The 286540-nt window shown below is 31.2% G+C and overlaps 27 protein-coding genes, 2 long non-coding RNA genes and 9 pseudogenes across 39 annotated transcripts; 18 read left to right on the forward strand and 20 right to left on the reverse strand.

The window, feature by feature from the left end:
• The first annotated feature begins 3937 nt into the window (after window positions 1–3937).
• Window positions 3938–8709, forward strand: LOC114185285 (arginine-tRNA protein transferase 1). Its single transcript, XM_028072930.2, has 6 exons — window positions 3938–4269; window positions 4956–4994; window positions 5540–5690; window positions 6142–7260; window positions 7573–7888; window positions 8387–8709. The coding sequence occupies exons 1-6, from the start codon at window positions 4158–4160 to the stop codon at window positions 8501–8503; spliced, it is 1854 nt and encodes a 617-aa protein (XP_027928731.1). The 5' UTR covers window positions 3938–4157; the 3' UTR covers window positions 8504–8709.
• A 1631-nt stretch (window positions 8710–10340) lies between these two features.
• On the reverse strand, window positions 10341–13340 carry LOC114173461 (protein yippee-like). The gene is made up of 7 exons (XM_028057893.2): window positions 13216–13340; window positions 13042–13140; window positions 11591–11634; window positions 11212–11320; window positions 11071–11126; window positions 10860–10964; window positions 10341–10682 (listed from the first exon to the last, which is right to left on the reverse strand). Exons 1-6 carry the CDS (start codon window positions 13288–13290, stop codon window positions 10880–10882), a joined length of 468 nt encoding a protein of 155 aa, XP_027913694.1. The 5' UTR covers window positions 13291–13340; the 3' UTR covers window positions 10341–10682; window positions 10860–10879.
• A 3347-nt stretch (window positions 13341–16687) lies between these two features.
• Window positions 16688–18372, reverse strand: LHCB4.3 (light harvesting complex photosystem II). The gene is made up of 2 exons (XM_028057323.2): window positions 17736–18372; window positions 16688–17198 (listed from the first exon to the last, which is right to left on the reverse strand). Exons 1-2 carry the CDS (start codon window positions 18252–18254, stop codon window positions 16878–16880), a joined length of 840 nt encoding a protein of 279 aa, XP_027913124.1. The 5' UTR covers window positions 18255–18372; the 3' UTR covers window positions 16688–16877.
• A 9652-nt stretch (window positions 18373–28024) lies between these two features.
• Window positions 28025–34388, forward strand: LOC114162864 (3beta,22alpha-dihydroxysteroid 3-dehydrogenase-like). Its single transcript, XM_028046852.2, has 9 exons — window positions 28025–28105; window positions 28279–28796; window positions 30068–30217; window positions 30324–30572; window positions 32745–32831; window positions 32979–33057; window positions 33156–33262; window positions 33348–33481; window positions 34107–34388. Exons 2-9 carry the CDS (start codon window positions 28281–28283, stop codon window positions 34207–34209), a joined length of 1425 nt encoding a protein of 474 aa, XP_027902653.1. The 5' UTR covers window positions 28025–28105; window positions 28279–28280; the 3' UTR covers window positions 34210–34388.
• Window positions 34389–35941: 1553 nt separating this feature from the next.
• MOS7 (nuclear pore complex protein-like protein) lies at window positions 35942–41549 on the reverse strand. 2 transcript variants are annotated; one of them, XM_028082608.2, is made up of 9 exons: window positions 41163–41549; window positions 40927–41078; window positions 40352–40474; window positions 39566–39710; window positions 39390–39451; window positions 38816–39032; window positions 37779–38687; window positions 37087–37336; window positions 35942–36601 (listed from the first exon to the last, which is right to left on the reverse strand). In XM_028082608.2, exons 1-9 carry the CDS (start codon window positions 41427–41429, stop codon window positions 36321–36323), a joined length of 2406 nt encoding a protein of 801 aa, XP_027938409.1. In that variant the 5' UTR covers window positions 41430–41549; the 3' UTR covers window positions 35942–36320. The 2 variants fall into 2 exon arrangements, with proteins under 2 accessions (XP_027938409.1, XP_027938418.1); XM_028082617.2 differs by lacking the exon at window positions 41163–41549 and having other exon boundaries at window positions 39390–39434.
• Window positions 41550–44166: 2617 nt separating this feature from the next.
• On the reverse strand, window positions 44167–46925 carry LOC114173289 (uncharacterized). The gene is made up of 4 exons (XM_028057990.2): window positions 46378–46925; window positions 45945–46219; window positions 44555–44730; window positions 44167–44433 (listed from the first exon to the last, which is right to left on the reverse strand). The coding sequence occupies exons 1-3, from the start codon at window positions 46652–46654 to the stop codon at window positions 44665–44667; spliced, it is 618 nt and encodes a 205-aa protein (XP_027913791.1). The 5' UTR covers window positions 46655–46925; the 3' UTR covers window positions 44167–44433; window positions 44555–44664.
• A 20355-nt stretch (window positions 46926–67280) lies between these two features.
• On the forward strand, window positions 67281–73280 carry ATH9 (ABC2 homolog 9). Its single transcript, XM_028081097.2, has 11 exons — window positions 67281–67496; window positions 68131–68285; window positions 68424–68549; window positions 68657–68752; window positions 68882–68982; window positions 69189–69225; window positions 70110–70328; window positions 70766–70877; window positions 71770–72041; window positions 72418–72531; window positions 72735–73280. The coding sequence occupies exons 1-11, from the start codon at window positions 67319–67321 to the stop codon at window positions 72948–72950; spliced, it is 1626 nt and encodes a 541-aa protein (XP_027936898.1). The 5' UTR covers window positions 67281–67318; the 3' UTR covers window positions 72951–73280.
• Window positions 73281–74380: 1100 nt separating this feature from the next.
• LOC114191181 (cation/H(+) antiporter 15-like) lies at window positions 74381–77086 on the reverse strand. Its single transcript, XM_028080364.2, has 2 exons — window positions 76040–77086; window positions 74381–75839 (listed from the first exon to the last, which is right to left on the reverse strand). The coding sequence occupies exons 1-2, from the start codon at window positions 77042–77044 to the stop codon at window positions 74559–74561; spliced, it is 2286 nt and encodes a 761-aa protein (XP_027936165.2). The 5' UTR covers window positions 77045–77086; the 3' UTR covers window positions 74381–74558.
• Window positions 77087–86470: 9384 nt separating this feature from the next.
• Window positions 86471–90754, forward strand: LOC114177322 (SGNH hydrolase-type esterase superfamily protein). Its single transcript, XM_028062616.2, has 6 exons — window positions 86471–86685; window positions 88003–88080; window positions 88378–88518; window positions 89231–89307; window positions 89415–89564; window positions 90372–90754. Exons 1-6 carry the CDS (start codon window positions 86575–86577, stop codon window positions 90583–90585), a joined length of 771 nt encoding a protein of 256 aa, XP_027918417.1. The 5' UTR covers window positions 86471–86574; the 3' UTR covers window positions 90586–90754.
• A 3837-nt stretch (window positions 90755–94591) lies between these two features.
• Window positions 94592–98243, forward strand: LOC114176322 (DNA replication complex GINS protein PSF3-like). Of its 2 annotated transcripts, XM_028061341.2 has the most exons (8): window positions 94592–94852; window positions 95965–96063; window positions 96266–96334; window positions 96453–96553; window positions 96994–97086; window positions 97559–97698; window positions 97794–97925; window positions 98099–98243. In XM_028061341.2, the coding sequence occupies exons 2-7, from the start codon at window positions 96016–96018 to the stop codon at window positions 97901–97903; spliced, it is 561 nt and encodes a 186-aa protein (XP_027917142.1). In that variant the 5' UTR covers window positions 94592–94852; window positions 95965–96015; the 3' UTR covers window positions 97904–97925; window positions 98099–98243. The 2 variants fall into 2 exon arrangements, with proteins under 2 accessions (XP_027917142.1, XP_027917134.1); XM_028061333.2 differs by having other exon boundaries at window positions 94594–94852; window positions 97794–98243.
• A 3726-nt stretch (window positions 98244–101969) lies between these two features.
• Window positions 101970–102739, forward strand: LOC114183523 (uncharacterized). The gene has a single exon (XM_028070573.2). It carries the CDS (start codon window positions 102055–102057, stop codon window positions 102472–102474), a length of 420 nt encoding a protein of 139 aa, XP_027926374.1. The 5' UTR covers window positions 101970–102054; the 3' UTR covers window positions 102475–102739.
• A 496-nt stretch (window positions 102740–103235) lies between these two features.
• LOC114183514 (peptidyl-prolyl cis-trans isomerase CYP19-4-like) lies at window positions 103236–106323 on the reverse strand. Of its 2 annotated transcripts, none has more exons than XM_085675324.1 (7): window positions 106058–106323; window positions 105874–105952; window positions 104783–104835; window positions 104659–104682; window positions 104326–104521; window positions 104134–104209; window positions 103236–103706 (listed from the first exon to the last, which is right to left on the reverse strand). In XM_085675324.1, the coding sequence occupies exons 1-7, from the start codon at window positions 106193–106195 to the stop codon at window positions 103568–103570; spliced, it is 705 nt and encodes a 234-aa protein (XP_085531450.1). In that variant the 5' UTR covers window positions 106196–106323; the 3' UTR covers window positions 103236–103567. The 2 variants fall into 2 exon arrangements, with proteins under 2 accessions (XP_085531450.1, XP_027926361.1); XM_028070560.2 differs by having other exon boundaries at window positions 104326–104508; window positions 104788–104835; window positions 106058–106322.
• A 4378-nt stretch (window positions 106324–110701) lies between these two features.
• Window positions 110702–115194, forward strand: LOC114183500 (phosphoinositide phospholipase C 6-like). 2 transcript variants are annotated; one of them, XM_028070540.2, is made up of 11 exons: window positions 110702–110812; window positions 111644–111732; window positions 111831–112202; window positions 112664–112866; window positions 112993–113128; window positions 113225–113467; window positions 113599–113819; window positions 113907–114024; window positions 114267–114419; window positions 114500–114586; window positions 114746–115194. In XM_028070540.2, exons 2-11 carry the CDS (start codon window positions 111697–111699, stop codon window positions 115049–115051), a joined length of 1875 nt encoding a protein of 624 aa, XP_027926341.1. In that variant the 5' UTR covers window positions 110702–110812; window positions 111644–111696; the 3' UTR covers window positions 115052–115194. The 2 variants fall into 2 exon arrangements, with proteins under 2 accessions (XP_027926341.1, XP_027926349.1); XM_028070548.2 differs by having other exon boundaries at window positions 110706–110812; window positions 113602–113819.
• Window positions 115195–119268: 4074 nt separating this feature from the next.
• On the forward strand, window positions 119269–126036 carry LOC114194893 (phosphoinositide phospholipase C 6). 2 transcript variants are annotated; one of them, XM_028085306.2, is made up of 9 exons: window positions 119269–119710; window positions 123090–123286; window positions 123413–123548; window positions 123645–123848; window positions 124246–124403; window positions 124509–124626; window positions 124913–125065; window positions 125142–125228; window positions 125419–125556. In XM_028085306.2, the coding sequence occupies exons 1-9, from the start codon at window positions 119408–119410 to the stop codon at window positions 125428–125430; spliced, it is 1368 nt and encodes a 455-aa protein (XP_027941107.1). In that variant the 5' UTR covers window positions 119269–119407; the 3' UTR covers window positions 125431–125556. The 2 variants fall into 2 exon arrangements, with proteins under 2 accessions (XP_027941107.1, XP_027941104.1); XM_028085303.2 differs by having other exon boundaries at window positions 119272–119710; window positions 125511–126036.
• Window positions 126037–127564: 1528 nt separating this feature from the next.
• On the forward strand, window positions 127565–130593 carry LOC114173765 (phosphoinositide phospholipase C 2-like). Its single transcript, XM_028058356.2, has 9 exons — window positions 127565–128048; window positions 128150–128346; window positions 128457–128592; window positions 128673–128906; window positions 129007–129236; window positions 129432–129549; window positions 129716–129868; window positions 129970–130056; window positions 130167–130593. Exons 1-9 carry the CDS (start codon window positions 127734–127736, stop codon window positions 130458–130460), a joined length of 1764 nt encoding a protein of 587 aa, XP_027914157.1. The 5' UTR covers window positions 127565–127733; the 3' UTR covers window positions 130461–130593.
• A 733-nt stretch (window positions 130594–131326) lies between these two features.
• NFXL2 (NF-X1-type zinc finger protein NFXL2) lies at window positions 131327–139250 on the forward strand. The gene is made up of 13 exons (XM_028081141.2): window positions 131327–132601; window positions 132677–132790; window positions 132889–132944; window positions 133448–133514; window positions 134535–134627; window positions 136048–136133; window positions 136380–136542; window positions 136668–136823; window positions 137044–137234; window positions 137405–137486; window positions 137634–137840; window positions 138516–138605; window positions 138864–139250. Exons 1-13 carry the CDS (start codon window positions 131450–131452, stop codon window positions 139017–139019), a joined length of 2613 nt encoding a protein of 870 aa, XP_027936942.1. The 5' UTR covers window positions 131327–131449; the 3' UTR covers window positions 139020–139250.
• Window positions 139251–139377: 127 nt separating this feature from the next.
• Window positions 139378–140603, reverse strand: LOC114181103 (putative serine/threonine-protein kinase-like protein CCR3 pseudogene; annotated as a pseudogene).
• A 3520-nt stretch (window positions 140604–144123) lies between these two features.
• LOC114193400 (putative serine/threonine-protein kinase-like protein CCR3 pseudogene) lies at window positions 144124–145511 on the reverse strand (annotated as a pseudogene). Its single transcript, XR_014996408.1, has one exon. The product of XR_014996408.1 is annotated as a putative serine/threonine-protein kinase-like protein CCR3 pseudogene (transcript).
• A 3683-nt stretch (window positions 145512–149194) lies between these two features.
• Window positions 149195–150608, reverse strand: LOC114193322 (putative serine/threonine-protein kinase-like protein CCR3 pseudogene; annotated as a pseudogene).
• A 1498-nt stretch (window positions 150609–152106) lies between these two features.
• LOC114193479 (putative serine/threonine-protein kinase-like protein CCR3 pseudogene) lies at window positions 152107–153380 on the reverse strand (annotated as a pseudogene).
• A 1286-nt stretch (window positions 153381–154666) lies between these two features.
• Window positions 154667–160668, reverse strand: LOC114170393 (uncharacterized). Its single transcript, XM_085666982.1, has 13 exons — window positions 160581–160668; window positions 160423–160479; window positions 160070–160126; window positions 159853–159986; window positions 159733–159789; window positions 159468–159644; window positions 159322–159378; window positions 159186–159243; window positions 158805–159051; window positions 157787–158715; window positions 156986–157697; window positions 156430–156902; window positions 154667–156327 (listed from the first exon to the last, which is right to left on the reverse strand). Exons 1-13 carry the CDS (start codon window positions 160666–160668, stop codon window positions 154667–154669), a joined length of 4707 nt encoding a protein of 1568 aa, XP_085523108.1.
• A 3399-nt stretch (window positions 160669–164067) lies between these two features.
• Window positions 164068–164576, reverse strand: LOC146889020 (uncharacterized). Its single transcript, XR_014994016.1, has 3 exons — window positions 164454–164576; window positions 164242–164362; window positions 164068–164145 (listed from the first exon to the last, which is right to left on the reverse strand). It is a non-coding gene; the product is annotated as an uncharacterized LOC146889020 (long non-coding RNA).
• On the reverse strand, window positions 164577–166004 carry LOC114165418 (uncharacterized). Its single transcript, XM_085666989.1, has 7 exons — window positions 165840–166004; window positions 165480–165747; window positions 165285–165381; window positions 165081–165202; window positions 164909–164993; window positions 164709–164821; window positions 164577–164608 (listed from the first exon to the last, which is right to left on the reverse strand). Exons 1-7 carry the CDS (start codon window positions 166002–166004, stop codon window positions 164577–164579), a joined length of 882 nt encoding a protein of 293 aa, XP_085523115.1.
• Window positions 166005–171295: 5291 nt separating this feature from the next.
• On the reverse strand, window positions 171296–173377 carry LOC114191188 (putative serine/threonine-protein kinase-like protein CCR3 pseudogene; annotated as a pseudogene).
• LOC146889021 (putative serine/threonine-protein kinase-like protein CCR3 pseudogene) lies at window positions 173366–174733 on the reverse strand (annotated as a pseudogene).
• Window positions 174734–178064: 3331 nt separating this feature from the next.
• LOC114193227 (putative serine/threonine-protein kinase-like protein CCR3 pseudogene) lies at window positions 178065–179594 on the reverse strand (annotated as a pseudogene).
• Window positions 179595–184444: 4850 nt separating this feature from the next.
• On the reverse strand, window positions 184445–186464 carry LOC114191202 (putative serine/threonine-protein kinase-like protein CCR3). Its single transcript, XM_028080383.2, has one exon. It carries the CDS (start codon window positions 186024–186026, stop codon window positions 184698–184700), a length of 1329 nt encoding a protein of 442 aa, XP_027936184.1. The 5' UTR covers window positions 186027–186464; the 3' UTR covers window positions 184445–184697.
• A 2008-nt stretch (window positions 186465–188472) lies between these two features.
• Window positions 188473–191176, reverse strand: LOC114193140 (putative serine/threonine-protein kinase-like protein CCR3 pseudogene; annotated as a pseudogene).
• Window positions 191177–217700: 26524 nt separating this feature from the next.
• Window positions 217701–223021, forward strand: LOC114174708 (protein SMAX1-LIKE 8-like). The gene is made up of 3 exons (XM_028059541.2): window positions 217701–219060; window positions 219632–219878; window positions 220984–223021. Exons 1-3 carry the CDS (start codon window positions 217880–217882, stop codon window positions 222811–222813), a joined length of 3258 nt encoding a protein of 1085 aa, XP_027915342.2. The 5' UTR covers window positions 217701–217879; the 3' UTR covers window positions 222814–223021.
• A 6189-nt stretch (window positions 223022–229210) lies between these two features.
• On the forward strand, window positions 229211–231083 carry LOC114191918 (uncharacterized). Its single transcript, XR_003606041.2, has 3 exons — window positions 229211–229361; window positions 229476–229548; window positions 230815–231083. It is a non-coding gene; the product is annotated as an uncharacterized LOC114191918 (long non-coding RNA).
• Window positions 231084–232612: 1529 nt separating this feature from the next.
• On the reverse strand, window positions 232613–235740 carry LOC114170232 (jasmonate-induced oxygenase 2-like). The gene is made up of 3 exons (XM_028055738.2): window positions 234994–235740; window positions 234403–234733; window positions 232613–232959 (listed from the first exon to the last, which is right to left on the reverse strand). The coding sequence occupies exons 1-3, from the start codon at window positions 235494–235496 to the stop codon at window positions 232711–232713; spliced, it is 1083 nt and encodes a 360-aa protein (XP_027911539.1). The 5' UTR covers window positions 235497–235740; the 3' UTR covers window positions 232613–232710.
• An 8315-nt stretch (window positions 235741–244055) lies between these two features.
• Window positions 244056–246702, forward strand: LOC114171888 (N-(5'-phosphoribosyl)anthranilate isomerase 1, chloroplastic-like). 3 transcript variants are annotated; one of them, XM_028056727.2, is made up of 6 exons: window positions 244114–244172; window positions 244291–244417; window positions 245305–245409; window positions 245537–245901; window positions 245978–246141; window positions 246246–246702. In XM_028056727.2, the coding sequence occupies exons 2-6, from the start codon at window positions 244378–244380 to the stop codon at window positions 246469–246471; spliced, it is 900 nt and encodes a 299-aa protein (XP_027912528.2). In that variant the 5' UTR covers window positions 244114–244172; window positions 244291–244377; the 3' UTR covers window positions 246472–246702. The 3 variants fall into 3 exon arrangements, with proteins under 3 accessions (XP_027912569.2, XP_027912496.2, XP_027912528.2); XM_028056768.2 differs by lacking the exon at window positions 244291–244417 and having other exon boundaries at window positions 244056–244172; XM_028056695.2 differs by having other exon boundaries at window positions 244101–244417.
• Window positions 246703–246879: 177 nt separating this feature from the next.
• Window positions 246880–248236, reverse strand: LOC114191209 (uncharacterized; annotated as a pseudogene).
• Window positions 248237–252922: 4686 nt separating this feature from the next.
• On the forward strand, window positions 252923–255875 carry LOC114177754 (xylan O-acetyltransferase 1). 2 transcript variants are annotated; one of them, XM_028063380.2, is made up of 6 exons: window positions 252923–253267; window positions 253402–253940; window positions 254051–254222; window positions 254622–254821; window positions 254951–255109; window positions 255204–255875. In XM_028063380.2, exons 2-6 carry the CDS (start codon window positions 253450–253452, stop codon window positions 255553–255555), a joined length of 1374 nt encoding a protein of 457 aa, XP_027919181.1. In that variant the 5' UTR covers window positions 252923–253267; window positions 253402–253449; the 3' UTR covers window positions 255556–255875. The 2 variants fall into 2 exon arrangements, with proteins under 2 accessions (XP_027919181.1, XP_027919103.1); XM_028063302.2 differs by having other exon boundaries at window positions 252923–253940.
• A 2265-nt stretch (window positions 255876–258140) lies between these two features.
• On the forward strand, window positions 258141–260727 carry LOC114194517 (large ribosomal subunit protein uL1-like). Its single transcript, XM_028084796.2, has 5 exons — window positions 258141–258286; window positions 258449–258668; window positions 259065–259230; window positions 259531–259736; window positions 260494–260727. The coding sequence occupies exons 1-5, from the start codon at window positions 258282–258284 to the stop codon at window positions 260545–260547; spliced, it is 651 nt and encodes a 216-aa protein (XP_027940597.1). The 5' UTR covers window positions 258141–258281; the 3' UTR covers window positions 260548–260727.
• Window positions 260728–263269: 2542 nt separating this feature from the next.
• LOC114191436 (clathrin heavy chain 1) lies at window positions 263270–275664 on the forward strand. The gene is made up of 29 exons (XM_028080609.2): window positions 263270–263566; window positions 263916–264120; window positions 265065–265153; window positions 265249–265327; window positions 265473–265600; window positions 266294–266392; window positions 266515–266623; window positions 267314–267393; window positions 267468–267695; window positions 267782–267847; window positions 268621–268737; window positions 269054–269251; window positions 269401–269517; window positions 269711–269770; window positions 269992–270078; window positions 270341–270559; window positions 270655–270717; window positions 270804–270908; window positions 270991–271103; window positions 271219–271471; window positions 271579–271715; window positions 271792–272070; window positions 272153–273155; window positions 273411–273896; window positions 273988–274158; window positions 274242–274427; window positions 274742–274864; window positions 274978–275088; window positions 275206–275664. Exons 1-29 carry the CDS (start codon window positions 263522–263524, stop codon window positions 275353–275355), a joined length of 5106 nt encoding a protein of 1701 aa, XP_027936410.1. The 5' UTR covers window positions 263270–263521; the 3' UTR covers window positions 275356–275664.
• A 1345-nt stretch (window positions 275665–277009) lies between these two features.
• LOC114195299 (uncharacterized) lies at window positions 277010–278658 on the forward strand. 2 transcript variants are annotated; one of them, XM_028085754.2, is made up of 2 exons: window positions 277010–277183; window positions 277936–278658. In XM_028085754.2, exons 1-2 carry the CDS (start codon window positions 277142–277144, stop codon window positions 278596–278598), a joined length of 705 nt encoding a protein of 234 aa, XP_027941555.1. In that variant the 5' UTR covers window positions 277010–277141; the 3' UTR covers window positions 278599–278658. The 2 variants fall into 2 exon arrangements, with proteins under 2 accessions (XP_027941555.1, XP_027941634.1); XM_028085833.2 differs by having other exon boundaries at window positions 277020–277183; window positions 277939–278658.
• A 6377-nt stretch (window positions 278659–285035) lies between these two features.
• On the forward strand, window positions 285036–286395 carry LOC114173704 (transcription factor bHLH51-like). The gene is made up of 2 exons (XM_028058255.2): window positions 285036–285614; window positions 285769–286395. Exons 1-2 carry the CDS (start codon window positions 285270–285272, stop codon window positions 286240–286242), a joined length of 819 nt encoding a protein of 272 aa, XP_027914056.1. The 5' UTR covers window positions 285036–285269; the 3' UTR covers window positions 286243–286395.
• The last annotated feature ends 145 nt before the right edge of the window (window positions 286396–286540 follow it).

Here is a 286540-nt window from a genome sequence, read left to right on the forward strand (position 1 = left end):
TACATGCAAGTAACTGTAACAAATAAAAGTTTTAATTTAATTAGTTTTTGTTGTTATAATTTTTTTATTTAAAAAATCGTGACTTTGATCTAATTCTTAATTCTTAATTTGTTTATTTATATTTTTAGTTGATTAACTCATTATTTTGATAATACCTTAAGTACACATATTATAAAATAAATGAAATAAAATTTATGTTACCAAAATTGATTTTTTTTTAAAATAGGAAAGTTAAAATCAGAAAACAAAAATTAAAATCATCAATAAGAAATTGGTTAAACTAATACTATAAAAAATTCATTTTAATGGAGGATTACTTTCTGGGTAGGTTGTAAACTTAACTTGTCTAATGGGAGATAAATATTTTAGAGAGTATATGAAAATGAATGAAGAATGAGACATATTTGTGTATTTTCAAAAGGTGAAGAGAATGAAACTTATGAGATTGTTGTTATAAAACTGTCTCATCTGTTAAGCTTAAAACATATTTTGTACTAAAAAATAAATATTTTCAGTTCAATTTTGAAACAAAACTTTGACTCAACAACTCAAATTACTATTTTCACCTCATTATTTAAATAATAAATATGAAATAGTACATTTATTATATATAATTTGACATATCCATTTCCAACTATATATTGAAATAATAAAATAATTATGATGATATATATATATATATATATATATATATATATATATTATAAGTTGTTACATAGGGTGAAAATTTACACCACTAAAAAATGTATTCTTTTTCTCTTTGTATTAAATAATAAATTAAACTATCATTACTAAAACTATATCGATCAACAACAAATGTTTTATAGATTATTTTAATGAACTAACTTATTTATGTATTTCATTTTCGATACTAACCTGATAAAAAATTATAATTTATATTAGAATAAAAATTGGTTTAATACAATCAATATTGATATATTTTATTTTTAATAAAGAAAATAATAATTTAAATAATATATATATATATATATATATATATTAATCTTAACTACTTAATATATACAAACCAATCTTGAAAATTTTATAACATTGATGAATTATTACAAACGGTGAATTAATAAAAAACATTTTATTTTCATATTCAGTAAAACAAACAAATACTTGTGTTATCACATCAATAATCAGGACAGAGAAAAGAGTCTATATGGTATGTAATCCGTATAGTTTTGATATAATCATTTTTGAAAAAAAAAAAGAATGTTGTCTACAAATTTCATTAAATATAATAAAATTATCGGTTGAACAATAATTAATTGTTTCAACGAGAGATATGTTTCTTAGAGAAAAAATGACAAGTGCATTAATAAATATGATTTTGTGTGCATGTACATCTATAACACATCACAAATACACAACAAAGTCATGAACAACACAAATAACTTATTTTTGGTAATTTGTCAAACTAAAATTTAAAATAGAACAAATACAATTGTAAAAGTTCATTCACTTCATTCTCATATATTTGCAAAACATCTCAATTTCATATTGAAGTTAAAATCAAATAACTAGTTTACTTGAATCTTGTTCATAATAATTTTAAATTTACGATAACTCATCAAAGTTAATTTCTTTAATCATCAACAAGCAATCATGTATTCAGTTTAGGAGTTTTAAGATTACTAATGAATCACATTCTATCAATGGATACAATCAATTTCATTTATAGGTTTAAAAGACATTTTCTAACACCTCAATAACCAACCAACAAGTCATAAATGATTAAGCCACAATAAGCATTAAGCACAAAAATCAAATACTCATTTGAATTATATATATATATATGTGTGTGTGTGTGTGTGTGTGTGTGTGTATGTGTTAACAACACAAATTACGCAAAAATTCAATTTATTACATAAATAATATCAACAAATAAAGGTAACTATCCGTGGTGGAGAACCTATGGTTTACAAATAAAACAAATGGAAACCAAAGAGAAATGCAAGCTGTCTCTCAATGTTTTTGACAGTCATTTCATGCTCCAATAGCGTCTCTATCTCCAAATCGCAACCCGTCTTCCTCTCAAACTCCCAAAAGAGAAAAATCACCATGAATAGAGATAAATGAACTTGTAATTTTGACTACAATTTTTTGCATTAATTGAGTAAAAGAATACTCAATTTTTTAAATTAAGTATGAAAACAAATATGAGTATGTACACATTTGTCTTCGTACCTGTCTTCATTTTAAATTATTAAAATACATTTAATTTATTAGGTAATCTAACAAATATATATCAACTTTTATCTTGTATTTTTTTTTCATAATTTATTTTTAATACATACATTTGACTACTTTTACTATGTTTTATATTTATTTCAAATTTATCAATTTATTATTGGATACTACTTGATATTTATATCATTATAATTTTTTTAACAAATATTTGATTATAAAGAAAAAATATATATGTATTGTTTTAACAATTAATACTTGATTATTATAACAAGATATTGAGATACTGAAACATGTATTTGTCTTATTTCTTGTTATCTCCAACTATAATTATATATTAAAAAGATAATATTATAAGTACTTTGAATCTAATTTGAATTTATAGTTTATTTATAATATTTTTATATTGGATTAAATGTGTTTGTAATATTTGAACTTTAACTGAAATTAAAATTTGTTTTTATCTAAAACCTTTTAGTAACACAAAAAAGTTCAAAATAATTGAATTAAAATTATATTCATTTACTTTAAAAAGTTGAGAACCAAAATATATCAAAGTTTTGAACATAAATAAATGTTAATTTCATAACAAAGTTGATAATTAATGTAATTAATATGGATCTTACTTTGAAGAAATAAGAATATATATATATATATATATATATATATATATATATATATATATATATATATATTTTTATATGAGTATTTGTTAATATATAATCACGTAATAATCATTTTAGAGAAAATAGAAATATATTTTAATTTATAATTAGTTAGTTTTAAATCTCTTATAAATTTATATATTTTTAATTTAATTTTTATTTATTTTATTGAATACTCAATATTTTTATATTTTTCAATTTAATCCTATCATTTAATTTTTCTATTATTATAATGACATAAATGAAAAATTGTCCTCTGATTTTGCTTATTTGTCTTTATTTGTAAAAAAAATTAAAATTCTTTTCTAGTCTTCTAATTGTTATGAAAAGTTAACTTCATTTTATTTTATAGAAAGAGTGATTTAATGTATAAATTATAAAAGATATATATTGTCAATCTAAAAAAAGATAAAGATAAAAAGTGTAATTGAATTTTTCATGAAAATTAGTAGATCAAATTAAAATTTTCACCTAAAAATTTAAAATTTTATTATTAATACAAATCGACAATGCTTCTTTAGTGGTCATAAATATAATATATTATCTAACACGTTTTTATTTAAAAATATTTTTCATTATAAATTAATTTTAATATAATTTATATTATGCCCAAAACTTCATCATTCATAATAATAAAGATAAATAAGTAAATTGTGAAATAAAATAATAATTATATTCGTTATTAATGAAAAGATGTTCAAGACTCAATTAATAAATATTAAATAAAACTTGATTAAAATTATAAAATGTTATTAGAAACAAAAATTTAATTACACCTTAAATTTAATTTTCTTTATTTACAACTAATATAACCTGAATGTAAGTATTGTGTTGGTAATATTGTATTATTATTAAATTAATATGTAAAATAAATTTGTATCTTTTAAAAATAAAATAAAATTTATGAAAAAAATATGAAATTGACGAATGAAAAAGGAAAAAAAAAGAAAGAATAAAAAAATTTATAAAAAATATGTAAAAATAACAGATTAAGTTTTAAAAATTTATATTTTATATATATATATATATATATATAATTACTATCTCATCCAATTATAAAGGATTGTATCCTAATCACAGTTCTAATCACCCGGACGGCGTTTGTTGTTGCAGTGGTTTGACGTTGACGCCTTTCTCTGTTAGTACTGTGTTATTCTTTAGATCTCCAAACAAAGAGAAAAAATTGGAAAACCTGTTTGAAAGAAAGAACCCTCTGTTTATTAAGAGTGCACTGACATAGATGAATATCCATTAATACGACATCGTTCCACCCAAAACCTCTCCAAACGCGAAGAAGAAATGGCGAGTAGCAGCACTAACACGCCGAAGGAAAGCGTGGTTGAGGATTGCGGAAGGCGTCGAACCTCTTGCGGCTATTGCAGATCCTCTCGTCACAACAGCATCTCTCATGGTCCCTTCCCTTTCTCTCTCTTCAATTCGATTCTTTCGTGAATTGTTTCTTTTTTCCTCAACTGAGTTTTCGGTTCTTTATTGGATTCGGTGCGATTTTCGTTTTCTCCGTCAATTTGACGAAGTAGCTGGTTTGGTTGGTAGAAACAAATAATCTTCTGCAGAAAGCGATAGCGTTTTTAATTCGACGTAAACGCATCCTTCTAATCTTCTAATTCGCTTTGCAGATTTAGTTACTCACTTAATCCTGATATGACTATGTGAGCTTAGAAAATTCCTCTCATTTATTGTTTACCGGTCCCGTGTTTTTCAATTTTTGTTTACTTCGATAATCTTATGCCACTGAGCCATGGACTCGAACAGTTAATTTGATTGTTCCGAGTAGATTATAAAAATTTGTATTGTTGATAGACATGTTTTAACTGTGAGGGGACATATAAACGGATGAGTGAACAAATGATCTACATTCAGTCATACACTTCTGCTAAGCTTGGCCAGAGCACCAAGTTGTTAATGCCAATTCAGATTGTGGGTGCTTAGTTTCCTTTTGGAAAATGCATTTCCAATATTATTGATAGATGAGAGTAGATATCGTGTTTTTATTATTTTCTTGCATTCTCCAGACTTATTATACTAATGTAATTAATCAGTTGTCTAATTAGTTATGTTTTTCCCCTGTTGTCATAGGGATGTGGGCACATAGTCTTACAGTGGATGACTACCAAGGTCAGTACAGTTTGTTCTTTGTTCATGCTTGACACTCTACTCAATTCTAGATTGCTCATTTTTTTTTTCTGCATCATGTGATGTCTAATTTCCAACTATGAGTAAGAAAATTCTCGAGGCTTAGATTAACAGGCCTGCTGTTTTCTTCACGAAGTATAGCTACGTGAACCATATATTCTTTGTTGCAAATCAAAATTAATGCTTTTGTGTTGAATATTTTCCTCTTTGAAGTGTTGATGTGCGTATTTAAAGAAGTTTTAATAAAAGGCCTCCAAAGTAAGCTTTTAAAAGAAATGATTATTTTGTCCTAAAAAAAATGTTTCTAATGAAAGTGATTGCTTTCTAATTGAAATCATGATCTTTGCTTCATGGTTTAATTTTCTCCTTCTTTCTTGACCTTCACATTCCATTATGTTCCACATTTCTGTTTTCAGAGAGATGTATAGTTGTAATCTCTTAGCTGTTGGTTAATAGAACTTTGATTTGAATGAATTTGTGGTATTTTGTTCGGACTATTTAAATTTCACTTTATTTTCTTTTGCTAGCTCTGCTTGATCGGGGCTGGAGAAGGTCTGGATCTTTTCTTTATAAACCAGAGATGGAAAGGACATGCTGCCCTTCTTATACAATTCGCTTGAAAGCAAGTGACTATGTTCCCTCTAAGGAACAACTTCGTGTATCTAGACGAATGCAAAGGTATGCATGTTTGATATGGTTTTCTTGATGATTTGAGACACATTTTTTTTATTAAAATCGAAAAAGTTGAAATTAAAAAGTGTTATTTTTGTTAACTATTTTATAAGTTTAGATGTTTTTTAAGCATCTCTATAGGCGTGATATGAGAAACAATTATAACATTATTTTACAAAGGAAAAACTTTTTTCTAACTTCATTTTATTTTCTTTTGGGATTGGGAATAGGTGGTTGGAATTTTTAAGTGCATCAATGTATATTAATTTAAGACGTTGCTTCTCCTTTCTTTCCTTCATTTATTTGTGTGGGAATTATCAAGTTGGTAGGGTACATTGGAATTGTATTTTTCTAGCACAGGAAATTCACTTTATTTGACATTTGTGACCCATAAACATGCACATATTCTTTGTCCATCCATAAACTGTATTTTTCATCAGCAATTCCATCTTCCTAGGTTTTTAGATGGAGCCTTGGATGTAAAAAGAGTTGAGGTTATGGAGGACCCGAATACTTCAACTAAAACAGAAAACCACCCCAGGCCTATGTCAGAAGAATCCCAAGCTGCTGGCAATGATGACAAGGATGAAGTTGAAAAATCTCTGCACTATTTATCAAACAAAATTGATAGTGTGATACAGATCTTCATCGAGAAGGGGGAATTTCCTTCTGGTATTCAATTACCAAAAGCTTCAGTAAACATAGTTTCACAGGGAAAAAGAAAGTCCCTAGCCAATGGATCTGATGATCTCTTATACAGTAGTAATATAGCCTTCCAAATTGCAGCATCTATTAGACGAGCACATTCTTGTGACAAGGTTGGCAATGATTCCAATCCATCAATAGTTTGCGAAAAGGAGAATGAATTGTCTCCTAAAATCATTGCAGAAAAGCTAGTGGCGTCTTTAGATCCAACAGTGAATGGTCTTTCGATCAGGGCTTGCAATGGACATATTAATTTTTATGCTTCTAGTAAGCACTTTTCCCTGACAGGAAGTGGTAAAATTGCTTCCATTCCCAAAAAGTCTAGAATGGAGCATGATGTTGGAAGAAATGGTTTGATTGGTTCTCAAAATTGTCAAGTAAAAAGGCGAAAGCTCGAGATCCGTTTAAACAGATCCAGTTTTGATCCAGAAGAATTTGCTTTGTACAGAAGGTATCAGGTCAAAGTACATAATGATAAACCACAAGATGTCACAGAGAACTCATATCGCATGTTTTTGGTTGATTCTCCATTATTACAAGTTTTTCCTAATGGTGATAGCACGGTTCCTCCTTGTGGTTTTGGCTCTTTCCATCAACAATATCTAATAGATGGCCAGTTAGTAGCAGTTGGTGTTATAGATATCCTTCCTAAATGTTTGTCAAGTAAATATTTGTTCTGGGATCCAGATTTTGCCTTTCTATCACTAGGCAAGTACTCAGCGTTTCAAGAAATAGGTTGGGTGAAAGAAAATCAGGTTTATTGTCCTAGTTTACAATACTATTATCTTGGCTACTATATTCACTCTTGCAGCAAGATGAGATACAAAGCTGCATATCGCCCTTCAGAACTTCTATGCCCTCTTCGCTATCAGTAAGTTGTTCCATTTCAGTGAGCTAATAAATCCACTTCTTCACCATGCTTGCAGTTTATTCTAGAATTTATGGAGCATTTACTTTGTCTAAAACCCTTGGGTTTTCATTCAATATTCTCCTCCTCTTTGACTACAAATCTTGGTGTAATCGCTTAAGGAATAAATAATGTAAAATGATAGTTGTATCTTCGTATACTTCTGGTATATGTTACACAGATCATACTATGTTTTTCCGTGAACTTTGATCACTTTTTCTCTGCTCCCTTGTCCCTACATATTATACAAGTCTGACTGCAATGCACGACCTCCAGGTGGGTTCCATTTGATGTTGCAAGGCCTCTGCTTGATAGAAGACCTTATGTTGTATTATCAGATGCTTCCATTCCACAAAAAGGAGAGTCCTCCCTACCTCAAGTTACTGATGACATAATGGGAAGGGAGTTTGATGACGGTGTCCAAGAAGATGCAAATGATGTTCCAATGCTTGAAGATGAAGAAACGGTTGACTCTGAATCAGAATGCTCTGATGATGAACCTGACCTAGAAACTACTTCATGTGATGATCCAGAAATTGGTGATGTCAGCAAGGTTTTGCTGGGGATAAAGGGATCGCATGTGAAATACAAGGTATGCTTAATGGTTGTTGAATAAAAACCTCTATTACTTCCTGCACTTTAAGCACCTGATTGTTCTTAAAGAGCATATAGCATTTGCCATTTTAACATGTTTGACTTGGCCATAATGGAAGTGCTTGATTAACTAATTTATCTCACTAATTTATAGCATTTTTTCAGACGCTATTTGAAATGGAGTTTGAACATATGATTGAAGTAAAAATGGAAGGAAATGGTGAAAAGAACAATCTTCTTTCATCATTTTTGGGTACAAATATTTGAAAAAGAAAGTGAAAACATAACATTCTAGTAATTATTTGTAAAACATGAAATGAAAACAAATAATGCATTGTTAAACACAGAACAGGATTACATGGGATAGTAGTCATTTGATTTAGCAGACCTTTATGTTTAACAACAGGTAACTGCTGTATGATTTGTCCCTTTTCAGTCTGACTTAACTTTTGTCCACTTTTTTGGTTTGCATATACTGCCGTTTTTATTTGTGAAGGATCTGCGGGGTGCCTTTGGTCCTGAGCAGCGAAGTTACTTGGAGTCACAATTGCGGAGATACAGGAAGGTTGTGGGTACAGTGCTATCTGAGCGAATGGTCTATTCTCTTGGATAATATAATCTCAGTACTTGAATTTAATAAGAAGCTACTGCCAATCTCCTAGGGAAGGAAAGAAACCACTGCAAATATAATTCACGCGTTCTTCTCTGGGATAGTCTAATGATAATGGCAATAGCAATTGTGTGAGCCCTGAAGTTTTTGGTTAATGGATTGTTTCGTTTTAGATCTTGCCTAATCAAATTTCTCTTGCTTTTGCATAATGGAGTTCAATGGTATTTACTTTCCGGTGCATTAGTCAAGTGCATTAGGTAAGGCATTTTTTTTTCCCATGTATACTTGGTATATAACAAAAAGGAAGAAAAAAAAGAATCTGAGTAAATCTTAATTTATATATAAATTCTTGTCTAAAATTTAATCTCGTTAGTATTATTTTCTTCAAAAAGGAGATCTTATGAGTACATAGAAACGAGGAAAGAATGTCTTGGTGTGTTGGTATATTATGAAAGCATAGGCATAGGATTCATCCAAGATAGTTAGATGATTAATTTATTCAATCAGTGATAGCAGTGGATTTAAGTTGAATATTTTTTTTTCAGGATGCTTTATTTGTTCTTTTAGTACCTATATCATTAGAAGGAGTTAGTCAATGATCCAAAATGGGATATCGGAATTCCATTTCTGGAACGATTTTTTTTCCTGTTAGCTGGCAGGATCTGGGAGTTATCATCCATCATCAATACAAAAGTCATTTTACTTCTTCTCTTATTTTGTTTATTTATTGTTCTCTGTCATTTCTTCATTCCATGTTACACATAATAGCTGAGTTCAGAGGCGTATATTTTTGTTTTTGGAACAGAAATTCGGTGACTTGACATTTAGTTTTTAACTAACGTGTGCATATGTTTATTTAAAGCCAAACTTAATTATTATCACTAGCGAACACAAAGATACTGACGTGTATATGTGTTCCATTTTTTAATTTTCAAGAAATTTAAGTTAAGATTAATAATAAATATATAATTAATTTTTAAAATAGTTATTAAATATAAAATTAAAGAAAAAAGATATGTACAAAAGAAATTTTAAATAATAGTTTAAGACAAGAGAGGCTTTTAGAATAGAGGTTAAAAGTAAATTATTTATAAAATAATTAATTTTTAAAATAATTAAGGATAAAATTGGTATTATAAAATGTGGACACAAAAGAGATAATTTCCTTTATATATTGTTATAGATTATTTATTATTATTTTTCAATTGATTGTAAGAATTATTATTTCTATCTAAAAAGTTATTGCTATTCTTTTTTTTCATATTAATCATTTTTTTCATTGAAATTAGTTAGGATTTTTTTATGGATTAAATATGGTTTTAGTTGGAATTAGTTTCTTTCTTCAAAATTTTGACATAGTTTAGTTCTTAAACTTTAAAAATAAGTGAATTTAATTTTTTTAATCAAATTTTGTTAGGTCTATTTGACATTTCAAATGTGTTTTTTAATTAATATTGAAATGAAAATATATCATATGGTATAAATAACTCAAATGTTATCGTAAAACATTTGAATTGTTAATTAAACTTAATAAAATTCAGTTAATAATCAATGACTATAGAATAAAAGAATAAAAAATAACTATCTAAAAAATTGGAAGAATTACTTTCCAGCCAACTGACTCTAAGAGTCCAGTTTCTTTGTTGAACTTTTGTACATTGTCCTCTGCTGAACATTAAAAATACATTATTTTAATACTTTAAAGATAATTTTAATATATTTTAAAATTTTAAAATTAATGACTATCGATATATTTTGAAGATATAGTAAAGAAACATCAGAGAACATCGAGTAGAGAATCCAAACCACATTAAGAATTTTACCAACTAACATCTTAATGTCAGCTCAAATCAACATGAAATTCTAATTTCAATTTTTGAAAACTATATCACAAGTAACTGAAATACATTCTTTAAGATTTCTCCTTTCAGTATATCTCACTCAACTCAATCAACCACTCATGCACTAAGACTGAGACACATCCTGTTATGTCGATATACATTCAAACATATTCTACTTGGAATCAGAATTGATGAAAATCTGTTTCAAGAAGCAACTAAAGTGAGTTCAGCCAACAAAGTTTTAGTTATACATTTTTGCACCAGTCTTTTATTTCAGAACATTCTATTTAGTGAGAGTCATAATCAGGGCACTTGAAAGACTTTCTTCATCCAAATATGTGCTACAAATTGAAAAACAGGATACATTAGAATTTTGAATCAGTTTTATTTTTTAAATGAAAGCATTAAACCAACAATTAGATAACGTTATAGACACAGAATTTGACAATGAGTTTGTTTTTGTGAAATTTCCTCCATAAATCTAAACTCATTGAACAACACAGGGTTGAGGAATGTACAATTGTGAATGGTAGGATGACTAAGCATCATCTGCATCACTTCCACCAACATGAGCCTCATGACTGATCCAATAATTGCTTCCATCCGGACCAGACACTTTGTACCTGCTCAATAATAGAGCTTATCTAAACCACTACATACTTAACACTAAAACATGACTTCACTTTGATTATATTATTATCAATGTTTTCTCTCAACATTTCTACTAACCGTTCAAGCACGGATTTTCCTTCCTTGTACTTCTGGGCTTTTTCATAGGCAGTTTCCTGAAAAGAATCGTTTGAGTAACTAAGAACTACATATACACAGGCAAAATACCATCATGTTTGAAGCAGTACTTCATAATCTTACATATTGCCAACCCACAATCGATCCACAACCCACACAGAAAATGTCAGCCACGGTATGTAACCCTGTCATCATCTGTCTGTCCTCCATTTCTCCAATAGAAATATTCACACTGACAAAGAATAAAAGTTTAAACTGTACCCGTGAAAAGAACCAACTCCAATATTATAATGTGACAGCTTTAAGGTTCAAGAGCCAGTTTTCTTACACATGCTACACACAATCACTGAAACAGTTCACAAAACTTATAGTAGTAACGCAATGTTTTTGTCACGCATTTGTGATTCACATACAATTTTATGATTTCCAATTTGATTAACGTGTACTAAATGCACATGAGAATTTACCAGTGGTAAGATGCGCAAAAGTAAGGATAACTTACACCTTATTGAAGAGATAAGCTTTCCCATGTCTGCAGTGGAATGTCTGAATATAACAAAGGAAAAAATGATAGTCAGATAATTTGTTCTTATGGAAAAAACTCAATTCAGAATTGGGGTCCAAGCAATAAAAATCACAAAAAAGAAAATAAAGAAGAAAATATTAAATTTTGGAGAAACTAAACTCTAGCAGCATTTGAAAGGTAATGTACTTCATATGACAATCTATTAGATGCCTAGATATGTGGCACTTGTGAATTGACAGGAACAGACTTATATCTGATATTACTTATAAATGCTGGTAACAAATTGCAACAGTTGAAGATGCATCTATGCAAATGCAACCAAAGTCTGCCTAAACATAACTAAATAAACTAGAGGTAACAAGTCGCAACATTTAAAGATGTGAAAGCTGATTGAGGTCTCCCTCCGTTCTAGTCAGTAAACAGGAAACTTGAGTGGACACAACCTACACTTGATTAATTAAAATGCTACACAAGTTACTCAACGCAATCAGCTTTCTCTAACCAAGATCATAAATATAGCGCAAATTCTAATGGAGAAGAAGATAAATGTTACAAGTAGGAACACTCTTTGAAAAGTGGCAAGGATGTCTAAAACTCTATCACATTTATTTGCAATAAAATTTCAAAGATATCGGATTTCAAATGGCTTTCTACAGTTTCCCTGTGAAATAGACATGCCTCATCTAAGGAGAAAGTAAAATATCTAAAGGACATCCAGAAATTTATCTGCTTTGTTCTGCACCATTTTGATAAAAAAAAAATCAGAAAAACACAGCAAGTATCAATGTATTTAAGTTCAGAATTAGGTGAGGGAGAAACACCACACCTCTCTACTCACTTCGGTCCATTTACTAAAAAGAATGACAAACAAACATATCGTAATCAAGATCCCCATGGCTTCAGGGGGTCATTAGTTGCTAAAAAACAGTCTAAAACCACCAAAAGCATGACACGAAAAGTAATAACCATTTCAAAGATTGTTACAGGCTAAGCGCCTTAACCAAAGAATTGGGTAAAGAAGAACAGAATCTATATCTCCTTTAACAAAGAGTAACAAAATCCTCATATTTTGTCTCATAAGAAGTTAAGAGTAAATGAATACAATTTTATACAATTATCGAATTGTGCTTGCGACTAATGGTTAAGTATGTTTTAGAAATGGCTATGGCTTATCAGAATCACGAAGTTATTGAAATGTCTGGTGGTGGTTAACTTGAGGGGTGAATTGTTCTTTAACAAACTAACTCTGGTTAAGTCAAACATCAAAATAGGTAAAGCAATAACCAATCAAGGAACCAGAAAAACATTACACAGCATGACGATCCATTCGAATTTTCAACAGATGAATTAAGAAGAAGGGGATTGAAAATGTTATACCCAGAAAAGATATAGAGGAGATAAAAGAGGGGAACGGATAAAGATGGAACCTTTGAGTAGATGTCATCGTAAAGAGCAAGATGGGTATGACAGTGTTTGCAGCTATAGATCTTCCCTTCCAGATTCACCACAAACAATCTCCCCATAGTCTGCACAGTAAAGACAATTGGGATAAAGGAGAAAAAGGAACAAGAAGAGGAGAAGAATGTTTGAAGATTATTTACCTGTGTTGTGACACTTGCTACAATGTAGGTGCAAAAAATAAAATAAAATTGTGGACTCAGAGGTGAGAAACTCATGAGTATTTGTATTTATTGTGTTTTTTAATATTTGTATTTTCATATTTTGGTGAAAGTCGATAAGGCACAGGACACCGGTAAGGTTGTTCATTAGTTGGTTGTTCTATCAAAAATTATAAAAATAAGAAAAGATACGAAACAAATAATGTACTGACATATAGGTGATAAAAGATGTAATTGTAACGAATTTTTTAACATAAAGATCTAATTAAGTTAAATAAAAATATATAAAAATTTCAAACAAAAATGAATAGACCTATTTGGCATTTGTTATAAAAGTTAAAAAATGTTAAATTATTCTAATTTTATTTTTAAAAGGTTGATCTTGATAACTAGTGCCTTAAAGTAACCGATTAAAAATAATTAATATACAATAAATTTTATAGAAGTATATAGTTAAGTGTGATATTGAATAAAAGTTAATCTAATAATTATTAATATAACTTTATTTTATTTGAAGGACAAAAATATCCATAAGTGTTTAATATCTTATTTAATGTTCACTAATAAAAATTAAAATAATTAAATAATAAAATAACTATATTTTAATATTATTAAAAATTAAATATAAAGTTTAAATTAACATAAAAACCAGCAAAAATAAAAAAATAATGTGAAACATCTAAAATTACAAAAAAAATAATAAACAATTAAAGTATAAATTTTAATAGACACTTTAAAAATTTCAAAATCCTTATTTTGTATTAGAAAATTATTGTTTAAAAATTAAAATGGTATTTTTTTCTTAAAAAAATTCTATTATATACATTTATACTATTTTAATTAATATACTTAATTATCTCAATTTTTAATGTAAAAATAATTATACCAATACATATTAATTATTCTTTAATTAGTACCTTTAGGACAATGGTTAATATTCTCTTGAAATATTTGGACCGATTTGGAATTTAAAAAATTAAATGTGATTGAAATGTATATTTAAAACAATTATTAATTAAAACTTTCTTAATGAAATGTGTTATGATGGATACAGTTCAAATTAGGAATTAACTGATGGGTTTCATTCTTAAATAATTCTATTGGAAAGAAAGTATATGTGATAACTACTGTTTTTAAAGTAAACAAAAAAAAGAAAGGAAGAAATTGTGCTGTGAATTAATGAAAAATAATGATAAGCATGAACTAATTTCGAAATATGTGGTTTTATCCCACTTTTTTACAAGATAAGCATTGCAAAATACATTTTAATGGCAAAATTAAATAAAAGAGGATACCAAGCATATACATTAACTCTTAAATTGATAGTTAAAATAATTAATTGCCAAAGTTAAACTTAAATATATATTTTTTAAAAAGTTTAATAAAAAATATGTTTAGTTCATCATTACAATGGTAAACCTTCCAAAACAAATAATGTGGTCATAGTCATCTCCGCTATACTATTCTATTGTCGCTATACAAAACAAGTTCGTATGTCATACTAACACACAATACTGGTCTTATTAGAAATAGATAAAAAAAATATTGCAGATAGAAAAATAGATTTTTTTAAGATTTAAATTACAATAGAAAAACTAATTTTAATAGTTAATATAGCGATACAATATAATTTGAAGATGTATATGAATTATAATAATTTAAAATGTTTTTTATTTTCAAAAATAGGACGACCGACTCAAACTGAATATACTTTGTAGAGTCCTGTCCATATATTATTTGGATTAAATAATTTTTTAAATTTTATTATAAATATTTGTTATTTACTATGGAGATAACTTTTTATTATTAAAAATATTTATTTTAGTTTAAAAATATTAATTTAAAGAGAAAATGAATGAATGAAACAATTAAATCTATCAAATGATTACTTAAGTAAAACAATAAATAATTATTTTAATTTTAAAAAGCTGTTATTTAATAAAGAGTAATTTGAATATAGAATAAAATAACTAAATTAAATTATATAAAATATTAATTTTGACATCAACACACGTGATACAGGGTTAGGTTCACATGTGAAAAATTTTCAGAAAATAATATATATATATATATATATATAAAATAAAAATTGAGTCAAAATACAACCAAATGTATATTAATAAGAATTCAAAATAATAAATAAATAAATAAATAAAACTGACTCAAAATACGACCAAATGTATATTAATAAGAATTCAAAATAAAAAATAATTATCTTAACATATATCATTTAAACTTTAAAGTATGAACAAAAAATTATATTCTTCATGGAATCAACTCAACACTTGATTTTACATTAAGTGATTAAAATTTAAACTATATTAATAATACATTGATTTATTTTCCTTCACAGTCTTAAATAAAATTATTAACTTAAAATTCTTTCTAATCTTTCAAATTATTATTGTATATTATTTCTTCATGTATCACAAAAAATCTAATTACAAAAATTGCGTATACTTATTTGAGTTTTTCAGTGAAAAATTCAGGCAATCAACTATATTATTTGCTTATTTATTATTTGATGATTGACTTAAAATACATTAAATCTAATTTAAAATGAATAATAAAATAAAAAAATTTGAGATGAATCGTGGACTCCATTTAAGAAAAATATAAAATTGTTAGACAGGAGAAAAAAATTAAATAACAAAAAATATATTATTATAAAGCGTCTTGGTTCAAAGTTTATGTGATTTTAAATCGAAGCATTCAAGTCTTTTTTAGGTTAAAGTTTTCTTATATTATAGGAAGATTCTTAAAATTTTTGAAACTCATTAAAAAATAAACTCTCGAAACTAAAACTTAGAATACTAAAAGTTAAAGATTTAATTTACACTTTTATTTGATTATGAGACAGTTTAATCTCTTAGACTATGAATGCTGAATTACTAATCATCAGACATACCATTACTAATTAGACTTTATCTTATCTATTCATTGAAACCAGAAAAATGACAAAATATTAGATATAGAAACTAACGTGTCCCTAATTATAATAACGTTTTACAAGTTTCTTATTTCATTGATTATAGTTTCACCACCCACATTTTTTTTTTCCGGCAAGATCTATAATCGATTCACAGTTGTGACGAATAATTAATTCAATCAACATACAAATTTATATTTTTCTTCTATATGATCAAAAGTAAAAATTAAAAAAAAAATAAAAAGGTATATAACACATTCATTCAAATTAACTCAACGTCATGCTACTAGTTTTCTATCGTGTTCTCCGGTGAATAATTGTAAAAGAACAAATAATAAGAGACATCATCTTTCTTTTCAAAATCTAGCAGGTGTTAATTATTCATCGTTAATTTCGTGTCCAATAGCTTAATATAGTTTATACGTGAAAGATAAATCTTAACAGTATCATTCTTATACTTAATGTATTTTTACTATTTATTAATATTATTAAATTTTGTAAGTTTGATGATACCAATAAAAAAAATTACTAATAATCCTCCTCTTATTAAGATTATTATTCAAGAAGCGTATAGGTTTCACGAAATTACTATAGATAGAAACATACATAACATTGGTTCATAAGATTACAGGTAGCAGTTTTGATATTTTGGGTGTACCGAAAAGAATTAATAAAATTAGAGGAGTAAAAAGTTATATTATATTATATGTATATGTCACTTGTTGAAGGCAGCAATAAAACTGATAGGACCTTTTCCTGTGACAGCAGCTTGAATGGCAAAGATGAGGAAGACGAGCATGGCCAAGCGCGAATGCTTGATCTCTGCAAGTTGAAGTCTGGCTTTTTCTTCAGGGTCGTTCGCCAAACCCAGAGGATCGAAGAATTTTCCTCCTGGGTACAACCTTTTCTCTGGGTCAAGTTCTGCGTTTCTCTGAAACTCTATGTATCCTATCACTATCACCTCGATCCATATCAGTGTCGTCAATGAAAACGGAAGTGGAAGTCCCAGGTAAGATGATCCTTCCACCAGCTCTACCTGAAACCAAACAACAACACCTTTACCTTCTTCTTTTGTATTAATTACTTTATTTAGAGTACATAATTTCCGCCTTCAATCAAATTTGTAAAATATTATAATGATTTATTGAAAATATCTGGTGCCACTGTGCATGTCAGTGGATTACAATAGGACACGTCGAAGGTATGTTCCAGTATTTTGCTGTCACTGACCTGGGACCACGCTACGTTGTCTGAAACTCATACACACACAACACAACAAAACACAAACACCATCATCCCACAAAATAAAATAAGAAAATCAACATCTCCATGCAAATTCTATGGTCTTGTCAAAAAAGTTCGGAACCCAAGTTTCCTCACGCAGATAGATATCCTATCACTGTGTCGTTAACCGAAGGAGAATCGAACAAATCAAAATGTAAAATCAAGCAAAAGAGTAGTCAAAGTTCACACCCATCAAATGTTTCTAAAAAATGGTGAAATCCAAAACAGAAAGAGCAAAAGGGTATCGAAAAGAAGAATCAGTTTAAGGAAAGAGACACTAAAACGGTACCTTTCCGGCGTCTTGCCATGCGACTCCGGTGAGAGCCTCAACGGCCAAAGCACCGAGAGCACCCAGCATTGCCCACCTTCCGTGAATGACTTCGCACTCGCGGAACCTCTGAATCCCGAAAACCTCCGTGTAGGGCTGAAACGGCGTCGGCTTGACCTCTGCGACCTCCACCCTTGTTCCGATCACTTCGCCGGCAACGTTCTTAGCGAGGTTCTGATCCAGCGAGTCCAGGTCAAACTGCAGATACTCCGCGGGCTTTGAGAACCCGAACGGATCGAACCCGCGGTCGCCGATCATGCTTCCGTCGAGCCACTCCGGCGCCTCCGCATTCGGGAACCATAGCTGGCGCCCGCCGGAGGAGGGTTTCACTTTCACTTCCTTTTTCTTCGGCGGCGGCGGCGGCGGCGCCTTCTTGGTGCCGAAGTTGAAGAACGCGTGGAACCTTCCGGTGTTTAAGGTTGTCGGGCTGTAGAGATTGGTGCCGAAGAAGTATGATGTGGTGGCGGCGATGGCGGCCATGTCGGTGTTTTAAAGATTAGTGAGGTGGTGTTTATGGGTGGAAAAAGTGTGGGAAAGGGATGTTTATATATGAATATGGTTAAGTATGTTTTTTGAGTGTAGGTGAGTTTTGTGATGGATGCAGTGAGGAGTGAGTGTGTGAGCATAAAATGTGGCTTATCTCTCAGCCTTATCTGCCATGGGTGTTCTTGGATGGTTGGTTGATTGCTGCTTCACATTTATTTTGTGGTCCTGGTGGAAAAACACCATTTTTTTTACATTCACATTTTGTTGGTTTCCCTTGATTTTTTTTTTTATGCCTTGCAATTATTATTTGTTTTCTACTTGCCAAATAAAATAAAAAAATTCTTGTTTTAGCATGATCCGTACGTGAAATAATCTGAAATCACCATGTATCTATGATTTCAACCAAATTTTGCATTATTCTTAGATATATGTTTACATGAATACTGTGTTGTATTCGTCTAACTAAACCCTATCAGTGTGAAAGTAATCACTGGTAACATCTCTTATTGGAGTATAATATCTTGCATGAATTATTATTTTGTTGCAATAGTGAGAGTTATTGAAGTGTTTCCTCAGTTGTAAGCACACTGACAATTTAACAGTTTATGTGCTTTGTCTGCGATGTATTTGACATGATGCTAGATCACAACATTCATTTCAATTTTCGTTTTTGCTGTTCTTTTTAAACTGTTTTTACAACAGTGGCATTAATTTTTTTAGGAGAACAAGGTAAAAATTAAATAAATAAATTTGTTCCTAAACTAAAAGTAGTTTATATATAAGTTCAAAATAAAAATTTAGAAAAATGATATAAAGATTTTTTTTTTTTGTATTAGTTTATTGAGAATTTTGTTTTGTTTTTTCTTGGAACTCCAAATATATCCTTATTGCAGCAAGTAAGAACAGATGAAGAAATCAACATTATTAATTATGCAACATCTGATAACCTGGTCCATGAAGCCCAAGTATCAGAATTTAAAATGAAGCCCATGAAGTTGAAAAGTCTATGCCTAATAATGCATACCCACTACTACCAAGGGTAAACGAGAAATATTTTCGATTTGGTCTTTAAAGTTTTTCATGTCATCAAATTAAAAAATTATATTAAAAAAATCCCCAATTAATCTCTGAAACATCAAGAATGTATACTTATATTTCATTCCTACGAAAAAATTTTAAGTGCTGACGAAAAACATATATTGATTTAATAATTAGAGATTAATTTCACAACAACACGCATAGACAACCAGTACAGTAAAATTTGGCTCTTCAATGGACTAATTATTTAACCACGTTCACGACGATTTAACTTTAAGGAACCAACAAGATTTACTGTAAAACTTAACTTCAGTTTTACTTGACCGTGCTCAACCTTTTGTTATAAAAGATAACATGCCAAAAGGAGAGTGACACTTAAACAGAAAAATAAATATTATTTTCTTGACATGCTAATAATGAACCCATCTTTTACTCACTCACTAACATGAAGTGAAAAACCATTACTTTAGCTTAATTTTTGCTTTAACATTATATTGAAATATTATCATTATAATTATAAGTTTTGTTGTAGTGAAATTTATAATGGCATGCATTATAGGCTTATGACCCAGGAAACATACACATGCATGAACAGTGGATCTATGGATCAGGAACTGTTTGTGAAAGAAGGAAACCTCTTTCTGAATTCTGAATAATGCTAAGAGTGAGAACAAATCGGGACTATCGTTTTCTGAACAGGTTTAGATTACCGAGATTGTTGTTATCAGAATTCACATGTACTACAGAGATAAACACTGACTTTGATTCATGAACAGCAAACTCTACTCATGTTTATGTTTTTTAATAGGATAATTTTTGTTATAAAATATTTTAAAGTGGAGAAGAATTAGAGTGATGATTGTACACGTGTTGGGTGTCGGAGAGTGTCAGTGGAAAGTGAAGAATGGTGATGGGCACAAAGGTTGCAAGGGACATGCCTAAGTGGAGTAGATGGGGCCATAATCTGTGCATTAAGAAGAAAAAAAAAAGTCAAAACAGGAATTACAAAAATGAATACCTCCCACAATGGGTACACATTCAGCACCATAATTTTGCAGGTGTGTTTGTTTGGTGAAAATCATGATTTCACTATAATTTTAGTCCATTGTCAAATCCCATCGTCCTCGACACTAATCATTCCCAATGTCAGTTCCAAACTGTTACTAATCCTCCCAGGTCAGTGTTTTCTCATTTTCACGTCTCGATTTTTAGTTCTTACTTGTTTTGATATATCTAATAAGTTTTATATTATTTAAGAGTTAAGATTAAATAAAATTTAAATATTTTTATTATTTTCATCTTCTGAAACGTTTTTGTGATGAAGTTCAAACACTCTAAACTAACAATATTTTTGAAAATACAATAACTACGAAATAAACTTGAATCGAAATCAGAACGACATTAAACTAATTCATTACTTGGATATCATTGTTAATCTTTCATAAATTATATTTTATACCAATAACTTATATAAAATTTTCTTATTTAAAAGTAGAGTTGGAAAAGTGATGTGAAGAGGACATGACAGTGTGATTAGAGAGATATGATAGTCAGAGATGTGAATGGCATATTAGGATCATAAAACTACACTGTTACTACTCGATGATTTTATGAAAATGGTGAAAAGAAAACAGCATGTCGACCATGGATGGTACACTTTTGTAGTGTCTGCTCCCTCGTTTACGTTATGCACCTTGCAAGCCACAACATCATCAATAGTACACTGTAACCACGTACTTTAGTCTTTTCAACTTCTAATCACTTTCTTTCATCACCATAAATAATGTGACGCCAAACAAAATTCATAACCAACTTCATTGGTTTAGGCTTCACAATAATATATACATAGTCGATTGAAGAATGATTATGAACAAATTTTCAATGCTTGCAAATTGCGACGTTGGATCGAAGGATTTGACAAAAAAAAAAGGCACAAGCGGCAATTTTTGGATAGGATTTTCTCCTAATGAGCATCATTAGTTAGAAACAAAAAGTAACCAGAACAAAAAAGATTAACAGTAATTTAGCCCGCAATTAATGTCAATCAAGATAATCCAATTATCACTGGTTTAATCAGAAAGTCTTCCAATAATTATTGGTGTTCATTTAAGATTACAAAAAGCTAACATTTTTCTAGTATCTTGTCCAATCAGAGTTCTTCCTATGCTTTTGCTACCTAAAAATTAATAGAAGGGTACATGTTTTTAGTTCACGCTTTCTTGTTCTGTTTTAGCTTTACGCAAACTCAATTTCTTTGCTTTCAAGGCCAAGTTATTTTGCAGTGCATTTAACCTTCCCTTTTATGAGTAAAAATTAAAAAACATGTGAAAAATTGCAATTATTCATTCCATAGAGAAAAGAGTGAATGACGATGGTGACACAGAAGATCAGAAAGAAAAGGTAAAGAAAATCGAATAGATATTTAGTAATAGATATTTAGTGACAGTAACACGTGCCATGGCAGTAGCAAAATGTGGCCTAGCTAAATTTGCATGCACGTGCCTGGATAATGGATGTATATGGTGTACGGACATATACGTGGATTATTATTATTTGCCAAATATATAAGTAGCACCAGAATTATTTAAATGAAGATTGAAAAGAAAACTGGAGGTACACGTGCGAGGACTGACACGTACCACAAGCATTCGTAAGAAGAAGGAAACCAGAAGCGGACACGTGAGGGTGTTTGCTGACCAGGGACAACAATCTTTGTTTTGACTATGTGACATCATCATTGTCTCACGCTATTTTAAATTTTTTGAATTTTTTATTTTATGAGTTCGTTAAAATGAGGTAAATTCGAGCTTTTTAATTATATATTTTATTATATAATTTTCTACATTTTTCCTAAATTCTAAATGTTGCGGTTCTTTTAACTAAACTTTTAATTTCGTAATTTTGTTATTAAATTTGTTATTTTATAAGTAAAACAAAAATAAACTTTAAGGTTTAATCCACCAAGTCAACAATAGTTACATCTCAAAAAGCTTTAATAAAATATCAATTTCAGATACAATGATATCAACTCATCACACTATACAAATGTAACTTATAACCTAAATTAGAAAACAAAACCAAAACTAGATTATACTTTAACTTTATTTTCCTTGTGTAGTAAATTCTAATTTGAAAAAATAAAAATAGGTGTAAAGAACACAAAATAAACTTCTTAATAGTCGTAAAGATCTTAAGCATACTGATTTTTTTGGTGTTGTTATCTGCTGAGCATTAAAAATACACTGTGTTGATATTTTAAATATTTTTTTAATATATTTTAAAACGTCAAAAGTAATTGTAATCAATGTATTATAAAGGTACAATAGAAGAACAACACAAACATAAAAAAAATCGATGGTGAATCTAAATTCTGAAAGATATTTACATTGAAGAGGATAAGTGGGAAGAGAAAATTATTGAAGCCAACACTCTAATTAACATGATGCTCTATAATTTCTTTTAACTAGTTTGTGGACTTCAAATCACTAACCCTGTACTTGTTTCCAACAACGAAAATTCAGTGAGCAAAGAAAACAAAAAGTTAAAATATTGATAGTAAAACAAGAAATAAAGACATATTTTATCATTTAAATTTTTTGATGATTTACAACAAAAGTTATCCATAATTATTATGTTTAAGGTATAAATAATTATATTTGAAATATTAAAATATTTTGACATAATCGATTAATATTTCATTATATTAATGTGCAATTGATTATTTTCCCAAAGAATCATTTATGTTTGGGTAAATATAATAAATAATTAAAATAAATTATATAATAATAGTAATAAACAAAAATAGGTTAGATTTATTATTTTGTAAAATAAAATATTTTAATATTTAGCAATTACTTTTGTAAAAAATAAAAATAACTCAAACTTTTCATTCATTTATTATTTTTCTTTTAATTTAATTACAACATTTTCTACTCTTTTTCTTTTCCTTTATTTCATTTTTGGCTCCCTCTGTAACTACACAAAGGCAAAGGGTAACAGAGGAATAAAAGAAATTGACTTTGAAATCAAAAGAGAGAAAAGAATAATTGGGAAGAAACCAAAGATTGGATTAGTTGGTAAGAGAGGAAAAAATTCTTCTCACTTCTATTTGTAGCCCCATTTCACTAAGTTCACCTTAATTATTTCCAGCCCAAAAGTTAAAGCTTATATGCTTTTACTGCATACATCACCAATAATGACTTAAAAAAAAAACTAAATAAATTAAAGCGTAGATATAGAATAAGTTTTAATTATCATTTTATTTATTTATTTCACGCACTTATATTAAAGCACAAAAACACGTCTTTAAATAAACTACCTAAAATACACTTAAAACAATTGAATTTATTAACTTGGTGAATTAGACGATTAATAAAGATAAGTATTATGTAATTTTGTATATCTTCTTTGTTTTAATATTGATTGTAATTCTGTCTCTTTCTCTCTCTGTATATATAAGTATAAAGGTAGAGAAATAAATTTTATAAAAAAAACGACGCCAGAAAATGTTCAACAAGCGAGCAAAATATTAACTTTAAAGATTTCATTAAAATTGTTTTAATTATTGTGTCATGTCAAGTATTTGTTTTACAAATTTTATTGAAATATGTCAAGTATTACTGATTTGTTGGCCTTAAGTAGAATGTAAATATAAAAGCTAATGGTAGATACAGATATTACAATACCTTGTTGAAACTGTACGAATTGTGATTTTATTTCAGATATTTAAACTGAGAAACTAATTAAGAAAGTTTCATCCAAATCCCGCAAATTTGGATCTTAATCTGTCTCCAAACCACTAACATACCTACTACAATATAATAATCTTTTTTAATAAAATCACACTGGATTATGCTAAGAATCTTCTTCCTCCGTAACGTATTCAAAAAGTAATTTTTTTACTAGAGAAAACATCACCTTCTTTTTTTCTTCTAAAATAAATAAAGTTTTAAAAAAATAAAAAGTAATGTTCTGTTTTGAAATATAAATTAATCCATATGATGAAGCATATACTTACTTGTAAGAAGTGACTTCAAAATAAGATAGACGAGTTCTTTTGGTTGTTGGGGTGGGATATTTATAGATCGAAGATTATTATTATGATTAATTAATTAATAGGATAAACGAAAGTATAATGATGTGCATTGTGTTGAACCACATGTTCCCTGTGTAACAAAAGAAAACAAAGGTATGGACCCTTCTAAAAGGGACATCAACCCATTCGCTCCTTCGCCAAACCCATTATCCCCAATAACCTTTTTTACTTTTTAAATATTTTGAGAACATGCCAAGCTCTATACAGTACACAATTATTTATTATTTCATTTCTTAAATCAACAAAATTTATACGTTAAAAATCTCACATAGAAATAGAAATAAAATATTTTCTATTATATAAAAATATAAATCTCATCTGATAGGATTAATTTATACTTAAAGTTTTACCTTTTAACATAATATCAGTATCATAAATTTGAATTTATTTTAGTAAAATTTGTTATTGATTATTATACCAACTGTTTTATATCGAACCACCAATTAATATTTATTGAGTGCACTAGACATTTAACACGTCAATTAAAGATAAGATAATTTTATAATATATAAAATGGTACAAATCTCACATTATTTCATAAATATATTAAATTTATAAAATATATTTTACCTAATTCAATATCACAAAAATAGACTTTAAACCTAATTCAATATCACAAAAATTGATTTATACATAATTTTTTTCTCACAATTTGTCATCACCCCACTGTATTATACATGCCATTTTCAAATATTTTACCTATTTTTCTCTTTAATTGTTTATCTTTGTGGACAGATATTTTCATTACTATAATTATAATATTTTTTTTTTAAAATTCATCAATTGATAATTGAAATTACCAAATATGATTCTATTTTTAAATATTTTGTTAAGGTTGAAGTTTCTAATTAAGTCCATGCAATTTAAATGGCTATAAAATACGTGTCTGAATATAAAGAAAATTACGGTTGCATATTATCAACAGAAAAGTCATGTTTAAATTTTTGTATTTGATTAACAAAACCTCAATTGCAATATTTGATTAAGAATTACAGTATACAAATCATAATAAATTGGAATTCAACAAGAAGACGCAATAAACACAAAATAAGAGAAATGACAGGAAAAATGAACACAATTTTTTAGACTAATTTAATTTTTTAAATTTATATTCACTGTCAATAGCTATAATCTAACATTGTTTTACTATGTCAATATAAATTTATAAATAGAAATGAAAAATACAATAAATCAATGCGTACAATATTTTTGAAACCGTCAAAAACAGTGTTACATGAAACAGTAATGATAAGTGTACAAAAAATCAAACTAGTACTTAAAAGTAAAAATAAGAAATAAAGGTATTATTTCATAATACCTTTATGAAAGTATGATAAAACGAGAGTTTAGGTAAATATATCATTTAATGTCTTTAAGTAAAATTTTATGAAGGAAAAAAAATTATTTAAGGAGAGTTATTAAAATTTATATAAATTTAATGTCTTTAAATAATTATTTTGTCATTCGTTGTTTGATTTGAAATCAGACATATTAAATATTTCTAAATTTTACAACACAGAGTACATCTTTAAATTGATTCTAAAAGAAAAATATATTGATTGTACTCAATATATTTGATACGTACGTATAAAAAAAAATTGATCAGCATAACAACAAATTTAAAGAATTAATAGAATGTCTCTCGTCACAATTATCAAAATAATCATACCCAAATATGAATAACAAACTAATTGAATTAATCTACTAAATCCATTATATAAAATAATTTAAAATACCATTTAATCAAATATATAAATCTCTCTCTCTCTCTATATATATATATATATATATAATTGTTAAAATAATGTTCAATCAATTTCTAATTTAATTTTTAAAATCAAACACACAACTTGCAATCCAAAAAAACAAAAATCAAGATTAGAGAGAAAAATAAACTTTAAGCAATATAAAACTCAACCCCACTTATTTGATTTTGATTAACAAAAATTAAGATAAACGAGTAAAAGAAAAATCAAGAAATAAAAACAAAAACTCTAAAATTTACTAAATGATTTATGTGTGTATCGGTTTAACGCACATTTTATCATACTCTGAAACTTGATGTAAATATTGTTGTAAAAAAAATCATTAACTGGCAAATAAATTTAGAGATAAAAAAAATAAATAATCATTGTATTAATTAAATTAAATACTATTCAAACCTTATTTATTTCACAAACTAATTATAATTATTTTATTAATAATAAAAGCTATTTTAGATACTATATTTTTTACTTTATTAATAATAGATAGATGTATAGACTCCTGTAAAAAACTTAATGAACCAAATTACAAAAAATCAATCAAATATAAAGAAAGTTCCACCTACAAAATTCTAGCGTATCAACTATAACTTAAAAAAAGTTTTAAACCCTCCTCGATATGTGACTGTGTAATTTTTTTTTGTTTATTTTAAATTAATAATTGAAGAAAAAGCAATTAAAATTTTTTAAAAAAACAAAGAATTGATATGTGATATGATCATATTTAAGAAATGAAAATTATTTTATTTAAAAAAGAAAATAAAAAATCAGCACTTGACACTTGATACAAAATTAATAGTGTTACAATGATAAAAAGAACCAAGTTAAAACACATTGTAAAAAACGAAAATCTAATTAGGATGACATAGAATACAAGAATCCAATTAAGATTTTAAACAAAAACGAGAATGTTTCCAAAGTTTAAACCTGACTTCTTCTATAATTATCAGTGTACCACGTATCTCACTTATTACCCTACTTCACTTATTTTGACACGTTCATCTAATCTATACCCATTGTTAAAAATTTATTACAAACAATGTCACCGACTAACTTACAATGGCAAATGCAGTACATCCTTCATAATATTCATGTGTATTTTTATCTCTAAATAAAATAAAATAATATTTATATGTATTTTTATCTCTAAATAAAATAAAACTGTATTAGTTATTATTAAGGTAAAAATTTATGTTACAATTAACTACGAACGTTTTAAAATTTAATGTTTATTAATATTTTTAACCGGTGGACATTGGTTAGAATTTTATTTTCTTCATTTCATCATTTAATTGTGTTTATTTAAAAAGATATTATTGAAGATAATATTTGACTAATTATTTAATATTACAAATATTAAAAACTACGTCGTTTTTCAAGTTTTTCACGTGTGTATTTATTATTTTTAATATTACTATTTAAGTATAATTAAATAAATATTTATTATCAATTTAATCCCATTTAAGACTTGTGTACTTCGACTGAAAAATGTTTCTACAGCAACCATAGGAACTAAGCAAGTACACAGGCAACAATATGGATATTCAACTTAACACATTGGTACAACTATTCAATACACGCTGCTATTTACACCTCATCCAGTTTTTTGACAATGAAAAAGTGAAAAAAGAAATAGGTAAAAAAAAAAAAAAACTTTTTAATTCTTTACCAGTTTCCTTTATCACCCCATAGAATGAATCCCACATTTATTTCATACAATATTTGCTTTCATTTTAGAAAAATAATAATCAATGTAGTAAATGAATTCAGCAATTAATTAATTATAATAAATGCTTTTAATTATAATTATAAATTATAAGATAAAATAAAATGATTGTAAAAATTAAAAAGGAAAGAAAAAAAGTGATGTGAGATAATTTGTTTGGTCACAATAGATCCTTTTCTTCTTCATCTTCTAGAGTCTGAGCACTGGGCACTCACACACAGAGGTACCCCCACCCCCTCGTGCGCTCCTCCACTCTTCTATTAATACGCTTTCTCTTTCTTTCTCTCTCTCTCTCTCTCTCTCTCTCTCTCTTCTCTCTCTCTCCAACCATTCAAAACAGTTTGGTTGGGTTTATATCCATAACACTTCTTCTTTTCTCTACTTCTTCTGTTGCAGCAATGGTTTCTCTGCCAACACTCCTCTTATTGTTCGCCGCCTTCGCCGCCGCGATCTTCCTGCACCGGGCGTTGAGCCGGCGGAAGTTGCGGCTTCCGCCGGGCAGCTACGGTCTGCCGTTCATCGGCGAGACGCTGCAGCTGATATCTGCGTACAAGAGCGCCAATCCGGAGCCGTTCATGGACGAGCGCGTGAGGCGCTACGGGTCGATCTTCATGACGCACGTATTCGGCGAGCCGACGGTGTTCTCGGCGGACCCGGAGCTGAACCGGTTCATTCTGCAGAACGAGGGGAAGCTGTTGGATTGCAGTTACCCTGGTTCCATATCGAACCTACTCGGAAAACACTCTCTTCTGTTGATGAAAGGCGCTCTGCACAAGAGAATGCACTCGCTCACCATGAGCTTCGCCAACTCCTCCATCATCAAGGATCACCTTCTCCACCACATCGACCGCCTCATCGGCCTCAACCTCGATACCTGGTCCGATCGTGTTACTCTCATGAACCAGGCAAAAAAGGTTAAATACTTATAACAGAACACGAGAATATAAAATAATTTAAGTTTTTTACTTAAACCAACTTGTATATTTTTAAGTTTTGTACAAGTTTTTTGTCACTTAACTTGCGTATTTGTTTGCACCTTTTTAAGTTGTTGATGTATTAGTCACTTGAGCTGTGTTAGTGTTTTTTGTGTTTTCCTTGTGAGAATAAAAGTTTTATTTCGGTTTTTGAATTTGATTTTTTCATTTATGAATTACCAAGGTTTTAAATTTCTGTCGTGGTCACAGTTATGTTGCGTTTAGTTTACAGTATTGATTAGTCCAAGGTTTTAAATATGGCTGTGGTCGCGGTTTCTTTGCATTTATTGATTTTGCAGAAGAGATGTGATCACAACAATAGTAGTAGTCGCGGATATTTCAAGGATATTATGTTTGTGTAACGTTTTTTTCATGACTTTGTGGATTACGAAGGTGAAATTTTGAATTCTGATTAGAAAAGGTGTTATTAATAGTGTTTTAACTTTCCCAAATCATTACCGGGGAATAACACGTTCATGTGTGTTGCCGAGTCAAGTCAGCTATGGCTCGGGCGAGTTTGGCTGGTTGACTCACCATCATAATGTACCATATGGGGGCTGTGAGTGAGAGAAAAGTGGTGGACCAGGTCTTCCCTATTGCACCTCAAATTCTTTGATTTTATTATCTAAATCTAGTTTTGTTTGTTTACTTATTTAGTTGAAAGCTAATCAGCAACTTTCGTATATGTGTCTAACCAGCACTGGAAAGTTTTAAAGCTTTCTCTCTCATGTCTCTGTTTGAGTATTTTTCTTGTTGTTTTTGTTTTTGTTTTATTTAATTTTGGTTTAATCGGAAAAAGTTGTTTGTAATTAATAAAGTAATACGGGTGTGTGAGCATGTGATAGCGATGTGCGTGATGAAAATGGGGTGTGGTGACTCAGATTCCATGGTTCGGTACAATGTGTCCAATCTGGTTGCACATGAGGCTTTGCATCAGACGTTAATTTAAACGAAAAAGGTTTCCTTCGGTTACAAAGGATAATAATCACACTCTGCATATTAAACGTTTGGTCATCATCATGTAGGGTGAGCATGCACATGTATGAAGATGTTTGTATGCATGATATAAGACATGTGGAAAGGGAGGGGGTTGTTGCCTTTTAGTAATTCCTTTTCAACTACTCGTGTTTTTTTATTCCCCAAATTGCTAACAATGTTTGTGCAAATGATGATGGTTATGGATAATTGTTTTGACAACGCTGGTTTTGCAGATAACGTTTGAGCTAACAGTGAAGCAATTGATGAGCTTTGACCCTGATGAATGGACTGAGAGTTTAAGGAAAGAGTATGTTCTTGTGATTGAAGGCTTCTTCACTCTCCCTTTACCTCTCTTCTCCACCACATACCGCAGAGCCATCAAGGTCCATATGCACCCAAATTTCAACACGTTTAATTCATGGGTTAATGACAATATTAAATCTTTTTAGTATGAGATTAGTGATTAGTGAATATGAATTGAGTTTGCAGGCAAGAACAAAGGTGGCAGAGGCACTAACGTTGGTGGTGAGGCAGAGGAGAGAAGAGTATAACGAAGGGAAAGAGAAAAAGAGTGACATGCTAGGGGCACTGTTGGCCTCCGGTGACCACTTTTCCGACGACCAAATAGTGGATTTCTTGTTGGCTTTGCTCGTCGCCGGTTACGAGACCACCTCCACCATAATGACTCTTGCAGTCAAGTTCCTCACTGAGACTCCTCTGGCCCTGGCACAGCTCAAGGTACGTAACAAACCTAAGCACCCGCTATGCTATACCTTATTTATTTATATGATCATCAGAATATTCGTTTGTTAACGTAAAACATGATTCACAAATATCTAATTTTTTTTTCTTAATTTTTAACAATTTTTGTTTTTATTATAATTCTGGAATTTTGATGTCATGATTTGGTTTGGGTTTTCTGGACCGAATGGTTGTGGCTGCAAACAACCCCACCACCACCCTGTCCATGTTAATGACCACCACCACTCCACCGCCAGTCCACCGTGTGTGGTGTGCTTCCGTTGGAAACTCGTTTTCGTTATCTGATCCTTTATACTCTCTGTCTCCACCGCCACCGGGATTGACTTTTTCCTTATTATAAACGCCCCATTCTAAACATTAATTATGGAAAGGTATTTTGCTTAAAAAAATGCCTAACAGGGTTACTACCTCCACGAGATTATTCTACGCATACATGAATATACTGCTGCTATTTTTATCTTTTTGAATAATTCTACCTTTTCATGAATACATTATTTTAAATAAAAGAAATAATTGATTTGAATGAAAACATATTAAGAAGGAAAAAAATGCTTTATTGGAAGATTCAATTATTTTGAAACATTTTTTATTTCTAAAATTGCAGCTATTTTGGAATAGAAATAGTAAATGAGAATTTTTTGTTTTATATTAAAATATCGTACCCCTGACTTTTAATATAGTCGATATGTTAAATATCATGGTTTTTAACACTCTCTGTTGCATTACATCGGTCATAATTATGGAAAGGAATTATTTTTTATCTGTTGAATTCTAAATATATATTATCATACTATTATCTGTCTTCTAATTTTAAATATTTTAAATCGTACATTTATGGTATTAGATGGAAAGAGGAAAGATAAAATAAGAAATGATATAAAGATTTTATTAGAAAACATTATTCTGCAAACTAATCCTAGAAATACAAAAGAAGCAAAATAAAGGAGTAAATCCTTTATTCATCGTGATTTCTGACTATATTATGACAATCATTAGGAAAAGCGCAAATATTGTTTAAGTTGTTTATAAAAAAAATTGGTTAGTTCCATAATCCAAATTTGGAAAAGTACGGCTATGAAGTTGTAATTAATGTAGGATTCCTTTTTTGTTTTCCCTAGGACACTGCCAGACACAGGAAAAAGATTTTATGTCTGGTTTTTGTTGTTTTGTGCACGTTAAATTAATTCTGAATTCAAACCCTGTGGTTAAAGCCTGGCTCCTTCAAATTTTCACCGTAGTAACACGGTTGATAAGTTGAAAGCAATCACGCTTTGTCATGACTGAGAGCAGACACAAAAGAAGAGAGGGATATGGGCAGATGGTGATCTATCCAAGGTCATTTCACCATTGACTCCATTTTTTCATTTCACCAATCAATGATTCTTACTCACCGCCCGTGTCCAAGTCCTTTGTCATTTTCTGACATCATCCATATCACACTATACTTCACATCCCAACACAAGTGCTTTCAAATAATTGGATCTTCTAAATATTTTAAAAACACTTTCATTCTTATATATATGTGTGGAGAGATAATGTTTTATTAGAAAAGAAAGATCTTCATAGCCAGGATTTGGTTTAACAGGGGAAACAAATGATGGTGTGAAAACGTAGTAAAAAAGTAGACAGGAAAAAAAAGTCATAGGAGACATGGGTGGAACCAAGAGGCAAAATTATTACATTCAAAGCTCACGCTTGGTATTGGTCTTTTTGACCTGATCACGGCCGTGTGTGGTGCGGAAAGACGGAAAGGCCCTTGCCACCGTGCGTCTGTATCTGCTTCTGCATCATCTGCTGCACTCTGCAGAAAGTACTTTTTGTGTTTGCAGAACTTGTTTTGCCGCGGACTTATCTCCTTGGACCTCTCGGTCCCATGGTCATGTCTGGGAAGTCGTGTGGCTCTAATTTCAACGCCTATTTATGATCACACGTTCGTAGTTATGTGAAAGGTGACAGTGTCATATTAGTCCCAAACCCCACGTGGAGGATGACTATAACTTTGATTCCTTCAACTATTTACAATACCAGTAAATCCTTTTAGATTTAATCTGGTATCACCATGTTAATCAGGATTACTTTTTCCTTAATCTCGCATTAGTGTATGTTAATACTGGACTATTTTTTAGACTTTGATTGTGTTATTTACAGGAAGAGCATGACCAAATCAGAGCAAGGAGTGACCCAGCGGCACCACTGGAATGGACAGATTACAAGTCAATGGTTTTTACCCAGTGTGTAAGTATACAGTATATACATGTTACCTCAATGCTCAATGTATAATGAAATTAACAGTATAAGGTTGTTGAACAACAGCTACTATTGATTTTGTCGGTGTTTTAAGTCATGTCCTTTCCTTGTTTTTTAATCATTTGTGCAATACAGGTTGTGAATGAGACCTTGAGGGTGGCAAATATAATTGGTGGGATATTTAGAAGAGCAACGACAGACATAGACATAAAAGGTAACCCACAATAAAAAGGTTGTGGAATTTAGCCTATGAGAAATCGCACATTGCAATTTACCTACTGCAACAAAATTTGAATGCTTTACTTGTAATAGGTTACACTATTCCTAAGGGATGGAAGGTCTTCGCATCATTTCGTGCTGTACATCTGAATCCTGAATATTACAAAGATGCACGCACCTTCAATCCCTGGAGATGGCAGGTACTTCAGTCTTTATTACTAATCCAAGTTCGGTCTCAAATGAGTTTTTGTTCTTTGTCACTTACCGGTGACCATAATTTATCAGAGTAACTCATCGGAAGCATCAAACCCTGCGAATGTTTATACACCTTTTGGGGGAGGGCCACGGTTGTGCCCTGGTTATGAGCTAGCCAGAGTTGTACTTTCTGTCTTCCTTCACCGCATTGTCACCCGCTTCAGGTACAAACGTTATGCATAGTTATGTATCTTAATTATGGAATTTGAATTTTCTGCTGTTTTTTGTGTCGAATTTGGATTCTCTGTTGTTGGTTTTTTCTGTACTGTTTCTCTACCGTGTCTTTATAATACATTGATCGTCATTAATTTTGACGTTTTAAAATATATTAAAAAAATATTTAAAATATCAATACAGTGTATTTTTAATGCTCAGTAAGAGACAGTACCAAAAAAATTCAATAAAGAATTTGGACTCTTTTTTATGTTGTTATCCAATAAAGAATCTAGACTCTTTTCTATGTTGTTTTTTTGACGTGTCTTTAAAATAAGGTATAATTAGTCGTATAGTATCCAGTTTGGGGCTATGGTGTCAAATAGGTACCCAGTTTAAAAAAGTGTCAATTGCATCCTAACTTTTGAAAAAGTAATTCAATTAGGTCCCTTTCAGACAGAGTTGCGCCGTTAGTCAATATGTCACGCGTCAGTCTGTGATTTTTTTTTTTTTTTAAATCTTTTAAATTTTTTTTATAGTTTTTACTTTTTACACTAAAAACTCTTTAATTATGGTGTATGTGTTAAGAGTTTAATTTTAATCTATCACTAATTTCGTGGTTTGAATTGATGGCAGTTGGGTTCCTGCTGAGGAAGACAAGTTGGTGTTTTTCCCAACAACTAGGACGCAGAAGAGGTATCCTATTATTGTGAAGCGTAGAAGTGCAAACCATGTATAGCAACATGAAAAATTAAGAGCCTCGTAACAGGTAGAGAAGGCACAGAGGAACCTCAGCGTAGATCAATTTAATAAGTTCATGTTCATCATATATGAATAAATAATTATATTATATTTCAGTTTAGCAATTCATATATGATTTCAGAAAAGTTTGCAATAAATTTGGCACAATTCAACTTATTTTAATTATAACCAGCAGTGGTTTTATCGATACCAAACGCATCAAATTAAAAAGAAAAATACTACGGAGATCACTAATCAATACATGTAAGAGAACTCGAAAAACATGGAACGATATTTGATTTATAATATATTATGATTGTGTTTTCCGTGTTAAGATCAATAATAAATGTCATTTTCTTGTAAAAGTTTTACTTAGATAATGCTACTCTTTTAAAAATATATTATTTAAAATTTTTGAATGATTATTTTGAGAATACACTAAAAATAAAAAAAAATATTTATTTAAACTATTCAAATAAAAAAAACGATTGTATTTGAAATTTACATACAGTTTTCACTCTTTCAATTGCTTTCAACCATAATGGTACGGATAATTCTGGGCCAGCCCAAAAAAGGCGTTATCGTGCTAATTTATTGCATGGATAAAAACAACAAATGAAATAAAAAATAAACTATTGTTGGCCCGATATGTTTTATGAATTGCAACGCTAATGGAAAGGTATTGGACCTGGACGTTTTTGAAGACTAATCCATTGAAAAAAAAAAAAACTTGTCTCAGAAGAAAAACATTTTTTAAAGTTAAATCTAATTTTTATATAACTTTTGGAAAAATAAAATTTAAATAAGTTTAATAAATTTTTAGCAATTAGTTCATGCACCAACTATTCAGTTAAAAATCGGTTTAAACATTTTTTAAAAACGATTATTTTATTCGAAAAGATACAAAAACAATGTGTCTAATTTTCGCATCATCACGTAAGAATCATTATTGTTCATTTATAAACCTTATTCGTGTATATCTATTAATCTCACATAAGTAATATTAAAAGTAATTTATATACATGATCTTTTGAAGTGTCTCTATTTCGAATATAGTAATTTATTCTAACAAACCTATCTTGTACACTCGACGTTGGAACATTTATAATTTAATCTATGCTGAACATTGAAAATTACTCTAAGTTATTTATTAAAAAGGACAGTACAGGCGCTATCTTGTTTCTTCAGGAAATTATTTGCTAAAAGCTTTTGGATTTTTTATTGAAGAAATTACTTAACTTCTAAAAACATGCTATCAGATGTTTCAGTTAGCGCATAAATAAATATAACGGATATATTCATCAACAATTTCACTTGCAGCTAAATTGTAAAATAATACAACTAAACCAAACACGGTAAAACAAAACTAATGTGCATTAAAAAAATTGAACTGGTTTCAAATATCCGAACCAAACTACTCCAGTTTGGAATTTAGAATTGATTTTTCTCTAAATTAAACTGTTTAAACTTGATTGTACTTGTGTAATTATAAAAAATAAAAAATAACGGTTCCGAAATAAGATATATGTTTAAAATAGTTCGACAATTTAGATATTTCAACCAATTTATATAATTCATTTAAATTCAATTTGTCCGAATTACGTGATTCAGTTTAGTTCTTTTTAATTCATCCATTTTACTCACTGCTAATGATAATGAATTTAATTATGCACGATATTTAACTTGTTTTTTTTTTCTCTCTCTCTTTTACATTCATATATAGCCAGAGATTGTTCACCAAGGAATGTTATGGACCTGTATGCTACTCATACAGCAAAACAAATTCAAGTACATAATTTTTTGAACAAAACCGGTCTCTTGCATGTTCCATTCTAATCTGAATGGAAATACCATGGATTCCTGGCATTTCTTCTCTGACACTGCCATATTGAAAAGGGAGTTCAGTACAAGTGTACAACAGAGTTTGCTACTTTCCTTTTCCTGTTGATGTTGAGATGAATGTATTTTCTAATGTAAATATGTTAACTTCATTCCCAAATTTTGGAGAGACAATTGGAGGTGACTAAACTATTGGAGTGCAGACAGCAGGATCATAATTCAAACCTCACCAGTTCGGATAAGAAAGCAGATGGACACCACACGACGGTTTTAGGGCAATGGCAAGCTTGATTCTTTTCCGCTACTTCTTTCTTTGTTTCTCAATGTCGACTCCACAAGTTTAACTTTCTTTGAATTATCAGTATTTACAAGTGAGAGTTTTTCAAGAGACGATTTGAGCATGGATATCTGACTGTCTACAGCATGAATTTTCTTCCCAGCTGTTTTCTGTTGCTGATTAGCTTTCGAAGCTTGCAAGTGCCTTCTCAACCTTGCACTTACCGCATCAACAGAAGAATGCAAAGCATCCAATTCAACTTCCTTAAAGCGGTCTGGAAAAAAGGGATGATTTAGTGCTTTTGAAAAAAATATTCTCAGTAGACAGAAATGACCATTGATGATGCAGAATGATGGGGAATGGTGCATCAGGCAAAGGAAAAGAAAGGTAGAAAGTAAACATGTCTAGATTCAGAAAGAGCTCTTGTGAAAAGCATAGCATACTATTATTGCAAACCATTAAGTTTTTTATATATAGAATTCTTCATCAAAACTTGTAAAAAAAGAAAATAAGAAAGTAAAATGAATAGAACTTCTATAAACTATCAACTTATGCAATTAATTTGTATCAGAACTTTCATCTAACTTTTTCGAAATTACAATATATAAGCTGATTTTAATCTATAAGAAAAACTTCATTTTTTTCTCCTAGAAGTATTAATTTTATCCGATCAGGATTTAAATATGAATCTGTGGGAATATGTATTCAAAATTTCATGAACAGATAAATACTGAAAGTAAGGGATCAAACATCCATTACCAAGCTCCGATTTAAACTGCCGCTCTGCTGTGGACAGTGGTTTTTTGTGAGCACAAGGTAAGTTCCTTAATTGTTGCAAGCGCTCTTCCAAAGAATTGTGCATTTGAATAGCACGATCTAACCTTTTCTGTAATATAGCCTCTTTCTTCTCAACGTTCAAAAGTTTCTGCTGTGCTTCGCCTAAGCGAGAATGTTGGTCATTAATGATTTTATTCAACTGAGGTGCGTGATGCTTGAGCTCCAGGTACACCTATTATGACAAAATGCAATGGAAGAGATCCAACAGTTATTATAAAAAGTCATAGCTCATTTTAGAAATCCCCTATAGAGTACATAGAATATAGAATATAAAACTAATGAATTAAATTATAATGAACTACTTCAATTGACACATTAACATGCAATGTCTATTTTTTCCTAAAGCGATCTTCTAGTGCAAATATATTGCACAAGTAGTCATAAAAAGCATTTTTAAGTTCATTTGAAAGAATTTATAGTCCATTAATTACGCTACCTTCAGCCCTCTGTAAAAATATTAATGACTCTTGGCGTAAGTATTACTTCAGTGCTGGCCAAAATTTGTTAGAGAATACTACTGAATGAGCAAATATGATAAACTACAAAAGGTCAGAATAAGGACTTGGATAAATCAGAATTAAGAAGGACAAGCTGGGACACTATGGTAGTCCTACCTTATGTCCATACTCCACATAAGTTTCATGAAACAGCTTGAAATACTGATGTAATGTTGATCGACCTTCAATAGAATCAGCAGCAACAGAACGCAAACTTGGAGAGGCATGGGGAACAAGTACCTCCTTCGGTCCACTAAGTAGTTCTTTGCTAATTATTGTTGGTATGTCCCTCTCCTTTGATACCCCCTCTGATGAAATGGGTTTCTTCTCCATATCAATGCTTACAGGAAGCAAGAGGTTCCAACTTTTCATCTCAAGCACAACACACTCAAGAGAAAGTGTAATAGCTACAATCCATGAATATCCAAATGAATCCGATAAAGACACAAAGCCACAAAATGAGGGTTCTGAGGAGTATCCACTCTGGCAAGTATTTAACACAGGGTGTACAGACGGTGTCTTCATTGTATCATCCTTGCCATTTGACTGACTTGTAAAAGGAAGAAAATGTAAAACTATGGAGTCAATCCCTCCATCATGAAGGGAAAATATTCTTTCTGGCATAAGCATATCAATGAACAACGAAATATTATAACCACTTTCTGCTCTTCGTGGCAGAGCCAAATCAACAATAGCCAATCTCAGCAAAGGGGGTGGATTACCCAACCAGGCATTATGATCGACCTTCCCCAGACTGCTGCAGGTAATTGACTCACAAATCATAGCAAGGCCGAGAATTTGGTCATGGGAATCAACACGAAGACGAGGTGGACTACCAACACACCAGACAGGTTGGATTTCATCGGCAAGAGCATCTATTTGCAATTGCCCACCACTCCAGGCAGTCACCAAAATAGAGTCTTTGCTGACTAAATTGTAGAGAAAACTAACTGCACGACCTTCACATTCTGTGCTACAACCAACTGAATCTCCATTTCCATCCTGACCTACTCTTTGCAGAGGTCCCTACAAATTAAAAAACATGACATACAATCACATTATGTAACACTGCAACTGATGGAACAATCTGACAGGCACTTTTCCATCTATTGATAACACAGCCGACAAAAGTCTAGTTCATAGTATATGTATACCTGCAAGACAAGAGATGCATCAAACAAAGAATAAGCACGAGCTCTTAGCAAGGACAGGCTGTCTCCTTCAGTATCTTGGTTCTGTAACTCGGGAAATGCTGCTTCTAACCAGGAAATTGCCAACTTTGAATTACTCGCAGCAACAGAGTTGGCTGATATTATTCCAAATGTGTGAGCATCATTGTATATTTCTACCAAAGACTCACATTTGAAGAGACTGGAGAAGCAGAGAAAACAGTCACGGATTAAAAAATATATGAGTAGGTTACAAACATTTTTTAGAAATAACTTCATCTATTATGAAACAACAATCATTAGAAAATGGCCAAAAGACATCAAGGTTTCATTTGGGTAAACAGTATAAGTAAGCAATTATTGAATAAGTTCTTATACAAGTTGTCTCTATAATTGATGACGAAATAAGTTTTATTATTTTCATATTCTCTCTCAGATATTCATAAAAATGCTTATGTCACTATATATGCTTTCTTCAAACGTAACCATAATGCAGGAAGTACTGGTGATATTTCTGCAGTAAAAGAAAGACAGATACAAAACAAAACCAGGAAAATACCTTCCAAATGGCACAACTGGGCAAAGTACATAGATAGCCCCATTACTGAACAAAATAAAAACCTGTTAAGTAGCACAATAAATAAAATGTTTAAAACTAATAAGTAATGTCAGTAGATAATGTAAAATGGCAAAAAAAATACTTAGTAGTTAAATAAAAATAATATCAGAACTTACACTAAACCTGTCCCATAAGTGGTCACCCCCAAAAGAAAAATCAACTGGGCACACTGATGAGGCATTTCTAAGTCTACCAGGCTCGACAGGCTGTAAATAATATTCTTGCTCTGGTTGCAAAGGATCCACAGCAAGGTTGAAAAGTCTACAAAGACGAGTTTGCAATTAGAGGGAAACACGACAACATAGCTCAAAGTTGAATAGCGTCTTATCCAACCAAGAAAGAACAGACATACACAAAATAAAACAAAAGGCATCAGTACGAAATTTTGATTTTAAAACAAGTACACACCTATTATATTTATATGACCACGGAACGTATTGCGCATGATAAACTAATCCAATCAAATTCCAAGAAAATGAAATTTAAAACGTAATGACAAAATTTAACTATTAGATATAAGGATGAACAAAATTAGCAAAGACTTAAAATCCAATAGCTCGATGAAATTTTTATTTTCTTATGACAAATGGGATGGGAGACTATATTAGCTAGGCTTGTTATACTCTCATATTAATGTAGATAATAGCATTAGAAAGACTACGCAATTTACCATGAAATTTTTTAACCTACTACAATACCAAGCTGATATATGTATTCCCTTGTAGGATTGTAGCCTTTCATATTCTAAATTTCAGCATTGCATTTGAAGCCATTCCAACAGCAACATATTTCCAGTCTATCATAAACCGAGATGACCCATTGAATAACCAAAATCTACGCTTTATATATCACACCATAGTAAATAATATTCAATATCTGACCTCGTTATAAAAATAGCTTACCTGAAAACTGAGTCAGAAGAAAGAATTCCCAAATGAGTATCACTGTAAGGGTGCCATAATGCTTGTAACACCCGAATATCATTGCCACCAGTGGAATACGTCTGAGAACCAACAGTAATAGTCCTGCAATAAGATATCCAGAAAAAAAAAAAAGGTTAAAAACTCTATGATGACAAGGAAAAGCTCATAACTCCAGCAACATAAAAAAAAAATTGCACACCCTCATTATAGTTTACAGTATTGATATGTTGAGAAACCTGAATAGTTTATATACCTAATTGACGCTCTTCCATTCTCTCTATCTCCCTTTTCATCATATCATATCATATCTACCTTTCTTTCCCCTCTATCTCTATCCCTCCCAGGCTATCTAGCTCAAGCAGCACATACGTGTCCCTATATCATTTTTCATATAATTTATAACTATAACTTCTTCCTATACAATGCAACTCAATAGTAAACTTGAAAATCCGATAATCATAACTCGAAAACAATAAATATTTAAGAAAAAACTGAGATTATCCGGTAGCAGAGAAAAAGCATATTATAGTAGAAAAGTCAACTTGCAAATGTACCTGCAAATCAAGTTCACGTCATTCTTAGATGCGCGTCCGTAAAGATACATAACAGAGAGCCTTTCGGAACCGAAAAGGAGTATTGCTGTTCCGTTCCTGTTGACGGAGATTTTGTGGACATCGAAATCGAGCTCGGCGTCTGCTTGCAACACCTGTTTCAAATTCCGTAACGAATTAGCATATCATTGGTTTCCGTTTGTACGAAAATCTAAATGCTCAGAGAGAGAGAGAGATACCTTCGAGGGAGAAGAGGCGAGGACGGAAGAAGGATCGGGGTCGCCAAGTCGGAGAGATAGGCGGTGGAGAATGCGGCTGTTCGTGTCCCAGAAGTAGAGGCGCGAGGCTCCGTCCCAGGCCAGGATATTCCGGTAACCGGAAACAGTGGCGCCGCCGTGTGCGGTGAAGAGAGGGTGTTTGGGAAGGGGGACCCACTCGACTTCGTCTTTGGGAGTTTGGGAGCGGCTTGGGCTCGTCTCCGAGCTCGGCTCCAACGTGATTCTCATCGTTGTTGCTGTTTTGTGCTTCGTTCTTTCGTCCTTTGAGTTTTACTTTCACAGTTCGAACCCTTGCTGCTTTTCTTTCCGGCAGGGTGGTTCCTCGATCCGTAAGAACGACGTCGTACCCGCTCTTTGCTTTTGAAAAATTGAAACTTTTTTTGTTTGTCTTCTGACTTGATTTTGGATTGGAGAGGCCCAAAAGACCGCATCAGCCCTTTGGAGGGGTAATTTCTTTCCCACCCCCATGTTTTCTTACGGTACCCCAAAAGCAAGTCAAAATGTCAAATTTGTCCTCTCTTACCCCCCCTTAGAATCTCCATACTTTCTCCTCCATCTCCACCCCATTTTCTTCCTCCACATCCACTTGCACCCTATCTTCTTCTTCCACCTCCAACTCCACCCATTATTTCCCCCTTCCATCTTTATCTTCATCTTCACCTTTACCTTCATCCCATCCATTTCTTCCACCTCCACCTCCATCCCCATCATCTTCTTTCTCCTTCATCCTAAAAAACATTAATAAGTGTTTATTAAAATAAATAGAAAGATCATAATAATATAAATCCAAGGAAGAGTACGAAAAACAGCAACAAAAAGATAGAATATAAGTTTTGAATTTTATAATACATGCACATTCCAGATTATACGATCCATAATGTAAAATTACATTTTAAATTGTGCGATTCATAATGTAAATCATTACGGATTATACAATATAAAAGGTAATTTGTCATTACAAACTGTACAGAATATCTACAAATTGCACAATTCGAAACCATATTACAGTAATAATATAATTGGAATTTAAAAAATATACGTGGTGGTGGAGGAAAATACGAGAGTGCATGAAAAAATTCTCTTTTGGAAGGACTTTTTTCATGAACTTTTCTTTACTTCTTTTTTCTTCTTGCATCCCATAAAACTTGTAATTCTCAAACTAACCTCAATAAAAATTTAATAAAACCCGTTATATATTTGAACAATCCTTTCAACAACTAAGTGATCCATTTGAAGAACATGAGACTAGTGAAGTAAGTGTCCTATCATAAAAAAAATTATATTACATATTAAGACACAATTTTTAACAAATTTTTAAGACAATATTTATCTTTTTTTTTATATTATTTAAACTCACACTTAAAATTTTTAATAATATTTTCGTGTAAGTTCCTACCATATTATTTGTCTATTACTTATGTTTTCCTCAAGAAAAAACACTTAAAAGACTCGCTTTCAATAAATAATGAATAAAATGATATCAAAATATCAAAACATAACTTTCAACTTTACTTTCAATTTACACTTGAACTCATAACACATAATTGTTGTATTTGAATGATAGAAAACAAGGTAAGGTAACCGTTAGAATGATATTTGATTTTTTTTTAATCTGATATGCGATGTTGTTGTTGTACAGATGTTTCTTAGATGTGAGTTATTGCTGGGGCGAAACTAAACTAGAAAAAAGAAACATTGTTTGCAAAAAGAATATCTCTCAAGCAACCATACTCCTTATTCAAGTTGTAGTGGGTTTAGCAAAAAAAAAGAAAAAACGTTGAAGCAACCATCATGTCATAGAAGATTGTCAAATGAGATTTAGATTAAGGTGGTTAAATTGTTGGACAAAACAAATATTGTTAGAAAATATGCGAGTCTAAACTTAATACTACTATTTTAATACTAGTATTTTATAAGTACTCAATCATTATTTACCTTATGTTTATAAAACGTAGTCTTCCAGAGACTTCATATGATTCTATGTACAGAGATGGAGAAAGATAGATAATTTAATAAATAATTAATTTATTTGTAGTTTTATTTTGATTATATTTTTACAGAGAAACGTGTAAATATTTATGGAAGGTTATATACTAATATTTACTTTTTAATAAACTTAAAGGCTTAATCCAAACATGTAGTAACTTAGCTCCAACACCTAACTATTAACTAAACCAATGATTAGTTTTGATACAATTAATTTAGTCTTGTTATCCTTATAATAATAATAATAACTTTTTCTCTTTTAATTTACATACATACAAGATTTTCTAAAATGAATGTAAACGACAAGTTTTCTTATTATTGAGAACCAAATAACAAGTTAGGTGCAACAATGATATAGTCAATGATTTTTGGCAAGGGTTAAGCCAAGTATTAATTATTAAAAAAATAAAAATATGTTTCCAAGATCAATGTATTTAACTTCATGTAGTATATTACTGATTAAAAATCATATAAAATTTAAATTAAACGTAACAAAAAATAAAAAATAACTCGCTATGATCATTGAGGAAGTTTGGTTTGACAGCGTTTATTCAATGTAAATTCCTGAATAATTTACTTTGTACTACAAACGTTATATATCGATGTCATTCACAACGTGGAGAGATTAATAATTTATTTTATTTCTGAACAGGGCTGAAACAAGAATAAAGACACGGCAACATAAAAAAAATAAATAGTAATACAAAGTCTAATGAAATTGAAGTGCCTGTAAAAAATTATGTATTTTTCTATGGTCCAGGCTACCCCAGTAAGTCAGTTAAAACCAAACCTTTATATTTATTTTATGATCGTAACATGATTATTGTTTTAACTACTTTTTTTTTCTTTCAAAATTTAATTTGAAAATGATGTATGAGCGAAAGAAAACGTCAATTTAAAAAACAAATATGTAAAAACCCCTCGAAAGCTAAATTAGAAGACCGAGTTAGTGCATCAATTGGTAATGAAGGTCACATCGTAATCAGAATCCAGCACTGACGATGCATTCAGTTGTTTATATATGTACAGAGAAATATATACGAAATAATTGCAAAGGAAGAACATAAATACCAAAACAAAATACATATACATATAAATCGCCAAATATGAAGCTCTATTGCATATATTCATTATAATTATTACCTAAACACCATTCAACAAATTTATGTATCCTGGTAGCGGTAAACTGACAGTATCCGAGGTTAGAAAGTTAGGTCTCAAGGTTGCCGGTATCCTTTGGATAAACCTGAAAAATAACAGAAATAAAAAGAAAAAAACACTTAGATTTATTTTTTTTTTAATTTCGATAATCACTGTTTAATTTAGCAAAAAAAGTTAAATATTCGTGATTAAAGAAAGATAATTACCGTAGCAACCCTTGACGCACGCAAAACATATATGATGTGAATAGCTGAAGTTGTTAGTTGACAATCCATAGATGATATATGTACTATAATGTTGGAGCGACACAGTGAGTTCATTTGATTCGTTCTTCCTGAGGAATCTTGGGATACCTGGGATACCCATTTTTGCAAGCTGAAATCTGCAAGAGTGGAAAAAGGTTAATGTGTTGTTGATCAATTTGTATCTGTTTATTCAGATAAAAATATGAGAATATAAGAATATTGTTATCATTATTATATATGGTATGAGGTAAGCACGTGGGAATAACTTGTTTATGTCGGGTAACTAACTAGGTGAGAGAAACCTTTCTATCAGTAACAGTTGTTAGTGGGGGAACCCCTCAACTTGCAGGGTGCCAACAGGGATGGCAATATTGAAGGCCGTGATCTTAGGTCAGAGAAAAAAAATAATAGTAATATTTAACATCAAAATGAGTTAACGGTTAGGCATAACTCTGCATACGCACATGATCAAATACATATCTAGATATTTGTAAACTATATAATATATTATATTATCGATTTTAGTCATCGATTAAGGGCGGCTATTCTTCAAACACAAGGCTCTGAGGGAGACTTCAAAAGAGGATTCATATCTGCGAGACCAAGTCTTATCTCGATCAAAGATAAGAAAGAAAATGATTTTAATAAATAGATTTTAGGATCCAAAAATTTTGAACAATAATTTGGCATAGACGATTTATTGAGGAGTCCAACATCCACATATGACCACACTTTGTGGCCAATTTCCAACCAGCTCAATTTGGCTGTTTAGAAAAGTCAACGAGCTGTGTTGCCAAAGCTGAAAATAAAAATAAAATGCACGACTTAATTTGAATTTTGCTCTTGTGCATTCAAGGGGAGTTGTCAACAAACCAAATTATTGACCTTCCAGAGAGGCGGGGAAAATCAAAACCAACCCTACCATAGTTTTCTGTGCAAGAAAAGTGGTAGAACAAAAGATTATCCTAAACCATAAATTAATACACTAATAACACACCATAATTGTTGGTGGAGGGTTACTAGAAACAAAGTTTTCTACTGTACTGAGGTCAAATAAATAATGCCCCTATTGAAGTTTCCTGGATCATAAAAAACGGTACTTAGTGGGTCCTTCCTACCACACCAAAATTCCCATTAGTTTCCCTCCGTGTAAACCCCGCGTCACCAAAAACGATTAAGGAAAGAGGAATTTAGCTTAAACTTTCACTAGAAAAGAGATACGAATTTCCAAAAGTACACTGTTATGCAAAACTATCTTGTTCCACTAACACACGCAATAATTTTAATTTTAAAGTTTAATCTAGCTTTGTTGGAAAGGAAAATGGCGTGTGCAAGGGGGGGAGACACTTACAGCTTCAATGTCAATTTTGTAGACCAAAAGCTTTCTTCTTTCCCTGCAACTTGTTCTGTAGGCCACGACAACATGCCCCACGGCCAACGCACAAGAGCATACGAACAGAGCTATTTCGGTCCCTCCAACATACCCACTTCGATCAATCCCCGAAACACTGAAGATGTAAACAGCCTTCAACGACACAAACATCAGAGACAATACAGAACACATGGTCGTAATCCCCAAATAAGGTCCGTGCGAAAGCCTGGGTCCGTCACACAAGCTATAAACACCTACAGAAAAAAATATAAAAAAAAAAAAGTTAACAACCCATTAAACAACCTTCATAAGGGTCCTCGAAAATCACTACAAAACTTCACCTTTTGATTAAAACCAAAATTGGCCACTAAAGAAAAAAATGATTTATAGCTTTTCTGGTGTGTGTACTTACAGAAGATGATGAAGGATCGTATTATGGAGATGAGGGGTATATCAACGAGGGAGTATCGGAAATCGTAGTCGTGGAAATGGGAAGCGAGATTTTCCAAGGAGAGAGAAGAGGAGGAAATCGTGGAGAGAAGAGCCGAAGGAAGAAGCGCATCGGCGACAACGAGAAGAACCGGGGCAGAGAAAAGAAGAAGCGATATAACCATAGTGATCAAGAAGAAGACGGTCTTCAAGCCCCTCATTATTCTCTTGGATTTCTCTTCTTTTGAGGAAAAAGCCATGGCGGATCCTATGATTTTGTTGCAGAAAGGAAAGAGTATGTGATGATGTGTTGTTGTGTTGTGGTGACAAGGGGAACGAGGGAGAAGGGTTTAATTAAGAGGGTGAAGAGTTAGAGAGGGTGGAGGATGAAGGAAGGTGCAGGCCAAGGTGCAACAAATTTGACCGGACTTGTCCACTCTTTGAGTGATGACAAATGCTTAGGTTGGGACTTTACACGCACATATAGAGGGACCCCGATGATACTCTTTCTCTCTCCAAACCAACGGCAATACCTAAAAGCTTAAACCACAATCCACTTTATATCTGTGTTTTCATTTTTTTTTTTATTTGGTGTGGGTTATTCCCTGTGTATGCACCAGCTATCAATTTCACTTCTGAGTCTTTGACACGTGTCCCGTGATCGTTGCTGTATGGTGCCTGATGATGGGTGGTGTACCACGTCACCCCGTATGTGCTGGGAATTGGGATGAAACATGAATCTTCTTTATCATTCTGAAAATGATTTTTCTGATATTTTCGCATTCAAATTTCGCATCAAAGCCTTCCTTAATCAGAGAGTGAAGAGGAAAGTATAAACCCATTCCATTTACAGGTAAGAAAATAAATACGATAAAATAAAATAAAATCTGTACATATATATTATTTTTATTAAATAATTTAAAAATAACATTTTGTTTTGAAGCATTTAATATTTTAGTCCAGTATCCTTTCTTAATATTTGACTATTTTTCTGGTACTCCATTTATACCCAAACAACGAGGAGGTTGGGATGGAAAGACATCAAATTTGTTTTTGATTTGGTGGTCAGAAAGTCTGTGATTACAATATTTCTGGTAATCAAGCGGGTATGGTGGAACCGAAAGATTGTATGCATGTGATCACATGCTGCATTTTGTCTTTTCGAGTCATACACATTTTTATTTTTAAAAGCATGCATACAATGAATTTTGTTTTGTTCTGTATATACATCAAAATATTCAAAGTAGAAAACTTAAACAATTACAAACTCTAAGAGGATATGTTGATAATATGTATTATGTGGTGTTGTTCATGCAGCTGTTGGAGCCATCACTCAATCATTTTAGCATGTTCTTCGTTGGCATTGGATTCTCTTTGTAACCTTTTTAAATGTTTTCTTTTGTTACAGTTATGGATTTAGATTTTGAATCTCTGATGGCAACAGACAAACCGAAAATCAACAGTAATATATACAGTGACAGAGAAAACGCAGTTTTATTAATGTGTATCTACTTACATTATGGTATATATATTATAATTCAGATTTTTTAAAAGTATCTCAATTGTATTCTATATTAAAACATTCCTTTAAAATTTTTTATTTAGGAATACATTATATTTGTTTTTTCTTTCTTTTATGTCCTATATGTCCCCTTGACCAAATGAAAAGAGTTAGGTTTCAAAGAGTTAAGGGACTCTCAATCATCAATCCATTGAATTTATTGTGGAGTCAGATACCACTAATTATAATAATGATAATATATTTTTAACATCATTTTTGTTCTATGATTGTAATCACATAACAATTTGTAGTTTCGATTTTTAATTTAATAAATTAAATTGAATCGAATGTTTTCTTCTTCTTTTTTTAAATTAAGGGATATTGTTATGATTAAGATGTATTTTCAGACTGGATTATTACGATTTCCGAGAATCGCAAATGTTAAAGATGACTAAAATATGTTTGATTGGTAAAAAATATTATTGAACAAATTATATATCTTTTAAAACAAAATCAAGATTTAGCATTTATTTGTTATTCAAATATTTAGTCTTTTTATTATTAATTTGATTAAATGATATGATATTTTAATATCTTTTTATTTTAACTCGCGAAAGATTCTTGTCGCTTTCGTAATATGTTTTCTTATCAGAAACTTGACACGGAATTATATTTTGAAAAGAATAGTTTGTTAAAAATGTTATTTTGAATAAAGTATATTAAACCTACAAAACATAGTTTCTAAAATTATATTCATGAAAAAAAAATCTAAAAAATAAATATTTTCCTTCTACAAATTTTTTTTAGTATTTTTTTTATGTTCTTGCACGGATGTTTAGGTGAAAACCTGGGTGCATTCGTTAGTTAATAAAACTTTTCTTAGGGAATGGAGGAATAGCTTTTTTACGTAGATATCAAAATGTGCAAGAGTTTAATGGTAAACCTCTAATTAAAAAATTAAATGAATTGTTTGATTGAATTAATCTAACTAGTGAATTCATTGTTACTTTATTTTAGTTTGTTTTCCTCTGTGCTATCTATGCTTTGTTTTATCTTCCTCGTATATATAAAAAAAAAAAAAAGTGTAGTCTAATTTTGACAATAAAGAAAATTGCTTACATGTGAAAGGTATATAACTAACAGGAGCTAGACAAAGCCATTTTGGCCTAAACTTGCTGACCAGCTCTATCTTAAATTATACGTTAAAACTGACGTTTTATATCTTTCAATAATTGAAGTAAAGAATAATTTATGAGATTTTTTTTTATGACAAAATGGTGAAAGGATCATTAAATACTAATTAAACAAACAATATTTAAATATAACTAATTAATAATATTAACTGATTGAGTATATCAGTTTATTAAAAATAAGAAATAAGTCAATTTTGTGAGTAAGTTTTAACAGAACAGTTGTGTTTTATATGTTAAAAACTATGATGGTTACAATAATAATAAAAATAATAATTTTGTGTAATTGAAAAAAAGAGTTTAAGGTGGTGAGTGAATTAATGTTGGGGAGTAACTGTAGAGAGCAGTTAAGTCAAGCGCGCCAAATATGAAAAAATCGAAGTGTAGCCGTCACACACGAAGACAATTAAAGCCACGCAAAAGCCTCCGAGAAGGTTGTGTTCTAGATACAATGTTACACTATCTTCGACCATACAAATACTTAATACAATAATTTAATTACTTTATTACGATACTAATGGCTAGGGAATTACCATGGGTTTATTACTTCATCGTTATTTTTTTATGTAAAAAAGTATTTTTATTTTTATATTAGGTGGATATGGAATTTTTGTCTTTTCCTCATTCATACTTTTTTTTTACCTTTTTAAATATTAGTTAAACAATTCTTTGTATAAATAAAAGTTACCGTGGATGAAATATGATATAAACAGGTGATCAATGTTAAAATTATACATTTTTTTTCAATTATATAAATATTAAAAAGAATGATAAATAGGATTGCATCAAAATCAAATAATTATAAAAAAATAAAAATAATTAAATGATGTTCTATAATAAATTAAGAATAAATAATTAATATAATTTTTTTAAATTAACTAATAAAAAATATATATTTTAGTAATTTGAAATAAAAATGAATGTGAGGATAAAAACAAATATATATTCAATTTAAAAAATTTAATATTATCCATATTCATATTTAATCGATGTCATTTTTTTTTTATCAAAATCGAAACAGATCTAAATAATAAACGGTTTGTTTCATTCCTAGTAATCCTAAGGAAAATTTATTCATTAAACCGTAATTTCAATTTTATTTTAGTAAAAAAGGTTATTTTTTTATACTAGAATTACATTCATTTTTTTATTTATATATAAGTAATTTATAAGGTATGGTATGATTATTTTTTTAAAATGTTAGACTAACGTGAACAAGTGTTTAAAAATATGTTATATGATAAAACTATATTTTAAATATGTTTGCTGTCTTTTAAATTAGGAGATTATTTTTTATAGTTTAAATTTTATTCAAAGTTAGTTTACTGATTATAAGAAATGTTGCTTTTAGTGTATGAAATTATACAATATTAGTGACATTGATGATATAATGAAGAACAGTCACGTATATTTGATATAACTTTTAAAAATCTTATAAGAATTTAAATATATTTTTAATTCTTCATTTCAGGGATAATGTTACCTTTATTCCTTAACTGTATAAAATGTTTTTTGAATCGCTAGAAAATAGACAACGTTGGTAACTTTTTTCTCAATGTTATAATATTGAGAATTTTTATTTACAGATATACTGTGTAAATAAAATTATACTTTTAGTCTTAAAAAATAGGGGCACATTTCATATTTTCATTTTCTAAAAACTAGCAAATTTCATTTTTTTTATTTTGCAAAATTGTTATTTTTAATTCTGAAATTAGACACATTGGACACACTAATAATGTGACAAATGGTGATCTACTCATTATTTCAAAATCATCTCAGTCAAAGGTAACCTTATTTATGTGACTTAAATAACTTTGTAAATTTCAAAATCAACGTTCCAAAGATTGTTTTATTCTTAGGTATGTACGATTTGTGTTATCTATGTGAGCCATGAGACTTAAATCATTGGATAAAAGTAGTTTTTATTCTCTTTGATTGTAATTTTTTTAAGAAAAACACTTTTTATATTTATTTTAAATAACTTAAAATCACTTCCGAGAATAAACTATATTTAATAATTATAATTTAAAATACGGAAACTTTTACCAACATAAAATAATTTTCAAAAATATATTTAACGCAATATTTTTCTTAAGTGTTATTTTTTATATTTTTAAAATATACTAAATTAGTTTATTAACCAATTTTTTAGAACATTATTTTGAAAAAAATAATTTTAATATCAAAATCTTAAACAAACCTGTATAATCCAAACGTTTTAAGATTGATATAACATTCATTAAGTTTTGAATTAAAAGCTTGGATTACAATGATAAACGTAAGCGTCGTCACAAATAAAATACCCGTTGAAGTCGTTGAGTTTCTGTTTTAAACATAATTGTTTTTTGGACTATATAATGAAGATAATTCTGCAATGAAAAATTATATCACACAATTTTCGCGTGAGAAATTATACAACAGAGAAGGATGAAATAAAATAATTAATTTATTTGAGATAGAGATACATAAAATAATTTTGATTAAAATATATTGTGTAAATAATATAACGTTTATATAATTTACTGTCAATATCATCTCTTTCTACAACTTTTTTATTTATAGTTTTGACATAAATGTTGAACTAGAAGGTTGATTTAATATCGTTTGACTTTCACTCAAACTGAGAAAACACTTCAGTTTAAATTCAAATTGACGACATCATATTAACAGTGATAATGTCAAAAGTAAGAATTTCTAGAACCAATTTTTGGATGCAGCGTGAAAATTTGGAAAAGTCTTGGTTTCTGTGGAAGTTTTGAATAACCGTGATCTACGTGTGGTCGTTATGTTTAACTTTCTACTTTTTAGAGTTTTCTAAAAGAGATTTTTCATTTTTTTGTTTATTATATAACTTTTTAGAGAGATTTTTTCATGTTCATAGAGACGTAGTCAACATATACATCATCATATTAACAAAATCTAATAATAACGTGACAAGTCATCGAAAGAAAAAAAATAAAAAATCTTTGAAACACCTTTTAGCTTGCGCAAAAAACATAACTTTTTTTTTTTTTGTATAAAAAGTTATTGAATCCATGGTTGACCAAACAGAATGTTCCTCATCTCTGATCCTTATCCAAACTCTCTGTGTTACCAAATTACTTTGGTGTTTTCTACTTTCTCATAACTTCCATGACCAAACCCACATAATATATTGTGAATCATGGATCTTGCTTTATGTCGAAAAACAGAAACACAAAACTTTAGTGAGAAAGAAAAGGAAAATGCACGAGTTCATGACGTATGGGATGAGATTGAATTGAAACATTAGGTTAAAGATATGATAAAATCCAATTCCTCAGTGTCTGTACGATTCCTTGTATTTGGATTCCATGAAAATCCCTTTCGGAAAGTGATTAGAATAAGACGTTTTCATTAGTGGGAAAGAACTTTTACAATCATAAAATATATTACTAACTATGAAATATCTTGAAAGTAGTGATATATAGTGAGTGTGTGATATCTAACCATTATTTAATTCATTATATTTATTTATACTTTTAAAATATATCATAAATATATTTTCTTAAGTTTTTAATATTTGTACTATCAAATTAATTTTTATAATATATATGTATGTATTTCATTGGTGAAACTTGTGCAAACAAAAATTGTTAAAATATACTCTCAGAGTCTAAATAGAACACTAATAAAATACAAATCGACAAAAATACAAATAGACAAGTAATCGATGCTAGGAAACGGGGTTAGGTTAGTTTTTTTCTTAAATTAATCAAACGATAAATAATATAAGGTTTTCAAATTATCTGTTGTAAGAGAAAATATCTTAGAACTAAATATCTACACAACTTTGTTTCCATGGGAAAATATACATATATAATTTAAAGTCTATCTAAATAACTTCTTCTTATATGTTTGGAATCTGATGTCAATACTTGCAACAAAACACAAAATGTAAATATATAAAAGACAAATTAATTATTCAAAACAATTTATATTCAATAATTAAATTGATAATCAGATATATCGTTTGTCTACTAAAGATATTAAACGATAATTTAAACATTTAAAAATACACAATTTTTGTTAAGTTTGAGCTCAAATACTAAATAATTATATTTTCTGTGTATTGAAAATTATTTTTTACAACTCTTATGTAATAAGGTGACTCCATCGACATCTATTAAGTATCACTATATTCTCATCTCAAATAAATAATAAAATACCTTATTATTATTTGATATTTTCATTTACACGAAGTTGTCTAAGTTATTAGAATTTAAATATATTATTTAATCCCTAACTTAATACCGGTAAGAAAGATGATCGATATAATTTTGTCATCGATCTTTGCATATGGAACTAAAAATAAATAAATTACTTGACGAAATTTTATCGATAAAAACAATTTTTTTTAATAAAATTATATTTATTGACAAGACTTATTAATAAAAATAAATCCGTCAAAATGAATTGTAACTTAATTAATTATGAAAATATTTATCGATAAATTCAATCGGTCAAATCTATAAATAATCTAAAATTGTTATTAGTAACGGATTTTTCATAGTTAAAATCTAATGATATTACATTTTTCTCTTTGACTAATATAATTTATCGATAATTAAATTTTTTAAAATTCATCGATAAACTAAAAACCAAAATTTTCGTTTGATTTAATGAAAAAAATACTTTTACGCTTACTCAGTTAAATATTTTTTTGTTTTCAATAAAGACTCACAAGTCACTTAAGTAATATATTATTTATTTTATACGAAGAACTTTCTTCTATTGATTTTTTTTTTAAGACGTGTTTCTAATGAAATCAAAATTTCAATTTCTATTATTTTCTTTACTTTTATCAAACATTGAACTAGTCATGGAAAATTCGGCTCAAATTGCTAAATCACTTGTTTGATACAAATTTAAAGGTGTGTACAAAAATTTACAAGAGTATATAGCTAGAGTAGGAATATCAAGCAAATTAAAAGGAAGGTATTTCTATAATTGTTAATAAATCATATTTAAACTAACGTATTTTTTAAATCAAGGAAATTAAAATAATAGGAGTATACTCGTTTAACCATATAAACATTTTTATGGGTTAAATATGTTTTTGGTCCCTTAACTTTCAGTGAATTTTGGAATTAGTCCATTTTAAAACTTTGGACCAATTTAGTCCTTCATCTTCCGGAATACGTGGATTTAATCCTTTGAATCAAATTTTGTTAGGTTTATTTGATGTTTCGTATGCATTTTAGGATTGTATTTGAGTTGTTTATATTGCTTGACACATTTTTGCTTTAATGTTAAGTCAACTATTACTGTGAAATGCGCTTGAAATGTCAAATAAACTTAACAAAATTTGATTAAAAGGACTAAATCCACGTATTTCAAAAGATGGAAGACTAAATTGGTTCAAAGTTTTAAAATGGACTAATTCCAAAATTCACTGAAAGTTAAGGGACGAAGAACATATTTAACCCCATTTTTATTTATATCATTATATAAAAAGGGAAAATACACATTTTGATGTCATATTTTAATTGGATAATTTTTTTATAAATAGTATATATATATATATATATATATTAAATTGTTTTTTTTATCAATTACTCATAAAAGTCATAAGATTGTGTATACTTTATGCGAGGAACGACACGTGTTTTTGCTAGTTTTCATAACTTTTTCTTTTATTTAAAAACCACCTTTTTTTTTCCTCTCTCAAAATCTTTTTCAGCATGCCCCAACAACGCTACGTGTTCTTCTGCCAAGGAACCCAACAAGAAAAGAAAATAAAATCGAGATCACAGCAATATATAGTTCCATTCCATAAACAATTGAAAAGGACGGTTTCCATATATTTTTCAGGCTAACGGAAATCTTTCATCGGAGAAAAACATCAACTGAAAAAACAAATGATAGTGTTGTCACAAACCCAAACAAAGAAGGATCATAAAAAAACAATGTATACATTTTCTTCCTGAAAACTGAAACTTGTGTGCGTGGCCTCTTTAAATCGTATTTTGAAGGGATAGCATGCACGTAATACTGTGACTTACACACGTATATCACACGGAGAAGTTAGGGATCTGAATAATTATAACAGATTTTTTCTTTTCATTGAGATAAAAATAAACGAGTTTCTTTTGAAGAAAGGGACGTGTGGGATACGACATAAGACTTAGTCATTTTTGCATTTAAGATAAGTTTGGAGAATAAAATATCTCCTTTGTGTTGCAATGCTTTTTACATGGCTACTATTTTCAAAAATCCTCCAATAATGCAAGTGTTGTGTGTATTAAGCATTCAAAATTTAATTCAAGAATCTGTACTCAAATACGCAATGCTCCATCATCGTTTGGTTTGGGTTTCTTGAGTGTGCTATTCGTAATGCTAATCCATTTACACTTTTTTTAATATTTTAAATAAAACTATTTGATATTTTTTTGTTTTTAAATTTTAATTGTGGTATTTTGTTTAGTTTTGAATAAGTGGGTGTTTAAGATTCAGTTTCAATTTTTATTATTTTTGTACATATTGTATTTTATAGTTTTTGTTAGTCTAAAAAAAATTGGTCGAATGATTATAAAATTAGAAGAAAAAAAATGAAGTATAGTAAGGTGAGTAGATCCATAGTGTTCTAGCATGTTCATTGTGTCCCGTCACAGGACAACCCAATCGAAAACACAGATTCGTGCTAAGGCATTTTTGTGAGGTTTGGAAATTACGCAACACGAAAATGTTTTGAGTTTTAAGGTTAGGCAGCACCACGGTAAGATTGCACATGCTACCCATACAATATAATTGTACCAAATTTATACATATGAGTTTATACGCGTACACTATCGTAGTGCAATTTCGTATATTTACTTTCACTCCATGGGGCCATGCAAATTCTTTGCATAAAATATGTATTTATATAAATAAAAATACAAGAATCTTGTTAATTTTTAATTGTCTAATTTCTTTTTATGGGAGAAGGATTTCACACTTATTCTTCCTTCTCCAACTATAAACTCTAACATATTTGAGAAATTATTAGTTCGTGTTTGAATTTTTTTTATCAGCAATAAAAAATATATTAGTGAAACAAAAATGTTTTCTTCTCTAAAAGTTTATATAAAAAATAAAAAAGCACAACAAAAACTTATAATCTGCTAATTATTAATGTTGTAATAACTTGAAGGAATTTATTGTTTAAAGAGATTATAGAGACATAATTTGAAAATAAGTTCGTGTTCAATTGTAAGAAGTTGAGAGAGAAAAAAAAATGAAGAAATAAAAAGATTTTCTTATTTTCATATCTCTCTTCGTATGATATGATTTTAAGGTGATTTGACAAAAAATATTATTATATCATTTATTCATTTTTTTTAATTCACCATAATTTACCAATAATATTGCATAATTATGATAATAATATAAAAATTAGGCTTTTAAAATTATGCTTAGAACAATAATTAATACTCTAAATTTCTAAATTGTTTATCAAAAAAAATGTTGAAGAAGTCAATATAGTGTATTCTTATTATTATTTTATTAAAAAGTTTTTTTTAATTTATTCATTTAAATATTTTTTATAAAATAAATCCAACTCATATAAATATAATTTTAGATTACTTTCAGTGTCAAAGACAATTTAGTAATCTTAGTTTTCTTTCAATTGAACTTATTTTTTAATTTATTACTAACAAACTTTACTCTCGTTCACCTCCGAATCTCTTATGTTGTGTTTAGATTGGGGTGTCGATTCGGGCGAGTGAGCCTGTGTTGATGTAAGTCGATTTGTAGGTGTAAATAGAATTGTTAAGATTAAGAGAAAGATAGTGCAATTTAAGTAGATGTACATAAACAAATTTAGATATGATGTGATTAATAAAACTTAATTTATTTTTAATAAATTTAATTAAATTTAATATTAATAATTATTATTATTATAATTGAAAAATAATAAATAATTATATATAATTATAATATATATATATATATATAATATACATATAATTAATATATAATTATTACATATATATTTAAAATAAAACGAATCAATTATTTTATATATATATTAGCATAAACACAGGCGCTTCCGCACATGTGTGTATGCATTTTTTAAATATGCATGTTATTATATTAGTAGGTGATAATATTGTAATCTTATTAAATTAATATATAAATCACAATTACATTTATTAAAAATAAAGTGAAATATATGATAACAGATGAAGGAATAATCATTAATAAATAAATACGAAGAAAAGAAGTAGAGACATCTGATTTTATAAAAATCTTGTAAAAGCAACGGTCAATTTTTAAAAATTTAATAAATTATTATATTTAAAGGGTAAAATGGGTATTTTAAAATGTGGACACAAAAAGGAGAATCCTCTTTGTATATTGTTATAGATAATCAATTTGTTTATATATTTATATGTTCCATTTCGTTGCAAATTTTTGTATTTATGAAAATAAAGTTTTAAAACTAAAATTACATCTATTAGCATTTGTTTATCTTGAAATTTGAACTTTTTTAATAAATTGTAGTTCCTTGTATATCTGTTATAGGATCCAAACAAAGTATTTAAGTGAACAATGAAAGTTTCACTCTCTAATCTATTCAAACACATTCTATTCATTTCACTCAAATCATTTTTTTCACATTCATAAGCGAAAACATCCTAAATATTTGCAGTTTAAGGAATTATATATTATTTGAATAATACAAATTATAAAGAAGAAATAATATTTCAATATTTATTTCATTCAAACGCAAATCATAACTTAAGAAAAAAATATAATATTATCGAATGACCATCATACAATTAACCATGTTCATGTATTTAATATTATCACTTAAGTCTCACTCAAACAACCAACCCAAATATATTGAAATATATATCACAATAAAACATAGTCCTTGAAAACATACTACCACAACTTTTAAAACAATTATATCATAAATCTCAACCTATTAACTTAGTTTTAATCACCATAATACACTATCTAAATTAACCTATCACAATTTTTACATAGACATCTTGATTTTGATTTCAAAATATCTAAAACAATATCAATGACCATAATACAATCAATTTAATTAGTATGTGTTTTTTATCATTAACATCATCAATTTAAACTAAGATTGTGATCATCATTCCTGATTCTAGAAAGTTTAAGATGACTTACATTGCTTAAAGTAACTTATTCTCGAAGAAAACATAACTTCCAAAACTACGGAAGCTTTCACACAACTTTTAGAGTACACACCTAAAAATTAAAGTATAACCATAAAATTAACCTATCAAGAATCTTACCCATATCAAAGTTTTCTTCGAATAACTTTACCTTCTCCCTGTTACCTTCTATACGTTATTATTTAATATAAACTTTATTTTTTAAACTCATAAATGCTGAAAACCAACAACCTCATATTATGTTAATAAATGTAATCCAAACCCCATTTTCATTCTATTTAGAATAACCCATGTTCATCACAAAGTATTCTTTATTCGTGTTCATCAAATTATTCTTCATTCATATATGAGTAAGTTAAGTTAAATGATTAATCTATTAATATCATACGAAGCAACACACTCAACTAAAGACTTTTAACTGTATTAATATAAGTATTGTATAAATCTAATCATAATATATACATATATTATAAAACACTTATTATAATTCGAGTGAATGTAATTTTAAAGTTATATGTTTTATCTCTCAAAATATTACTTGCAAATAAAGTTCTTGGTTTTCAACAAGTGTATTTTAATATAGTAAAATATTAAAATATTTTTCTCCATTTGTAAGGAAAATGTTTATTTTTCAAAGAGAAGAAAACGTCAGATAGGGCCCTTATTTATTTCATTAAAAGGATTGAACAGAACTTCGTGTGTGTACATAGTGTTGATTTTTTCATTTACCAAAGATATAAATTTAAAAAATTAAAACTATACGAAAAATACGATTAATTATTCAAATAAACAAATAGAAAAGTATAAGCGGCATTATTTTTTAAAATTAAAAAAATGAAGAGTATACGCACAAAGATAGTGGAGATTTATTATGAGATTAAAATATATAATTTGGAAAACAATTTGACAAAAATAGATATTCCGGAAATAATAATAACCTAAATATTTGAAAATATAAAAAAATAAATTCATAATTATATCTATTTGGTAGTGTTAAAATACCACACACAAAAAATAAAAGAAACGAATATAACCACGCAAATAAATTAACACTTACTTTATTTTTTTATTTCTTTTAACAATAAATATATTTTTATTTTTATTTTGAATAAAAATTGAAATTAGTCTATTTTTAATTTATTTAATTTCATTTTCTAGTTTTTGAAATATATTAATTTTTTTTCACTATTATATTTATTTAACATTTTAAAAATATTTTATATTAATATTTAAGTTTTTACCGTTTGATATACAAAATGTCAAATAAATTTGATTAATAAAATTAAATAAAAATTACTAAATTTACACACTTATAAAAGTAATATACTAAATTAGTTCAAAATTATTTTCATTTTTCAATAAAAATATCCTTAATAATATGTGCATGAAAAAAGTGTTTTTATTTTGATTTTTCATATAATTTATTGATGTCCAAAATAACACGATGAATAGCTTGTAGGCAACGCCATCTAAATAAAAGCATTAAGGTGTGAGTCACATCATAACATAACACACATGCCACTCAAGAAGGAACCACACGACAACTGATTTCAAATTACAAACCACTTACCTCGTTAGATCCAATTCCCAAACTTACCTGTCTATAAACCTAACACAATTGTTAAGAGAACATTCTCGACTCCAACTCAAACGTTGGGCCTGACCCACCATTTTCCTCTTGTGGTTGTTACAAACAACAATGTTCCTTTCATCTTCTTCCTCGCATTGTCATAAAACTCGTTTTCTTAAGTAAACCCATTAAATTCAGAATACCTGTCACAAATTCAATACCCAAAGCATATAAGCAACAAAATAAATTCTTGAACATATTTCATGTTAGGTTTTTTAAGGGATATTACGGGAGAGAACAAACACCAATGAAACCCGAGCCCAACCACATAAAGAATTGACACCACTTTCAACCCAAGAAACTTAAGACAATGAGTTGGGTTTATGAGTCTTTATTCTTATATAGTGTTTCACCTTCTCATTTATACCCAATGTGAGATTTAGACTCACACTTAGATTTCCAACACTCTCACTCTCCCCCTTAAGGGTGAGTCCTTTTAAAGCTATGGTTGTGAAAGATTCAATAATAAAATTCCACATCTAGAAGCCAAATTACTCCAAAATTTAGACAAAAACAAAATTGTGATTTTCGGATCGTGGGTCGAAACAGGCGATGTTTTAGTGGGAAAATTAACACCTCAAATGGCAAAATAATCATCGTATTTTCCCGAAGATAGATTATTAGGAATATTTGGCATTTAGGTATCCACCTAAAAGGAAAGAACCCTTGTCAAGAAGACTTTCGATATAAGAATCATACTGCACTCGTCTGAGCTGGTTTTAACCATTGGCTCTAATACCACTTTGGTTTTTAAGGAGGAATATCACTAGGGAGAACAAACACCAATGAGACCTGAGCCCAACCATATAAGAAATTGACACCACTCTCAACCAAAAATCTGACAATGAATTTATGAATCTTTATTTTTATATAGTGTTTGACTTTCTCATTTTTACCTAATATAAAACTTAGACTCATACTTAAATTTCCATCATTTCAGAATAAGTCAAGCCTACACGAGTTAGCCAAAACATTCAAATTCAAAACTCGATGTGCATGAATATCAATCCATTATAACAATTATTGCATGTATGAATATCAATCCTTAATTATAATAATTTTAATTGATTTGGTTTTATTTGGTGTTTAATTGAAGAGGGTTTAACGTTGGACAAGGGTTCTGAAAATCTCTACAGGAAACATGTGCGGTAGAATGTTATAGGAAACTAGAATGTACTGAATAAGAGTGTTATTTGTTCCAATAACTTTTTCTGTTAGAGGTGAACAAGTTTTTGATGTGTTAGTTAGAGTGATGAAGATTTATCATTTATGTTTATGAGTTGCTTCATGGATATTTGGGTGGTGTGAAGCACAATTACAAAATAAAAAGAGAAAAGGAGGTAGAATGATCTCTAAAACAAGTGAAAAAGATAATTAATCAAATTGTGAAGAGATTTACAATCTCTTCTGGTTAATAAGTAATTCAATGATAATGCAAATGCTACAAATAAAGACTTGTCAAATAGAGTATAGTTCTAGAAATTTAAATAATGGGATAAATAATAATATTATTAATGTCAAATTTATTATTTTTCAAACACAATTTATTTTCTTTTATGTGAAAAAATAATAAGTCTCATCATATGTAAAATGACGTGATGAAAGTATTTCATTGAATATTGTTATTTACTAATAAGACATTAAATGTATATGTAATGATATACAAATATTGAAGAAATACTAATAACCTCATTGATGCATATATTTTGATAAACACAAATATTGTTGTTGTAGCGAGTATGGATTTGTAATGATTTTTGTTGTTGTAGCAAAAACACATGCGTTATTATGCCTGTGTGTTCGTATTTTTTAATATTTTATAGAAATTTGAGTTAAGTTTAACTCTTATGCTAAAAGCAAAAATATTAAAATATCTTTTATCGTTGAACCATGTCATTGCGGCTACCGAACCTCCGCATCCGTCACCATTGTCACTACACCTATGTTCTCCATTGTTGTTGCAATCCTTTTTAGAGGAAGCAATAAAAGAGAGTGTAAACCAATGATAATGTATGAAAAGTTGTTCAAGAAAACTCGTTCTGAATAATTTGTTTCGGAAATCTTGTTCTTGAAATCCTATTTCATACTGCATCTTATATGTTTTGAAAAGTTTGTTCCGAAAAGTTCATACAAAAAAGCATTTCATATATTCTGGAAAGCTTATTTTGAAAATTCTGGTCTAGAAAGCTCTTTACAAAATGTATTTCATATGCTTTAGAAATTTTATTTCAAAAATTTTCTTCCAAAAACCCTATTTTTGAAATCATGTTCTTAGAACTTCATAAAGTTTGTTCCAAAAATCTTGTTGAATAGGTAATATTGAAGTCCCTTTAGGAATGGTAGAAGGTTGTTTTGAAACATGTGACTGTTGTTAGAAATCATAGGAGCGCAAAAGAAAAAGTCTTTTTCATTCATCTATAACAATATATAAAGAATAAACACAATCAGTCATATGTTAACATTATTTTAATACAACACAAAATGTATTTTTTAATTCTTATTGTAAATATTTTATAATTACTTGTTGATTAACCTTTAAATGTATTAGAGATTTCCTTTCTTCATACTTATTGCATTTACATTGTCACGTGCTTGCTGGAAAAAAAAATTGTCATGTGCTTCTTCATCTCTTTGATTTGATTATCTAGTTGTTGTTTATTAAATGAAATTTTCAAAATGGTTTATAAATTTTGGATCTTTACTCTTAATATTTTGCCACTGTAGAAGAGATTTGTAGTTATTTTAGACAAAATTTAACATTTGAGATAGATTAATATCTTTCTCGTAGTAGACTTGATAACTTTATTATAGCATGAAATTATGTGTACACTTAATCATATAAAAATGTAACCTTAAAAGGAATTATTAAGATAAATCAAGATTGTAAAAGGTTCAATTTGGACCTCTTGAAATAAAACGAAAAGTAATAAAACACTAAAAAATAATAAAGGAATTAAAAAATAAATAAAAGATATTCAAAGGAAGCTTTAATTGTTTTGTAAAAAAAATATTGATAAAATTGACTTGACCAATATAATAACAATAAGTCTCATAAATATTTTTGATATCTTCCTTTAGTTGTACGTTATGTTTTTGTTATGATTTTTTGTTTATTCTATTTTCTCTTTATATTTAAGAATACGTCATTTTTATAAAATTATTTTATCTTTTAGGAATCAACAAAATGAATCTAACGTAATTATCTGTATTGTATTAAAGTAAAAAAAAAACTATTTTTAATAAAAAATAAATATTAAAATGAAAAAAAATTAATAAAAATTAAACAGTATTGTTTTACCGTTTATTTTTAAAAAACTGAACTTTTACCTATTAACTGCTCACTAATTGAATTATGTATTTTATTTTCTCATTCTTCTTCAATGGCCTTTTAGCCTAAACACTATGCACACTCCTTTTTTAATTCAATCACCACCATTAAGACAATGATGGTGAGTTTCTCATCCCTGTCACTATTATATAAGGCCATGTCGCCTTGCTCTCGTCGTCCCATCTTACAACCTTCACTGCAATTCTAACATCTCACATCCCACTCCACTGGTATGTCTTTTTTTGAACTTTAATTCTAGCTAACATTTTATCCTTCTTTTATATGTCTTTTGCATTCATCTCATTTTTTTTATACTCAATCTTTCATTACTTCCATTTCAATTTTTTATTCATCGTCTTATAATATTTTTCTTAAATTATTTTATCTTTTAGGGATCAACAAAATTAATCTAACTAAACTTAACTATAATTATCCGTATTGTATTAAAGTAACAAAAAAAAAACTATTTTTAATAAAAATTAAATATTAAAATGGAAAAAAATTAATAAAAATTAAATAGTATTGTTTTACCGTTTATTTTTAAAAAATCGAACTTCTACCTGTTAACTAATCACTAATTGAATTATGTATTTTATTTTCTCATTCTTCTTCAATGACCTCTTATCCTAAACACCGCGCACACTACTTTTTTAGTTCAATCATCACCATTGAGACAATGATCGTGAGTTTCTCATCTCCGTCACTACTATATAAGGTCATGTTGTCTTACTCTCGTCGTCCCACCTTACCACCTTCACTACAATTCTAACATCTCACATCCCACTCCACTAGTATGTCTTTTTTTGAACCTTAACCCTAACTAACATTTTATCATTCTCTTATATGTCTTTTGTTTTCTTCTCATTTTTTTATACTCAATGCTTCACTACTCCCATTTACATTTTTTTCATTGTCTTATAATATTTTTCTTAAATATTTAGGCTTTTACAAATTTCGGAACTCTATATTCTCCACTTTGACAAAATAGTTATTTGTGTGAAATGTGAATACAAACCAATTCAAGCTTGTCATTTGGATTTTTTTTTATTGAAAATGTATAATTTGTTTATGTTATTGTTTATACACTTGCTATATTTAATTTGGGAAAAAACATTATGTTTCAATTGTTTAAGAGGGACCTTACGATTGTGGTGTTGGTGCTGAACAAACTTTTGGGTATGACATTTTTTGCGCACATTACAAAACGACTCTGCTTTTGCTATATATTAATTAATTATGAAAGTGTTAACTTTTCCTTTAAATTTTCTCCTCTTTTTTGGAGGTGTTTTAAAATTCAGCACAACTAAAGAATATTTAAGTTCAGTTCGATTTGGTTTGGTTTGTTCCGGTTCAATTCAGTTCGGTCCGGTCTGATTTGGTTTGGTTTAGCACGGTCCGATTCAGTGCAATTTGATTCAGTCTGGTCCGGTTCGATTTGGTTCAGTGCGGTTTGATTTGGTTAAGTTCGGTTTGGTCTGGTCTGGTTCGTTTTGGTTTAATGCGGTTCAGTTCGGTTCAGTTTGGTTCGGTTCAGTCTGGTGTGGTTCATTTCGGTTCAGTTTGGTTTGAGGAGGTTCAGTTTGGTTTGATTTGATTTGGTTTGGTTTGGTTCGTTTTGGTTCAGTGTGGTTCGGTTCGGTTCAATTCATTTTAGAGCGGTTCAATTTGGTTTAGTGCGATTCAGTTTGGTCCGATCCGGTTTAGTTTGGTTCATTTCGATTTGGTCTGGTTCGATTCAATTTAATTCGATTCGGCTTAGTTCAATAAAGAATATATAATGAATTTTTAAAATAGTTGTTAAACGTAAAATTAGAAAAATAAAATATGTACATAAGAGAGGTATTTAAAACAACTATTGAAGACAAAAGAGATTTTTAGACCAACGGTTAAAAGTAAACTATTTATAAAATAATTAGTTTTTAAAAAATAATTAAGGGTAAAATTAGAATAATGAAATATAGACATAAAAGGGTATCTCTTTATATATTGTTATAGATGAACAAAATTAATCTAGCTAAACTTAATTATAATTACCTGTATTATATGAAAGTAAAAAACAAAAACAAAACTATTTTTAATAAAAATTTAATATTAAAGTAAGAAAAAAATAATAAAAATTAAACAGTATTGGTTTACCTTTTATTTTTAAAAAACTGAACTTCTACGGGTTAACTAATCACTAATTGAATTATGTATTTTATTTTCTCATTCTTCCTCAATGGCCTCTTATCCTAAACACTGTGCGCTCTACTTTTTTAGTTCAATTACCACCGTTGAGACAATGATCGTGAACTTTTCATCTTCAGCACTACTATATAAGGTCATGTCGTCTTGCTCTCGTCGTCCCACCTTACCACCTTGACTGCAATTCTAACATCTCACATCCACTCCACTGATATGTCTTTTTTTGAACCTTAATTCTAACTAACATTTTATCCTTCTCTTATATGTCTTTTGCTTTCTTCTCATTTTTTTATACTCAATGCTTCACTACTCCCATTTACATTTATTTTCATCGTCTTATAATATTTTTCTTAAATATTTAGGCTTTTACAAATTTCGGAACTCTATATTCTCCACTTTGACAAAATAGTTATTTGTGTGAAAGGTGAATACAAACCAATTCAAGTTTGTCATTTGGATTTTTTTTATTGAAAATGTATGTTTATGTTATTGTTTATACACTTGCTATATTTAATTTGGGGGAAAACATTATGTTTCAATTGTTTAAGAGGGACCTTACGATTGTGGTTTGGTGCTGAACAAACTTTTGGGTATGACATTTTTTGCGCACATTACAAAACGACTATGCTTTTGCTCTATATTAATTAATTATGAAAGTGTTAAATTTTCCTTTAAATTTTCTCCTTTTTTTTGGAGGTGTTTTAAAATTCAGCACAACTAAAGAGTATTTAAGTTCAATTTGGTTCGGTTTAGTTTGGTTTGGTTCGGTCCGATTCGGTTCAGTACGGTTCGGTTTGATCTGATTCGATTTAGTGCAGTCCGATTCAGTGTGATTCGATTCAGTCTGATCCGGCTTGGTTCAGTTCAGTGTGGTTCAGTTCGGTTCAATTCAGTTTGGTCTAGTCCGGTTCGGTTTAGTTTGGTTTGGTCTGGTCCGGTTAGAGTCAGTTTAGTGTGGTTCAGTTCGATTCGTTTTGGTCCAGTTCATTTTGGTTCAATTTGGTTCGGTTCAGTTCAATTCGGTTCGGTTCGGTCTGATCTGGTTCGTTTGGTTTCAGTGCGGTTTAGTTCGGTGCAGTTCGATCTTGTCCTGTTCATTTTGGTTCAGTGCAGTTCAGTGCGGTTCGATTTGGTCCGGTTCGGTCTGTTCCGGTTCGATTCAATTTGACTTGGTTCGGTTCAGTTCAATAAAGAACCTATAATGAATTTTTAAAATAGTTGTTAAACATAAGATTAGAAAAATAGAATATGTACATAAGAAATTTTTTTAAAACAAATATTGAAGACAAAAGAGATTTTTAGAGTATCAATTAAAAATAAACTATTTATAAAATAATTAATTTTAGAATAATAATTAAGGATAAAATTGAAATAACGAAATAGATAAAGAAAAGTATCTCTTTATATATTATTTTATATATCATTACATATATTATTATAGATATCTATAACTATATATAAAGGGGATTCCCTCTTTTGTGTCCACATTTCATAATTCCAACTTTACCCTTTATAATTTAATTATTTATTAAATTTTTAAAATTTAACGGTTACTTTTACAAGTTTTTATAAAATTATTTACTTATCTCCTTTTTCTTTTTTTCTCTTACTATTCATCAACAGTTATTTTTCTCTTATTTTCTCCGTACATTTTATTTTATTTTTTATAAATATACTTTTATTTTGTTATTTTGTTTATTAAATTAATAACATTACAATATCATCAATTATTAATATAATTCAAAAAATGCGTACACACAGGCGCGATAGCGCCTGTGTTTACACTAGTTAATAGTTATAGACATTGAAACCAAACAAAATAGAACACATTGATTAAATCGTATTTTGGTTTATTACGGTAATACCCATGTTTATTCTCGTTACACTTTGATACATTAGGGATGCCACTGACATATTAATCCACCGAACACACATGGCCTGGTTATGGCGCGCAGGTGCCAAGCTCTCGCTTGTTGCCTCCGCTGTTGGCGGCGGAGTCACCACGGCGCTCATTGCCACTTCCGACGACCCCGAGACGGCGCTCAAGCTTTGCGCCACCGTCCCCCATCGCCTCTTCAGCGACGCGTTCACGGCTGCTAACATTGCTTTCGGTACTTTTAACCTCCCTTGTTCTCGAACTTTCTATGAACGCTCATTCAATCTTGCGTTTGTTTTTTTGTTGCTTTTTCAATTCAATTTACCGCCTCATGAAATCGATTACTGAAGTGTGATTACTGATTAGTTGTTAAGACAATTGAACTTGTTGGAAACTTATGGGTTTACACTTTGGGCTAAAATGATTCAATAATTAGATTTCTGAACGATTCTTTACTGAATTATGGATTTTTGAGTAAACTATCTTTCTAGCTTCTCAAATTTTACCGCGCTCTCAAAGCAGTCTCCAAAACTAACGAAATTGCAATCCTACAATCACATCAATAAAAAATTCGAAAAAATGTATCACTTAAGATATAATATTATTATATATGTTTAGAGACTAAATAATAATAAGCGGTTAAATTTCGGAAATTTGATGAAACAATTGATCACTTTAGAGACTAGTTTGAATTTTCTTAAACTTTATACATTAATGTAACAGTCCGTTACCCTTTCAAGTACGAAGTGGTGATTTACTCAGTTATGATTTGTGTGATTGTGTTATGTGTGTGGGGTAGTAAGCATATTTTTAACTTGAAAATGAAGCTTGTATTACTAAAGCTGGTTATGATTTTGTTTTATTTGAAGATTATGAATATTCACTGTGGGGACTCCCGGAAGGGAGTATTGAGAGGGAGAGAATCAAGCATGAAGTGCACCTCCGGTCAGCACAAAAACTTCAAGACCTTTGTTTTAAGAATGGAGGGATTTATATAAAGCTTGGGCAACATCTTGGGCAATTGGTATGATTTGATTTCCCCTCCTATTGATTTTGAAGGAAAAAATAGATACAAAGACCATAGACTTCTTTAATTGCTGTTATTGTCCATCATTTGCACATTAGGCAATGATGAGTTGTTTGATTATTTATTTATTTACAGGAATATTTAGTTCCTCAGGAATATGTTCAGACAATGAGGGAATCTATGCTAAATAAATGTCCAGTTTCTTCGTATGAGCAAGTATGCAACGTATTCAAGAAAGAGCTTGGTGATACTCCAGATAAAGTATATATTATTTGTTTCTTTCCTTGGTGACATTGTTTTTGTGTAATTAGTTTCCTTGGTGCTTGATTTTGTCTATTGCGGTGAATGAGTTTTACATTTTAATGTAGATATTTTCCGAGTTTGATCCAGTTCCAATAGCAAGTGCTTCCCTTGCGCAAGTTCATGTAGCTCGCATGCATGATGGACAAAAAGTTGCTGTCAAGGTTCTGCTTGTTGCTAATATTTTGTTATATGTGTGAAAAGAGCATTTTAGATCAGTTTGATTCTATGTCAGTCTTAATGCTTTATTTTAATATTATTTTTCTTATTTTTATCTGTCAATGTATGTTCAGGTTCAGCATACTCACATGACTGATACTGCAGCTGCTGATCATGCCACTGTGGAATTGGTTGTAAACACATTGCACAGATTTTTTCCCAGTTTTGATTATAGGTACAGCTTTGATGCTATTAGCAGTGAAATTTACCATCATCATTATTGTGGAAAGTTTTAAAAGCCATTTGATGGACTTGTGCATTTAATTGTCGGAAAAATAAATGGTCTACGTTGTCTCTGTAGCTATAGTTTTTATGTCCCTGGTTTCCATAGGTTGCTATGCACTGATCGTTTAGTAATGTTCTGTTTACTTCTATCTACAGGTGGTTGATTGATGAGATTAGTGAAAGTTTGCCCAAGGCAAGTTGCTATTTAACTCTGGTTTAACTTTCAAGATTAATTTCGCTGTGTATTATGGTTATGTACTCCTTACTCCTTTAGTGTTGGAATAAAGTTAATGTATAGTTAAAATCATTTAACCAAAATTTGTCAGGAACCTTAAATACATGTTAAATTCAGTTATATTATGATCATATTAATAAGCAAAGTCATCATTTTCATTTTAACAATCCAATGTGTAAATTGTTTAACAAATAAACCATAAGGGTCAAAGAAAACCTGGGTTTGGAAAAATCTAAGTTTTTATGCTTACCTCCACCCTAAAAAATAAATAATGTTAGGTAAAATGTCACTTCTTTCGTTGGTTTGGAAAATGTTGTTTAAAATATTGCGGATTTAAGTTTGATAATCCTCCGTTATGTTTCACATACTTAATAGATTTCATGTCAGGATTATATCTTATCTTCAGTTTCTGTTAGTTTCAATTGACTTTCTCTATTGTCTTTTGAGGCCGGAGGTGGGATCAAATATTTGAATTTCATTTGTAAATTCACGTGGTTCCATTACACTACATTAAAGCCTTGATCTGTTTTTCTGTAGATGTTATCTAAAATTTATTTACTTATCTTGTTAATCTTATTATTTTTTATTCATTCATGACATGACATTCACAATGTTTTGCTTGCGTAAGATTTTTTCGAGAAACATGTATAATCATACCTCAATTGTTATGGTTACGAGATATGATGTTCTAGCATGATGAATATTTTTTTACTCGTAAAATTTTCTTAGAGATATTTTGGATGTTGGAATTTTATGTTTCTCATTCATCATTATTAGATTCTGTTTTATTTTTTTCATGTTTACCCTGTTTTCAATTTAGTTTCCTAACATTATTACTGCAGGAATTAGATTTTTTAACTGAGGCAAAGAACAGTGAGAGGTGTTTGGATAACTTCCATAAATTGTCTCCTCATATTGCGAATTATGTATATGCACCAAAAGTATATTGGAACCTGAGTACCTCGAAGCTGCTGACAATGGAATTCATGGATGGTGCTTATGTAAATGATGTAAAAACCATTCAGAAACTTGGGATCAACTTGCATGAACTTTCAACATTGGTAAGTTCATGTTTATGGGCTTCATTATAGACACTTGTACAGTGACCAACTATAGGTGTTGATAGTGTGTAGGTTTTTTTATAACTTTATCGTATACGTTGAGATATATCTTTGATACGGCAACATATGTCAATGAAGTTGAGGGACTTAATGATGAGCATTTTGATTGCCTCATGCAATTAGTTCCATTCCGTATGTGGCTTATAAGCAAAATTAGGGGCGGGATGGTACCACAAACTCATAAAACTCTTGCACTCAGGATTGCTCGATCTCTGTGTGGGTTTAAACTGTATAGTAGACAACCTTTTCTTTGTATTTTCAAGATTCTCAACTCAAACCTGTGACTTCTTGGTCACAAGGTGATAACTTCAACTGTTACGCCACGGCTCCCTTTCATTTATTAAGTAATTTAGTAAAATGTGATGAACATTTTGCAGGTTAGTCAAACTTTTGCTGAAATGATGTTCAAGCATGGGTTTGTGCACTGTGATCCGCATGCTGCTAACTTGTTGGTTCGCCCATTGCCTTCCAGTAAAGCTAGCATTTGGGGTAATTATTCCTTCCCTTCACCTTCCTCGCTGATCTATAACTATATTCTATCAGTTATTGCCCGGAATTAGGTTTAGTTGTTTCTTTTTAAATCATTTAGACTATTGTTTTTCTAATTTAGCCACAAGAAAGAAAAGAATAATCTATAAACTCCTTCTTAAGTGTGAGATGGTGTCACCCTTAACATTTGGATTTTGTTGGTAAAAGCTTGCACCAACTAAATTTGGCTTTTCCATTAGAAAGTTTCAAGCACAAATTTAATATGGGATGAACAATTCATATCATTTTTCTTGAATTATGGTGGCATCGGCATATCCGTTGATTTGATTTGGGCGTCTTTTAGTTTCCAGGGAAAAGTAAATAGCTATGGTTGGCATTAATAAATGTTATTTGAAGACTAGACTAACAAAATATCATTCAGCAGGCTGCATTAATAGTTCCAGTGTTATTTTCGGAGATATTTAGGACGTTAAAGTGAATGCAGGAGGATTAATACCATCCCATGGTGTCCGTGTAGATTAAAATTGAAAGTTGATATTCATGTGTCAATGTGTGATTATCAATTTGAAAATGATACTATTCTGAAAAAGGTTGTTTCTTTCAATTGTTGACAAAAATATTGAAGTACCATTTCTGATTTCGAAGTTAATAAATATGCAATTTCAATTTGCATATACCATAATTTTTTCTTGCTTTACATTATCAACCATTCAAATGCTGATATCCACTCTCTTCATAAATGTCTATACTCTTTTATTCTATTAATGTTTTGGTTTGTTTGCTCACCACTGGCTCCAACTTCTTGTTTGGTTTTTTACAATAACTGCAGTGCTGGTTTCATGCGATGAGTTTTTCTTTATCTTTTTAATTTGGATATTTATTTCTCATATAGGCAGGAGAAAACCACAATTGATCCTTTTAGACCATGGACTCTACAAAGAGCTTGACTTCCAAACAAGAACTAATTATGCTTCACTATGGAAGGCGTTGGTATTTGCTGATGCTAATGCAATCAAAGAATATAGTGCAAAGTTGGGAGCTGGGGAGGATTTATATGCACTCTTTGCCGGAGTTCTAACGATGAGGCCGTGGAATAGAGTTGTTGACCCATCTATGGATCATTTAGTTATACAGGGAAATGAGAGTGAACGATTAGAACTGCAGGTAAGATATAGTTTAAGGGAAAATTTTCGCAAGAGTTTGTATCTCAGTCTCAGGTTCATGTTTTTTGTTGAATTATAATACTTTCACTTTACTTCTGCTTCATAATAACACTAAGTAATACTCGTGTTTATGCTGGTTTTCTTACGGAACTAGGTAAAATTCGTATTTCTTCTGTTTTTTGTATTCTGAATCCTGTGATCTTCAGTTTAAGCACTTGTTTTAAAAAATTGGTCAACTACAGCGTTGTTCACTTTTTACTGAGTAAAAGAAGTCAGTCTGTTTTTAGGGTTTAGGGTTTGGCATGGTCATTTTTCCTTGCTTAGCATGCCCTTGAAGGAAAAGACGCTCTAAAATGACTCTCCTATTTGTTTTGCAGATGTACGCATCTCAATATTTCCATCAAATCTCTGAGCTTTTAAGGCGATTACCGCGTGTGATTCTGCTAATGCTAAAAACAAATGATTGTTTACGAGCGGTCAATAACTCTCTGGTAAATACAACTGTGTTTTCCATTTACTACATTTTGTGCCATGTGATTGATTGATGAATAATACTCTTCGAACAAATGTAGCTTCTGTCTAATTGTAAAATATCCAGTCCAGCTCATAGAAGTGAAAATAGCAATTGAAGCAATACCTATTTGTCGGGTCTGTTTATAATAGATTTCTTTTTCTTTTTGGGTATCATGATCAGTTACAGGGATCATCTTTGGAGACCTTTTTTATCATTGGAAAGGTTTCTTCGGAGGCTGTCATTGAAGCAAAGATGTTGCAAAGCAAATCACTTTTAACATGGTTAAACGTTAAATTGGATAAGATTTTGCTAGAAGTACGACTCTGGGGAATGCAGGTGGCCTTGTGGCTTTTACAACTAAGAAAGACTTTATCTTGGTCTAACCAACCATTATAGAGGAATTAATCTGCCTCATTATTTGCTACATTTTATTCTTTTGGGAAATAAGCTCTTACATTTTTTGTGTCCGCGGTCACAAATTCCCTCACAATATGCAACTTCTGTTTGAGCGCGGATTGACGAATTGGTTTTAGTATATGTTTGGAATCTCAAAAACATGCACTTTATAGGTTAAAGAGGGTGAAAGTAAAGGAGCAAGTCATTCTTGTGTTAGTTTGTAGCCTTTACTGTATTCATGTATTGGGCGACGCAGAATGTTGTTGTAAACTCCCATTAATGTATGCGGAAACTGTGAAATATATAGATAACTTATCACATCAGTTTGAATGGTTGTTTTCGGGTCTATTCAGATGCTATTTTACATGCTTTCGTTCTTGTGTATGTACATGTGTTCTTTATATGCACGTGCAGATATTCAGATACTTGTGCTGTGGACACTCCAACCAGGATATTCAGATACTTGTGCTGTGGACACTACAAGCTATTTGAAGTTAATTATAGTTTTCTTTAACCATTTTAATGTTGATAATATATTATTTAATATAAGTATGATACTATTGAGTAATGCAAGGCATTTTCCTCCTACATACATCTCCATAGCTTTATTCCTGCACTCTCATGAATTTTGTTCGCTATTTTGTCTTTTTGATTATTTAATTTTATTTTTTTTACTTCTACATCGTACAATCTAAAAGGTAAATTTGACTTTTGAGTTATATGATTCTGAATTATGTGATTCGAAAATCTGTTGATTTTTAAATTGTATAGTTTTAAAATTATTATTTTAAGAAAAAATAATAATTTTTGAATTGTTCAATCTAAAAGTTACTTTTATTTTTTTAATTCTATAATTTGGAAGTCTTTTCTTTTAATAATTTTCGAAATATACCATCAAAAAGAACAAATTGAAAAAACAAAATTATAGAACAAATTTTATTATTGTAACTATTATTAATTTATTCTAGATAATATATATAACTTATTTTAAATTGTGTATTTGAAATGTTTTCATAAATAAAAAGACAAAGGGTAAAATAAATACAAGAATAAAAGGAGAGATATTTGTAATAAATTTAGACATCAATATAATATTAATTTTTATCTTGACATTTAGAGTATGTTATTCATGACATACCTTAAATACATCTTAAAATATAATAATTATTCTCAACATATATCAGCCTAAAAATTAACGATCGGTGTAGCTGTGATGACAAATAGAGTTAATCGTACAAAAATTTACTGAAGGAAGTGGAAGGTAATTTTAGCACCATTGGATGGAAATGTGGAAGCACCATTTTTCTAAACAAAAGACATGAAAAACGGTAGAAACAATTTTTTGCTTAGCATAAATTATATATTATGAGTTATTACGTAAATAAAGATACTTTGAATTATTAGAATCATTCCTTTTATATCTTGTCGGATAAAAAGATTGACAAGTAGAAAGAATGACATGAAGATAAGATCTTTGAAAATTCACTTACTTTCCCTGTCAACAATTCTCCTAATTCTTCACCTAAATCAAACAAACGACTCAGCCTTACAAACAGTTGTTTATCGCCTAAGCCATACCCAAGCAAGTGTCATCCCAATAAACAACCATCACTGATGCCATTGTACCTTCACAAAAACTGGCCCAGGATCTTCAATGTTTGAACCCACTACTTCCTTAGGCTGCTGTGTCGTATTACTGTTCTCAAACACCATTCCCCCAAACCCATATTGCTGTATAATTAGCAGTGAAGAGCTTGAACCAAAATTATTCGATGCCACAATGTCCCCTACCACACCAAGTTCCGGACAATCTGTCCATTTCATCAACTCCGACAATATCAAACAGTTTCTACCTCCTCCTTGTCCCAAAATATACAAATCATAACCAACTTGATCAATCTCATTAAGCACTTCAGGAATATCATCACGACTTCGAACTTCTTTCTCTGAATACTTTATAGAATCCTCATTGCTCACTGCTTTCAGTCTGAATGCACTCATATACTCATCATCCAACTCCTTCTGCTTCTCACTGTCCACTATCACAGATAACAGTCCATGATTCTCAACATGTGACATCACATCAATCTCTGCAGCATCACCAAACAAAAGGATCCTCACCACAGACAGTTGCACCCCTTGATGCTTTGACATCCTCCATGCAACGGCCAAGGCTTCACGGTCATCAGGGCCACCGACATAAACCATCACCACTCGCAAGTTCACTTTGAACAATGAGGCAAGTCCTCGGTCAACAAAGATTCCCACAGTGCACGGTGCATCTCTCATCACATTGCGGTTTATTTCTTGGAATGCAGTGTTGGCTGTCTCCAGAATGCCTTCTATGTTTGATTGTTTGTGGAAGGGAAGGAGAATGAGATTGGCTTGTTTCTCCTGCGACACGTTGTATATGTCCTCGTGAATGGTTGAACAGGAGGATGCAGCTGCAATGGTCTCCACGTTATTGCTCTCGTTTATAGCTGCGTATGTTTGGAAAATGTTTGTGATGCTTTCTAAGTCTTCCTGTGCCTTGGTGAGGGCTTGTGCACCAACACTTTGCTGTGGGTTGTGCTGATTCACATGGGAAACAAAAAGGGAAGCTGTGTGTCCCGTTAGTTCAACAAGCTGAAGTGCAAACACACGTAGAGGAGGGAGTTTTGTGGTGTGGTATGCTTCAAGAATGTTGATCATTCCTGTGGCTTGCCTAGGGTTGTGAACACAAGCTAATATACGCAGTTCTGCTTCGGCCTTTAAGTTTTGTAGGGTCTTGAGTTTGTTTTGTTTGTATAGCTTTCTTGGCTTGTATATAGCGTTGATGACAAGAGGCACCATCATGGTCATTACTAAAACAGCTATTGTCAAAATTGAGAAGGACTCCACACTCAGAATCTGAGAGCAAAACAAAAATAATAGTCGTTTATCAACAATGATTGAGTAACAAAAATGGAGTATAATACAGTAATTCTAAGTAGGTTGAATTGAGTCAGTAACATTGATTAATGAGTGGTTTTGTCATACTGCAGCATTTTGTTTTCAATCTTCATGTCCATTCATAAAAGCAAACAATTTACAATGAAATTACTGGATACCTGTTTGTCCCAGGCACTGTTGAGCATTAATATTGGTAGGAGGCCTTTGGTGTTCATTAGTAGTCCAATAGACACACCATCAAGAACAGACATACCATAAAACTGAGTGGCTATTACAGTGCTTAAAATCTTGGGGAGGATTGAGAGGAACAAAATGAACAGCACCAGGCCCAAACCTTGAGTTTTTATGACATATATTATTCTGAGCCTTATGCCACAGCTACCAAAGAACAATGGAGCCAGATAAACAACTCCAAAATCCTCTGATTTCTCTATGAGCAAGTGAGTAAATTTACCACGAGGTATCATTATTCCATAAACCAGAGCCCCAACAACAGGGTGTGTCCCTAGCAGATCCGTGACCGCTGCAGAAGCATATGCTCCCATGACCACAATGAACAACCCATTATTGTCCCACTCATTCTGATTCGTTTTGCGCACTATTATCTCCACCAAATAAGGACGAATAAGAATGAAGCAGAAAAGCACATAAACTATAGTGCTCAGCACCGAGTATATGGCACTTCCACCGTTTATGGCAAATGGAACCAACATTGCAAACATGACCCAATTATAGAAGTCACTGATCATGGCTGTTGTTAAGGTCACTCTGCCAAGTCCCGTGTAGAGGAGCTTGAGATCTGCAAGAATGTGACTAACCATAGGAAAACCTGTGACACTCAAAGTTAAGGTCCAAAACATATAAGCCTTTGGCGTGCCGAAATTTGCCCAATACTCTGGAGGTCCCTTGTACAATTTTAGAGCCAAAGCATGTATGATACCCCCACATAACATTGGAATCAAAACGCCAGCAATGGCAATGCTTGTGGCCTTCTTTCTTCCTCGTAGAATTGTGTCAAAATTCATGTCCAAACCAGCCAGGAAGACAGTGTAAATGAGTCCCACGTATGATATTGTTTCAGTTGTTAGGATTGACTTCAAAGGGGTGAGAACCTCAGATAAAGCTGATGATCCAAATAGTTCTGGACTTATCAGAATACCCATCTGTTAACAATAATTTACTTAGGACAAAACTCACATGGAATTTCTGTAAAGCTTCATCGTGAGATAGTTATAATATAATCAATTGATACAAACCTAAATAAAACTATAATTCTGATTGGAAAAATTACAAAACAACTTTAATTTAATTACCACATCTAAAGTTTGTTTTTGTTTGTAATCATGTATGTATGCATGTAGTTTGGATGCATGATATTGAAATTCAAGTATATGAGCCTTGAAAGAAGCTAACAGAGGAATAGATGATGCACTTGCCAAAATCTCAGAAACAAGACGTGGTTGGTTTAAGGGTTTGAGGATGTAGTACAAAACACGAGTGGATAACAACATGAAAGCAACTTGGGCTGCCAAGGTAGGAAGGTAAAAGAAGAGAACGGTTTCACTTTTCCATATTTCATTTGCATTTGAAACATCTACGTCGTAACATCCTGTAGTTACGCGTCGTTTTAAGTATTGATCTTCCGTTCCTGGATCCATCATAGCTGCTTTCTTTTAACAAGTAATTAAATTAAGCTTTGAATAATGTTGGTGATTGTGATGATATCGAATGGCTTTTCCTCTGAAGTCTCAAATATTTTGCTTTTTTGTTTGTAGAGAAAGTTATAGACACCTTTGTCGGTAACATAGATCAATCACCCATTGATATGGAGAAGAATTGAAGCACAGACAACCATGTCATGTTTGATGTTAGGGTTTACGTTCTGTTGGGGCATCGTGTCTTTTTGGAATCGCCGAAATCCAGTTGCAAAGTCTTAACTGTTTCCCTATTTCTGTCACATTTCCTATGAAGAAAGTAAAACCTTCAACGATTCTTTTAGCTGTTATACCTCTGGATTTTCTAATCCCTACCTGTGAAAATAAGAAAAACCAATATAGAAAATACTCAATAATTACATATCTGCCTCGGTTTAAATTAGCAAGTGTTTACTAATATCAGTAATTTCACATGGATAACGGTAATAATCACGATAGATAATAATAATAATAATAATCTTAAATATAAGATGGTTACTCTTGGAAAAAAAAATATATTAAAATATATATATATATATATATGAGAATTCTATCATCGCTAATGAAACCATGAGAACTTAATTTTAAATAATAGTTTTTATTAAGAAGTTTATTTAAATTTAACTTGTTACCATAAATAAAACTAATCTTTAATTTAAGATGTGAAAATTCCGATCCTTTCTTCCATACTCATATCATGTTAAGATTTTTATATTGTTTTAATATCATTTTAAAATGTAAACTTTAAATCTAACTTAATTCTTAACGTTTTATAATAAAAATTGTCTCTACTTGTATATTGTATACCGATCTTTGATATGAGATATATAATACATTTCAATATACAATTTGTATTGTAAACAAAACCAAGCACCGTGAGCCATATCAATATAGGACATGTTGCTGGCCAAATACATCTACTAAGTTGACATCACGCAAGCCAGAATAATTTGGGATTAATGGGTAATTGGCCAACGTGGCCCATAGCTATTCAGGTAAAGACCCATGAAAAGAGTAATATAAATAATACATCTTATGAGACATGTTAATTACGTTCATTGATTATTATGTATTGTTTTGATGACACACTTGACTAATTTTGACATTGAAGTGTCTTCTGCAAATGAATACCCTTATACTTGAGGGCTTAAAGTGTTCCAAGTGCTTTTAAAATCTTTCCAAGATATATTTGGACATGTAGGAACACAATCCAAACATGGTATCACAATCATTCTAATATTAAAATTTCACTTGTTTATCAATGAATGCTTAGTTGAATTTTATATAAAATACTTACTTAGTTTATGTATTTACGTCATTATTTAATTTAATTTATATATGAGTTTTAATTAGGTCTCTTAATTTAAAAATTATCATCAACTTTCTTTTCCTTACAAATGATGTTATCAAACAATATGACGAAATGACTAAATTAAGGTAAATTAAAAATCAATTAGAGTTTTTGGTAATTTAGGAAGGTTAAACATATTGTATAAATCAAATTGAATAAATTATAAAAACAAGGGGACAAGAACTTAATAAATTTATAATTAATGGTTTACTAATTTGTTTGCTTTACATTTGTACGATGAATATAATATTTTCAGGGTCTAAATTAATCCTAAAAATTACATTTGTATGATGGAGATAATATTACATTGGAATCGCTTTCTATTCTCTGTATTTTATCGAAATTATCTTTTGTATTATTTAAAATTTCAATTAAAAACTCTCTTTTTATAATTAACAATGACTACAAATTTTGGATAATTGTTACTAAAGTTGTATTAATTAATTGTTTTTAAATGGAATGAATAATATTTACAAAAACCGGATTTTAACAAAAATATTTACACCATCATCTAAATGTTTGGAAGTTTTATTATATATAATCATTTGTAATTTTTAATGCCTGTTTTCAAAAATTAAATTGTACTTTATTTAGATACTTGTTGAAAGACCTTATTGGTCGTTTAGGCCGCCACAGTTGACAATTGAAGATGTGACAGAGTTAGTTATGATGTTCTATAAATGTCTCACCGACCTGTTCGGTAACAATTCAATTACCACGATTTTCGTTACGTTATAACTTTTTTTATTAAAATATAGAACGTTCACGACATTTGTCAAATATCTTCTTTAATTTGTGGGACATGTGAATAATGTTTTAATAAATAAAATGAACAAAAAATATAGTTATGAAACTTAAAAAATTGGTTCAAATGATTAATTTTAAGGGACAAAAGAACACTTTAAATTTAGTTTAAAACTTAAAAGGTTTTTCGGATAAAAAATGCGAGCAATTTCTTACACAATTGATTTGTTTTTATTTCGTGGAATTCTTCTATTTATTAAAATGGTTCCGGTGTACTAATAAGCCTCAAATCGTTTAGGAGTTGGAGTCAAGTAAAGTTTAAATACTCATATCTTCTTCCACTCTCTAATGCGTCTTTTAAGTACAAAATCGTGACGGAACTCAAACGTTCCAATGTGGACAATACTTCGATAATACAGTGGTTGTTCCTAATGATGGTTGTCGGACAAACTTATATCAGAATCGAAACATTAACACCCACCGTGGGGACCGACAACTCCACCGTAGATAATATTATCTATAAACTATGTATTTATAAAATAAAAGTATATTTTGTATAGATTACTATTAAACTTGTTTATGTTTTTCTATATTTAACTATTACTTTAATAATAATTTTTTAAATACTTGAAATTTAACATGCTTAATAATAGACTTTCTTCTTTTAATCAATAACTTTCAATTATAAATTAGTTTCTATCTCTAACTTTCAGTTGCTTTAATACTTTTTGGGTGAATATACCGTACTTTATTGATTTTGATACAATATAATTAATGTAATAAATTATATAAAATGGAATCATGTAAGTTTATGTTATACCATCTACATTTATAATTAATTCCCAGATATTGAAATAGAGCTTACTAAAACTACAAATAAAATGCAAAAGTTAATAAGCCACTTATTTTATAAGAATTGGAGGATAGCCATTGGTCACGAACATTCAGCTTTTCTAAAAATATAATGTGAAATGAGTAGGTGGGAAGGTGGAAATAAATGAATGTCAGTACTACAAAAGACATGAAAGGGATGTAACTAGGTTATCCTTAAAAAAAATCGGTATAAATCACAGGTAAATAATTCATAGAAAAAAAAAGTTAAATAGTAACCGATAAAGTCAAAATAAAATAAAAGGAAAATAAGTGTTAAAAAATTACAATTTTTAATTAATTAGTTAACTTAGTCATCTATTATACTCTATAATATTTATATTTAAATATAATTTAACTTAGTAAAAATATTAGTTTGTTTTACCGTTGTTCAATAATACTTTATTTTCTCAATTTTATATCTAATGTTAAATTTAGATTCATATTTAAATTATCAATCATCTTTCCTTTAAAATTAAATTTTTTTAATCAAGGTTAGATTTTAGGTTTTGTAAAAAAAGGAGTTTCACTAAGATTTATATCAAAAAATTTACATCATTTTCAATCTAAAATTTTAAAATAATAATTGTATACATCTTTATTTTTATGCAAACTTTTTTTTTATCTAATAAAGGATTTACATATTCCTAATGAAAATTTTAATAAATAAGAATTTGCTTATTTATTTTTTCATTAAGATGATGACAAGTATAGCAAAATTACAAAAGGTAACCAATATATTACTTATTTAAGAAATTATTTTCCTTTGAAAGATGGCAGTCCAGTCCCATCTAAAATAGAAAATAATAGTACTGGAGAGCAAGTCATTGTTTTATCATATCTCCTTTGACAAAAGTTTTAGGCTTTTTTTGTTAAATAATGTTATTAGGACAAATTAACATGTATCAGATTTATTTTTAAAATATATCGGAATATTAAATAAACTATGTATATTTAATTTTTTATTGATTTATAAATAATACAAAACTGACAAAAATACTAAAATATTATAGGTAATTTTAAGAAAATTATTGTTAATATAATACAATGTAATTAGTATTGATAATTTATATAAATTTTAAATACAATGTTTAACGACAGTAAGTAATATAGACTCAACATTTTTTTTATTCCCACCTTGAAAATTGAATGTATAAGATATTTTTTATATACATTTCTCAATTGTCATTAATTTATATATTAACTCTTTTAAATTTCAAAAATCGATAAAAATATGCATTACAAAATTAATTATATTACCATACACAAACAATTATATGATTTTATGAATATATTCTAATTAAATCTATTTATAAAATTGTATGAAGAATTGTATTAAAATTTCCATTTGATACTCCATGTATTATTAAATTCATATAACGTAAAAAACATAGCTATTTCTGATAGCTCGGAGAAAAAACTTACTTTTCTCAAAATTAAATGGAGATGATGTTTTGATAATTTTTTTATAATTTTGAAGTGATATATTTTTAAGTGATTTTGAAATATAGAAAAATGAAAAAATTACTTAAAATATACTACCTTAGATTATAAGATAAATAATGAAAATTTAGTTATTAAAAAGACATTTTCCAAACTAAATACATCTCTTTCAAATAACGTGTGCTATTTAAATATTGTGCAAAACATCAGTACTAAATACAAATTAAATTAAAAACTTAAAAAAGAAACCGTGCATAAGATAATTTTATCTAATAAGAAAACTCTAAGACTAACAAATGTAGTGTTTTATGTTCTAACCAATTCATTAATAATGAGAAAGAAAATATTCATAAATGTATAGTTATATTTTAAATTTCACTCTTGGTATGATATTTTTTTTGTTGAAATTTAATAGTAAACTATATAAAATCATAATATATCATAACAATAGCTATTAAAGTCACCCATATTATTTTTTTCTAAGATTCATCGTATTTATTTCATTTACTCAAAACAATTTATTTTTAAATTGTCTTAATATAAACCCATCCGAATTATTAATCTGTCAATTTGAAGAATTCATATCCAATTAATCCAATAAATTAAATAGTTAGATATGAATTTTGAAATATTAAATTTAGGTTATATTGAATTCGTTAAGTTAGATTTGAATTTGATTCAACCCAATGTTTAGGGACTAATTTTATATTTGTTTTCTCTGTCATTCTTCTTCTTTTTTTAAAGACTTTTATTTGTATTGATGGATGCTGATTTTTAAACTAGAGAGACAGTCCTTTTTATAAAAAAAAAAAGTATTTTTAACATAAATCTAATTTTTCTAGTATATAGATAAAAAAACTGTATTTATTTATTCGTGTTTTCTCGAAATCAACCTTAAATATCAAACAATCTCATTTGAATTTTGTGACTTGATCCATTGCCTCATTTGCTAATATAGTACACATTATATACAACACCAAAAATGATTTTTTCCTCTTAAAATTATCTTTTGGGCTTGATTTGTAGCATTTAATAACACTTTCTCAACCTCTTAAAATGTATCATTTTTGGGTTTCCTACATTTGGACACCAATGTGATAAAAAAAGGTTACTTCTATTAAAAATTTTCCGCCAATAAAGAACTTGTTCAAGAAGATCATTGTGTTACCTTTTAAAATCTGCCAAAACTTTTTAATCAATTTTTTAAGTTAAGAGATTACACTAAAAAGGATATTTGGTGTTTTTTTTTTGGAAAGATGAAAGAAAAAAATGTGAAAGTATTAAAAAGTATTTTGAGATGACATCAAATTTATAATCAATCATATTGGAAGCAAATGTGGTGCTTTTAGACTTAAGAAAAAATATATAAAATTTCATGCAAAAGTAGTAGTTTGTTAGGTGTCGTCTTACCCTTTGAAAAAGTGGATGCTTGTGATTCAAATATTCAGTACAAAATTGGTCTCATGGAAGCTCAAAGTGTGGTCATACATGTGAGGGTATGTTTTATTAACTCACTCGTGACATATATTTCTTTGTATTACGAGTATTTTTTTATTTTTTTTTTAGAATACGTAAATGGCAATGAAGCTAACAAAAAATCAAAACAATTTTATTTGGTGATAGAAAAAACTCAACGTTATAACCGCAAACACATCCCAAGACTTAAGAAAAAATAAAGGGGGAATATTTATCTAAAAAATGTATTATAAGGACATTAGATAGAAAATATATATAAGACCTGGCCTTTTTTGGGCTATAAAACAAAATTATTAATGACCATTATTAGAGTGTTAGGTAAAGAATTATTTATAACTTACATTACTTATAACTTTTATATTTATTGATACAGATCAATTTGTCAGTAAATTTAATTTTATTGACGAATTTTAAAATTTAAATTATCAGTTAATATTTTTGTTGATAACGAAATTGTCCGTAAAATTCTTTGGTAATAAAATTTGTATTATATATAAAAATATTTTTTGGTAATATATATGATAATTAAGTTCATCTTTTTTGTATATTATAATAGGAGATGTATGAGAAAAAAATGAGAATAATAGAACGAAAAGAATTATGATGATAAAGAGAAGGGGCACAAAGAGGACATAGAAGAAGGAGAGGTGTGGTGTTGGTGCGATGTCAATGGAGCGGTCACATAAATGGTGTGATAGTGACTCGACGATAACGGCCAAAGTTAAAGGAGAAGGAAGAATGAGAAAGAAAAATGAGGAGAAGGAGTTGGAGACGATAAACATAGCGACAATGACGATTGAGAGTGAAGGAGGAAAGAAGGGGGAGTGAAATCACGAAAGAAGAAAAAAAAAAGAAAAAGAAGAAGAAGAGAGGAATAAAGGAGGAAAAGAAAGATATAATCACAATATTTACCGATTGATTTGAGGTCATCAATAATTACTAATAAATTTTACAATTCGTCGATAAAATTTATTGACAATCATTTTTATTGATAGAGTTTTTATTGTAGTCATCCATCCATAAACTTAAATTACCGATAAATTTTTGGTATTATTGACAAATTTGTTCGTCAATAATATTTTTTTAAGTGTTAATTTTATATATTTATATTTTGTTATTTTAATGTTTGAAATTCAATTTATTTCAAATAAATTAATTGTGTTTGAATCTATATTTTAACTTAAATTATTCAGAATTAATAACAAAAATAAAATAATAGAGCGAGTTATTATGACATTTAGATTTAGATCCTAAATTCAAGGTGGTGATAATGGAGAAGGTAGAGAAGCAACATTGCATATCTTAAATATCTTAAATGTGTATAACAATATGATATGAGATGTCATTATGGTAGCCATAAAGGATAACCTACTCACATCCTTTCCATGTCTCTTTTATTGTACCATTCATTCATTCTTCCCTAACTTCCCCACCTAACCTACTAATCATTTTTTTATAAAACTCAAAAATTGTGACCAATCGATGCTATTCATCCATCAATGGTTATAAAATTATACGGCATATCTATTTTACCTTTAATTTCTTAATATCCACTGCCACACTACACATGGACCCCTCTTTCTTTTCCTGACTTCTTTCTTAAAGATCTCAGACTCCTGATTTCGTTTGGTGTATCCAATATTGAACCTACCCAACGTGTTCATCCCTTTGATTACTTGGATTTAGTCAGAATCTTTTATTATATTTAATCATATAAATCACGAGAAACTTTCTTTTAGGATATGCATGTAAGATCAATAAAAAATGATGATAAATATAATTATAAAGCTTCGTAACTTTCTTAATAGAAGTTATCAGATTAATTACATTTTCAATGTCTATATCAAAATTTCAAACATATTCGATGACAACTACAACATATAATACATTTATTAAAAATATTAAAGAAATTAAAATTTAAAATTTGGAAAAATAATTAATAATTTAAATGTAAGCATTTAAAACGTTATTATTAAAAGCTTATGTTAATATATATATATATATATATATATATATATATAAATTAATTGAATATTTACACTAATTCATTAATGATTACGTTTTCAAATAAAGACATATTAGATATTTTTTTACATATCATTTATGTCAACACTTTAAAGTTCATTAGTTATTTGTCTTCACATGAAAAATTATTAAAAATAAAATAAAATAATACAAAACATGGAACCACATTTGACTTATGATAAAAATTACATTCCACCAAACATAGACAAATTTTACCTATTATGAAAAAATCTAATTAAATACATAAAAATAAAATATTAATTCACTTATAATGTTATATGTAAATTAACTAAATAAATACACGAAGATAAAATATTAATTATTAAGTTTAATTTTCAAAAGAATTCCTTCCCTTGCTAAGTTTTATATTTCTATCATTTTACCATCTATCAATTTGAATATAAAATTATTTACATACAAAATTTATTATTTTATATATTTTTATTTTTATTTATAAACTAGTTACTAATTAAAATTTATAATGTAATTCATAAATTCTTAAATTACAAGTTTGGTAAGATTTACCATAAGTCTTGGCCAACGCTTAAGATGATAAATTACCAACTCATAAAATTAGAGTTCATAAACCATTTTGTTAGAGATTAACCATTTTGTCAGAGATTAACTATCGGTCTATATATAAAATTTCTAAAGTTCAAAGTGGGTAATATAGGTAGTAAATATATATATTTTTAGAAATATAATTAAATATTATAATTTAGAATTTTTTAAATGACTAATTACTAGTTCTAGTACTTTTAAAAGTTATATATGAATTTTTTAAATGATAAGTAATTTGTAAATCTTTGTTTTTTTATTACACATGTTTCTTGATATTATTATGAATTTTGTTATTGGAATTAAATTGATACTCAAATTTCAATAAATTAAAGATTTTGATATTATTATGAATTCTGTCATCAGTATATTTTATTTTTTTAAGAAAAATGACCAAACCACTTATGACTATAACCAAACAACCTTTGATTTGTTTGGTTTAGGATATGACAAATACAAAGTCTTCCATGACCCTCCTCATTCCCTTCTAATTTTTTTTCTTTCTGTGATTCTTAATCTGAACCTCACAGACATGGTTGCACCTGCCAGACCTCAGTTTGTTCTGTTCGGATCCTCCATCGTTCAGCTTAGTTTCGGCCATAGCGGTTGGGGCTCCCATCTTTCTGACATCTACTCTCGTAAGGTACCTTCCTTCAACTGCATTCATTTATTGTCTTTTCTTTTACCCCTCAACACTGCTTTCTTCCATTGTTGCTCTACATTACAACTGCAGCATCATCACATGCATCCTTGCATCACATCTATGCTATCGTATATGTCATGTCACGTCGTTTTCTCAACGAGCTCAATGCCACTTTTTTTTTTTTTCCTGACACTTTTTTGTGGAGAGGCGGTTACCAATTCTTCAATTTAAAACGCTATTGCATTCTTGTGCCAATTCCGACCACATATACATGGTTTGATCCTCTATAATAAACTCTTTCCATATGGGAATGGGAGGCAAGGTTTTAACTTTTAATAAAATCCTGCCTCTGAAATTTTGGCCTCAACTCTGTTAAGGTTTTTGGGTGTCTGTCATCGCAATTGTGGCTGCATCACTTTGCAATTTCCTGTGATACAAACAGCAACTGAAGCAGGAATTGAACTGTTTAATCTCTCAGTAATGAAAAGTAGCATCTGAGTATTCCTTTTGCGCGCCAATTAAAACGAGATTGAGGGGTTAAATTTGTGTCTTTTTTCTAATGTTCGTGTCATTTGCTCCAAAGGATTCCAGTTTAGTCACTCATCTTATCTTTGACTTTTTGTCTCATTAGTTGAGTATAATATTCCAAACAAAAAAGTGAATTTGAATGAATTTACTTCAGTACATGAATTATTGTTGATTCAAGTGTGACACCTTGGTTAACTTCTAAGTATTGTCATCATTGAACGTTGGTAAGTATTCCCGCATTTAGTTAGAGGCAATTTGGGCAATGTTCTTTACGTGAACTTATAGGAGAAGGAAATAAGATGAAGTAATGCGGTAAAATGACCTAACATCTATGTTTGGTAAAACAAACTTATAAAAATTAGCTTATGAAAAGGTCCAACACCATCCAAGACTGTTGAGGTCCATAAGTTGATATAACTTGTGAGAGAAGATTGATTTATAGTTTTTCGTTTATAAAAATTGAGCCTAATGAAATCATTTTGGTTGGCTTCCTTTCTGGTTACGCTGTTTTTGTCCTAGTCGTCATGCATTCAAATTTTTGTATTTTACCCTTCTTAATGGCCTCCTAAACGATGCTCTGGATGATTACAAGTAGAAAACCTGTGCAAAGACTGTATCCAGGCGTTTATATTTCATAAGTGTGTGTGAAGAGGAGATATAAATAGGCATGCACTCTCTTCTGTGGGAGTGTGTCCACATCAAGAAACTTTTTGTTTTTGTTTTTCCTTCACTAATCAACTATTGGGAATGGTCATGTTTAGGTTATGATGATACAATTTTTTTCTGTAGGCTGACATAGTGTTGCGAGGATACTACGGATGGAACTCTCGACGTGCCCTCCAAGTCCTGGATCAAGTTTTCCCAAAGGTATTGTACCTTAAAGGAAACCATTCACATGACAGAACTCAATCAAAATTATGCACATTGTGTAGCTATTCTTTCACTTTATCTGATGTTTGATTACCTTATGCTTTAGTCTAAAATGGTGGATCAAAAGAACACAGTTTCTTGAAATAATGCACGATCCTTTTCTGGTTCTTAATGTGATTTCCATGTGGGATATGTTGCTAGCTTTATGCTCTCTCAATTCATTATTGAATAATTCCTTTGATGTAGCCTGTTATCCTTCCTACGTTATATAATTTGATTTATCGGACTTCCCAGGATGCTGCAACCCAGCCTTCTCTTGTGATAGTTTATTTTGGAGGTAATGATTCCATGGGTCCTCATTCGTCTGGCCTAGGCCCTCATGTCCCTCTTCACGAATATATTGAAAACATGAGAAAAATTCTGATTCATATTCAGGTACTTCTGCAGCTATGTTAATCATTTGGTTCTTTTTTCATAAGTGCACACTGCCTTTCAGTAGAAACTTATATGCTCACTTCAAGACACAGAGCTCTACAATCTTGATTTTCTCAATATGAAGGCTACACCGTTTCTTTAAAATGTGAAGGTTTAGGAAATAAATTGATTTATTGAAGGACCTTTTGTTGACAAACATAATGTAATGCAGATAAAAAAACCATCCATCATCACATTGTTTTATATCTTGCCTATCCTTGGTTCTCCAGAGCTGTTTCTCCCATGTTTCTCATAACATAAAATTAACATAAATCAACTATGCGTTCGTATTCAGTTATGAAATGTAGTTTGCTTGAGGAAAATAGTTTAGAACGTGGGTTGCAGAATTAAGATGCAGAGGTGTCAAGAAAATATAGTTTGTGGATAATAATGGACACCCTTTGAAATAGGCTGCACACTGTTCTATTTCATTTAATGTCAAGTCGAATGAATCGTAAATATGAGAAGAGAAAACAACTAAAAGAAAAAGGATGTCTATGAAAAAAACTGAAAAATGATTTGTAGTTATGCAGGAATGCAGCAGATTGTAACTTCTATACTGAAGAAAAATAGATCTTACACATGATGTTCTTTGCCTACTATGATGATCATAAATGCGTTTTAGAAAGTGAAACTATTATTTGTAATTTAATGTGAGAATATTGACTGTCAGGGTCTTTCTGAAAGGACACGGATCATTGTTCTCAGTTGTCCTCCTGTCAATGAGGAAAAAGTGCGTGGAAACACTAGGTAGTCTGAAGATATTTTTTCTTTCACATTTCCAATTCTGTAGTGTACTTATGTTCAGATAATCACTAAATTCCAATCTTATCTTTTTATTTCCAATTCTTAATCAGTGGAGTTCTTAGTGAGCTAGTAAGAACGAATGAATTGTGCCAAAGCTACTCAGAAGCTTGTATTAAGCTATGCAAGGAACTGGATGTCAAAGTTGTTGATCTTTTTAATGCATTACAGAAGAGAGATGACTGGAGGAATGCTTGTTTTACGTAAGTTTCATAACCTCTACGATTTATCTTTTATTCTTCTGAAATATTATGAGATTTCAGAATGGTGTCATATTGAAATGTAATTGTTTAATACCCAAATCCTTTAGTTGCTCTTTGCCATTATCTTGCTTTCTTTGCAAGATGATTTAGGCCCTGCAATCTTCCATCTTAAAGGCATGTTGACTATCTTTTGGTTAATTTAAACTTGCATTTATGTTCAATTCACTGGGTTTTCGTGTCCATAAAATTTAAACCATTGATGCTTGAAAGATTAATATGACATTGATTTGGTTTTTGATCTTAATAGATAAGCGATATGAATGTAGTTATGGAAAGTTGGAGATTACATGTCCTTTAAATAAATTTACATCAATTTAGATACTCAGTAAAAGAAAAATGACATCAAATTAGTCCCTAAATCCTGCCTTTTGCGCACAGAAGGCTGATTTCTGTCTTAATTTCCACGACCTGAGTCACTAAATTGATGCACATATATCTCATGGAGTTAGGGACCAAAGTGATGTAAACCAAACATTCTAAGGACCAAATGGATTTTTTCTCTAGAATTTATATGCATTTCCATATTTAGTTGTAGAAAAATCTAAAATAGAGTTGACAATAAAGTCACAGCGGATGCTAAAACCAAAGTTCGTATGATTCTTCTTTTCATCTCCTTATGCTTGAATTGTTGCTTATTCTGATCTCTTGTGAAATATATTAAAGAACATGTGAATGAGAATGATGCAAATAGACTAGTTTACCTAAACAATATCCATAATTTGTTGTCATCTTGAATGAATTTTGCAGTGATGGCATCCATTTAGCAGCTGAGGGAAGCAAAATAGTGGTGAAAGAGATACTGAGCGTGCTTAAGGAGGCTGACTGGGAGCCATGCCTCCACTGGAAATCTTTGTCCACTGAATTTGCAGAAGACTCACCATATGATCTGGTTGCTGCTGATGGCAAAACTACATTGAATCCTTCTGAGTGGACTTTTTACAGAGAGATTCAGTGGGATTAGGTTGTTAGCTTATTGACTTTAATAATATCTATTTGTTGTGACCTCCATCCAGGAGTCAACCTGTCTGCCAAATCCCAAAGTATTTAGCAGTTTCATATATTATTTACGTTTTTTTATCAGACATCTTGATTGACTATTTGGTGATAGTATTGTCCAATATTTTAGATAATCTGTTATTTTGTGATGGTTCAGTTGAAGAAAAGTTTAATAGAATTTAGACATTGGATATGGCTATTTTCCTATGCTCGTATATGTGGGGAGGGAAAAAGCAGACACCTATATTTAACCATAAGAAAAATTGACTGCAACTTTTACAATGACTAGAACTTTTGATGCATTGCACAAATATTTCTTAAATTTGAATTGAACATATAAAAAGTGTTAAAAATATAGTGGACATCTGGGAAAATATTTAATCACAAATATGTACTTACTTTTAAAAACAATTATATGTCACAGTAAAAAAAAGTAAGATAACATAAGTTTGTTTTGTTGAATGTGATTTAAGTTATTTGGAAAATTTGAGCATATGCCGTATGTCACCACCATAGAAACCATACAGGGGCTACAAATGCCTTACATAAATAGCTTGGTCTAGACCTTTTTATCCATACCAACTCTGTCATGGTTAAATTCATTGGTGTCTTCTCCAGTTTCTGCTGTCATCATCAGTCTGTCTCCCTGTTATCACCATTGATAACATCCTATTCCTTCTGTCTATCTTTTTAATTGCTTCTTTAGGTGGGGACAAACAATAAAAGATAAGCAACCAATAAAAAAAATTCATATAAAACAGAGAAAAAAAATAAAAAACAAAAAATTATAAAATTATAAATTAACTTTCTGCACAAAGATGAAGAAATTTACACATAAGCTTATGTATAATCAAATTATATAAATATTCTCATAAAACTAATTACATAATGTAATGCATTTATATGAATATGCATTCATATTCAACATAAATCAAATTATAATATATAATTTTTGTTTTATACATTATAATTTGGTTTTATTTTTAGTCAATATGAAATTTCTAATACATCTCTCGTGTTGAAGATATCATGCAATCATGTTGAGGACATCAAGAATGAAAATCAAATGGGTCTAATAACGAATAACACAATAGACCAAAATCTTAATCAGGTAGACCTTTATGATTCTGATTCCATATTAAGACAGTGAGTTTTAGCTTAACTAATCTTAATTACGCTGACTGTTTAAGGTAAGATTTGTCCCACTTATGTACTATAATTTGATCTTATATTTAGTCGATGTAGAATCTCAAACAAGATTTGAATTTTTTACCTTAAAAATAATACTTGTTGAGTTTTGGCGTGGAGCAACTACATTTTTCAAAATAAGGTCAATTATCCTTGAATGATCTTTTGATGATGAAGTTAATGTAGGTTTAAGTTTTGCCGTGAAGATTTTTAGTATAATAGTTATAATGCCCGAGTTTTTCATTTGAGGCAATGTAGAATTATGCTATTGTTCCTTTTTACTTCAATTATGAATGTTTGATTTCCACGTTCAATAACACAACTGTGTTGGTATCGGACAATTGTACATGAAAGTGATACAACTTATTGTGATTTATCTTTCCAACTTTGTTTCCTTATTTACTTTCATTTAGAATTAGTTGTTGGTCATGTATTTTTTATTGTATTTCTATGTGATGTATTGTGCCTAATAACATAAGCATAGAGTGCAAATCTGTTTTAAATCAAAGTCTCAGACCAAGTCCTCTAATTTTCATTTTTAGTAGTATAATAGGTTAAGTTTATGGAAACGAATAATGAAAATAGGTTAAATTGATGGTAGTAGGAAATAATAAAAATTGATTAGAGAAACAATATATTATTGATTGTATTTTGCAATGAATAGTGTTATGTGTTGAGGCAAATAATGTTGTTTTGTGTTAAAAAAAGTGAAATTATGAACTTTAAGTTATAGGTAATTAGTTTGGAGTAGTTTAAAATTATTAGCATTGTTGAAATATTGGTTAAATGAATTTTTCTTGCATGATAAAATTGCTTTTCCAACGCCATGTGGGTATTTATTTAACAATACGATGTGAACAAATGTTATATTGAGTTTGAATAATTCAATTAAGTTGAAATGAGTCATATAACTATTGAACAAGTTATAAGTACATCTTATCATCTTGAATTTGTCTAGAATATTGAACATGTTAGAAATTGATGAATGATTAAATTAATTCCTTTTTTATATTTGAATATGGTGAGGAGTTATTTAAGAAAGTTTATTGAAAATTTCCACTGAATATTAAGATAACAAATTATCTAGATGTGAGGGTCACTTTAGAAGACTCTATATAATGAGAAAAATGAAATTCATTCAAGAAAACAAAAACAAAATGATGATCATAGCAAGAAACCGAAATGAAAATAAGGAAAAGTAATGTAGAAAACCAAATAGACAAGAAATGAAATTGTGAGTGAAACACGTCACTTCAAAGAGAGACCAAAGCCGTGAATCCTAGGAGCCACTTGAGTTTAACTCAAGATAAGACTTATAAGTTTCACTTCCAAGGGATGATACTCTCACAAAGGTTGAACAAGTGTGTATATTACTCCAAAATGATCAACCACCTTACATGTAGTAGAGCACCCTTTATATAGGAAGGTTTAGGGGTCTTTTAGTAAAAACACATAAGTTAGGAAACCCTACATTCTAGAAGGTAAGTTAAAATGTGCAACAAATGGCCTCTTAAAGTGGATTCTCGCTTAAGACATGTCACCTATTCTAGACGCTCCAAGGTGGATTCTTGGTCAAGTCATGTGGTCCCTGATTCTATAAGTTTTTATAAGGTTTTGCCTGCTATCTCTCTTCCACATGGGCTCTAGAAGGTTTTGTTTGTTCTTTCTCTTCCACATGGGCTACACATCTTCTATGCTCTCCAATAATGTTGCGTCACCTCTCCATGCCTTCGTTAGTATAATTAACCTACAAAAACAAGTAAACATGAATGAGTATGTTGATATAAGTCAAGCCAACTTTAGCGAACAAGTAAATCCTAATCAAAATCAACAAGTCAACTAAGTCAACTTAGGAAATTTCAAATATAATGAAAGAAAACAATCAAAGGGATTAAAGAACTTCCTTTCTCTTCAACATATGTCATGGATTATCATCTTTGATAAAGGTCAAGCCTTCATTATAAATAATGGTGATTTTATAAACATTTTTCTGTTATGTTGCATAAATGTGTTATTTGATACTTTTATTTAAAAGAGATTATAGCTGTTTAAGTGAAATTAAGATTAAGAATCGAGTGAAAATAAATTAAGTTAAATATTTAAATTTTTGCTCCAGTAAAATAATGGAAATCTTATTACCGAAAAAATATATTATTCATATAACATGAAACACCGAAAGTAATATCTCACACCAAAATTAATATGTTTTTTATATAAATTGAGTTTTAATGAAAATAATTTTAACAATGAATACATCACAAATTTAATATATTATACTGCTCGTGATTACATTTATTTTAAATTACAAAATAGTTACCCTATTTTTAATTTCCTTAATATTTACAAAAATTTGTAAATAGCACCTTGAGAAGAAAAGTTGTTTCCTCAAAATAATTAAAAATAAGTGACGATTTTGTAATTGAAAAAAGTATAATAAAAATTATTAGATTTTTAACTTTTATACAATTACCTGAATAGTTTTGTAGTCCCTGTTCTATCATTTTTTTTTCAATCTCTTTAATTTTGGTTGTTATAATTTTTATTTTATAATATTTCCATTTGATTAGATGGTTAATCTAATAGGAGATATCTCAAATCAAATTAGGTAAAAGTAAAAATAAAGCTATACACTTATATTATGAAATAATTTTATGCTTTAGGCAGCATCATCATCAAATAAAAATATCGCGAAATAGATTTTTATATAGTTTTGCACCAGAGAAGGCCAATCTGTATACGACAAATTTGGAACGCGCCATCACTAAAACTGAAATGTCGAAAACGCGCCAAGATTCAAAATCACAAAAATTCCAAGAAAAACAAACCCTAGTTTTCTTCCCCAAAATCAAACACCTTCCCTTTTTCATTTTCATCTTAATCACTTCGTCACTTCGTTCTTTCATTTTGATTTTGTTACCTCGATCCCCAATTTCTTACGCTAACTCACTAACACAGTAACCCTAATCAGCACTCCGCACTATCTCTCGTCGCTGCTCACTCTGTCAGTAACTTGCGGCGGCACAATTCACTCCGTCATAGCTCAGGTGAATTTCCTTCTGTAAGATGCTTCGCGTAACCGAACCAATGTCTTCTCATTAAAACTGTGTTCAAGTTTTCTCCAAAATTTAAATATTCTACATTCTATTATTTTCTGCTTCTCATCTGTATGGCCCGAAATTTTGTACAACTACATATGTGCATACGAGGTAACTTGAAGCTTGATTTTTCCCATGTTGGTTATTGTGCTTTCTGGAAATTGGGACGGTCGTCCCCTGTGCACAACCACAAACAGTTTTGTCCCTTCTTATTCTTCTTCTTTTTTCAGAGATCGAGTTCATATAATCAAGGAACCAGGGATAGTACGCAGAAAGATAAGTGTTGCATAAGACGAATGATGTGATAGAAAAAAAGAGTATTATTTAAGGAATCATGATTTTTGATTTTGTGAGATTTTTGGCCTTGACTTGTGCAATTGGTCTGGGTCTCGGTCTGGTTTCATATTGATGGCTCGAATTAAAAAGAAGATTTCTTTTTTCTTGCTCAAATTTCTTTTCTTTCAAGTAATGTGTTCCACCACTTCAGATTGATGTCCTAATTGTAGAAACAAATTTCCACTTTCAACTAGGAGTTAGGTTTTTGCTTTGTTTGATTCACCTATCCACTGCTGCCTATACTATTGACTCTTGTTTGACTATTTTTTTAAAGTTATTATTCCCCCTTATCTGTATGATACGCATATTTCAAAGTTTCGTGGTTATGAATTTATTTTTAATGGAAGTGCAACACCAGACACTGTGGGCGTGTTTTATATTGACAGTTTATTTTAATAAAACATCAAAACTAATGAATGGAGTTTTGTCATTTGAACAACAGATTCGGGTTTTCTGTGCTGATTGGTTTTGTTGTCTTTATTGTTAGTTGAAGAAGAAATATTTTTTTATTTAATGAAATAATGAAGATGGGTCTAGTCATTCTAACAATAGCCCTAATTCTCACCTTTGATTTTCATACGATCCAATGATTAAGATAGATTACTCGGTAAAACCATTAGATTTTAAAGAAAATGAGTAGTGATAATGTTAGAGTTACTCTTTTTGAATAACTATCTCATTTTTTTTTTAAATGTATATTTCAAACGCTTTTTATGAATTTTCAGTTCACTCTTTCGATGAGTTAAGTGAAGTGCGGAAGCAGCAGGCAGGAGGATATGAATACCAAGTACTATGATGTTGATGATATTATAATGGAAGAAGAGGTAGGCTTCAGATCCTTCGTTTTTTTTTTTTTAAATGTGCTGCGGATCGGTATGTATGCAAGGGAATGCCATCGCATGATGTTTTACTCTGTTGCTAACTTTAACAGAATCAACTATGAATTCATCGTCTTTACAATTAAGATACAGAATACATCCTGAATTTATTATTCTAATACTGCGGTTTGATATGTTGTGGTCACAGACTGTGTCAGTTATATTTCAGAAGGCTGCATCTGGAGTGGGAATAGATCCCAGTTCTGTAATGGACTTTGTAAGAGCTATTTTCACTCGTCTTTAGATTTCCAAAAGAAAAAAAAAATTATTTGCAGTTAGATACGTGCTCTATGGAGCTTAGTAATTTGACCCACATTACATTGTTTAATTTTCAGATTGAAACTGGTTCAAAAGTTGAATTGCCCTTTTGGCTTGCTCATGAGTTACAGATGAGACAGGCAGTATCAGTCAACGTTCCCCCTTGTTTTGATAAAAAGTAGTGGTTATTTAATGTCTTTTTGTTACTTATGAGTACTTTTTTTCATATAATGGATCATATCATGTCGCTGACGAGTTCAGAGGCACTTTTTAAGTATACTACTATTTCTGTTGCGCCTGAAATGTTTTGGCAGACGTTTCCTGTTAGTATCTTCCCTCATGGGTTTTAAATGGATATTGGAACCAATTTTTTTTTTCATCCTTAATTTTCTTTGTTGGTTTTCATAATAAGTGCATGTTGTGTGGCATGGAACTTTGGGTAACAACAAATTCAATAATCAATGTACATGGCTTTCAAAGTAATAGTTAAAAAAAACGGATATTGGCATACGCATGCTAAGCTGCATTACCATTTATATCGAATTGTACTACAGGAATTTTTGATGTCTTGAAAGTGTCTCGTTTTTTTATCTTATAGAATATGATTCTTAACTTCAGAACAAGGCTAGAGATCCAAGCTGATTCGGCCGGTGTGGATCTGAGGTCCAGATGTCCATTCTTTTATGAGTTTGGTTGCAAGATAGCACCCATGTAAGTCTTGCTTATGCTTGTATTTTCTTGCTTGTATGAAATAGCTTTTTATTTCTCTTTTGGTTTAAGTTTTACTGACTCATTTTACTGTTTTCTTATATTTTGTTGATTAAATATTTAATGCTGTCTCCGAAGATAGTATGTGGATGTCAGAAACTTTCTTGTATTACATGATTCATGCCGCATCTCATTCAAATATTTATTATCATAAATTTCATCATGAGTCGGTCAACCTAGTAAATGTAAGATGGCCAAATGTTCAAAAATTGGATTTGGTCCAGCAACATCTCAGCCCTTGATTCGTAATGTCACATTAATCAAACAGGAGAGATAACATAATATATGGTCTTAATTTTTGAGGGAGAATCCACAACTTTACCTTCCGACTTTACCACAAATTCCCTGAACCATTTTACTCAACATTGGCAACATGTTTTGTGTACCCTCCTGATTTATTTTTCATTTATGGCAGAGTTGGCGACCGAACCATTGGGTTTCTGTTGTTGTCTGCTTTTAAGAGTAGGTACAAGGAAATTCTCACGAAGGCCCATTCTGTAGCATTTGCTGCTGGTTCCAAATTTTGGTCTATTCTGACAAAAGAAGAGATCAACTGTGAGACGTTATCCTTTCTAAATGAAACATGTGTGGTCACATCTCTTTCCCTCTTGAGACATTCAATTTAATTTTTGTTGTAATCCTTTATGTAGTGTATGAGACAGCTCAATCCGAAATGGCATCCTTCAAGAAGTGGCGAATGGGAGGGCCCAGATTTCAGATAGCTTCTGTTCTGGGAAAAAAGAGAAAATCCGCTGAATAGTTGCTTTGCTTTAACCATCCATGTAAGCATCTCTTTATGCCAATGTTATGATGTTCTGAATATGTATAAAAAATGTCAGTTTTTTTGTGTTCATGTGGACTTAATACAAATATAATGTGTTGTAATTTCCAATTACGGATGCCTAAACATAGAAGTGAATTTACTGACCACCTGTGGCTATGTTGTGTGCCACAGTGAGTGCTAGTTGAATCATCTGTACCATACCATTGATCATGGGTTGTGCCTACAGTGTACTAGTGGCCCTAACAGGGTGTGATTTTTCCCGTAAGTGGCACTCTTTCAAAACAAAAAAAAAATCTCTAGCGGGACTCCTTTGAAATTTAATTTCCTAATTAGCACCTTTTACTGTTTATGATTGAAATTTGATTGTGAGGAGCTGAATTTCTACTTCCAATCTGCGGTTTTTCTTGTTTTCTTTTTTTATGTCATGCTGGATCAGGGGAAGATTGTAGCACTGTGGCATGTCAGAAATTGGTCTTTGAGAAGTGGGATTTTTGACCTTATATTTGTGGTTTTTATTGTGTTTTTATAACCGGAATTTGATCTTGTAACTAGAAAAGCAAAACGGACGTGGAATTTGGCTCAGTGGGTATTGAATTCCCACTGTGAACAGTAAAAACTAATTGAAGAAATAAAATCTAGACATCCATTTGAAACTTTTATTTTTCTAAACAGTGTCATTTGCGGAAAAAATTCACTGGTTGTTTGAAGGTTGAATAAGAAACACGGCTAAAAGCCTAAGAACGTTCGTTGAATGATTTTTATTTTAACTATTTTTAATATATATGATTTTAATTTGAATTTACACAATAACTATATATTTATCATATTTTAAAGATTATATATATATATATATATATATTATGTGTTATATTTTGTTATTTTTAAAATAAATGTATATTGATGTGTCATGTCTTATTGTATTCATGCATTATATTACATTAGACCCATTAATTTAACACTTTGATCTCCTTTGCTTTGTTTACCATTCTTAATTTTCTCCAATTATTTATCATGATTTATCTTCCTAATTAATTCTCTCTTTCTCCACTGATTTATTACCCCTATTTAGCCCTGGATGAATATAAGTATCTGGGATTCGTTTAGAGATGCCAATTTAGGTCTATCTAGACACTTTTTCATAAACACTTTAGGAATAAAAATAAAATATTTTTAATAATTTAAAATTAACTTATATTCGGATTAAAAGTAAATACTTTTAAAATTTGTATGGAAACTTTCTACAAATTAATATATCTATATATATAAGCTAATTTTAATTTCTGAAAAATGTATATTTTTTAGAAAAGTATTTATAAAAAAGTTAGTCCAATTTTAATTATAAGTAAATACAACCGATAGCCTGAGTTCACTATGGAAAAAAAAGAAGGAAAAATCATGTAAGAAAGACAAAAGGAAGACAAGATATTAAAACAAGAAAGAATAAGTTCAATAAATGTTGTAAATTCTTTTCGGATGCTCACACAATAATAATACGAAATATTACGAATGCCAAAATCTACATTCTCCCTGTGGGAGTTCAATTACTATAATTATGCATAATACTCTTGTAACAAGTAAAAAAGTTCTAGCAAGATTAAAAGACATAGAAAAGCAAAAAAAGAAAGTTTAGGAAGATATTTATTCAGCGAAACGTTTTGCGCATAACTGATCCAAGATATTTTGGTTCAAATGGAATCTAGTTGATGAAGTTCACGATGGCACAGTGAAATTGATAACATAATTTATCCCTATAACTAGTAAGGTTATGTTCTGTGTTGGGACCAAATGTGTTTCCTTTTTTCATTTCTCGTTTGAAGGTATATATTCGTCTTCGATCGTGGGAATTTTGTTTTTCTTTCATAGGCCCAAAAAAAAAAACTGTGGGAGATATTTTGGTGTATCTATCTTAGATGTGTGGCGCGTGACACATGCAATTAGATATTTTATGCACTTTCCTATCCACGGAGGCAGAAACATGGTTCTTTTAATCGTCGTGGCAATGCACTTTTCGCTTTTTGCATCCAATCCTCTAGATATTTTCAACCTAATGCTTTCCCCACTCTCACCTTGCCGCGTGCAACTTCCTCAACATTTTCTTCTGTTGACTATCCTTTTCTTTTTTCTTAATGGACCACGGATACATTCATTTCTATATTTTCTAAGAGCAACCCACTACGCTTTTAATATAAAAATAAGGAAAACTAATCAAATATGATTCTTTACGACTTAAATTTTAATTTATATTACTGGAGTTTTAACACTCATTCTTTCTAAAACTGACTAACTTTTTCTATTTTTAAATTAGATAGATTATAATCTTTACCTAAAATTTTCAAATTCTTATTCATTGATCAATATATTTTCGAATTGAATTACTAAATATTTTATTTTTATTCAAAACTCACGAACTAAAACTTTGTGCCAAAATACAAAATACCCCACTTTTTCCTTTTCAAACCCTAACTTTACATCAAGATGCCCACTTTTCCTTTTCAAAAACTAACTTTACATCAAAATCCTTCAGATTTTATTAATCATATTATACTTTTCTGTTCTAGCTTCGATACAAGCCAGCCAGAAAAAAAGAATTCTAACTTGTAAACTATTGAGATATTTTGTATTCAAAACTCGTTATAAAACTCTAGATATTTGAATTTAAAGTGTAAATTTGGGAAACATAGATGAAAGTTTGATAAAATGGATAAACTTCATTTTAAAAATGGGAAGATTTTAATTTAATACAAAAAAAATTAAAACTAAGACAAGAACGGGTTTTAAAAAAATTGTATTTAAACCTTTTTAGTCCAGGGTTCACAAAAATATATTTTAATATTTTTATGCTATTATTCAGTTATAAAGTATCGTTACACTAAATTATTGGTTCTTATAATAATTTTTTTAAGATTAATATAATTTATTTTTTATGTTTGTAATTCTTTTTTAGATATTTGATTGCGTAATACATTATGAATTAACTTGAATACCGATTTGATTAAGATTTATGAAATATAAAACAGCTATGTAAAGTGGGGCTAAAATAGTATTCTATTGCACTTTTGACTTTTTCTTCCAGATCTATCTTTCTTTTCCCTTTTTTTATTTCCATCTGTAAAGTTGTGCTGCACGCGCCAATGGATAGTCGCGTCAGCTCATCTTATGAAACGTATCACGGCACGTGCGAATGTGTGATTCTCTCTGTAGATCCAATTGCTAAATGGGGCTCATACTGTTTCATATCCAAATTTGGCTAAACGCCACGTATCATATAGTTATGTTATTATGTCTCTCTGATATTAAAATAATAATATTCCAATATTAAAATGAGTTAAAATATTATTTCAAAGCTTATTCTTTATGTTTCTAATATATATTTTATTTAATAAACGATAAATTAGTCCTTTTAATTATTATATTTTAAATAAAAAAGGTTTTAAACTACCAACTAGATCTTGAAAATAAAATTCTTGAAACAGAGAATTTTAAATTTAAGATTTTAGTATTGTATAAAATAATTCATTTTAAAAATAAAGAAAAAGCATATTATAATAATTCAATTATTTTTAAAGTTATAAAAAGCTGAAATAAAATAATGAGAAAAATGTAAATTTTACTAGTCTTCACTGTTTAATAAACTTGTGAGAAAAATATTAAAATAAGGATCATTATGAACCAATTTAAAACAAAATGGGATATAGTGAGGTTTTATAAAAAGACATGTATTAAAATACATTCATAATACTTTTGTTACTAACATAGATAAACAAGAAAACTTAAAATTATTATTAAATATATACTTTTTTATTTTTATTTTATCCTAATAATTTTATATATTTATCCCCTAAGCATATTTTTCTCACCAACCCTTGTCCTAATTTTAATTTAAAATATACTCAAATTAAATATCTGTGATAAAACATTCAAATGATTGTACTAAAAAGAAAAAATAATGCGCTTGTTAAAAAGACATATTTGATCTGAAATCTGTGAAATTTTGAAGAATAACATGTTTGCCCTCGCAGTGCTGTGTATATATAGCATTGCCCCGTCCCTCGTGAAGTCACAAAAACTTTGCAATGTCTAACCCAACAAGACTTGGTTGAGTCGTCTCTGTGTTTCATGCACAGCACATGAACTCATCTTGCTCCGCTGCAGACTCCACCATGGAAGACCCCTCCAACCACCGCCGCTCCAAGAAGCACCACCGCCGCCACAACAGCCACCACCCCGCCGCCACCAACACCACGGTGAGCACGACCACCGGAGAGTCAGACGGGGAAGTGGAGGAGGCGGAGGACGGCGACCCAGAGGTGTGGGCGTCCCTGAACAAGGGGTTCCGGCAGGTGCAGTCGGTGCTGGACCGAAACCGGCAACTGATTCAGCAGGTGAACGAGAACCAGCAGTCTCGGATGCACGACAACATGGTAAAAAACGTGTCCCTCATTCAGGAGCTCAACGGCAACATCTCCAAGGTTGTCTCTCTCTACTCTGATCTCAACTCCAATTTCACCAACGTTTGCCAACACCGCTCCAAAAACCCTTCCAAATAAATCCACTCATGTTTCCTTCTTTTTTAATCGTGTCTGTCTCTCTATCTATATATGTAGTGTCTGTTGCTGAAGTTGAAGGTTTGTGATGGTAATTTTTGGCTTTGTTTCCTCATCAATTGTCAATAAGGACGGTGAAAAGCGAAGCATTCTATCGTCTTCTTTACTTCTTTCTAGACATACTACTACTGTTGTCGACTCTGGTCCTACTTTTCAGTAACATCACTTTCACTGTATTTCTAAATCAATAAATTAACTTTTTATTGGATGATAACGTGTTCTTGCTCACTGCATGTGAATGGAAGATTCATCTGAGTTGTAACCTTTACTTTTGTTCATAGAGAAAATATCAGTCTTTTGCTCTTTACTTGACCATCATCAACACGTGAAGTTACAACACGTCATTTTTGAAAGATCTGATATTCACAGTGCCTAACTAACCTCATTAAGACTGATTGAATCAACCAGAAGAAAGTAGTGTGACAAATCAAAAGTTTAAATCTGAATTCGAAGATACGTTAATATTTAGTCATTGGATAAAGCAGTTTGCTTAGAAGGAAAATAATGTGAAAAAAGTAACCATTTAAAGGAGTACAACACTCTTGGTGTGGTGCAATATCATTTGTGTAAAATCTGGATGATGATGATGAGCTCGGTCTTTTTCACAGGAAAAGGTAAAAGATAACATTTTGTTAATATTACTTTATTTTATGATGGTCCATTTGTACTTTGGATTTAAATTGCAGTGGTGGAAGTGGAGAATGTAGCAGAGGACACGACATGATGCACTTGAATAAATAATTTATCCTCGTACCTATTACATAAGAAAAGTTCAGATAACACACTACAGCCTGATGCATATTGTTAATGAGCATCCCCACTATGGCAATCTCTAATAAAAGTTTTTCCCTTATAGCAAGACTACTGTGGACAAACAAACATGCAAAAACAACAATCCAGACTTAAATTACACTAATATCTGCAAATTTATTCATTTACTGAATGATGAAATATGCAGAGTTTGGGAATATGGTGTTGGGCAAACATGGTTCGTTAACACAGTAGAATCAATCTCCACTTGTATAAATAAACCATGTCATGAAGTTAATTCTCCACTGTCTGATATGATGACCTTGTTCTTAGGCGAGCCACTTTCACTTCCTTCTGCTTCAATCTTGTACAATACGTCCATACCAGAAAGTACCTTGCCAAAGACAACATGGCGTCCATCCAGCCTTCCAAGAAACAATTGGAGGAATGAGTTTGTTGAAAAGGGCCCCAACAGTAGCCATAAAAACTTGAACAGTTACCTTTTCATCTCAGGCTCTTTTTTCTTATACATAAATGTTTGAAAGCGTGTCTATTCTATATTAGGAAGTTGAATCATGAATGTCTAAGTTCAGCTTTATACTCATTTATGTTCAAAATAAAATCCATTGCTGATAAGTGAAAGGAAAATGGACCTTTCTAACTGAGATTCTGCTTGTGCACAAAATGGAATAAACTTTTCCTTTCAAACTTTTCTTTTCCACCAAAACTAGAATCGCATTTTATTCAAAGACAATAAAGCCATTAAAAAAAAGTCATATTTATACCTGTCACAGTAAGGTTTTCACAAGTTAATTCTATTCAAATTCAAGAGTATGCAAAATAAAAAATTACCAGCTGGTTTTAACTGTGGTCATGAAAAACTGGGAGCCATTAGTGTCTTGCCCAGAATTCGCCATAGATAAGTATCCTGAAAGGTGACAATCATGCAAGAAGGGTGAAGAGGTGCAATAATATAAATTATATTAACATTGTCATAATTATGGATATAAATATAATACCAGTAACAAAGACATATATGTTCACCTGGTCCAGAATGCTTCACCTTGAAGTTTTCATCAGCAAACTTATCACCGTAGATTGATTCTCCTCCTCTTCCATCACCACGGGTGAAATCACCACCCTGGACCATAAAGCTTGGTATAATCCTATGGAATGTGCTTCCTTTATAATGAAGAGACACCCCACTTCTTCCCTTTCCTTTCTCTCCTGAAATCAGATGCTGTTCAAATTTGTAGTTTTTACTAACAAGAGAATTTATACAGATCAAGATTGATTCCAATTGATCACTATCAGCAACATAAGTAGTGGCACCACTTTAAAGTCAAACAACGAAAGTAGCAATAGTTGCATAGCTACCCGTACAAAGCGCCCGAAAGTTTTCTGCACAAAAGGGATGATACGATCAGTAACCAAATCCTGTACATGAAACTAAAATCTGTCTAAGTAAACATCTTAAGCATTTCACTATAGTATAGCATGCCATACCTACAGTTTTCGGAACTGTGTTCCCAAAAAGGCCGATGACTATGCGACCTGAAGTAAGAAACAAGATTTTTACTGTTGAGTGACCCATTCGGGATCATAACGTAATGCTATAACAGTTAAGCCCTAAACCGTAAAAAGAACATAACTAAGGCAGAAAAGTAGGGGAAAATCCTGTTCAACTTTCTTCAACAATAGAGGATATGATCTAACAAGACACATACAGTCAAGAAGGAAGTTCATACAATTGATTTGAACAAGTCTTATATTGAGACATTATTTACCATGAAATCCAACTCTATAACTTTTACCAACATTTTTTTTGTCTCCCCTCCCTACACATGTTATGACCAGGTGTCGTTGAGGACCAACTGGGATAAATTTTTCTAGAAGCATTGTAGAGAAGAAAAAAGTTTCTTAGAATTAACTTATATACAAATTAAAAGTCAATTTTTCAAGAAGTTAACATAAGAACACCATTACAAATTAGCTGATACGTTAACTAAATTTAGGATACGAAGAATTTCTTGTTATCTAACCAAATCCTAAACCATTCAGATGGCAGCTGGCTAGTGCTTTGCAAAAGTTTGCATTTTAGACTGCCGTCAAATAGAACTACCCAGACATCTTTTCTTTTCAAATCCCATGATAAAATGTCTCAAGTATAAACACAAGTTCCAACACGCGTGCTCATTCTACAAATGACACAAATCTCATCGAATCATCCATCACAATGCGCACGGTGGTTCCATCACGTTCAATTCCACTTCAGAATGAAATAACCCTTTTTTCCTTGTACCTTGTACCGTACTTGAGAATACCATGACACCACTTCTGATGCACAATTCATTACATATATTTATCAAAGGAGTGTCTCATAGCACAAACCATCTTAAATCAGCGAGTGATGTGTCCATTTAATGCATCTAAAATCCTAGCCAACACTCAATCTGCTATCACATTCCAAATCATAATATAAAAATAATTGCCATAATCCAACAGATGCAAAGAAATGGCATACACGAAACACTGAATTATCGGGATGGAATTGAAATAAAAAAACTGAACTTTCTAATAAATGAAGCATACCCGCTAATTTCCCATGGATCTCTATGTCGAAATACACCTTGTGAGTGACACCCTCCAAATCTTGTCCCAAAGGGATATCCTAAAAAGCAAGGGAAAGAGCTAATATGCATCAATCGATGATTGAACCACTAAACCCAAGAGAAAGGGAACGAAGGAAAAGAGTGGCAGAAAGATGAATTCTTACTGAGCGCTGTTCACGAGAGGAAGGTTGATTGGTTCTGTTGTCTACCAAGTGGAGCTGAAAGAAAGCAATGGTGGCGCAGAGGAAGAAAAGCCATAACAGACACACCCAAATCAGCGTTCCAGTTCCTCTGGAAGCCATTGCAGTGAGCTGATGCAAAACCTCAATCAATTGCTAAACGTAGTTTGCGTCAACCAATTATAAGTATAATTTATTGATATACACGATTTTGGATATTTTCCATTTGTTCTTCATTTTTATACTAAATCTGCTTTTGGTTAGTTTCCCAACCATAAAAATCAAGTCTTTTTAGTTTCAATAATTTATACGATTCGAATTGTCTTTCACCTAAAGTCTAATTTAATCAATCTAATCAGTTGAAAAAAATAGATTGGAGCATTTAGTTAAATGTAAATAGATTATTTTTAAATGAAAAATATCATTAAATTGAGGATGTTTTCGATTACAGTTTTATTACAGACTTTGTTAAAAAACAAAAATATGTAAATTTTAAGAGTTTGTGATAATGTAATTACTTTTTTAAGATTCTTGTAATTTAGATTACAAAGAATTATAAAATATGAAATTATAAGAATTGAAATTTTATAAACTTATGATTATTTAAAAGAAAAATTGTAAAAAATAATCATAAATGATTTTTATTTTTACCTGCTCATAATTGTATATATTACGTGTCATTAGTTTTTATTACAAAAAACAACAAAGTTTAAGGGATTCAAATTATCTTACCAAACAGCCAAATAGTGAATCAATTCAGTGTTCTAACTTATTAAGAACCTATAATTCGTTGACATTAGGGTTGAGAAAAATATCTATGCCTGACTGAATTTGAAGAAATTCAAAATAAATTTAGGTATATGGCCGGGGAGATAAGATAAGGAACTAAGGATAAAATTGAGTAAAATAGGTAATTATAGTCAAATTTGAATAAAAATTGAAATTTTATGATATTTAATTTAATTTAATTTTATATTTTGATACTTATAAATTTGTAAATATATTTTAAATTTTATTTTTAATATGATGCTACTTTGTTAAAATTTATTACTAAATTATATAAAATTATAGTCTATTATAATAGTTATTATTAAAATTATACATATCAATTTTTTAAGTTAAACATTTTTTTATTATTATATATATTATTTAAAAACAAATAAAAAATTTAATTTTGTATAAATTCATAATTAAGAAATTCCACCGAATTAAGATCAAATTATAATAATCCAAATCTATAGACGTTACAATGATTTTATGTCATTAAATTCTATGGAATTTAATTAACTGAGGGGAAGAAAAATAATAACAATAATATACTAAACTGATGCAAAAGTTTAAAATTTTAGTAGTGTTACCTGACTTAATAGATTAAATGGTCAAATATAAAAATATCATATTTCAATTATATTAGATTGATCAGATTCAATTTAACCATATCAGCTTAATTGACATATAAACGAAAAGAAAAAAGAAAAGCAAAATAAAATTTCAAACTTAAAATTGTACTTTATTTTTATTTTTTAAGTGACTTAGTAGGTTGGCCTACGGTGGTTTAAAATTATAAAATAATTTAATCTGATAATTACATAATAATAAAAAAAAATTATCTTAAATGAATGACTCCTCTAATTTCACCCAACAATCAAATTGCCATATAATAGATTAATTGTGATATTTATTGGATACAATATATTATTTTTTTTCCATAGAAGATACATATATTTATTATTAAAATTTACTAAAGTGTATTTTCTATAGAAATAATATACACATTAAAAATCACACAGAAACGGTTTCTTTTATAACATGTATTTTGAAATAAGAAATTTCGAACATATACCAAAAGAGAAAATATATCTATAACCTGATAATAGTTTATTTGTTATTTCTTATTTATACCCAATAATTAATTCCATATTGTATTTACTAAACAAAGAAAAAAGTCGGAAAATCAACAAAATGACAAATGAACCAGCATAATATTTGATTTCTATCTTAAAACTGTTATATTTTTTTTTAAGGATTTGAGATATATAAAATATACTTAACAGTAAATACTCAATAAATCACTTATTCTATTGTAATATATGTTTTTATGATTGATAAAAATATTTCAAAAATAATAAACATTAAAGTTTAAAGTTATATTTAATATATAAGTTAAAATATTAATTTTATTTCATTGAACTTTTTTTTCCTCTTACATCTTTCTAAATTATTTATAAAATTTGCAAATATTTCTTTTATCCAATTAGAAATTACATAGTAAAAGATATCAAAATTATAATAATCTAAGTTATAAACTACCAGTACATGAATGTGTTGATGTGTTTTGTTTATGAATAGATTTTTTGAAATAACTTCTATAACTTTGTTTAGTCTTTGAATTCTCTTCTTGTGGAGTTTGTATATGTACCTAATTTAATTATGTTGTTTTGGATTTGTTGATGTAAGTATAGAATATGTTAATCTTTTGAATAATAAGATTTGGTTTGGATGCAAATCATGTTTTATTCATTTTGAAGCTGACATTATTCATTTGAAATAACTGATTTGATTTAGAATATGATTACATTGCTTTGGAATTTTAAGATTAGTTGTGATAAAAAAAAAAACTAGCATATTCTGAAGGTTGGAATAAGATTAATATCTTAAAATAAGTCTAGTTTTGGACTAGTTCTATGTGGTAGTTTTGAGAAGGTTTGACATTTATTTAAACCAATTTGATCTATGAGTTGTGAAAATAGTTTTATGTTAGTATTTAAGTTATATTGGAATGATCGATAACAGTTTATATTAATTCTAATATTTTGGAATACTTGTTTGGATTGTTAAATGATATTAAATTTATTAAATTTTTCTCAAGCACGTAAGTAATCTAAGTAAGATAAAACCTTTTATCTTAAACAAGCTTAAGCAAAATAAAAGTTAGACAATTATCTCTTTCTTTTATTAGGACTTTTAGCTAAAGTGAGAAATTTTAATTTAAATAAAAGTTTTGAAATCTTGTATTTGTTATAAGACATGCCAAACAGTTTTATGGTAATATTTAAGTTAAATTGAAATACTTGAAAACGATTTAGATTAATTCTAATGCTCTGGGATATTTGTCTGCTTGTTAAAAGATTTTAAATGTTTTAGTATATTTTATATAAGAAAAAACTATATTTTCAACATGATTTTTTCATTATGAATATTGACTTAAATTTTAAAAAAAATGGTAATTAAGAGAATAAAATTAGAAAAATAAAATGACATCAAATATATATATATATATATATATATATATATATATATATATATATATATATATATCTTAAATTTTAGTTATTGAAATAAAATATATAATAAGTAATATTGTATAAATAATTTTTCCATTACGAGTAATTATTTAATTTTGAAAAAAATAGTTACTAAATAATAAAAAAAGAGTAAATATTTGTTTATAATGAATAATGATTTGAATTAAAAAAAATAGTTATTAAAATGATAAGCCTAAAAAATAATGTTTTTATGATGAATATGTACTTAAATTTAAAAAGTTAAAATTGAGAGGAAAAATTTGAAATAAACAAAAAAAAAATAAAAAATATGTGTATTCTTTTTATATATTCTTTATATATAACTGGCGTATACATAACACGACACATTTTATAAAATTGATGAGAATAGTGTAATGTTATTAAGTTAATATATAAAATAAATTTATATTTATTAAAAATAAAGTGAAATGTTAAAAATAAAGTGGAACGAATACAAAAATTACTTGTTGATAAATAAAAAAAAAAAGAAGAAAAGAAAAAAAGTTTTATAAAAAATAGATAAACATAACCGTTAATTTTAAAAAAATTAATAAATAATTATATTATAAATGATAGAATTGATATTGTGAAAGGTGGACACAAAAGAGAAAATCTTTTTTATATATTGTTATAAACTATAGATAAATAAAATTTTAATTATTGAAATAAAAGATATTATAAGTAATATTGTGTAAATAATTTGTTTATTATGAGTAATTATTTAAATTTTAAAAAATATTTTTTAAAATGATAAATAAGTAAATAATTATTTATAATGAATAGTTATTTGAATTAGAAAAGGTATTTACTAATATGATAAAAATAAAAATAATTTTTATATTATGAATATTTATTTAAATTTAAAAAGTAATATTTATGAGGATAAAATTGAAAAAATAAAAGCGGAGAGGAAAGTAAAGAAGTGGGTTATCTTTATGTATAATTGTTTATATATAGTTGGCGAGATAACAAATTTTAGTTTAAACTATTATCTAAAATAAAAATATCAATAATACGATATCTTATGATAATAATATTATGAAAATAAATCTTATGAAAATAAAAACAACTTTTTTAATGAGACTGAATTTAAAAAGCCGAAATTTATAAAATATCTATTGAATCTCTTTGTTATTAATTTAATGACATTGTAAGCCCAACTTGACAATATCATAATGAAGCAGATTTTAAACAAGTATATTTAATTCTATATTAATTGAAAGGTTTTTTAACGAAAAGTTCAACCAAAAATGTACTTAAGGAAACCCTAAGCATTTATGCCCCTTTGCATTTTCATCCCAACCTTCTACAATTACTGTGCCTTTCTCTCACCCTTTTTTATTTGCATCGATAATACGTTTCAGACTTTTGTCCAAGTAGCAGTTTCAACGCTCTCGCTCCATCTCTCAGAGGCATACATTATTTGCTTGCAAAGGTGTGTTCATTTGTTTTGTTCAAAAACATGAAACCGTCGTTCTCCAATGTCACCATCATCACCACACATTCATTGCCTTGAATGTGCACTCATCATATTATAAGATTTTACTCGTTTATGCAATTTAATTAGTGGACTTTCTGACAATTAATAATCCAGTGTCTCAATATTTTAACCTAGTCAATCCCAAAAGTCCAGGTTTGATCTCAGAACACTAACAACCTTAGTCACTTTCCATGAAACCATACTTCTGCAATGTTTGGATATCCCTTTCCAACCAAACAAAAAGAATTTTACACATTGCAAAGCATAAAATGGTAATTATAATTTATAAGGAAGTATTTTACTATAACTAAAGATGTATTTAATAGAAAATTTTGAATTATTCTTTTATATAATTATGTTAAATATTCAGATTTTATAATTTATAGTGACCCTATTAACTTTAACAGGACTGTCCTTTGTAAAAATGTTGAATTTTTTCTGTACAAAGAAATTACTGTGAATGTGAACATTGAACAAACTGTGAATGTGAACATGGAACATAGCCCACCTAACCAGAAGTCAGCAGTAGTACTGTCCTAGTTTTAGTACAAACGTAGACATAAGACATGTTACTTTTACTGTTCATCAACTTGAATTAAAATAACCTTTCCAACCACATTCATTAAGTACATTTTATATTCGGGTCTATGCATTAACTTTATTTTAATGGTTAACCTCATGGAAGAAGATAAATAAATAATTTTGGTGTGTGAACATTAAATTTACTTACTTTGTTTTCTTGGACTTTGATCCGATGCATAAATGTATAATTATTCAACTGTGCAGAACCAGCCTGCACAATAAAACAGTAAGGTACAGAAAACAAAGGATTTTAACCAATGAAACCAGAGAAAAACAGAGGCTCTTTTACCAAGGTGACCCCATTTGTCCTACTCTTGGACTGCACATTTTTGTTTAGTTACACATGTTTGTTTTCTCACAGTTCCATTGATATATATATTTCTGTTGGCAGAGAAGGGTGAAAATGAAAATTGAATCATTCAAGATCAAGATGTTAAATTTCCTGACCAAAAAGGATAAAGCTTGCAGGGAAGAACATCCTATGGACCTGAAGGAAGTCTTTTCGAAGTTTGCGGAAGGAGGGAGCCAAATGAACAAGGATCAGCTTCTTCGGTTCATTGAGGAGCAGCAGGGAGATAGTATCAGCGCAGAAGAGGATTTGGATAAAATAGTTGAGGATTTTTTTGTAGCACGGAGTTGTAGTTCTAGCTCTAAAACCAGATCTGCAAAATTTCCTGATGTGTACAGTAAAGAAGGGTTAACTCTCAATGACTTCGTGGATTTTCTCCTTCTGCATGATTTCAATGCTGCCTTGAATGATAAGGTTTGCTTTCTCTGACTGTTTTAGGACTCACAAACTGAAGCAGATAGTTTCTTGAAGATGCCAACAGTCTGTTTCCTGGTTTATTAATTATTTGCACAATGCTAAACTCTACCTTGTTTTGTCTTGCTTTGTTTATTTTCGGGTTTCTACGTATCTTCATTTACATGTCATAGATCGACAAGTGGACACAATTTACAGAATTTTGCTATATATAACTTGATGTATTGCAGAAAATTGTCTGGTCACGGGATAGTGTGTGGAGCGCAGAGATTTTGCTGCACACAGAAACGTGTGCTTATCCAAAAACATTCTTAAATCATAGAAGTTTATAGCAACATATGTTCTTTGTTTTATGTGCTCTCTTTTATTGTGATTATCAGTAGTTTGCATTGGACTTTCTAAATGGGTTTCTAAATTTTAACCTTTCCTGACAATTAATAAGAAATCATATATGTTTCCAGGTACATCATGATATGAATGCTCCCATGTCACATTATTTTATGTATACGGGACACAATTCCTATCTGACTGGGAATCAAATTACTAGTGAGAGCAGTGACGCGCCAATTATCGAGGCTTTGAAACAAGGTGTACGAGTAATTGAACTAGATTTATGGCCATCTAAATCTGCAACTAAAGATGGCATTAAAGTGGTTCATGGAAGGTACTAGCTGGTTATTACAACCATATCTAGTGAGAGTTCTTAGTAGAGGAAAAAAAAAAGAATAAGTAGTTCGTCTTATAGAGTTGGATGATTGTTTTCTTACACATATATTTTTTCTCAATGCAGGACTTTTACCAGTCCAGTTGCCGTACGCAAATGTCTACAATCCATAAAGGAATATGCATTCTATAAATCAGATTACCCGGTAATTCTTACTTTGGAAGACCACCTAAAACCAAAACATCAGGATAAATTTGCAGAAGTAAGCACTCATTGTCATTTACTCTCTAAATAAGAAAATAAAAACTAGGGATCTAAACCATTTTGTATTGCTTTTTATTTTTCTCTATTCATGCAGATGGCATTTGAAATATTTGGAGAGATGCTTTATTGTCCCCCAACAGAGCCTTTGACAGAATTCCCCTCACCAGAATCATTAAAGAAACAGATAATTATATCAACCAAACCGCCAAAGGAATATCAGCAATCTGATAGTATCAGCAAAAGCAAAGCTGGGCCAAATGGATGTGAAAACCCTGAAGAACAATTTTTGGAACTGAAATTGTCAGATTCAGTGTCTAAAATGATAACTGGGGACAAGGTCAGAGAAAAATACTTCTTTCATCACTTTTAAACAAGGTGTAAAAGTAGAGAAAATAAAATTATATATGCTAAACCAAAGGAGAAATTTCAATTGTTAGTCCTTTGAATTCACGTTTTCTCTTTTGACAGCAGAATGCAAGTGGTGCAGATCGGGAAAATATAAACACAACCAATAGCATTCTAAACAAACAAGTTGTATTGCGATACAAACACTTGATCACAATCCATGGTGGGAAATCAAAAGGTTCCATCAAGGATCAACTAAAAGATGATACTAAAGTTAAACGGCTGAGTTTGAGTGAGAAGAAACTAAAAAGTGCTTCTGAGTCTCATGGAGCCGACCTTATTAGGTACCTATCAAACTTATTTGAGCGTTAACAGTAGCTGAACCATGGTACACTTACGCACGATTTGATAGAAATTGTTATCCTTTCCAGGTTCACACAGAAAAATATCCTCAGGGTTTATCCAAAAGGAGAACGTGTCAAATCCTCAAATTTCAGGCCACATTTAGGGTGGATGTATGGAGCTCAGATGGTTGCATTCAATATGCAGGTTGGAAATTCATGACAGATCAATAAAGCAAAGTCTCAGATAAAATGGTGTATCAACACATTTTAATTTTTATGTCATGGTGTCAGTGCAATATAATATGCATGTTGAAGTCTTATAGTGTGATTGTTATAGAAAATGTGTCAAGAAGTATTCTTGGGTTAAAAGCAGAGTCTTTATCCAAATATACCAGAATATCGGGAATATAAACCTTTCCGGCATTAACACTTGTTGTCTTATGACAGGGGCATGGAAAATCACTCCGGTTGATGCAGGGAATGTTCAGAGCAAATGGAGGGTGTGGCTATGTTAAAAAACCTGAATTTATAATCCGAACACTTCCAAATGACGAGGTGTTTGATCCTAAAAAACCACTGCCGGTGAAGCAGATCTTAAGAGTAAGCACATCCCTATTCATTTTGCTAAAAGGAAATTGAGTTGTTTCATAACATCTGCACATTTTCATATTCAACAACAGGTAAAAGTCTACAAAGGAGATGGTTGGCGTTTAGATTTCAGTCCAACACACTTCGATCGATTCTCTCCACCAGACTTTTACACAAAGGTAAGTTGCACAATTATCTCATAGATTTGGAGCAATATTGTTGCAAACTCAGGTGAACCTAATACATGAGTAATATATTTATCTCTTGAAAATTGAAAATTGATGATGACTACTGTTACCCAGAAGAAAGTGTGAGTGTTTGAAGAAATTGTTGAACAGGTGTGCATTGTTGGAGTGCCAGCTGATTGTGTGAAGAAGAGAACGGTTGCAAAGATGGATACATGGTATCCTGTTTGGGATGAAGAGTTTAAATTCGACTTGAGGGTCCCTGAGCTTGCTTTACTTCGGATAGAAGTGAAGGACGAAGATAAGGGAAAAGATGACTTTGCAGGACAAACTTGTTTGCCAGTAACAGAGCTAAGGCAGGGATTCCGGTCAGTCCCTCTGTTTGATCCCAAGGGAAAGAAACTGAAATCTGTCAAACTTCTAATGCGCTTCAAGATTGAAACTATAAATAACTTGTAGGTATCACTCTTTTAAATATTTTGTATTGTTGTAAAACACAATCCACGGAAACCAAGCTAGAATCAGTGACATCACATGGTTCGTGTTTGTAGTTTATACAGTTAAATGAATTATAGCATGTCGCTAACTTAATTTTAGCTTTAGCTGCTGTTCATCAAATATTCAATCTCGTCAAAATAAACCAGCCCTTTTGACTATATTTTCAACCCTTGTGTTGCATGAATTTGTTTAAAGTGATTCTTTTTTTAATATAATTAAAGTTAAATAAATTTTTAATCTTTAAACTTTATTGTGGATTTCTAAACTTCAAAAATTAATATATATAGTCTTCATAAACCCAACACGGTTAAATTATTTGACGTGTCAAGTTAGTTCCTGATTGAGGTTTAAACTGTCGTATCATTTGATATTATTCAACTCAAATGTTGTAATATAAAGATCTTTAATAAGTAAATTTATTAAGTTAAATTGATTATATTTATTATTTTTAAAGTTTAAAAACAAAAACATATCATATATTCTACTATCAAATTTATGAACTAAAAATATTTTTAATCCTTATAATTATATATTTTATATTTTTTAAATTGAAATTTCATTGAATATTGTATATCATATATAATATCATGTAGTTCAGTTTTTAAAAAAAAATAAAAAAAAAGTATTGGATAAATAGATAAAAAAATCTATTTTGAAGTTGAAGTTTAAATTATGTTATTGGGTTGTTATAATCAATATAATAATTGCTTAAAAACTATATTTACAACTATAGTGCGTAATTATTATATTAATAAAATATATATATTTTTATTATGGTTGAAAAAACAAAATATTTTATTTTTGAAATCGATGAATTAAAAGTTTTAAGCTAAATTATTTTTATTTAGTTTAAAACTATTATAATCTCACTCGTGGATGTATATATTTTTATATTATAGTTTCAACTAAATATATACTTTTTTCCCCAAATACTAACGGTTTATTATGCTTTTATAGTGTTCATGATTAAAATCTCACAAAGAATGATTGTGTGTGTACTCAAGTTTTGTGGCGTAATATATTAGAAGCTGTAATTGTTTCAATAAATATTACTGATTAAATTAATTATCTGTTAATGATAATTTTGATTGAATAAAATCAAGTTATTCAAATCTCCTTTATAGGACTTTATTATAAAGACTTATAGATACGATACAAAAGTATTCTTTTATTAAACATTATAATTGTAGAGAAAATTGTAAACTTTTTTTTGAATTATACATATTTTTTTCCAAGAGTTCAAGTGTCTTTTAAATATAAAAAGTGAAGTTATTTTTAAAAAATATATATCTTCATATATTTCAAATATAATATATTAAAAATTTAAATAATACATATTAAGACATAGACATTTAAAAATATTTCTCCTGCTAACAAGTGTATACATTTATAAAGTTACTCTAACTCTAAGCATTAACTATAATAAACAATTTGTTCAATATTAATAAATTTAAGTTGTTTACAGATTAAAGATTATTAAGAATATAAATATCCGTTGAATTTAGTAAACATAAGAAAGTTAAGTGATATTTAAAGAAAAACATAACGCAAACTTTATTAGAAGTGTTATAATATCTTAGATGGTTAACTTATAATTTATTAGTGTTAAATCTTCCTATTATAAATCTTTAAAAAAATTTAAACTAAAAAGTTAGACAATTAAGATCTTGACAAGTGACTTTATTAAAATATAAGACGCATAAGAAAATCATCTAAAAAAATAGATATGCTTAGTTTATATATTTTGAGAAAGCAAATTATTATAGCATTGTAATATTTGTATTTAGTTTGCATAGACTTTAAACGTTTATATTAACAGTGGTTTATTATTTATAAACTAACTTATAACTCACAATTATTATGAATAAATAATATAAATAAAAATAAAAATATATATTTTTAATTTTTTATATTAAGAGATGATTCTATTGGTTTATAAAATAATTAAATTTTGAAACTTCAGAATTGAATGGTGTAATAAATTGTATTGATGTGTACAAATTGATTATTTGTGAATGTTGAATATTATTAAAGCAAATAAGTGGTAAGTAAGAACTTAAATTTCTATGGTGATGTTAATTGAGGATTAAATTTAAAGATATAGACGACCGTTCAAGTCTCTTTTGTTGATTAAATAAATTGAAACTTCAAGATTTGATTCTACCATCTAATTTCCTTGTTTGATTCTGTGTTCTTGAGTTGTAATCTTTATATTTATTAGTACGTAACTGATTTTTTTACTTTTAATCTAGAATAAAATGTATATATAAATCATTTTAGGTGCTTGTTGTAAAAGGTTCAGTGAGAAAGAGGATTTTAATGAATTTAAAATACTTTTAACGTATTAAAATGTTGTTTCAATGTGCTTGAAACAAATACAAGAGCCTTTTTATGAATTAAAAAAACATTTTAATTAATTAATTTCACTTAAGCCTTTTAATTTATTATATGTTTTAATGTTGTTTCAACTTGTTTGAAATAAAAAGAAGAGCATTTTGATTAGTTAAAAGAACATGTTAATTAAATAATTTCACTTAAGCCTTTTAATTTACTATATATTTTAATCTACAAACTTTAATTTATTAAAACCAGCAAAGACAACTCTTTTAATTATTTGAATGAATTAAAATCGTATTTGTTTTTAATCTTGAATTTGTGTTAGAAAGAAAACTCCATGTCATTAAATTGTAATTAGTCCTCTGAACCATAAGCTTTTGCTGGGACCGCATCTAGTTCCTATATTTCACCAAAAACGACTGAAAAGCATTTCTCATCAACCTTCATTAAAATTTCTGACTACGACATGGCTCCTAGGCAATCAAACATCATGCGTTGCATAATTCCAACCTAAAATGTTAGATAACAATAAATGTTTGAAATAGGATAAAAACTATTGTTTGGATGAAAGAAATGGGATGGAAATAATTACAAAGAAAATAGAGAACAAATAAGTTAAACAGATAAATTTTGTGAATATTTAATTGTTTGATAATGTATAAATAAATAAAAGATAGACAAAAAAATATTGTAATAGTAAAGTAGTTTGGTTATTTTATTAAAAAACAAAAAGAGAGACAAAAATACGAATAGAATAAATGAGATTTCTCATTCCTAATATATATTTTTTTGAAAGATTTAAGTTGATCAACTAAGGTGATCTATAGATCATGTGAAATTATTTTGAAAAAGATATTTTAAGATGTCATCAAACACTTAACTATTGATTGTTTAAAATTACTTCAAATAATATCCCTAAAGATATGGTTGAACACTTAGTCACTGCCATCCGGACGTGTCGAACGATATTGTCTGATATCATTATTTGAATTGTTCATAAAATTTTATTATAATTATTTATACAATTTATGTGTTGAGTCATTCGGTCCGCTGGCCGAACAACATCTATCTTATTCATCTAATTGTCTAGATTAATATAGATATATTAACATGTTAGTAAGCAAAATTTAAAGTAATTGGACTGAGATTAGACAGATTCTAGTTATGAATCCATGAAAAAAAAATTATAAATACTAATAAAAAATATGATTGATAAAACTTTTATCTTACCTCAGTTACAACAACATTTACTTTGACCGCTAGCTAATTATTTTATTTTTGAATTCCAAATTTATGTTTAAAATTAGATCGTAGACTTGGGTGTAAAAACAATCTTTTATTACGATTTTTTATTGAACTATTTGGTAAAAGAAAAAAGGTACGGTGATTGATTTAATTCTAGATTTATCGGCCGACACTAAAACCTATATTCAACGATTCAACATGTTAAAAATTGGTAAGACCAACTAATAAAATATTTATATTTTATTGATTAGCTCAAGACCGGTTGTTAAAATTCAAACCATAATATCTAGCCTGAATTAATCAGTTACATATTTAGTAATCTTATTTTTAAATATATAAAAAATGTAAATCATTATTGAACATGTATATTAAATATTCACTTTTTTATATTCTACGTGTTGAAACATTATCCATTATTTTAAAATTATACACCAAAAGTAGAAAATTTCTTTAAAGCTTTCAAACCTTTTCATAAATTTTATGTGGCGGAGAAAAAAAATGTTTGAACAGTAATTATAATTTATTTTTGAAAATATTAAAAATAAATATTTTTCCATAAATGGCCGTGCGTGTCCTTCGTTACTGTCCTGATGTAACCTTCACACTCACACGCATTATATTACAATTCCATTAATGTGATCGCTTTGATCGCCATTTCTTTTCTGAAACACACCAAATCCAAGAACGCTCTCTCATCTATTTTATTCATGCGATTAGATTAGGTTTTTTTTAACCATGGCCACCCACAACTACAAAGTCTTCAGCTGCTTCAACAGAAAGTTCACCATCACCGAACCAAAACCACCGCCCGACGTCCAAAAAGCCTTTTCTGAATTCTCTGACGGCGCCTCCTCCATGTCCGCCGAACACCTGCTCCGGTTCCTGGCGGAGCATCAGGGCGAAGTGGACTGCACCGTTTCCGATTCCGAGCAGATCCTCCAGCAATCGAGGAAAGAGGACGGGGAAACTGGATTCGATCTCCACGACTTCTTCCATTTCCTGCAAGAGAACGATTTGAACGTCCCCTTGAAATCTCAGGTGAGTTCTTGTTACTCCTCTTTGTTTCCCAGAAAAGTTAAGTTTCCAATCCTTTTCTTTAGGATCATACATTTTTGCCCTATTCAACGTCATGATTTGATTTATTTTACTAGCCGAAATACAAAAGAACCACCAAACAAGAGAAAAAACAGATAGATTTAATTAGACTCCTTTTCTTTAGTTTTTTTTTTTTATGTGTAATTTGAAAAAATATAAAGGAATTAAAATATGATCTAGATTAACTTGTGTTTGAGGGAATGTTTGTAAAATTAATTTTGAATGAAAATATTTTTTTAATTAAAATTTATTTAAAGGGAAATAGTTTATATTTCAATATTTTTAAGTTAACAAAATAAGATAATCTCTTTGGATAAATTTCTTTGATAAAAAATAAAAATATAGAATAGGTTAAATTTCTTCATAAATTAAAATTAATTTACGTACTTTGAAGATGTTAAACAATGTTTTATGAAAAAAATACATAAATCAAATAATTTAATATATATTAAAATCTCAATTTAATTTATCTCCGTCTATATATTTATTAAAAAGTTTATGCATTCAAGTCTAGTCCAATATATTTTTCACTATCGAGAACAAATATGGCATCAAAAATTGATTTTACTGGTGATTTTTTCGTACTTTCTTCTGTTTTGCATTAACAGCGCAATTCACACTTATATGAGCTAATATTTAAAAATTTGGGTCCTCTTTAAAAAATTATCAAACGATATTGGTTTATTACGTCATACTTTGAATTATTTTTGTACAATGACGCATACTGCTCTTATAGATAAGAACTGGGACCATGTAAACAAAATAATTATGAATATGTTTGGAAAAAGTTGACTATGTTGCTTTAGTACTTTTATTTAGGAAAGTGAAAACTAATGTTCGTTGGCTTTGAAATGTAATCTTAAAAATATACATTTTATCGATTGCTTAGTGACGATGACTTAACACAAAAATTAGAAGTGGAGAATCTAAATTATTTACCTCATATTAAATGTATCATGTCACATGACTCTTCAAGTGTCACCAAATTCCATAAATTTATAATAAATCTATTCAAGTGTCATAAAGTTATAATAAATATAAACACAAATAAGTAATACGACATACTTTAACATTTTATTTAATTTGAGACTTAAATCATTATCATACTATAAGAAAGAATCTTAGTGTGAGTTAAGAGAAATTTTATACATACACCACACTTCACTAGGTTTAGAGGGATAAAAAATCTCACTTCATCCACACATGATGACTTAGTTTACATGATTTAGACTATGAGATACCGAAGAGATCTTTATTATACTAGATTATTCACTTGATACATATTGATGTAATTTTGGTTAACTCAATTAATATAATCAAAAAGACAACATATCATACACTAAATCAAGCCTTATTTAAATTCATACACTGATTAATCATCATTACACAACGTTTTCAAGATAAGCCATCCAAATTCATAAAATTTTATCACGAATTTTTCTTTTGAACAAATATTATACTAAAAATCGATTTTTTTTTTCCGGTTTGAATGAGAATTATTTGTTTGAGCAAAAATCATTTTAGAAACAAAGTCTTGTCTTGATTTGATTTTTGCTTTATATCGAAATCTAAGACGATTTTGTTTTAATTTTTGTTTGAGTGAAAATTCATTATTTAAATAGAAATCATATAGATCTTACACATAAATTCAATAACAACATAATACTATATCAAAGGCAATCTATTTAGTGAAATATGAATTCAATTTCATATAAATATTTCTTTATAACAATTAAAATTATAGTATATCTTTATATTCCTAACTCTTACAAAAAATTCAAGTAAACTAAAATGAAGTAAATTAACTTAACTCTTTAAAAGTAAAAATACTTCAAGCTTCTAACTCAAAAAATAATCAAAGTACCAATTAAAAATAATTTTAGAACTTAGTTGAGATGATCAAAGTTTTCAGGTACTAAAACTAGGAAAGATTGAAAAGATTCATTTTTTTACAAAAAAAAAAAATGAACTTTACTTCAAAAACTAATTAGACGTGTCTTCATGGTAAGATCATTGTGAAAGAAAGATAAGAATGAAAGTAAGAATTGAAGAGAGGGAACAGAAGAGTTAGAAAAAGTATCGACGACAGCGGAGAGTGTATGTGTGTTTGACAATATTAGTTCCAGCAATAAAAATGTATATCTATCTTGATGAGTATAATCTGTGTTTTGTTACTGTCCAAGTAATGGATACACTTACATAAACTCTTGTAATGTCTCAAATATTAATTATATAATTTTTTTTTTTGCAAAATAAAAATCATTACGAAAAGATATCAATAATTTAATGTTAAATCTTAGTATAGACTACCACCAGATAATAATTATACTATTGAATATTCGCAATTGATATATATATTCACGTGTTAAACGATAAGAATAAATAAAAATATAAAAAATAGCAAAAATGATTAAATGCGTGTTTTAAAAATAATTTAATTCGATAAAATTGATAATCACGTTTCCTAACATGCAATATATCACTTAAACAAAATCACAGAAAGAAAAATATATATTTGAAGCTGTGTTAAGAGATAATGTATTGAGTAATTTTAATAGATAACATACGTATCTTAATAATTTTAATAGCAAAAGGATACATTCTTCACAAGTGATCAAAGAAGACGATGAATCTATATATTTTTTTCTTAGTGAATATAATATATAATGTGTAAATCGTGTATGCATATTTCTGAAGGCTAAGTAACACTGAATGATAGGGTTTTGTTTTGTGTGCCTACTATGTAGGAGACAGTTTTATGCTGTATTTAAGTGGGTATCATGAGTCATGAATAAGATGACATAATGAACCCCAACAACAACAAGGCAGGATGGAAATTAATCGAGGAATAGATGGAAAAATAAGTAGAAAGCAGAAGAGGTGATGATTTCATTGATAAAAATTAGTATTCACACACAGTTTCCTTCTCTCCATACCCTGTTTTCAAATCCAGCAAATCCCCAGGAATATTTGGAAGAATTGTTGCATATACTGCGCACTGTCCCAATTTGTCTTAAATTGCCATCTATTGCAAGAATCTCTCATGATTTGGTTCAAACTTTAGGAATTGTGGTGTTTGATTTGTTAATTCGACAACGATAAATGAACAATCAACATGAGCAGTAAAATATGGAAGGAATCTCATTCAATAAGTATCAAGTACAAAATTAGTGGTGCATTGTGTATTTATTTATTTTGGTGAAATTAATGTTGTCTTATTCTTTTGCTACGTATATGTTTCGTCTTCCGATTTCCATGGGGAGTAATTTTGGGTTTTAATGCATATTTGCTACATGATATGAATACAACCTAACTATTCCAGGTCCATCATGATATGAATGCTCCAATATCACATTATTTCATATACACTGGGCACAATTCCTATCTGACAGGGAATCAACTGAGCAGTGACTGCAGTGATGCACCAATCATAAAGGCTTTGCAACGAGGTGTGCGAGTAATTGAACTAGATTTATGGCCAAATTCAAATAAAGATGATATCGATGTAGTTCATGGAAGGTGCAGCTGATCCTCAGTTCAATTGATTGACCTTTCAAATATTTCGATCTTTGTAGTTTTTTGAGATATTTATTGTGCAGCAATATTGTAAAACTACTTACAGAATGTTCTTTTGAATTACTGCAGGACTCTTACCACTCCTGTCTCACTCCTCCGATGTTTGAAGTCCATAAAAGAGTATGCCTTTGTTAAATCTCAGTACCCACTCGTTATAACTTTAGAAGATCACCTTACTCCAGATCTTCAAGCTAAAGTTGCAAAGGTAGGACTCCTTTTTATTCCCCTCCCCAAAAGCATCTACTTCACATCCCTATTTTATTAGGTGTTGAATGCTGATTTTCCATCTTCTTATACGTAGATGGCCACCCAAGTGTTCGGAGAATTGCTTCATTATCCTCAGACAGATTCCCTGACGGAATTCCCCTCACCAGAATCATTGAAAGGTCGAATTCTTATATCAACAAAACCTCCAAAAGAATTTCTTGAATCCAGTGAAAAGGAATCAGCTGAGGAGGTTTCCTCATTGCGAGAAAATGCTGATGAACAAAGAACTGATAATAAGGTGAGCATATTGACAAAAGTTGATTCATAGTTTTTCCCTAAATCCATAGAATTGAGATTTATGACCTTCTGATAAAAGCATCTTTAAGTAAACAGGGGAAGATAAGAAAAATTATTAAACTTTTCAAAGTTTCTTAAGAAACGTGTAGAGTCTCTCTCTACAAGGCTTCATCTTTTATTCATTTATTCAATAGTTCTGTGGGTTGATGGTTTCCATCACTTTCTACCTAAATTTTAAGTTCCCAACCACTTGAGCTATGTTATGTTATATTATATGCTCAAGTGGCATTTGATTTTTATAATTTTATAATTTTATATGCTTTGCATGTTTATGTAATCCTTTCCCTCCTAACTGAGGATGATTTGAATGCATATATGATGAAAAATCCCTTTAACAGAGTGCACCTGAGTACAAACGCTTGATTACAATCCATGCTGGGAAACCGAAGGGTGAAATACAGGATGAATTAAAAGCTGCTGGTAATGTTAGGCGCTTAAGCTTGAGTGAGCAAGCACTTGAAAAGGCTTCTGAATCTTATGGAGCTGATGTAGTCAGGTAGGTTTCTAACGGTGAAGTTTCGTAATGGCAAATGCAAATATTTATATATTCGGTAGTTTAAAACTTCCTAACTATACGACATACTTTTATACCTTTTTATAGATTCACGCACAACAATATTCTCAGAGTGTATCCAAAAGGAACACGTCTCAACTCCTCAAATTACAAACCACACATAGGGTGGACGTACGGAGCTCAGATGGTTGCGTTTAACATGCAGGTTCGAGATTAATGATCATCGTTTCCTTTTTTCAAAGGGTTATTTACTCTACAAAAATTATTATCTGTACTACACGTAGTATGCAGTATATTTATTATATGTGAACTTTAAAGCATGAAACTAATGAACCAATGTTAATTCTTTTGACAATTCTTTATTGTAAAGCAATCTTACATGCTTATGGAAATAGAATGAGCTGCGTGTGTCGATGTCAATGTACATTATTTCTATGCTTAGCCTTTAACAACGATACTGACATCTGCTGATATGGTGTTGCCTTTATTAGGGGCATGGTAAATCACTTTGGTACATGCAAGGAATGTTTAGATCAAATGGAGGGTGCGGTTATGTGAAAAAGCCTAACTTTCTAATACAAAAAGGTCCACAAGATGAGGTTTTTGATCCTAAAATAGCATTGCCAGTGAAGAAAACATTAAAGGTGAGATATTATATACAAAAGCAAAACATTTAGTTTGGTGACATGTTATGTTCTGAACATATTCCTCTGCCTGTAGGTAAAAGTCTACCTGGGGAAAGGTTGGAGCTTAGATTTCAGCCCATCAGACTTTGATAGTTACTCACCACCAGACTTTTACGTTAAGGTGAGGTTGGCAATCATGCTAATATTGCAGATTGGGAAGTACGAATATCACAATTGAAATAGTTGAACTTTCCTTGGTGTGAGGAGACATTTTACAATTGGATTTATTATTTGCTTAGTTTATATTTGTGTTAACCTCCTCTACAATTGCATTTAAGACTACTTAAGGGATTTTATATACTTCTGATCAGGCTACTTCGTAGGCCATGACTAGAATTTTGATAGAAGCGATACAAGCAAGTTTATTATCCATATCCTAAGAATTTGATCAATTCACACTCAGGTTTGTATCGTTGGAGTTCCGGCTGATATGATCAAGAAGAAAACAAGTGTAATTTCAAATAATTGGTTTCCTGTATGGAACGAAGAGTTTGATTTCCCTTTGACTGTTCCAGAGCTGGCCTTGCTCCGCATAGAAGTTCGAGAAGATGATAAGCATCAAAAGGATGACTTCGGTGGACAGACGTGTTTGCCAGTCTCAGAACTAAAATCTGGATTCCGATCTGTCCCTCTGTATGATGAAAAGGGTGACAAATATAAATCTGTGAAGCTTTTAATGCGATTTCAGTTTAGATGAATTATACCATCAGCCTTATAATAATCTGATATAATGGATATGAGGTCGTTGTAATGATAATTATCTTTATCATTAGTCGCTTACTTGCAATTGTATTTTTGGATTTACTGTGTAATGTTTTCTGCATCATCAAACAACAAACATCGTAAATGAGTGTCCTTTTACGATGCACTACTGATCTGCTTTTTTCAACATTATTATGGTTACTACAGTGGTTCCAAAGATTGGTCTATTACCAGTATGATTGCTAAAAATCCAGTTCCAACGTCTTGACAGTATTTTGCTAACTTTTATCATAGATTCTTATGATGGTTTAGAGCGGACACAGGTCATAGAACATATTTTTCTTTTTCTTTCACCAAGAAAATATCACATTACATTTTCTTTTGGAGGCATATCATCATCACATATTGTTGAAAATATATTACTTAATATCTTTTTTATTTAAATTAGTTTTTAGAAAATATTTCAGTTTTAGAGATATGTGTGAGTTTTAGAAATTTGTTATTATTTTAGATTAGGAGTGAGATATTCTAAATATTTTATACTTGATATTTGTTATATTTTGCTCTATATATAGAGTATATCAATAAAATACAAAAATATGTTCCTCCGTATAACATATCACATATATCTCTCATATATTTCATATCTCTCATATTTTCAAAAGTCCTAAAAATCCCAACACATATCTAGTATGATCGCAGTCGTAAAATTGGACCGTGAAAGTGCATCCTTTTAAGACATCATAAACGACTTTAAATGTCCATACCAAATACATACAGATTTTTTGCACGCCTAAACTCTTATGCACGTCTAACTATTGAGTTGTTACCAAATACTCCAGTAATGTCTCCATTAAAAAAAAGGAATTGCATAAAAGAAAAATACTTCAATAATGTTCATTATTTGTTAAAGAACATCAAACTTTAACCAACAATGTATGCATTATGTCGGCTCCATGTAGTTCGAATATTTTGAATCAAAATTGATTTTAAATGTGTATTCATCAAAATGAGTTCTGATGAACAAGCATTCAGAGTCTGACTCCGATGACTCCTAAATGTATTGTAATGACAAGGCAACCTCTTCATTGCAAAAAAACATAAGAAACGTAACCATCTGGAAAAAATTGTGGAAAAGTTGATCATAAATCAAACAAGAGAAAAAGTCACATGTAGAAATTTTTTAGATGCTCAAGTCATTATAAATATAAAATGTTGAAAATTTCACATTAATTATAGATAAAATGAATTTTTAGTATATAAATAGGTGTAAATTTTATTTCACAAACTTATTTATAAAATTGAGTTAGACTTATCACTTATTTTTATAATGAGAACCTATATTAATGATATTTGGTATTTATTAAACCTACACCACCACTAAACCACCCATTAATCTCTTATACACTCTTCTGGTATCTATATATATATATAAATAAGTATTATCTTGTTCACATAAAATAAATTTATCATGTAATCCTTATCAACAAATCAACATCTTTTGGTATTTTCTTTAAAAAGTGTTTTGAGGATATAATAAGATTTCATTTCATATTTTGTTTGACGTGAATAGTTGAAAATGGTGAGAGCCCACAAGGAGATGGCAGATTTGAAGAAAAGGAGGGAATTGCCAAGTGCCAAACATCTAAAAGATTGGAGGTTGGAAGTGGGTCCCTCCCATGCATTCTGACTCTGGAAACGTATCCACGACAAGACAACCTTTTCATTGCCACCTAACACAAGAAACGTATTCATTCTCCGACCAAAGTGTTATCTTCTAGACACAGCTAACACGCACACGCACCCATCTTCGTATCAACAAACTACACGCGCCGTTCGCGTTCACCCCATTAGTTATTTCTTCAAGGAGTTGGGTTGGGAGACACACACACAGAGTGAAGAAAAACAAAACATTGATTAAGGCATGTCGAAGCAGACTTACAACTTTTGCTTCTGCTTCCGCCGCCGCTTCAGGCTCCCCGTGTCGGAGGCCCCTCCGGAGATAAGGACCCTTTTCGATCATTATTCCGATGAGAATGGCGTCATGACAGCCTCTCACGTCCGCAGTTTCCTGGTTGAAGTGCAGAAGGAGGAGAGTGCCACTGAGGAGGAAGCTCAGGCCATCATCGATGGCCACAAGCATCTCAGCATCTTTCACAGAAGGGGTCTCAATCTTGAGAGTTTCTTCAACTACCTCTTCAGTCACAATAATAATCCACCTCTCTCACCTTCTCTTGGGGTAACTTTTTGGTTTCATATACACGTGCTTCCATTTCTTCTGAATGAATAAATCATGTTCTTGTGTGATTGATTATGTTCTTTCTGCTCTTCCATTTGCAGGTGCACCAAGATATGTCTTCACCGTTGTCTCATTACTTCATTTATACTGGTCATAATTCCTATCTAACTGGGAACCAACTTAGCAGTGACTGCAGTGACCTCCCCATCATCAATGCACTGCAGAAGGGTGTAAGGGTGATTGAATTAGATATATGGCCTAATGAATCAAAGGATGATGTGCATGTTCTTCATGGAAGGTTAATTTACTGGTTCATTTTTCTGACTTTTAAACAGGAATTTATCACAACTCCCTTGTTTCCCTAAACAGTTTCGAAGTGTCTTTCTTTGTTTTTTTTTTTCAATACAGGACATTGACATCTCCTGTGGCACTCATCAAATGTTTGAGGTCTATTAAGCAGTATGCTTTTGTCGCCTCAGAATATCCAGTTGTAATAACCTTAGAAGACCACCTTACTCCTGATCTTCAGGCCAAAGTGGCTGAGGTTAGTGACTTGGAGAAATCAAAATGCTTCTTTTTCTTATTCTTATGTTTGACACTCATCAGTCCTGTTTAACTTTTTAGATGGTTACTCAAACATTTGGAGACATACTATTTTCTCCTGGCTCTGAAAGCTTGAAGGAATTTCCTTCTCCTGAATCGCTTAAAGGGAGGATTATCATATCAACCAAACCACCTAAGGAGTACATTGAGGCAAAAGAAGTTCAGGAAAAGGGAGAGGGAAAGCCTGTGGATGATGAAGAAGCATGGGGCAAGGAAGTCCCTAGTTTGAGAGGTGGCACTATTTCTGATCACAAGGTCTGAGACTCTAAGTCAATGTTGCATAGAAATTGACACTGCATTTAATTCTGTACGGGAGGACTGGTTGATTCATATTTTAGCTTAATATCTTTTGTAGAACATCGAGGATGATGATGATCTTGACAATGAAGATGATTCTGATGAAGCAGAAAATTCACGTCAAAATGCATCAGACGAATACAGACGTTTAATTGCCATTCATGCTGGTAAGCCTAAAGGTGGATTAACGGAATGCCTCAAAGTGGATCCCGATACAGTGAGGCGTCTAAGTTTAAGTGAGCTACAACTTGAAAAGGCTGCTGAAACTCATGGAAAAGAAATCATAAGGTACTGTTTGAAACCATATTAGAAACTTCTGAGTGTTATGCTTTAGGTGACATACCTAATGGTTTTCCAATTCGTTGTGGATTGAAACATATCCGGAGCCGCTGTATTCTATTCCGCTTTGAAACAAATCCATAGCAGAATGTTTTGTTTATTTGCAAATGAAAAGAGAAGTATTATTTTCTTGGTTGTTGGCAGGTTTACTCAGCGGAATATACTGAGAGTGTATCCAAAAGGCACTCGTATTACCTCAACAAATTATAACCCATTGATCGGGTGGATGCATGGAGCCCAGATGGTTGCATTCAACATGCAGGTTTCTACTTCTTCCTCCCCCACTTGTTCTGTTTCATTTTTGCATTTGTACAATAAACTCTACAAGAATGGAAGATGATGCAGTGTGTTATTGATTAAATGATATTGAGGTGATGAAAGATGTCCACTAATCAGTTTTCATTGTGCGTGGTTCCATTCCAATGCAGGGATACGGTAGATCTCTTTGGTTGATGCAGGGAATGTTCAAAGCCAATGGAGGATGTGGTTATGTTAAAAAACCAGATTTTCTGTTAAAAACTGGACATAATAATGAGGTCTTTGATCCTAAAGCTCATTTGCCTGTGAAGAAAACTTTGAAGGTAAAAGCTCTACCGCCAGAAGAATTGAATGATGTTCCTTTCTCTGTTATGTAGTCTAAAATCTAGATCCTAATAAAGCTCATATTTTTACTCTTATTTAGGTGACTGTATATATCGGGGAAGGATGGTTTCATGATTTCAAGCACACCCACTTTGATCAATTCTCACCCCCTGATTTCTATGCAAGAGTATGATATGATAATCACTGAATCATTGTGTTACATTGATTTCATATTCATATTTTCAGTTCATTTTTGCTTCCTTGCGTGTGGTTATTATCTGACACACTGTGATGCAGGTGGGGATTGCTGGAGTCCCTTATGATACTGTTATGAAAAAAACTAAGAGCGTGGAGGATAATTGGTCTCCATCATGGAATGAGGTATTTGAGTTTCCACTTTCTGTTCCAGAATTGGCTCTGCTTCGTGTAGAAGTTCATGAGTATGACATGTCTGAGAAGGATGATTTTGGTGGCCAAACGTGTTTACCTGTGTGGGAACTAAGAAGTGGAATTCGCGCAGTTCCACTGTATTCCCGCAAAGGAGAAAAGTACCACAATGTGAAGCTTCTAATGCGCTTTGAATTCATTTGATTTTCACATCCTTCTTCCTCTGTTTTTGTACAGTCTTTAAATTGTAATACTGATAATACTGTAAATGTAATACTGAAAATATAAGGGTGTGAGTGAGAATGAGACTTAAATTGTTTGATTTTGATTCCTCCAACTAGATTATCTGTGCATCACAAGTAAGGGAAAAAAATTATAAACAACAAAGCATAAAAAAACGAAAACTTTTGGAATCATAAATATGGAAACACTAAATGGAATACTTGTATTACAGTAAATAAACAGCTATCTTAAGTCAAATATACTTTTACTGAAACAGTTTTATGTTTTTATTTTTCAAAATATATTTAAAATAATAAAGATATACATTTTCCAGTGATCAAATATGAAACCTCATTATTTAGCATAAAAATGATATATTTTTTAATTAAATTAAAATCAGAAAATATCAAAACCAAAAATACATTTCATTAAATGTTATAAATTCATCTAAGACACCTGTGTGAGGAATGTTATCACATTTTCTTATAAAATATCAATTATAGTGGATCTATTCTTCATACTCGCAAAATTTTCTTTTATAATGATCTTCTTGACATAAATTTATCAAAAGCAGAGCTTTAATAAATTTTAATTATAAAATTGAAGTGTTAAAAATAATCGCTTTCCTCGAGTTGTTGTGAGGTTATTTTTATTTTGATTCTTTAATTGTGGTTATTTTTTGTTTTAAACACCTTATTTTCCATTGTTTAATTAGATTTGATGAACGGATCGTTTTTTATAAAACTAAAATTAAAAAAAATTACGGAGATGAAAAAATTATTTTTAAAACATAAAAGAGTACGTATTATTACTCCTTCCAGAGTAAGATATAGTAGGTTTAAAAAAACCATTGCACGTCTAAAATCGAAACAAAAATGAACAAACAAAGAAAAGAGTGTTGAAGTAAGAAGACAAGAACATCAACAGCGTAAAGAAGCTGAGGCAGAGTCCCATCAGACATCACTGCCAACATGAAATCAGCCTGGCCTCGTCCCCACTCTCATCCTTCTCCGCCACCGCCGCCAACCATACTCTCCGACTCTGATTCCGACGCAGACGGCCTTCCCTCCGGCACGGAGACACACCGCCACTCCGACCTCTCCGACTCCATCTTCAAGCCATACCTCGAATTCTCCGGCCACTCCGGCGCCGACCTATCGAAGATCCAATCATTCCTGACGTCATCCTCCGCCGGTGCTCTCTCGTGCCTCATCTGCCTCGAACGGATCAAACCCTCGGACCCCACTTGGTCATGCTCCTCCCTCTGCTTTGCCGTCTTCCACCTCATCTGCATCCAGAGCTGGGCCCGCCAGGCATCGGACCTTGCCGCCGCACGCGCTGCCACTCGTCTCCCCATCTCCGCCGCCACAGCCTCCGATACCGCCCTCTGGAACTGCCCCAAATGCAGATCGGAGTACCCCAAATCTCTCATTCCCAAAATGTATCTCTGCTTCTGCGGGAAGGTGGAGAACCCTCCCAACGATCCGTGGGTTTTGCCACACTCTTGCGGTGAGGTTTGCGGAAGACCGTTGAAACACAATTGCGGGCACCATTGCTTGTTACTCTGCCATCCCGGGCCGTGCCCCTCTTGCCCCAAACTCGTTAAAGTTCGATGCTTTTGTGGGTGCATTGAAGATGTTCGACGATGTGGATTCAAGGAATTTTCATGTAATAATTCGTGTTCCAGGGTTTTGGATTGTGGGGTTCACCGTTGCACCGAGGTTTGCCACCGTGGCACTTGCCCTCCTTGCTGGACCCGTGGCGTGTATGGCTGCCAGTGTGGGAAGGTGAAAGAGGAGAAGGAGTGTTGTGATCGTGTTTTTCAGTGTGATCATCCGTGTGAGAAGAGGCTTAGCTGTGGGAAGCATGTTTGTGAGAGAGGGTGTCATTCAGGTGAGTGTGGTGAGTGTCCCCTTAAGGGGAAGAGAACATGTCCTTGTGGGAAAAGGGTTTATGAAGGAATGCCTTGTGATGCTTCTGTACAGCTTTGTGGAGCTACCTGTGATAAGATGTTGCCCTGTGGCTACCACAGGTGCCCAGAGCGATGCCACCGTGGACAGTGCGTTGAGACTTGTAGGGTTGTTGTGAAGAAGTCCTGTCGATGCGGGAGCCTCAAGAAAGATGTAAGTGATTTCTGTTTTTTTGAATTTGGATGTGTTTTGGTTTGTGGTTGGTGAGGTTGATTGAACTTAGAGTAGGTTCCTTGCTATCAAGATTTGGCATGTGAAAGGAAGTGCCAGAGGATGCGTGACTGTGGTCGGCATGCTTGCAAACGGCGCTGCTGTGATGGGGATTGCCCTCCTTGCTCAGAGGTGCGTGCATGTTTTGGTAGCTGCTTTGTTTTGGCAAGAGACTTATGAGTTATGATGGCGATGACATTGATTATTTTTTCGTTTATGAAAATTGTTAGGTATGCGGAAGGAGGCTTCGATGTAAGAACCATAAATGCCCTTCTCCATGCCATAGGTATGTCCCCTGTCTGTGTTACCTAGAGCTGGATTTGTAATCCTTTAGGCAACTAGGTGAATAACTGAAATACTACTTTGTTTTTTAAAACTTAGATTCATGATTCCCATAAGTGAAACTATGTATGATATTATATCTGAGCTGAAGTAAGGTCAGCCTGTTTATTTTTTAGTCTGAAACCCATGCAAGGTCACTTTTAGGCTGAGATCAGGCCATCCCGACTGCCTTAGGGCTGATTCTTGTTATCTGCCTGCAACAATAAGCTCTTCTAAGTTCTTATCCATATGCTGCTACCGAGGTCTTTTTGGCTCATGAATCTCGACTCATGTGTCATAAAATGTGATCACAATGGACTAGATAGAGAAGGAACATATTATTATTATTATTTAAAAAGAATATAGGAACCAAAAGGATCTCTTATTCAGATTATGTGTACAAAACTGTATTTTAATCTCTAGCTTGGGAAGAATACATCATCATGATACTTAAGTTTGTTCTTGCAGAGGTCCTTGTGCTCCTTGCCCAATAATGGTGACAATTTCATGTGCGTGTGGAGAGACACGATTTGAGGTATGAATGAATGCGGACATCTGGATTTATCCGTGAGAGTACATCTAAATTGTTGCATGATCTTATCCTGTTTCATGAAAGATAATTATTCAAATGTGCATGTTTGTGATTATTGGAAAGCCCTGTTATAATTGTTTTTTCTGAAACTTGACATTCTTGAACTTAAATTATTGTTTAACTGTTAACACGCCTCTGTAAAATAATACTATTAACTGATTACTTCATGGAAGTTGATGGCCAGATGATGTTGGACTCAGGAGTAATTTGATTGCTTTCAGAAGGAACACTTAAGAAGAATTTATTTTACATGTTTGAAGAACCAAAAGCGAAAACCTCAATTATTTCAGGGCTGTGACTTGCAAACTTTTTTTATATGAAAAAGAAAATCTGAGCTCATAATTGTCATTAGCAGGTTTGATTTAATTGTGTGGAGGTCTCTTTGGTGTTGAACAGTTGATTAACAAAATATCATCTTTATTTTTGAACAATTATCATTGTGTTGTAATACAGTGGTAATTTAAACAATGGAAAAGTCATTTAAAGTTTTGAAAATATTCTGGGAAACGTCAAAGTTAAATGCATAATATCAAATGTGGAGGTTTATCAGTGTTAATTTATGTGCTATATTTTGTAGTCAGTGTGATGTTCCTATTTTATATTACTTGTGAGACCAGCCTTGTTTAGTGCATTTTTATTTAATAAATTGGGAGTTCAGGGATCATGTAAACAATGGGTTACTTAATGCTATTTCCTTTGGAATTTTGTATTTTAATATAAGTAAATTGATCTTAATCTTGCCGGTTGTTTGGGGTCAGTAAACACGCACACAAAAACACTGGTATTCTTTATTATTTCTTCTGTGTTTGTTTATGGTGGTCTATTTTCTCTTTTCCTTTTGTAAAAAATGGCACTGTTATCTTATATGATATTCTGGAACTTGATCCTATGTGCTTGGATTTCTTCAATTTTTAGTAAAACTGGCCTGAAATGTATTGTGCTGAGTGGTGGATTTTCTACCAGGTTCCTTGTGGTACGGAAATGGACCAAAAACCTCCTAGATGTCCCAAACGATGTCCTATACCTCCTTTATGTCGGCATGCGTCAAATTGCAAGGTACCATTTGATATTACTTGTTTTTACTCAGGCGTTTACATTTTCAATCAGAGATAAACTGAATTTATAGTCTGCTGAAGCTATGGTAGAGGAAAATAATTTAGAAAAAACAATGTCTCTTTTTTCTCTTAATGGTAATATGATATATTTAATAGGGTGTCCATCCCCATTCTACTGTGGTTTATCAAACCTTTTAGAGATTTAAAATGAAATAATTTTAATTTCCCATTATGTTCTTGGGATTTGATCCGTGGTCTCCTATTCATGGTTGTGCTCTTGATATAACAGACAAATAATCTTTATAATTGGAATATAAGTGAAAGTCGGAAAAGATAATAAGATTTGGTTCTCCGTGAGGTTTAAAATTTGAAGTTGTGCTTACTGTCAAAGATAAAATGTGCATTTGACATTTAAAATTTTATGTAAAGAAGCTTATCTCATCAAAATCATCACGAGTATCTAATTCTCAACATTGTGGCTGATTTCAAATATTAAGATGAGATCCTTAGTATTTGAGCAGAAGTTAATCATATGAAGTATAAATTTGTCTATTTATCCTTAATATAATCTCTAATTTAATGGATTTAACTTGAAGTATTATCATTTTATAGTATGATCATTTTCTACCAAGACAGGCCTGTGATATTGTAGAGTATTTTCAATGAGTTTGGAGCAGGTTTCTGTCATACGGCCTTTTCATTTGGTTTGCGTATAACCATTTATATGACGTGTTACCTGTTGCTATCCCTATTTCATCACTGTTATTTTCTCTTATTACAAGTCATGAGTTTAGCTTTGCTTTTTAACTGATATAAAAAGATTTATTAATTTGTAGCTTTAGGTCTTTCATATTTCTTCAATCTAACACCAGTTGTAGCTTCAAGTATTCTTTGCTCTTGCTTTCAAATAAAATTTTACAGATTTATTTATTAAAAAATCGGGCTGTGTATATTACTAAATTTAAATTTTTAATTTTGTAAAAGAGCAATTATAAGTCTGTACAATAGAATATACTTTCTTGAGTATTATTATGTTCTTGGATTTCTTCACAAATTCCATAATCGAAATAGAGCTTTTTATTTGAATGAAATAGAGCTTCCTGTTCTATTTGTAACCGTTTCTGGTGTTGAAATTTTCCATTAAATAATAAAGCTGATGTCATTCAATGCTTGGTACAGTTATTTAAAAATGGAGGATTACATTTCAGTATACAATTATTTTTTATAAAAGAAATATCCTGTATATATTCATGGCGAATTTCTAGTGTTGCTTTTCTATAAATCTGAATGATTAGAAAACTATCCATAGATATCATTATTATACTTATATTTTCTTTAGTTTTACGGAAAGGAAGTGTATTCTTAATTTTTGTTGGTTCATATTTTTTATTTTTATGTTAACAACTTATGTTTTTGTGTAGCCACATAAATGCCATTATGGAGCCTGCCATCCTTGTCGGCTACCTTGTGCCAATGAGTACCAATGTGGCCATGCATGCAAATTAAGGTTTGATAGAAATTTCTCTTTATTTATGATAAAATTAATGCCTGTGTGTTAGGACTTTGGATTTTTTGAGCATTTAGCATGAATTGAAAGTCCTAAAACAAAGATTCAGTGGTCTGTACTCATGTTCTTGAGTCTTGACATAGTAATGCATGTGGTTCATTAGAATCTAGTATCACACGAGTTAACAACCAGTCCATACATTTAACTTTTGGGTAATATCTTTCCTCAACTCTTGTCTTTGTGAAGGTGTCATGGTCCTAAGCCTCCTCCTAATCCAGAATTTACTCTGAAACCAAAGAAAAAGAAGATTATACAACAAAGTGAAGGTGTTCCTGGCACTCCATGCCCTCCTTGCCCTGAACTTGTGTGGAGATCATGTGTTGGACAACACATTGGAGCTGACAGAATGGTTTGTTTTGCTTATCTTCAAAGCTCTATATGAACTTCCACATGCAATATTTGATTATTTTGCCCAAAAGCAACTTCTTTTTTGTTGCTAATACAGTTCCTGTTTTCTTTTCACCCTACTGTCAGATGGTTTGCTCTGATAAATCACAGTTCTCCTGTGAAAATTTATGTGGTAATCCTCTACCATGTGGCAATCATTATTGTACAAAAACCTGCCATGCCTTGGATAACCAATTACGAGGAAGTGAACCATGTGAAGATTGTTATCTTTCTTGCCAAAAGGTGTTAGATCCTCCTTAATTCCATTAGTCCATTTCATTTTACTATTTATATTGCTCTGGTGCCTTTGTCATTTATGATGTAATCTCTATGTTTTATCACTGGATTTATGCTCAATGAAGTTTCTCATTTGTCTTCCCGTGTAAAATTGAGAAACTCTCCTGTATGCTTTCAAAATTAGAACTGATAGTTTGTTGCTTGATGTGTTAACTGCATCGATCAGGAAAGAGAGCCTGCATGTCCACACCATTGCCCTCGGTCATGCCATCCTGGAGACTGTCCTCCATGCAAGGTGCTCATTAAGCGGTCATGTCACTGCGGTGCAATGGTTCATGTGTTTGAGTGTATATATTACAATAGCTTATCTGCAAAGGATCAAGAGACCGTCCGTTCATGTGGTGGGCCATGTCATAGGTAATTAGAGACTAGCAATTTTTTTTTAAAATCTAGTTTATTTAGCCCTTGAATTCAACTGTAAGTTTTAAATCTCTGTTAGACTTTGGTTCCTCTCTCTTCCTTGTTTCTTGTTCTATTAATTGGTTAGTAAAATTATATGACAGCCCTATTTTTCTCATGGTTTGCAGAAAGTTGCCAAATTGTACGCATCTATGCCCAGAGACTTGCCATCCTGGTGAGTGCACAAATGCAGAGAAATGCTGTAAAAAGGTACTACATGACTCAATAGTTATAACACAATTAGCTCAAGCGATGTTTTTGTACTAGTTTTCTTTTCTTGCTACTGCATTCTAAACAAATGAATACACCTATTGTTGATTCAATTCGACTTCTAAAAATATGGATCATTCTTCACAGGTCACAGTTCGCTGCAAATGTCATACACTGAAAAAGGAGTGGGTTTGTCAAGATGTTCAAGCAGCGTATCATGTTATGGGTTGCCATCCAAGGGATACACCAAAAAATCAATTTGGAATTGGACTAATTCCTTGCAATTCTGATTGTAAGAGTAAAGTGCAGGTTGTTGAGTCAGAGCTACAATTGCGTAAACCTAGGGTTACCGAGGTAATCATGATTCTGTCAGAACTTTCCACACATACTCTATAATCCTTTTTATACTTTATTTATAAGGTTTGTTCACACTTATAGAATTCTTCCTTTTGTACAGGCATCTTCGTGTTTGCAGTGTCATTTATGGTCTTGATAAATATCATGACAAAGTTAGAGTTATATACCAAATCAAAAATACATATAGATATTGATGTCTGGCAAAAAGTAGTGTGTGTATTTTTGGATGCTCTGTTGTTTCATCAAATTACAAATATGATACTTTCTCCTTTAAGAGAGGGAAGAAAAAAAGAATAATGAAATAGTGAAATTGTCAGTGCATAAACTATAAATAAGAAATTATTGTGCCATATACACATTTATTTTGCGGAAACAAATTGTCAGTGCATAAACTATAAATATTATACGTTCATTACATTATGAGAATGTTAGCCTCATTTTATACCATTGACAATACCCCTACATAGATGCATACATAAGAAATCAAAGGTTCTAAAATTGAAATTTCAACCAATACGATATAAAAGTTAATAAACATACCACATACGTCTATTTCTGATTTGATGATACTTCACACTGTCAGTGCATAAACTATCTACTCAAATTTCTAAATTATGTTCCTTTTATTGAGATGTGCTGTGGCAGTGTCTAATACTTTAGTAATTATTGAAGGTACAAGATCAAGATGCAGATAAATCAGTTCGAAAGCGAAGAAAAAGGAGGGAACGGGTTCTTGAATCCAAGGAAACATCAAAACTTCAAGTAATGTTTACCTTTCTTAAGAGGAATCATATTTTTTTACACTTATTTGACGGTATCTTTCACCATCGTTCATACTTTCTTGTATTTTATAAATACAAAAGTTCACTTTTTTTTAATGATTATTTTACTCCTACACTGTGTTAAATGAATGTAATGTGTTTCAAAATATCATTACTCTTTTCTTAACCATCGAGTTATATTTAAGTTTCAGTTGTCTTTTTCTTTGCTAACCCACCTGAGAATGTAATCATTGAACAGAAAATAATTTCCGGAGCGAAGCGGCTTCTTCTTTTTGTATTTATTTTGATCATACTTGTTGCTGCTACATCTTATGGGTACAATGGACTTTTATGGCTCTCTGATTGGATGAATGAAGTGGATGATCGAAGACAAAGATATTCTCGAATCAAATGATTACCCCTTTTTGTCACTCTGATTACATTATTTTTCTTCCCTTTCAATGTGGATATATCTGATGTAAGTTTAATGTGCTTTTTATGGTTCCATACATTTTTTAATCCTAGACTAGGAAGAATAGACATTTATACATCTTGAGTGTTTCCGAAGTTGAAATTTTAGGAAATTTTGGACGAATAAATTTGTTGATTTTTGAGCCACTGAAGCCTTTTTGGTTGGACCTTTACAGTTTATGTGTGAAAAATGTTGTTGCATGTATCCAAATTTTTAAATATTTATTTAGAAGTTACTAGTTGAAATTTAAATATTATTAAGATTGATATTTTATTACATTTTTATTTATATATAAAATATGTGAATAAAATAAAATTTTAAATTTGACTAAAAATACATATCTCTTATATTTCTAAAGTATAGATTCAAAATACGAAACTCTCCTCTCTAAATGGACCAAAATGACAGACAAGGTTGGTCTATCTTTCCCTTTCCAATTCACACAATCGATAGCTAAATAGGCCAATAATTCAACTGCATCTACCTCGTCCACATCAGGTGGTCCAACCCTTGGATCCAAAATTTCAACCAATTCTCCGGCCAAAATACGAGGCACTGCAAAGTCCACCACACTCATAAAAGTTCCAAATATGCCTCCATCTTCGCCATACTTGAATATAGCTCTCTTTCCTGTTAAAAGTTCCAGCAGTACAACTCCAAACCCATACACATCACTCTTTCCCGTCAATACATCTAAACCGTATCCAAGTGGGTGATCACGGTCAACTTCTGAACTCATCAAACACAATTCAAAGTCTGATACTGATACTCTTGCCGTCCAAGTAGCATCAATAAGAATATTAGGAGAGATTATGTTTCTGTGAATAATTGAAGGAACTGCATGGTTACGAAGATATTGTATTCCCCGGGCAGCATCCAAAGCAATTTTTATCCTCATTTTCCAATCATTCAACACACTGCTACCCTTCTCCACATTCTTCTTCTCATGCAAATGATCATACAATGAACCATTCTTCATGTACTCATACACTAAGAGCTTCTCATGTCTCCTTTCGCAGAACCCAATTAGTCCAACCAAGTTCTCGTGGTGTAGGCGAGACAAGAAGGCCAATTTAGATTTAATTGAGGCCTTTTGACCCCTCTTGATTACAACCTCACGACCATCAAGGAGTTTGCCTATGAACACAGCACCACCACCAATCTTGTTGTCAAGTGAGAAATTGTTGGTCGCTGCTACAAGCTCAGCCTTGCTGAATAATTGGAAGCCTTTAACAACATTTTCTGTGACATTGGAAGCTTCTGGTGATGACCCTTCAGCGCGCCCACCTGTTCTTTCTCCATTACTAGTCCTTATCACATAGTCCACTCTCGAACCAAAACTGGGGTGCAAATCTGCTTCAGAAGCAGAACTACTTCTCAATGCATAGTCCACTACCGAAGCAAAACTATGGGCAGGGGATGCTCCCAAATTTGACGCAGTCTCACTCCTTATGGCATTGTCCACAGCCCAACCAAAACTTGTTGCATCATCCGCAGTGAAATCAGCCATATGAAAGTATGTACTTTCCAAAAACTCCTTTTGGATGTTTACATACAGAGGCACTACGCGTATTATAGTTGAGAAGGTTCGAGGCAATGAAAAGGGAGAAGGTTGACTTTAGCCATCCTTTGATTATATGTTTATATTGAATCTACACGAAAATCCCTTTTTTTTTTAAAAAAAAATATACCGCCCTAATTATATTATTTAATGTAATAGTTGTTTTTTGATAAAATTATTTATATCTACCAAAGAGGAGATGCTGATCTTAGATCAACATATTAATTTAATTAATGTATTATACTAGCTTAGTTTAGTGCCAAAGTAAAACATGGAGTTGCAGCTACATCCCTACTAGAAGTTGAGAAAGTGAAACTTTTAACCCTTTTCCTACTCCAAGGAAAGAGACCCACACCAAAGTATCTTTCTTACACCGTCCCTTCTGGGTGATCAGCAACCATTAATTTGGTGTCATTGCTGGCGCCAAAATTATGCCCTACGTCAACGTGGAAGTCAGCGACGACCTTAAACAGACAAAGTACAACCTGTGAAAGGATCCACTGTCAAAGGCCTTACGAATATTAGGATACATGATTACCGATTAGTTGGCTATTCAATTCAGACAGCGACTAGTGTGGATATGTTGATGATCGGAAAAACACGTTTAGATATGTATTTTTCATGGGAAGCACAGTGTTCATCTGCGTTTCAAAGAAACAACCTATTGGACCTCTGTCAACATGAGAAGCCGAGTATGTTGCAGCATCCTGGAGTGTCTCCCGTGTAGTTTGCCTTAGAAACCTTCTAAGCAAATTGGAATTGAAGCAAGAAAAGGAGACTGTGATCCGAGGTGATAACAAGTCGGTCATTAATTGGCAAAGAACCCAGTCAATAATGAGAGAAGCAAGCACATTGATGTTCAATTTCACTTCATCTGAGAACAAGTGAAAGAAGGAAATGTAGAGTTGGAGCACGTCAAATGTCGAGCACAAGCTGCAGATATGTTTATAAAGCCGCTGGCATCTTCTCTATTAGAGAACAATAAGATGATAGTCAGAATGAAGCATAAGAAGAACATTTAAGTTTACGGGAGTTTTTGTTGGGTAAACTTAAATGTGGGTAGTTGGAAGTTACTATATTAATTGTCGAGGAGATTGCAAAAGGTTGAGAGTGGGTCTACATTGATTAAACATGCAATAGAATTCATTAATTGTGAGTTACATAGTAGTTATATTTAATGAATATAGTTAAATGATCATGTCCAAAGGCCTATAAAAGAACCATATAGTGCTTCATTGCAAGATACAACAAATCTAAATATAGAGAGTATTTCTCCGTAATTGAACTTGTTTGTCAATACTTTCACCCGTCTTGATCGAAACCTCACGACCATCAACGAGAACGAGGTTGCCTATGTACACAACACCCAGCCTTCCAGCACCAATCTTGTTGTGAATTGAGAAATTGTTGGTCGCTAACAAGCTCAGCCTGCCTGAATAATTGTAAGTCTTCAACAATTGGTTTGTTAGATATGCACTGATTTGTTAGATAGTATGTTAACACAAATATAAAATTTATTTTCCTAATGACAGAGAGAAAAAAAAGAGAGGTTAGAATGAAAAATAAAAATGTTTGAATAAGTTAAAAAAAGGTAAGAAACGAAAATAATTTTAAATATATCTTTTAATAATTGAACTAACTGAGTTAAGTTTATATAACTATTTTATAATTCTTAAAAATAAATGACATTTATAATTAAGGCTTAAATTTTGATAGAATGTTTAAAATGGTCATCATGTTTACCGAATGTTTAAAATGGTTCTCATTCTGACAATTCGTGTTTTATTTGGTTCTGTTTTGTAACACCGTTAACGGAGTATTATATATAAAATATATGAATAAAATAAAATTTAAAATTTGACTAAACATACATATATCTCTTATATTTATTTCTAAAGTATAGATTGAAAATACGAAACTCTACTCTCTAACTGGACCAAAATGTGAGCCATGGATGGTCTATCTTTCCCTGTCCTGTTCACACAATTGATAGCTATATGGGCCAATAATAATAATAATAATAATAAAAAAGAAAAATAAAGTAAGTTTATTTTTTTATGATCATTAATATCTTATTTAGTAAAAAAATCACGTCTTATGAGTGGAGAGTGAATAAAATAAAATCCTTTTAAAAAACACCACCCCTAATGACGTTTCAAAAAATATTACAAATTACTATAAAAAGTATATTTTATTTAATATTATGAATAGGTCACAAGCTTTTCAACTAAAAAGACTATAAACTAATTGAAATAATAGTTTTACTAAGTATAAGCTTTATCAATAACTAACCTCTACTAACTAAGGACTCTCTGTAAGCTCTCTTCCAATCAACTTTTTTTACCTCTGCAATAAGATTTTGCTTAATTATTAATTCAACGGTCAAAGTAATATTTATTATTACACGTGGAGATAATTAACAGTGATTTTAATTGTTAATAGTTTGAATTTGTTGAGATAATTGGAATTTGAATTGGCTAGGAATGGTTGGTGGAGAGGGAGGTTTCCCTTGCCTTACCTCGCACCTTCTCATCTCAACTGATGAAAGCGCAGATACACACACACACTTTCTCTTGCAAATTAAAATGAAATGGACAGATAGTTTTTATCATATAACTCTGATACTTTTTCTACTTGGCGATTGAACTTTTTACTAAATTTACAATCTGCACTAGTGCTAAGGTCATAACGATTATATATTCTAGTACATGAGACAACGTCATAAATGCCTTCTTTTTGTTGGGTTCAGCAGCAAAATAGAAAATCATTTAGAAGATGATAAGAAAAAATTGTTAAAATTTAATAGTCAAAAAATCATTTTTCATTTATATTATTTAGTATAATAGTTATTTTTGTTAAAATATTTAATTATAAATTACATTTTGGAAAAATTATTTATATTTATTGAAAAGAATTATTTATATTTCTTTTTTAGTAGTTCTTATTCTATCTACGAAAGATATGCTTATCTTAGATCATCATATTAATTTAATTAATGTATTATACTAGCTTAGTTTTAAATATAATTCATATAAAAAAATACACAAGTATTATTGTTCTGATCCTGACCTTACCGAGATGAGCTGATCAAGATCGAACAAGAACTATCTCTTCCTTTTTCGTCTCTCTCTCTCTCTTTCTGTTTCCCACTGCTATCTCGTCTCTTTTCTTCCTTCCTACTTCCTCTCCTCTTCCCCTTTTCGCTCCCCAACTCATCCCTATCTTTCCGTATCCTCCTCAACTCAACCCCCCAAGAATCTCGCTTTATTCCTTCTCCCACTCCATGTCTATCATAAATACTTTTACATAACAATCCACAATCTTCTAATTCTTAATTACTTGTTTCTTGCAATAACTGCTCTTTTATTCTGCTAGGCAATAGGCAAGTTTCTGAGATTCTACAATCTACAAATCACAGCATAATATACTCTAAATCTTAACAGGCACGGAATACCCATAATGGAAAGAATGAATGAAGATATGGAATTGAGAAAAATGAATAAGAATTCACAAAATTTTCAATATTTTGTCCCCTTTTCCGGGGCTGAACTTTTATCATTCGGAAACAACAGAGATAGAGCCACTGGAAATGCTATGATGGCTACTCTCTCAAATAGCCAAAGCCCTCTCTAAATTGTTCACAATGTCAGTCATGGTTGGTCTATCTTTCCCTTCCAAATTCACACAATGGAGGGCTATATAGGCCACTAATTCCACTGCCTCTGCCTCATTCACGTCGGGTGGTCCAACCCTTGGATCCAAAATTTTCACCAATTCTCCAGCCAAAATACGAGGCACTGCAAAGTCCACCACACTCATAAAAGTTCCAAATCTGCCTCCATCTTCGCCATACTTGAATATAGCTCTCTTTCCTGTTAAAAGTTCCAGCAGTACAACTCCAAGTCCATACACATCACTCTTTGCCGTCAATACATTTAAACCGTAGTACTCAGGATCAATGTATCCAACGGTTCCTGCTGCCTTCATTGGTCGGTGATCACGGTCAGGTTCTGGACTCATCATAGACAATCCAAAATCTGATACTCTTGCCGTCCAAGTAGCATCAATGAGAATGTTAGAAGACTTTATGTCTCTGTGAATAATTGATGGAACTGCATAATTATGAAGATATTCTATACACCGGGAAGCATCCAAAGCAATTTTTATCCTCATTTTCCAATCATTCAACACACTGCTACCCTTCTCCACATTCTTCTTCTCGTGCAAATGATCATACAGCGCCCCATTCTTCAGGTACTCGTACACCAACAGCGTCTCGTCTTTCTCTTCGCAGAACCCAACTAGTCCAACCAAGTGCTTGTGGTGTAGGCGAGACAAGATAGCCAATTTAGATTTAATTGAGATCATTCTTTCAACCCTCTTGATTGCAACCTCACGACCATCAAGGAGTTTGCCTATGTACGCTGCACCACCACCAATCTTGTTCTGAAGTGAGAAATTGTTGATCGCTGCTACAAGCTCAGCCTTGCTGAATAATTGGAAGCCTCTTACAAGATTTCCTGTGACACTGGACGCCTCTCGTGATGACCCTTCAGCGCGCACATCTGTTCTTTCTCCATCACTGCTACTGATCACATAGTCCACTCTCGAACCAAAACTGGGAACACGGGACGTTCCCAAATCTGGTTCAGAAGCAGAACTACTTCTCAATGCATAGTCCACTACCGAAGCAAAACTATGGACAGGGGATGATCCCGAATTTGACGCAGTCTCACTCCTTATGGCACTGTCCACAGCCCAACAAAAACTTGTCATCAAATGAGTCATCTGAAAGTATGTACTTTCAAAGAACTCCCTTTAGATGTTTATGTACAGAGACAGTACGCGTTTGTATCAGTTCAGAAGATTCGAGGCAATGAGAAGGGAGAAGGTTAACTTTAGCCTTCCATTTTAATTATAAATTAATAGAGATTAACTCACTCACGCTACGTGTATCTATAGGTCTCACCTCCTACACGTCAACAAAGCTTCCAGAACCAATGAATGATGTATTTAATATAAAAATTGAGAAGGTTCGAGGCAATGAGAAGGGAGAAGGTTAACTCCTTGTAACATAAAGAAAGGAGAGGGACCTTTCTTTTTTGGACGAGAACAGACACAATTTTTTATTCAACACGCAACCGATATGAATAAAATAATATTTTTATTTAAAAATATAAAATAATTTAAGATAAGTCAATTAAGAATTTTGGCGTTAAGTTTGTTGACAGCCGGTATATTAACGTGTTTTTATTACATATTTCAAATAATTAATAATAATAATTTTGAAAATTTTATCTATATTTAAATCTACAAACGGATGCGTTTTAGATAATAATAATAATTATTATTACTATTATTATTATTAAAATTATAAAAATAACAATTTATATTATTAATAAAATCATCTATTTGGTGTTCACATTTTTTAAATTTTTACTCTAAAATAATATTTTTAATTATTTTTTATTTAACCATTTCTTTAGTTTAAGCATTTTTTAAAATAAATAATTAAAAATAATCTACGAATAAATAAAAATTATCTGTAATTAAATTATAAAATTATATATATATTTTTATAATTATAATCTCATTAATTTTTACAATCATTAATATATATATATATATATATATATATATATATATATATATATATATATATATATTTCAAATAATCTATAACAATATATAAAAGAAATTCTTCTTTTCGTGTTCACATTTTAAAATACTAATTTTACCCTTTAAATATAATAATTTATTAAATTTTTAAAAATTGACCGTTACTTCTACAAACTTTTTATAAAATCGAATGTTTCTGCTTTTTCTCTTCCTCTTTAATTATCAATAATTATTCTTCCCTAAACTCTAAACACACAGGCGCGATAGCGCCTGTGTTTACGTTAGTAATAATAATAATAATAGTATTTTTCTTTATTACCAAATAAATTTATTTTACACATCAATTAAGCACATGTTTATAAGGAAAACTGTCATAGATGACAACAAAAATTGAAGTATATATGAGTTAAGGAATTTATTTTAATTCTTCAATGAATGATAATTATAATTAGTATTTTAATCTATGATCTATAAAAAATATATAACAAACTAATATAAAAAGTATATGAGACTAGTTTTATGCAATTTTCTTAATCATACACTAAAAAAATTAAATAATAATAAATTTTAATAACAAAAAATAATTAATCATTATAATAACCGATTTAAAAATATATTTATAAATTAAAATTATTATTAATTAACATAATTTTTAAATTAGTCTCTAATATGATCATCAGAGTAAATTGTTCTATAAGCCTTTCTTTCTTTCTATTAATGTACTGTAGCATGAAAATAAAGGTGAGTGTTGTATTTATATTTGTATTTACTCATTATTTTAAACTACTACAAATTAATTTAAAATAATTTCATAATGTCAAATTATTACTTAATTTCTTTTAACTTATTTTTCAAAACTTTATTCCATTTTAATTTCTAAAAATCATAATTTTATCAATGCTCTTTTTCCATTTTAATAATAACTGATATTTCATTATAATATAATTTACAGTATATATAATTTAATTTAAATTACTTTTATATATAAAGATAAACCAGTAATCTTATTTTCTTATCAATTAAGTTATTTTATTTATTTATCATATCCATCACATCATTTCTATTTTTTCTTTATATTCACTTAAATTTACACTCCCAAACTCACTTTTTTAATATCGAGTAAAGTTTTAACTACTAAAAGAATTGGTCACTAATTATGACTAATTTAGAGACCAGTTATTTTGATAACCAAAACCTTAGTATTTAATATTAATGATCAATTTATAGACTATTTTAAAATATTTTAATTACCAATAATTTTTAGTTTATAACTTTATATATAAGTTAGTTACGATAATAGCTAATTATTTTTGTCACTAAAATTAGTTATTATATAAAAATTTCTTATAATGATACAAAATATTATATAATAAAATTAAGTTTAGGTTTGCATGTTGGTAGAAAATTTACATAATTTGGATATCTTATTCGATTAATTAAACTACATTTCTTTAATAAATATCCACAGTTATATTGTTAGGCTAAAATTTTATTTGTTCTTTTATTAGAAAAAAATAAATTTATTTTTATGAGTATATATATATAAAAATACCCACAAGCGTGCCATGATAAGGAGAACTCAACACCCTAACTTATGAAGTGGATTGAACAATTTTGAGTAATGTTAGCAAGGTAGTCAAGTGATACCTCAGCATTGTCCAATATAGGCAAAGCTCCAGGAGATGTCAGCCCCAAATACAACTACTAGTCCCCTGCCGCAATTTAAAATGAAACAGATTATTAACACTGATCCATTTTGACAAATAAAAGAATAAAAGAAGGATTATGATTAACAAAGATCAATTAAGAAAATCCCACAAGTTGACTTCTAAACTTTCATTTCAATATTTACCAGAAAAATAATAATAATTTGATAAATTTTTGTTTGATAAATTTTAATAAATAATTATTTTCTAAAAAGGAAAATCTTAAAATTTTATTTTTATAATTTTTATAAAAAATTTAAAAAATTATTCTATTTAGTAACTTTATTAAATTTTTCAAAATATTTATTTTCGTACTATTAAACTTCGAAGATAATATAGGATAACTCATACGCTTTATTATAAAACAAAGTCTTTAAGAAGAACAGTATTAATCTTACCTTCAACCATAAATTACATATACTTCTTTTAGTGTATTTTGCACTTGGTTTCAAAACACGTTTTTTCTATAATTTTCCTGCTACTAATTAGTATGTTAACTTAAATATAAAATTTATTTTCCTAATGACAGAGAGAAAAAGAGAGAGGTTAGAATGAAAAATAAAAATGTTTGAATAAGTTAAAAAAAAGTAAGAAACGAAAATAATTTTAAATATATCTTTTAATAATTGAACTAACTGAGTTAAGTTTATATAAGTATTTTATAATTCTTAAAAATAAATGACATTTATAATTAATAACTTAATCTATGTATGATCTATAAAAAATTAAAATTTAAAAAAGTATGAGACTAGTTCTCCACTATTTTCTGAATCATATACAAAACATACATGAATAGATTTAGGTTTAATTTTTCATGTGGTTAGAAAATTTGCAATAACTTGGATTAGTTAAACCAGATCCTCTTTAATAGATATACATAGTTATATTGTTAGGCTAAATTTTTATGTATTTTGTTCCATTAAAGAAGAATTAGTTTTTTTTATGTATGAAAACATGTAACTAATAATATAAATAGCTCTAATCTAATAACAAGCTCTTTTCTCCGGTTAGGCCGCAACTGCAGAATGTTTTCGTAAAAGCCTACTTGTTCACATGCTTTAAAATCACAGTAAATTCACTCGCTAAGAAATAAACCTCAAAAGGATAGGACCGATTGCTGTTAGCACACGTTAGTTGGATGGTGACAAGATTTCAATTTTTAAAAATCTTTTTATATAGAAATTAAAAATATATATTTATTTATTATTGAAATTTAAAAATAAAAATTCAAATAGTATTAAGATTGATGTTTTATTATATTTTACTTTATATATAAAATACATAAATATATATAAAACAAAAGTTAAAATTTGACTAAACATACATATATCTCTTATATTTATTTCTAAAGTATAGATTGAAAATACGAAACTCTCCTCTCTAACTGGACCAAAATGTGAGCCATGGATGGTCTATCTTTGCCTTTCCTGTTCACACAATTGATAGCTATATGGGCCAACAATTCCACTACCTCTGTCTCGTCCACACCAGGTGGTCCAACCCTTGGATCCAAAATTTCCATGAATTCTCCGCCCGAAATACGAGGCACCGCAAAGTCCACTACACTCCTAAAACTTCCAAATATTGTCCCTGGGTTGCCTCCATCTTCGCCATACCTGAATATAGCTCTCTTTCCTGTTAAAAGTTCCAACAGTACAACTCCAAACCCATACACATCACTCTTTGTCGTCAATACATTTAAACCGTAGTACTCAGGGTCAATGTATCCAACGTTTCCTTCTATTTGTTGGTGACGCTCAACTTCTGAACTCATCAAACACAATCCAAACCCTGATACTCTTGCCGTCCAACTAGCATCAATAAGAATGTTAGAAGACTTTATGTTTCTGTGAATAATTGATGGAACTGCATGATTATGAAGATATTGTATTCCCCGGGCAGCATCCAAAGCAATTTTTATCCTCATTTTCCAATCATTCAACACACTGCTACCCTTCTCCACATTCTTCTTCTCGTGCAAATGATTATACAATGAACCATTCTTCATGTACTCATACACTAAGAGCTTCTCATGTCTCCTTTCGCAGAACCCAACTAGTCCAACCAAGTGCTTGTGGTGTAGGCGAGACAAGAAGGCCAATTCAGACTCAAATGGGGTCTTTCTCTTTGGTCCCCTCTTGATTGCAACCTCACGACCATCAAGGAGTTTGCCTATGAACACAGCACCACCACCAATCTTGTTCTCAAGTGAGAAGTTGTTGGTCGCTGCTACAAGCTCAGCCTTGCGGAATAATTGGAAGCCTTTAACAACATTTTCTGTGTAATTGGACGCCACTGGTGATGACCCTTCAACGCGCACGTCTGTTCTTTCTCCATTACTACTCCTTATCACATTGTCCTCCTCCGAAGTGAAGCTGGGGAGAAAATTTGCTTCAGAAGCAGAACTACTTCTCAATGCATTGTCCACCACCGAAGTAAAACTATGGGGAGGGGATGCTCCCAGATTTGAGGCGCTCTCACTACTTATGGCACTGTCCACGGCCCAACAAAAACTTGTTGCATCACCCATGAAATGAGCCATGACAAAGTATGTACTTTCAAAAGAACTCCCTTTGGATGTTTATATACCTAGACACTAGGCGTACCAGTTGAGAAGGATCGAGGCAATCAGAAGGGAGAAGGTTAACTTTAGTCATCCACTTTAATTATAAACGAAAATGATCTTTTTGACTCATTTCAACACACGCGCATAACGTGGCAATTCCTTTTTTCATTTTCATTTTCTGAGCCTTGCTAAATGAGGAAGTGCAGAAGATTTTGGGCTTTTATTTTTGATATCGGCCTTTTTTTTTTTTCTTTTTCTCGTACTATAATCTCTCTCCTTCTAAGTAATCCCAAACTCTTGCAACTTCATTTTAGTGCACCTACCTTTCATGCTTTCATGATGATGCCTCTCGCTTTTCATGCTTTCATGATGATGCCTCTCGCCTGTGATAATTATTAGAGCCGTCAAAATGGATAATCTGGTTTGATCTGGCTTGACCTATCACGTGTTGATTTAGTGAATTAACATAACCCGACTCATTAATTAACAAGTTAAAAAAATTTCAATCCGACCCGGCCCACCGCTGGTTGGTGGGTTAAGCAAGTTGACTCACAAATTCACTTAATTACAAAAAATACGATTTTTTTTTATTTTTTATTAGTCAAAAGTAGATTGTCATTCTAATTAAAATCTAAATAAACTTTAATACAATCCAAATACAAATCAAAATCACAAAAATACAAATTATCTATGTGTTGGCTAAAAAAATAACCTAAGATGACCCAAATACAAAATCTAACTTAACAAAAAATAATTGTGTGATCCTTTATTTACAGGTTGGTGAGCCGGTGGCTCACCACGGGTTCAACCCAGGTGAGCCAGATTCTGGGTGAGCTGGGTTAAAAACCAACTCATATTGAAATTTGTAAAAAAATTTCAACCTAACCTAGCCTGAACCCGTGGTAAGCCGGGTTGGCCCGCGAGTTCCAACCCATTTTGACAACTCTAAGAATTACCGCAATACACTTCATTTATTCTTCTCTTCCAACAACAAACTCTCATTCGCACCACCATGTGTGTTCCTTATACTCGTCTTTCGCAGCCAGACTAAGCCTTTGATCTCGCTTCAAAACTACACTACTTGAGCTCTAGATATACTCTATTTATAAGGAAAATAAATATAAATATTTTAATAATTTAAACGGAGATTGAGATTATGATAAGTACGAGGACATGATAAATATGTACATCTCCGCAACTAATTGAAAAGGTCAGAGATTCTCCCATATCCATTAAATGCAGAAATTCATTGTTGGGAACGAGTTAACAATACCTACAAGATGAGTTTATTTGTCAACCCAACCCAAGATATCTACTTATATTAAATAACAAAATTAATATTAATATATAGTTTATATTTATAAAATTATTAAAAAATTTAAATTTATGTACATATATTTTAATTAAAAATAAAATTAACGAAATTAATACTTTTTATAGCATAATTTTTTATTATATTAAAATTAAAATAAATCAATACTGATTATTAAATCGATTATTTATCTTTATTTTTAATATTCTTTTACATAAAAAGTATTTTTATATAGAAATAAAAAATATATTTATTTATTATTGAAATTTAAAAATAAAAATTCAAATATTATTAAGATTGATATTTTATTACATTTTTAATTATATATCAAATATGTGAATAAAATAAAATAAAATAATTTGACTAAAAGCACATATCTCTTATATTTCTAAAGAATAGATTCAAAATACGAAACTCTCTTCTCTAACTGGAACGAAATGTGAGCCATGGTTGGTCTATCTTTCCCTTTCCAATTCACACAATCGATAGCTAAATGGGCCAATAATTCAACTGCCTCTACCTCGTCCACATCAGGTGGTCCAACCCTTGGATCCAAAATTTCAACCAATTCTCCGGCCAAAATACGAGGCACTGCAAAGTCCACCACACTCATAAAAGTTCCAAATATGCCTCCATCTTCGCCATACTTGAATATAGCTCTCTTTCCTGTTAAAAGTTCCAGCAGTACAACTCCAAACCCATACACATCACTCTTTCCCGTCAATACATTTAAACCGTAACCAAGTGGGTGATCACGGTCAACTTCTGAACTCATCAAACACAATCCAGAGTCTGATACTGATACTCTTGCCGTCCAAGTAGCATCCATAAGAATATTATAAGACTTTATGTTTCTGTGAATTATTGATGGAATTGCATGATTATGAAGATATCGTATTCCCTGGGCAACATCCAAAGCAATTTTTATCCTCAACTTCCAATCATTCAACACACTGCTACCCTTCTCCGCGTTCTTCTTCTCATGCAGATGATAATACAATGAACCATTCTTCATGTACTCATACACTAAGAGCCTCTCATCTTTCTCTTCGCAGAACCCAACTAGTCCAACCAAGTTCTTGTGGTGTAGGCGAGACAAGAAGGCCAATTTAGATTTAATTGAGGTCTTTTCACACGTCTTGATTGCAACCTCACGACCATCAAGGAGTTTGCCTATGTACACAGCACCACCACCAATCTTGTTGTCAAGCGAGAAGTTGTTGGTCGCTGCTACAAGCTCAGCTTTGCTGAATAATTGTAAGCCTTTAATAACATCTTCTGTGACATTGGACCCCACTGGTGATGACCCTTCAGCGCGCACGTAGAACACTCCCGAACCAAAACTGGGGACACGGGACGTTCCCAAATCTGGTTCAGAAGCAGAACTACTTCTCAATGCATAGTCCACTACCGAAGCAAAACTGTGGGCAGGGGATGCTCCCAAATTTGACGCAGTCTCACTCCTTATGGCACTGTCCACAGCCCAACAAAAGCTTGTCATCAAATGAGTCATCTGAAAGTATGTACTTTCAAAGAACTCCCTTTAGATGTTTATATACAGAGACACTACGCGTTTGTATCAGTTCAGAAGATTCGAGGCACTGAGAAGGGAGAAGGTTAACTTTAGCCTTCCATTTTAATTATAAATTAATAGAGATTAACTTACTCACGCTACGTGTATCTATAGGTCCCACCTCGTACACATCAACAAAGCTTCCGGAACCAATGATCGATGTATTTATATTATTTAGTGTAATAGTTGTTTTTGTTAAAATATTTAATTATAAATTACATTTTGGAAAAATTATTCATATTTTCTTTTTTAGTAGTTCTTATTCTATCTACCAAAGATATGCTGATCTTAGATCATCATATTAATTTAATTAATGTATTATACTAACTTAGTTTTAAATCTACATAATCGCACATACACTTGTTATCGTGAAATTAGAGATTTTAATATAATAATTCATATAAAGAAAATATACAAGTATTATATATATTCATTATAAGAGAACTCTTAATAAGAATTAATTTTAGTAACCAAAAATTGTTAGTCATATTATAATGACCAATTTAGATATCAATTTATAAAATAAAAATTTATTAGTCACTAAAATAGTCATTCTTATGAATAAAATATTATAATTGATAGTTAAATTAATTAAGAACTAATTTAAAAAGGGTTAATTATGTTTTTGGTCCCTTAACTTTCAGTTAATTTTGAAACTAGTTAATTTTGAAACTTTAGACCAATTTAGTCCTTTATATTAGTCATTTTAATCAAATTTTATTAAATTTATTTAAAATTTCAATACATTTTATAATAATATTTGATTTAGTATTAAATAAATTATTTTCTTGTAATAATTCCATATATATATATATATATATAATATTTTAATTTTCTGATTGATCGAGAGTGACACAAGTTTGTTACATACTAGTCTTTCTACCCGTGCAACGCACGGGTTTTTTTAAATGTAATATTTTTGATAATAGGAATTGATTTTGTAATATTTATTAACTTCTAAGGTTATAATATAATTTCTTTAAAAAAATAACAATAAAAGAAGACCAAATTACATACCTATAATCTGTTTTTGGTTAATCAACTTGATAACTTCCTTTGGTACACAAATTTGATTACTTCTTAAATCAGCATGATGTTCATTGTAAGCCTTGGACTTTATGCAATACATCCTGCATTGAACAACAAAATTATAAAAAATATTTTAATTACAACAATAGATCATGCATCTATATTTATACAAACTTTCAAATTAAAAGAAAATTAGAAATGACATACCTATAATGTGTTCATTGTCAAAGAGTTTCAAAAATTTCTTTGTAGACAACATTTTTAGTTGTGTTTGTGATATTTCCATTTTCATCCAATATAAGTATTTTCAATCCTCTCTTGGTTTTCACTCTAGAAATAGCAACATATAGTTGGCCATGTGTGAATACAGGTTGTGGAAGATAAAGTCCCACTCTAGAAAGTGTTTGTCCTTGACTTTTGTTAATTGTCATTGCAAAGCATAATGAAATTGGAATCTGTCTTCTTTGGAATTTGAAAGGCAATCCTGAATCAGATGGCACTAAATCCATTCTTGGAATAAAAATTTTGTCACCAATGTTTTTTCCAGTAATTACAGTTGCAGAGATTACATTTTTACCCAAATGGTTGACTTGCAATCTTGTGCCATTGCAAAGACCTTTTGCTTGATCAATATTTCTCAAGAGCATAATTGGCACACCTGTTTTGAGCTTGAGTTTATGATTTGGTATCCCTGAACATTTGATATCATTTAAAAATTCAGATGTAAACCATTCAGATTGAACTTCATCTTGTTCATCAGATTGGCAAGATGTATCTGAACTTAAATAAGTCACCTCTTCACCACCTAATAAAGATAACATGAAATCATTGACTTGCTCTACAGAATCATTAGTTGGGCACAAGATTGCTCCATCATCAAAATAATTTGGATTCATCATGTTAACCACAAATTGAGGATAGACAAATTCAACCAATGACAATAAAGGTACATCTGTATTTATAATAAGCAGCTCTTCTGGAATTTCTACCATGCACTCACCATTCTCATTTACATCCATTTGGCCATCTCCAATTTTCAATATCCAATCAGCAAATTCTTTGATATCATTGGCTGTTTGATTATTTGTTGTAGTACTTAATCTCATGTTCTTGGACAGTTTGAGCACTTTACAACAATTCCATAACTCTGAATAGTTGATGGCTGATTTGATGATATCAAACCTAGATCCTTTCTTTATAACGGGTAGAATTTGTCTGAAGTCACCTCCCAAGACAACTGCTTTGCCACCAAATGGTTTGTCATTATTGGCATCATCAACATTTCGCATAATATCTCTTAGTGTTCTATCAAATGCCTCAAAGCACATTCTATTCATCATTGGTGCTTCATCCCAGATAATTAAATTGGTTGCCATCAGAAGTTTAGCACGGAGAGTACCTTGCGCTATGTTGCAAGTTGATTCATCATTAATTAACAGTGGGATGCAGAAGGTAGAGTGTGCTGTTTTTCCACCAGGAAGTAGTAAAGAAGCAATTCCACTTGATGCTACGTTCAAAACAATCATGCCCTTACTTCTTAGAGCAGCTGACAATGTCTTCCACATAAACGTTTTACCTGTACCACCATAGCCATATAAAAAGAAGAATCCTCCCTTGTTTGAAACAACTGCTGTCATGATATCCTGATATACATGCATTTGTTCATCATTCAGTGCTTTAAGCAAAATATCATGTTCTTTTGCCATGTCTTCTTTATTGTATTGCAGCTCATCAACAATAAATCTGTTATTGAATGTATGTACATCTGAAATATCAAGTTGAGGTAATGAAGGATAATCTTTCAAACATCTACCATTTGACATTAGCATTTCTTGTAATTCCATGAGACATATTTTTTGTAATTCAGCAGTCTCAATTTGAAGACCTGCATGAACAAAATAATGCAATTAAAAGATATATTTTTATTGAATTACAAAAATAACAATATAAAATACCTGGTAATCTCATTTCCTTTCTCTTTTGGTACAAATTCCATCACACAAGATACTCCATGTAGAATTCCAAACTATATCTGGTTTAGAAATTGTATTCATGGACAACAAAGTAACAAATAATCTTCTAAGTTCATACCCCGAAGCAAATTCACTTGCTTCTTTGATTGCATCAATATATTCTTTATCGTCTGCCAACAATCCCAAAGCATAGCAAGCATCTTGGTATGTTTCATAAAATTTCCCATCAATGGTCTTTATGCTTTCATAATCAATACAACCTTTTTGAATTGTCAGTAATATCCTCAAATAATAAAGTTCTCCAGAGCCCGGAGGAATATAAGTAAGTCTACCAATGTTGTAGCCTTTCTTCCTTGGTTTCCATTCTTTTTCTTTAGCAAACCACACAAATTTGCTTGGAAATTCAGAATAAGTCAATTCTTTTCCTTTTGTATAAACTTTGTTAGCCTCAAACCAAGCTAGAAACATTGTGTTAGCATTTTCGTACCTGTTGCAAATCACATTAATATCATGATATAAACTTTGTTAGTCTCAAACCAAGCTAGAAACATTGTGTTAGCATTTTCGTACCTGTTGCAGATCACATTAATATCATCATTATCTTTAAACAAAGTTGATTGTTGTCCAGGAAGATGGAATGTCAATCTCTGAACAGGAGGCCATCTGTGATGGATGTCAAAAGCAAATATTCGCCAAGCTGCTTCACATGGTGATAGATACCTACAATCATAATACCTCTTGATCTCATCAATAATGGTTTCTTTGTCACATTGTGCAGAGTTGTTGCTTATTTTAAGAGTAGCTCTGTCAGGACCCTTGTTGATATATTTGAACAAATATTTTATTGAATTGGTCTTGTTGCAATACTCTGTATTCACGTGAGCTTGATACCTCATTAGAAGTGGTGGATTGTAAGGAACAACACTTCTGTTGTCCAGCTTAATTCCATTCTTCTCAACAAATCTACCATTATCAAGTCTTCTATAGCATGGATATCCATCTTCATCAATAGAAGTTGAAGATGTGAATTTTTTAGGATAAAATTTGGAACATCTTCCTTCTTTCATGCATGGTGAAGTATATCTCGCAGGTCCGCATGGTCCATGAATCATGTAACTTGCTACAACTTTTTCCAATTTTGGATACAAATCCGCATTGGGCAATTCAGCTGATATTACTTTATCAATATCAGTTGAATTTTTCAATTTGCTTTCTCCATCCAACCATAAAAGTATATGTGCATGAGGTAAACCTCTCTTTTGAAATTCTACTGTGTACATTCCTGCATATATAACAGAACAAATTAAATAGTTTAAAAAATGAAATTTAAAAAATATTCAAAAAGTCTATACTAATGCTTATAGAACATACCTGCAGTGGTTTTTCCAAAGAAGTCCTTTTTTCTGAAATCTGTCATCATTTCATCCAGCTTCATTTTGAATACTCTACATACAATATCAGGTCTATCTGATGGTGACAACCCTTTTGCTAAAACAAAGTCTCTTATTTCGCTCCAATTGACATTGCATGTTATAGTAATGAACAAATCAGGATAGCCAAATTTTTTACAAATAGCCATAGCATCTTGACAATTGTTGAACATGTATCTTGTACCACCAGTGAATGAAGCAGGCAGTACAATACGTCTTCCAATTAAAGAAGGATCTGTCTCTCCTCTATTAACAGCCACTTGTAATCCATTAAGAATATCACAACGAATTAACTTTTGATTAGCTCTAATGAACGACAGTCGTTGTGCTTCTACCATTGTATAACAATCAACCAAAAACTGTTGGAATAATCTACATGCATTCACAATATTTCCAGGTTCCATAGATCTTTGTTGTATTCTAAATGCAATAAATTCGCGCAACGAAATTCTAATTCTGACCCTGGATTGACTTCTTGAATGAGACTCTCTGATTGGAATATCTTCTTGATAACCATCTTCTCCATATGGAAACATTAGAGGATACTGAAGTGGAATGAAAGCTGTGTGAGTTTCATGCAGTCTTGTTAATTCACCAGAAAATTTCTTGACAATGATATCTCTGCCTACATCCAGATTGCCAAAATCACCAACTATTAGAGCAGCTATTTCATCACATGAAGGTGTGTTGTATACTCTAGGGTCTTTGTTTCTGCCTCTAAATAGTCTTAGTGTGAAATCTGATTCCATATGTTGCAGTGACAATTCTCTTACTCTTCTAAAAGATTTCGCAAGAACATTGTGAGTGTCAATCATTTGAATCAAATCAGCAACCAATGATTGATCTAGATCAGATTCCTTGCTGTTAGACCTAAAACATAATAAAGAAAAGAAATAACTTAATAAACAGATGTATTTCAGCAAATAACTTGAGCATATATGTTACTCATTTCAACTAACCTGAAATGCTTTAGTCTGTTACTCAATTCATTTTCGGTGTCATATATGTAAAGTTGTGCAAACTTTGGCTTTGATCCACGTTCTGGCAATAAACTTCCAATACGATGATAGTTCTGACCATTAAGAATAAATTGTGGTGGAGCAGAACCATTGTTCATTAAAGTATCTATCTTACCACCAATTGAAGTAAATGAAAACATGCTATTGTAGAGTCTTATATTCTGTAAAAATGATTTGCTTCTACGATCTACACCATTTAACAAACCTTCAAGAAGATCAGGTGGTTTTTTTAGTAGTGGAATTTGTACTTTTCCCTTTTGACAACATAATGAAAATTGAACTTCCTTTGATGTGTTACTTTTTTCTGCTCTTTCTTCATACCACAGTTGAGCTTGACAGTATTGGCATTCCAAGCAAGGATCTCCAATATTGAGTAGTTCTGAACAAAAACATAAAGCATTAGCACCTCAAGTAATATTTTATGTATGAAATTCTGTACAATTTTGTGTGACTTTACCTTGTAACTCTCCTTTGCAATACAATTCGTTTGTAATTGTAGTACTTGTACTATCTCCTACAATAATAGCAAAATGAAAAGTAATTACTAATTTAAAAAAGAAATTTATTGGAATCAATAAGTTAGCAATTCAAGATCTGAATTACCTTCATATGTTGTTCTTGTTGAATCATCATTTCTTGTGTCTGAACAATGTTGTTCTGTTGTTGTTTCATCATGAAGATTGAATCTGTTTTGAAGTGATTGTATGACTTGAAAAGGATATTTGACAACTTTATTGTTAGAGACAGAATATGAATGATTTTGAACTCCAGATGTGGCACCTATGGAAAAGAATTATTAAAACAATTATGTTATATTCAAAGTCATTATCAGTATGAACTTTTGTATATATGAGTCAAACCTACTTACTTGCACTGCAATTGTAATTATTTTGTACATAACTTCTGTGAATGCTATTGCTGAGAACTGAAATCATTAAAAAAAATGAATAGAATGATTAGAAATCATTAAAGATCAATGTAGAAATACAGCTAAATGTAGAAATTTACCACAAGGAGTATTGTATGTTATAGTAGTAGCGTCGGATTGTGAAGTCATTAAGTTTATTTGAATTGGATCTTCAACTAAAGTAGTTGAAGAATTTGATATATTGTTTCCAGAAACTGCATTAAAATAAACAATTGTTTATAATTTGTTAAAGTGATATTGCAATAGTAATCTTAAAAAACAAACAAATATAACTTACCAATTGTTGACTGAAATCTTGATTTAATACTGTGAAAATTGTTGTTGTTTTCCAAATCTGAAAAATGTTTATTGTAGCAGCATTTTATGTCCAACAATACAAAACCATACATATGGCATTCATGTAACAACACTGTAACAACACTGTTTAAAGAAAGAGGTAAGAAGAAGAAAACTTACTAAGATGCAACTCTTGTAATGGCTTCCTTTGGATACTGTTATGTAATTTATCAGATTCACTTCTTCTATCTATTATCAAAACAACAAAGATATTTGATTATCAATCTATGTTGTGAAGTTGAAATCAAAATATATTTATTCAAATAGAGAAAAAATGAACTGATATTTTTATACTTTGAGAACAATGGTTGGCGATTTTTGTTTTTTTCCTTGCATTCTGTTCTTTGTAATCTGCAAAGAAGATATAAACATAGAAATACAGAATTTGTAAATAAATGTTTGATGAAGAGATTGTGCAGTGAAATGATTCAAGGTATATGTTAGAAGATTACCTGCATGTTGATTACTTCTTGCATTAAACCTTTGTTGTAGCACCAACTTCCTCCTCAGCCTTGCATTTTTACAATCGTTTTCCTCCATTTCAGCAGAAAACATATGGAATACTTTCAAAGGTGTCAATGGAATAAACAAAAAGAAAGATAAGTTGACTCAATGGATGAAAAAGTGTTCTCTGTTTTATTACTATATTGGTGAATGATTTTTATAAACTTTTTTTTGCAGATTGTACCTCTAATCACAATTCTGGAAACAAAAATATTTGTAATTGTAATAGGAAGCAATTGTAAGACTACCAAAAGTATTTAACAGTAGACTAAGATTATAAATAGTAAGAGCATGCAGTGGTGACTGGTAATAGATCAGAAACATTCATATATATAGTAATTCTTTGATATTTGATTTGTTCTTACAGGGAACAAAAAATCTGCTTTTTATGTAGGTACTACAACACGTATTTTTTATGCAGTACTATATATAGTAGAACAAAAAGTACAGTTTCATACCAAGTATGTGCCATTCCTTTTTCATCATGTCTGCAAAATTATAACATGTATCCATACATGTATGTTTAGTTATGACATAGTAAACCAAGATATATCCATACATTTAATATTTAATTATGTTTAATTATAACTCATTTCAATATGTTAAATTAAATTCTAGTATGTATGAATTAGAGTCGATGAATTAAAGATTAAGAATAAACTTTTGATTGGAATTCATAGAATTTGAGACAATGTGCAAAGAAATTTCATTAATAACAAAATAGAACAATACATATGCATTGCTGAATATATATGAACTTGTAGCTTGAAAACTACCTAAGTAGCAGACATGAAAACAAAACTAATTATAATTAAAAGTTTCAAATAACACCATAAAAGAAACTGTAAATTAAAGATTACAATATGTAAGCACTTTGACATTCTGATTGCTTTTCATCTGATCAACTTCAAACACCAAGTCAATAGGTTGATCAAATCCATGAGCAGTACAAAATTCCTTCCACCCACTTCCTATTTTGTTAGACTTCTTTGGATGATTTCTCAAGAGTAGTTTGCACTTGACTATTTCGCGAGGTCCATGAAGAAGAATGTATTTAAATCTTCCTTGACGAAGATAATTGCCAAAATCAGAAGGCAAATCCTAACACATAGAATGTAATTAAAGAAATCAATAAAAATTATTTATCCGTTTAAGATATCGATTAAATTTTTTTAAGAAATTAAAATACATTAATATAAATATAAATGAAATGAATCTCACCAGATGGCTAGCATGGCATTGGTTTGGATTCAGAAATATGCAAAAATGCAACTTCGGTCCATTGAAAAGTGGTTCATCTGCTTGAAGTCTTTTAAGAAAACGTCCAATAGATAAAGGTTTGCATTTACTTGGAAAAACAGTGATGTGGAAGCAAGAATGACCAACATATCCAAAATAAATACTGTGGTTATCGTGTAGTTCATAAAATTCCCTTAAATCATTCCATCCTCCTATTACCATTGGTTTCTGTAAATTCTTGTTATAAGTGACGACATGTCTATTGCCTTCTTCATCTGTTAAAGTCCATTGACGTTGAAGATCGTGATCATAAAGAATGGCGAATGCACGATCCACAAACCCAACAACCTCCAAGGATATAATTTATTTGAACAACGACATACATTAGTTGAAGAAAAAATGATAATATAATTTCAAATCCGTGAAAAAAAATAAGAAGAGTAGAAGAATTTTTTTAAAACCAAAACTGTATATAAAAATATACCAAAGACGTACCTCATCCTCAAGGTGGATAATACAGAACTGGTACCTACTCATTCTATTAACAACTTGTTCTTGGTTGAAGTTGTTCTCCATTTGGTAGGACTTTCAGAATGGAAGTAGAAATAGAGTAGTAAAAATGGAGAATATGACGGAACTTATGTTCAAGTGTGGTTGTGATGGTAGAATGAAGATCAACATTTATAGAGGAAAAATCCACCATGAAAAGACGGGACGATTACAAATACATTTCAAAACAGTAATGTAATTATTACTTTGGAAAACGGGAAGACCATTAAAAGAACAATATAAAATATTACGTTATAAATTATTTTAAAAATATAATAATATCATAATATAATATAATATATAATAAAATAAAGAGTTATTTTTACAAAAATGTAACAACCAAAATCCATATATATAACATATAGATATAAATATTAATATATATATCTATATATTATATTAACACAAATGGAATCGAAATTGACGTAGTAGGTTAAAATATAATAATTGGTTCTAAATTTATGATATATTAAATTTTTGTTTTTTAGATATATGAGAATGAAAATGGAATTTATTTAATAAACTTGGTAACCATAACAAAGAAAAATGATTCAAATATGTGTATGGCAGCCAATTGTGTTGCCATAACTTAAAATGTGACAACATTTAATTAGTTTGCCAAATATATATTATTTATGAAAACCAATGTAAATAAGAATTTCTAAATTAGGTTGTTTAAGAAAAATATATGATGCATTTATGAAAATAAATATAACTAATAAATTTGAATTTCTAAATAAGTTTTTGATAAAAGTTATTTTTTATTATAAGAAATAATTGATAAATAATTGATGGTAAAACATAATATCACTTTTAAAACGTTTTGATGTAGCTGGCAGTCAAGTTTGTTGACAATAATTGAAAAATGTCAACAATATTTTACAAACCAGCGGATGGAAGAAATAAAATTATACAATTTGTAACAAATAAAACCATAATAAAAGCATAACATAGTTATAATCAAATTAAACATCAAAGTTATAGTTTAAAGGAAATTGAAGACATAAGCATGCGTACACATATTACAGTCCCAAATTGTCAGACATAAAAGAAATTGTCTTCAAATATTAAAACTAAAATCATCTATTGTTTGACTATTTTTTCCTTCTTAATATTTCTTTTTAGCAGCTTCAGTGGAACAGTGTCTTCTTCGATGGATTCAAGTGATAAGGTCTTCTTTGCAGATTCTCTCTTAAGTGAAGTGTTACCATCCTCATTCGTAGCAGTATCTTTGATTAAGTCAGCAGATTGGGATGCACAGTCAATTGTTTCTTTGGTAAATCTGACTAATAAATCCTATAGTACAGTTTAAAAACAAATAGAATTAATAAAATCACACGTCATTAACAAAAAATGAAATTTATTAAATTTGTATACCTCGGCAATATCAACAGTAGACTCATTGACTACACGCTGTTTTTCTCTGCTAAACTCACCATTGCCAGCATAAACATCCTTTAAGAAGGTTAAGAAAAATAAATGATTAAGAAGTTAAATATATGTAAATTGTAAAATGTAAACTGTATATTTAAAGTTATATATTACCACAGATTTCAACAAAGAATCATTGAACTTCTCAATTATATCATCATCAAGACATATTTTCTTCACTCTGAAAGATTGTTCAAGTTTGAAAGTTTGATCGTTCCTACTTTCAACTTTAAACAGCAGACTTTTATTAATTAATTCTTCAAACTCCTTAGGAAAATTCCCACAACCATTCATCTACGATAACAAAGTAATTTAAAATCATATTCAGAGAGATATATCGCACTGTCCTTATTACTGTATATATATAAGTTGATATATTCAAGAGTATACCTTATCATGAGACTCTAACATATCAGCACAGGTTTTTTTGAAAAGGGTGGTTGCATCCCTATCAAACAGAACAAATGTGGTGGAATCGGATGAGTCAATAACTCGAACCTTAATCCTATATCTGTAAAATATATAAAAGTATTAATTCCCAAAAGTGAAAATTATAATCATATATGTAAATTGGCATGAAGTTTAATAAAGTTAAAGTTAACCTTGGAAAGACTTTTATAACATGCTTGTTACACTTCTCGCAAAAGAACATCTTTGAATCTGGATAAACAGCTTTGTTGCAAACACAAGCCGTATACCACCAGTCATCCTCATCCAAGATATGGTTAATGGTTCCAAACAATATGAAAGTTGCAACCTTTGAATATATAAAAGATTAATGTAAAAAGGTATTGACAACAACAAAATGACATGAAATAATTTAGAAGTCATTCTAACCTCTTTACAATCTTTAAGACCTTGAATAGTCGTCCTAGGTGTAACAGTTAAAAAGTCTTCTTCCACAGTATTTTTGGAAGTCTGAGACAGCTGCGTTAATCCTTGAGAGGGAGATTCATTGTTCTCAATCATCCTGGGCAATACAAATTAAAGTTAAAAAAATGGATTAACTAAAAAATTAGAAAGTATTGCAATAAATGAATAACAATTTGAACATTACCTTGATTTAAGTTCAGATGCCTCCTTGAAGTTAACATTGTACTTAATCCTAGTGCAGAACTTGCAATTTTGAAGTTGAACCTTATCTAAATTTAAAAACATAGTGCATGTGAAAGTACCATGGTAATAAAAATTGTAATATAACAAAAGTAAAAGAAGTCACAGAAGTTTACCTTGAAAAGTTTTGACTTTAGCAAATTCTATACTTATAGCACAATTTTGTACTTCTCCACTTGAAAGAAATACATTCAGTTCATCGACATAAATACCAAACAAAGTACATTCTATTCGAAACCTAAACATTCAATAAATGTTATGTCAAATCATTATTTAAACAAAAATAAAAAGGTATGTAGTATATCATAGAAATAAAATACCCATCAGCTTCTATTGCAATGACATTTAATTTTGTTGTCTTTCCATCAACTTGCAATTCTCTTTCAGTACCCACTCCGACCAGTAATCCCAATACATCTAAAGAAAAAATAATAGAAGTCATAACATAAAATGACGAAATAATTGTTGATAACTAAAATATATGAATGGTAGAAAAACAAAAAATATTAAGTTACCAACTAAATAATCAGTATCGAATCCAGTGGTTGTCAATAATGACAAAGGTGTGTATTGTGGTTTCACATCAGGAACCAAGTTACCATCAAGCAAACTAACTTTGGTACCAAACTGGAAATTAATCTTATAAGGGTGGTGCGTAGTTCTGTAAATTCCAGAATTTGGAGCAACACTGAAATTTTGTATGGCATAAACATCACCTTCAGAAATTTCAATCTGGAATTTGTAAATTAGAGTACGTCTGATGGAAGCATGTATTTTAGAACCCTGAAATACATCAATATAATAAAGATAAAGATGTTTAACATACAGATATTTTGTTGATAACAATGATGGTAAATAATTAGACGAATAATAACCTCTTTGTCTTGAATAACCAACTCCATGGAAAAAGGACACCTTTGTTTAGTGAAATCTGGAACGAACCATGAACGTATCACCCTAACAATGATATTCCAGTTCTCCTTTTCTGGAGTAACTTGGCTTACATTTTGAGTTTGCTTTTGAACTTCAGAGAGAGACATGTTGATCTCAAAACAAAGATATTCAACAAATGGAAGTAAAAAAGTAAGTACTACATTGGTTACATATTTAAACTCACATAAAAAAGATAATAATGAATTATAAAATATTTTAGTAAGGAAATTAAAAAAAATAATAAAAGGTTCAAAGCAACTATAGAGTAATATATATCTGTTTGGTCAAGGATAGTAAGAAAAAGATAACATGGATTTGGCAAATTTTGAAAAAGTAAAGGTTCATACGTGATTGGATTGTAAAATTTGAAATGGTTAAAGAAACCAAGAGGTACAAAAGCATTAAGTAATCTGCAAACATGGAGTAATAGACATGACATGTTAATAGAAAAAAAAAATTTGACCTAGGTTTACAGAAATCATACTATCATTTTCTTGTGAAAACTGCGAAAAACAGCTATTGATGTCAGAAACCAGTAATGTGTTGCAATGGTTTTTTTGACAGGTTTCATATAAAAGGAAAATAAAGGAAAAAAAGCTTTCTGATGAAGATGAACCATTAAAAGCTTACTTTGAAATGAAAACATTACCTCTTGGCGTGATGTATTGAGCAGTGAACCATTAATTGAATCACTAATATGGAAACAATGAAGATCTGCAAAAAAGTATGGCTGCATAAACAAATAATTTTAAGAAAAAAGCCATGTGCGAAGATGTTTTTTCAGGATTTGTTAACAAATGAACAAAATGTACAACTGTACAAAAGAACATATGAACTGCTACGCTTCATGTCGAACTATATTTGTTATCAAAAACAAATGAAGGACATACCTTTCGTGGAATATGGTTTGTATGAATCCAGACTTGGCAGAGAAAAGAGAACAGTACTTTGGATGAATAATAATTAAATAAAGTTTAGAAAAAGAGAACAAAACAGTGTTATACACAATATACAATAGTGCTAGAAACTTGCTGGAGAAGACAAAACGGTTGGATAAATTAAAATAATAATATATAAATAACAAATATTCAAAAAAAACTAAATTCGTATAAAGAATTAATAAAGTAATAAATATCAGAGATTGGTACGGAATACAAAGATGTGGAAAGAATTAAGAAATTTCTCGAGCAGTGCAAAAATCATATCAATCTACTTTTTGAAAATCATATTATTTTTTAGTTATAATATTTAAAAATGAGATGTATCTGAAATAAACCATGGTCATATGTTGTCAAATATAAAATTTAATTGAAAAAGAATGATATGACATTTGGGGTTCTGACATGAATTAAATGGCAAAGATATTCGAGATTATATCAGATTTGTAGATATGGAAGAAGATATGTAGCAGTTAAAATTATAGCAGATTTAAACAGTTGTATTTACCAATATATATATATATATATATATATATATGTAATGTAAAAAAAGTCTATAATAATTGCTACAAAATATTACATTGGCCATACAAAAAAAGTAATACGTTAAAATAATATTGTTCAGGGATGATTTCAGAGGCCATGATAATAGTCAAATATATTAAGAAGCACATTGACATGGCTGCTTGGTTCTTCACCGTCAACCTCAAGAAGTATTATATCTCCTTCCTGTAGTCCATGTAGTTCACAAAAGTTTTTCCATCCACTGCCAATCTTCACCGATCTTGCTCTAATTAACAATTTGCATTGAACTTGTGCTTTTGGACCATAAAGCACAATTTCTGAGAAATTACTATTGCGAAAATACTTACATAGGTCTGAATTCAAATCCTGCGGAGACCAAAAAAATATTATTACAAAACAAAATTATATATAAATTAAAACGAAGATTAGAAACAAACAAAATTAATGGTAAACAGATTACAAAAAAAAAGGTAAGAAAGATCACCAGAGAGCTTGATTTCCAGTTGTTTTTAGAAAGGCGGAACTCAAAGTGAATTAATTTTGACGTTGTGAGTGGAAGATTTGATAGAACATGACTTTGAAATTTTTGCAAAGTAGTTTCTGAACACTGATCATAAAGGTGTATTTCAAAAATAGAATTTCCAGTATGCCTTAAGTAACATACTCTGGGTGGTTTTATATCATAGAATTTTCTTATATCACACCACCCATGAGTAATCCTCGGATTATAAATATCCATGTTGAAGGTAACATGGTGCATATTACCATTGTTATCAGAAATTGTCCAAACTGGACCCAATTCACGGCCTAATGTAATGACAAACTTTCGGTTCACGTCACCAAAATCCTTCAGAAAAAAGAGTTCATGAAAAATATATTATTTAAATTCAACAGAGAATAATAATGATGAATAATTTATAAGTGATGAATTAAAAAAAAAACCTGTTCTTCGATGAACATAGTGAAGAATCCACCCTTCCACTTAGTTGCAAGTATGGATTGATCACCCAATATGCACTGTTTCGTCGTCATCTAAGAAGATGGTATAAAATATTTAAAAAACATTGAAAAACAGAAAACATCATCATCTGAGAAGTGTAGTTCATAAAAAGGTAAAACTTTAACATGGTTATGATGAAAAACAGAAAATCACGAAACAAATTTTTTGATGTGGACTGTCAAGAGAAGTGTAGTTCATAAAAAAGTTAAAAGTTTAACATGAATACGTTAAAAAAATTTGTAGAAGTGGTTGATGATCAAAAAGAGAATATGACAAATAAAGAAAATGATGATGATGATGGAACAGAGAAAATGATGAAACATTGAAGATGACGAAACATCAAAGTTGCTGAAACAGAAAAGATGATGAAACATAAAAGACGATCATGTACAACTTGTCGTTCATAAAAATATAAAAGTTAAACATGCATACCTTTGTGTAATGGAAAGCGCTTTGGTATCAGAAAGATTAGCCCAGATGAGTATGAGAAAAAGAAGATAAGTTGTAAATTGTAGAGGAAGGTGCGGTTTTTGACTGTGAAGAGAGGTCTTACTAATCAAATGTGTTTGTGATATGGAAAAGAAGATGGTGAGGATAGAGCAGTTTAAAAATGTTTGTGCAATAGAAAAGAAAATGGTGATGATGAAACGGAGAAGATGATAAAGAAAAAAGATGATGAACAGAAGCCTAGGTAATAAAAGTGTAATAATTATGCATACATACCTTCCGTGTAATGGAGAAGCACTTCTGAAAATCTGATTTAAACAGATGAACACAGATGAGTATACTTGAAAGAAGAGTTCTTTGAATGTGAAGAGATGCAACGATAATCAAAGAGTTTTAGTTTTTATTGGGCAGTGCAATCATGATTTTCGTCTTGAAAAGTGTTTGAATGTGAAGAGATGCAACGATAATCAAAGAGTTTTAGTGTTTATTGCGCAGTGCAATCATGATTTTCGTGTTCAAAAGTGTTTGAATGTGAAGAGATGTAGCTGATTGCGTAGTCCAGTCATGATTTTCGTCTTCAGAAGTGTTTGAAGGTGAAGAGATGTAGCGGTAATCAAAGAGTTTTAGTGTTGATTACATAGAGCAGTCATTATTAGCGTCTTGAAAATTGTTTGAATGTGAAGAGATGTAGCGGTAATCAAAGCGTTTTAGTGTTGATTACATAGACCAGTCATTATTAACGTCTTGAAAATCGTTTGAATGTGAAGAGATGAAGCGGTAATCAAAGCGTTTTAGTGTTGATTACGGTAATCTGGTCAGTGCATTTAATTTGATCTTGAGAAATGAAAAGAAATTTAAAAAAATGAAACGTTTGTTGGCTTCTGATTTATTATTTAATAAATATAACGTGTAGCAGAGGAGATCCACAGTTTAGTAATCATTATCTCGAGCAGTGCGATATTTAATGGATTTGAAAACTGATTGACAGGTTGATTTGAAGACAATTAAAACCACTTTTTGAAGGCGGTGGAATACAAAAACCTTTCTAAACAGTCATTTCAAATTTCTATTTCAATTAATATTAAAAAATGGTTAAACAGATTATAATTCATTTATAACTTAAAAGATTCTAATAATAATAATTAATGATAGTTCATTTTGTGTTATGGTCATTATTGTTAAGTAAAAATTAAATTAAGAATAAATTATAATTACTAAAATGAAGACGAACCAAAAATAATACAAAATAATAAAATACATATAATAAAAGAGAACAAAATTTAACTTATATATTGAGATATATAATAACTGAATACAAAGTAAGAGTGCAATATAAAAAGTTCAAACTAAATAAAATCAAAAATTACAACTTTAAAACCAAAAAAGTGGATAAAGAACTTTGTTCAAGCACTACAGGGATGTAGAAATAACCACGAAATCTGGGTAATAAAAGATAGATCTCACAAAAAAGAAGAAGAAATGAGTGATTGGGTTGAGAAAACTCTAAAAAAAATCGACTTCTCCGTTTAAACCTGTAGAAAAAGGGATGAAGAAGTTAAATCTGACAAAATATAAGCAGAAAATTAGTTGTTCGCTTAACAAAACTGAAAACCAAAAATACTTCTCCGTTTAAACCTGTAAAAAAAGTGATGAAGAACTTAGATCTGACAAAATATAAGCAGAAAATGAGTTGTTCGCTTAAGAAAACTCAAAAAAAAAATATTTCTCCGTTTAAACCTGTAAAAAAAGGGATGAAGAAGTTACATCTGACAAAATATAAGCCGAAAATGAGTTGTTGGCTGAAAACTCAAAACAAATTATATTTCTCCGTATAAACCTGTAAAAAAAGTGATGAAGAAGTTAGATCTGACAATATATAAGATGAAAATGAGTTGTGGGCTAAGAAAACTTAAAACAAAAAATATTTCTCCGTTTAAACCTGTAAAAAAAGTGATGAAGAAGTTAGATCTGACAAAATATACGCAGAAAATGAGTTGTTGGCTAAAGAACACTTAAAAAAAAAATTCTCCGTTTAAACCTGTAAAAACCAGAGGAAGAGCTGAAAAGAGGAAGATGAAGAGTTGTTGAATGTGGTGAGAAAACCAGAGAAAAGAGGAAGGTTGAGAAGAAGATGAAGAGTGTGGACTGCGAAAGAGAGGAGAAGAAAAGAGAGACAGAGAGAGAAAGAGAGAGAGAAACGTTTTGAATGCTGATAATAAATGCATTTAGAATTTTTTTTAAAACGCTGAAAATCGTAGTTGATTGACACGTTAGCTTTTTTTCCTTTTGTAGAATGAAAATTTTGAAATGAAGTGGGTCAGATATATTAATTTATAGAGAAACTTGCCATTTGTTAGTTTAGAATTGTATATAGTATTAGATTTTATGCATCATAATAAGTATTGGTTTTCGTGTGAAATGACTTTAACTCTTGACATATTCAAGAATTTTTACTCCAAAAATCCATAAATACATATTGATATGTATTGTCCCTATTTGTTTATCTTATATAATTTATATAGAATAATAGATACTATAATTTTCATAATCCTTCAAGGAATGCTTGAATCTTCTCCGATACTTGTCTAATGGCATTATTGACTAGCGAAGAAAAGTCACGGACATTGAATGCTGGCAAGTATCTTCCAATACTTTTAATAAGCATTGTTTACAGCCAAAGTAGAACATGGAAATGCAGCTACATCTCTACTAGCCCAAGGAAAGAGACCCACCCCAAGCTATATTTCTTACGCCGTCCCTTCTGGGTAATCAACAACCCTTAATTTGGTGCCATTCCTTCCTCGCGCCAAAATTGTTCCCTACGTCCAAGTGGAAGTCAGCGACGACCTTAAACACAGACAAAGTACAACCACTGGAAGGACCCACTCTTAGAGTGACGAAAGGGACGTTAGTGTCTGTAGGTTCAACTTCAGAACGAGATCGCAACTACACCGTATTTTCAAAATCAACACCTTTTCACTTTACATAACAATGCTCTAACCGTTAATTACTTAATTGGTTCCTGATTGAACCCTAAAACTCACTAGTTTAAACTAATAACTAGTGCAATGCTACGGCACCCTAACTCTCACCGGAAAAAAAAATGTAAAAAATATTAGCATTCAGGCGTCACAGATACTTTAATCAGTGGTGCCATGTGTATATACATCGTGTATAATTAAGTTGCCATAAATAGTGCTGTTATCATTGGCCAGTGTCGCAAATAGATAAAGCTGTCTCCAAATTGGTCACAACCTCAGTCATAGTTGGCCTATCTTTCCTTTTCAAATTTACACAGTTGATCGCTGTCTGGGCCACTAATTCCAGTCCTGCTTCTTCATTTACATTGGGTGTTCCAACCCTTGGATCCAAAATTTCCACCATTTTCCCACCCAAAATAGCACGCCGTGCAACGTTCACCATGCTCCCGCCCCTATTTCTCCCATACTTTAATGTAGTTTTCTTTCCTGTTAAAAGTTCAAGCAGCACAACTCCAACCCCGTACACATCACTCTTTGCTTTCAACACACTTGTATCCGTGTAAACATGCTCAGGTTCTGGACTCATGAAACACGACGATTCAAACCCAGATACTTTTGCCGTCCAACTATCATCAAGAAGAATGTTCGAAGAAGTGATATCTCTGTGAATAATACTTGGAACAACATATTTGTGTAGGTGTTCTATTCCCCGGGAAGCATCCAATGCAATCTTGATCCTCATTCTCCAAGAGTTCAACACACTGCTCTCCTTGTCCACATTGTTTTTGTCGTGCAAATGATCATATAACGCCCCATTCTTCATGTACTCATACACCGAGAACCTTTTATCTTTCTCTTTACAGAACCCAACTAGCCCAACCAAGTGATTATGGCGTAGGCAGGGCAAAAGGGTCGATAAATAGCCGAATACCTCCTGAAACTCCTTCTTCTTGGAACTGGTTTCAGCCCTTTTGACAGCCACCTCACGACCATCAAACAGTTTGCCTCTGTGCACAACACTAATGCTTCCAGCACAAAAAATCTTGTTGTGAAGTGAGAAATTGTTGGTGGCCGCTTTAAGCTCGGCCAGGGTGAATAATCGTGTATGAACATGTCCTGTCCCATCCGACACTGCTTGTGATAGTCGTTCAGCAACAATTCTTTTGGTCACCGCAGAAGCAAAAGCAAAACAAGTAATAGGAGATGTTTCAAAATCCGCTTCAGTAGCACTACTACTCCTTATGGCACTATCCACTACCGAAGAAAAACTGCGGACACAAGATTCTCCCATATCTGACGCACTCTCACTCGCTATGGCACCGTCCACTGCCCAACTAAAACTCCTTGCATCGACTGCGATATCAGCCATCTCAATTATTGTTCTGTTAAAATTTCACTTTGCACTAGCTAAGTGAGTTTATTTATGTTATAGAACACCTATATACACAATTACACTGATATAATGATATAACGCGTGGAGAAAGTACATACACCATTCGACACGTTAAGTACCATGTATTAGTTGAGAAGGTGCGAGGAAAGGAGACGGTGAATCTTAGTCATTGACACGTTAAGTGTAATTTAAACAATTATTGGTGAAAGTTTATTATGAGTAGAATATTAATAAAATACAAATAAATTAAAATTATAAATCCTTTCTATATAACCTATCTATTGTATTTCCAAACTATATTTTCAAAATCCAAACCCCGATAAATGCTATGATAAGATCTACCGTAACAGATGGCCAATGCTCTCTCCAAACTTACCACAATATCAGCCATGGATGGTCTATCTTTCCCTTTCCGATTCACACAATTGACAGCTGTTTGGGCCACTAACTCCAATGCCTCTATCTCATTCATACCCGGTGGTCCAACCCTACCATCCAAAATGTTGACTAATTCTCCATCCAAAATGGTAGGCACTGCAAAGTCCACCAAACGGTGCACACTTAAGGTACCTCCATCTTCCCCATCAAGGAATATAGCTCTCTTTCCTGTTAAAAGCTCTAGCAGTACAACTCCCAGCCCGTACACATCACTCTTTGCTGTCAACATATTTAGATCATAGTACTCAGGATCAATGTATCCCACTGTTCCTCCTACCTCAGCTTCTGAACTCATCAAACACATTTTAAAATCAGACACCTTTGCCATCCAACTGCCATCAAGTAGAATGTTCGAAGACTTGATGTCCCCGTGAATAAATAGTGGGACTGCATACTTATGAAGATATTCTATTCCCCGGGAAGCATCCAAAGCAATATTGATCCTCATTTTCCACGAATTCAACACATTGCTACCATTTTCATGCAAATGATCATACAAGGTACCATTCTTCATGTACTCGTACACCAACAGCCTCTCGAATTTCTCTTCACAGAATCCAACCAACCCAACCAAGTGTTTGTGGTGTAAACGGGACAAGAAGGTGAATGCCAGATATAATTGATGAGGTCTTTTTCTTTTGCCTGGTTTCACCCCTCTTGATTGCAACCTCACGGCCATCAACGAGTTTTCCTATGTACACAACACCGAGCCTTCCGGCACCAATCTTGTTGTGAAGTGAGAAATTGTTGGTCGCTGCTGCAAGCTCGGCCTGGCTGAATAATTGTAAGCCTTTAACAGCATGTTCTGTGACATTGGACAACACTGGTGATGACCCTTCAGCAACAGTGGTGGAATAAACCTCAGAAGGAAAACCAGGCACAGGGGATGTTTCTAAAACTGTTACTCCACTATTACTCCTTATCACATTGTCCACCCCGAAGTGAAACTTGGGCGAAAATTTGCTTCAGAAGCAGAACTACTTCTCAATGCATTGTCCACCACCGAAGTAAAGCTATGGGGAGGGGATGCTCCCAAATTTGAGGCACTCTCACTCCTTATGGCATTGTCCACAGCCCAGCAAAAAGTCGTTGCATCACCCATGAAATGAGTCATGAGAAAGTATGTACTTTCAAAGAACTCCCTTTGAATGTTTATATACAGAGACACTACGCGTTTGTATCAGTTGAGAAGATTCAAGGCAATGAGAAGGGAGAAGGTTAACTTTAGTCATCCACTTTAATTATAAATTAATAGAGATTAACTCACTCCAATCTACGTATATCTGTACGTCGAGCAGTGTAAGTTAAAAAGTTTGACTAATTGTGGAAAAGAAAAAATTAAATATTATATAAAACAAAATTAAACATTATATAAAAATAAAAATTTATAACAACATTGTTTTAAGATTTTAGGAATTAAAATAGTGTCTAAAATCTTATGTATATAAAATTAATTATAATTAATATCATATAATCATATAAAATCACAACCTTTAATGACTTAACAATAATTATAAACCAAACTATATTAACAAAATATATATATATAAAAAACACAACAAAATGACTATTGAGGGGAGATTTTTGAATATAGAAATACAGTATCAATGACTATAAACCAAACCATATTAAAAAATATATATATATATATAAAACCCAAGACTATAGGTCCCACCTCGTACACCTCAACAAAGCTTCCAGAACCACTGAATGATGTGATCATGTCAGAAAAGGCTGCCGGCTGATACAAGCTCGGCCACGACCAATACGTGAAAACTGTGTACTGCGAAAAAGGGCGTCTGGAAACATAAAGGAGACAATTATAAAGTATTCTTTTATCGTAATTATATACTTTAATATAATTCTTGGTTTTATTACAACGAGACTTTGTGATTTAAAGCCTATTTAGATGGAACGTGAATATAATTGAATATAATCCGATGTTTATCTTCTCCATGGTTATTTCTTAACCATTTAAACCAATCTTAAAAAGAATTGAATTCACAATTTTTTTTCCCCTCACAACTTTTACTATTAAATCACCCAAGTCGATCGGGCAGCATCCTTAGAAAAAAAAAAATAATTGCATTCTTGAAATTTTGTCCGTTTTGGAACGTTTATGGTTTTGTCTTTAAAAGATGTATGAGAGAATGAAAAAATGATGAGTATTTAAATTACGTTTGACTTTAATTTTCCATCCAGAAACATAATTAGGAATACCATCGCGTTTCTTAGATATTGTATGTTTTAAAACGTGGAGCGCTGTCACGGTTTTGTTGTTAAAAAACGTCTTAGAGAATAAAAGGAGAAAAAAATATTTAAACGTTGAGTCGACTCTTAAGTAACATGAGACTTATTGGATATATGAAACAATATTTATATATTTTTGCATTTTATCTAAACATTAAAAAGCATTAGATATATAATTTTAATTAATATATTAGGGACGCATCAGAATCAATCTTGATTCTCCTTCTCCAATATTCAACACACTGCTTCACACTATTTTTGTGATGTAAATGATCACATAACATCCCATCTTGGAACTGGGTTTCAGATGAATAATACTGTTTATTGATTTAAGTTTTAGGCAACAATAAAATAAAGAAATATAACCTTATTTAATGTTCAAGAAAATTATTATATAAAACAGTCCGAATATGAAAAAAAAAAGTCCTAAGTTCTAAAAAACAAGAAGAAAAACAATAAACTAAAAATTAATTTTATTAGTCATCGAATCACGATAGTAACTTTGCTTTTCAATACCTGTAAAGTGGCTTGAAGAAAAGCTTTTATCTTAAATGATCTCCAGAAAAAAGAGAATTTTGTTGTCTTTGTCTTGTTATGATGTGGTGCGAGTGTGCGTTGGATGTTGAAGCGCAGGAGGGTATTCTTCTAGTCCTTTAAGCTCAGGCAGCGTAATTAATCGTGTAGTAATAGTTGGTTTGTGTTACGTCTATAAAGAGGAGTATCACCGGAAAGAACAAACACTAATGAGACTTGAATCTAACCATATAAAATATTGATACTACTCTCAATCCAAAACATTAGGGCTTATATGGTATTCTTTTTTCTCATTTCTGGTCAATATTGCCCCTTAAGGGTGAGTCCCTTCAAATACATTGGTACATAAAGCTAAGTAACTTAAGAGTAAAGATGAGTAACTTTGTACCGGTAGTTGACTACTTAAACCAAAGAAAATTTTAAAATATATATTAATTCTAGAACAAATGTGCTTTAAAATATTAAAACCATATGTATGCCATTTTAATATATGTAAATTTCAAATAATGCTAAAAAAGAAATTAAAAGTTGTTTATAATTTTTTTCTGTTATGAGCAAATGTAACTTTATTTTATTTTTTCACCCAATAGAAAGGTTTATTCACATTTTATTGCATTTGTTTTATTTGAACACAAAATAATACTGTAAAATTGAATACACAAACTCCTGTGTATATACTATTAAATAATAATTATTTAATTTAATATGACGATTACCGATGTTCTAATAATTATATATTTTCAACAATTTTTACATATTTTTGTTTGGCTTTCTAAAATTTCGTTAGATCTACAATCTCACACCTATGATTATGCTGATCTGTATGGTAATGCGTTTACCCATATAAAATATATCAGACATAATATTAAATCAAGTTAAACAAATCATACTAATAATTAAATAATAAATAAAATGGAATTAAGCTCAGCCAGGGTGAATAATCGTGTATGAACATGTCCTATATATCCCATCCGACACTGGTTGTGACAATCGTGCATAAGCAAAAGCAAAAGCAAAACAACTGATAGGAGATGTTTCAAAATCCGCTTCAGTAGCACTCTTACTCTTTATGGAACTGTCTACTGTCAAAAATAATTCAAGTGTGAGTTAAGTCTATATTGAATATATAATAAACAAAGTTAAATAACATGGAGAGAGATGAATAATCTTATTTGTTAATTTATACATATGTGGTCATCCAATTGGGGGTTTTCAATAGTTAATATTACCTTAATTTCTTTTTATTTATTAATTTACATATATATCACAGTTTGTCAATAAAAAGTCATAAAAAAGAAAATAAATATTTTCTTTAACATGAGGCTATTATTTTATTTGACAAGTTATTTATTATATTTAGAGACACCTTGTGCTTAGAAGTCTAATTGAATGGATGTGAACGTAAACGAAGGTTAGTGAGATTAATGATCATTTAAGAAAGAACCATCAATTTCAGATAATAACTTTGATTTTTATGATAAAATTAAAAACCATTGGCCATAATAAGTTGAATGAATGAAGATAGAATGATTTCTTAAATAATTCATGGTGACAATTTTATCATAATTTGGAGTTAATTCAAAACTTACAAGGAAGAAATAATTATTTATATTTTTTTTTTCATTTCCTCTGAGTGTTAAAGAGTATTGATAGACATCTAGTTTTGATTAATTATTAAGGACTTCCAATAACGCCCCATTCTTCATCTATTCATACACCAATAACTTTTCATCTTTCTGTACAGAAAGCAACTAGCCCAGCCAAGTGATTGTGGTGCAGACGGCGTAAAGGTTGGATAAAATAAAATTAATAAAATACATAAATAAAATAAAATTAAAAATCCTTTCTATATATATAACCTATCTCTTGTATTTCCAAACAATATTTTCAAAATCCATCCTATGATAAGATCTACCATAACAGATGGCCAATGCTGTCTCCAACGTGGCCACAATATCAGTCATGGATGGTCTATCTTTCCCTTTCCGATTCACACAATGAATGGCTGTTTGGGCCACCAACTCCAATGCCTGTATCTCATTCACACCCGGTGCTCCAACCCTACAATCCAAAATGTTGACCAATTCTCCATCCAAAATGGTAGGCACTGCAAAGTCCACCAAACGGTGCACACTTAATAGGGTATTACCTCCATTTTCCCCATCAAGGAATATAGCTCTCTTTCCTGTTAAAAGCTCTAGCAGTACAACTCCCAGCCCGTACACATCACTCTTTGCTGTCAACATATTTAGATCATAGTACTCAGGATCAATGTATCCAACTATTCCTCCTACCTTTATTCCTCGGTAATCACCCTCAGCTTCTCCACTCATCAAACACATTTTAAAATCAGACACCTTTGCCATCCAACTGCCATCAAGTAGAATGTTCGAAGACTTGATGTCCCCGTGAATAAATAGAGGGACTGCATACTTATGAAGATATTCTATTCCTCGGGAAGCATCCAAAGCAATATTGATCCTCATTTTCCACGAATTCAACACATTGCTACCATTTTCATGCAAATGATCATACAAGGTACCATTCTTCATGTACTCATACACCAACATCCTCTCGTATTTCTCTTCACAGAATCCAACCAACCCAACCAAGTGTCTGTGGTGTAAACGGGACAAGTAGGTCAATGCAGATATAACTGATGAGGTCTTTTCCTTTCGCCAGGTTTCACCCCTCTTGATTGCAACCTCACGACCATCAACCAGTTTGCCTTTGTACACAACACCAAGCCTTCCAGCACCAATCTTGTTGTGAAGTGAGAAATTGTTGGTCGCTGCTGCAAGCTCAGCCTGGCTGAATAATCGTAAGCCTTTAACAGCATGTTCTGTGACATATGACAACACTGGTGATGACTCTTCAGCAACAGTGGTAGAGTAAACCTCAGAAGGAAAACCAGGCACAGGGAAGGTTTCGAAATCTGTTCCTCCACCATAACTACTCCTGATCACATAGTCCACTCCCGAACCAAAACTGGGGACACGGGACGTTCCAAAATCTGCTTCAGAAGCACAACTGCTTCTCAATGCATAGTCCACCACCGAAGCAAAACTATGGGGAGGGGATGCTCCCAAACTTGAGGCAGTCTCACTTCTTATGGCACTGTCCACAGCCCAACAGAAACTTGTTGGATCACTTATGAAATAAGCCATGAGAAAGTATGTACTTTCAAAGAACTCCCTTTCAATGTTTATATACAGAGACAAAACGTCTTTGTATCAGTTGAAAAGACAAGGGGAAGGTAGAAGGTTAACTTTGGTCATCCACTTTAATTATAAATTAATAGAGATTAACTCGCTCACTCTACGTGTATCTATACGTGTATCTATAGGTCCCACCTCCTACACATCAACAAAGCTTCCAGAACCAATGAATGATGTGATCATGTCAGAATATTGCTGGGGGCTGATACAAGCTCGGCCACGACCAATTCGTGAAAACCGTGTACAGGGAAAAAGGGCGTCTGGAAACATAAACATATACGAGACAATTTTATATTTTATAATTATTTTAACTATTAAATTTTGATAATTTTTTTAATATAATGAAATGTCATTTTCTAAATAATTTTAAAATATTAAAACTAAAAAAAATAGAAAATAAAAAACTACTTAAAAGATATTGACTCAATTGAGTCCCTATTTTTGAAAATTCGTTGCAATTGGTTCCTTTCCGTTGAGTCAAATAAAAATGGGAGGACCTACATGAGATTTCGCTACAAAAATGGAAACCTATGGAATGATTTAACCTTAAACAATTATTTTCCTTTATATTTATAATAAAGTATTTTTTATCATAATTATATTCTTTAATATAATATATAATTGAATATTTATCTTCTTTGTTATTTATCAAACATTCAAACCAATCTTATAAAGAATTGAATTCATAATTGTTTCTACTCTTTCACAACTTTGACTTCGGTATTTAAATTGTGCTTGATTTCAATTTTTATTCGACAACATCATTAAAATTAATTATTAAAGTATTGTTCGTTTTGAAATGTCAAATTATATAATAATTTTATTATTAAAAGACATACTGAAAATGAAAATGAAAGACTAAAGAAATATTTAAACATGCTTAACTTCAACCCTTAAACAATATTAGATTTATTAAAGTACCGGAATAATATTTATGTATTTTTGCATTTTATCTAGACATTAAAGAACGTTGATAGATATATAATTTTGATTAATATATTAGGGACGCATCCAAATCAATTTTCACCCTCCTTCTCCAATATTCAACACACTACTTCCCTTGTCCACACTATATTTGTGATGCAAATGATCACATAACATCCCATCTTCCAATTAGGTTTTAAATATATAAGACTTTTTACTGATTTAAGTTTTAGACCCAATAAAATAAAATAAAGAGACAAACATTATATAAGAATCCACTGATTTCAGTCATCCATGCATATATCATAAAAGAAAACTAAGACACAACACGATGTCGAAACAGAACATAAGAGTGCAACTGTTTTACAAAATACTGCTCATAGAACAAGAAATTACATAGGCAATAGTGTCCCAAAAGATGCTCCATAGAGCAAGATCCAACTCATGAATACTAAACTACAACATTCCCCTCATCCTGATGACCATTAGAGATTTTTACATCTGTTCACACCAAATAATTGGTGATCATCGTAAAAAAGAAAAATCAAACAGAGACACAAACACAAAGAGAACATGGTAAGCTAGAGTAAAAATTTTTTTTGAACATGTTATACCAAGGAGATAATTAAAACAAATTATAAACAGGCAAAATAGTAGGCATTCAATCATGTGATAACAAACAAACAGGACTCTATAACTCAATTATCCGGATACATATAATAAGATCGGATTCACCGGGTGTCTGCACTTGTAGTGCCCTCTACTGCTCTGTAGAGCTGTTGCCAATGGGTTTCACCCTACCCACGCACAAGGTTAGCCCTAGGGATGTCAAAAAAATCCGTACCTGCGGGTATCCGCGGATAAAACCCGCAACAGGTAGAAAATGGATATTAAAAATGGATAACCGCTACCCGTGGGTATGGGTATTTTTGATACCCGCATGTTAACGTGACGGGTATGGGTATCATAGTATCCGTACCCGTGGATATCCGTACCCGCTAAACTTTAATTCACAAAAGTGCTCTCATATATATATATATATATATATATATATATATATATATATATTAGTAAAAAACATTTTGGCCTAATTTTTTCTGAGTTGCACATCTAGTCTTCTGTCTTCATTCTTCAAACTTCAAGTATTGATATGTTACACCCCTTGACATTCTTCTCTTTTCTTTATTTGAAATTGGGCATATACATCAAATCCTATATAGACAATGACGTTTATGGTATGTTTGTTGTCAAATGATGGAATCAAAATAAGAATAATTGGCACGTGGCAATTGAGGTTTATTATTTGTTTATTTTGTTTATTTTTTAGGAATCAATTGGAAAAAGTGAACTTTTTGATCAAAACACTAATTAAAAAATTTTCATTGTGTTGAACGTCATTTTATATTTACTTTTATAATTAATTGGACTTGTATGAACTTGAGTTTATTTGAACTTTATTTAAAATTTATGATAATTATGTATTTTATTTTATTTTATTTGAATTTATGATTAAATATTTATTTTTTAAATAATTTTGTAAATACTCGCGGGTACCCGTGGATACCCGCAGATATGAAAAAAATAGGCGGGTACCCGCATAACGGATACCCGACGGATATGGGTACGGGTTCGGGGCAAATATTTATCCAGCGGGTAGGGTACGGGGGAACTACTACTCGTACCCGCCCCGCCCCGTTGACAGCCCTATTAGCTCATGATCATCTAAGGTCATTATCGTGCCAAAGACTAGGAAATCATACTACTCTCACCACTTGAATCAGTCTGCTCTATGTGAGACTAACTAATTTTTTAGAGTTTGAGAATGCAACCTTACTTGAATCCTTATATAATTATGTACACTACAACACCATCATCAAATTTCATCAATAGTTTCATGGAATTACGTTTATCTCACACTACATCCATGTTTCTCACACCAAATCCACGTGTTATCTTGAAACATCATAATTCCATGCCAATACTCAACCAACTAGCCAATTCATGATTTATTTCATGCCAAGCACAACATGTAACAGTCTCATTTCACAGCCTTAAACATACGCAACATCATACTCCATGCTTTAAAAAAAAAGGATAAACCAATAAATCATGGAAACATACAAACATTCAAAAAACTTTGTTGTCAATCTCGTTCAAGCTAAAGGACTCTCGCTTAGGCGACAGGAGACCTTCGCTTAAGCTAAAAGCTCTCGCTTAGGTGAGATTGCAAACAGGAAGCACTGCAGGTTTCTGCGAGTTCTTACTTAAGCGAGACCTCATCGCCTAAGCAAGACTTCTCTCGCTCAAAACTAGAGCTTGTTGCCTGAGAAACAACTCGAGCAGGAACCTATGAGAGTTTCTGTTATTCTCGCCTAGGCGAGACTTGCTCGCTTGGGCGAAAACAACATGTTCCTTTCCCTGCTCACACATGCAACAACTGAAATCCATCCCAAAAACACATACACAATATATTTGTACTCCATCTCCAGCATCATTCAAGCACCAAGAACATAAAAGAAACCAAAACCAGCCAAGTAACTTAAAAACATGAAACCCTAACTTCCTTTACCTGAACACATGCTAGCAAACAAAAACAGGCACTCAACAGATGAACACCACAGCCCTAAGAACATATTAGTAAGCTAAAAACATGGACACCAGAACGAAAACAGGGTTATGAAGATGGACATAACCAACACAACCAAACTACAAAGGGGAAAGAAAGCACGAAGGTTTAGTGCTAAACTTACTTGGAGGAAGAATGAGCTCAACTAGCTCGAAGGAGGAAGAAACTTATGCCTTAGTAGAGCTTCATGTTTCAGCACTATGAGGGAGATAGGGAGTTGTTTCTGGAAAATGAGACAAAATGAGAGTGAGTGGCTGAGTGGGGGTCCTGGAGACAACTAATGGGAACCCTCTAATAAGGCCAGACCCAAACCTTATTATAGTAGGAAAATAGGCTTACAAGTAGGGGTGGCAATATGGGTTTGGCCCATCGTACCGGCTCGCATGCACGCAAAAATAATGTGGGGCGGGCCAGGACAGTGAACCTGCAGGCCCGTCGAAGCTCGCAGCCCATGCAGGCCGGCCCGCATGCCCGCATAAAAAAGGAAAACTTGCATTTATGTGTATTAGTTACTTTTTTTTTGGGACTCTTGCATTAACGTTCTAAATTCTTATATGACTGGAAAGACAAGTATTATGTATTGTTTAATATACTAAAATTTGAAGAATACATCTTGTATGTCAAAGTATGAGTATGAATATGATGAAAATGTTGAATTACCAATTTATCATCCAACTTCCTAAAGTCTTTGCTTTAATAATTATGTGAACTTCTTAAAGTTTTCCAATTTTTTGAACATTGAAAGTTTTATCATAAAAGTTTAAAAAAAATTAAAAGAATTAAAAAAAAAACGGATTGGTCCTCCGGCCAGACATTTCAGCCCACGTTAAAAATGCGGGACAGAGCAGGCCAGCCCATATTGTGCGAGCGAAATGCGAACTGAGCCTAAATCGGCTGGGCCGACAGTATTGCCACCCCTACTTACAAGAATGTTCTAATAATTATATACTTTCAACGATTTTTACAGATTTTTGTTTGGGTTTATGAAATTTCGATAAATCTACAATCTCACGCCCATGATTATGTATGGTAATGCGTTTACGCATATAAAATATATCAGACATAATATTAAAGCAAGTTATGAGTGCTTCCGTGAAGTTTCGCTTAGTAGTGAAGAACTTTTTCATTAATTAGCAGTTTTTTAAACAAATCATACTAATAATTAAACAATACATAAAATGGTATTAAGAAAACATAGTATAGTAATTTCATAATAATAAAAACTAAAAGTAAAAAAAAAAGTTTTATTTTATTCTTGATCTTTGAAATACATATAAAAATTCAAATAGAAGACATTATGATATTTAAATCGAAATGTTAACAATATACGGTAATATTTATTAATAATGAGAAACTTAAATACAAAAAAAAAAAATATTAACTAGTTTACATATATTTATCGGACTGAAGCAAATATGAAATTTAGAAAGAATGAATCAGAACTCGGAATATTTCCCCTTACTCTTTTCTGGGATTGTTCTGTAACATTCTGAAACTACAGAAATGTTTCATTTCTGTCTTTTGTTTTAGTAACATGGCTTGTACAAGAAATAAGCATAAGCCCTCTCCAAATTGACGACAACTTGAGCAATGGTTGGTCTAACCTTCCCTACCACATTTACGCAATTGATGGCAGTATGAGCCACTAACTCCACTGCCTCTGCTTCACCCAGATGGGGTTTTCCAATCCTTGTATCCAAAATTTTCACAAAATCTCCACCCAAAATAGCACCCTCTGCAAAGGGTACATGTAATATGCTGCCTCCATTTTTCCCACATGCAGCTCTCTTTCCTGTTAAAAGTTCAAGCAGCACAACTCCAAATCCATACACATCACTCTTTTCTGTCAATACACCAACACTTGAGTACTCAGGATCAATGTATCCAATGCTTCCTGCTTTCTTCCCAAAGTTACACACCTTTGCGGTCCATGTAGCATCGATAAGAATGTTGGAAGGCTTGATATCTCCATGAACAGTGTATGGAACTCCATACTTATGAAGATATTCTATTCCTCTGGAAGCATCCAAAGCAAGTTTTATCCTTATTTCCCACGAATTCAACACATTGCTCCTCTTGTCATGTAAATGATCATTCAACGACCCATTCTTCATGCACTCATACACCAACACCCTTTCATCTTTCTCTACACACAACCCAACCAGCCCAACCAAGTTCTTGGGGCGTAAACCGGGCACAAAGGTCGAACTACACATTCTCTTCCACCAGAAGGCCTCTTCGGGCGTTCTACTCGACCCTGTTTCTACCCTTTCTATTGCAACCTCACTACCATCAACGAGTTTGCCTATGTACACAACACTAGAGCTTCCAGCACAAATCGTGTTGTTAGCTGAGAAATTGTCGGTGGCTGCTGCAAGCTCCACTAAGGTGTATAATTGAAAACCAGGAACAGGGGAATGAGACATTCCCAAATCTCCTCCAATGCTACGCATAGGATTCTCCTCTGTCGAGGCAAAATCATGCACGGGTAATGCTCTAAAGTCTCCTACAGTACTTCTCATCGCATTCTCCACTGTCGAAGCAAAACCATTCACGGGTAAGGCTCTAAAATCTCCTACAATACTTCTCATCGCATTCTCCACGGCCGAAGCATAACCATGCACCGGCAATGCTCCCAAATCTCCTCCAATACTACTCAAAGCATTCTCCACTGTCATAGAAAATTCGTGCAAAGGAAATGCTCCCAAATCTCCTCCAATACTTCTCAAAGCATTCTCCACTGCCATAGAAAATTCGTGCAAAGGAAATGCCCCCAAATCTCCTCCAATACTTCTAAGAGCATTTTCCACAATCGAAGCAAAACTGTGGACAAGGGATGCTCCTGAATTCGCCATATATGCAATATATTTTTGTTATCTCAACTGTGAAATATTGCTTTGTGAATCTGCTGCGTCCTCGCTTTGGACGTGTGTATATTTATTTACAGTTGCTACAAAGTTTCAGAAGATTAAATACTACAACAAGAAACAATAGAAGTACAAAATCACTGAAAAGTCGAAGATGGATGTACAAAACTATTTTATCATCACCGACTTTGTAAATGGGCGGTGGATGATTTGACTACAAAAAGAGCATTACCATTGCAGGGGTAAGGGGAGAAAAGCAATATCTTTTTCCTACAAAAGTACTCAAAAGTGCTACACGGCCATTAGCATTAAACCTCTTCCTAAACTAAACTATGGTCATTAACACTAAACCTCTTCCTAAACTAACGCCAATAACGTTAACTCCGTTAACATTATCTTCACTACCCTTTATTTTCTTCTCTTTTTTTCAAATATAAAACTTTTTCTTTTACTATTTTACCCATACTTTTTCTTTCAGAAAGTATAATTATTTTCTGAAACACTGACACGCAGTGAGTTAGCCGGGGCGAATATGTTGAGAAGATGCGAGGCAAGACAGGGTAACCTTCCAGCAGTTTTCTCGTTCATGGTTGTTGAGGCCAATTGCCCCCACCACCTCCCAAGTCACTTAAAACAAAAACCAATATATTAATCGGGATGAAAAATGATATTTAAGAATTTTAACTATGCGACCCGCTACAACTAAATTATTAGTAATTTTTCTAAATATTAAAAAATTAAACTTTAGAAGTGCTGAATTTTGAAAATAAGCCGTGAATTATTTCCATTTTAAAAGTAGAAAAATAATTTGTAAGCAAATTACTCAATTTTATGTTTTTTAGTTATTGAGTGTTTCTATGGGCCTCGTGCATGGGCCTGGACAGGAATCAACGGATATTCTTGTTGGCAACTTCTTCCTACACCCCATCAAATTTCTTCTGCATCGCATCAATTTCGGACACCAAATCTCTTCTACACCCCATCAATTTCGGACTTTACTCTCCGGAACACATTAAATTAGTTCTAGAAAGTTTTTTCCGGAAGACACTCATGACAATCCTATTCCAGATAGAAATATGGTGCAGGAAGTAATAGTCATAAATTTATAAAGAATATTTTCTCAACAAAATATATTCTTATATTTAAAATTGGAATATACAATATACAAATGTAAGTCACGTTCTTCTCCTTTTACCAATTAAAAATTCTAAATATCTTATTTATTATTTAATTTAGAGGTACATTTCACAACTTTCATTATTTAAAAACATTGTCTTGATCATCTAATATATATTCACACAGGTGTGTGTATATATATAACTTATAGAATCAAATTCATTTAGTTATTTTGAATTTTATTATAATGAGTTATATATTCAATTTTATTTATTAATTATAATTTTGATAATATAAATAATATTTATTCTGTACCATGCACATAATGAACTGCTAATAACGTATATGTTTGAGTATTATCCATACAAAATAAAATTTTGGAATTCTCATTATTAGACAGGAACCGGATATATTGCAGATAATAATAAATAATATATATTGAATAATAAGTGTTGTAATAAAATATAATGTTAAACATGTTTAAATGTCAAACTTTAATGCAAAGCGTGAGAAAGATTAAAATGGGTAAATATGTAGCTTAAACTTTACTTCTTTTAAGAAAGTTCAATGCTGTAGCTTCCAAAATGGAATTAAGTTGAGCATGTGCTGATTAGGCAGCAGTGAGGAAGAGACAAAATCAGAGTTGAATTTGTAGTCTGATGATAAAGAAGATCAAAATGTGAGACCAAGTCCTGAAGATATGTATAGGTAGATAAGAAAAAGCAGAGGCAGAGAAGTGAATTCAAAGGTCTTTTGGTGGGTGGCACATTTATATTACTAAAATTATTGCCGTGTAATCAAAAAGCAATTAATATGCATTAATCAACCCGCTGCTTAATTTGGTGTTTCATTGCGCTGCGTCAACGCGGAAGTCAACAAAGACATTTCAAAGAGAGAGAAAGCCTCGAAACTACTACTAACCTGGGGACCATGGTTAGAATGGTGAAAGGTATTGCTCATACTGTCCCTGCAAACTCAACTTCTCAAATCAGACCGCAACTCCATACTTTTCTGCTTCACTCTCCAACAACGTTCCCCGAATTCCCACAAACACTTGGTAGCTTCCTAATGTGAATGGAATCACATTAAGTCGCAGTTTGTGGAAGTACCTTCTCCCACTCCATGTCTATCATAAATACTTTTACATAACAATCCACAATCTTCTAATTCTTAATTCCTTATTTCTTGCAATAACTGGTCTCTTATTCTGCTAGGCAATAGACAAGTTTGTGAGATTCTACAATCTACAAATCACAGCATAATATACTCTAAATCTTAACAGGCACGGAATACCCATAATGGAAAGAATGAATGAAGATATGGAATTGAGAAAAATTAATAAGAATTCACAAAATTTTCAATATTTTGTCCCCTTTTCCGGGGCAGAACTTTTATCATTCTGAAACAACAGTGATAGAGCCACTGGAAATGCTATGATGGCTACTCTCACAAATAGCCAAAGCCCTCTCTAAATTGATCACAATGTCAGCCATGGTTGGTCTATCTTTCCCTTCCAAATTCACACAATGGATAGCTGTATAGGCCACTAATTCCACTGCCTCTGCCTCATTCACGTCGGGTGGTCCAACCCTTGGATCCAAAATTTTCACCAATTCTCCAGCCAAAATACGAGGCACTGCAAAGTCCACCACACTCAGTGGGGTGCCTCCGTCTTCCCCATACTTGAATATAGCTCTCTTTCCTGTTAAAAGTTCCAGCAGTACAACTCCAAGTCCATACACATCACTCTTTGCCGTCAATACATTTAAACCGTAGTACTCAGGATCAATGTATCCAACGGTTCCTGCTGCCTTCATTGGTCGGTGATCACGGTCAGGTTCTGGACTCATCATAGACAATCCAAAATCTGATACTCTTGCCGTCCAAGTAGCATCAATGAGAATGTTAGAAGACTTTATGTCTCTGTGAATAATTGATGGAACTGCATAATTATGAAGATATTCTATACCCCGGGAAGCATCCAAAGCAATTTTTATCCTCATTTTCCAATCATTCAACACACTGCTACCCTTCTCCACATTCTTCTTCTCGTGCAAATGATCATACAGCGCCCCATTCTTCATGTACTCATACACCAACAGCCTCTCGTCTTTCTCTTCGCAGAACCCAACTAGACCAACCAGGTGCTTGTGGTGTAGGCGAGACAAGAAGGCCAATTCGGACTCAAATGCACTTTCCTTCTCTTGAAACTTCTTCATCTTGGAACCAGTTTCACCCCTCTTGATTGCCACTTCGCGTCCATCCGCGAGTTTGCCTTTGTACACAACACCGAAGCTTCCAGCTCCAATCTTGTTCTCCGGTGAGAAATTGTCGGTGGCTGCCACAAGCTCAGCCAGGGTGAACTCCTCAGCCCTGTCTGGGTGCTTCGTTGATGACGTTCCACTCCTCTGCCGTCTCATTATTATTGAAGTCTGACGCATAATCATAGACGATATTGAAGAATTGCTATTATTAGAAGCACCCCCACCGTTTGAACCACTGCTACCTCTCGTGATTGTAGGCTGCACAGAATTGTGGACTTTTTTCTTCCCAAAACAAACACCACTCCACAAGCAATAAACTATAGTGCATATCCCAGCAAAAGCCCCCACAGAACCGATAATAGCAAATGCCAATAACCCGTTTGTCAAGGTCTTTGATCGTGATGACGAAGGTGGTGGCGGTGGTGGTGATGGTGGCGGCGGTGACATTGATGGTGGAGGCGGTGACGGTGATGGCGGCGGTGGAGCTGTTGTTTGACGCTTACAAGTCATTGGTTTACAAATGTTACCCGAGCCAGAGCATAGAGATTGGGAATCAAGATATGAACCGCACTCTCCACAAGAAGATTGAACACAAGACCCTGGAAGAACAGTTGGAAAAGGAAGCTCAAACGTCGAACTATTAGACCAACCAGGACCCCAACACACCACTGTCAAATCGTTTGTTGTCAATCCACAAACAAAATTAGACCCAGAAACAATTACCTCAAAGGAAACTCCATCAGTAATATTAGTCCCCGAGAATCCCCCATTGCCACCCCAACACACAACCGAACCATTCGATCCTCTAATAGCGCAACCATGATCGGCTCCAAGCGCCACCGCAGAATACTCAAAAGCTCCACCTTGAGGAAAATCAAGTTGTCCGGAATCGTTGTTTCCTCCACATGCCACAAACCCAGTTGAGTTCAATCCACAAACATGTGAACCACCTGCGACAAGACTCAACATGGACATGTTCCCAAATGCATTCTCAATCCGTTCCGATAAATCCGAAACGCTGGTGTCTCCCCAGCACCGAACACGAGAACTATTCTTCAAAATTCCGCAAGAGAAGCCAGACCCAGATGAAATTGAACCGAATGTATCAGTCACAGAAGGAAGCTGAAACGTGTCACCGGTTCTCCAGCACCTGACCGTGCCACCACCCACCTCGGTGGCGCAAACGTGGGTATCCCCAACTGCCAGATTCTCCAATGGAACAGAACTATCGTTGTAAAGCCTTCTCGTTTCGAAGGAAGAGTTTGTGTTCCAACAATATAAATCTGAGTTACTTGACCTTAGACCACAGAAGTAGTTCCTCCCACCCGAAATCATCGAAAAATTAACGTTGGGAATGATGGAGACATTCTGCCCCTGACGGTAACACTGAATGCGGCGAATGGACTCGCCTGCCACGACGGCGCACACGGTGGCGGAGGCGTCAGAGACGGCAAGGGTAGCGCCGGAGCCGAGGCCATGGGAAGAGCGTGGCAGAGAGAGTACAAGCAGAACGGCGACGAGACAGAGAGGCACGGAGGAGGAAGGTAGTGTTTTCATTTAAAAGAATGGAAAATGATGAAAAGTTGATTTTTCTGCTTCATTGGCAGAGTTGGTTTGGTTTACAAGAAGAATGAAGAAGAAGGAGAAGAAGAAGGTATATGGTGGGAACTTTCAGGGAGTAGTTGTGGACTCTTGATTCTGTAATATTGCAAAGACATTTCTTCTCTTTGTGTTCAACCTCTCTCTCTACTTCTTTTAGTTTTTCTCCTTGAGTCCTGTTTGGCTTTATAATTAATAAAAATTATTTATCCTTTTCTTCACTACTTTTATAACTACAAATTTTATATATGCAAAATATATGCCTTAAATACTTTTTTGTCTTCATTTTTGTAGTATTCGTTGCGGATGGTCCTCATTTTGACAGAATATTTAAAATGGTCCTCATTTTCGCAATTTGTGTTTTATTTGGTCCTTTTCTGTAACGCCGTTTAAATCATTAACGGATCATTGTACAGGTGGCACAATTTGTATTACGGTGTGTTACGTATACTGTACATATGGCTAATTAACGTTAATTTTTTCAATCTAGGAAAAATTTTGCAATTAGGGAAATTTTTTCATCTTCGTCTTTCTTGATTTCGGATTTGCAGAGGAAGCAGCTAATACTTGTCATTTCATTATTGGATTGCAGTTGCAACTTAGGATGAAATACAAATTAGGATGAAATTGCAGAGGAGCTAATACTTGTCATTTCATTTCATTATTTAATTTTTGGAATTTTTGATGTAGAATTCATTATTGATGTATTGCATTTTAACTTTCCTTAAATTTCGTTCAATTTCACTTTTGCCAAACATTGATGTAGTGCATTTTGATGAGGATGAATTAATGTTATGAATTTAACTTCTTCCAGATTTAGATCAATTTAATTTTTCTCAAACTTAGATCAATATCACTTACTTCAATGTTCAGATTAAGATGTCATTTTGAACATGTTGGGAGTAATATCAACATAATCAAACTAATTTATTTCTTCATTTAACAATAGTACAAAATAGATTGGACTTTAAAATATTACACACAATAACAATACGAATAATACAATAACAACACAAGTGAACCCTAATACTAATTGTAACCTCTTCTCAGCAACCTTCAATTACTTCTCCAAATCATTAATCTGTCTCATTTGTGTCATGATGATGACATCCTTTTCATCAACACCACCATTTGAAAAAGTTGCAGCCCACATTATTGGAACCACCACTCTGTAAATCAATAAACCAAAAATTAAAACCAATTTATTATTAACACAAAAATAAAAACAGATTGTACCCAAAATTTTCTACCAATATTCTTTGGAGTTCTTGTCATCCTCAAAGTTGTCATCTCTCTACAACTACAAATCGGAATTAATCCATTTCTCGTTGAACCACCAACACTGCACGAAGTGATACAACACGGTTGCCTCCAACGATTACAACCAGAGGTAAAGGAAGAAGATTGAGACCGTAACATACCTATATAATGAGATTGCAGGAAGAAAAAGATTACAGCAACACCAATTGAGAATGGAGTAACAAGATTGTCAAAACTCACCAAATGCCCAAACATTCCTTACCAAAACCCTAGCTTACTTATTTATCCCCAAATATCTAATTATTATCACGTACAGTACACGTAACACACCCTAATACAAACCGTGCCACTTGTACAATACTTTGTTAATGATTTAAACGGCGGTACAGAAAAGGACCAAATAAAACATGAATTGCGAAAATAAGAACCATTTTAAACCTTCGATAAAAATGAAGACTATTTTAAACATTCTGTCAAAATGAGGACCATCCACAACAAACACTACGAAAATGAGGACAAAAAAGTATTTAAGTCAAAATATATAAATGAATCTTTAAAGTATCATAATGTAAAGGTAAAATGTTTTAAATTAAATTTAGTGTAAAATTAATTCATACAATTATATTATAATAGCCAAGTGCTATTAGAATCTTATTTATACAATATGTAGTGGTAAGAATTTTTACATTGAAGCTAAATCTAAGTACTCCATAAATTCAAGAATTAAGTTGGTGACCCCAAACTGAATTCATTGTTTGTCGGATTATAATCGAACCAAACATGGCCTTTGGGACCAGCAATGAATGAAGGGCCAAAAAGGACTTTCGAGGAAAGGAACGCAACGTGGTCAGTTTGATAGTTATGTGAAATACAAGGTGTTACCTTACCATCAATTTTTATTTTTTTTAAGTATAATTATCATGTCGCATATTTTTAATACTTTTTTTGTAGTTTGGGTCAATCTAAGATTATATAATATAACTTAAAATTTAATATTTTTTTACATTATATTAATATTACAAATATTCTTTTAAGTTATAAATTTATAATCTTAATATTATTAGTATGACGTGCACGTGTCTCTCTCTAATAGGAAGAAGCAGCGTGAAAGACATGGATTTAATTATCACAGTTTGACCGTAATCATAAACGGAAGAAAAGGCTGCGGATTTATTTTATTTTATTTTTAAATCCTATGTAACTTATTTTTTATTTTATTTGTAAATCCTACGTTTTAATTTGGATGATTCAGGTCTTCATGGATTTTCAAATTTGATACCTGAACGCAATTATTTAATTAATCTCCTGTTTTAATCTATAGTTAATTTAATTAGAATTGAAGGAGGTGAATCTTCTAAAGCAATAGCAATGGTTTTTATTATCTTTCAAATTCAAATGGGAGACCCAGACTCACAATGAGAGGGTCAAACTAAACGACCAGTTCTTTAGAGTGTTTGGTCGTAAATTAATAGGTATCACAACCAAGGACCGGTACCGGTCATACTATAATTATATTCCTTTATAAGGTACAAATTTATAATTATTCATGTCTTTAATAGTTAATAAATATAAAATTTGTATTTGATTTTCATTTTAATAGAATAATAAATATATCAAAAGCGTAATTATTTAATGAATATGTAAAAATAAAAATTGAGATATTACTTAAAGTTATAATAAATGAATTATAATTATATTTTTTTATAGATTGAAATGGGTATCTACATACGCATATTTAAAGTTATATAAAATAAATTGAATAATATTTGTTATTATATGTTTATTTCACATTTTAGTTACACTAAAAAGACAGCAACCACTAAGAAAATGAGAGGTGGGTACTTTCCTAGTGGGCCACTTTCAAATTTTGGGTTGAAGACCAAATCTTGATGAGGATGAGTCAAATAAGTACAACTAAGGGCTCAAAATTTAGTGCTAAAACTGATTATAGTGAAAACAGACAACATTTATCTTACTTATCTTCTTAAAAAAAAATGCTCAAAATGAATCACCATTGCACGTGTTTCATTACTTAAAAGTTTTATTTTTTTTTTCAGTTTATTATATTTAAAGGGATAGTCTGAATCCTCTTTAAAGAAATGGTAAATAGGGTTTATGCATGTGCCGTGTGTATGATTCTTTTTATACGCATAGGTACAATTTCAAAAGAACATGTTCCAAATTGGAAATAGTATATATAAGGTAATTTTTCTATGGCGAGCTAAGGCAAAATATGTTAATATATCCAATTATAAAATTAAGCATAAAACTGTTAAAAGTCAAGTGTGAGTCTAAGTCTCATATTGGATAAAAATCATAAAATAATAAAAATCCATAAATATATTGACTTAAAGTTTTGGATTGAAAATAATATTAATGTCTTATATGGTTGAACTCATGTTTCATTGGTATTTGTATCTCTATAGTAAAATTCCTATGTGGACCTAACAAAAATGATTGGGAAAAACACACAAATTTTTCTTTGTTTGGTGAATTTTTAAGAATGAGTCTCTCACATTTATGGGTAAAGCTGCAGAAAAGAAAAATGTTTTCCTTGCATATAGTTCTCGCAGAAACACAGCATGGCCAATAATTTCGGGAGAAAAAGATACCTACCAGCTAAACTGTGTAGGAATTAAATGCTAGTGCCTTATTTTTCAAACTGAAACATACAAATTTCTTGGTAATAATAAAGAAGATAAAGGGATCACTCTCTGCATATTTAATCGGCAAAACATGTGGGGTAATCAATATTTTCATACAGTTTTTCGCATAAACATAAAACATTAATATGTAAAGACACTTTATAACTTTAAGTTATTGTATTTGCGCAAAACGAAAAGAGAACAGACAACAGAAATGAACAGATAGATTAATCTAGATAAGGTTGAAAAAAAACAAGACCAAACGTACCCTTAAGTATGAAAAGTGCGAAAGAGATTCTGAGGTGCATGTGTGTGCCATTTTTTTAAGTTTAAAGTAATGGAACAAGAGGTAAGAAAACAGCAAGCAAAAGGCTACGAGACACTATGGTGCGAGTATAATCATAGCTGCTGCAAAAGTTTAGTGCAATAACAATACAAAAATGAAGTATAAGTTAACCATAAGTTCTTTACAAGTTAGATGCTACTAAATAAATTGTTAAATACTACTGGAATACAAACAACCTTTGCAATCAAAACTTCGATGTAATCAATATATGTTATAGTTATTATGTAAATGTGCATTTTTCTAATCTTGTGGGCAAATCATGTCTGCAATCGATGCACAGACCACGCGAGTTTCATGGTTTTCTTGAAGACCCATGTTCATGTGTCATTTTCAAGGGTACTACTACTTGGGTTTGAATTTTCTTTCGATATTCCGACCTAAGTTTGTCCGGCAACCATCATACCGTATTTTTGAGATATTGTTCGTTTTAAAGTGTTTGAACTTTATCACGGTTTTGTCCTTAAAAGACGTTTGAAAAGATAAAGATAAAAGTATTTAAATTTTGTTTGATTTCAACTCCTAAACAATATAAAACTTATTGAATGTATAGGAACAAATAAACTTTGAACCATCATAACTAAAACCCACAGAGCAAAACTAAATCAATGTCTGAATATGATATTCATATGTGATATACCAGCCTTACGTGTAGAATAATTAACAATTGAAAGCAGCCTTTGAAGTCAAAAGGACCAAAAATTAATTATTGTCCAACATTATTTAAACAATAAAGAAAGAGAAAAGAACAAAGCGATTCATGAAATCTTGGCACCTTTTTTTTTATCAAGGTATTAAGGGATTTTGGATAGAACTACAGAGACAGGCGAAGCTGGAAATAGTAGCTTCACTTTTCAAAAGAAAAAACTCCACATGGTGTTAGGTTGCTAACCATTCATTAATTAATGCTTCATTCTTTAACAGAACTGTTTTAGTATAGATTAAATTGCCTTTCCCACTGATCAAGTGTGTTTGAATCATAATTTAAAATTTGTCAATTTGAAAACAAGTATTTTGCTTCATTGATATAAACATGAGGTATGTTGAGCTAACTTTGTTCAAACACAACCCAAATTATTGGAGGCCTTAAATACAATTTATGGCAAACGAATACTAAGAATTAAATGTTTGAATTTAAAGTATGTTGAAGTTAGGCATCCCAAATTAATGCTTCCATATCAATAAAATCTTTAATGCATCTTTCTGGTTTTGTCAATGTACATAATCATTGCTCAAATTCATCACTTCGAGCAATTTTGTTTACATGATCGTAATCGCAACGCCAATATATAACTTGTAACCACACTTTCGAGGTATATTAAACTTTTGCAGGAATATTTTGAATGTCATATTATCATTTAAAAAAGATTGGATTATAGTTATGTTGGATTTTCACCAATAATTTTAGAGTAAAATAGTACTTTAAAATTGGGTTAAATATGTTTTTGGTCCCTCAAGTTTGAGCGAAATTTGGGTTTAGTCCCTCATCAAAACTTTTGACCAATTTAGTCCTTCATCTTCCAAAATGCGTGAATTTAGTCCTTTTAACCAAATTTTGTTAAGTTTATCTGACATTTCAAGCGCATTTCATGATAGTATTTAAATTATTTATACTGTTTGACACATTTTTACTTTAATGTTAACTTAAATACTATCATGAAATGCGCTTGAAACGTCAGATAAACTTAACAAAAATTGGTTAAAAGGACTAAATTCACGCATTTTGAAAGATGAATGACTAAATTGGTCAAAAGTTTTGATGAGGGACTAATTCCAAATTTCGCTGAAACTTGAGGGACCAAAAACATATTTAACCCTTTAAAATTAAATATAGTTTTATTTTATAAGAATTTTGTTTTATTTTCCTGGACTTTGGACAATACAGTTCAAGAATATATAACTAATAATATACAGGATTCATAAGTCTATGGCAATCATTGCAAAGGTCATAATTCTAAATTTCATAAACCAATGATGATTTTATATTGGAAAACACTTTGATGCCCGCATTTTGATGCACACCTTCCCAATATTATTAGAAGAGTGGATAATAAATAAATTGGAGAGTTTTCAATTGTAATTATTAAGAAGTATCTCTAATTAATGAAAGACCCGTGAAAAGGTTCTTATAGACCAAAGGCATCCTCGTGGACATATTATGGCTCAAAATTTAAATTATATACAAATTTAAAGTGAGTGAAATAAATTACACAATGGGTTGGAATTTATGAGTCAACTTGACTTACCATGGGTTCGGACCGGGTTGGATTGAAATATTTTTACAAATCTCAATACGGGTCGATTTTTGACCCGGCTCATCCGGGTTGAATCCGTGCGGTGAGCTGGGTTGGCTCACCAGTCCGTAGATAAAAGGGTTATACAAGTGTTTTTTATTAAGTTGAGCTTTATATTTAGGTCATGTTAGGTTGTTTTTTTATCCAACACATAAATAATTTGTATTTTTTTATTATTTTGGTTTGTATTTGAATTTTATTAAAGTTTATTTATATTTTATTAGAATTACAATTTAGTTTTGATTGAAAAAAAATAATATTTTTTTTAATTAAGTGAACTCGTGAGTCAGCCCGTTTAACCCACCAACCCGTGGTGAGTCGGGCTAGATTCAAATCTTTTTGGCTCGTTAAAAAGTGAGTCGAGTTGGGTTGGTTCACTAAATCATCAACCCGTGGTGGGTCGAGTCAGGTCGAGTCGAGTTACCCGTTTTGACAGTTCTAAAATAAATATATACTGACTAAATCAGGTAAGTTACTTAAGTGTTAAATCTAAGATATATTTTAGGGTATCATATAATTTATCATGAAAATATAACAAAATTAAACTTAAAAACATCATGTTGTGAAAATAACTTGACGGATTTATTCACTGTGTATAATATTTTATTTTTTTATTCTTTCATTACATACAAATATTGTTATATAGAAGTAGCCTCTGAATATAAATACAAGATAACATTCTCACTCTCCTTTTTCTTTTTCAACCCTCAAATCACTCTGTTAATTTAGAATATTATCACAGCAAAATTTTCAAGAAGGGTCAAATTAAGACCCAAAAAATACACTGGAAAAACAAATTTGAATTTTAAAGTAGAGTAAGATGAATTCAAAAAAAGTAAAGGTTCGGTGGTTATTTTTCATTTTTTACATTGAGTTTCCAAATAAACTTATTTGCTTCGTTTTGTTCAATATATGTTGTTTATTTTGTTCGTGTGTGCTTTGAGTATGAAACATTTTAAGGTAAAATGGTGATTTTAAGAAGGCTTAATTATTTTGTTTAATTATTTTATTAATTTATGTTTTTGTCAAAGAGTGGTAAGTTGGTCTTTTTGTTTTTAATTTTTGTCTCAATTTCCAGACTTATTTTAATATGATTCAATTTAATTCTGATTTTTTTTAAAATTGATTCAATTTAGTATTTATTAAGTTGTCGTGAACAAACGAGTTAAAGTCAATGTCATGTTTAATTTGAAATATAATTATTTTTTAAAATTGTATATTTTGTAAAACTGAAATTCATTTACAATCCAAATTATAAATATATTTTAGATTTTTATATTTCAAATTCTATATTTCGAAATATGAAATGAAAAAAATTGTATTTTGGATAATACATTTTGAAATATAAAATTTATATTCTGAATTGTTTGGAATGTAATTCATATTACAGAAATTTATACGGGTGCAGGTTGAAATTATAAAAGTACAGGAAGAAATTTCTCAACATTAATAGACACCCTCGGTTTTATTTTCCCAAGCCCAATCACTATCTCCTAATTCTTGAATAGGTTTTGGTTATTACCAATGGCACTCCCGAAACTGATAAACTATAGCCATCTTCTCTAATATAAACTTGCTTTCATGAAAATAACTTTAATATTTTAGTTCATCACAACACAAGGAAAGCTAGTTTTTATCATAGGCTAAATGCACAAAAGAAATGTGATTTATTGTATTAAAAAATTATTGTCGAGATATACAATGAAACGTATCTTCATATTATATTTCAACAATATTGTGTAGATTTACATTAAAAATGTGATTATGTTGAGTATTTAAATAAAAAGTAATTCAAACACAAAGAAAAATCGTGTCTTTGATGATAAAATTTTAGAGACATATAAAAGAAAAAATATATAATTTTTTTTGTATAAGTATTAAATTTTGGGCACCTAAAAAATACATTTATTAAATATTAATTATGTTTTTAGTTCCTAAACTTTGACGCAAAATTGAAATTTATCATTCTCCAAATTTTTTTAATATATTTTGATTTTCAAACTTTAGAAATAAATTGATATAGTCATTTTAACCCAATTATATTAAATTTTTTACATGTCACTTGCGTTTCTCGACAGACATTGAAACAGAAACGTATCAACTTAAATGCTAACATGAAAAGCATTTGACACGTCAAAATAATTTAATATAATTAAGTTGAGAGGAATATATTAATTTATTTTGAAAGTTTGAGGACTAAAATGTATAAAGATTCACAAAATTTGAATTTCATGTGAAAGTTCAGAGACTAAAAACGTACTTAACTCTTAAAAACGAAGAGTTTTAATAGCAAATTTGGGATGTCAATAGTAATGTTGTAAGTCTTTCACTTCCCAAAGATGGACAACTCTTTTAACATCATAATTGGGCTTGGGCCAAAATTGAGCGGGAAATGAATCTGTTGAAAGATACTACACAAATCGTAGTTAGTATGATATAAGAGGAAAAAGAATATTGGACAGTGATTTCAAATTTTATCTTTGTTCTCTGAGAGATTTTTCTAAAACTCACTCACTCATTGTGCTGTGTTTGCCACGAGTCCATTTTCACATATAATGAATGATAAAAGAAGATTCTCTGTTATATGAATAGTTCCCGTAAAGCAAGACAAAAAATTTGAAATAATTCATAAATACCTGTAACATGTTTTTTCTAACCTAGTAGAGTAAAACGTGTCTTGTCAATGCTGTCTATTTCATTTGAAACTCTCTTTATATATATATTTATGAATCTTTTACTCCACCTTATTTATCAGAAAGATCAACAAGTTTTTTTTTTCAGTTATACAGCATAGTGCATTAAGAAAACACTGTAAAATGAAACTATCAAAAAAACCAATATAAACGTGGCTGAAAAACAAGACAATTACATGTGCAAGACAATTAAAAAAAAAAAAAAACTAAGGCTAGTTTGAATATTTTAGTTGGATCTAAGAACATGGTTAAATGACAGGAAGAAAATTTCAGAAAAATGAAGTATGAATGGTTGGTACTGCCATTGATATTTCAAAGTTTATACCCACGCTTGTGGTCAGTACGAAAAAAAAACCTGCTCTGTCACAGGTCACAACAACTACTTGCCAACAATTTAAGGTACTGAATAGCAGTGTTCATATCAAATCAATAAAAAAAAATTATTATTAATAACTTGAATTTTGGATGATTTTATAAACTTCTGTTTGTTGCTGTAAACACATTATTTATCATTCATTATTTTCCTTATCTTCATGAAATATGTTTCAGGTAAATAGAAAATAATTAATTATAACCATCTATTGTAATAATTTTGTTACTTTTTACTTCTCTTCATTTATGTCATCACACATTTGCTCCTTTACATAATACTGTGTAAAAATTGACATAAACTTAATTTCTGTATCGAAGAAGATAAGAGAAGAAAAACAAGGAAGAGAGACAATAGCATATGTAATTATATACTGCTACAATGAAAAAGTCAAACAAATTTTTGATGATAGTAGTGACTACAGTGGCGTTGCAGAAGCACAGATGCAAAGCTTTCTCTTTAGAATCATAAGGAAAAAGAATAATGAAATTGGAATTATGGAAGAAACTTAGATTTATAGGAAAAATAAAAGGTATTTGAAAATGTTATTGAACTGAAAGATATTTTGAGAAGAAAGCGAAACTTCCTATTTATGGTAAGACATAGGAAGAAGAAGAAGCAGGAAGAGGAATGAAGTAGGGCACATTATGACCCCATTTCAGTGTTTGACCTGGAACAACCCTATTCCTTTCTTTCATTTCTGTAGTTATGGCATCTTAGATCCACAACATTGCCAAAGAATACATGTTACATCTTTATACACACATACACACATACATACATATATATATATTTATTTATTTATTTATTTATTTATCCACATCAATTTTGTTTCTTGCATATGATATACATATGAGTATGACCTCTGATTAAATAACAAGTACAACTACATATTGTTTGAAAATCTTTTTAAAAAAATCTCAAGACGTTTTTATCATTTCTTTTAAAAAATAAATGCACTTAATCTCTTGTTAGTTCATATTTGATTTTCAAACTAAATGTCTAACACGAATTCAAATCATTTCGATGAATTAAGATTTTTAATTATGTAAATGAAAATTTTGGTTGAATTCATGTAATATCCATTTTAATTATTTGTTTTTATTTTAGGATTTAAATAGAGGATTTCATTGAGAAGATACAATACCAATGAGACTTTTAGTCTAACTATATAAGGCAACACCACTCTCAACCCAAAACTGTAATGAATTGTGGATCTTTATTCTTATATAATACTCTATTTTTCTCATTTCTAGTCAATGTGAAACTTAGACTCACACTTGAATTCATAACGATTATCAAAATTTTTAAACTCTCATAAAAATAGTCCTAAATAAGACTTTTAAAATAGTTATTGAATTGAGTGTGTTTTAGACCTACTTTCACATTTATATAATCCCTATAGTTTTGCTTCAAATTCAATTCAATTCAAATCTTATATTTATTTGTTTCTTGGAAAAAAAATGTTATATTTTTGTTAATAATGCAATATATATATATATATATATATATATATATATATATATATTTACGATGATTGGGTTCTACAAAATAATCCACAATTCGTTCCAAAGAGTTTAGTTTTAATTATTTTAAAATTATAACAAAACATTTATTTTGGACTATGTTTTTTTTTCTCTTAAAGAGAATTACATTTAAAACATATCTGAATAATATATGCGGTTGCTTTTCTCCAATTTCTAGAAAAAAAAATAATTCAATTGAATTAATCATTCTAACCTATTGAGTTGAGCTTCTTCCAACATACTTTATAAAAAAAACGAAAGTGATTTTTTTTTATATGCTAACTTATACATAAATTAATTATAATAAAAGTTATTTTGTAAATGATTTCTTTAAAATTTATTTTTAACTTTTACATAATTTTCTTCTAAATGCCTTTTCTTAACCATTTAATCCAAACACCCCCAAATTGAGTTATATATACAGTAACATATAAATTTATCTCACACAACGCACAAGTTGTGATGGATGAGGAGCATGGTAGGGCTAATTTGAGTTATTGACATAATTTTTCATTTTCCTTTATTTTTTTCTGATTTCAAAATCTTTGAGAAATTTCAATACAAACATGTTAAAATGTGTTTTGCAACTTTTTAAAAGGTTGAGGTGAAAGAATAAGATGCAAACGTCAAAAGAATATGAACGATAGAAACCCCAAAGAATTTTTCTAGAAATAATATAGTTTTTAAGTTAAAATTTAGAAATAGGTGTTTATTTTGAAAACAGTTTCCAAAAGTAAACTTAAAAAATACCTTTTCTTCTTTAAAAAAAAAAAAACAGAACATAGTTTTATAAAATCATGAAATAAGGAGGCTCCACATCTCATTCTATCGGCGATTTCCTAGTTATGATATTTTCTTCATTTTTTTTTTTAAATTTCCTCGTTTATGTGGGTTTATTCATTACTGTTTTGTTTGTATAATGTATTTATCCAATTCCAAAAAATTTAAAATTATGATATTTAATTTTTTTTATAATTAAATTCTATTCATCTTTTAAATATTTGATTTGGATAAAATAATTAAGAGATCTTAAATTAAAATTTTCTAGTTTAAATAAAATAACTGAATTTTCCTTTTAAAATAAAATTTTATTTTAATAATATTTATTTAAGATATAATATTTTGAAGTTAAAGTTTATCTTTAAATTATTTTATCCAAACATACTATTAGGAATTGGTTAGGTTTCCAATCTATTTTATTAAAAAAAGATGGATATATATGTTGGGAAATCACACACAATAAGTATTGCAAACCCTTCATAATACAATTTTTCTAGCAAAAATTATAAACTTTTCAATGATACATAATTACCCAAGTCCCCTCATATATCCAAGAGACCTATTGTGTTGTTATGACAACTCTAAAACCAACTCTTTATTTTTATAGTATTTTTCTACTGTTCTCTTCTTCACATTATTCAAGGTGGGACTTTGGTGAATACTGACTTGAGAACTAACAATATCTTGTCCCATTTTTTTGGAGTCGTACTTTTTAACATTTACATTTGAACTAAAAACTAAAATTAAACTTCATAAACTACGAACTATAAGAATTAGATTAATCTTGTATGTGGGTCTCGCTCAAATGAATGGTTGCTAAGTTATTTTCCAGCCACTGTGTTTGTCTTTTCTCCAAATTTTGGATGCAAATCACAAGGAAAAAGAAGAATATATTAAAAAAAACATCATTTTACATTCCCCTTATCTTTAGCGAACTTGTTGTGAAAAAATAAAAAATAAAAAAGCTTGGCGTTGAAATTAGACAAAGAATAGATTCTCTCCTTTTTTTTGTGTGTATGTGCAAATCTAAGGCTAGTGAAAAAAATAATAATAATCAGATCCCGATTACTCATTAAAAAGAAACTCTTATATTTTTTTAATACAAAATGAATTAGTGAATATAGATAAAGAACAAATTCAATTACCATGGGTGTGAATGAATTGATATTAAGTTATTGTGATGATGAGAAGCATAATTGAGTTACATATCATATCTTCCATTAAAGATATTTGGGCCGAGAGAGAAAACAAAAAAAGGAACAAGTGCAATTAATATAATAAAGGAAAAACGAATAAACTTTTGAGCAATTATTTAAGGCAGGAAGGGTTTTAATTAAATAAAATATTTTGGGGAGTCCTTTTATATGCCCTTTTCATATTTTTCTTGTTTACTCGATAAAGAAAAACTTTTTCCACAGTTCATGGATCACATCCCTGTGCTGGGACATGATCCCACCCCACGCATACCAAAGAATAGGAATCCTCACAAAGAGAAGAAGGGACGCAACCACATTCTCTCTCTCTCTCTCTCTCTTTCTCTTCTGCTAAAAAATAATTGATGTTGCTCAATATTATTAAGTGGGGACAAAAAGCACTATAAACACTTGGATCCTACAGTGATTAATTAAGGGTTAATAATAATAATAATAATAATGTAAGAAGGTGATGGTGGTGTGGTGGTGATGAAGTGGGGGTAGCCTTGTCTGGTGGCCTTATGAAATAATTAGTAATGGTGTCATGTCTTCCTCTCTTCACCTTGTTCTCCTTCTTTTGGTGCTCATTCTGAGGGTCATGTCAGCAGTAGGGGATCCACTTTTGGCAAAAAAAAATAAACACAAAATTTGGACTTGCATGCCTTGGCTTCTTCATTATGAATCACTGCTAATCCTAAGAAACTAATCATCTCCTTTCAAGATATGGTTGAAGCATATCAGGACATGTTTTCGGGAAAAGCTAATGAAATTTTTGAAAGAGAAAGAGTGTAGTCCTTTCTCACTCGCCCTTTATGCGACAACCATCTTCTCCAATGCTCTGTGACTCACTCACTCAGATTATTCAATCCCTCAACTCACACTCGTTTTGAATATATTCCTCCTCACCATTACCATTACCATTACCATTACCGTCACCACCATTTTCATTTTCTATGCTATTGTTGGCCTTAGAATAGACCAATCTTCACTTTTCCTAACATTAATGTTTTCTCCCACTCATAGGGGTTGTTCAAGTGAAAGACTTGCTATGTTAACAAGTCTAATGAACAGAACAAACACTTGATCAAATAATGTGCTGTTTTGTGTTTAGTTAGGATTGTAGAATTGAAGCACTAACAGTCGCAACCACATCACAAAAGGCACTCGCATCTCTGCCCTACCCCACTTTCTGCTCAATGTATTGCCACCAAAAGGTAAACCTATAGCACATCACGTTCAAAAAATATACAAAATCCTTAGTGCTGCCGAAACGTCAAACTCTGTCTCTCTCTCGTTGCTTCATAATTAATTATGCATAAATTCTTTTTTCACCCCTTTTTTCATAATCACTTCTGTAACTTACGGATTAAAAACTAGCACAAAACATATGTAGAAAAGTAGTCCTGTAAAGTACTGTAGTTAACTTTTAATTCTTCATTAGTAGAATCACTGTACAACTTTCGTTTCTTTTTAAAGCGTGTATAGTCAATTATTTATATCATTTGATTCTAGTAAATCTGCATATCATTCACTGACGTATTATTCTTTTGGAATGCAGCTACTCATTTTTTAGCAGAAAAATATTCGCTCCACGCAACTGATATGGACACCAAAAGAAATTTGTTGATCACTTAATCATTATGAGCAAATTTTCCTTTAAAAAGGTCAAAATAATATATCATACATAATGAAAAAAAGGGTTTCTGTTTAAATGGACTATTTAATTACTCTTTTGCCACCATTAAAGTGGCCATCAGAAAATCATCTGTATAAATATCATAAAATACATAAAATTTTGTCCTCATTATATGAATAAATAAACAGAATCTTATACCGGATTTTTTTTTCCACTTTTTAAAGGCATAATTCGGAAAGATAGCTTTAATATATATTGAAGTAAAATTGGAAAAAATAAAAAAGCACTTCTTTTAGTGGTGGGTTATAAATAGGTTCAAGTGATTGCCATTAACAATGAGAGGCAAGAAAGTAGGATCAGAGTAAAGGCTTTTTAGAAAAGTTTGATCGAATATTAGAGTTGGGAAGGAAGAATTTTGCGTTATGATAAGTGACAGGTGGGTTAGAATTAGAACTCTGACTTTGGATTTCCTTTTTGAAGATGCATCTAAACTCATATTAACCCTTGTAAACATACAGAAAATTTTCAATTTAATACTAAACAGAATACCCCATAATTTTTTAAAAAAAAAATGGCTACTTCATAGAGGATTCAAACAACCTTCGTATGAAAGAATAAAAAGTGAGCAGAGAGAAAGAAAAAACTTAGGAAAAGGGGTGGAATTGATTTAAAAAGCAGAAAGTGCATTTGGGAAAAAAAGGCATATAGCAGAAAGGAGAGAAAGGACTTAAGAATACAATTCATGCGCACTAGCCACTAATAAGAGATGGTCCATGGGCCATGAAGAAGGTGAAAGTCAAATATTATCACATCTTTATATCAAAAGTAACTCAGGAATGCAACTGCAGACTCCTTTCAACTACAAAGGAAGGTGCAACTTCTTGTTTTTGAGTTTAATCATTTGGCTCAGTTGCAAATTCTCCTATTTTTAAATTAGCCTTAGAACCTACAACAAGACAAAGTTATAACTTGTTGTTTTTCCATAACGTTGGAAGATTCACGTTCACCAGAAATAAGGTCAATTCACAATATATAAATATGTATAAACTGATTTTGTGATATTGAATTAGGTTTAAAATCCACTTCTTACATGGTATCAGAGTCAAGTTAGAGTATATCTTAGCAAGTTTTTTTGCAAACCTTACAAACCGATTTTGTGGACATCGACCGGAGATAAGACAATTTCATAATAATATAGAAGTGAGGTTTTAATAATATATATATATATATATATATATATATATATATATATATATATATATATAAAACTCGAGATGCAATTATATACATGTTTTTATTCTTTTCTAATTAAAATTGGTTTATTTCACTAATATAAGTTAATAGTTTTAATAAAATATTAGACGGACATCCTTAAATCTCAGGTCTTTTTAAGGTTTACCATATCCATCGTATATCAGTTACCAAAACTAGGTGGCTGGTTTATGATTAAGCTGAAAAGTAAGACAATATTTGGGGTAGGAAGCAGTCTATGCCTTTTACCTTTAGAGGTGGATGCAGATTTTCTTTTACGAAAAAGAAACTGCTGGTTGAAGAGCAGATAACAGTGCAAAAAGAAAACAAAGAGAGACACTCAGTAATCATGCATATATAAAAGGATAAACAGACTGATGAAAACCACTTTTTAACTTCGAATCTCACCAACGCAGGCATAAAACTGACATTCAAAAACTCACCAACAAATTCTCATCAATTTTAGAGATATTTACTTTTGTGAAAAATAAATTTGTAATTTCATTTTGCTATATATTTATTAATAATGGGCACAGAATTGTTTTGCATCGTGTATGCAGATGCTGTCATATATGCTGATAGATTATATAATTGAGTGGTATATGTTTATTAAATTTTTGATGCTGGTGTCATAAATATGTATAATTGATTAGAAATGATGATTATTAGTTGATGAGAAACACAGAGGAACTTTAATTTTAGTGTGAAAAGCAAGGCAACAGTTAGAGATTCGTGAGCTGAGAGATCTTCCAACTGCAGATTCTCTTCCTTTTAACTTTCTTCATCAGAAAATTATGCAGATCGTTTGTTTCCCCAGAAAATCTTAGCCATTTATATTCGGTGGGACAAAGAATGTATGTCTTTTTGGTCCCCTCAGATGCCACGAAAATGACACTGCCGAGAAGCTTGTACCAAACTCTATATTAATCAATGATAGTACAGTAGTAATAATAATACATACCTTAATTATTTTGCCATGTGTTTCTGTATATGTCATTTCATTTTTGTGTAGTAAAACAGACCAAAAGTATTTGTGGACGCAAATCGCTACACGTATCATGTGACATTGTTTATCCTAGGCACAAAAATATAGTGCCCAGTTAGTGGACAATCGTTTTTGATTGTGATATAGATTCCAAGGATAATGTAAATATCTCCCTCATAATAATAATCTAATAGTAACCGTCTTGGTAATTTTATATACTTTCATTTTAATTGATATATATTTTGGAACTGGATGCATTCCGTTATGATGTTATATCTTATCAATTAAGCACTACAAATTAACCTCACCAAGCACTAAGAGGCATTTGAATTAAAAAAAGTAATTTTTCAAGTGGATAGCCTAATCTCATTATTTGGTGTTGAATTTAGCAACGATGAGGAAGTATTGGATTCTATATATATATTTTTCACTAGCGTTTAAGTAAAAGGTAAATTTAAAAAAAAAAAAAAACATGGATATGAAACATTTTGGAGTATAGTGATGTGATTCAAGAGCTTAACGTCACATGTGTGTTTTTGTGTGCTTGTAATGTTTCATAAAAATGAAAAGAAGTAGTATTGTACGTGGTAATCGAAATATACTTACCAATACACAAAGATCCAAAATTCAAATACGTTCTTGCCCTTTAGTATGCGAAACTTAAGTGGAGAAATATTGGGCAGTTGCATTATTAAAATAATTTAGTGGGTGCTACCTGCTAGGGCACCAATATTTTACTTTTACTTTGAAGGGTAGTCAAAGTCACACCGATATATTTTTATTAAAATATTAATTTTGATACTTTCACTCAAAAACAAGTTGGACATTGCTGACCCATGTTGTAGGTACACCTATATCATCCTTATTTTTATTAAAAAAGATAATTGTTCTTTTGGGCAGATTTTATGTTGACAATGAAATTATGCAACTTTTGAGATTTTAACTTCTTATCAGTGAGGAAATAGTGGGCTATTTATTTCCCACCCAAAAAAGTAGAGAGATCAAAATATTTTCCCCGAAAATATGTAACCCATTTCCATATTCGTGGGAATGTAAAAATATTTGAAAATGATATATCAATTTTGATAACTTTTATGAAAACGACAAGTCATATATCATTAGAAATCACTTGCTTTTTCTATTATTTTATTTTTCAGTAATTTAACACTGAAAGTAATAACAAAAAGTGTTTTATTAAGCGAAGTATTTTTGTGAACACTAAAACGAGTGTCTCCTTGGCTGTAATTGCATTTTTAGCATATTGATGTGTGCCAAAGTATAAGAAAAACGTTAGACCTAAATGAAAAACACGAAAATCGTAAATGAAAAACCTAAATAGGTCCAAAATTTGTGTGGGTACAAAAGTGCCAACAAAGTTAAATATCTACATTGATGTCAAGTGAAAATGACTATTCATGTTACTACCATACAATTATTTGCATAGAGTTTGCAGAGGCTTCACCAACAACATATATATATATATATATATATATATATATATATATATATATATATATATAGATGCAGCATTTTGACTTGAGAAGGATCTGAAATGAGAATTTATTTGTTGTAGTAAGATAAATTGGAGAGAGTGATTAGTGGTGATAAAAAAGAGAAGAATGGCAATAATAAGAAAGGTGATGGCAAGGCAGTGATGCGATTGTGCCCCCCTGGAGTAGTTAATTTGTGGCACGACACTTGGAAGTTTTGGTTGTCTTGATACATATGTTGTTGTTTCTTTGTGATGATGAAACCAATCTCGGTGTGGATCGTTATCAAACATTGTCCTACGAATCCTATGCTGCTCTTCTTTCTCTCTCACGCTCAACAATTCATGTAATTGCTGTCAATCCCATCGCGGTTTCCCTCATCTGATTGAACATTATTATTAGCTGTATGTTCCCATTTGTTTTGCTATTCTCTTAACATGCATGCACCTCCACCTCGATTCATCTTTGGTGGACATGTGCGAGAAAGAACAAAAGTAAAGACAAACCACATTCAACAGGATACATTTCTGTTGCATCTCTTCAATTCATCCAACCCAACTTACACATACTTTATTTCACTATTCCTTCATTTTTCCTATAACATAACTCTTGAAATCCTAAGTCTACATAAAGATATCGATCGATCACTCCTCATTCGAAGTAAACAATTTTATTTATATTTTTAGTGCACACATTATCCTCTCATTGAATTATAAGCATAAAAGGATAAACTAAAACGGAATAGTTAATTGATTATGTTCCGATCTCAAGTCTCGTGATAGAATCGTTGTCAATCATCATACATCTGAGGTATTATCCACTTTGGAGTGTGAAACTCCGTCATGATTTTATCCTTAAAAGACGTCTCAAATGGTGAAAATAGGAAGGAATACTTAAATCGCTCTAGGCTTCGACGTCTAAGAAATATGGGACTACTGATTGGAGTATGAACATAAGGTCCCTAGTCGAGGTTTAAGAGAAATGACGGATCATTCCCAATAGAGGCTTAAGGTACCGATGGTTTTATTATCGATCCTACGGTAGGCGCTAATGTTTCAATACCAAGTCTGGTGATATAATCATTGTCAATCACTATACATATAAGATATTGTCTGTTTTGGAGCATGAAGTTCTATCACAGTTTTATCCTTAAGAGACGTCTCAAAGGGTGGAAAGTAAAATGAGATATTTAAACCATCTTAAACCTTGACTTATGAATAATATGAGATAATTAGGTACCGTATGAACACATATTAGAAGAAGAAAAAGAGAGAAAAAGAGATGGATGAAATGTGCTAGTTTTGTCATCGAAAAGGTTGAATTGAATTAAAAGAAGAATGGAGTGAGATTATGGAGTGATATGAAAAGTGGTATGATGTAGGGGGTGGGAAAATTGGAGAAGGTGTATTGTATTTTGGAGTGAGGAGGAAAAAGGAAAAGGTTGGAAGGTTAGGAACAAAAATGGACGTCAAATCCATAGCTTTTTTAGCTTTGGGTATGTGTGTGTGCGTTGGGGGTGGGGTAAGAGAGAGAGTAAAAGGAAAGTGAAGGTGATGGGGGATGCTTGTTGCTTCAAAACCATTGAGTTCATACCCTAACAATATTGCGCTCATGAATGACATGTGTGCGGTCCTCCTTCATTCTATTCTACCCTCTTTTCCCATCTCAACACACCTTTCACCCTTTCTCCTTTTTCTTTTCATTTTTTCAACACATATTACCAACTTTCTTTTAAGGTTTTCTCATAAAGAACCCACTTCAAACAAAAGTTTTTTTTTATAATACAAGCTGAGGACATAAAAATCTAATCACAACTCAGTGTCTTCATTTTTTTTTTCATAAAAATCCATCAAAAATCCTTTTTTATTGATATTAATTAGTTTATAATTTATTAAAAATATCTTTACCAAAAGCTTTGTCAGATCGAACACGATAAAGATGTTAAAATAAGTCTCTACAGACGTTAAAATAGAATTCAATCAGTTAGTCAAATTAAATTATCACGAATTAAATTGAAGAAAAAACTTGTCATTTTAAATATAGGTAAGATTGAAGCCAATTCATATAACTAGTGGATTAAGGGTGTGTTTCTTTGTGTAGATGGATATGGGGGAGAGTGTGAAGATGGATTTGTGTAGATTTAGCTGGATGGATATTTGTGTTTTTTTGAGTGGATTTAGAGGGTAAAGTGAGTGGATTTGGAGATAATTTTTATGAAAATTAGTGAAAGATTTGATTGATGTGATAGATAAAATTATATGTTATAATAGATATATTTATGAAGTTACCATAATACCATTGTGTAAAAAAAGATAATGATTTTGTAATTTGATGTTATAAAAATAATTATCATTAATTAATACGAATTAAAAAATATTTAAAATTATATAAAATTTTAAAATAAAAAAAAAATTAAATTTTTATGAATGTAAAAAAAAGTTAAAAAAATTAAAAAAAAAAGTCAAAAGAAGTTAAGGAAAACGTAAAAAAAAAAAAGAAAAAGAAAATCAACGACACCGGTGTCGCCCTTTGTAAAAACAAGACACCGGTTACGTAACCGGTGCCATGACTCCACTAAACACAACACCACACTAAACACAACACCGGTGCCAACCCCAACACCACAACACCTCACCACCACCGCGACAGACCGTCTCGTTCACCACCCTCACATGTGCCATCCACTGCAAAGGACGAATTTTGCACTGCCGTGTGCATGTGAGCCAAGTGAAAAAGCGAGGGTAAAATTGGAATAAACCCTCCTTACTCTCTAATCTGCTCATCAGAGGGTGGATGAAAAAATCTACACATTCCTCAAATCCGCTCTCCGTAATCGGTTTGAATCCATACAATGGAACTTAGTGCCATTCATGAATCCACGCTCCCTAATCGGTTTCCACAGTAACATCATCACAAACGAACAGGGCCTAAACGAGTTCAACAATCATTTGTTAGTTTTTTTAATATTTTTTAAGTTTTTTATTATAATTATTTATTACTTATAATTATATAAGTTGATAATGTGTAAAAAAATATAAATGCAAAATTTTCATGGTAAAAAAATGAAAAATGAATGAAAACCATGAGATTTTTGTTTCATTCCCAATCTTACTTTATTCTCTCCACTCTCAAAAGTTATTGAATAGTAGTAATAGACGTTGACTTGGACCTCTGACCGGTGTGAATGCTAGCCACCATTGACTCAATGAGTCCATTCCATTATTATAATTCGGAGACACTATAACGTTGGACCTCACTCACTCAACTTTGCGTAATTCAATTTTAGTGAGATTTTTCCAATTTATAAATCTCATGAAAATAAAAAAAAAAATCTTTGTTACTATTCATTATTTATGTCATACACCTTCTATCTGAGATGTTTAAGTGGACAAATATTTATTTTTGTGAAGATTTTTCATACATTAGTGGCCAACAATAACTTGTCTCCATTTAAAAATTAAAAGAAAAAGGTGTAATCTTACTTTAAACATTATTTTATGAAAGTGTTGATTTGACTTTGGGTATTGGATTAGTGGGTAATAATAAACTCAACAACTTGATTAAAAAAAAATAAAAATTTATTTGGACCAGAGTTGAATCAATTATGCACTTCCACATTTTAAAAATGGCATTATCACTTTGGTAAATGCAAGTTGTGAATCAGTGAGATAGCAGTAAAAAAAATTAGCATCTCAATGCTTAAATGATGGATCTTTTTTTTTTTTCACCACTCTTAAGATGGAAAGGTGCTAGCTAGGGTTGCTTTGATAGTTAGATGTACTCATTAGGATTATGACTAGTATTAATAGAGTTTTACATGTCCACGATTCTATCATTTCATGATTTTTTAATAAAAATTTCATAAACAAAAGTCAAAGATTCTTGTATAAATTAAAATTAATTTATAAAAATATCTCCAATATAACTTCTTAACATTATTATTTTTAATGTACATATATTAACTATAAGTTATAAAAATATATTTTTATAACAGTGTGTATGTAAAATTTATCCAAATAAACTTGAAGTGAAATATTACTTTAGAACTTAAGTATACATAAAATTATCTAATCTCATACTTATTAGAATGATAATTAAGTTTATCCAATTTTTATTCCATAAAATAAAATAATATATTGCTTAAATGGTAAATTTCCAATCATACTTAGTGAAGATGTCCTTAAAGTTAAAAAATATAAGAATGTTTTCTTTAAAATTACAACTAAATAGGAATGAATTAGTTAAAAAAAATCATATACAGAATGTTACAACACCATTGCTTCTGTTATGGTCAAATGCCATAAAGCAATAAAGTGATTGGTAAAATAAAGTTTTTAAACTTTACTCACTGCCTATATAATTAGTCGTAAAACCATTATTTTTTAAATGGACTGGAATCATTAGTTTGACTTACTGTCCTGCTGCGAGTTAAAATGGGCATGGTGATCAATTAGTTAACCCTAAAAAATCCAAGTTTAAAAAACCAATCAAAACTATTAAAAAAATAATATATTCGTACAAAAAGTAAGTGTTTAAAAAATATTTTGTTTTTCATTAATATTCAAACATCTGATGATAAGATATTGACCACCTTGAAGAGGCTTAGTTCCGCTGCTGCAGTTGGAAATAAATAATTTAACTTGAATTATAAAACTCAAGTTTAAAATATAAATATATACGTATTTCAAATTAATTACAATTCTTCTAACTTGAGTATGGTCACTAATATATAATTAAACACGAGTTTCAAATAACATTTTACTTTGAATGAATTGATAAACCTAAGATCATTTCTACATTAACGAAAGTTAATTTATAATTAGATTTTTTTTTTCTTTAAAACTCTTATTTTCTTTTACTTTTGTGCTACTGTTTGAGCTAAATTTTGGTTTCATTAGTTGAGAAAAACCAGTTTAACTTTTAATCAAAGTTTAAATATTAATTATATTGTTATAAGTATTTGTGCTCTCCAACTCTCCTTTAGATATTTTTAGAGTGCAAGTCATTTTCAGATAAAAAGAAAAAGTATTTTTGGACGAAATATATAGTTAAATGATTTGATTAAAGAATTTAGTTAAAATTAAATTGGCATCATCATATACATGAATGTATACAAATTAAGAATTTTGAGAACACCCTTAAGTGGGACTTTATGGTAATTGAAAGATAAATATGAATTTACTAAACTTAAAAAAATGTTGGATTAGAATTCTCTATAAAGTGGAGGTTTAAAGTTTAAGAAAATAATTAAATTATGATATGTTTTGAAGTGTACATTCAATAAAAATGAATGCTTTGAGCTTCCAATAAAAATATTTTATTGAAATAATTGGAGCAAAATGTTTGAGCAATTTAGGGTTCATGGAGACTAGAAAGTTGCACTTTTTAAACATATCATAGACTATAGAACATGTATACTTCTCAAAGATGCATGTGTCATCCAAGAGAAAAACAAAAATTGAGAACTTGCCACAAATTCACAATCAAAACTAAATGTTCTAAGTTGGTTTAGCACGCGATTTTTTAAACAAATAAGTAGGTCATTTAAAAATATATATATACTTTTATTAATAGTCAAAATGTGACTACTTTTAAAATTATAAAGAAACGGTTGTTATTTCATTGAAAAATTAATGAAAGTGATTTATCATAAAATCATATAACTAAGTGTATGTTCTCGTCATAATCACAAATTAAGAACCGTTTGTTTTACCCACAATTTGAAAGGTAACAAATTCGGTTTAAATATAATTTTCTTAGTTTTAGTGTGTGTTTAATCATGGGTTAACAAGTTGCTCGAAGACTGCTATATTCTATTAACAAAAAAAAAGTTTAGTATTTTCTTTAATTTACTTAATATTTGACTAATGTGTTAAAGATATTCTAGTTATTTATATATTTTTTATTAACTATTTATTTTAAAGTAAAAATATATATTTATCTTATGATTTCATTTAATAAATTATTAACGAATAAAAATACCATAAAGAAGTAAAATTAATTTCAAGCTGTAGATTTTTTTAAGAAAAGTGACTTTGTACTAGTATATTGAAATTGGTCCAAATAATCAAATAAAAAAAAACTGGTGGTTTTTTGAAATAGTAAAATTGAGTGAAATAAATGTGGAAGGAATAAAAGAAATGTTTTGTAACAGGAGGTAAGTGGAGTGTGGAAGGTGGGGCAGAGAAAGTAAGTGGAGGCAGCATCTCTTTCTCTCTCTTTACTGTGACAAAAGAAAAGCAACCATAAACATGATCATGAAGACCACCACGATGCAGACATTTCATACTCAAAAAAATCTCCTATCCCTCTTAAACCATTTATATCAGCCAAAAATATTAGTTTAAACGTGTTAGTTAATTAAATCACTCAAGGTTACAAATAAATTTTAAGCCTGATTTCATCTCTCCTCACATCGAGTTATATACATCTCGTGCATAAATCTAGAAATAGATGGTCTGTTAGTGGTCCGATAACAGGTGAAACAGAATATCCAAAAAATCTCATTAGAATAAATTTTTTAAATAATGACTCTTATATCATGTTAAAAATGAACTTTAGGTTTAACTCAACCCATAAAACCAATTTGTAAGGTGAATTTTCCACCCTATTTGTATAATATAAAATCATCTTAACTCTCATTCAAATAAAACTTCCAACCGTTAATATTTTTAATATAAACTATTCAAATAGAGAGATTTGTAAACTATGTTTCAAATTAGATGTTTAATGTCATAAATAACTATGATTTGTATATAAAAAAAAAGAAAAAAAAAACTAGTGTCCTCGATAAATCTTAGTTTTAGTTGATTAATCAAACCGATAAGAATCATTAGATGATGGTTAATTGTTTGCATGAAGGGATATTATTCTTAAATTAATTGAAGATATCTTGATTTAATATATCCACTAATGTTATTATCAGTTTAGTCAGTCATTTCATATTAGGCATACTTAAATAATAAGTTTTTGTACGAATATACCCAAACATTAAGAGGAAAAAGTGATGGAAATGCATCCCAAAGATCAACGGAATCACCTCACGTAAAATTTTGTTTAATTTATATTGGTAATTTCATACTATTAATCATTTTTATTTACTTGTAGTTTTATCTCGATAAGAATCATTAGTATACAATGTAAATAATATTAACTAAATAAGTATAACACTCTAATCTCGCGTCTACATCTAGTTTGTACGTGTATAGAACTATTGTAGAAAATAACATTTCATGGGAATGATTACTTACTAGGTAGTTGAAAAAAACATGTAAACATGAGAGATAGCCCGAGAAAACTAAGAACATGAATAGAAAAACAAGTAATAAAAAGCATTAAAATAATTGAGAAAAAAAAAACGAATGAGTGTAAAGAAGGGAGAAAATCCATGTAAATGTGAAGAGTGAAAAAGTAATATAAATACATGGGAAAAAGAAGCGTAACAATCATTGGGTTGAACAAAAAACTGTTCAAATAGGCATGACACACAATGAAAAGGAGTAGAAAAACATTCATCAATCGAAAAAAATAATTCAAGAATTTATTATAGATAATATTTTTTCAGTTTTTTTTAATTCATGGAATGTGGACATTATTATGCAATTTATTCTTATTCAAATGCATTATGTTGTTACAATATAATATATATGATTGGACCACTATAATACAGCATATCAAATAATATACTTTTAAATGAATATTATTTGATGTAAGAATTTTGAAAGGTAAAAAATCCTCGTTGATATAAATATAAGTTATTAAATTCGGATGTCACATATTTATTGAAGTTAAATATTCTTTTTTTTCACATGCAATACCACCTAACCGAAGTGCTGAACCTAACTGAACGGTTATTCATAGGTCATCATGTCGCACACAAATTGACTAATTAACTATTTTTCTAACCTAGTTACAGGTTTTAATTGTAGTGTTTTTTTAGAAAAAAAAAAGTTATAGTTATTCGTGAAGAAGAAAATAGTGATGCTTTTAATCAACAACTAATTCAATCTGTAGTTTAATTAGTACGGTTAGAAAACAAATGAATTAAATCAACTTGAAGTTAGTTAAACTTTGTCGCATTAATTATATATGCATATATAATTTACAAAGTAAATTATTAATTTAAAGAATAAGTTAGAAGGGCGAAAATAATGTTACTTAATCCTTGTTTTGTTATTGGTAAGCAGCGTTACGCTAATATTTATAGAGGGTGTGGAAGCTAAACGCAAAATTACGAGTCCCCACTCTACACACTGAGTTGGGAGCACGACACAACACAAAAGCCCTTTTCAAAATTTGCATTCCCAAAATAAAAGGAGAAAAAACCTCTCGTTAATGTTTTTCCCCAATAAGGAAACTCCACCTTCGCCCAATTCCACTCAATCTCACTCCCTCCGATGCCCACGCCCGTCGCAGCGGCGCGTCAATGCCTAACCGCCGACGCCGCCCGCGCCCTCGACGAGGCCGTCTCCGTCGCCCGCCGACGGGGCCACGCCCAGACCACCTCTCTACACGCGGTCTCCGCCCTCCTCTCCCTCCCCTCCTCCTCCCTCCTCCGCGACGCATGCTCACGCGCCCGCAACTGCACGTACTCCCCACGCCTGCAGTTCAAGGCCCTCGACCTCTGCCTCTCCGTCTCACTCGACCGCGCGCCGTCGTCGCACAGCCACCTCTCTTCCGACCATGATCCCCCCGTCTCCAACTCCCTCATGGCCGCCATCAAACGCTCACAGGCCAACCAGCGGCGCCACCCTGATAACTTCCACTTCTATCACCACCAACAAACTCACCATAACCTAAACATAAACCAAAACCAAAACCACCAACAACCCTTCTCTGTTTCTTCCGTCAAGGTAGAGCTTCAGCATTTGATTCTGTCAATCCTGGACGACCCCGTCGTAAGCCGGGTCTTCGCCGAAGCGGGTTTCCGGAGCTCCGACATCAAACTCGCCATCCTCCGCCCTCTGCGCCCCCGCGGGCCGCCGATTTTCCTCTGCAATTTATCCGAGCCGCCACGGCGGTTTCCTTTCTTCTTCGGCGGGGATGACGATGGCGGTGAGAATTTCCGGCGAATCGGGGAGGTTCTGGTGCGGAGCCGGGGGCGGAACCCGCTGCTTCTTGGAGCGTGCGCCGGCGACGCTCTCCGGAGCTTTGTGGAGGCTGTGGAGAAGCGGAGGGAGGGGGTTCTGCCGGTGGAGCTGTCCGGGCTGAAGGTGGTTTGCATTGCGGATGAGGTGGCTAGTGGGGATGCGGAGGGAGTGGGGAAGCGCGTGCGGGAGATTGGAAGCTTGGCGGAGCAGTGTGTGGGGCCAGGTGTTGTTGTGAGTTTCGGGGACTTGAAGGGTTTTGTGAGCGATGAAGAAAGTGGTGGTGAGGGTTTGAGGGGTGTGGTTGGGGAATTGGCGAAGCTGTTGCAGGTTCATTATGATAAGTTTTGGTTAATGGGTGCTGCTGCTAGTTATGAGAGTTACTTGAAATTCGTGGGGAAGTTTCCTTGCATAGAGAAAGAGTGGGATTTGCAGCTTCTGCCTATCACCTCTGTCAAGCCTTCTGAATCCTATCAACGCCCCAGGTCCAGGTAAAACGTGCTTTTTTAAATACTATAATAATAATTATTATTATTATTATTCCATTTCTTCAACTTTTACGTCGCATATGTGCATGTGTTGATCACTTTTTTAATTTTTAATATTTAATATCCAACAAAGTTTTAAGTTCGAGGGTCTGTTAACGTCCCCGTGTGTCAAGTTTGTTTATTTATTATTTTTTTTTCATGGGATAAGATTTATTAATTTGACTCTCAAGTGTTTTTCAATACATCCTACCTAGTGGTTGGATTGAGTTGTGATGGGTTGGGGTTGCAAGTATTCGAGACTTGATTGTGTATGGAAGTAACTTACTTTTGAGTAATTAGTGTGGTCAAAAATCAATTATACTCTTTGCAATCATATACGTAAAAAAAGTATTTTTAAAACGCTATTGTTGGCATTTTAAAGCATGTAATTTGGATTGGGTTGTTCTGGACTTGAAGTAAGAGGTGTTATGCTGATAGTTTTGTTGTTTTTTGAATGACGAGTGGACTCTGGATTTTTCACGCAGTGATTAGTTTTGTGCATGTTTTGTCTAAACTGTAATTTTTTGTTTTACAGCTTAATGGATTCATTTGTGCCATTTGGTGGCTTTTTTTCGTCACAGTCTGATTTGAAAGGTCCACCTAATGGATCGTTTTATTGTGTTCCGCACTGTCATCAGTGTGGTGAAAGGTGTGAACATGATGTTCTTGGTGCTTCCAAGGAAAGACTTTCTGCTTCTTCAGCTGCCGATTCCCACAATTCTAGCTTGCCTCCGTGGTTACAGATTGCAGAATTTGGCACATCAAAGGGATTGAATGTTAAGGTGTGTACCATTCAGATACGTCAATCTGATTCATTATAAATTTGTTTGTATAATCTGCACAAATAGGGCATTTAAAAAAAAAAAAAACATGGTTGTGGTTATTTACCAACGTCGAAAAGGAAAAAATTAAAAACAAACTAGATTTAAGGTCAAACCATAGCCAGGGGGGAAATTGTGAGCAAGTTAGAATGGGGAGATTGACCTATTTTGTATTGTGAATTTTCAAATTACTTTTTCCCGCTAAAAAAAATTACACAATTATCGTAAACTCTAAGCTTGTGCAATTCTTGAAATAACAAGCTTTTTGTTCATTTAAAATAACTGGGCAGCCTAGTAACATCTGCATAAATTTATTTTTTCAAAAGCCTTAAAACTCCTTTTACCAGTTCTTTTTAAGTTGTCCGGGTGTGTGGTATTAACAGCTGATCAATAAAAATCGAACCGTTGTTTTTGTATCAAATATTCCATACTGACACTTTTTTGTTTCAAAAATGTCATATGACATGTTACACAAAAAACAGTAACTACTTTTGCTTTGTTGGGTTGACGAGTAAATTTTTTATAAATATTCCACTGATGAAGTGTTTAAGATGGGTTGATTATTTTTCTCCACAGTTGTGGTGATTATCTGATTAATTTTTTAAAATGGGTTGATCCTTGCCTTTGTAGGGAATTGATATTTTTTTCACAGGAACGGAAATGTGACTAAACAAGCATTTGTATGTTTACTTACTGATCGTGATTGTGTTTAAAATCAGATGGCTCACATTTGCTACTATAACCATATTGTACTTTGTTTGATGTATTATCGGTTCTGTTAATCTGATACGTGGACTATTGGTTCACTTGATGTTAAATTAATTGAAAAAATAACCGTGTTGCATTATAGTCTCTTCTATTCGCTCGTTTTGTATTGGTAGTTAATAAGTTAACACATCAGAAACCAACCTTCATCTCCTACAAGACATCCTTGCAGATCATTCTTTGAATGCAGCTTTAGTTCTGTTGATTGTATTGTAAATCATCTGCAATTGATTTATGCTTTGTCAATGAAGTCCTTTTTGTTTTGTTTGTGTAAAAACCACTTTTCTTTCATTCAGTGCAGACCAAAGATAATGACGTTTTGCTCGATAGTAGTGAATCTGGGCCACTGCGCAAGAGCTTAGACAAGTTATCCCAGCATCTGCACCAGCAAGATGCAAATACCTTTCCAACTGTTGTGGGGTTTCAGTGTGGTGCTGACAAGAAAAAGGAAGATGCTGACAATTGCAGCAGAAAAATGACAGACAAATCACCCAGTGACTACATCAATCTCAACTCCCATGTACCTGTTGGCATGCAAATGATGCCTGTGTCACACTCAAGTAGTCCTTTTCCTGCAGTTTTCAAGGCAAAGCAGGAGAGACATACTTCAAAACTTGCTGAGATATTTCAGAAAGTGGAAGATCACGAGTCAGGTGACCTAAGATCGTGCAACATGTCCAATTCAAGCGTGTGTGATGGAAGTCAAATGTCTCCCACATCTGTAACTTCTGTAACCACAGACCTCGGGTTAGGAATATGCTCTTCTCCTACCAGCAATAAGCTGAAAAAACCTACTGTTCAATACACAATGGAGCCTCCAAAGGAAATCCCAAGTCTGTTTTCTTCAAACTTAAATTTGGCTGATGGGAATATCTTGAAGCATCCATCGCAGTCTTCATCCTGCTTAAGTTTCGACTATTGTGGACAAGTCGATACGAAAAATCCAAAATTTCTTTTTGAAGCTCTTTCCAAAGAGGTAAGCTGGCAAGACGAAGCTTTACAGGCTATCATCAAAACAATAGTTTGCAGCTCAACAAAGAGGGTCAAACACCGTGGAGTAAATCAGCCCGGAGACATCTGGATGAATTTTGTTGGACCTGACAGACATGGTAAAAAGAAAATTGCCGTTTCTCTAGCCGAGTTATTGTATGGCAGCCGAGAAAGCTTTATTTTTGTGGATCTAGGTTATGAAGAAATGAAAGGATGCAATGCGAAATTCAGAGGGAAAACTACCCTTGATTTTATTGTAGGGGAGTGTTGCAAGAAACCCTTGTCTGTGGTTTTGCTTGAAAATGTAGACAAGGCAGATATTCTAGCTCAAAAAAGTTTGTCTCAGGCCATCAAGACAGGAAAAATAACAGACTCGCATGGACGAGAAGTTAGTGTAAACAATACTGTCTTTGTTTTATCTTTCTCAGATTACCAAAATAGTTGCATTTCAACTGGGGAACCTTCCAACTATTCTGAAGAAAGAATACTGAAGGCAAATGGGGCAGGTATCAAGCTACGCGTTGAACATGTGATTGGAGACCACAGAAGCCAGAGCATCGGTGTCACTAACAATTCAATGGATACCATTCCTAATCTAAATTTCCTAAACAAACGTAAGTTGATTGGTGACAAAGAATTTCATGATCAAGATATACTCTCTGATACAGCTAAAAGGGCACATACAGCATCAGGCTGGCAGTTAGATTTGAATCTCCCAGCCGAAGAAAATGAACAGAAACTAACCAATGAAGGAAATCCCGAACATGTCCCAACCCAAAACCAAAGCCTTTGGTTGCAAAATTTGTGTGATCTGGTTGATGAAACAGTTGTTTTTAAACCTTATGATTTTGATGCACTTGCGGATAGATTGTTGAATGTGATCAGAGGTAACTTCAAAAAGATTCTTGGATCCGAGTGTGTATTACAGATCCAGAAAGAAGTAATGGACCAATTGGTTGCAGCTCAATATGTCTCGGACAGGGATTCGGAGGTGGAGAAGTGGGTGGAGGAAGTTCTATGTGGAGGATTTACAGAAATACAGAGAAGGTACAACCTCACTGCTAGTTCTATTGTAAAACTTGGTACGTATCCAGAACAAGCTCCTGGTGTACACCTTCCCCCAAGGATAATTTTAGATTGAATTCCAACCACCAAATGTTGTCTGTTTCTGCATGGATGTATAATTTAGCTGTAGCATATAGTCAAACTAATTTAGCCTTCAATCCTATTATTTTGTTGGGTTTGTTTGTCTAGGTTTTAATTGTGTATAATATGTAATCTGCAGCTAGTGCTTTGTGTGATTATCCTTTGCATATTTAAATCAAATGCCTTCTTTGTTTTCCTTATAAGCATTTAGATGGTGTAATTGATTAATAAAAATATACTGATGAATCCGTTTAGACCCGAAAATGTATATTTTTTTTTCAATAAAAAGTATTTACCAGTTCTAATAAATGAAAGATGCAATTTTAGAGGATGTGTGGTTATAATTATTAATAAGAAAACTATCTGTTAAATTTGTAACTAATTTATTATTCATGTATATAATTACAGCATACATTCAATCATTGATTCTTAGTACTCCTTATCTTTTAATCTATGCTTTTTACAGGAGATTAGTTTTTTAAAACATGGAAAGGGAAAGATAGAAAAAAAAAAAAAAACTACAATTTCTCATCCGGCACCATCCAACAAAAGTAACCCCAAAAGCTTGGGAACAGAAAGGGTTAAAATTTACTTGTAAAGTGAAAACCCTGACGATTCTCTTTGGTCGACTCCTTAAGAATTTTATTTTATTAATTTGTTTTTGTTAAATATATTATATATTAATAAAGTAACTTTAGATGTGATTGGAGAAGAGTACTTACAAATTACAATAATTAAGGTATTAGCAGTTTTCTCTATTTTCAAATCCTTGATAACGTATATCTAATTTGTAATCTTGACATGAATAAATATTATGTGACAGATATGCCTCCACTCATTAATCTAAACTTAATAGCTTAAGCTTATTATTGAATAATTTAGAATTGGGTATTTTCTTTAAAAATATTTAAATAAAATAGATTTTTGGCTAATAAAAAAGTTTCTCTATATCTAAGTTGACATATTTAGATAAATGTAAACAATATATTGTCACTGATGTATGTTTTTCTTTTCTTTTTTTTTTACTAAGAAAATTGGACCAAACTTTTATCGTAGAAAAAAGAGAAGTTGGGCTTATATGGACTCTCACCAGAAATTCCAGACCCGTAAGAAAAAATCAATGGGTCTTTCTTCCTACACTTCCAATAATTTTTTTTTATTTCTAAAAATTTCTAAAATTCCAAAAATATTCTTCAACCATTTGAGCGAAACAACATAGATCACGCCTCCAAAATATTTTCTTTCGGAAATCGACAACCAATTTTAATTTTAGACTTTCAGATGTAAAAGAAAAAAAAAATATATATATATATATATACTAGAAATCGAATTCCGATACATTACATACTTTTTTTTTCACTTTTATCTTTTTTAAAATTTAAAGTTTAATTACTTTTAATTTTATTTACTTTTTCAATACATTATAAAAATTTATATATATATATATATATATATATATAAAGATTTTAATTTATTTTTAAAACACATATTAAAAATATTAAAAATTATAAAATATATAAATTTAAAACAAAAATTACTTTAAAAATACAAAATAAGTAAAAAAAATGTTAAAAAAATTAAATTAAAATAATAAAACTTTAAATTTAAAAAAAAGAAAAAAAATTATAAATATAAATATATATATATATATATATATATATTTAATTTAAAGTTTTATTATTTTAATTTAAATTATTTTCCTATTTTATTTTTAATTTTATTTATTTTATAGGTGTTTTTATAATTATTTTATTTATATAACTAATGTGTATAATATTTTATATTTTATTTGAATTTTTTTAACCCGGTTCGACCCACAACAGATTGGTAGATTAGTGGATTGACTTACTATTTTTTTTGTTGCAATTTATTTTATATGTCTATTGCATTACAATGAGAATGAATTGACTTAATTTATTTTTTTATAATAGTGAAATCAAAGTGTTCACCTAATCTTTGAATATTATTATAAAGATAATAGTTAAAGATTAAAATATCAACATTTATAACTTGAGAAACAAATTAATTAAATATTCGAACTATTTAAATATATTATTAAGCAACATTATAGCATTTAAAAATATGAAATTGTAAATCTATATAATTAGAAGTAGTAAATATTTTTAACATTATTTTAAATATAAAAAAATGTTGGTGGGTTAACCCACATTCAACCCAGCTTGAACCCGTGGACTAAGTGAGTTGAGTTCAATCCAACTTATAAAAAAATTGAATTGTTTCGATCAAACCTGACTCAAATTCATGGTAAGCCAAATTAACTCACGAATTGGAACTCATTTTGACATTTTTACTTCCCTTGATTACATTTGTAACAACTATAGAAACCATGTTCCAAAAATGATAAATTAATCTCAATTTTTAATGAGATCTATTTAATCACGCTCTCACAAGGTCAACATCCACCCATATAGGAAGAAGAAAAAAAAAACATAAAGAAATAGTGCGTATTTGACAATAATTATGAATCATAGTTAACAGTTATTTTGATTACAAAAGTTTTGAATTATATGTTAGAAAAGTTAAAATGGACATTAGATTATCGATTTTAATGGTGAGGACATGTGACTGTTTTTCTCCTAAAATTATTTAATACGTTTTACTATGTTTTATAATTTCGTAATTAGTATCCACAAGTTTGTAGATTTTGACAGCTTCTAATTAGAGGATTATAAAAATTAGTAAAAAAATGAATTTTATAATGTAAATATTAAGAAAACTACAAAAGGAACCCAATCAGACAACGTTGCTGGTTGATAGAAAATGAAAGGTTGGTTATTTTATGATTAAAGAAAAATAAAAGACAAAGAAAGGTTACCCACATCAACAACTGCTTCCACCATTAGTGAGTATTATATTATATTCTGCTGCTAACAACCAATTGAAGTTCGACAAATTTAAATTCCACGTAAGAAAACTGCCCAATCATGAATCATTCATAAAATAAAGAATTTTATATTAGTTTATGCCTGGTTTCAATTGAGCACGTGATAATTAAGAGCATCTAATGATTTTCAAAACCATTTAGATAATTAATAATGAACATGGATGTTTTTAATGAATATACGAGAATTCTAACTTTGGACGCTGTCGGCGTTTGGAAATTTCAAATCAGAAACCTTTTATTTTAGTTTTAACTAATTGGAGATGAAGTTCAGTGGCGACATGAATATGTCACATTCATTTGTCGATGAAAGGATCACACATAAAATAATGTTTTTTTTTTTTTTACATAACGCATAAAAGAATGGTAAGTCAATGAACATGTTTGACAATGATTGTTGGTTATCTATTACTATTGTTAAGATAGAAAAACACACATCTAGAAGAAGAACAACAACAATGCCCACACTTCAAATCTTTATTACAATTCTTTTATGTGAGGGCTTATGCATGCATGCTTTGATGGGATCATTTCTATTTTTAATTTGGATTGATTGTAATTTTATTTTATTTTATCAATATTTTGTTTTTTTTTTATCATTTTAACAATTTCCATTTTTAAAGTCCTCAATTTTGATTTAATTTTCTATTTTTTAAAATTTGTATATTTTAATTGTTTAAGTATGCTAAATCTATAACTTAATTAAATAATAGTAAACAAAATAAATTATGTATAAACTTAAAGAATTAATTAAAATATGACAATTAAAATCACATATGACATGTTAAAACTAAGATTATAACTTAACCTTTTATTTTCTCAGTTTAAAGTATAATAGAATATGTGTGATGATGTGTGTATTGTTAAGAGTTTTGTTTGAGAGACAAATAAGAAATATGAGTTGTTTGAATTGAAAATATGTTGGTCAATTGAAATATTATGTTATTTTATGAATGAAATGTTTGTGTTTAATGATGAATGAGTAAATTTGATTTTTGTGTGTCATAGTTTTAGAATATGAAAATGAGTTGTATGTTATGATGGTATGATTCTGGAAGATGTTTGTGTATGTGTATGTATGGGTATTAAAATAATATTTTATATATGACTTATGTTTTAAGGAAAATGATATTTTAATCCATTTTTTTTATCTACTACTTTAATCACCATTAGATAATTTATTTTGATTCTTTTTAGTGATGTGATGATCTAATGGTGATTGAAGTGGTGAGTTAAGAGTGGGTAAAGAAAAAAAGGGTTAAAGTATCATTGTCCATGTTTTAATATGATTGATTAAAGTAAGCTATTTATAATATAATTATTGTCTTTATAAAATAAATTAAAAAATTATTGTATTCATATGTTAAATAATTTGTTATAATTAATAATTAAAATTTAATTTGTATATGTTAATAATTTAAAATAAAATATTATCCTACATATGTATCTTTGAAGTAATATAATATATAAAATTTTATTTAATTTTTATTTAAAAAATAATGTCAATGGCCTACCTCACATTTAACCTATAAATTTTGCGGGTTGGGGGAGATGAACCAAAAGGGACACACGGAGCCATAAATTGTTATCCACTTTACAATTATTAACCTTTATCATCACCATTACTTTGACCATTCTGGAAGTTGGTAATATATAATTTTAATATTAAATTATGAGATTCTATAACATATCTACGTTTCACTTACCACTCAATTCTTATTAATGATATATTAGCGGTAAAAGTGAGAAATGATCAAAATTTATATATGTATGGGAAGTCACCCTATTGTATTAGAATTCTCATGTGTAATTTGTATTACTTACCGTGGGTTACCTTTCGAGTTTGAGCTTAATATAATATTCGGAAATTCATCTCACTTTGAAGTATTTAATTGATGTTTTGCATTAAAACAAATGTATTTGATTTGTAAATTATTCTTTATGAAATGTTTAAATTAATATTTGATCTTATTGTTTAGGTTAATTTACTAAAAGGGTTAATTTCTTTTTCATATTACTAATCTGGACTCATTTTTAAAAAAAATTATGGATAGGGATTAAGTCATGTCTTGTATGCACATCTTTATTTTGAAGTTATCAATGTTATTGGAAACTTTTTAAAATTGAAGTCTACAATACTAAATATGATTTCAGTGTTTTTAAAATTGAAGTCTACAATATTGATAATTTCAAAATGAAGTTGTACTTACGAAACATAACTTAACTTAACCTATGTCCGTAACTTTTAAAAAACGAACTCAAATTGGTAATATTAAAAAGAAATTAAATCTATATGTTATGCGTTATGTTAAAAATGCAATTATATATATATATATATATATATATATATATATATATATATATATATATAACACAATACATTAGCGTATAAAAAATTTGATATCTTGATTGCGATATCATATTAAAATTTAACATATATTTTGTAGGATCTCTTTTACTACAATGTGGTGACATAACATAAAGTTTAATAAATCTTAAATAAAAGTATACTAGAACTGTTAAAACGGGTAACCCGACCCGCCTCGACCCATCATGGGTTGATGATTTAGTGAGTCAACCCAACCCGACTCACTTTTTAGCGAGCCAAAAAAATTTGAACCCAGTTCGTTTCATCACAGGTTGGCGAGTTAAACGGGTTGGCTCACGGATTCATTTAATTAAAATAGTATTATTTTTCTTATTTTTCTTTTCAGTCAAAACTAAATTGTAATTCTAATTAAAATCTAAATAAACTTTAATGCAATCCAAATACAAACCAAAATAAAAAAAAATACAAATTATTTATGTGTTGGATAAAAAAACAACCTAACTTGACCCAAATATAAAGCCCAACTTAATAAAAAAAATAAAAAACACTTATGTGATCCTTTTATCTACGGTTAGTGAGCCAACCCAGCTCACCACGGGTTCAACCCGGATGAGCTGGGTCAAAATAAATGTTAACAACGATAAAATACCATAAGTCTCACAATAAATAAGGGTCATTGATAGTGATCAACCTCTCTATATTAATATTTGAAATATTGTGCTTTGTAAAAATTATTGATATAAATCTTTCCTATGTTGTTTTATTTAGAGATATGTTAGCTGGTACGTAACATTTGTTCGCCTGACTACTATGCCCCTATCGTCCCAATCACAAATTGTTAATCAGAAAAAAAGAGGGGAACAATGGAAAGTGACTTCACTTATAAGATGCTCTGAGATGAGACCCTGAAAGAATGATTGAGGATTTTAAGAGATTTCAAGATAAAATGAGGCTATAAGATTCTTCATGACAAAGAAAGCTTGACTTGGAATAGAGGTAACTTTTTCTAAGTTAAAATTAGTTCATAAAACTTTAAAATAAATAATTGCTTTTATAAAATAAAATTAGTTCATAAATGTAAGCCTTTTTTTTTCTTTCCTTTGTTGTCCCAGAGGTGTGGGCCTGGTCCTCCGTAGGCCCAAGGGCAGCCCTTCAGTAGGACACCCTACCCTGCCAAACCCCCTCACAGTTTCACATCACCTTGTTTTCAGAAAGCCAGCCTTCCCCTCAACTTCTCTACGAAAGCAGGAGCTCTGCTAGGGCACGAAGCTTGTCCGCCTTCGAACTAGAGAAACCTCTTTTTTTTTTCCAGGTAAGTTGAGCTTTAGAACTCCTGGTCCGTTCCTTCTCACTCTGTTTAAGACGCGTGGGTCAAGTTAGGGTTATGTTTCTTGACTTCTTTTTGTCCTCTTTTTCCATGTTTCAGCCGTACTCGAGTTTCTGGATCTGTGATATCCCCTTAGTTAGAGTCTGCTTGCTTTTGGTACTCCAAAACAGAGGTAAGGGGAGCTAGGTTTTCAAGTTTAAAGTTTTTGTGGCATGCTTAAATTCTGTTCTAAGTTGTGGGTGCTTGAATGGTGTTGAAATCGTGAAATAAATGGTTGGCTATATTCTGTATGTTGCTCTATGTCGTTTTTCTACCTTGCACGTGTGTTTGGGAGTGGATCTGGGTGGTTTCCGCCATTGCATGTGGATGGACAGTGGTGAACTCTGCTATTTTCGCCCAAGCGAGCTCGTCTCGCCTAGGCGAGAGTACCAGAGTGCTCACTGCCACGAGAACTCGCCTAGGCGGCCCTTTTTCCGTTTTGAGCGACGCATAGTCTCGCTCAGGCGAGAAGGCCTCGCCTGAGCGAGATCTCGTGATGCCTCCACTGTCGCGCGTCTCGCCTGAGCGAGAATTCGCTGTTTCTGTGAGGACAGCATCTCGCCTGAGCGAGAATTCGTGAAGACCCCTGTTGCTTATCTCGCCTGGGCGAGAATCCGCTGCATCAGTGAGGCCAGCGTCTCGCCTGAGCGAGTGTACGAATGGGTGCTCTGTTTCCTTGACTGTTTAAATGATTTATTGCATGCGTTGTTTAGATTATTCCTCCTAAATATGATATAAGTGAATATGCTCGGGTGTTTGGATTTTATGAACGAAATTGGCATGCTTGGTAGGAGATTAATCAGGGGTTTGTGGCTTCGTGATGTTTTAACATGAAATTTGAATGAATGACCAAAAAGAGGTGGGAGTTGTATGAGAAACATGATTGTGATGATGAGATAGGCGTAATTCCATGAGTCCCATGGGGAGATTTTATGGTGGCGTGTAGTGTATATATTAAGATAAGGATTCAAGTAAGGATCGCATCCCGAAACTCTAAAGGGTCAGTGAGTCTCAGGTAGAGAAATCTGACCCAAGTGGTGAGAGTAGCGGGAGGCCCTAGTCTTTGGCAGGATAATGGCCTTAGACGCTTAAAGGCTAACCTCGTGAGTGGTAGGGTGAAACCCATTGGCAATGGCTCTGCAGAGCAGTAGAGGCCACCACAAGTGCAAGCGTCCGGTGAATCTGATCTTAATATATGTATCCGGATAATTGAGTCATAGTGTCTTGCTTGTTTGCCATAACATGACTTATGTGTCTCTGTGTTGTATGCCTGTGAATGTTATTGCACTTGTTCCTTTACCTATAATAAGTTTCATGTTACACTAGCTTACCCTTGCATGTTGTGTTTGTTTTCTGTTATGTTTTCTCTCTTGCGATGATCACCTTTTGGTGGGAGTAGATGAGAGGGAGATTAGAGATGGATCCGGGAGACGCAGCGGTGCGGCTTAGTTCTTCCTGTCTGGATGTCTTAGGAGTAGTTTCATGGCCATGAGGCCTTTTGTATTAGTTGCCTTGAGGGCAACCCTTTTGCAAGACCGTTGAACCTTTAAATTTCCTTTTGCTTAGGACTATGTGGTATGCCTAAGTTTCTTTTAAGTGACTCCGGATGACTGTAATAGTTACCCTTCTTACGTTTCATGTTTATTCGATTGGCTTTCGTTATCAAAATTTTATGACGCTTTATTTGGTAGATTAATCTATTAAAAATGGGACATCACAATAAATAAGTTGATTTATATCAACCTCTCTTGCCACTAAGCCAATTTTAGTGGAATTCATTAAATTAGTTGCTTAGCTTTGAGAGGAATCATATTTCATATCAAACATTTAATATAAATTTGTCCTTGTTGTATACGACGTCATATATTTATTTTTGTTTAAGAGTGGCAAATATGTGTGTAGACACTACAAATGGTAAGAAAACAAACAACATTACTGCCAGACTGAGACAAATTGCTAAAAAAACAAACAATAGTCACGTGAAGCTCCTTCTATAATCTGTTTTCACATAAATAAAATTTAATTAAATAAACTTATATAGTTTAAAAATAATAATAATATTTCTAAAATAGTGTTAATGAATGGTGCCATCAAGGTTGCGTGTCATGACCGTGTGAGGGAAAACAAAAAAAAGATGTAAGAAGTAAAATTAAACCCATAAGAATTCCAAGGTTAGAAAAAGAGTCTTGAAATTAAAACCTTAATAAAAAAATCATTTAAACGTTTAGTAAGTATACAAATAGAAAAAAAAGGCTTACAAACTATAACCGGTGTAGCCAAAATAAATAAATTAAACAAATACTTAAATGTTTGTTTTCCTAATAAACTAAAGCAAATGATATTATAATTTTCATCCTTTATTTTTTTACATAAATTAATGTGGGTCATTAATTAATGTATCACTATTTTTTTTAAAGAATTAATGACCTAAACTAAATCACGTTAAAAAATAAAAGATGAATATAAAAAAATAGGAGTCAAAATATAATTTTACTAAATTGTATCTTTTTCAAGTTAATATATAATTATTTAGTCAGACTAATTTATAATTACTTCACTTATCAAACATGTGTATCGTTAAAACTTTAACAGATGTAAGGATCATAAATAATCATAAAAACCTAAGATCCAATTTCAAACTTGTAGAATATATTTGATCTAATTAAAAATTTTCGAATAATATAAAATATGCATGTATTTTAACCCAATTCCTCATATAGTACTGCAAATTGTTGGAAGAAATTTAATTAAAAAGGGATTTTTTTTCCTTTTTTACGAATAACAATAAAGAATTGGCAAGGAAAGAAGTTGAGGTTGTGGTATTTCATGAATTTAAAATATGCCTTTATAATGCAGACAGCAATAGGTACATTATGTGGTGTTTTAAAATTATGGCGTGCTTAGTTATCACCACAAATAGTCGATTCAGAAGTGGGGACAAAACAAAACCCAGATTTATTTAGACACATAGGAAGAATCTTGACGGTCCATAAAATTTTCGACATCAACCAAAGTAGAAAACAACTTGTCCAAATAATTTCATACCAAAATATCCAATCTCCATTTCACATCCTTCTTCAATGCCTCAATGTCTCATTACTAGATTTGCAATCAATTGCGCATGAAAAAGGTGTAGCACGTTTGGGAGTAGTTGAGAAATAGTAAATTATTTCTTAAATAGTTATAATAACCAAGCATGGTATTAATAATAATAATATTATTATTATTATTTTATATTACATTTGGAAATATAGAGTTGGAATTGAACAACGAAATTATTATGCAAGAGCATGAATCATTTTGGAGACTTTAGAGATTCAACTTGAGATTTGCCTCGAGGTCCTCTCATTCTAATGAAGAGTCTATATTCATCGAAGGTCATTGGTGGATAAAGTGAAGGTGTATTCACTGTTACCAGCTCCTTTATTGGTTCTATGGGTATATCGCTTTTGGGATTGTAGAAAAAAGCCAGAGAAACTCTCTCTTTATCTGAATTTACTATCACTCTGTGTTCCACACTCTTGTAAATTGCATTGCTTAGTACCTACTCAAACACAAACAAACAAAAAACCAAATCATTAACCAACACAGTTATATATGGATTATGATTATCCGATCAGTCACTTAAATAATTTTTTTTTGTTATGAATATAATTATGCAGTCGATCACTCCGAACCATCAATTCTGATATCACCCATAGATATTTAATTTCGATTATTTATTTAGAATCATTTTAAGTTTATTATTGTGAGGAGGTGAGATGGAAAGCATTTCGTGTTTTTCAAAATTAAATAATATTCCACCTGTTGAGTTGAGTGAGAGTGGAAATAGTATTTCATATGGAACATGTTGGCCTATGGGGCCTTCAACAGTTAAAAACACATAAATAATTGATAGTGATGCTTCACATGATTCACAACATTACAGTGGATTTTTTACTGTTCTCAAAGATAAAAATCACAATTTCCTTTTCACACACAGCTTATCTTATGCCTAGTTAACAATACATATCATGTCAAAAATAAATTTAAATTTTTTCAAACCTTACAAGATAAAGATGACATAATTATGACTTTTAACCTAATAATAATAACATTAATTTATTTTGTTTTTCTTTAGCTACCTTTAACTGAATCATAAAGTGCATACTCCTTACCCTTTAGCTCGATGGGCCATTTTGATATATATTCTTCGACACTGTGAAGGAATCTTATCTTTTTTTACATCAAATCCTATGACTCTATCCTTAAACCTTTTAGGTCAAAGGTTTATCTACTTTATGTAAGTGCGTGGTTTTCAGAGTTTATATTTTAGATGTCGTAAACTTGAAGAAAGTTAATCACTTGTTCAATATTTTTATTCCAGAATAAAGTATTCATCTAAAATAATTAAAGATCTAAATAGTAAAGCAAGAATCCAATTGAAATGTAATGATATCATCATCCAATTATAAATTAACTTTATGATAGAATCATTGATGCTTATAATAATTATTTCAAAGACCATCTGAAATATTTTGAACTGATTAATGCTGTGTAATCCTTGCCCTTTAGGAGGGTTTAAATAAATATAAAAAAAGATTAATTTGTCATTACTTTTAATTAAAACGGTTGAAAATATTGACCAACTTAAAATATGACACGCTAACAACATATTTTTAGCATGCTTGTTAAAACAAAATTTTATATACATTGAAAAAAACAGTGAAAGTCACACTTTTTTTTTAGATATTTCTTATTTGAGTGTATTAACAAACCTCTTAATTTTTAATTAATTTCATCATTTGACAATAGTGATGTGGAAAATTATCTCAAATGTTCAAAAAGATGGTAAAGGACACGTTTCGACTCATCAAACTAAAGTAACAACAACTGAACCTCACATGTGTTGTGTTCTCTGTAAGTGGGCATGGTAATGCATACAGTGACAAATTAATGTGGCAAAAATCTGCGAATATGGATAACAGAGAGATTGAAGATTATTCACCTGAATTTGATCACCGATATTAACGATGAAAGCATGGCGTGCAGGCTTCACAGTTATCCAATTGTCGCATTTTCGAACTTGAAGACCAGGAACTTGATCATCTGGAAGCAACATAGTCATTCCTCCAGGGTCTGAGTGTGATGACAGACCCAGTGTTAACTCTGGTCGTGGACACTTCGGGTAAAAATTCACTCTCAGACATGCCCCTATGTCTTCCCCCCCAAAAGCATTTTGAAGAGTTTTTTCGTCTAATCCAAGGTTTATCGACAAAACCTTCATCAACCTCCCACATAGCTTCACTAACTCTCTCCCATACTCATCAAACACTTCCCTACATAAAACAATACGCTGTTAATTACTCCATGTCTTCTTTTTTGGACAGAACTTACATACATATATATATAGATGTTCCTAATGTTGTTTTTCACTCAGAATTAGAGATTTATCTCAGTATAATTACGACTGTAATCAATTCAATCATAATACGGTTTTCATCTCGCTAACATAATTCAAGTTAGTCGTAATATATATTAAGAACAGAATTTTGTGTGAAGCTTTTGTCCAAGTTTTAGTATGTTACGGTGAATTTACCTGCATTGGGACGGCAAGTGAGGCCATTTGTTACAGTCCTTGAGAGACAAGGGGAGATAGTGGAGATAATAGTAATCACTCCAATCAAGAATAGCACCTTTCTCAATTCCGAGTCTGCTTCCATAGCCTTCGTAAGTTTTGGGTGAGTTTGCGTATTGTTGCTTGAGCTCCATGGGCAAGTGGAAGAATTGACGCCAAGTTTCCCTAGCCTTGTCCATCAAATCGGGATGAACACCATGGTTTGTGATTTGGAAGAAGCCCCACTCCTTGCAAGCGTCAGAGATTTGCTTAAGAATTGAGGATGAGACATGATGGTCGGCGCCACTGAGACCTCCGAGGTCGATGATGGGGATGTTGTTGGCATCATCAAAATTAGAGCTTTCGGATGATGGTCTATCAGTAGAAGGCTTGATGTATCTTTCAGGGATTGAATCGAAGCAGTTTTCGGATAAAGACTGAACCCGAACAATAGGTTCTGGCCAATCTGGTTGGTCTTTTGACATTGCTAGCTAGATAGTAGTATAGTACTAGACAGGGTTGGTTGGTTGGTTGGTGTTTATAAGAAGAAATATATATATATATACAGTGAAGTATGAAAGGAACTGGTAATTTTCTTAATCTGAAAGTTGAGGGAATTGGAAGAGAAAGAGAAGGATTTGAATTTGAGGCAAAGAAAGAAAGAAGAGGAAGAAGAGTGTGGGGATGAGATATGGTGGAAGTTAAAGGAAGAGAAGAGAGTGGGACCGTGGTGGCATGAAAAGCGAAATGGACGTAAAATAAAACGTGAAGTTTGTGGGTTTTTAAAGGGTGTGAATGCTGTGCAGGTTAACCCCAAGACACGACACACTTCGATGTGGGGACTCACTCGCTCCGTGTTTTTAATTCTTAAAAGTGTGGGACTCCTGTGTAACCTTGTGATAATTACATTTATTTGTTTTGTTATCTTTCGATTAAAGTCTTTTTCGTAATTTCGTTAAAAAATTTAATATCTGTTAAGATGTTAAAAAAATCAGTTATTGTTGTTTTTCACGACGTTGACGTGTATGTCTGATATCTCTAAAATATAATTATTAAACAATTATTCTGTTTAAAATAAAATCGATAACCATCTTGGGACAGCGTTATGGTTGTCGCACCTTGTGGTCCATGACTAACTATGTTCAGCATGTGAATTGGCAGCGTGATCCAATTCTATCACATTTTTTTAACATCCGTACCATTTATTCTATGAACTTTAATTATTTTTAAAATTTCCAATGACAATTAATTAACAATAAATATGCCAAATAGCATATTTATTTGAATAAAATTCTTCATAAATACCTTTAGGCAACAAATTAATTTATCCACGCTCTTATTCTAATTTTACTTTATCAAAAAGTACATGTTAGCTCTTTTTTTTTCTTTTAGGAATAACGTATATGTAAATTATAAAAAATTGGCCAAAAAAAAATATTAGCATTTCCTTTTTGAGTTTAATTTTGAAATGAGACATTGTGTTGGAAACCTTAAAGTCTTACATGTTTAAATAGATAACATAATTAGAAAACGTAAGAAAGAGCATGTGAATTAGGAGTATGGCTCACCAAATTAGGAGCCAACAGCAAATGATTTTGGTTAAAACACGCCTCTCCAACTTTGGACCTCATCAGTTCCCCACTCTCATCAATGACGTCACCTTCTGATTCCATTTTAAATTATACTATTATCAATAGTAAAATATATAATCAATCATTAGTTTGATTTATCATATTATATTCAAAATTTATTTAATTTAAAATTAATGCGAACGTTTATCCATGTGTTCTTTTTAAATACTTTGTATATAATAGTTTACATAATACAACTACATATTAATTAGTTTACATAACTGCATATTATAATAATTAAAATTTAGAGAATTATTGTGAAATGAGTAGAGGTAACAATATGGGTCGACTTTACTCATTTAGATCCAACATGCACATTGTAGGTCAGACGTAGCCTCGCAAAGAAATGCAGGCTGAAATTTGTAGTTTGTCTCACATTTCTTTTAGCCCATAGGCCCGTTGGTTGGTCTTCATTTTTTGAGCATCATAATTTTAGAAATTAATTTGTTGTATTTAAATAATTTTAAGAATGCAAAGTTGTACATGCATTAATCAAATTAATTTGAAGATAAAATATTTCATAAAAATCATTTAAAGAAAGTAATATTCTACAACAAAATAAGTATTGGACATGAAAAATAAGGATGTAAAGCAACCACAACTCTAGTAATAAAAAACAGTGGAATAGTCCAATAAAAAGCAGTCAAAAAACAGTCCGATAAAGAAAAAAGTCCACAATAGTTTAAAAATTGGTTTACAAGTTGAAGTTTAAAAGTGTTAGGTTATGTGGGTCTCAAAACCATCCCACCTTACCTTTAGCCTGCACGAACTGTTGGCTACGGACTAGACTTTTGTGAACCATCGGGCTTAATACCTCGACTTGTTTTACATTTTTTGACGGGCCTGCGAGCTAACTTGTTGAATCAAACTCACATTGTCATTCCAAGTGTTATGTTTATTGTGAGTAATAAATAAATTATTATCAATTGATAATCGTAATTATTTTTCTTAATGGAGAAATTTTTATCACATTAAGAAGGTGGTTAGTATTTAAATTTGAATATTTTTATAAGTAATAGGTTATTTGAATAAAATATTTCAAAATTTTAGATGCACTTCATTTATTAAAATTATTATAATATTAAAAATAAATTTTAGGTGTATTAAATTTTTTGTGTGTGGATACAACAGAATGTTTATTTTAGAATTATTTTAATTTATGTATAAGTGAGATACGGGCTTGAGTTGTGGGCTTAAGATTTGAGTTGTTTTGGGTATCTATAATTAAAAATAAAAAGAGAGAGAGAGAGAGAGGTGAGAATAGAAAAGATGACTGCTACTGTTGTTTTTTATGAAACATTGTTTTATCATTTCTTTAAGAGCAACAAATTAATTTTCTTGATTATACACTTTCATCTCCCAACAATTTTATAGCTTCAATTCCTATATCTCTTTTTTGAAATTCATTTATATCTTACTAAAATCATCGTTTTTAACAATATAATGGCAATTTATTTTTGGTATAATTAATTGTATAGTACCCAATTTGAGACTAGTGTGTCAAATAGATATCCGATTTTAAAAAAATGTCAATTTCATCTCAACTTTTTTTAAAAGTCCCATATATTTTAATTATTAAAAAAAATTAGGACAAAATTGAATCAAATACACATACTTAGGTATTAAATTGAAACAAAAAGACATATATGGGGACTAAATCGAAATCAACACAATGACATCTAATAGTGACACTGACAATGTCACGTGTCACACACATGGACTTGACACGTGGCATTTTTATTTTTTTTTTCAAAAAATTTAAAAAAAATTAAAACATTTAAAAAAATTTTAAAAATTTTAAAAATTTTAAAAAAATAAAAAAAACCACATACTGACACATGGCACATTGACTAACGACGTTAGTCAACTCTGTCCGAAAGAAATCTAATTGAAGCACTTTTTCAAAAATTGGGATGCAATTGACACTTTTTTTAAACCGAATACCTATTTGACAGTCTAGTCCCAAACTGGATACTATAGGACTAATTATACCTTTATTTTTCTTCTCTTCGATTTCTACCTCCTTGAAAATAGAAGGGCATGCATGGTTAAGTTTTGCATGGTTAAGTTTTGAGGGCTTCTGGGAAAAGTTTGAGTTTAAGTACAATTTGAAGCTTTCATAGTTACGTTTGAAATTTGAAGGTCATTGTCTAATAGTTTAGAGTTTTTGTGTAATAGTATCAATTTTTTTTTCTTTAGTTCGTTTGCGAGACTTTAATTTTTTGTTTTTTAATATTAATTTAGTTTGATTATCATATTTCTGTATTTTTTTTTCTTTTTTATATGTATATTTTCACGTGTTAGGATATGATTGTTGTATTTATATGTACATTTTTATTAAAAAAAAAGTCATTTCAACAAAAAACGATAGGAAAAAAAATTAAAAGAATTTAAATTTTGTATTATTTTGGTTAAATTATAGCGTTGAGTGAAGTTTTTCATTATATACAATTGACTAACAAAATTATATTTCGCTCGACAAAATGTTACTAAAAGAATATTAGAAATATATTGATAATATTTACTTGTTACTGAGGAAACAGATACAATCTTTCTTAAAAATTGATAATATTTACTCAATGATTTGTTAGTGAGGAAACAAATAAAATCTTACTTAATGAAGTACTTTTTAGCGTAATGAATATAGTTCAAAAGTGAGCATGAAGAAATATGCTTGATAAAGTTTTATTTTACTCAGTGAAATTTCTAAAATAATTTTTTTTTTTAATTTAAAGAGTTGTGTCGTAAACAAAGTTCAATTTATTTTTTATGCTTATATATAAATATATTTATAAATGTTACATATTAAGTTTTTATTTGGATTAATTAGTGAAAATTCATAATATTAATAAATTTTATTGTAGTTATTAGATAAAGATTCAACATAATCAAATACAAAAATGTGAAAAAAGTTATTTTGTTATATGTTGAATGTAACGTAAAAATGGCAAATGGATTTACCTTTGTAGGTATCATCAGAAATCTTCTAGATTTTAATAGAGAATATTTTCATTGATCGAGTACATGCGAATATAAATAATACCTAATTTAAAATTGTACATGAAAATATATATATATATATATATATATATATATATATATATATATACTAAAATTCGTTTTATCGTCATATCCATCGCAATATTCGTTTATGTTTTGAATTACTAAAATTTATAATGATTTAAAAATACTTATATTTAAAATAAAATAAAATATAATAAAAACTATTAACTTTGTTCATTTAATATTTATCCACTACTTCAACAAATAATTTGAAGTTAGTTTAATATATTTTTTTAAGGTCTGTAACTTAGTTTTGTTCTGAATTCAATTTATTATAATATTTAACCACAGAGAACAATTTTGTTTCTATAACTTATATACTATAAAAAGAAAAAGGAAAAACTCCATTACTTTGATGTTATAAGTGACAAAGCCGTAGGCACAAAACTATAAGATGTCATGTCAAAATTGTTGTAGGATTTGAGAGGTGACAAATTGTTAGTTGAAGAGAATGGGAGTGAACAATTAATGTTAGGTTAAATACATAATATTTTGCAAACAAAACTTACAATGTCACATCTTCACCATAGTTGTGCCACCTCATAAAATAGATAACGATATTCTAATTATTATTTTTTATTTATTTTTAACTCATTACTTAAATTATCATTATTAAATTATTTATTTTAATTTTTTTAATGATATAAAATTGATAATTAAAATGATAGATTAAAATTGGATAAAACAAAAAAGTTAAAATATCATTATTCTATAAAACATATATACAGAAAAAATCTTTTCAAAATAGAATAAGAATATATTTGTTTTTAGTTAAATACATAGGTGTTTTAATTTAGACTAATAATGAAAACAAATTCACACGCGTACGTGTGTTTTCTTTTTTTTTTATTACATGGTTTGAAATTTTTTATTAATTAAATTTGAATAAATAATTATTTAAAAAAAGTAAAATAGTAAAATAATTATTTTAATTTAAAAAATAGGTAAAATTAAAATAAATGGTTAAAACGGTAAGATAATGGTTTTAATTTAAGAAAAGACTACCAAAAAAGTAAAATTGGAAAAAATTATGTACACCAAAACGGAAAATAATAGTTGTAGATAGCTTTTTTTAAAAGGTAGGTAATTAGTTCATTGAACAAAGAATTATAAAATTTGAAAGTAAAATTATAAAATAATTTACGGTAATAAAAAGTAAAACTGGAAATGAAATGTGTATAAAAAGGTGGTTCCAAAAACCAATTCTCTTTACGTATCACTAGCGTAACACAGGCGCAAGGCGCTATTGCGTCTGTGTATATATTTTTTATATTATATTATATATATATATATTAAAATTAAAGTGAAATATATCAGAACAGATAAAAGAATAATTATTGATAAATAAAGAAAAAAAGAAAAAAGAAAAATATCTGATTTTATAAAAAAATTGTAAAAGTAACAGTCAATTTTTAAAAATTTAATAAATTATTATATTTAAAGGGATAAAATCGGTATTTTGAAAAGTGGACACAAAAAGGAGAATCCCCTTTATATATTTTTATAGATTATAGATAAAATAAAGACATGCGGCGGTTTTGTGTACGCACTTTTTAAATATGCGTGATGTGATATTATATTAATAGATAATAATATTGTAATATTATTAAGTTAATATATAAAATAAAATTATATTTATTAAAAATAAAGTGAAATATATTAGAAAAGATGAGAGAATAATTGTTGATAAATATGAAAAATAGAAGAAGCAGAGATAGACGATTTCATAAAAGAACTTGTAAAAATAACGGTCAATTTTTAAAAATTTAATAAATAATTATATTTTAAAGGGTAAAATTGAAATTTTGAAATATGAACATAAAAGAGGGGATCCTCTTTATATATTACTAGTGTAAACACAGGCGCTATCGCGCCTGCGTGTACGCATTTTTCGAATTATATTTATAATTGATGATATTGTAATGTTATTAAGTTAATGAACAAAATAAAAGTATATTTATAAAAATTAAAGTGAAATGTATGGAAAAAATATGAAAAAAATAATTGTTGATGAATAGTATGAGAAAAAAGAAAAAGGAGATAAATAAATAGTTTTATAAAAACTTGTAAAATTAACCGTTAATTTTTAAAAATTTAATAAATAATTAAATTGTAAAGGGTAAAATTGAAATTATGAAATGTGGACACAAAAGAGAGAATCCCCTTTATATATAGTTATAGATTATAGATTATAGATAAAATATTACAAGTAATATCGTGTAAATAATTTGTTATTATAAATTATTATTTAAATTTTAAAAAATAGTTACTAAAATGATAAAAGTGTAAATAAATTTTTATGATAATTAATTAATTGAATTAAAAAAATAGTTAACAAAATGATAATTTTTTTTATTATGAATAATTATTTAAATTTTAAAAGTAGTAATTAAAAAGGTAAAATAAGAAAAAATAAAAGAGGACACCAGAGAAATGTGTCTAGTTATAGATAAAATAAATTTTAGTTATTAAAATTAAAAAATATGAAATAAATTTTACTCATTGAAATAAAAAATATTATATGAAAAAAAAGGTAATTTTTTTTTCAAGATATCTTACAAGAAAGAGATAATATATGGAACTTCAAGTTTTAAGTATGGGATGGTCCCTATTTTTGTGGGAATATGTTAACTTGGTATTTGATTTAAAAGAATATTCAATTATGTGTCAATTTTTAAAAAAATGTCTCAATTAGATCATTTAAGCAAAAAAATAATAGTTAACAACATGTCACGTGTCAATATATAATTTTTTAATTTTTTAAAAATATTTTTAATTAATTTTTTCTTTTTTTTTTCTTGCAAAGAAAAATGTTGCCAAGTGTTAGATCTTTGGTATAATATGTGGTACTAACAGTGCCATGTGACTGCAGGACAATGTCATGTATCATTGTCACTCTAAGTGTCATTATTTTTGTTTCAATTTAGGTTTTATATTCGTCTCTTTGGTTCAAGTTAGTTTCTACATATTTCTCTTTTATTGAATTTTTTCCCAATATTTTTAACAATTAAAATATGTTTTTTTAATCCATGTTTTTGTTATAAGATTAAAACGAATTAAGTGTAAATATTTTTACAAAATTAATTACTTATATTTATATTAAAATTTAATATTAAAAAAGTTTGAATAATAATATAAAATAATATAATATATTAAAAAATTATTTTCAATAAAAATAAGAGTATAATATTTATAAAGATAATAAATTTGATTTCAAATTAAAAAGACAATATTGTTCTATATAAAAAAAATAATGATTAACATGAGATAATAATATAAAATAATGTAATATATTAAAAATTATTTTAATAAAAAATATTGGTGTAACAATTATGCAAATAATAAATTTGATATAAATTAGAAGAGAGACAATATAGCTCTATTTTGAATATTTCAACAAAAATTAAGACAAAATTGAATCAAATTACAAAATAAACTTAGGTAGAATTAAATTGAATAAAAAATACATATATATATATATATATAGATTAAATTAAAATCAAGACATGACACTCTTGATAGTAAAACACGTAACAATAACAATAATACTTGTCACATCAAGACCTGACATGTGATAACAAAAATTGTTACAAAAAAAACTATATATTAACATGACATGTGGCATGTCATTAACGTTGTGTTAATAATTTATTTATATTTTTGAAAGAAACTTGATTTAGATACTTTTTCAAAAGTTAAAGAGTTGAGACATACTTTAAACCTTAAAAAGAAGAAGCAAATAACAAATTGACACACACCACTGAAGTGGGATTGTCCAAGTAATCAAGCCATATTTTGTTATAGGGTTAAATATGTTTTTAGTCATTTTAGTTTTAGGTGAAAATTTAAATTAGTTCCTATTTAAAACCTTGGACCAATCTAGTCTTCCAACTTTATATGTGTTTGAATTTAATTCCTTTAACAAGATTTTGACATTTGAGACGTGTTTCATGATGACGATGACATATGAATTGTTAACATCGTTTGACATATTTTCACTTTAATGTTAATCGAGAAATGCGTTAAAATGTCAAATAAATTTAACAAAATTTAATTGAAAGTATTAAACTTACGCATATTCTAAACGTTTTTCAAACGTATTCCATTATAACATATGAACATTGGTTAACACATTTTTGTTTTAATATTAATTGAGAAACGTCTAAAATGTTAAATAAATTTAACAAAATTGAAAATTTGATTAAAATAACTAAATTTATGTATTTTTTTTTTAAATTTGGAGATTAAATTGATCTACAAAGTTAAAAAATAATTAATTCTAATTTTTATTAAAATTTAAGGAAAAAAAATATTATTATTTTTTTCATACAAACCAAACAAAATAAATAAAAAACGCAGCTCCTCCTCCTGAGTTTAAGTACCTGCAGCATTGGCTTCTCCAAATCCCCATCTTAGGTTTTCCAGAGCCACGGATTAGTCACTTCCGAAGTGTCAGCATGCTTTCAGGTTTCTCGTCTTACCCATTTCATGTTTTCGTTACCAGGCTTGGCAAACTATGATTCTCTTTTGTAATGCCAAAAAGTGTATAATTTTTGGACACTTCTTTTCATCCCCTTTCATGGAGTATATCACTTTGCTGTTCTCAACCTGAATCGCGCATACCCATCTTCTCGGATCTGCTAATGGGTTATCAGAATTCTCTCACTCGTAAATGGCTGAATCACTAACAAACCCCAATGGCGGAGCTAAAGGTCTGGTGTCACCCATCATACAATCTCCCACGAGCATTGTGTATCATTGCCACTCCGGCTGTTACCTGATACACTTGCCTTGCAGATGTTTGATTAAGTTCCTATCTGAATTTATTTTTGTGATAATCAAACATTAGTTTGTGATGCTTGTGAATTTGTTGAGACTCACTATAGCACTTCATTCATGTACAAGTGTTGCTGTAGACCTTTTTGACTGGTTTCTCAAAAAAAAAAAAAAAAAAACTATTGCTCATATTGACTCTTCCTGCCCTCTTTCACAGTTAACTTGAATTTTTAGGAATTGCACTTTTCAAGTCCCCAGTTTTCTTATTTTTGGATTTATTAGAGATAACTTCTGTTAATAGATAGAGACAAGGTTATCCTTAAATTTCACAGAGCTCATATTCGTATTTTTTTTATATATATATTACTGTAATAAAAAAAGGGTATATTCCCTATAGATCTGTTTTAGAAGTCCTGCAGAAGCTGTTGAAATAAGTTGAGGAAGGCTAGGGAAAACTATAGTGAAATCTTAAATAGTTTACTCATTAGCGTGATCCACAATAGAATATTATGAAGTTGTTTGATTCTTATACCAACCTTATCACGTAGGAAAAGACTCAGTCGTCGTCGTTACTGCAGTCATGAACAGGTCTTTCATAGAGAGACTTTGTTCTATAAAATGCTAGGTTTCTTGCCAATTTTGATCAGGCTGTTTTATACTATTTATATGTTTTTCAGATTTGTCTTGAAGCGTGTATCTATTTAGCATTTTCAAGTTATCGTCAGTGACAAAGAAGTTTTCGTGTACATATGTCAAACCCTTCATTTTAAAAATAAAAATAAAATCTGCTGACCTTGCAAGATTTGGTGCTCTTTTTCTACAGGTTCGATCGATGGGAGTTACTTCCGACTCAGAACTGCAAATTTTCAGAAAAGACCAATTTCTGGCAGTCCAATTCTTTGTCCTTTTCCTACTTGTCGCAAGATTTGTATAGCATTTATCTTCATGTCACGTGGACTTAATTTCATGTCTTTGCTTGCATTGATCATGTTCGGTGACTAGGTCATAATTCATAAATGAGTCAACATTCATCTGTTTTAAAATGATTTCTGTAGGTTTAAAGGGACAGAAGGTGGAATTTTCAAGTGTAAGTTCTCTTCTTAAGCATCAAGTTTCATGCAAACTCACCGACGTTAGAAATGATTCATGCTCATCAAAGGAGCATGGAAAGAGTCAACCTTTGGTTAAGATGTGTGGCATTACATCAGCTAAAGATGCTATAATGGCAGCTGAAGCTGGTGCAAATTTAATTGGAATGATCATCTGGCCTAACTCAAAACGTTCTGTTCCACTTTCGATTGCAAAGGAGATATCGAAGGCTGCAAGAGATCACGGGGCAGAGCCTGTGGGTGTATTTGTGGATGATGATTCAGAAACAATTCTAAGAGCTTCTGATGCGGCAAACCTTGAATTTGTGCAGGTACTTTGTTTCCCTAAGGTTAGTGTGCGGTGTAAGACAATTGAATGCTTAATCATATAACATTTGGACAATGTAGCTTCATGGACACGGTTCTCGGTCAGCTTTCCCATCTTTAATTCTGGAAAATCGTGTAATATATGTTCTCCATGCAAAGGACGATGGGAGTCTTTCGAACACTATTTCTGAGGAAGAGTGTTCTCTAGTTGATTGGGTCCTTGTTGATAGTGCACAAGGTGGCAGGTAAAGGCATACATCTTGTATAGCTTAACGTCCACCAACTTGTTGGATAATCTTCCTTTCACCGTGCACGTCAATATCATTGAACTATTAAGACATTTTTGCAGTGGAAAAGCATTCGATTGGGCCCGGTTAAAACTACCAAAAATTAGAAGCAAGTACGGGTGGCTCTTGGCCGGTGGGATCAATCCTGAGAATGTTTCAGAGGCTCTATCTACTCTCAAGCCTGAAGGGGTGGATGTCAGCAGTGGCATTTGTGCATCTGATGGCATACGTAAAGATCAATCAAGAATAGTTTCTTTCATGAATGCAGTACATTCTTTTGAGTGTTGATTTTCCAACTTGTTATGAGTCTCGAGAAAAGAAGTATTGTGATTTGGAAATATCCTTCTGATGTCTTGTTGCAAATTTATTTCCAAATCCTATTGTATCCCTGAAGTTTTTAGTTGGGAGCGTTTTTTTTGGCACGACAACATTGTAATGCGGGGTGAGAATATATGGGTACAATCTTCATTTAATTAATACAAATTCGAATAAAGTAACTTACTTTCCCTTTATTATGTATACTTTGTTCCTAAAAAAATTGTTTTGCGTCCTGTGATGTATTTCCTGTTTATCGTTGCACAGAGCACAACCACCCCCTTGCAATTCTACACTTCTTGGATCAGTAACCTCTAATTCACGCGGTACTTAAAATGTGTTTTTTTGAGAGATTTGAACAGGTAGAAGACTCGGGTGTTGCTAAACAAACACAAAAATATGTCTAGACATTTTGATATCTACCTGTAAAGGTGGACTGCATATTGTATTGCAATGAGAACTTACATAAATAAAAAACCAGTTTAAGTGTGCACCAATTTTGCACACGATGTAACTTTGTTGCAAACAACACCGTGCTGATAAAAACAAATGGAAAGGACAATGGAGAACAGATCAGAATCTCCACGAAATTGGAAAGGAAGCCCGTTGACAATCCTCTTTACTATCATCAAACAAATTAGTAGGGACTTCTTGAAGAACACATCTTTTCCTCTGTCACCTTTTAAAGCCTCCAACACTCTGATATCAACGTGTAGTTTAGATGCTCTTAATTTCACGTATGGTATGAGGACTCGAGATGCCTTTAGCTTCCCTCATCAGTTCGGGATGGTTGCAAATTGTGACTTAGGAGATGCTGCTTATCCTTGCTTTTGGTTAGTTGAACCATTGAAGCATCTAATGTCTGAGATCCTGACTCAGGATTAACTTTTAGCTTGCAATTGGAAATTTCCATCGAGGTTTCATATATGCTATCTGATCTTTGCCTACTGAATTTTCAGCTTTGTTCAAATCCTTTGCAAGCTGATTACTATCAGCAAGTGAACAAAATGACCAAACCCTTTTTCCTTGACAAGCTTTCTCAATCTAGACATTATGACAACGTAAACTGAGTGGCCTTTGGTAAAGAAACTCCAACAGTATCTTGATGCAACCTGGTATTTTTTTTCCAACTTCTAATGGAGAATGAAAGAGTTGTGTAAATGATAAAAAAATGACAGTCAAAAATAACATAATTGAATCACACTAGAATAATGAATGGTGAAAACGGTAATAGTTAATAATTCATTAGAACTATTAGCAATGCACTCTCTTCTATTGGCTGAAGTTTATGGGAAAGTGAATTGCTAACACTTCTCACAATTCATTGCATTTAAGTCCGGTCTTTTTCCTCTCAAGAATAATCTCAAGGTGATTGCTCTGGTTCCCCTTTGTTTCAGAGGGCTTTGGTGGGCATTTTTCTTAGCCAGTGAAATTATAATTAGTGTGCTTTGTTGCACCATCAAATCTAGTAACCTACTTTTTAGATTTCTAGTTCAGTTCCAAGGTCTTATTTGCTTAATTAATAAATAACATTGGTAGGTAGATGAGGTAGTATCTATTGAAAACATCAAGGCAAGATGTTTACTCCAGAGTCCCTGGGTGCATGTGATGATGATTCAGAAATATTGTAAGAGCTTCTGATGCAGAAAATCTTGATGTAGTTTTGCCCTAATTGCTTAATTTCATGATATCTGGACTGGACAGCTTCATGGACATGGTTCTCGTTTAGCTTTTCCATCTTTAATTCTGAAAAATCGTTTAATATATACTCTCCATGCAAATGAGGATGAGACCTTTCAAACACAATTTCGTTAACAGAGCCAATCAAGAATAGATTCTTTCATGAATACAAAGTGTTGCTTTACCTCAAAATTATTTTTCAGTTACGAAGTATCATGATTTGGAAATTCCCTGATGAACACTTGTCGCAAAATTGTTTCCAAATCCAGCTGTCTCTTAGTTTCTTTTCCGAGAGGTATTTTCTAGACAGTAGAATCTTGTAATATAATAAATATCGCTTTTCCTTAATTATCTCTACTTTTGCTAAAAAAAATGGTTTCGTGGGTTGTCATATTTTACTTGTTTTTTGTTACATACAATACAACGTCATTGAAGTTCTACTCTTGTTTAAAGTAACCTTGTAAAGTTGACTAATACATAAGAAAAATAAATTCCACAAATATTAAGCTTTAAGATTTTATGTTAGAAGTAGTATTAAGTCTTTTATATAAACAACTCATACCTCAAATGTTGTTAATATTTTTAGTTTATCTCAATAAAAAGTGTTAAAACATGACATGGCATTAAATAATAAAAAATTAAATGAGAATTTTTAAACTCAACACCACATTACTTTTGGGATGAGAAAATAAGTTGGATAGAAATATATAAAACGGGATATTTTTGGTGACAATATTTCTATCTAGTTTCTTGTTCTTTAGCTATAGCTGGTTTACTTGTAGGTTCAGATTTTAGTACTAACTGTTCTTACTGATTTTATTTTATTTTTTCTGATCTAATAAATTTTGTAATCTGTTTTTACTGATATCAGTTGCACTAACCTGTTTTTGGTGATGTTAATAGACTAACAAGTTTTTGCATCAGGTTACAAGTTTTATAGGCTGACCTGATTTACTAACATATTCATTTTTTATGTTGAGTAGTCATTTTTCCTTTTAAAGTTGTTTTGCTGTTTCAAGTTTCCTTAGATGATCTTGACTAACATTTTATACTTGTTGCAGTTTTAATAGGTGATTTTACTGATCCTTTGTTCTAATTTAACTCTTGGTTCTAGTTTGTTGAGTAATTGTATTACTTAACTCTTCTTTGCAGTTTTATTTTTTATTTGTGGATAGTACTGTTTTACTTTAGAATTGCTAATTTGATGTTGACTCACAAGTTCACTGACCAGTTTCAGTTTCTGACTTTGATTTTCTTTTCTGACTTGGTTTCTGTTTTACAGGTTTAACCACAAGCACCGATTCTCTATTCTTCATTCTAGTTGGTTTTTGCTGCTTCTTAGTTTAACTCCAGTACTCATATGCACTTTTACACGTCTTTGATATTTTTAGATTCTAGCTTTGATTGGAATTGTCTTCTGTTGTTTTAAACTTAGCTAATTTTCTTTGCTGTTTTTAGATTAGATACTGTTTTTAGTCCTGTTTTAGCCATCAATTTGCTGTTTTAAGTATGCATAGTTTTAGATAGAAGTAGTTCACATGCTATATTTTATTCTTTCATTGAGTTTAGTCTTAGTTTACTGTTTGAAAGTTGTAGGAAGTAGTATAGATAAGATTGAATTTACTGTTTTGAGATTAGCTTAATGATCTGTTCTTGTTTTGTTGTCTTTAGTAGTCTATTTTCGGGTTTTAGAGTCAAATTTTGATTTTTTTGTTGTTTTTAGTAATTGACTTCATTTTTAGCTTCCTCTTACCATTTAAAACTTGTTTAGATAGTTATTTTAATTTTCATTCATTGGTTTAATACAGTTCTTAGTTTTTGGCCTAGTATTAGCATACTAATTAGGTTCTCAAAAGTGATTTTTAGAGTCTTTTAGAAAATTTAACTTCTGAGTTGGTTTTTGGTTTTCTTTAGTCATTTGAAACTTGTTTAGATAGGGTCTTTTCTGTTTTTAATTGTTCTTCATTCTTAGCAGCTAGCTTAGTTGTTAATTAGAGTAAGTTTTTCTGAATTGTAGGATGCCTTTACATTTTGAGTCTGATTTCAATAGTTTCACTCATTTTTTTCTTTTGATGCTGTTAATTTACTGATGTACTAACTTCTTACAACCTACAGTTTTTAAATTTCTGATTTCTTTAATTCTGTTTTCACTGGTTAGCTAAGTTTTGATGACGCTAACTAACCATACTTTCTTTTACTGATTAGTTTTCTACTAACATGTTACTAACCAGTTCAAATTTCTGATTTTGGTTTTCAGTTCTGACTCAGTTTTCTATTTTGCCGGTACCTAGTACAATTAAATAGAGCTACGTTGATTTGCTTAAATTTCCATTCTCTTTACTAGTTTAATTAGGAACTCTTTACTGATTCAAGTTAGTTCTGATTTTTCTGGTTTTAGTAATCTGTTATGGTTTTGAATAGTGAAAATTTTAGTTACTTGCTGATTGTAGAATCTAACTTTTCCATGATCTTTCTTGTACTGTTTTTGATGTGCTTAGGTAGATACTTTTCATTTTATAGGTTGTAGAAGTAGGTTTTAATTGCAGATCTGGTTCACATTTACTGATGAAATGATTTTGTGCTGATAATAGTTTATTTTTTCTGATTTCATATGAATTTCTGTTTTCCTTCTTGTTTTAATTAGCTGGTATTAGTTTTACTTGTTATTTTACATTTTGATTTTGCTTAGGTAGGTTTACTTAGGACTTTATTTGCTGTTTTTAGCTTAGCTTTGTTCAGGTTCTATTTTTAATGTGTTGTTTCAGGCTTGATAGTCACATTCTAATCTCTTTGCTGTTTTTAGTTAACAATCTGTTTTTCATTTTTCTTTTACACTGTTTTTCAGTTTGTAGTTAATTTCTGTTTTTTGTTCTTACTAACTAGTTTGCTGCTTTCACTAGTTTTAGTCCTAGTAGTTCTAACTAGTTTCTTGTTCTTTTAGCTATAGCTGGTTTACTTGTAGGTTCAGATTTTAGTACTATCAGTTCTTACTGATTTTTTTTTTTTTCTGATCTAATCAATTTTGTTATCTGTTTTTACTGATATCAGTTGCACCAACCTGTTTTGGATGATGTTAATAGACGAACAAGTTAGGCATCAGTTTTTGAAACATACTCACACACTATTTTTATATGTGTCGGTGTCGGTGTTTGATGAAGACTCTGAAGTACTATTAAATAAACTCATTACACATGTATAGGAATTTAAAAGGCCAAATCTGGTATTCTGCATGCTCTGACAACTTAACCGACTAAAACAATAATGTTATTTCAAATAATGCTTCTCAATTTTAAATCAATATAACTGAAGACACGTTCTCGTGTATTCTGCATAACATGTTTTTTCTCAGATAAGAGAAGTGAGAAGGTATCGAATGAAACTTGGGTCTGCAAGTAACATAACACTGTCTTAAGTATTTGTGCAACAAGAATTTGGTTCTCTGGGAGTAAAGAAAAAACTACATATTGGTGAGTCGTATTTGGTACATACAAGGTTATTTTGGATGCTATTGAATATCTCACAGCAATGATTGACTCATCAGTGAATGAGTTGTTGAACTACATCAAACTGCTGCAGACGTGAGTTGAACATAAACATTTGAAATAGGAGAAGTAGGACATACTTTGTTTCTTCCTGTTCTTTTCTTGACCTACTTCAAACTGAAAGCAAAGCATCTTCGTTTGAAAACAACAACCAGAGGAAATAGGACACGAGTTGTTACTCATCCTATGGCAGTATCTGATGCACAACCCTTCACTTTTGGACATCATTAATATAATTCTAAGGGCTCCTTTTCCGTCGCTGTATCATATTTTCAATAAATTTATTAGGGGTTGTTAATCCTTTTACTTTTTGGATCCCACCTTGTTTTGGCTTTTACACTGTGAAGTTGGATAAAAGAGTTTGAAAGAGTGATGATGAAGGTTAAGGAGGGAGATTTTGGGAGAACTGAGGAGAACATGGCCTCGATGTTTTCAGCAGTTTGCTTTTGAACTAAAATGAATTCACACTTACATACATGTTTGTGTTTTCTTGAAGCTTACCACTTTTGTAGCTTTTCTTCCCTATTGTCTTAACTTGGAAAAAAAGGCATGTGCCCACCATCAGACCAAATTAATCTTAAAATATCACAAAGGATTCCTTAGCTTTTACTTTTCTGCAATATAAAGATAGTACTAATTTGAAGATTTGGTTTTTAAAAAGGTATTAGCTATTAATTAGCTTCGACGATTGTGATTTATGTTAGGTTCATGTTGTGTCGAAAACAACTAGTTGAATGACTAGACAGAGATAGTAAAGTAGTCTTCAAAGAAGTTTTATCTTCAACTCATAACGGAAGAGAAGAGGCTTATGTAGTTGCACACCAACCAGAAAGATGAAATATCCATGATCACCATGACATGAGGGAAGAGTTTCAGCTAATCGACCCAAATGTTTAATTGGTTTAAGCTCTATAACTTAATTAAATTTTATGTTCATACAATTTTTTTTCTAAGTAATACTATACCTAACGCATACATACAATTTACTCTTTCTCCTATTCCTATTACTTGAAAAATTAATCTCATTGTTGGGGATCCTAATATTATAATAACTATAAATATATTTAACTTCATATTTAATTATATAACCATTGACTTATTAGTTTCTAGACTCTCTGGTGGGGTCAACACATAATCCAACCAGCGTTACCCTCTACCAAGAAAAAGAAAGATGGGTCTCTGACCAATCAATGATAAAAAAATAGAAGCTTGCAATCTGAAAATAACATTGTGTCTACCAAAGAGCCTGAACCAAACCACACCACACCACACCACCCTTTTCATTCAACTGATTCGGACTAGGACCAACCCTGAAGGCTTTGAGATCACTCCTCTCTATCAGTTATTATCTGAAAAGGAGGGAGAGAGGTTCAAAGTGGTTGCAAATGGATTATAGCGATTAAAAAATTCAGAAAACGAAGAACTTGAGAAAGACAACCATCCTTCACTTCACCAATACAGCACCTTCTTCCATCCCAGTTTCTGCAAAGAAAACACCCTTTCACCCACCCCAATTAAACAAACACAACCTAATACTAAAAAATATAGTGAGTTATTCCAAAAAATTCTCTATCTCAATGTTGTTCATTTCTTTCTCTATATTTCCCACCCTTTCCCCCTCTTCCCTGCACTTCCTCAAGCTAAAGCCTTGTCTTGTTCACTCTTTCTCTCTACCATGCAGCCCCCTCGGCGCAAGAACAATCCTCCAAACTCAGAAACCGCAACAACAATGAAAGGCAAAAGAAACAGCAGCGTTAGCATCTCCATTTTCGTGGTGGTGTTCACCATATTCCTCTTTGGGGTCTTCATTTACAACGAGGACGTTAAGTCAATGGCTGAGTTCACGTTCTTGAGGCCCAAGCCTGTCCAAGAACCGAAACCGGAACGAGAAGAAACGGTTTCCAAGAATTCAAGAACTCAACTTGAGAAAAACCAGGTCGAGGATTCCGAGGAAAATCGAGAACCGATTGATTTGAAAGCTGCTGTGGCAGAAGAGAAGATGGTGGAAGAGTATGACGAAGAAAAAGAAGATGTCGTATTGCCTCCAGAAGACTGTGACTTGTTTACTGGGGAATGGGTTCTTGACAACGTGACACACCCTTTGTACAAAGAAGACCAATGCGAATTCCTCACTTCACAAGTCACTTGCATGAGGAATGGAAGACGCGATTCTCTCTATCAGAATTGGAGATGGCAGCCCAGAGATTGCTCTTTGCCCAAGTACACTTTGGTTCCTCAACTTTCTCTTTTCTTATTTCTCTTTTCTTATTTCTCTTTTCTTTTCTGGTAATTTTGCTATCAATTGATTAAATTTGTATAAATTTGTCAAGGTTCAAACCGAGACTTTTGCTTGAAAAGCTCAGAGGGAAGAGGCTTATGTTTGTTGGAGACTCGTTGAATAGGAACCAATGGGAATCAATGATTTGTTTGGTCCAATCTGCTGTTCCTCAAGGCAAAAAGAGCTTGAACAAGAATGGTTCTCTTTCTATCTTCGCAATTGAGGTTTGTGTTTATTCTTCTCTTTATTTCTTTTTCCTGATTCTCTGCTGAAAAATTTGTCTACTCTGGTTTTGAATATGATAAAGATAAGGAAAAAGGTAGGAGAGATATGACTGGTCAGTTTTTGTCGGCATAATTTGACATAATGATTAATCAAGGGCATAATAACAGGCTACTAAAGTGCTCCTCTGGATTAACTATGATTCTTACTGCGTAAATTATTGACTAAATTGCCATCAGCATCATGTTGTGCAGCACACTGATTAATTATTTGATTTGACCACTTCTAATCATTATCTTGGCTTTTTAGTCTTTTTAACTTTGGAATACTGCGCCAATCACGCCGGTAGTTAAGGAATTTCATACATAATTGTTCATATGATATAGATTTGGTTTGTGCAGGATTTCAATGCTACGGTTGAGTTCTACTGGGCACCATTCCTTGTGGAGTCAAACTCAGATGATCCAAAAATGCACAGCATATTGAACCGTATAATCATGCCGGAATCCATTGAAAAGCATGCTGTGAACTGGAAAAATGTGGATTATCTTATCTTTAACACTTACATATGGTGGATGAATACCGCCACCATGAAAGTCTTGTAAGCACCACACATATTAATTCACTATAGTCCAATCCTATATTCGATCATGCATAGTATCTTATTTTTGAAGAAAAAAAAATGCATTAGACTTATAAGTGTTTATGTTTGTTGGGTGTATTGCAAAAGACGAGGATCGTTTGATGAAGGATCCACGGAGTACGATGAAGTCCCTCGCCCAATTGCATATGGCAGAGTCCTGAACACGTGGTCCAAATGGGTGGAAGACAACATTGATCCAAATCGCACCAAAGTTTTCTTCTCCAGCATGTCCCCTCTTCATATTAAGTAGTGCTCTCAAACCACAATGTTAACACACACCAAACAACCTATGGATTACCAAATTGAGCATTTTATAATTTTGCAATGTATGACTTTGTAGGAGTGAGGCTTGGAACAACCCAGATGGAATAAAATGTGCGAAGGAGACCACCCCAATTGTGAACATATCCGACGCATTACAAATTGGTACGGATAGAAGGCTTTTTGTTGTAGCCAACAATGTTACACAGGCAATGAAGGTTGTGCCAGTGAAGTTCCTTAACATCACAACCTTGTCAGAGTTCAGAAAAGATGCACACACCTCTGTTTACACCATTCGCCAAGGCAAGATGTTGACGCCAGAGCAACAAGCTGATCCTGCCACCTATGCAGATTGTATCCATTGGTGTCTACCTGGCTTACCTGACACGTGGAACGAGTTCCTTTATACACGTATCATCTCTCAATCTTGACCACCAACAACAACAACACTTTCTCCTTTCACTCTTTACATAACTGTTATAAATTTTACTCTCTTTTTGCTTCAAAGCATTTCATCTTTTTTTAGCCTTGTCTCGATGTTCTTGTAAGTTGTAAATTTTCTTGAGACATTTCTCTTAGCTTTCTATACTTGTAGATTGAGATCTAGGAATTGGCCTTGCTTTTCGGTTTTACCCCTTTTTGTTTTCTCTGGGTGTTTCTTCTTTGTTGAGTCGATTTGGCGGTTAGAAGCACATACAAACGAATTGTACACTGAATTCTCGAAGAGAAAATAAAGCAACTATACATCGTATGTGTTTGGACTCTTGTGTACATCAATGTTTTTAAATAGACGTTTCGTTTATTCCACGATTTAATGTTTACATATTGTGGTATCGTGGGAGAATACAAATTGAAACAAAACCACTCAGGTAATTGTTTTTGTCTGCATATCAGTACTCTAGATCCAATTTTGGTTCGGATCATGAACAACTGCGCCAGAAAAGTCTTGTAGGTTTAAAAAAACTGTAACAATGTGATCTTAATTGTTCTAAGATTAACCTCTAACTATGTTGAGTGGTGATTCGATAAATTAATCATAGTCAACCTTCAGCCCAGTTGAAATGGTGATTTAATAAACTGATCTTAGTTGTTTTAGTTAAAATTAACCCACAATTCAGCTAGAGTGATAGTTTAATAATTTGATATTAGTTGTTCTAAGATCAACACTAGTCCAGTTTGGGATTATTTCTATCAAAAGTTTTAAACAGGGATGACAATATAGGTTTGATCTGTCGGATCGGCCTGCAAGTCTGTGAAAAAAATGCGGGACGGGTCAGGATAGTGAATCTGCAGACTCGCAGTAGTCCGGCCCGTAAGTCTGCATAAAAAAAATTGCACTTGTGTATATTAATTATTTTTTGCATGTACTCTTGTATTAACATTTCAAATTTTTGTATAACTGGAAAAGATAAATATGATATTTTTTAATGTGCTAAAATTTAAAGAATCATTGTGTATGTCATAGGATGAAAATGTTGAATTATCAATTTATCATCTAACTCTCTAACGTCTTTATTTAATTTCGTGAATTTCTTAAAAATTTTCAATTTTTAGACATTAAAAATTTTATCATAAAATAAAATAAAAAAAATGCAGGTCAACCTACGGGTCCATAAATAAAGTGATATGCGGGACAGACCAGTGATTACAATCCGCATAAATTATACGAACCGAATCTAAACAAAATAGGTTAGCCTGCATTGCTATCCCTAGTTTTAAGGATAATGTATCAAAAACACTCACTTGAAACAAAAATATTCTTAAGATTTAAAAGTGAGTTTGAATTTACATCAAATAAAAATGAGAAACTAAAATAATATATAAAAAAATTACAAACTATTTAAAAACGATATCATAATATTTTATACATAGTCCCATACATAACTGATAGTGTTAAATCTTCCTATTATAGTTTAAATTGGCTTTTTACAATCCAGATTGATTAAAATTTATGGTAAACTTAATCAAGATTTTCTTTTTTTATTTTTAAAACTGACATGTAATTGAAGTAGAGTCATGAAACACCGCACACTATAAATTTTACTTTATGTGAATTCATTGTGTTGGTTATTTATAGTAACGATGTTAATTAAATATTTAAGAATTAATATGAACCATAGATTACTAAATTCTTTAAACATAACATTAGGGTTGCATTTCCAATTTTCATATTCATACCATTAAAAAGTACATATGTTCGAAGATGCCAAGTGACTACATGAATAATCCAAATCTAATACTAAAAATATTACTGAATTCACCAACATTATTATTTTTTAAATAAAAATAAGAAACTATAAATATGTTAATGATAAAATTAAGTTCGTAACCATAAAATTAAGTTGATATATGTTAAGCTTTTATTATGTAGATAAATCTACTGCTGTGAGAGAAATTGCTTTTAAACTAGTATATATGTTCTCCATCTTTGAAATGACATACATGAAAGTTATTCAGGTTATCTATGATATAATATCAAATTTATTTTATTTAAACAAACTTATACTAATTTTCTCTGTTTAGAAATTCTTAATTTAATTAAAATATGAATACTGAACACACTTGTTTATTTAACTAATGATACATAATAGCTGAATCACCTGAAATGTTAAAACTTACGGATTGTTATGATTGTATTGCATTTCGAGAAAAAAAAATAAATGTGGTGTTGCCTTTTATATTTTATTTATTTTTTTAATGGTATATGGAGTCATAATTGGTATGATTTTAAATTTTCTTTTTAAGAAAAGCAAATATGTGATTTGAAAAATATTTAAATATTCATATAATTTTAATATTAAAATAATATAAAGTTTACAGTTCGTAAACAAGCTTTAATTGCTCACAAAGATTATAATAATAATAAAAGAACATATATTTGGATAAATAAAAATAAACAGAAGATCTTTTGGGCAAAGCCCATTTGAATTATTTTGAAATCAGGCCCAGCCCACCTCTTTCCCCCGGTCCATAGTATATACTGATTCTTTCAGCCGCATGACCTAGTTAGGGTTATCGGCTTCAGGTATTTTCTCTATTCTGAACGTTTGCCATTGGGGTTTTGTCTCTCTTTGTTCTGCTCCGCCAGATAACCATTTTGTCTGTCTGATTTTTTTCTTCACAGCGTTTTGAGATCCTTATCCGCTGATTGGAAAAGATGAGGTGCCTATACTTTTTTCTTTCATTTGCTTCTGTTCACCGTTTTCCTACCTGTTTCTTATGCTTTTTATCGTGTGGACAATATCCCTCACTGCTATTCATTGATGAATAATATTTACTGTTGTTTTTGAGTTTCTGATTTGTCGTTGGATTTTTGTGGTGTAGTAAGCTTCAGAGTGATGCCTTGCGAGAAGCTATCACTGGAATCATGGCCGATTCCAAGGAGAAGAATCGCAAATTTGTGGAGACTATTGAACTCCAGATTGGGCTGAAAAACTACGATCCACAAAAGGACAAGCGTTTCAGTGGCTCTGTCAAGTTGCCCCACATTCCTCGCCCCAAGATGAAAATCTGCATGCTTGGTGATGCACAACATGTCGAAGAGGTATATAGCTGTTCTATTCGTCAAACTGTTTTTGTTGATATTTAAATAGGCTATGTAGGCGAGGTTTATTGGTATCTTTTTAAGTATTTTATGATAGCACCTGAATTATTGTATGCTAATTTCGACTGTAAAACCATACTTGATTTATTATGTTTCCTTCGTTTAGTTTCCTACTATTTGATTTATTAAATTTACTGACTGCTGGTAATCGCTTCAGTTTCTTGGAAGTTTGAAAGACGACGTTTTTGTAATTCTGTAATTTCAATCCAAGAAATAAATGACATCCATGTGGCTTTGATTGTTGTTGCTTTCATGTTTCTTTTACAGAGTTTGTTGGAAATTGTTGTTCAGTTGTTGTTAAGTTTGTTGTGTTAATGTTTTTACTCTTATCCGCAGGCCGAGAAGATCGGGCTGGACTGGATGGATGTGGAAGCCTTGAAGAAGCTAAACAAGAATAAGAAGTTGGTGAAGAAACTAGCTAAAAAGTACCATGCCTTTTTAGCTTCTGAAGCAGTTATCAAGCAGATTCCACGTCTGTTGGGTCCTGGTCTAAACAAGGCAGGCATGTATTCCAATTCTGTTTCTTGTTTTAGGGTACTTGTTAGATATTTGGTCTTTCGTTTTTGTCTTATCATTTTTACAGTTGGGCATTATTGCAGTCTTTTTATTAATCCTCGGTCGCATGATATGTAATTTGTGGTAGTAAATATGAACTGCATTATGTTATCTGGAATTATTTTCTGTTCACACATTATGCAATCCCTTCCCCTGCATATTTTGGACTGCTTTTTTAGATAGAATATTTTGTTTTTTACTTTCTTTTTTCTTCCATTGTAGCTGAGTGTCTTGTGTAACTATACAGGAAAATTCCCTACACTTGTTACTCACCAGGAAACTCTTGAGTCAAAGGTAAACGAGTCTAAGGCTATGGTCAAATTTCAACTCAAGAAGGTGCTCTGCATGGGAGTAGCCGTGGGCAATGTCAGTATGGAGGAAAAACAAATTTTCCAAAATGTTCAACTCAGTGTTAACTTCCTGGTATCCTTATTGAAAAAGAACTGGCAAAATGTGAGTAGCTCACTCAAAGTTTATTAAAATCATTTTCTCTGTTACATTCTTTTTTATTGTGCTTTTTCCTTAAATCATGTTATTCTAGCCATTATCTGCTTGTCATGTTTGATTCATTAGGAGTTATTGGTGTAACTAGAAATGCTCGGCTATATACTATGTGCGTGGATCGAATCCATGATTACTGCATAGGTTTTATCATTTGCTTAGACGGTGATGTATATTTTGTCCATCTCATGTCTCTGTCCGATTTGTACTATAAGGCCTTCAAAATGCTTTTAATTCCCACGGATTAAACCTAATTTGGTCCTTCAAGTATTACGGTATGCTATAATCAGTCTATAATGGAGTTAAAGAAATTATATTCAAGTTGTCCCTATTGTATTGGATATCTAACAATTTAGTCCCAATATTAATATATTTCACTAAAGTTCCAGGGATAAAATTGATGGATTCTTTACTTGTAAGTTTAATGATTTGGAATAGATGAGAGAATACTTATATTGTTTGCATAGTTTTAGGGTTGATTTAAGAGTATTTTTTTTTGCAAATCGTTCAAAATCGGTGAATGAAATTTTTGCTGATGGTGGTTAACATCTTATGATTTGTTCCCTTCTTTGGGGGACCAGACATGGAGTTGTATGATTTCTAAATTTTCAGTATATTTTTACCGTCTCATATCCTATCCATGGAATATTTTATATCTTGATTTTGTGCCACACAATCATCGGCTAATGTAATTTTTTGTTGATTTCAGGTTAGGTGCTTGTATCTGAAGAGTACCATGGGAAAATCTTACCGCGTCTTTTGAGGGATATCTATTTTTTATTTGGTTAATGTTATGGCGCATGATACATTTATCTCAATAGCTAGATGCAAATTTTCATCTTGATACAGTTTTGCGAGTTGGACCTTTGTTGTTAGTGTTTTGTGTTCATGTTCAGACATTTGATAATGATATGCGTTAAATTTTGCTCTGCTTTCTTATTTACATGTTATTGACCTACTTACTATTATTCTTCGTATGATGTTGCCCATAGATACATGTATTATATTTTTGCCTCATTCAGCTAAGAGCCTGTTCCTGATCGAGGAATTTGATTTGAAGTTATTATGCCATAGAAAAATAACTAAAAGTAGTTTCTTGAAAGAGCTACACTCAACTGTGAATTTTGTTGTGCCGATTAACACCATCAAAATAATCTCTAAGAGTGAGTCGTAAAAAATAATTTATTTTCCTATTTTTTTAGTTTTTATCGAATTTTTTTTCTTCGGGATGATGAGGATATATAGCTCTGTCCGAAAAAAAAAATTGATTAAAAAAATAAACAAATCTATTCAGAGAAAAAGGAGAGAGGGATTCAAACCCTTAATAGTTCTTTCTTTCATATTATACTGGTTTTTAAAACTGGGGCTATCAATCTCTCGGTCATCTCTCCAAAAGTTAATATATATATATTTTTTAACTTTATTTCAAAAGTTAATATATATATATATATATATATATATATATATATATATATATATATATATTTTAACTTTGTGTGGGAAAGTCTTTTAAATCTTTATTAAGGCTACTTGAATAGGACATCTGTGGTGCAAAACATTTAAATAGTGTCTGGATTATAATTTTTATTTTCTATTGTGTAGTTTTAAGGTATTTGTCCTTTTTATTGGTAAGAGTTAACGGAATGAATCGGAATACACAATTGCTGCTTTCAGCTTCCTGGATTGTCAGTTTTATTTACTTTAGAAATATATACATTTAAGAACACTTTTTTTTTCAATTCTGTAAATAAAGAGATATCTATATTATTAAATTCATATTTTACATTTTAAAATATAATTATTAATTAAATTTTTAAAAATTGATTATTATTTTTATAAGTTTTTTATAAAATCATCTTTCTTGTCTTTTTTAATATTTATTCATAGTTATTCTTTCATTTTTTATATATTTTATTTATTTTTAATAAATATAATTTTATTTTATAAATTAATTTAATAAAATTATAATATTTTTAATAAATATAATTTTATTTTATATATTAACTTAATAAAATTATAATATTATTATCTATTAATATAATATCACATCACGATGCATAGTATTCAATTAAATATATAATTTACCTATAAAATTATTAATTTATTTGGTGACTTTTTTCATTTTGATTACAATGTTTTAATAATGCTTTGAAATCGGTCATTTGGGATATTTGTGACAAACATAGCTTTACAAAAAATCTTAATAATTGTTTTTAGTAATTAAAGGTTATAATTGATTATAACAAGTAATAATTAATAATTAATTATCATAACTAAGGTTAAAAAGTAAAACATACTTATGGATAAAACTTTTTGAAAGGGTTGATTTATATATACCATTAGATTTATTATAAATTCCTTATTTAAAAATATTTTTGATAATATTTTATTAATTTTATAGGATTTATATTTTTATCACAATGTATTTTTAATTGAACAGTGTCTTCTTACGAAAAACAAACAAGATAGAAATATAATTGGAGTATTTATCTAGAATAATTATTGAAAGATGACATATAAGCATTTAACATATTATATATTAAAACAAAAATAATGATTTGAGATGATATTAGCTCCTATAAGCATTTAATATTATTTATGATGAATAGTCCATTTAAACTTTTATTTATTTATATCTAGACTAATATTATTACTGATAATTTTACTAATCTAGGAATTAAAAATTTTAGTAATAAGAATTTTGCTGTTGTTCTCTTACATAAATTTATTATATTATTCTTCTTGATTTAATTATATTAGTTTATTTTAATCTCTGTCGTTTATTGAAAAAAAGAAAAATAGTGTTGGTGTAAAACATCCATCACCAATGAGTTAGCAATGTGTCTCTCACCATGACTTTTGTCAATTTCTTTTTCTTTTTTAACTCCTATGATTTTTTATATATCTACTATGTATGAGCTCTCTAATAAAAAATAAAAAAACCATATTACTTTAACCACGTCAAATCATTTACCGACCAATCAAGCATCAATAAGTAATCAATTACAAACATTAAACTCGTATACCAAATATGTTGTGTTGAATGGAACTATCCCTGGAAGCAAAATAAAATAATACAAAAAAAAAAAAATACAAGAAGAATTAGTTGTATCCTTACACTGTTCCGCTGTCCCTAAAATCAAAGCCAAGCTATTATGATGTCAGTTTTTTAATCTTTGTGCTAAACAGAACAATGGAAAAATAATCTGTAGTTTTCGGTCAAAAAATTAATATATTATGTCATTAATATAACTTTTTCAGTAAATATTATTTTTTATAATTTTATTTATTAGCTTTGTTTTCTTTTTTTCTGAGATATTAATATCTTAATGTTTGTTTCAGAGGCAGTTATAAAAAAGAACCATTATCAAATTAACCAGATCCCTGGCATGCTGATTGCTAGGCTGTAAATCTAAACATAAGTAGAATATTAATTTGAAATTTATTTTTGCTTTATTAGCTCATAAGACGAGAGACTTCTCTACTGTTTCTGTGTCGTTTATTTTTAATTTTTTCAAAGGAATTCAATTCTCTTCTCGTTCTGATTCTCACCAAGCCCGCTTTATTAGTGTCAGAACCTCCTTTTATTTTTCTTCCCCCGTAGATCTCTCCCTCTTTTCGCTTTAGAGGGTCCAACTTGCTTCCAGATCTCGCACCGATTTGTACCACTCTGTTGACTCTTCTTCCTCTTCCAATTCAATCGCCGCTGCAGATCTCACTCTGCCATCCAAGCCGTCATGGCGGCCGCTAACGCTCCGATCGCCATGAGAGAAGCTCTCACTGTGAGTTCTCCGAGCTCTTCGTTTTTTTTTTTTTGGATTTCTTGAGCTTAATTCGCAACTCAACTTGGCAGCTTACTTACAACTACACCTGCTATCTTTATAACCGATTATAACCATCAAAGTTTTGCAAGTCACTCTTACACTTTACTAGACTTTTATTTTCCGTATGGAGTGTTCCGCAACGAATTCGATCGTGTTGTAACGAAGTTCACTGCGCTGCTTTGTTTTCTTATTTTTGAGTTATCATAGATCTAGATGTTTCTTGAGTTTATTTGTTCTGAACTGTTGAGTGAGATTGTGTTGTGAATTGAGAGTGATGTGACCTGTGTCGCGTGATTTGTGATTGCAGTTGCCGAGCATTGGCATAAATCCGCAGTTCATCACGTTCACGCATGTGACGATGGAGTCCGATAAGTATATATGCGTTCGAGAAACGGCTCCGCAGAATAGTGTGGTTATCGTTGATATGAACATGCCGAATCAGCCCTTGAGGAGGCCTATTACTGCAGATTCCGCTCTTATGAATCCCAATTCCAGAATCCTTGCGTTGAAAGGTTGGATACTAGTTCGTTTTATTCTTCTCATAAATTTGTGACTTCTGTTTGTGGCTAGTAATGTTGTGGATATTCAACTAAAGCCATTTCGGTATTGAGTTGCATTTTTTATGGTATTGTATATATTGGGCATTTTTATTCTTTATATATTTATCATCATTGTGTGAAAATAGCATAGTCTGAACTTGTTTAGGAGTGGAATGCACTTCGTGCATGGTTCAGGACTTAGTTGAACAAGACGGTCTGAGCTAATTTTGGTTTTATGATCCTTACTTTCTTTTCAAGCATTAGTTCTACTAACTAGAGTACCAAATGCGTGTGTCCTTAAGCATCCTGATCATTAGGGGTACGTTATTGGGAAACAGATGCCTTTGCTTGTTTTGCTTGATTCTTATTTACCAATTTACCAATATGATACATGATACTTGAAATTAAAAGATCATGTTCTTAAGTGATATAATTTTATCGAAGAAAACTGTCGTACTTTTGTTTCAGTTCTCACATGCTAAGCGAATATGACTATTAGGGGAAGTCACCAATATGCTATCACTTTGTCCCTATGAGGTTTATTGAAGGTGGACTGATATCATTAGTTGTAATGCTATGGACCTATTAAGTATTTTTTTCCATGATTTATTGTTCAGATAATGTATTTACCATTCACCATTAACCTATGGCCAATTAAACATTGTGATTATATATATTATTCACGATACCATCATTTGACAACCATGAAAGTGGTTGCATATTAAGAAAAAAAAAAGGCCCCTAGAACAAAGGAAAATAGCCAGCGTAAAAAGGGCTCACTGTTCATAGCATTCCAACTATTGGGATAAAATTGAAGGTTTTGTTTGATTACATCACAAGCTTCTGTTTGCATTGCATCTTAGTTAGTATTTACTTTTGGGTTATATTTGCTTATAAGTTGCATCCTTCTCTTGAAGCTCAACTCCAAGGAACAACTCAAGATCACCTACAAATTTTTAACATTGAAATGAAAGCGAAGATGAAATCCTATCAGATGCCTGAGCAGGTAAGTATTATGTTCAAGTATACAAGCACTATTAAATGATGGTTGATAACGAGAGCTTTGTTAATCCTTGTGGAATGCTCCCATTGCACGTGCAGGTGGTCTTTTGGAAATGGATTACCCCCAAGTTGTTGGGTCTTGTGACACAAACCTCTGTATACCATTGGTCAATTGAAGGTAAGAAATTGATAAACTGCAATTCCATTTGAAACTTGGTTTTGTGCTATTATGTTTTTCAGTTTATCCATTGCTGTTCAGCGTAGTTTTGCTCATCTTCAAATGTTTTACTAGGACATTTCTGTGTGATATATGTAACATGTAGGTGACTCAGAACCTGTCAAGATGTTTGAGAGAACAGCAAATTTAGCAAACAATCAAATCATTAATTATCGATGTGATCCTTCAGAAAAATGGTTGGTCTTGATTGGTATTGCTCCAGGTTCCCCTGAGGTATATCTCTAGTTGTCATCTATAACTATATATAAAGGAGATATGTTTTTTTGGTATAAACATTTTGTATGTCCTATTTTACCTTTGTAAATACTACTAATACTCTCCAAATGTCTCTTCCAATAGCACAGCACACCACAATTCACTCACTATTTATTATTGACCACCATTATCCCTTTTTTTTTTTCATTTATTTTAAAAAAGACTATAAAGGCAGAGTTTCTTCTTTTCCCTAGTAGATAGTAACTAGGTTATAATGTTTCTTGTTTTAGTTATTTAGACTTTTTCTTTTTTCTCATATTCATGTATTTATTTTTTAGTTTTTATGTTTCCTTTGGATTTATCTGTGTAAAATCTTGCAACCATTGTGTGATATTAAAATTAAAAAACTAAAGCTATGTTGGACACTTTGTTCTGGGCATGGTATTAAACCTCCTTGATTAAGTGGTCTGGGTTTAACTTTACAACCTTGTTCCTCATAGTTTCAAGCTTTTTAAGGAAAAAAATGGACTTATGTAGTGTCAACACTCCAACTCGAAAGATTCCACTTTGAGGAGGAGTTGAATTTAAAACAATTTACATAGCCTATGCCATTGGGATAGATTGTCCTTGAAAATAATCATTTTCCTTTTTACTAGAATTTGTTGGAGTCTGATCTTTTTTATTTTTTTTTGTATGTTGTGTTGTCTATAGAGGCCACAATTGGTTAAAGGAAACATGCAGCTCTTTTCTGTGGATCAACAGCGAAGCCAGGCTCTTGAAGCGCATGCTGCATCATTTGCTCAATTTAAAGTGTGTCTCTTTATGATTCTTTGTTTACTTTCCTACGTTAATTTCATATTTACAAATAAATATTTATATAGCATGTTACTGTCATACAATGTGCTAGAAAAATTAAAGTGCTTTTTGGACAGGTTCCTGGGAATGAAAATCCTTCTACTTTGATTTCTTTTGCTACTAAGACACTTAATGCTGGTCAAATTATATCCAAGTTGCATGTTATTGAGCTGGGTGCTCAGCCAGGTCTGTATAATTTTCTTTAGCACATCTGTCTCTTCAGTATTAATTAATCTGATGGAGAATATTGTTATTAGATAAATCTGACTTAATTTTACTATTTAGTTGCTCTTGTCCCATATCTAATTTCCAAGGTTACTTTTCCTGTTAAATCATAAATCTAAATTTAAACTGGTCATAAACTTTATTGAACCGAAGTTTGGAGAAGAATGACCTTTCTTAAAGATATCCCTAGAGAGGCGCCTTTGTCTTGTTATTCAAAATTCTTCAGCTCAGAATAATGATTTCTTAAACTTCAAGTTGTGGATGGATAACTTTAAGTGATCATGTTTTGCACTAGCAGTATGGAGGAGGTTACTCATTATTGGCAATAGATTCAGTTAATAATAATGAAATATACTGCTTTCTGTTGGAAAATTGGCCATGCTTCAGGGATTACTAATATTTGAATGAATGATTGGAAATCTTGAATAATGTGATGGTGACAGTCTTCTCTTGGATTTTCTATTTAATGATAAGTCAGTGAAGTTGCTGCTGTGATTATTTTCACAAATAAAGGGAGCAACATACTGAAATGAGGGTATTTAAACATGGATAGATATTTTTTATTATAGCTATAAATCATTTGTATAATTTTATCATCTTTGATTTGGTTTATCATCATTCCAGAATTTACCTTACCAATTGCCTTTGCAGGGAAGCCATCGTTTACAAAGAAACAAGCAGACCTTTTCTTTCCCCCAGATTTTGCTGATGATTTTCCAGTTGCCATGCAGGTACAAAGGTTGCTAGAATTGTTCATTTTATAAAACTGTGCAGGTATTTGATTCATAGTTTTCTCTTTTGGCAGATATCCCACAAATACAGTTTGATTTATGTGATTACGAAACTTGGTCTCCTATTTGTCTATGATTTGGAGACTGCTACTGCTGTATATAGGAACAGAATCAGTCCTGATCCTATATTTTTGACATCAGAAGCTACATCAGTTGGAGGCTTTTATGCTATTAACAGGAGAGGCCAGGTGTTATTGGCTACTGTTAATGAGCAAACGATTGTGAATTTTGTCAGTGGTCAAGTATGTATCTGATCATGTTATCACTTTCCTATTGTAAAGGGGAAACAAGGTGACATTTCAATCAATTTCATTTTTTATTGTCACAGCTAAACAATTTGGAGCTAGCGGTTAATCTTGCCAAGCGAGGAAATCTTCCTGGTGCTGAGAAATTGGTATGTCAGTTTTCATATTGAACTTGCTATTTTGTCATTAGGGTGCTTTCAGGACTTAGGATGGTGCTATGAAATTGGATCTCACGTGTTATCTTTGATGGGATTTTATTTAATTGGTAAATGGCAACTTGTTTAATATCTGGTATGGTCGTTCTACTGTACAATGCACAAAGTTTTAAGGGTCTTGGCAATGAGTGTCATAAAGGTATTGATTAATGAATTAGTAAATAAAAAGTTTTCAAAGGAAATTATAGTGTGATTGCTTTGGAAATTAATGAAATCATGGAGAGCATTGATAACAAAATCCCATAAAAAAAATATGCACTTTGGATTCCTTATCCGATTCCATGAGACATTTGTTAGTGTTCTCCTTTAATGAATTTTTACTGATATTTCTCTTCAGCATTTACTTATTTTATTCTAGCTAGTACATATCTTTTTAACAGAATCATCCTTCTGTTGCTGATATTTTATGTATCTCTTTAACACCATCAATCTTTTTATGTAGAAATTTTTTATGCATCTAAAAGATAGATGCATGGGCCAAAGGAGTTTATGTGAGTGACCTGAATTCTGTATGGCCACAAACGTTTCTTCTTTAGTCCTTTACTTTTTTTTCTCTATTAATGAAATCTGCACGCTTATTTTTTTGATAATTTTTTGGTATTGTTTGATTAGAGAGTGTCTTAGCTTCATTTAAACTAGTTTGTTTTTTATTGTCTTTTTTTTGTGTGAATTTTAGTCATTAACATGCCTATTTATTGACATTATAGGTGGTTGAACGATTCCATGAACTGTTTGCCCAAACAAAGTATAAAGAAGCAGCTGAGCTTGCAGCTGAGTCTCCACAAGGAATCCTTCGCACTCCTGATACAGTTGCAAAATTTCAGGTTTGGTGATAAGTTATGGTGCTTGTTTGTCTTTCTGTTCAACAAACTGAATGCCAATCAAACATTCCAGGCATTGTCATGTATTTTTGTTTTCAAAAGTGGGAAAATCCCATTGAATTTGGTTACAACAGAAGAATAGACACACCCATAGCCATCAAATATTCTGTTTGTGCTCTTTCCTCAACAAAATGAACCTAAACATTCATCTTTGCTTGTTTTTATAGATAAAGGATTAAAGAATTTTGAACTGTTTATCCTTTTTCATGGTCAATTAGACTATCATGGGTGAAGTGTCACAATTTGTTCTATGTGGCAGAGTGTTCCTGTGCAAGCTGGGCAAACTCCTCCACTATTGCAGTATTTTGGAACACTTCTGACAAGAGGAAAGCTGAATGCCTTTGAGTCATTAGAATTGTCAAGGCTGGTAGTAAACCAGAACAAGAAAAACCTTTTGGAGAATTGGTTGGCAGAGGACAAGCTTGAATGCAGTGAGGAGCTAGGAGATCTTGTAAAGGTAGGTTGCATTTGAAATTTTGAAATACTTTGAATTGATTGCTTTTCTTATTTTTTTGCTTTTTGTTTCATTCTATTTGATTACCTAATAGTATATTTAATATGAAATGGGATTTTTTTGATAATTTTGATTAATATGTTCAAATGTAGACTGTGGACAATGATCTTGCTTTAAAAATATACATCAAAGCCAGAGCTACTCCAAAAGTTGTCGCTGCTTTTGCTGAGAGAAGGGAATTTGACAAGATTCTAATATACTCTAAGCAGGTAGAGGCTTGTTTATTTATCAAATTATACTGACTTTTGTTCATCAGATTATTTGGTGCTTCTTTTGTTAACTTCTTTGATCTCTGGCCTAGAGTATTTTAATTGGCCGTTATATTAACAACATTTGATATCTTATCTCAGCTTTTACTGGAGCTATTTGTGCCTGATAATTTTCATTACTTTTGGGCTACAGGTTGGTTACACACCTGACTATCTCTTCCTTTTGCAAACAATTCTCCGGACAGATCCTCAGGTATGAGAGTACCCTATGTAGTTCATTTTCACTATTTATGTTGAGCTATTTCTTTGTATTTCCCATTGTCCGCCACTCTGTTAGATAACTGATTATCAAATTATATATTTTCTGAATAGAATCCCTACAACTTTATTTTATTTTTTCCATCTCAATTTACTGAATTTGGTAGTTCTACTAACTAATTCAACAACTCCATTTTTTTCCATTTTGGTTTGTAGGGTGCTGTTAATTTTGCATTAATGATGTCACAAATGGAGGGAGGTTGCCCAGTTGATTACAACACCATAACTGATTTGTTTCTTCAGGTTGTTTATCTACTATGATTAAGTCATTATTTTATTTTTTTTACTGGAAAATGTTAGTTGTTAGATGATTAAGTCATTATTGTGGTGATTAGTAATATAATATTCCTGCTTCACGATCATTGATGTATGAAATGTTTCTTTATGTGGCATTATCTTGATTTCTATGTACAAGCACTCGCCTAGTCCTTTCCTCATTGTTTTAACTATAATTATTTATTATTGATTGACAGTTCATGTATTACCTTCTTTTTGTCCTGTTCAGAGAAATCTGATCCGTGAGGCAACTGCCTTTCTCCTAGATGTTCTGAAACCAAATCTACCAGAACATGGGTTCCTTCAAACCAAGGTGTTGGAGATAAATCTGGTTACTTTCCCTAATGTTGCAGATGCAATTTTGGCTAATGGCATGTTCAGTCATTATGACCGTCCTCGTATTGCGCAACTTTGTGAAAAAGCTGGTCTTTATGTGCGAGCTTTGCAAGTAATGACTCACCAAATGTGTTTTATTCTTACTTTTTTTTTCTTATTTAACCCACTAGCCTCGTCTTTTTATTGACTACATTATTTTTGATGCAGCATTACACAGAGTTGTCAGATATAAAACGTGTGATTGTAAATACACACGCAATTGAGCCACAGGTTTGTGTGCTCCCTTGCTTTTATAGTTTATCTATTGAAACATTGTGCTAGTTTAAAAAATACTGGTGGTTTTTCGGTTCTTGCAGTCACTTGTTGAATTTTTTGGCACTCTATCACGAGAATGGGCATTAGAGTGCATGAAAGACCTATTGCTGGTCAATCTTAGAGGCAACCTACAGATTATTGTGCAGGTATGAAACTATCATTTTCTTCTATAACATGAAATTATTAATATTTGATTGATAACTAAAAAGCTTATTTATATCTGTCTAGGTTGCCAAAGAATATTGTGAACAGTTGGGCATTGATGCTTGCATAAAAATTTTTGAGCAATTCAGATCATATGAGGGGCTGTATTTTTTCCTGGGATCATATTTGAGCTCCAGGTAATTCTTTCATTTTTATAGAACTGTTTTGTCTGGTGGACAAGTGATGCCATCTGTAAAGGGGATATTGTCTCATATCAGCTAATTTCCACCCTTTCCCGCTGAATATGGACAGTGAGGATCCTGACATTCACTTTAAGTACATTGAGGCAGCAGCAAAGACTGGGCAAATCAAAGAGGTTGAGCGTGTGACTAGAGAATCAAGTTTCTATGATGCTGAGAAGACAAAGAACTTTCTAATGGAGGCAAAGCTTCCAGATGCACGTCCTCTGATTAATGTTTGTGACCGATTTGGATTTGTTCCAGATCTAACACACTATCTATACACAAGCAACATGCTTCGCTACATTGAAGGTTATGTTCAGAAGGTATTATAGTTTGCATTTATAATTCAGTAGCCTTTTTATTTCTTGAATACTATCTACTTTCTCTTTTCCAGTGATAAATGTGTGCCTTGCTTTGCTTTGCTTTATAGGTGAACCCAGGGAATGCTCCTTTAGTCGTTGGGCAGCTTTTAGATGATGAGTGTCCAGAAGATTTTATCAAAGGCTTGATTCTCTCTGTTCGTTCCTTACTGCCAGTGGAGCCCCTTGTGGAGGAGTGTGAGAAGAGGTAGTATCGGTTCTCTAATCCTACTCCTTTTTGAGATCACCTTTCTAATTTTTTCTGGTGTCAATTTGTCATGCAGGAATCGGCTTCGTTTGCTCACACAGTTTTTGGAACATCTTGTAAGCGAGGGAAGCCAGGATGTACATGTTCACAATGCACTGGGTAAAATCATCATTGATAGCAACAATAATCCGGAACATTTTCTCACTACCAACCCATACTATGATTCTCGAGTTGTGGGCAAATATTGTGAGAAACGTGATCCCACCTTAGCAGTTGTAGCTTATAGGCGTGGACAATGTGATGATGAACTTATCAATGTGACAAACAAAAATTCATTGTTTAAACTACAAGCAAGGTTTGTGGGTTATATTTATATATTTTTTCTCTAAACAATTATCCTTGGATTCAATGGTTACATGCTTTTATTTGGATTACAGATATGTTGTTGAGAGGATGGATGCTGATCTTTGGGACAAAGTTCTTAACCCTGATAATGCGTACAGAAGGCAACTTATTGATCAGGTTGTATCTACAGCTCTGCCTGAAAGCAAGAGCCCTGAACAAGTATCTGCTGCTGTTAAGGCTTTCATGACTGCTGATCTACCTCATGAATTGATTGAGCTTCTTGAGAAGATTGTCCTTCAGAATTCTGCATTCAGTGGCAACTTTAATCTGCAGAATCTACTTATTTTAACAGCAATAAAGGCTGATCCATCCAGAGTTATGGATTATATTAATAGACTGGATAATTTTGATGGTCCTGCAGTTGGAGAAATGGCTGTTGAGGCTCAATTATTTGAGGAAGCATTTGCAATTTTCAAGAAGTTCAACTTAAATGTCCAGGCAGTCAATGTCTTGTTAGATAATATTCATAGCATTGATAGAGCTGTGGAGTTTGCTTTCCGAGTTGAAGAAGATGCTGTTTGGAGTCAGGTGGCCAAGGCTCAACTAAGGGAAGGACTAGTAAGTGATGCCATCGAGTCCTTTATACGAGCAGACGATACTACACAATTTTTGGATGTTATCCGTGCTGCTGAAGATGCCAATGTTTACCATGACTTGGTGAGATACTTGCTGATGGTTCGGCAGAAGACTAAAGAACCCAAGGTGGACAGTGAGCTCATTTATGCATATGCAAAGATTGATAGGCTCAGTGACATTGAGGAGTTCATTCTTATGCCAAATGTAGCCAATCTTCAAAATGTTGGTGACCGATTGTATGATGAAGAACTATATGAAGCTGCCAAAATCATATTTGCCTTTATATCTAACTGGGCCAAGTTAGCAGTTACACTTGTGAAGTTGAAACAGTTCCAAGGTGCAGTTGATGCAGCAAGGAAAGCTAATAGTGCAAAAACATGGAAGGAAGTTTGCTTTGCCTGTGTTGATGCGGAGGAGTTCCGTTTGGCCCAGATATGTGGGCTTAACATTATTATTCAGGTAAAAAATTGTTGTTTTTGTTTGGCCATTCATTAAGTAAATTTTTAACTGGATTTTTTTTTTTTTTTAGCTGTCATTTGATTCCAAATTGTAAAGGTTGAATAATTTGTTCTTTCAAAATGTATGGGGGAAATAGTATATACTAAAATGTATAAATATGCTGTGACTTGTGGTGATTGGAAGGTTTTGTGACCATTACTTGAGTCTGCTGCTTTCCGATGCTTGTTAACTCAATTTTGATTGTGGATTTGGTAGGTGGATGACTTGGAAGAGGTCAGTGAATATTACCAAAATAGAGGTTGCTTCAACGAGCTAATATCCCTCATGGAGAGTGGTTTAGGATTAGAACGGGCACATATGGGTATCTTCACTGAGTTGGGAGTTCTATATGCTAGATATCGTCCTGAGAAGCTTATGGAACATATCAAACTATTTGCAACCCGGCTCAACATTCCAAAGCTTATAAGAGCTTGTGACGAACAACAACATTGGAAAGAGCTGACCTATTTGTACATTCAATATGACGAGTTTGATAATGCTGCAACAACCATCATGAACCATTCACCTGAAGCATGGGATCATATGCAATTCAAAGATGTTGCTGTCAAAGTTGCTAATGTTGAGTTGTATTACAAGGCCGTTCATTTCTATTTACAAGAACATCCAGATCTTATCAATGATGTTCTGAATGTCCTTGCTCTCCGAGTTGATCATGCACGTGTTGTTGACATCATGCGAAAGGTAGCATTAATACTGGCAACATTTTCACCAGTCGTTTACTCTATAACCTTTTTCTATTTCAATAATGAATGTTTCCCGTGTCGTATTATAGGCTGGTCATCTCCGTCTTGTCAAGCCATACATGGTTGCAGTTCAGAGTAACAATGTGTCTGCTGTTAATGAAGCCCTGAATGAAATATATGTCGAGGAGGAAGACTATGATAGATTGCGCGAGTCAATTGATTTGCATGATAACTTTGACCAAATAGGCCTTGCACAGAAGGTTAGCTGCATTTATCCGGTGTTGACTATTTTCAATTCAATATTAGGAAGCTGATAGATTATCTATTATTATCTGAAATACAGATTGAAAAGCATGAGCTTCTTGAGATGAGGCGTGTTGCTGCTTACATTTACAAGAAGGCAGGTAGATGGAAGCAGTCCATTGCATTGTCTAAAAAGGATAACCTTTACAAAGATGCCATGGAGACAGCCTCACAATCTGGTGACCGTGAACTTGCTGAGGAGTTGCTTGTTTATTTCATTGATCAGGTACCAAATTCAATTTCAACGGCATATAATCCTTTCTTTAGCAACATTTCGTTCGACATGTTTTATTTAAAGACTAAGATACTAAGTTATTATGCTTTCGTTATCTATATTGACACTTGCAGTACTCACCGCATCATATGCAGTTCCTAAAAGTTATTGGCAATTAGTACTGTTACTGATTTTTTTTAAGCTTAAACTCAACTTAGTCTGCCAGTTTGATGTTAAGAGTTTTGTTATCAACGCTCACTTTCTGAAGAGTTTTATTCTGAGTGAGGTCAATATAGTGTAATATTTTTCTCTACATGCGTATGCAGGGAAAGAAAGAATGTTTTGCCTCGTGTCTATTCGTTTGCTATGATTTGATCCGGGCAGACATTGCTCTCGAGTTGGCCTGGATGAACAACATGATTGACTTTGCCTTCCCATATCTCTTGCAGGTTTGTATTCCTTTTGTGCTGCTTATTTATTACTTAAATATACATTGACCTGTATGTCTTTTTCATTGTGTTATCTTGTGCTTTCTTTAACTGTCTTCTTTTTAATGTTGTAGTTTATCCGTGAGTACACTGGCAAAGTTGATGAACTGGTGAAGGACAAAATTGAAGCTCAGAACCAAGTGAAGGCTAAAGAGCAAGAAGAGAAGGAAGTAATTGCACAACAGGTAACTAGTTTCTCCATTTTGTTTCCTGCTTTAGTTGGTATTTTCTATCTCCTTGATGATCATTTATTGAACATTCTTATTTGATTGAACTCTATGATATGAATACCCATATTGCAGAATATGTATGCTCAGTTGTTGCCTCTTGCTTTGCCGGCACCACCAATGCCTGGAATGGGAGGAGGCTTTGTCCCTCCCCCTCCAATGGGTGGATTGGGGATGCCTCCAATGCCTCCTTTCGGTATGCCACCCATGGGCAGTAGCTACTGACAGGAAAGCGGGGCCTTGAACTCAGGTGTATACAGAGAGCAACGTAGCAGCTTGGTTGTTTTCAAACATTTTCTTCTGGGATTTTAATGCAGTATTCTTTCCTTGCTTCTATTGGAGGAGGTTCTAGTCAAAATAATTTCGAGTTTCTGTTCGGGGGTTTGTGTCATATTTTTGTAATATTTTTTTTATAGTTGAGGCATTTTTTGGGCTGCTCTTACGAGCTAGCCGAGGATTTTCTGTATGTAGCCATTTTTCTTGTATTAAATGATGTCCAAAGTATAATACGAAATAGACCGACTTTGACTTCTAGCTCATGTTTTTCATGGATTTGTTCCACTTTTCCTTGTGATGGAAGCTACCTGATTGAAGCTGGTTGGCATGCTGTTTGTTGTCTGCATCTTATCTTCTTTAAAATGCGTGTTTTGTTACCACTTGATTTCAGGTTTGATCTTGGTTTTGAATTGGTACGAATTTGTTGTACTGTTTTTCATTTGTTTTACAATATCTACAGTACTATTTACTGCTCTTTTTCTCTTTTTTTATTCAGCAAGTACTATTTACTGCACCATCCCTCGCACCCCACAGCTTTTAGGGCATAAAATGTGATTGTAAGTTTTCATGAATAGTATATTTCGTTGTGCATAGTATACTGATAGATGAAATGTGGTATTATAGTTCGTTATGTGTATTATATTTCGTTAATTTTTTAAATATTCTGTTATACATGGTTGGTGATCCTAATGTAGGCGTCTAATCATTAGGATAGCTAAACTATGCGAATCTATAAAACAATCTTCAGACAACGTAATCTAAGAACCTTGAAAAATAAACTGGAGAAATTTATTTAAAAATTTAACTTAAGCAAAAAGTAAAATATGTGTATCATTTACTTTTTGAACTTTTAAACCACGACACTTGTAGTATTTTTGTGAAAGGTAAATTTTTTTAAGGATGTGTTGCATCGGGTTTAAGTTTTTTTTTTTTTTTTCTAGCAATCCAGCTCAACTTAATTATAATTGAGTTGAAAGTTGAGTAATTCAAAAGAAATAAAAAAGGAAAATTGTTCAATATAAATACTTTAAAAATATTTTAATAGTAATGATAAGTATATGATGACAACAATATGTATACATGTATTGAAAATATTTATATAATATCATTTTTATAATAAAACTATTAGATAAATGATATTTTGTATCTATTATTTATTATATAGTTGAGTATTAGATTCTTCGAGTTTGAAATTTATGAATTTGTACTAGCTCAACTTTAATTAGATATACTAAATTAAGCTGTATCAAATTTAATAACTTCATTTAAAAAGTATAATTGAGTTCAATTTGTATATTAAGCACAATATGTTTGTATTCTTAATTTTTTTTATGGTGTTGTGTCATGTGTATTTACATCCTAGTAAACAAAAAAAATGTTACTTGGTAAAAACAAGTTTATTGAATTGGTTTAGATAAATTTAAAAATAGAAAAACCTAAATTATTTAATTTTTCTTTGTTTAATCAATTGATTCCCAAGCTAAGCAAACGTGAAAAAAAAAACTTTGTCAAAAGAGATTATGTCGTTTGTGTAGAATTTGAGTGTGGAGTGAAATTTTATGAATCGTATATAAAAAGATGCCATTTTCTTTTATTCGAAAAGAAAATTACGTGTAGTCACGCGCTATGTAGCGTGTGTCAACAGCAATTTCAGTCCTGAATAAACAATCCAGTGGTAAGAGGAAGACCACTCTTTGTGGCTATCCATGGTTGGACTTTGAAAGACTCTAAGAAGATGGCCATATCTTTAAACTCCATAGTTAGCTTCAGCTCAACGGTAACTGCTTCCTGCTCTCACACTTCACCATTCACTTTTCCTTTTAGTTTTCCTGTTTTCTTGCTTTTCTCATTTCAGATTCTTGCTTTTCGTTTCCAATTATATGTGGGGTGTTTGTGCACCCTTTCTGGCCTTCTGGGCATCTTTGAATGTTATTTGTGACAACGGTGTCAACATATGCATCAAGTGCGGGGACTCGAATTGGTGAAATTTTATTATAGTTGCCAAAGTTATGGATATAAGGGAACAATTCTCATAAGATTGAGTTTTGTTCAAATCCACAAATCTAAAAGTAGAGGTTCAGGAAAAATCAGAAATTTATCTGTGTAACCCCTTTGTATTGTAGGGTTTTGGTGCCTTTTTTTTTTCTCATAACTAATGAAATTATGAGCAGTGTGTATCTTCATTCATTACTCAAATGTGTAGTGGTAATACAATTTTATTTCAAGCACTTCAACTAGAGTTAGAGTGGGATTCTCTGGTATGATTTTAACAATATATCGCATCAAAAACTCTATTGTTGAGAAAGATGGATCAATAACAAGTAAATAAAGCAATACTATGCAACTAGGAATTTGCTGATGTACCAATCATATGGCAACAAAGCCCTCTGAAACAAAGGGGGCACCAGGGGAATCATCATGTAATTATCAGTTATTTGTTTATCATAGGTCACTTTAGTATGATTCAATCATGCCATTATGGAATCTCGTTTTTCTGATCTCTTACAAAAGTCTTTCATTCTCCATTAGAAGCTGGAAACCAAGTATCATGATGCATCAAGATATTCTGTTGGAGCTTCTTTACCAAAGGCCACTCAGTTTACACCCTTCTCGTTGGTGGTATCTAGATCGAGAAAGCTTGTCAAAGAAAGAAGATTCAACCATTGTCTTCCAGTTGCAGACAGTGATCAGCTTGCAGCAGACAACAATATTAGTGAGGAATTTGACAATGCAGAAAATTCAGCAACCAATGATGAGTTATCATCCCTGAAAGTTGATGCTGAGTCAGTTTCTGAAACATTAGAGTCTTCCAATGGTTCGATTAACCAAGAGCAAGGATCATCATCATCAGCAACGAAACGAGGTTCCCTTACAGCAAGAGAGCGGTTAAAGGCGGCTCGAGCCGGCAACCGATACCCCCAATTGAAAGCATCTAAAGCAGACATGAACAGCAGGGTGTTGGAGGCTTCAAAGCAAAGTGACAAAGGGAAGAGAAAACCTGGTCTTCCAGAGGCTCCAACTAATCTCTTTGATGATAGCAAACGAGGGTTGTCAACAGGCTTCACTTTTCAGTTTCCTGGGGGTGCTGATCTCTTTTTCATTGTACTTTCTTTTGTTTTGATCAGCTCAATCATGTTTGCAACAACTTTCATTGTGTGGAAAGTTGGTGCAATCCACTTCAATGAGTACTGATATCTCTTCTTTCAGAATTCAACATAAAAGTAGATATTTCTTCTGCTGCTTCAAACTTCATCAACTCCTGCTGTTTCTTCATCTCATGTTTTTCATTTCTTAGCTCCTCATATCTTCTTAGTTAATTGTTTTTATCATCATTAGAAAACAATATATGATGCTCAACATTATACCTCTCATTTTATCTTTTTCTTGGTGATTTTTATTCATTTTGTTTTTCTTTTCAATTCTCATAGTATAGTATTGTTGGATAGAAAGATAAAAGAATTATTGTGGAGTCCCTGGCGGTTCATTGGTGGTGAGTGTTAGGAATCCAATTGTGAATCTAAGTTTTATATTGGCTAAAAATGATAAAGTAGAGCACTATATAAGGATAAAAATCCATAAAATTGTCTCAAGATTTTTTGTTGAGAATAGTATCAATACCTTGTTTGGTTGGGTTTAGGTCTCATTAGTGTTGTATCTCCTAGTAAAACCTCCTCTATAAGGTGTCATTGTCATATAGCCATAACAAGCACATTATTATGATTATTTGTATGTGTCACTTATATAAAAGGTTACTGTTTCCACTTAATTATACATATAGTTTCTCCATTGTGATTAATGAATGATTTTAGTTTTTTTTATGATCATTTTTTTTTGTCAAAATTAATCATTCAATCTGTCAAGTTCTATAATTTAATTCTTCCATTGCTTTCACTTTGCGTAAAATGATGCATTATTTTTTTTTCATTTACATTCAAAATACTTAGTAGCTGGAATAAGTTTGAGATAAATTTGTGAAAGGTTTTGAAAGTTTAAGCAAATTGAAAAAAAAAAATGGGATAATGTAAAGTGTAAGGTTTGCATCTTGAAGAAAGAAAAAATATTAAAATTTGTAGCATAGGACTGAAATACGTTGCATTTAAACTAAACTAATTTGACTTTGTTTTTCTTATATAATTGGGATAAAATAAACTTTCACATTTAAAATTTTTTTCCTACAGAAAAAAGACAGTCCAAAATCCAATAGAAAAAGTACTGTTTAAGTCGAATAAAATTATTGTAAATGGAAAAGTTCTTCTTTTAACTTTTTTGCTTAATTTAATTTTATACATAGTAATCTTCAGAGGCATCTTTTAAGTTTATGTACACAGTTCAAAATGAGTATAGTTTTTCCATAATTAGAGAGTTTGGGGGACAAAAATGATGCAAGTTGTACTGGACCAGAGGAGTGATTCGGTTGCAGACTGAGAGGACAAGTGGATTTTGGTATCGGGTCGGGGAGGCACCGACCGAGGGAGAATATTAACCGAATTAAGTTCTGTGTTTGGTGTCGTTTTTAGGAGTTAATGAGGTTGTTATATCCTTAAATATTTTAGGAGTAGAAGATAATTTTGTTTCTGAGAGATGTTGTTATTTTTAAGAAATATTTTAGAATTAGATAAGGGGTTTTCTTTTAGTTATTATTTGGTGAATCTTGGGATCAATATTTTGTAACTGATTATGATATAAATAAGAAGGTTGCTCCCATGGTCAGAGGGGGGGAGATTTTTTGACCTAAGCAAGTTTTAAGCTATGGTTAAAAATATTTCTTTCTTTTTTGTTTTTGGTTAAGAATTATCTGGCACTTTTCTTGACCAGAACACAAGTAAAACACAGTATACAAGGATGACACTAAGGAAAAAATATAGAGTATTAACATTTTTATATGAAGGATAATTCTTATTCAAATTTTAAAGGAGACAAAATAGGAAATATACTTTCAGTAGCAGTGAATTAAATTATTTATATTACCATTTAAATATAAATTATTATATGTGTGATAAAATCTTTAATTTTAAAATAGTATTTAACTCTCTTAATTTTCATAAACAGACCTTAATCTGTACTTATTTTTTAACTGATCTTTAAATTTTATCTCTCTTTCAATTCTGTTTCAGGTGTAGGGACCAAGAGTCTACCACAAACCTCTTCAATTTTACTATTTCCCTCTCGAAATCTCCCTTCCTCACAACTGATGTAACTTCTTCTCCAAGAAATCTATCTCCTTGCTCGATCGGTCGAACAGACGATCGGGGTACCTGTCTAAAAAACTCCGATGCTTAAGTCAATTGATGGGCCGATCGGTATATGAGTGTAACTGCAGTAATAAATGCAAAATTAAGATCCTCACCAACCTACCTTTGAGCCCTATTTATAGTTTCCGGTGTGGGCCTGTGATTAGGGTTCCTTAATCACGGCCCAATGATCCTCTAATCAAGATTACTGACTTGTTTAACGTTAATTAGTCCAGTTGACTGGTCTCATTTGGCCGTTCGACCGATGGTCGCTTGACTAGACTGGTTATCTTTTGATTTTAACAACTTTAAGTAAATAATTAATCCATACAGCCGATCGACCGATGGTCACATATAAGGCGCTACGCGAACCACCTAGGAGACTGATCAACCGATGGATCTCTATGGGTTGATGCGCGATCGACCTGGGGACCGATCAAACGATTGTCCTTTACAAATTAAAGCGTTGTTCGTGTGGGACCGAGGAACCGATGGTCCTTTACAGCGATTCGTCATTCATACGTAGGGCCGATCGACCGATGGTCCCTTACGGAGGACCATGTAGTTCATACACACGACCGGTCGACCGGTGGTCCTATATAGTTCATCTGTGGGGCCATTCGACCGATGGACATGTTTTATATACGAGCCCTCCCAACCTTGTTCGATGAATCGGAGGACTGTACATGGTCGATGGCCCGATGGGGCATACGGTACAAATTCCATAGGAAAACAACCATAAATTTTACATGGTTTAAATAAAACACCTCAAACTTTTTCAATACATCGTAATTGATTCTAAAAAATTACCCTTCTTTTCATAGAGTCTCTTACATCAAGTTAAATTATTTAGTTTAAAAATAGATTATTCATTAATCTTTTAATTCTTCAGTTACAATTATTTTCTTCACGTATTAACATATAGTAAAAACGTGAATTTAAAAAAAATTAAAAAATGACGACCAAAATAAATAAACAAGCTTTGTATATTGCGTAACTTAGTTCTAAATTTCATTATGTTTTGTTGATGGAAAAGTGATTTATAAAAGTAAAACTAACGATTGATTGGATTTAAAGTAAATTATCGATTGAGAATTCAACCCAATTTAATATAAGAACCCTGTTTATAAAATAGATAAATTTTGAAAAAATTAAATGAGATGAAATTAAAGTTAATTTATCTCTAGTTTCAAATAAGATAGAGCTTCAAAGATGAACTGGAATAAATAAAATTGAAGAGTCAATTTATAAAATAAAATAAAATTATGAATGTTAAATACTTTTTTCCTTTAGTAACAGTTATATAAAATAGATTTTAATTGATTAACTGTGTAAATTTACCCTAAAATGTATACTTTTAGTCTTGAATATAAAATAAATAATAATATAATAATTCAATTAATTGTCACTTTTTGTTTGTCGATTTTTTTCATTGTTTCTAATGTTTCTCATGTTTAAAATTTAAGACAGTAGTGATTTATATTTTTATTAAGATCAATAAAAATTAGTTATGCATAAAAAAATCAATAAAATGTGTTATATGTTTTTTATTTGTATATTAAAGACGAATTAAAAAAAGTTGAAGTAACAGAATTTGCTCACTTACTTTAATGCTCATTATTATTTGGTACTCATCATATTCATTATTTCCTCATCTAGACACTATAATTCACTGTTTATTCAAAATCTCATCACTCTCGTACGGCTTCTACATTAAAATTCATCAATAAATTCATACACACACCCTAGTACCACTAAAACTCATTATTCACAATTTAGGCAACTTACATTTTAATTACTCCTACATTTTACTTATTTAAAAATCCGCAAATAATTATTTAACAACAATATTCTTACATGTTTAAAGTGTTTGTATTTTTATTATTTCATTTTATATTGACCATATCTTCTAATTTCTCGCAGTCATCCTCTTCATTTAAAGGATAATCTTGAGAATTGTTTTCTTTTTCATAAAATAAAAAAATACTATAGACTGATCCCAAAAAAAAAAACTGCACCAAAACAAATCAACAATAATTACCAACATCATGATGAATTTGGATTTTTTTTTGTTCAAAAAACTATGACTATAACGACCTTTCAAAACAAAATTTATTTTTTTATAATTATAAAGAAAATACTTTTCAAACATTTCTAAAAACTAAATATATTTATACTTTTTTCATAGTCATTAAGTTTTCCTTAGTGACATAATTCTCTAGTTTACTAATTAATCTATCAAGATGCTCATTTATTTAAGCTATTTATTATTTCATGCACAAACTTAAAATTGAGTTTCTAATTATATATTTGAGACTCAAAGTTGTACGTGAATTGTATCTCATTGCATGATATTGATAATACTTCAAAACCTTAGTAGAATGCATTATGAGTTCTTCTGTAAACGTAGTGTGTATTTTGAAGACACAATTAGGTTTCATAATCACTGTAGCATAAAATAAAGATGTCGGTGTAGCCACACTTAGAAAGTTGAATTGAATTGGTGAAATTTGCATTGCAGTGCAGGGAAGAACAACTACTGTTTGTCGAAATGGGTTGTTTATTATGTGAAAATGGTGGGTACGGCACAGACACTGCACCACGATCAAAATGTTGTTGATGATTAACTATTTTCGTTCATTTCAATTCAATCATACAACTATTTACACTTTTATCTGCTGCAAAGCTCACTCAATAATACAGCAAGTGTACCTTGCGAAGCACAGAACCATAAAGGTTGCAAAAAAGATTGCTTCTGCCATCTTTTTTCGTTCTGCATTGGATTCAAATTCAATGTTCTTCCTTCATTCTTGCAGTGTACTAATTACAGGCTTCACTCATTTGAAGATTTTTTCACCATCCTCAGTGGATAAGCATCAGTACCAACACCAACAAGAAGCAGGGAAGATTGGATTGGATCCTACAATATATTTTTCTCGTTAATTTGAATCTGAGTCTTCTCAAACCAGAGAAAAGAGACAAGGATCGGGTTCCAACATAAACTGGTTAAACACATGTGCTTCATTTCTTGACATATTACAATTTCAAGAGACGTGTTGTCTGTGTTCACTGTGATCCTTTTGGTTTTCCATATTTTTATCGTGACACTTAACTTGCCGACGGGGTGTATGTGTTTGTGTCAATGTGATTATTGTAAGATATACTGCAGATATGTTCTGAGATGATGGGACCCAGAAAGGCTTTGATGAGACAGATAGAGAAGGAAAAAAATTATGAAAAAAGAAGTGAAAGAAGAAAATACGGAACCATAAGAAACCACACACACAAGTTGTGTTGTATAACAAAGTGAGTGGTTGATCAGAAGTCGTGTCACTCTTTATTATGAGTTGCAATTGTGAGTGTGTATTGGACCCTACATGCAAGTAATTGAGCCTTCTTTGTTTGCTAGCAGACATACTAAGCAACCCTTTCTTATCAAAGTGTATAAAACTAGCCTTCTTTTACCGAGTCCCATGCTTTCAACTTTGAACTTCAAATCAAGATACATGAAGCTAACCAAATCTTGTCTTAGGATGGATACACAGCTGGACTAGTCAAGTTACTTGCATAGCATAAAATTGGTAAAATGGACCCACCAACTGTCTTCAACTTAAAGGGCAAATCGTGTACTAATCAGGTTACATCATGCGTTTGTTCAATTCATGATTCAGCAAATCTTGGGCTTTTTTTTTTATCTATGATCCTATTATGTGTGTGCTTATTTTCTTTCGGTAACCCTTTTCATCTTGGCTATCATGACAGGGACTAAAACTTTGGTTGGAATAATTGTACAGGGACACGGGTGAATGAAAGCGTGAAAGCTTAATTTCACCAAATTTATAATTCAGTGTGGAAGATCTTGCAGTATCTTTGATGAATGGGATCCACCACCACAAGCCTAGACACCACTTTCGTGTAAGCTCCAGTGCCTACTTTTTTACTTTATCAAACGATCAACCACTAAAAAGTATATATTTAAACAACTGATGAAGGTTGATGTGTGACTTCTTCTTTGGTACAATGACTGACTTTATTTCAGGTAACATCTAGGTAAATGTTATGAAAATACAAATGATTCTTCTTCTATTGTTTAAGTATATGTGCACTGCTATCTGAATTAGTCATGTTTGGCACAAAAGTTCAAGATAAGTAAAGCAACACCAACACGAGTTCTTATTCGGTGGGATCTAAGCTAAACATCAAGAGAGATCCAACAGCTATAATTATCAGTGGATCAGATAAAAGACTTTGTGGTCTAATAAAAATAAGAGACAATGAGTCTCTGATCATCATCCACTACATCAACTACTGACTACGTAACAGTGTTTCCCAAGTGTATTTGGCAGATACTACTCATGCATACCATTTCATTTCTCATTCAAATACGAATAATATTAGCTTAGTAGGTCAGGTCACCTCTGTCTTATTCTTTTACTCTTCGTTTTCCCCTCCTTCTAAAGTCCAAGTTCGTTAGATTTAGCGGAGGGAAAAATTTTCTTGTTGAAGTGACTGACAGGTACAGCCAAAATCGATTATCATTTTGACCAATGAAAGGGTATTGCTTATCACAGCAGTCACCATCAAGATAAGAAGATGATCGACCATTATTAGTGCAGCAAACAGTAACTATGGATGGGAGATAAAAGGCTCAGAAATCATGGAAGAAACTTTAGAATGGTTTCCATTGTGACTATGGAGAACTACTATGATTCTGGCTGGCACATGGGCACCACCTGGGCTCAATGCAGTGATCATTCTTCTTCCTTCGCAGTTCCTACACAAATACTTCCTCATGTCACTGACTCTGCCTCTCTTCAATTTGGTGAGTTCCACTCATGGCCACTTCCCATTGAAGGCGCTGCAGAAGACAGAGCAATGAGTGCTTCCAAGAGTCACAGTCAAGCTGAGAAAAGGCGCAGAGACAGAATCAATGCACAGCTTGCAACTCTCAGAAAACTTATTCCCAAGTCCGATAAGGTAAACCTTTTTCAGTTTTCATGAGTGGCATACTTAGTAGTACTATGAAATACGAACAATCAGAGAACAACATGGATTTTGTTCATGGCATCACTTATATAGAGGGAAACATGTGTGACCAAAGATGCTAATTTTAACATCTGGGTACTTGCAGATGGACAAGGCAGCTTTGCTAGGGAGTGTGATAGAGCATGTGAAAGATCTAAAGAGAAAAGCCATGGATGTTAGCAGAGCTTTCACAGTTCCAACTGAAATTGATGAAGTATCAATTGACTGTGATCATGTTGAAGATGAAAGCTGCACTAAAGTGAACAAATTGAAGGAGAATATTGTGATCAAAGCTTCTGTTTGCTGCGATGATCGACCAGAACTGTTCCCTGAACTCATCCAAGTCCTGAAGGGGTTGAGACTCACTGCAGTTAAAGCTGACATAGCCAGTGTAGGTGGTCGGATCAAAAGCAAATTGGTGCTTTGTTCTAAGGATAGTGAAGAGGGTGTTTGCCTCACCACTCTCAAACAGTCCCTCAAATCTGCTGTCACCAAAATAGCTTCATCATCCATGACATCTAATTGCCCCACCAGAAGTAAGAGGCAGAGATTCTTCTTGCCTTCTCGTTGCCTACAGTAATTTAATTATTTATTGCAAAATCATTTTCTTTTGCCCCTAAGGGTTATTTCAGTGGGGCAATTATTTGCTTTATTTTTCAATATTTATATACCGATAACATATATAGCTTTTTCCATTAGGAAGATGAAATCATGAAATATTAGTTCTGTGCCACCGATTAAACCATAGTTAAAGAGTGAGAAATCGGAGTGTGGCCTCCTCCTGCATCAGAAATAGAAAAGAGGCAAATTGATTTTACCTATCATGCAAGTAATAGAATGAGTGGGTGAGTAAAAGGGTGAATAACGTAGCAAGAGAA

The sequence above is a fragment of the Vigna unguiculata genome, chromosome 1, assembly GCF_037176805.1.
Source record: "Vigna unguiculata cultivar grain cowpea cultivar isolate G323 ecotype 2 chromosome 1, ASM3717680v1, whole genome shotgun sequence".
Classification (NCBI taxonomy): domain Eukaryota; kingdom Viridiplantae; phylum Streptophyta; class Magnoliopsida; order Fabales; family Fabaceae; genus Vigna; species Vigna unguiculata.

What these genes read in the sequence shown, in the direction of transcription:
- LOC114185285 (XM_028072930.2), top strand. Translation starts at nt 4,158, where the DNA reads ATGGCGAGTAGCAGCACTAACACGCCGAAGGAAAGCGTGGTTGAGGAT. An exon ending in TACAGTGGATGACTACCAAG is followed by an intron (nt 4,995 to 5,539) that starts GTCAGTACAGTT and finishes TTCTTTTGCTAG; the next exon opens with CTCTGCTTGATCGGGGCTGG. An exon ending in GATCGCATGTGAAATACAAG is followed by an intron (nt 7,889 to 8,386) that starts GTATGCTTAATG and finishes TTATTTGTGAAG; the next exon opens with GATCTGCGGGGTGCCTTTGG.
- LOC114173461 (XM_028057893.2), bottom strand. Translation starts at nt 13,290, where the DNA reads ATGAGTTTCTCACCTCTGAGTCCACAATTTTATTTTATTTTTTGCACC. An exon ending in CGATTGTGGGTTGGCAATAT is followed by an intron (nt 11,127 to 11,211) that starts GTAAGATTATGA and finishes GATTCTTTTCAG; the next exon opens with GAAACTGCCTATGAAAAAGC. An exon ending in GGAAAATCCGTGCTTGAACG is followed by an intron (nt 10,965 to 11,070) that starts GTTAGTAGAAAT and finishes ATTATTGAGCAG; the next exon opens with GTACAAAGTGTCTGGTCCGG.
- LHCB4.3 (XM_028057323.2), bottom strand. Translation starts at nt 18,254, where the DNA reads ATGGCCGCCATCGCCGCCACCACATCATACTTCTTCGGCACCAATCTC. An exon ending in CATGGCAAGACGCCGGAAAG is followed by an intron (nt 17,199 to 17,735) that starts GTACCGTTTTAG and finishes GTTTGGTTTCAG; the next exon opens with GTAGAGCTGGTGGAAGGATC.
- LOC114162864 (XM_028046852.2), top strand. Translation starts at nt 28,281, where the DNA reads ATGGTTTCTCTGCCAACACTCCTCTTATTGTTCGCCGCCTTCGCCGCC. An exon ending in TGGCCCTGGCACAGCTCAAG is followed by an intron (nt 30,573 to 32,744) that starts GTACGTAACAAA and finishes TGTTATTTACAG; the next exon opens with GAAGAGCATGACCAAATCAG. An exon ending in CAATGGTTTTTACCCAGTGT is followed by an intron (nt 32,832 to 32,978) that starts GTAAGTATACAG and finishes TGTGCAATACAG; the next exon opens with GTTGTGAATGAGACCTTGAG.
- MOS7 (XM_028082608.2), bottom strand. Translation starts at nt 41,429, where the DNA reads ATGAGAATCACGTTGGAGCCGAGCTCGGAGACGAGCCCAAGCCGCTCC. An exon ending in ATGTGGAGTATGGACATAAG is followed by an intron (nt 37,337 to 37,778) that starts GTAGGACTACCA and finishes TTGTCATAATAG; the next exon opens with GTGTACCTGGAGCTCAAGCA. An exon ending in GCAGTTTAAATCGGAGCTTG is followed by an intron (nt 36,602 to 37,086) that starts GTAATGGATGTT and finishes CCTTTTTTCCAG; the next exon opens with ACCGCTTTAAGGAAGTTGAA.
- LOC114173289 (XM_028057990.2), bottom strand. Translation starts at nt 46,654, where the DNA reads ATGGCTTTTTCCTCAAAAGAAGAGAAATCCAAGAGAATAATGAGGGGC. An exon ending in ACGATCCTTCATCATCTTCT is followed by an intron (nt 46,220 to 46,377) that starts GTAAGTACACAC and finishes TTTTTTCTGTAG; the next exon opens with GTGTTTATAGCTTGTGTGAC. An exon ending in ACAAAATTGACATTGAAGCT is followed by an intron (nt 44,731 to 45,944) that starts GTAAGTGTCTCC and finishes CCACTCTTGCAG; the next exon opens with ATTTCAGCTTGCAAAAATGG.
- ATH9 (XM_028081097.2), top strand. Translation starts at nt 67,319, where the DNA reads ATGGCCTGGTTATGGCGCGCAGGTGCCAAGCTCTCGCTTGTTGCCTCC. An exon ending in GGCAACATCTTGGGCAATTG is followed by an intron (nt 68,286 to 68,423) that starts GTATGATTTGAT and finishes ATTTATTTACAG; the next exon opens with GAATATTTAGTTCCTCAGGA. An exon ending in GTGAACGATTAGAACTGCAG is followed by an intron (nt 72,042 to 72,417) that starts GTAAGATATAGT and finishes TTTGTTTTGCAG; the next exon opens with ATGTACGCATCTCAATATTT.
- LOC114191181 (XM_028080364.2), bottom strand. Translation starts at nt 77,044, where the DNA reads ATGGGTATTCTGATAAGTCCAGAACTATTTGGATCATCAGCTTTATCT. An exon ending in ACAGTGCCTGGGACAAACAG is followed by an intron (nt 75,840 to 76,039) that starts GTATCCAGTAAT and finishes TTTTGCTCTCAG; the next exon opens with ATTCTGAGTGTGGAGTCCTT.
- LOC114177322 (XM_028062616.2), top strand. Translation starts at nt 86,575, where the DNA reads ATGGTTGCACCTGCCAGACCTCAGTTTGTTCTGTTCGGATCCTCCATC. An exon ending in CTGACATCTACTCTCGTAAG is followed by an intron (nt 86,686 to 88,002) that starts GTACCTTCCTTC and finishes TTTTTTCTGTAG; the next exon opens with GCTGACATAGTGTTGCGAGG. An exon ending in TGGAGGAATGCTTGTTTTAC is followed by an intron (nt 89,565 to 90,371) that starts GTAAGTTTCATA and finishes TGAATTTTGCAG; the next exon opens with TGATGGCATCCATTTAGCAG.
- LOC114176322 (XM_028061341.2), top strand. Translation starts at nt 96,016, where the DNA reads ATGAATACCAAGTACTATGATGTTGATGATATTATAATGGAAGAAGAG. An exon ending in CCAGTTCTGTAATGGACTTT is followed by an intron (nt 96,335 to 96,452) that starts GTAAGAGCTATT and finishes TTTAATTTTCAG; the next exon opens with ATTGAAACTGGTTCAAAAGT. An exon ending in GGTTGCAAGATAGCACCCAT is followed by an intron (nt 97,087 to 97,558) that starts GTAAGTCTTGCT and finishes CATTTATGGCAG; the next exon opens with AGTTGGCGACCGAACCATTG.
- LOC114183523 (XM_028070573.2), top strand. Translation starts at nt 102,055, where the DNA reads ATGAACTCATCTTGCTCCGCTGCAGACTCCACCATGGAAGACCCCTCC.
- LOC114183514 (XM_085675324.1), bottom strand. Translation starts at nt 106,195, where the DNA reads ATGGCTTCCAGAGGAACTGGAACGCTGATTTGGGTGTGTCTGTTATGG. An exon ending in GATCCATGGGAAATTAGCGG is followed by an intron (nt 104,836 to 105,873) that starts GTATGCTTCATT and finishes TTCTTACTTCAG; the next exon opens with GTCGCATAGTCATCGGCCTT. An exon ending in GGTGAAGCATTCTGGACCAG is followed by an intron (nt 104,210 to 104,325) that starts GTGAACATATAT and finishes GTCACCTTTCAG; the next exon opens with GATACTTATCTATGGCGAAT.
- LOC114183500 (XM_028070540.2), top strand. Translation starts at nt 111,697, where the DNA reads ATGAAACCAGAGAAAAACAGAGGCTCTTTTACCAAG. An exon ending in ATGCTGCCTTGAATGATAAG is followed by an intron (nt 112,203 to 112,663) that starts GTTTGCTTTCTC and finishes ATATGTTTCCAG; the next exon opens with GTACATCATGATATGAATGC. An exon ending in CACCAGACTTTTACACAAAG is followed by an intron (nt 114,587 to 114,745) that starts GTAAGTTGCACA and finishes ATTGTTGAACAG; the next exon opens with GTGTGCATTGTTGGAGTGCC.
- LOC114194893 (XM_028085303.2), top strand. Translation starts at nt 119,408, where the DNA reads ATGGCCACCCACAACTACAAAGTCTTCAGCTGCTTCAACAGAAAGTTC. An exon ending in ACGTCCCCTTGAAATCTCAG is followed by an intron (nt 119,711 to 123,089) that starts GTGAGTTCTTGT and finishes TAACTATTCCAG; the next exon opens with GTCCATCATGATATGAATGC. An exon ending in AACAAAGAACTGATAATAAG is followed by an intron (nt 123,849 to 124,245) that starts GTGAGCATATTG and finishes TCCCTTTAACAG; the next exon opens with AGTGCACCTGAGTACAAACG.
- LOC114173765 (XM_028058356.2), top strand. Translation starts at nt 127,734, where the DNA reads ATGTCGAAGCAGACTTACAACTTTTGCTTCTGCTTCCGCCGCCGCTTC. An exon ending in CTCTCTCACCTTCTCTTGGG is followed by an intron (nt 128,049 to 128,149) that starts GTAACTTTTTGG and finishes TTCCATTTGCAG; the next exon opens with GTGCACCAAGATATGTCTTC. An exon ending in GTGCATGTTCTTCATGGAAG is followed by an intron (nt 128,347 to 128,456) that starts GTTAATTTACTG and finishes TTTTCAATACAG; the next exon opens with GACATTGACATCTCCTGTGG.
- NFXL2 (XM_028081141.2), top strand. Translation starts at nt 131,450, where the DNA reads ATGAAATCAGCCTGGCCTCGTCCCCACTCTCATCCTTCTCCGCCACCG. An exon ending in GTGGAGAGACACGATTTGAG is followed by an intron (nt 133,515 to 134,534) that starts GTATGAATGAAT and finishes ATTTTCTACCAG; the next exon opens with GTTCCTTGTGGTACGGAAAT. An exon ending in GGCCATGCATGCAAATTAAG is followed by an intron (nt 136,134 to 136,379) that starts GTTTGATAGAAA and finishes GTCTTTGTGAAG; the next exon opens with GTGTCATGGTCCTAAGCCTC.
- LOC114170393 (XM_085666982.1), bottom strand. Translation starts at nt 160,668, where the DNA reads ATGGAGGAAAACGATTGTAAAAATGCAAGGCTGAGGAGGAAGTTGGTG. An exon ending in AACAAGAACAACATATGAAG is followed by an intron (nt 159,379 to 159,467) that starts GTAATTCAGATC and finishes CTATTATTGTAG; the next exon opens with GAGATAGTACAAGTACTACA. An exon ending in AACAGACTAAAGCATTTCAG is followed by an intron (nt 158,716 to 158,804) that starts GTTAGTTGAAAT and finishes ATTATGTTTTAG; the next exon opens with GTCTAACAGCAAGGAATCTG.
- LOC114165418 (XM_085666989.1), bottom strand. Translation starts at nt 166,004, where the DNA reads ATGTCTCTCTCTGAAGTTCAAAAGCAAACTCAAAATGTAAGCCAAGTT. An exon ending in TGGTTATTCAAGACAAAGAG is followed by an intron (nt 165,748 to 165,839) that starts GTTATTATTCGT and finishes GATGTATTTCAG; the next exon opens with GGTTCTAAAATACATGCTTC. An exon ending in GCATCTGAACTTAAATCAAG is followed by an intron (nt 164,822 to 164,908) that starts GTAATGTTCAAA and finishes TGTATTGCCCAG; the next exon opens with GATGATTGAGAACAATGAAT.
- LOC114191202 (XM_028080383.2), bottom strand. Translation starts at nt 186,026, where the DNA reads ATGGCGAATTCAGGAGCATCCCTTGTCCACAGTTTTGCTTCGATTGTG.
- LOC114174708 (XM_028059541.2), top strand. Translation starts at nt 217,880, where the DNA reads ATGCCCACGCCCGTCGCAGCGGCGCGTCAATGCCTAACCGCCGACGCC. An exon ending in TATCAACGCCCCAGGTCCAG is followed by an intron (nt 219,061 to 219,631) that starts GTAAAACGTGCT and finishes TTTGTTTTACAG; the next exon opens with CTTAATGGATTCATTTGTGC. An exon ending in CAAAGGGATTGAATGTTAAG is followed by an intron (nt 219,879 to 220,983) that starts GTGTGTACCATT and finishes CATTCAGTGCAG; the next exon opens with ACCAAAGATAATGACGTTTT.
- LOC114170232 (XM_028055738.2), bottom strand. Translation starts at nt 235,496, where the DNA reads ATGTCAAAAGACCAACCAGATTGGCCAGAACCTATTGTTCGGGTTCAG. An exon ending in CACTTGCCGTCCCAATGCAG is followed by an intron (nt 234,734 to 234,993) that starts GTAAATTCACCG and finishes TGTTTTATGTAG; the next exon opens with GGAAGTGTTTGATGAGTATG. An exon ending in ATATCGGTGATCAAATTCAG is followed by an intron (nt 232,960 to 234,402) that starts GTGAATAATCTT and finishes GTGTTTGAGTAG; the next exon opens with GTACTAAGCAATGCAATTTA.
- LOC114171888 (XM_028056695.2), top strand. Translation starts at nt 244,378, where the DNA reads ATGGCTGAATCACTAACAAACCCCAATGGCGGAGCTAAAG. An exon ending in CCCCAATGGCGGAGCTAAAG is followed by an intron (nt 244,418 to 245,304) that starts GTCTGGTGTCAC and finishes CTTTTTCTACAG; the next exon opens with GTTCGATCGATGGGAGTTAC. An exon ending in TCCTACTTGTCGCAAGATTT is followed by an intron (nt 245,410 to 245,536) that starts GTATAGCATTTA and finishes TGATTTCTGTAG; the next exon opens with GTTTAAAGGGACAGAAGGTG.
- LOC114177754 (XM_028063302.2), top strand. Translation starts at nt 253,396, where the DNA reads ATGCAGCCCCCTCGGCGCAAGAACAATCCTCCAAACTCAGAAACCGCA. An exon ending in AGAGATTGCTCTTTGCCCAA is followed by an intron (nt 253,941 to 254,050) that starts GTACACTTTGGT and finishes AAATTTGTCAAG; the next exon opens with GTTCAAACCGAGACTTTTGC. An exon ending in TTTCTATCTTCGCAATTGAG is followed by an intron (nt 254,223 to 254,621) that starts GTTTGTGTTTAT and finishes TGGTTTGTGCAG; the next exon opens with GATTTCAATGCTACGGTTGA.
- LOC114194517 (XM_028084796.2), top strand. An exon ending in TCCTGGTCTAAACAAGGCAG is followed by an intron (nt 259,231 to 259,530) that starts GCATGTATTCCA and finishes GTAACTATACAG; the next exon opens with GAAAATTCCCTACACTTGTT. An exon ending in TGAAAAAGAACTGGCAAAAT is followed by an intron (nt 259,737 to 260,493) that starts GTGAGTAGCTCA and finishes TGTTGATTTCAG; the next exon opens with GTTAGGTGCTTGTATCTGAA.
- LOC114191436 (XM_028080609.2), top strand. Translation starts at nt 263,522, where the DNA reads ATGGCGGCCGCTAACGCTCCGATCGCCATGAGAGAAGCTCTCACT. An exon ending in TTCTCCGGACAGATCCTCAG is followed by an intron (nt 269,771 to 269,991) that starts GTATGAGAGTAC and finishes TTTGGTTTGTAG; the next exon opens with GGTGCTGTTAATTTTGCATT. An exon ending in TTGAAGGTTATGTTCAGAAG is followed by an intron (nt 271,472 to 271,578) that starts GTATTATAGTTT and finishes TTTGCTTTATAG; the next exon opens with GTGAACCCAGGGAATGCTCC.
- LOC114195299 (XM_028085754.2), top strand. Translation starts at nt 277,142, where the DNA reads ATGGCCATATCTTTAAACTCCATAGTTAGCTTCAGCTCAACG. An exon ending in TAGTTAGCTTCAGCTCAACG is followed by an intron (nt 277,184 to 277,935) that starts GTAACTGCTTCC and finishes ATTCTCCATTAG; the next exon opens with AAGCTGGAAACCAAGTATCA.
- LOC114173704 (XM_028058255.2), top strand. Translation starts at nt 285,270, where the DNA reads ATGGGAGATAAAAGGCTCAGAAATCATGGAAGAAACTTTAGAATGGTT. An exon ending in TTATTCCCAAGTCCGATAAG is followed by an intron (nt 285,615 to 285,768) that starts GTAAACCTTTTT and finishes GGGTACTTGCAG; the next exon opens with ATGGACAAGGCAGCTTTGCT.